The sequence below is a fragment of the Cervus canadensis genome, chromosome 17, assembly GCF_019320065.1.
Source record: "Cervus canadensis isolate Bull #8, Minnesota chromosome 17, ASM1932006v1, whole genome shotgun sequence".
Taxonomy (NCBI): Eukaryota; Metazoa; Chordata; class Mammalia; order Artiodactyla; family Cervidae; genus Cervus; species Cervus canadensis.
In genome coordinates, this window is record NC_057402.1 from 53,395,185 (window position 1) to 53,683,542 (window position 288,358).

Here is a 288,358-nt window from a genome sequence, read left to right on the forward strand (position 1 = left end):
GGCAAGGCTGTTAGTGCCTGTGTGTGCTGCATTCTCGGGGCTCCTGCACAGATGTGGGCCGCCGTGATGGCCTGGGAAGGAAAGCAATTGCTCATAAAGGGAGCAACGGAAGAAACAAACTTCCAGGGTAAAGAAAAAAATCAACATGAGAGGGCTGCAAAATATTACTTTAAGTGATACCGACACATACAGTTTGACCACATTCTCCCAGTATTAGGGGATATTTTGGAACCTTGATTGACAAACTTTGAAAAAGCCTTGGGCATTTTAAGTAAAGCAGACAAGCAAAGACCTCCAAAAGTCAACTCTTCACTGCTACCTGATCTTACGTGCTTCTGCAAAAGAAAATAACTAAAATAAGAAGCAAGGAAAATAACCTTTAGATTCTGAGAAGCTAGGGACTAACAGGAGCTTCACAAGTTGCCAAATTCATTCATTATGCAGATAGGTGTAAAATGCTAATAATAAAAGACTACTGTACCTTCTCCACTTGACTAAGTCACTGAAATGAAAACCCAGGATTATTAAATGTCTAATTAACTGGATGGATCAGAGGAAAATCTCATCCATAACAGTCAAAAGTTCTGCTGGTTTTAGACAGCTTCTAATGTCCTTTCCTATTTAGCGCTGTATAGAAAAGAGAAGGACTTCCTTGGTGGCTCAGAAAAAGGGAAACAATCTTATTACACAATTTCTCAGTAAGAGAAGCCATGTTTTCCTTCAGCGGGAAAAGAGTCTTCTAAAGAGAAAAACAAAACAAGATAGAATTACCCCTGTATGTAAAAGTTTACATAACAAAAGTACAAATGTTGTGTGATACCAGTTATATGTTACTGAAAACAGGTGTATTCATAGAGACCTAAGGTAGAATAGTGGTTACCGTGGGCTGGGGAGGGAAGAATGGAGGATTATCATTTAACAGGTACAGAGTTTCAGTTTGAGATGAAGAAACAATTCTGGGGATAAATAGAGGTGATACTTCTACAACATTGTAAAATATTTAATGCCATGGGATTGTACATTTCAAATGGTTAAAATGGTACATTTTATGTTATATATATTTTATCACAATAAAAAAAACTTTAAAAAATAAGTAACAAGAGCAAGTTTTTGATGAGACACTAATGAGATGTCACAAAGAAATTACCTAAATTCGAAAATGTTAGTTGCTCAGTCATGTCTGACTCTTTTCAACCCCATGGACTGTAACCTTCCAGGCTCCTCTGCCCATGGGATTATCCAGGCAAGAATACTGGAGTGGGTTGCCATTCCATTCTCCAGGGGATCTTCCCAACCCAGGGGTCGAACCTGGGTCTCCTGCATTGCAGGCAGATTCTTTACCATCTGAGCCACCAGGGAAGCCCAACTATACAGGAAACAAATAAATTAATGTTACAAAATTTTTTTAGGAGAACTCTTAATTACTATTCCATAGTCCATCCTTTAAGAACTTAATGTATACAGTAAGTATAACTATTGTACAAAAAATAATGACACTGTGAAAAACACAGTGCTCATTCAAAGTTATGGTTATTTCCTGTGTATGAGTCTGGAAATAGATCAGGCTTAAATTATGTCAGCCGAGTCAAAGTTCACTTTGTCAAGGATATGGATTGAGAATGGAATTACATCCTATTCCTGGGTTCTGAAGAGGTAAAGCAGTGGTCAGGGTCACTCTGTTAGCACAGACTTATCCCAGGGTCAGAATCCAGAGGCCAGATAGATCTCAGTATTTGTTAGATACCACGCAATATCTGAATTTCCTAGGTCACCATCCCATTCGACCTAGGAGCTTATAGATCAAACTGGATTGGCTAATCCCTGCTTAAAGAGCAAGCCTAAAGACAAATGACTGCTAATTATTATCCCATTTTGTGTGCAGAGTAATTTTTTTTTCCTACGTCATCTCATCTGATCATCATACTTAACTGCCCTGCAAAGAAAGTGGGGCAGATAGAATCATCTATATTATATAACTGAGGAAGTCATGAGGGTAAGGTCCAGGAAGTCCAAGTCTTGAGGCTTTTCATGGCTGTGTTGGGTCAGAACTGAAGCCTTTGGTTACCAGAACTCCTCTTCTGCAACTCTGCCGTCCACACAGGACTGGGGTTCAGGCGAACACACTTGTCTCAGGCACAAAATTTAAGAGGTGCCAAATCAAGACAAATAATACTTTTATGTAATGTTTTTAAAGGGGAAAATTAGTGCTAAAATATCCCTGATGAACAAAATACCAAATATTTAAATCAAGACTGCCTATTTGCTTGGGCTTCCTTGGTGGTGCAGTAGTTAAGAAGCCACCTTGCGATGCAGGGACACCATCAGTTAGATCCCTGATCCGGGAAGATGCCACATGCATGGAGCAGCTAAGTGTGAGAGCCACGACTACTGAGCCTGTGCGCTCTAGAATCTCTCCTTTGCGACAAGAGAAGCCATCACGATGAGAGCCCCCCACACCGCCGTTAGAGAGTAGCCTCTGCTCTCCACCACTAGAGAAAACCTGGGAGCAGCAACAGAGACTCAGCACAGCCAAAAGAAAAAGGGGCGGTGGCGGGGGGCATTTCCCTGGCAGTCCAGTGATTGAGACTGCGCTTTCCACTGCAGCGGAGGCTGGGTTAGATCCCTGTTGGTTGAAGAACTAAGAACCGGTTATTTGCTTGTTCTCTGACCTCGAGTTATTGTGTAATGGGAATAGTTGTTTCCTATCAGCCTGAGGTTTCCAGGCCCCCTAGGCCACCTCATCCACCTCCTGTGGGTTTATGAGGGTTGATGGTGCTGTGCACACAGACAGGGCAATATGAGGCTTTCTACAGTCATGGGTTATGTTTGGAGACGAGTGTTAGAACCTGGCTGCAATCAGAGCACCAGGGAGCAGCCGGGACCAGGTTGGATCCCACAGCTGAGGGTACCAAGGTCCCTGTGTTCTGCTTGCTCCTGCGTTGCCTCTGTCCACTCCCTCTCTTCCTAGTGCCTACCTCTAAGAAAGGGAAAAGACGACAAGGTATCACCCTATTGCACCCTGAAAATCAGAGCCCAGGTGAAGTCCCAAGAAGTTCTCAGGACAGAGTCGCTTCAGGGTGGCTGGTTGCATAAACATATCAGAGTTCCAGACAGTCTATCAGAGTGCCAGGGGCAAGATCTATTTTTGATCACTGACATACAGGGTGTGTCCTACTTTTAAGGAGCTCTAACTGGAGAAGGAAATGGCAACCCACTCCAGAATTCTTGCCCAGAGAATTCCATGGACAGAGGAGCCTGGTGGGCTGTAGTCCATGGGGTCACAAAGAGTCAGACACGACTGAGTGACTAACTTTCATTTTTTCAATAAGCGGAAAACTATATTTACAGAAGAAGTACATGAAATTGTGATGATTTACTTTGGCTAAATCATGTTGAAGCCCATTCAGTATAAAGTTCTCCTAATCTAGTTAATGGAATCTGATTTACAGTTGGTGGGTATTTTAACAGAGCAAATCTTTCATCAGCTGTTATTTGAGCATCTACAACTATGCAGGAGTAAACAGAGTCTAAGTCAAGGTCTCTGCTGTCAGCCAAAGCACGTGGAGCCTGCTCAGGGAGATGTGATCCATATACCCAAGCAGACAAATATTAAGCTATGAAAGGGCCCGTTGAGTACAGAATGACATAGCCATTGTTTTGTTGCCAAGTCACGTCCCACTCTTTTGCGACCCCCGTGGACTGTAGCCCACCAGGTTCCTCTGTCCATGGGATTTCCCAGGCAAGAATACTAGAGTGGGTTGCCATTTCCTCCTCCAGGGGATCTTCCCAATCCAGGAATTGAACTCAAGTCTCCTGCTTTGGATGTGGGCTCTTTACCATCTGAGCCACCAGGGAAGCAACATAGCCATTAACTCATGGAAATTCCAAGGTGGGAAAGTAGTTCACTTTGGAGGACAGAAGACAGAACAGTTCGCATGAACTGGTTCAGTCGAACAAGCACAGCCCACTGTACTCTCGGGAGATGTGGGCTGCTCCCACTGAGGGCTGAGCAAAGGTGAGAGGCAGGCAGAGGCTAGACAGAATCACAGGAGCGTGACACCATCAGTCTGGCTGAGTAGCTGCTTTATGAAGCTGGCAAACCACCAATGTTACGCTTGAAAGTGGCTACAGGAAGATGACTGAGAAAGAGGTGTCTGAAGCAGTTAGAACAAAGCAGGGCCAGTACATGTCAGGAAGGTCTAGGTCTGAAGAGCTCCAGAGGTAAGAGGTCAGTGGGTGATGCAGGAGGAAGGTCAAGGACAGAAACACTTGAGACTGATGGTCATATCTGTAGGGGAGAGAATGTTGGGACACGTGACTTCACAGGGGCTCGACCCGCCTGTCTGATAGGCCCCCAGTCCTGCAGTCTTAGAGCCAACAGATAAAATACACCCACACTCTAAGTCATCTCGGTATTGTGATCCTTATAATAAAATCTGGAATATCTTTGGAAGGACATTGGGGAAACTAGTTGCTTTAATTGCTTTCAGAGAGGAGCTCTGGGTAGAACAGGAAGAGAGAGGGGAGACTTTTCACTGTATACCCTTTGCACTTTGAACCAGGTGTTAACTCTAAACCTTTTTTTTTTTTAATTAAAAGATAAAATCCATGTATGTTGAAAAAAAATGAAATAGGAACCAAAGTTTCTAGAGTACAATCTTCACAGGATCCTCCATCAAAAAAACAAATAAGCAGGGACTTCCCTGGTGGTTCAATGGCTAAGACTCTGCACTCCCGATGCAAGGGGCCAGGGTCCAACCCCCGGTCAGAGAACTAGATCCCACGTGCCCCAAGATTCCGCATGCCGCCAACTGAAAGATCCTGCAGGCAGCAAGGAAGATCAAAGATCCCAGCTAAGACCTGGCACAGCCAGAAAAAAAAAGAAAACCTCTGGAAAGTTTTGAACAAACAGCCTTATTGAGGTATAAAACTGACATACAATAAGCTGCGAATATTTAAAGCGTACAATTTGGTATGTTCAGGGTGCATTTACATTTGCAGGACTATCTGCATAAAAAAGATACTCATTACCTTTAGAGAGTTCCTCCCTCATGCCTTCTGATGTCCCTGTTCTACATCCCGCCCCATCTTTCTCCCATCTCCAGGCAACCAAAGCACTGATCTACTTTCTATTAGTTTGCATTTTCTAGAACTTTATATAAATGGACTCATATACTATGTACTCTTTTTTTATTTTTTGGCTTCTTTTCCTCAGGCAAAATTAATATTGAGATCAGCCCTGTCGCTTGTATCAATAGCTTATTCATTAAAAGTGATGGATTTGTATTCCTTTTTTCTTTTTGGCTGCACCACATGGCTTGTGGGATCTCAGTTCCCTGACCAGGGACTGAACCTGGGCCCTAGGCAGTGAGAGCATGTCCTCCTAGCCTCTAGACTGTCTGGGAAGTCCTGAGTAGTATTCCCTTTCATAGACATGCACCTAGGTAAATATCTAGGCCCCGGGTCATATGTTAAGTATTTTGAACTGAACAAGAAACGGCCAACGTTTTCCAAAGGGGCTGTACCATTTGGCACTTTCAAAAGCAAAGCCTGAGCTTGTTTTTTGGTTGCTCTATATCCTCACAAGCTGGCAGAGTTTTTTTATTTTCATTTTTCTTTTTTCAGTTTTATTGAGATGTAGATGACATACAGCATTATATAAGTTAAAGATATACACCATAATGATTTGATTTTCATCTATCATAAAGTGATTATCACAATAAGTTAAGTGACTATCTGTCATCTCATATAGGTACAAAATTAAAGAAAGAGGAAAAGTGTTTTTCTTGTGATGAGAACTCAGGATTTACTCTTTTACCAACTTTCACAAATATCATGCAGTGGTGTTAATTATATTTATCATGTATATTATATCCTGCTGGGACAGTCTTTTAAACTCTCAAGTTCCTATTATGTACATAGTAATATCTCATTGTGTTTTCAATTTGAATTTCCCCAGTGACTAATGATACTGAGCATCTTATTTTTTTTATTTGGCCTCACTGCTTGGCTTGCATGATCTTCATTACCCAACCAGGGACTGAACTCAAGTCCTGGCAATGAACCACTGGACTGCCAGAGAATTCCCCTAGCATTATTTCATGTGTTTATTTACGATTTGTATGTCTTCCTTGGTGAACTCTTTATGTATTTCACTCACTTAAAAAATTGCATTGTTTATTTTTTTATTATGTTTGTTTATTTTTCCTTGATTGATGATTTTTTTACAGTGTTGGTTTGATTTCTGTCACATATCAACATGAATTAGCCATAGGTGTATATATGTCCCCTCCCTCCTGAACCTCCCTCCCACCTCCCACCCCATTCCCCGCTCTAGGTTACACAGAGCCCCAGTCTGAGTTCCCTGAGTCAGGCAGCACATTCCCATTGGCCATCTATTTACATATGCTAGTGTATGAGCTTCCCTGCTGCTCTCCCCACTCATCCCACCCTCTCCTTCCTCCCCCACCCTGGTCCGTAAGTGTTCTCTATGTCTGGGTCTCCATGGCTGCCCTGCGAATAGGTTCATCCGTACTCTTTCTAGATTCCACATGTATGTGTTAATATACGATATAAAATGTTTGCATTGTTTATTATTATTTAATGTTGAGAGTTTTTTATATATTCTTTATATAGTTCTTTATATAATTCATCCATGATTTGCAGATATTCTGTCCCTGTTTGTGGCTTTTCATTTTCTTAACAGTTTCAAGGAGATATTTCTAATGTTACATAGTCAGGTTATGAACTGTTCCTTTTATGGCTCATGCTCTCTTCTCTCTGGTACTCTGCCCTGGTAACTGCAGCCACCTTGCCCTCCCTGGACTCCCTGGACTGCCAGCCCATCTCCTCAGCTCAGGGGGATGGCAGGGTTCTGCCTAGGTTTCCTCCCCCAGTACTGAGGCTTGGAGACATGGTTGCAATCCAGGTAGCTGGGGTAACAGGAGTGCTTATCGCATTTGTTTCCTGCATTCAGGAATCATGGTTCTTTGTTAGCTGATGCCTGCTGTCTTAAATACCCTTGCATTTTTCTTGCCTTTTGTCTCTTTTGTTTGTTTCAGGCAGGTGTATAAATCTGGCTCCTCAGGCTGTGTCTTGGCTGGGAAGCACAAGTTCCCTTACACTCCCCTTGGAAGTTTGATAGAGTTCAACTTAAAATATATATTCATTTGGCTGCTCCGGTCCTAGGTGTGGCACATTGGATCTTCGCTGCAGCATTTGGGACCTTTAGTTGTGGCATATGAGCTCTTAGTTGCAGCATGTGGGATCTAGTTCCCCGACCAGGGATCGAACTGGGGCCCCCTGTATTGGGAGTGTGTTGTCTGAGCCACTGGACCCGCAGGGAAGGCCCTGAACAGTTATCACTTAATGGAAAGCCTGAGTTGTAGGCACTCACCTAGCTATCATGGGATATTGGCAGAGTTAGATGAAGGCTTCCAGAAGACGGCAAAGAGATGCATCTGAAGGTTGTAGTCTGACTGAGGCTTCCCTGGGAATTTATCAGAACCTCACCTAGGCGATGTCAGGAGTGAATCCTGGAGAAGACACGCTGCAGACAGTAGGGGGATTGACAGGATAAGAGTAGGAGGCAAGTGTTAGACATGCGGCAGTTATGTGGTTGGGGAGTACGCTGCTCCGTTTTAATCTGCTGCTCACCTTGGTCTAGCAGTAGATCCAAGCAGACCATATCTGTGGAGGAAGAAGTGAGTCCTCAGCTGATTTAGATGGCGTGGTTTAATGGGGGAGAGAGGAATTTTATCAATACCTGGCCCATATAGGTCACATCCAGATTATAAGCTAGGTCACGGGCTTGATCCCTGAGTTAGGAAGATCCCCTGGAGGGGGAAAGGGCAACCCACTCCAATATTTTTGCCTGGAGAATCCCATGGACAGAGGAGCCTGGGGGGCTACAGTCCATGGTGGGGGGTCACAAAGAGTCAGAAATGACTGAACGATTGAGCAAGAAAGCAGGTTCACCTGGGTATTCAGTCCTCAGGCAAAAAGCAAGGAGCCAGGGGAGGCAGATCCAGATGCAGCCATCCTCGAGTCTGTCTCCTGGGTTACGCTGCTCCAGCTCTGACTGGTGGCTGTCTGGAGCAGATGCGACAGCCTGGGATCTCCCTGTAACCGTCCACCCGAGGATTCTGTTTGCCTGCCTTCTGCAATAAGTCTCCTCTGTCCTCTGATTGTGACTTCCTCTTCCTTGGTTTGCTCCCTTGCAGGATCCATTCTCCAACAGCTCCTTGAGAAAGCACTCATGGAGGTAAACTTTTTGAGATTTTGCGTGAAAGTTGTCTTCATTTTACCTCCTATATGCTAGATACTTTGGCTAGGTGTAGAATTTGAAGTTGAAAATCATTTTTCCCTTAGTGTTTTGAAGATGTTGCTTCACTAACATGCTTTTTTTTTTTTTTTCCTGGCCATGCCTGGCACATGGGATCTTAGTTCCCAGATCAGGCATCAAACCTGCATCGCCCACTTTGAAAGCTCAGAGTCTTAATCACTGGACCGCCAGGGAAGTCCCTTCACTAACTTCTTGATTCCAGCGATGTTATTGAGAAGCCTGAAACTATTGATTCCTGGTCCTTTGTATGTGACCTTCCCCCCTTGAAGCTTGTAGAATCTTCCTTTGACTTCTATGTTCTGGAATTTCACAGTGATGAAACTCTGTCTACTTCATCTGTTGGTCTTGCTTCTAGATCACCCTCTTCCACCTGGAAATTGTGTTCTTCAACTCTGGAACATCTTGAATTATTTAGTTGATGATTCTTTCCAGTTCATTACCTTTGTTTTCTTTTTCTGGAGTTTCTATTATTCAAATGTTGAACCTACATGCTGCTGCTGCTGCTAAGTCGCTTCAGTCGTGTCCAGCTCTGTGTGACTCCATTGATGGCAGCCCACCAGGCTTCCCTGTCCCTGGGATTCTCCAGGCAAGAACACTGGAGCGGGTTGCCATTTCCTTCTCCAATGCATGCATGCATGCTAAGTCGATTCAGTCGTGTCAGACTTTGTGTGACTCCATAGACAGCAGCCCACCAGGCTCCCCTGTCCCTGGGATTCTCTAGGCAAGAACACTGGAGTGGGTTGCCTACATGAGTTATCCTCTAATATTGTCTCCTAGTGTCCATTTCTGTCCTTCATACTTTGTTTTCTCTGAGTTTTCTCCAATTTTATTATTCTTTCTATTGAGTTTTCCATTTCTGTCACTATGTTTCTTTTTGTTTCTTTGAATTATTTCTTTATATGGCATCCTTTCCTTGTTTCATGGATCCAATATCATCTCTTTTCCTTTTGAAATACTAATGATAATTAACAAATTTTATTTTATTTTATTTTTTTCCAAATTTTATTTTTTAATATCCTTTCCCTTCATGGCCTGTTTCTCCTTCAAGTTACATTTTTTTTCCCCATTCCTCTTGGTTTTGGTCCTTATCTTTCATGTGAGAAACTTTTATTAGTTGTTAGGTATTAACTATTTACTATTTACTATTAACTGTTACTCCTTATCAAGAGTAGAGTCTGAAAGGGTGACTGGAAGCTCTGACTGTAAGATTGGGTCTTATTGTATCTCAGCCAAGGTTTTCCTCAGAAAAGAGCCCAAGACTTACACACAGGGGAGTGATGAAGTGATCCAAAGAAGCAGGAGTGGGGGACGGTGGGAGGGAAAACGCAGAGCAAAGTATCAGTGTTCGATGTCTGCCGTAGTGAATGGTGCTCTGTTCCATGGCATCTTCTGAGTCTCGTAGAGTGTGTCTCAGCTGTCCAATCAGGGGATCAAAGGTATCCCCACAGGTATTATCTTCCCTGAATTCCTGTCTTCACATTCCTCTATGCTGATGCAGAGTGATTCTGCTGACCCAGAGACGTCAAAGCAGCTTTGAGACAGAAAGCAAGATTCAGGGACGAGATAGGTCTAGATAGAGATATTGTAGGGAACTGGCTCAGGCGATTATGCTGAGAAATCTCATGATTCATCATTTGCAAACTGGAGGCCAGAAGAGCCAGTTGTGTAATTCTAGTCCAAGTTCAAAGATCTAGAACCGGGGGAGCCAATGGTGTAAGTTCCAGTCTGAGTGTAGGAAAAGACAAGTGACCCAGCTCAAAAAAAGATGAGGCAGAGAGAGTAAATTCTCTTGTCTGCCTTTTTGTTCTATTCAAACTCTCAACAGATTGGATGAGGCCCAGTATCCACTCTGCTAACCTGGTGGCCTAGCAGTAAAGAATTCTCCTTCCACGCAGGAGACGCTTGATCCCTGGGTGGGGAAGATCCCCCGAAGGAGGAAATGGCAACCACTCCAGTATTCTTACCTGGGAAATCCCAAGGACAGAGGAAACTGGAGGGCTACAGTCCACAGGGTCGCAGAGTCAGACACGACTGAGCATCCACGCAGTATCTGCTCGGTCTACCAATTCAAATGGTAATCTCATCCAGGAGTATTAATCAATATCTGGGCATCTTGTGGCTAGTCAAACTGACACAGGAAACGAACCATCATACTTGCTCTGGGAAGCTATATGCAACCTGATGGAACAGTGGCTATGACTTTGGGTAGAATAACAGCTGAGGTCAAGAGGATTAGGAAGCAGTGCACAAAAGGTGTCTGATACATTGATCCTGAGCTTTACTGATGGGTGACCTGGTTGGACCATTGTTAGGAGTTAGGAATGCCCCCTGTGGGCCTTCCTCATAGACCTATTAGATTCCTCAAAAAGAGTCTTCCAATCTCGTACTCAAAGGTAAATGGCACATTGCCAGCATTCTGAGAGCCAAATTGGGACTGTGGGTGTGCCCAGTCGTGTCTGACTCTTGGCAACACTATGGACTGTAGCCAACCAGGCTACTCTGTCCATGAGATTTCCTGCGAAAGAATACTGGAGTGTGTTGCCATTTCCTTCTTCAGGGCATCTTCCCGATGCAGGGATCAAACCCATGTCTCCGGCTTGGCAAATGGATTCTTTACCACTGAGCCCTGGGGGCAAGACGACTGGAGTCATCTCACTTGCTGAGCATCTGGGCTCCAGATCTCCTGATTTTCAGGGTGTTACCTAGGCGCTCCGTGTGCCCTACATCCTTCAGGCCAGAGACTCTCTTCAGAATAATCTCCAGTCTCCTGCTGGGATCAGGGATGGGATGTAAGCTCTCACTGCTTCTCAGACTGCTGACACTCAGCTCTCTTTATTTTAGCCTTCCCCTCCCCATTAGTCCCAGTGATCCTCAGTTCTGGCTTCTGAGCCTTCTGAGTGTAAGGCGAGTTGGATCTTCGCTTTCTCAGGCCTGCTAAATTTTAAGATAACCCTAATCCATCTATTTTCCAGCTTCGGAAATTGTGTTGCTCTCTTGTGTTCTTTTCCTTATGAGTTTATGAAAAGAAGGAAAGAAGGAAGGAAAGAAAGGGAAAAGAAAAGCTGTTTAATGCAGTTTGGGGATGGAGCAAAATGAGCTGCATGCATACCGTCTGCCACGTTAGCCTGGAACTGGCTACACATAGCTCCCTCCTTTGTGTCCTTCTGCTTTCATTTACATGTCACCTCTTCAGAGAGGCCTTCCCTGACCACTCAACCTGATTACTGAGGTTAGGCCTTCCATCAACATACCTCACTGATGACTACTTGGTATTTTCTTCTGTATGGACTGCTGCCCCATCAGAGCATAAACTCCACGAGAACAGGAAGCCCAGTCTGTGCCGCATCCCCCGTTTCTAAAATGGTACCTGCTGGGACTTCCCTGGTGGTCCAGTGGTTAAGAATCTGCCTTGTAATTGCAGGGGACACAGGTTGGCTCCCTGATTGGGGAACTAGGATCCCACATGATGCAGAGCAACTGGACCTGCGGAACCACAACGCAGCTGCTGAGCCCGAGCCCTCAGGAGCCCCAGAGCCACAACTAGAGAATGCATGCACCGCAGTGACGATCCCGTGTGCTGCGACTAAGACCTGGCACAGCCAAATAAATGAACATTTTTTAAAAAGGAATAAAGTTTTTTTAAAAAAATAAATAGGACCTGGTACATGGAAGAAACAAGAACTGTATTTGGAAACCTTTTGAGTAACCGGGTTTCACGCCTGCGTGTGGTGTACCCTGGGAAAAAGAAAGACCGCCGTGTGTGAAGAAGGAGCAGGGTGTATCCAGAAATAAGAGAGAGGCTGCATGTAAGTCACGTGAGTGTGAGCAGCAAGAGAAACTGCAAAGAGCAGGAGCAGAGCTGTGGAATCTGGAAAAGCCTGTATTTGAAAACTCTGCCTCTGACATCAAGGTCATCCTAGGTTTTTGATTGAGCCTCTGTGATGAGTTGGGCTGACCTGCGAAGGGAGACACTCCAGGCAAAGGTGGATGTGTAGATAGGACACAAGGCGGGAAGCATGGCTGGCTGGCTCTTCCTCAATGGCCACCACAGGAGAGGAGGACAGAAACGGGAAACAGGCTCGAGGAGCTGCAGGGACGCAAGCAAGCAGCTCTGTCCTGCAGTGTGCGGCCACGGCACACGGGGACCGGGAGCTGCTGCCCATCTTATGTGCCAGGGACCCTTATCATCAACCAGGGACACTCCAGGGGCCATTCACATCTCTGGAGGTACTGAGTGTTGTGTGACCTTTATTTCATTTAAAAAAAAAAATAAAAAAAAGTACAAGTGTTCTGTGTAGCAAGTGCAGATGACATATACACAAATTTTTTTTAAAAGATTTTTTTGATGTGGATCGTTTTCAAAGTCTTTATTGAATCTGTTACAGTATTGCTTCTGCTTTATGTTTTAGTGTTTTGCCCGCAAGGCAAGGGGAATCTCAGCTCCCAGATCAGGGATCGAACCCACACCCCCTGCATTAGAAGGCAAAGTCTTAACCACTGGACTGCCAGGGAAGTCCCCACAAAAAAATTTTTTTTAAGTTACCTTTCTAACAGTGTCAACTTTTAGCCCAGGAGATTGAGTTTTCTCCCTTTTCATTAAAAAGGTAATACTTTCACATGGTTCAAAATTCAAATGTCACGAAAGGGTAGAGAGTACAAAATGCCCTTCCCATTTGATTCTCCACCTTCCTCTCAGGTCTCCTCAGAGATGACCAGTGTAAACAGATCTTGCATCCTTCCAGAAATATTCTCTGCCCATCCAAGTTTTTTTTCGGACAAGATTAAATCGGAACAGATCTACTTAGAGTGCACGAAGAGGCCTTTCCTCTGAGTAAGTCAGGGCTGAGGGCTGGGTTCTTCATTTTCGCTGGTAAGGAGAGACAGTAGTAATAGGAGCCTGCGGGGGCTGGGGGAGGGAGCGACCTCCTCTGGATTCATTGGCAGATCACTTAGCACAAAGGAACTGTGATGGAAGGAGGCTGTGGTCTGCCAGGCGTCAGGTGCTTTTTATTCAGGACAGAGCTAGTCTAGCTTCCCTGGTGGGTTTTTCTGGTGGCTTAGTGGTAGGGAATTCAGCGTGCCAATGCTGGAGACACAGGTTCGATTCCTGGGTTAGAAAGATCCCCTGGAGAAGGAAATAGCAACCCACTCCAGTATTTTTGCCTGGAGAATCCCATGGACAGAGGAGTCTGGCAGGCTACAGTCCACTGGGTCACAAGGGTTGGACATGACTTAGCGATTAAACCAGCACCACCAGTCTAGCTTTAATGAGGGTAGCTAAAGGCACATTGTTGATATGGCAAAAGAAATCATGACTGTCATGTATGAGGTGATAGGGAAAACATTTCCACTGGGTAGATAAGGGCCTTCTCTGAAGAAGACGTTGTGTGGAATGTAAGCTTGGGAGAAGAAAGCTGTCTTCTGTAAGCCACCCAAGATGTATCTTCTTAAAAGGGAGTCACTCCACAATTGAACCATGAGGATCCACAATTGAACAAGGAGTAATACAGGGGAGCTAGAGGGACTTCCCTGGTGGTCCAGGAGTTAAGAATCTGCCTGCCAACACAGGGTTCCAATCCTGCTTCTGGAAGATTCCACATGCCATGGAGCAACTAAGGCGTGTGTGCACGCTAAGTCGCTTCAATCGTGTCTGACTCTTTGCAAACCTATGGTCTGTGGCCCACCAGGCTCCTCTGTCCATGGGATTCTCCAGGCAAGAATATGGGAGCGGGTTACCATGTCTTCCTCCAGGGGATCTTTCTGACCCAGGGGTTGAACCAGAGTCTCTTATGTCTCCTACACTGGCAAGCAACTAAAGCCCAGGTGCCATGACTACTTAAGCCAATGTGCCTAAAGTGTTGTTCACTGCGACAGGAGAAGTCACCACAATGAGAAGCCCGAGCACCGCAACCAGAGTAGCTCCTGCTTGCTGCAACTAGAGAAAGCCCACACACAGCAATGAAGACCCAGCACAGCCAAAAACAAACGGACAAAACCAAAACCAGAGAGCTAGAGTTCCCAGGTGGCATGCCAGGCGATTGATAGCAGTAGGGTGGAGGATGGGCACCAGGTCTGGGAATTAAGTTAAAATGACATCTGACATCTCCCAATTGGAGGGAGGCCCGATTCTGAAGGTGGAACACTTCAATGAAGTAGGGGAGAGAGCACCTGGCAAATCAGACAGCTCCCACAATGGGAGGTCCAACTGAACGCATCTGGCAAGGGGGCAGTCTTGGCCAAAAACTGGGAGAGGGAGAAGGGAATGGGTCTGGAGTCAGACTACGGGGCTCAATGCTGGTTTTAATATTTCTTAGCAGTGTGAACCTAAGCAAGTTAAACTCCTTGCGCCTGTTTCCTAACAGAGATAATACACAGCGATAATAATAGCCTCTCATAGGGGTGCTGTGTGATCACCTAAATCAACCTCCAGTGAGGGCTTAGAACAATGCCTGGTGCATAGCTTACTCAGTGCTTTTCAATCATACCTATTTTTAATAAGGACCTGTTCAGGCCAGTTTTGCTGGCAGAGAAGTACTCTGCGATGAACCAGGACAAGCAGAATCAGAGATGGATTTCAGGTAGGGCTAGGAGGGAAAAGGTGGGGGGATGAACAAAGAATACACAAGAAAAATCAGAAAGGCTGAAGATAAAAAGTTCAAGGTGGGGCTATTTCAGAGAACATAGCCTGCAGCAGGTCTACAATGTTCAAAACTAGATTGTGTAAAGGAATACCTTGGAAACTAAATGGAGAAAGCTGAATTTCAGTTAAAGAAGCATTCTTTTTGTGTTCACTTAGAGCTCAAATTATACTGTTAAGGAGAATGGCCAGTTTGCATAGAAGGAACCCTAAGATCTATATAAAGTTAGGAGATTTGAGTTCTAGCCCTAGTTCTGTCCTAAGTAGTTGATGCTGTACTTAATGAACTAACAACTGTATCCTTTTGAAAAGAAGGGGCCAGACCTAGGTCCCAGGCCTCATGAATATTTAACATTCTGATTCTAATTCAAGAACGGAAAACAGGGTCTTAAGAGAATTTCAGAGTTGCCCACCTTTCCACAAGACTCCTTCCCTCAAATAAATCCGTTAAGACTAACAGCGTCTATATTCCTCTCCTTTTTCCCAGGTCCCTTGCCAAAAGGAGCAAGATTTGTAAAATGCTGGCATTGGGAGAGAGCCACTACTTCTTCTTTTCCCATCCATTTCAGGAAAGTTTAGGTTTTCAGTTATTCCTCGGTCTGCCAAGAGTTGCTTCCAGATTTAAGTAGGAAGAAGGGGAGGGGGCGGGGAAAGATTTGCTTAAAGGAAGTGAAGCTTGTTTTGCCTGTTCTCTGGGAGAAGGTGGTTGGCAGGTACACTATGACTGTTAAGCTTCAAACTATCGCTTTAACAAACACTCCCTGAGGGTGGAGTCTGGCCCAACCAGGATTAAGAGATACTGATTCACAAGGTCGAGGTACAATGTACATACTAAAACACGGCCTCTCCTTAATGGTCAACAAAAAGCTTACAAACTATCAAATAAGTGGCATCTCAATTAGGATGCTTGGCTACGGGGATGTGCTGGTTGGAAAATAACTTGGCTCTAATTCTGTGACCTTTAGGGCAGGACTGGGTTGTTTAGAAGAAAAATCTACAGTTGAGGAAAAATGGTGTTGCCCAAACCTGCATCTTGTTTGCCCGTCATCCTGTCAGTCATTTTCCTTTTTTTTTTTTTTAAAGACGACAAAAATCTGAAGTCAGAAACACCGAATTCCAAGTTTTTTCCGGGAGCGAAGGCCCCATCTCTAGGACACTGTACTAATAATACTGGCCTGGGCTATTCCGCGCCTGGGACCCCCTAGTCTTCTCCGAGGGGTCCGCACTGCGGGGCGCAAACCAACAAACCAGCTCCAAACCAAAGGTTCCATCGTCAGCCAATCGCTGGCTGGGACCCCTCAAGAAAACCAGAGACACCTACAGAAGATGAGTGGCATTAAGACCAGCCTATCCTCGGGGAGGCAGCTGAAGGGGGTGGGGTCAGAATTAGCCAATAGTCTTCAAGTGGTTGTTGTTAGGCGGGAGGAAGACGCCTGCGAGCGTGCGTGAGGCCGCTCCCCGGGAAGGGGGTGGCAGGAAGCTCGAGGAGCCAATGGCCGCGGCGGGCGGGCGGTGGCGCGCATGCGTACTGCTACCTGGGGCTGCGGGCGGGAGGCGGGGAGGGTGGGGGAGGGGAGCGGGCAGGAACGCGGCGGAGCTGCTGCCGCCGCAGCAGCCGCCGCCGCAGCGAAGAGGCCATGTTGTGTGGTGTATGGGGCGGGGGGAGGAGGAGGAGGGAGTAGAGCCGAGAGAGGAGACGGGAGAGAGACACCACACACACACGGCACAAGATGGCCGGAGAGGCAGCAGCACCCCGAGCTGTCAGGCGTTTCGCCGCGGCCGCGGGGCCCGCCGGCCGGCGAGGAGCTGCTCCCGGGCGGCCCGCAGACCCGCGGGAGCAAAGCGGCCGTGGTTGGGGGGCGAGGCGGGCCGCGCGCCGGGCTGGGAGCCCGCGCGGCAGAGGCGCCCGGGGCGGCCGGGCCCACGACGTGGAAAGCGCCGCTGCGGCAGCGGCCGCCGAGGCTCCCCGGGGCCCCGGCGGCCCGACCCGTACGGGCGGGAGGCTCGGGCGGGCGCCCTGGCGCGGGAGTCGGGTGCTGGCGACCAGGAGGGGCCGGCCGCGGCGTTCGGACCCGGTGAGTGGCTCCCCGGCTCCTTTTATTGTCCTTTGTCCTTGGGAGGAAAAGCAAAATGTCCTTGAGCGCGCGAGCAGGAGGGGGCGGCGGGCCGGGCCTCGCGGGCCGGCTCTACCCCGGCGGCGCCGCTCGCTGGCTCTCCGGGCGGGAAGCGCCGCGGGGCCGGGGGCTGGGGGCGCGGGGCCCCGCTGCAGACCCCGCGGCGGGCGGGGGGCCGCCTCGCTGCCCGGACCGGCCCCGCGGGGAGAGGGGCGGCGGCGGCGACCGCGCGAGGAGAGCCCCCGTCTGTCCTGGTGAGTTATTTTGATATTCAGGGTAAGGAAAAAAGAATCCCCTTTTCACGTCCTTCCAACGGGGGAGTTTTTTTAACCCCTTTCCCGTGAGGTGGAAACTCATCTTCGTGGTCGAATTTAAAAGAACAATGGAACCCTGACTACGTTTCAACAAAAAATAAAAACTTGTTTTTTTTTTTTTTCTTTTGGGTGTTGGCTTTTAACTCTTTCCAAGCCGATTTTGAAAACGGCTGCAGTGTTACAGATGAAAAGGTAGTTGCTGTTTGTTCAACCCTTTATTGACGTTAAGGTTGTCTTTTTAAAAAACGCAAGTTGGAGGAGTGCTTCTGGTATTTCAAAAATTACGAAGCCAAGTTTACTATGTCGTCAGGGCTGTTTAATGGAAATAGATTATAATTACGGTGCTAAACGATGACGTTTGATTAAGGTAGTTTATTTTACTGAGTAATTACGCCAAGATTGTTTGACATTGTGTTGTTTGAACAATGATTAAATCTACTGTTGGGGTACTTTTAAAAAGGTCATAAGGAGCCGTTATCTGTAACTTACCACACCTGAATGTTAGGAGGTACTTGGGTCAGTTCCTCGACTTTTAAAAGTTTAAGTTCGTCGTTTGAATATTTTTAAAAATAATGTGTATCCTCACAAGCTGTGGTCGACAAAACTTTTGCAAAGGAATATTCAGACACCAAATCCCTTTGTGAAGTTACTTTCTGGTAGTGTAAATATTAAAGTAGGATTGCTCGGTAATGGGCGATGAAGAGGAGCCATATTTGTTGCATGCATAAAAATCCAGTTATGCTCAAAATGGAACAGTATTTTAATAGTGTATTATGCTTTTTAAAAAAATTTGTAGAGTCCCCTGTACAGTCTAGAAATTTGAAACATTGTCTGAGAGGGAATTTAAGTTTAGTGATTTGAAGAACAAACCACAAATGCACAAAACCTTTGTGTATTTTAGAATATATTTGTCTTCGTCCTGCGGTAGCTCATGTGTTGTTGTGGAGGTGAAGATCTACGTAAAAATAGTGTTCGGCAGATTTACGTAGTACTTGTAAAATCAAAGGTACTGTTGTATTTTTTAATGTTTCTGAGGGTATTTTTCTTAGTGAAATTGTTTTATTTTCGGAATAGCATTCATATACTGCTACACGTTACATCAGTTGCGCATATCTTGATTTTACAGACTCTGTTGTTTTAACCGTTTTGGTTTTTCAAATCAACGTTTTTGAAATTTTTGAACACTGCAAGTCGTTTTACATTAACATTCTGAATCTAGTTTTTCAGAATCCTCTAAATAGCAAAAATGCAAAATAATTGCTAGCTGTTTAACCTCATAAGATCTTTTTACATGAGAAATGGGGGAAGGGACCCTGAAAATGTTGGAGACCTCAGTTTGAAATTGAGTAAAGATCATAGATAGTATATGTTTTAGATTTGCTTTAAAGACAAAGCTAATATCCCACTTGGTGAGATCAAATAACTTATGGTTTAAAAATTTAAAGTAATCAGTAGCCATTTTAACTTCACTAATTTCTCCTGGAGTTAATTTTTAATTGCTCATTCTTGTAAAAGGTAGTTCTAGATGGTAAAGAAAATTTAAGATGATTTCAATCTTTACAAATGGTAAACTTCTTTGTTTTTGTGTATTGCTTAGCATCAAAGAAAAATAAAAATGAAAACAAGGTCATAATCTTAACCTGTCCAAAGATGTGAATTTTTTTCTTTTTTTAATCTCAATACCTTATCTCTAATGTTTATCCATGCAACTAAAAGATGAGGAAAACAAAGACTGATAGATACTGTGATAAATAACTGCAACCTTAAATGTACAGGTAGCATGTTGATGAGCCATCTCTTGAATTTATCCAATGATCATGTCTCTGGAATATTTTCTCATTGTTTCATCACACTGAAACTTTGGCCAAGAATTGTTCAAAAATCAAAACACTGATATTATCTTTTTTTTTTTAAGGTAACTTACAAGATTAAAATTAAATTTGGTTGACGATTCTGAACAAATACGCTGTTTTATTTGAGGTAAGAATGGGTAAATTTTACTACTTTGACGTAAAAGTAAGCTTATTAGGTTTTTAGTTTCTTTGATAATTTATATTTTTGATACTGATTATGAGTAAATATCTGAAATAATTTTACAAAATCTTTAAACCTTTTCTTGGAGAGGTCTTACTTGCATAGCTATTGTAACTTAATGTGCCTTTTGAATAGTTTAAAATATTGAAGGTCCTTTAAGCCTTTGTTTAATTTTGGGACCAAGAAAAAGACTGATTACACTTTCAGGAAAACCATAAACCAAAGATATGCTTTTCTTTTATACTGTGCAAACAGTTTTAATCTTTCAATATTAAAGAAATAAGTTCATTGGAAAATTCAATCTAGTTACTATTCATACTAACATTTTAGGGGAGAATGTTTTAAAAATTAGGGTTTTGTGAGCATTGATTTTAGTTTTTGTTCCTTTTATGAAATAAGAACTTTAAAAACATGTATTCCTACTTGGCTTTTGGTGGTTCCATCAATAAATTGTTTAGAATATTGTTTTCTTTCCCCCCCCCCCCCAAAAGGTATGCCATTTTGAAGACTGAGACCATGGAATTTTATCCTTGAGGATAAATCTTTGTGATAGTCTGTATTTTGTATAGCAAGTAAGTAAATGTTTTAACCCAACATATGAAGTCTAATAGCTACCAACATTTGAATAGGAAAATATCAGTAAAGGTCATCAATGTGACATAAATTGTAGAGTTAATCTCGAAAAAGGGATGAGAAAAAGCCCATCAAATGCATTTCCTTATATCAAAGCAGTTTTGTGCTAATGTTAAAACAGTTGATACATGTAATTTATATCAGCTGTGAGACATTCAGTACTTTTCAGTTAAATGATGATTTAGATTTATGGTTAAATCAGAAGTTGAGTCGTCATCTTTACAATTTGGAAGGTACATTCTTCAGCCATTTTTTTGATAATACAGATTATGTTTTAGAAATGGCGTAGAATTTTTGTATCTGCAGATCTTACAATTCTTAAAAGAACTGTATTTCAAAAACTAAGTAGACCCTTTCATAGTCTAGTTATTATTTAGTGGATTTAAAATACTCGTTTTACCTATTTTTGTGAGTCTTTCTTCCCAAACAGGTATAAAAATAAGTTATTTTATAGGAAACTAAAATGATATGACTAAAGAGACTTGTTACCTTTAGCTTAGTAGGTCTTTAGAGCTTGAAAGGAAGGAATAATTTCAACATGTATATGATATTTTGATATCCTAAACTTAGATACATGAATGAAAAAAATAATTTTCAGGAATAATTTCTTACTCCTTAACACTGAGTGTAGAAATTAATGTCAAGTGATATTAGCAAGGGATTTACCAGAGGAAATATGGAATATAATGAGATATCTTGGGAAATTTTAAGGATAGTCAAATAACCAATTAATTCATATAAGGGCAGGTTTGCATTTGTTCTTATAATTTTTGTGGATAATTTATCATTGGTGTTAGCTTATTCTGTTGATTCAAATAGATGATAAAGGTAATATTTTTATTCCTTTTGCTTTAGCTTAATTTTTGCTTTTGGTTCTTTTGCAGTTTGGTCAAATAATGTACAGAAGAAACCAAATGTTAGACCTTTAACAGTAATGTTTTAAAGATGTCATATATGTAAAGTTAAGACATCTTTCATCCCAGCATCCTTAATACAAATACCAAGGTTAGGGTTTCCTTCTTGTAAATGATAGGATGTTATTTTAGCATTCAGATGTGCTTGGACACTTGTAAAAATTGAGACTTGAACTTCTTAAGACACAAATGTATGTGAAGTTTAGGGAAGTTTAAGTAGAAATTGGCAGTGACTTACAATAGACTACCAAAGTTGTGATTTGAATCTATAAAATTAAAAAGACTTTAAAAAAGATTAAAATGTTAAATGGAGATTTTTATCTTTTTTTGCCCAGTATTAATCATTATAAAAATAGTTTAAATGATATAGAAACTCCTAAATTAACATAATGGAGTTCAGTTTTCCTTTTTATCACCAACAAAATAAAAGATTTTAATAAGTCACATTTTAAAAAGATCTGCATGTCCTTTGACCTTCATAATAATACGGTCAATGTTTTGAAATCTGCTGCTGAGCCAAGCTTGTAAAATTGGCAGTATTTCTGGTAGACAAAAATAATGGATACATGAGAGCAAATATAACCAAAGATACCATTATTTTAAGTTACTATATTTCATAAAAAAATATTTAGTTTATTACTACTTTCTGTTTGAGTCAAAGTTACAAATACTTACATATTTGTTTTTATTTTAACATTTTGAATTCTTGAATCAAAATCACCTGATCAGGTTTGAGATTGGATTCCATTGTGTTTATCATCGTGGCAACAACTGTTTAAAAAATTCCCTGGAGTTCCACAGATATGAAGGAAGCCATGCCCGTAGTTAACAAAAGGCTTTCATGAACTACTACATATATCATTAGAGGCTAGATTATATGAAACAGATAATTTTGAATATAAATTTTCTTTCAAGCTTAGTTTACTATTGTTCACAGTTTCTTAATTGTTTAAAATTTTGGACTGTGGACAGCTAATTAATTTGCCTCTTTTACTCTGATTTTCTTCTTTGTTGAGAGGGAAAAAAGATAATTTGGGGATATCTCCATCTTCTCCATTAATGAGAGGTGTGTGAAAGAATGGAAAGAGTAACTGACTCAGCAGAGAGGAGACCCAGCTTCTAATGTGAATTAGTTCTGTAATCTTGACATTTTATTCACTGTGGGCTTTAGTCTTCCTAATTTGTATAAAATATTTGGAGTTTTCCAATCTCACACCAGTTTGCTCTTAAATTGTGTGGTAAAAATAATAGTGTCTAATTCTCTTAAACTGGAGAGCAGTTTTTATAATTTTTGCATTGCAAATCGTAGATGTTATTTCTGTGTTGAAGTTATTTGACTAACATGAGACCTGGGCCAGTAGTATACCTGACTTTGCTAATTTTGATGGTGGTCATCAAATTGTGTCTGACTCTTTGTGACCCCATGGACTATAGCCTGCTAGGCTTCTCTGTTCATGGGGTTTCCCAGGCAAGAGTTCTGGAGCGGGTTGCCATTTCCTTCTCTAGGGGATCTTCCCGACTCAGGAACCTGTGTCTCCTGCATTGGCAAGAGGATTCTTGACCATTGAGCCACCAGAGAAGCTGTTTCCTAATTTTAGGCATTCTGAAATATTAATAAATAGTATAAATGCAGACATAATGGAGAAGTGTGTTTAAAAAATAGAGATTTAGAATGCTGCAATGAAAGCGTTGTTTTGAATTTTTTTCCTAATAATTATTTAATTAAATAATTTAAAGATTAAGGTATTCAGTGTAACATTTGCAGCTGACCATCATGATTACAAAGCTTACATGCTTGACATAATCTATAAAATTTCTCTGAATACAACTGTATTTCAAAGATAAATATTCTCCTCTTACTCAGCTACCTTTCCCTTCCAGATTAAGTGGCTCAGTACACTTAATTTTCAAATTGATTGTTATTTCTGAATATAATTAACCTTTACAATTTAAATTCAAGAATATTCTGAACTTTACAAATAAAAACTGATTTGAATGTTTACATAACTTCCAAGAAGCATGTTTACTGCAACAATTTGATTTATACATAGTGTATGTAAAGCTAGATAATCCACTGTTTTGGCAAATAAGCCTTTGTTTTTTAAGTTTATTTGAAATTGAATATTTCCCAAAAAAGCAATTATATCCTTAATATATATTACAGAGTAGTCAAAATCACTTTAATTTAGGTTATCAAGCTAAATATTTTGCTTAACTAATGGTTTATGAGTTATGTTTTCTTACAACTTGATGACTTTACCACTAGTACCTTATTTTTGTGAAAAATTTCTTATATTTCACAATGCTCTCAAGTTTATTCTTAGTTAAGATGTTAGGTTGTTTTGAGGATCTCAAAAGATGACAATCAAATGTAAGAAAAGCACAAATGGCCTAGTGTTAATGTAAGACTACACTAAAGTCATCTTTGCCTTTTATTATAAAATGACCAGCAATCATAACATACCTTTAATTTCATACTAAATGAGAATCCTTGTTACTGCAAAATATTAAAGATAGGAATATGAGCAAAATTATCAAATTTTGTAGCCTTCTTAAGGTGAACTTAGCTTGTGTTAGCGGCTCAGTTGTGTCTGACTCTGCAACCCCCTGGACTGTAGCCTGCCAGGCTACCCTGTCTGGAATTCTCCAGGCAAGAATACTGATGTGGATTACCATTCTGTTCTCCAGGGGATCTTCCCAACTCAGGGATCAAACTCAGGTCTCCGCATAAAGGAAGGATTTGGCAGGTTTTGGAAAGGAGATAGAGTGGTGGATTACATTAGTGTCAGTAATTTTTGTGGTGGTGCAAAGTGTGATCCAACTTCTCATCTGGTTTTCATGGAGTGAGCACCCTGAACCACATACTTGTACTGGTGGAGAGCTTTTTTTAATAAGCTGATGAGTTTTCCTCAGACATTTCTTTCACGGATATTCCCTTAAGTCATTCCTGCCCTGCTCTCAGGGACTAAATCAGTCTATTTTACTTGATTGATTTAGGGTTTATCTCTGTTCAGTAACTGTCTTCTTTATATAAGCTCAGGTTTAATTTGGAAGCTTAAAAATGAGTAATGCCGTGTTTCTTGTTAATGGCTTCATTTTATTAATTCGTTGGGAGGAAATTTTAGCATCTTGATCTTAGAAGAAATTTTGAAGCTGATCTTTGCAATATTTCTTGGATATGAACAGTCAAAAAATCATTCATGGGTTTAGATTTGGTAAAGTCATTAGGAACTTGCTTTATAATTTGAAAATTGGAAACCTTGGTCTTGGAAAACATTTAGGTAGCTTAGTTGTTGCTTAAATCCTAAACTTTATTGTATTTTCTAAAAATTCTTAAATTGGTACATTTTCATATTGAACTTTTAAACAAAGCATTTTGGATAATTCTCGCCCCATTATTTTGATTATTACAATCATACTTTGGCACAGCAGTGACGGGAAAAAGTATATACCTGTAGTCTCAAAAATTTACTCAAGATAGAGAAACATTGTCTTCCATGTTGGTGAAGTATTTCAGTCTAATCAGTGAAAAGTATGGGTATGGTATTTTTATCAAGCACATATTTTAGAGAGGGTTAGTGTTGATGCTGGGAAAAATTGAGGGCAAGAAGAGAAGGGGATGACTGGATGAGATGGTTGGATGGTATCATCGACTCAGTGGACATGAGTTTGAGCAAACTCAGGGTGATAGTGATGGACAGAGAAGCCTGGCATGCTGCAGTTCATGGGGTCACAGAGTGCAGCAAGACTTAGTGATTGAACAAGTGTTGAGTAGGTCCATTTAATTAGTAGTAAAGAAAAGTTGGAAGTTATACTTAAGGTTTCTATCCTAGAATAGTGTTGACTAAGGTTCATGATAATGCGGTGATACTGAAGAGTGAGAGAAACAGCCTTGCCAGGTTGGAAATGGAAGCTTTCCTTTAGAAGTGTTGACAGCAGGTTAGATGAAGGGCCAGAAAATAAAACACTTCTGTTGAGGAGTGAGGTGGGCTCTGTTAAACAGCTATTTTAACAACCATGACTGCCTGTTAGGGAGCCCAGATTTTTACCTAGGAAGTTCTTGGGGACTGAGACTTAACATGTGTTTTTATAGTAACATTCTACTGGTGAAGCTCTGAGCATTCAGATTTAAGATTCTCTCGATTAGAACTTTTGATCTTTTGGAACTTTTATAAATACATGTCTGGTAATTGATTCTGATAAGATGTTGAAATTTCCACATAAATCTATTTTTGTCTTTCTGTACATAAAATTATGTTCTTTTGCTTTCTGTAGGAATATGAATCCTGAAGCTGAATTACCTAAGGGGCCTCTACAGCGAAGTGAAATAGATGTTGGTGGAAGCATTTAGTAAGTTTTTACTCAATTTACATGTTTAATCTGTTTTTTAAGTTTAAATGTGACTTTGGAAATTTTAAGTAAATGAGTCTATAAAAACAGGGATTTAGTGAGGTTCAAAACAGTACAAAAATAAACCCATATAGTTAGATGTGTACCAAGTTTATTAAAATCTTAGTTACTCCAACTTTGTATTATTTTCTGCTTTTTTAACTTAGGTTCAGGCAAAGTTTAAATGGCAAGAAATCGTATTTGAATATGCTTTTAATACTATACCTAGGACTTCTCTGATGGTCCAGTGGTTAAGACTGGGCTTCCACTGCAGGGCGCAAGGGTTCCATGCCTGGTCAAGGAAATAAGAGGCCACATGCACAGCGCAGCCAAAATAAACAACCTGCACCGTAGATCTAGGTGTTTGTAAACTGCCCTCTGTTTTTATAAATAGAACTTTATTAGAACACAGCTATGCTGTTTCATTTACACATTTTCTGTGTCTACTTTATTTAGAGCTAAGGAGTAGAGAATAGTTGTAGCTAATAGCCACAAACCATTGAATACTTAGTATCTTGTCCTGTAAGGAAACCTAGCTTATTCTGGATCCTTCTTTTTTGTCAGCTTTTCATATGTAGAACTCCGAAGCCCTTGAATTCTCTTGGTAATAGAGCATACTTTTCTGGATTTCATTGTTACTAATTCAAATAAATGAAGTAATCATGAGCTTTCCTTAAACTTGAAAGCCCAACTAAAAGTCCTTTTTACACTAGGGTTTCGCCTTGATAGTGTAGAAGGTGTGGTTACTACTAGGGAATTTCTAACTCACCATCTGAGAAATAGTGGGAAAAGAGTGGTGAGACTGTATAAATGAATTTGGATGAATTCTCAGATGGAATTATTTTTGACAAAGCTTTTTAGTATGATAATTATTTAGTAATTGTTTTATAAAAGAAAGTTTTGAATCACATTTGCGTATCTAGATTCTGTATGAGAATCTTTGTTTCTCATTATTGTTTGAACCTCTATTATATAAATGGTGACTAGGACCTGTAAAATAGTGAATTTTTTTTTTAAATGGCGAGTGGTGAGGACAAAAATGAAAAGTTTCCTAATGTAGTATAATTTATTGACTTCATGCCTTCTATTTTAAAGTGATCAATTGCCTGGCACATAGTAGATGCTCAGTAAATACTTGTTGATTTAATGTATATAGTTGCTGTTAAACATTTGTCAACTAGTGTTTTGGGTGTAAACTAAAAATGAAGATTCATTATTAAGTTTATAATGCTTCAAATACTAACTTTTAGATATGCTTTGAATACTAAACTCTGACTCAGTAAAAGCTTAAAAGTTTCAAGAAACCACAGCTTTCAATCTTTCATGAACATGTAGTCAAGTTTTAAACTAATAGGGATAATGGGGAAGATTTGATAATAAAACTTTTAAGTAAGATGACTTTCTTAGCCCCCACAGTTGAACAGCATAGTTTAACAGTGTGAACAACAGCTGGCTGCTCTTGTTTCTTGCATGCCCACCTTATTTAGGACCCAGACTTGTTAATATATTTTAATCCTATTGAGGAGTCAAGCTGTTTTTGGTAATAAGACAGAATATGTGAATTCACTATTAAATATTTTCAAATTTAAAGGCTGTGCAAAGAAGATTGAAATTATGACATAAGTACCAAGAAGATTAATTACGTGATGATAATGATCAATTTCTCCTTACTATACTTTTGAACCCGTTTGTCCCACTGGTTTTGCATTAAGTCTTTGAATTTTGACAAATGGTAGCATTTATTAGAACCATTTGTTTAAAAAATTGAGTCATTCATCTTTTTCCTTGTGCTCTTCCCCGTCCCCCACATATTTTGTTGCTTTTAAAATAGGGGTTTGCTAAGAAGTAGAGGTAGGGAAATGGCTTATTTTAGGGGAACCTCTCTTAAAACACATCCAGTAATGAGTCACTTGCTTGCATTTCAACTAACATCTCATTTTACAGTATCCCAGTGTTTTTTAAACAAATTTACTGAATTAGGATTTAAAACTTTCTTGTTCAATATTATGTTTTTAATTTTTGGCTGTACAGTATTTGGGGATTTTAAGAGATAGTAGGTACTTACTACATTCTTAGACGTTTTTCTAGAACTGACTTAAAACAAGCAATTAAAATTAAAAAAAAGAAAAAAGATATAAGTGACCATTATAGTGGAAAAATTCTCTTAACTTTTCATAGTATTAGCTTGAAGCTTGTATGTGCGATGATGGAGTTCTGGATCAAACCATCATCTCTTCAGTATGTTTGCAGTAATCCACAAATTACTGAAAAGATATGGAGTAGTAGGGCTTTGATACTAAACCCTATTCAGTTTTCTGTACTGATCTTATTTTAATGCAACATTAGTGTTGTGTTACTCAGTCATGTTGGACTCTTTGTGATCCCATGGACTGTAACCCCCCAGGCTTCCTCTGTCTGTGAAATTCTCCAAGCAAGAATTACAGGAGTGGGTTGCCATTTCCTTCTCCAAATGTGATACTAAATACTCTTTAAAGCAGAAATTGTTTTTGTCTTTTAAGTAGTTGACCCCATGACCCTATAGATTTTTCAGAGATACCATGACCACTGGAATATAAATTGTTTAATTCATTAAGGTTAGTTTGTAGGTCCTCAGGTACTTTGGTTACTCTGGTATATTGGAGTAATAACTAATATTTATTGAGGTCATCCTATATGCCAGGTAATGTAAAAGCTATAAATGTTAATCTTCACCACTACTGCTACATAAGGTAGGTACTACTGTTCTGTTTTACAGATGAAGAACTGGATTTAGTTGTCAATGAAATTTCCAGGCTCAACTCATGCATACCTTTTCACTTTTTTAACTTCGCTTATTTGCAAATTTAATTTTTGTAAGAAATTGAAATTCCATGAAATTGAATGGCTCATTCTGAAATCCTTTACTATTCCTCTAAGTGCTTTGAATGCTTGACTTAGCTCTTTGCTTATTAACACAATGCTTACTTTCTGGGTTTTGATTGGCTTCATAGGAATGCAGATTGATCATGGCTTTTCTAGTACCAGTCTTTTTCTTCATCCCACTCACCCCCCCCTTTTTTTTTACCATCTTAAATATGATGACAGTATATATGATAGCACAACCAATATGCTGGGTTTTTTTAATCTCTATTTTTGTCACACAAGATGATGTATTCTGTTAATTTTGATACGATTTTAATATCATTCGGCTTCCTTGTGGATCTTTAAAAATATGGTTTTAATTTTTCTAAATAAGGTTTTAATATTTTACATAGTGTCAAGAATGGATTTTACCTCTTGCCTTGTGGCAGGAGAATATGAAGCACTGAGTTTATCACTTAGTGTACTAGATTGAGTAAATTGCACCTATTGCTATTGTAATGATTATAACTTGATATCAATGCATTAGTGTCATTGTTCATCATAATAGTGTTTACATTACAAACTTCATTTAGAGCTTGTTCCTTCATTGTAACAGAGTTTGAGAAATTGGTTTATAATTAACTAATCAAGAGGAATGAAGGTTTTTATCTTTTTAATATAGAGATATATGTCCCTTAAGTTGAAGGAATGAACAATTCAAGTGGAAGCTATTTTACTGATATGGGAAATAAATGAGTTATTTTTAGTTCTCCTTTTAGGCTGGAGAGATATCGGCAAAAAATGTTTGGGAGAAATATCTTTCATTTGATGTTTATTGATGTTGTGACACTCATTTTTAGTATCTGTTTAATGAGTGGTGATAGCTCTTGGTTAATCATGTGATTTATTCAGTAGATTTTTGTACTGTATATAGTACACAACAACAACAATGAATCCTTACAGTTTTGGAATGAATGTATTAACTACCTAGTGAGCAAAAAATGCCCTTATATTTAATAACTTCCAAGTCAGTCATCCAGACTTTATTGCTATAAATTTAGTTTGAGAGCTGCAAAATTTATAGAGAAGATCCGAGTTAAAGCTTATTTTTCTAATTATGTTTGATCATGATGAATCAGGGCCATTTATTTAATGGTAAAATCTCCTGACTTACCTTAATTCCTTTAGTTCAAATTATTTAAGTAATAATTCTTTTAAAAAATGAGGAATATTTGATGTTTTTGAAATAAGAATTTTATTTGTATTTGAAATCTGATACATCAAATAAGACAGGCAGATGCTCTGCATGTTTGATCATTTTGTTTTCTGGTGGCTATGTTTCCTGCATTCTCATGTATGTAGCTCAAGATTATCTGTATCGGCCGTTTGTGTTATCTATGCAAAATTAAGATCTGTTGCACCAGAAAACTGCTATGATCCACTGCTTTGGTTTTTTTTTTTTTTTTAATTCTTTTAAGATTCTTTTCCATATTTAGTTTTATTTGAAGAAGCTTGGAAAGTTTTCTGCATTGAGATTTAGAATCCATAGTGTTGCTGTACTTTAGCTTTCCAGAATTGTTGGATTTGAATTTTTGTTTCCATTTCTCATGTAGATAGTATAACAACATTTAACTATTAAAAGTGTGACTCTTCACTGCCATATTTTTATGGTTACTCTGTATCTATGACGGTAAAAGAATTTTGTTACTGGTGTGCTGTTTTTGCCATGCTTCTCAATGAGAAGTTGTCTGTGCAGCACATGCAACTTAATATAATACAATTTTAGAGTTTAAAGTTGTTACAAAATTATTAAAGCATTATGTATGGTATGCTTATCTTCAAGGTGGGTAGATGTTGTCTGTTTGAAGGAATATGATTGTTGATATTCCAACAGCATTTTTTTTTCTTTTAATGTTTTCATCAAGCACCAGTCAGCTTGAAGAGTCTCAAATGGACCCTACCACTGAGAAATCAAGATGGCAGTCCACTATGGGGAATTGAGAAAAATGGATTAATACAAGAGTGCTGTGATAATATGCAACCAAGACAGGGTTCTTTTAACATGGAGTTCATGAAATGAATGAAGATAGAGGTTTCTTAACAGCACAGATGGACAGTGAATTTGACTTTCTAGAGACTTTTTGTATCATTAAGAATATTTTTGACATTTGTAGAAAAAGATGGCACATTAACAGATGATAGTTTATATGCCTGGAATTTTTTGCGGTTTGATTTGTATGAGTATGACCTTGTGGAATGTTAACTTTAATAAAATTTCTAACACTTTAAAATTTCTCAGTTTGGGTTTTTTTTTTTTTTTTTTTAAGCTCGTTTCATTAAATATTCAATGTCGCCTTAAATGACATTTGACCTTTTACAGTTGCCCAGCAGTCAAGTATACTGAATAAAGCTGGTAAAATGGAAATGGTGTGCTGGAAAATATTTTACTTGGTTGGTTAAGATTTGTCTTTTTACAAAGTTGTAGAAATTTATTTGTGCCTTAAAAAATGGTTATTCAGTTAAAATACTATTTTATACTTTCTGAAAGCATCTTGCTTAACCAGTGGGTTAAGGATATTTGATTTGCTGTGAGACTTTAATGAACTTCTTAAAAAAATGCCTTTTGCTTCAAAATTCAGCATGAATGATGAGTATTTTTCTGAATTAGTATGTTTTGATGGAAATGGTCCCTTTCACCTATGCTTCTTAAATATTATAAATAAAACATCTTGTAGAATATCTGAACATTTAAACTCAATCCCTCTTTTATCTTAATGGTTAATATTAGGTAAAGAGGTGTTGGGTTATAGGAAGGTCCTTAGGGTATTCGCAGAAGAACTTAACATTTTGGTGTCAATAATGTCTACAGTAGATTTTATAAGATAAGATTGCTTATTGTATTTTTCTGCTGTACATTTAGAAATTTAGAGTAAGTGAACCACACTATGTCATTGATAACTTTTGTTTGAATTCTGGGTGAATGCTGCAGTTTCATTGATAATCAGTTAAAATTATTTTCAGTTACTATTATGGGGTGTGGCAGACTTTGATAAACCAAATGAGTTGTTGATTATATTTTCCCATTATATAGAGAACAAATGATAGTTCAGCTTTTGTGTTTTGTTTTGGTGAGAAAATGTTAATCACACCATGTTTGTAATGTCAAATACCAGGATACACAAGTCAGTGATCAATAGAGATGTTGTATTCATTCTCATTGGCTGATTTGAGTTGGTTGGTTTATATAGATCAAAAGTGGGATTTTGATTTTGGTACAAAATTATCTTTTGTAGAAAGTATGGAAGTGAGACTGGGTTTTGGTTATGGATTTTACATTTACCTGGGTGCAAATTACTGCTTTTGTTGAGTATAAGTCTCAAGTTGGCTTTTCAGTGAGGGAAGGGTGGTGGTCTGGCTGATAACGTCGAGTGACGAGAGTTGATTGTTTTTGGTTGTGTGAATGTTTTCTTGGGGTGCTTGTTGAGAAAGTTGAATGATTTGGTTTTGGCATAGTGATTTTGTTTATGTGAATGTCATGGTTTTGACATGTAGGAGAGTTTGCCCTGTGACATTACTTTGGTAACTTTTCCATCAGATATGACAGGTTGTTACTAGTTTACCATTGTTGAAATGGGTATATACTTAGAATTTGATTCGAAATACAAGGGGATGGTTGAAATACATGTGTTGGTTTTGGAGGTGGAGTTCCTTTGGTTTGTTTTTTCATTGGTAGTTCCATGCTCTTGAATTCAGTAACATTGTTTTGCCTGAATCAGTATGGTATGGGAATTTGGGGGTATGGTTTTGGCAAGGTTGTATAATGGGTTAAAGAATTTTGTGAAAATACAAAGAAAAGTTGAGATTTTTGAATAAAAACTAGTTGCATTAATTTTTGCCCTAATGCAACTGAACACTAGGGAGGCGCTCTTGTGCCCCTTCCTTCCAGTTGGGGTGGAAAATTCCCCCTTAAACTTAATTCTTAGATAATTTTTAGGCTTCATAAGGGAGGCAAAAGTTGAATTTTAATTTATGAAATTGAGGTTTTGCTTTTATTTAGAAACCATTTTACCATGGTGGGGGGTAGTTTTTAAAAAGATTAGTACTTAAGCTGAGCTTTATATTCTCCTAAGAATTATCCCTTTTTCAAAATGGCTTGATAAAACACCACTTCCTGTCCAGAGAGGAAGTTATTTTAGCTCAAGGACTGAAATATTTAGCAGATCTTTAGACAAAAGGAACAAATTACATTTCTCTCTGGCTTAAAAAGGGTGTTTGAGCCAGAGGGGGTTAAGAAACCCTCCCCCCTCCGCCTGATGGGGTGGTCTGGAGGGGCAGGGAGGGGTGGGGGTAGGGGTCCTTAGGCTCCCTGGGATGGAGTATCTTTTTTTTTTTTTTTTGGTGGAGATGAAGGGGTGGGTCTATGGTACATCACCTGAGTTGTGGGGTAAATGTAGAGAGTGTCAATCAAAGGCAGAGCTCAGAGCTGGGAAGGAGGCTCTAGATGGCGGCTGTGCCTTAGAGAGAGCGCGCTCAGCTCCCAGCCTTCGCCTCACTTTACGCAACTTTCCCTAACTTTCGGGCAGCCTCAGGGGGCCCCCGCAGCCCCCTGCCTCTCCTAGTGGCTTACTGGGGTCGATTCGAGCCTTTTTTAGGGGGAAAAGCAGCTCTTGGGAGCTTTCTTTTCGTGCCTTGCTGGAAAGAAGCAGCCGTACTGCGAGCCCAGGTCGTTGTTTTTCCAGCTTAGAAGCCATGGCGCACCTCCATTTTTGTGCGCTCTCCTAATGAGGTTTTTTTCTTCCGGACCCGTTTCAGGATTATTTGTTGCTTTATTTTTTTGAACAGTTAACATATTTGAGGATTATATTATTTATTTTTTGCTTTTTAACGGAGAATTTTGTTTTTATTTTTAATTATTTGGGATCTGATATTTTTCTACTACTAGATAGGACTCTTGCTTTGGACCTACTACATGGATCAGGTAAGTTCACGATCATTAGTGGTAATTTAAAAGATTTACATGTTTAAGTTTGCTCTATTTTCTGTAAATATGTGAAATTCCTGGATGACGCAATAAGATACAGAGATTGTTATTTGTATCCAGTGTGTTACTTTGAGAAACTTTCCTTATTGATAGTGATGATTCCCTCTGTTCGGTTTATCATGTTTTTTTTTTTTTTTAAAGGAAAAAATAGAAATATTTTGTTTTTTGGTGCTTACCGCCGTTGTGTTATAACAATATCGTTACATAGTCAGGACTTCGTTCCTGATAATAAAAGCCATCGATAGAAGCTGGGACCTTACCTTTCTTTCAACTTTTGACAGTAAATACCTGGGCACAGGACTTCAAAGCAAACACAGATTCCCCCTCCCCCTTAATATTTAAGAATTAAAAGATGATGAGAAATAAGGACAAAAGCCAAGAGGAGGACAGTTCGCTACACAGCAATGCATCGAGGTATGAGCTATCAACTTTCTTCCTTTTTTCTTTTTTTTGGGGAAACCTCAGCTTACATTGTTTACCTTGACAGACAAGGATAGCTGTCTGTTTTATTTTAAGTATTTTACTAATTTGAGCTCGTTTTTTAAAGCGTGACCTTGAGATTGCTAATATGCCACACCCTAATTTTTTGGTAGCAATTTATGAAAGTTAAGTTGTGACTTAAGGCCTCTTACAGCAGTCAAAAGGTAAGGTACCTTTATTCAAGGGGGCCTTTCCTGCAAACCACAGGTTTTTTGACAGTAAATTTCAGTTTTTAGGTTTTCGTGCTGTGGGAAAATGACCTTGTCGGTTTAGCCATTGCTGCATTGCACCATTTTACATACAAGGCAAATTTTTTCTTTGAAGAATCTAGGATACCCAAACTAGTAACTGAAGGCCATAGAGGAGCCTTGTGGTAGTAAATTATAGTAAATAGACATTTGAGAAAGTTACATGAATGAAAAAATGTACATTTTAAAATGAAATTGCAAAAAGGACCCTTTGACTGATGCCTCTCAGTTTATATTTTTATTTGACTCTGTGTTTCTTTTGATACTGTTGACATTTTAGGAAATTTGATAAGATTTAATCAAAACCTTTACACTCGATGGTTACAGTTCCTGCATTTATGAAATCAAACCTGTGATCACAGAAATCTTGGAATACGATTAATATGCTTCTGTTTTGTGTGTGTTACTGTGATTCTAATTGTTTATTTTATATTTAAAATACTTTAAGGTTTGCATTTGTATGCTTATATTTAGACAATTTTCTCTGGTTGGTAGATGTAGTGTTTTAACCTCACATTTTAGTTGTAGCTGCTTTAAATTTATTGATTTATTTCGACAGAGTCGTCTGGAATGCTTTATCTTCTGAAGCTTACAAATGTTACTGTTTGTTCAAATCATGATTTGTTTCACGTTTGTTGGAGTTCACTGTATTAGTGACTAAGTAATAAAGCCTCTAAGATATTTTGTTGTATGAAAAGCCTCTAAGATGTTTTGTTGTATGATCTGTATATTAATTTTCCAAAGTATGTATGAATATATTTCTTGATGTGTGTTCTATGAACTGTCACATTACAAATTTTAAATTAATGCATTTAACAAGAATTTGATTGTTTTATATGAATTTTTTTCCCTCCCCAGTTTGCTTTTACTTTTATAATTTTTTATAAACAATATGTATTACTAGGTTAGTGATTTGAAAGTTTTGAACATGGCTTATTTCTAATGTTGAATTCTTATTTGTTTTATAAGACTTAAAATATTTTCACCCTTGCTTTGAAAAATACCTTTCCAAATTCGTTTGCAAATTGAGTTGTCACATAGTTTGGATTGCTGTCTTTGAAATTGAATTACCCGTGTAATTATCTAGGCTAGGTTTAGGACAGAAAACTACTGATTCTAAACTGATTTTTCTGAAAAGTGATGGTGACTTGAAGAAATAGGAATCCCCAGGAATCTTTGACAAATTATTAAAGATTCAATACCTAAAATTGGTACTCCCTTGAGTGTATGATTTGCATATCTCACATGGGTTTTGGCTTTCTCATGCAAGGTTTGTGGTTAACGTCATTGATCAGACTCTGCTTTCTAATTTAAAAAAATTAAGTGGTTTTGTTATTCTTTCTTTTAATAATTGACTCTGACCTGGAAAACATGCAAGTTGCCATGCATTTGTCTTCTGGTTATGGGGTTGCAGCTTAACTAGAAGCATGCACTGTACTTTTGAATGTTTTGTCAAGTATATTTTGATTCATACACCTGATGAGTGTGAAATATTTGAGACACTTTGAAAAGAAGATGGAGTTTTAAATTACTGTTCCCCCTAAATTGCATACTAATACATGTACATAATTATGACATCACTTCCTTTAAAAATTGTAAAGCTAAGAGAGTGTTAGTGATGTTTTACTGTAGTAAATTGTTATTTTTAAGTGAGCTAAATCTATGACTGTTACTATAGCTAGTATTTTTAAGTGAGTTAAAACTATGACTTAACATAGCTAGTACTTGGTTCCTGAATGCTTCAGAATTTCTCCAGAAGGACCTAGTTTCAATGGCACAAAGTCTAGTGTTTGGGGAATATTAGAAAAATGACTTTTGCAGCCTGAGCCATCAGAGAGGAAGGGAGGAGTTTGCAGGCCAAGTAAACTTTTTGGTCTGTGAAATTACTTTAGGACCTGGGAGAACTGAATGTAAGTTTGGGTAGATCTGGTATTTTCCTGTTTTGGGAAATAATGGCAATACTTAATAGTCATTTTGTAAGTTTGTTACTCTTTTGAAGTTAATGCTTAAGTATAATGTTACATGTTGTATGTCATGGTTTTTGAAGGTTAAAAGTTCACTTTCAAAAATGTTTGATTTGGTATCTGTAAGTTTTAAGTATTTGAAACAAAGTTTTAGGGATGGACTGAGAAATGAGGCTCACACACTTACCTAAAAGAATTCGCAGTTGGGGTGACTTCAGTAATAGCAAATAATGGGAAGAGAAGGGAAAGTGAGTGGAAGTGTGCACACAAAGAGCTCTGTGTTCTAGGACGCTGCGTTTTGATTTTATCATAAACGTTTATTAAAATTTATCTCCAAACCCTCTGCCTTTGAACCAGATTTATTTTGATAAGCTGAGCTGCGGGCAAAATCTGCTTTTTAAATCAGCCTTTTAGTTGTCAGTCTTAAAAGGCTGGTGATGGTTAGGAATTGGCATAATGCAGTTGCTTGTGAACTGGAACAGGGAGCTTTTTAAGTGGCAGCCATTTTATGATGCTGATAATTCTTAAGAGTCGGGATATTTTTGAGAAGACTGAAAATAAAGCAAATTGAAACCTGAATTACCAAAACATCTGCCCCTCTCCTCCCTTTTCGTTCTTTGGTACTGAAATAAAGGGCAGCTTGGTAGTTAGCGCAGGCAGCAGCTCTGAGCCCCTGGCATCTTGGTGCAGGTCCAGCTCAGTCACAAAATGGCTGTTCCTTTGTGCCGCAGCGCTGACAGACATACTGCATTGCACTGTGTACTCGCCAAACAGCAGGAAGTTGCCGTGCGGAGTTCAAAGGCCGGCCGGCGCCGGCGCCGACTGCTGATTGGCTGTGCGCGCGCCTGGCAACAGCGGGTCAACAGCGGCGGCCTTCGGGCAGGCTCCGCCCCGTGACGTCAGGCCCCTCGCCACAGGGAGGAGCGTACGCAATGACGTTAGGTTGCGTGCGCAGCCTGGGTCGTTCTTTTTCGCGGAACCAGCCGCCAGCTGAGGGGCACGGGGTGGGGGGAGGGGCAGGGTCGCGGGCTGGGACTTTCCGGTGGGCGGCCTTTCTCGGCGGCGTCCGCCGCCCTGTCTGTGGCCGTCTCCACCCTGCGGCGGGTGTTCTTTGCCCAACCCTAGGAATGGTTTTACTGTTTTAGAAGCGGCTTCTGCTTATGGAGAAAGTGAAGGGCAGTAATCGAAAAACTTCAAGTCGAAAACCTGCCTTTTTTTTTTTTTTTTTTTACAATTTTCGTTTTCCTTTCTCATATCTTAGAGGGTTCTTTTTTTTTTTTTTTTTCTATTTTTGTGTGTGTGTGTTTCCCGGGAAGATTAGTGAGTTTCTGACCATTGACCAAAAGCGTTTCACTGTTGAGATATTTTTATTTTAATTGAAAGTTGTTAATGGTGTTAGAGCTGTTGTTTAAGACATGGCTCATAAACAAAGGGAAGATTATTTGAACTTGTCCCCGTGCATTTTTACTTGGTACCAAACATTTTCTCAGTTGACATTTGATGGAGAAAAACTCAGGTCAGTATGTGCAAAGTGATTTATTTTTAAGGGATAATTAGGTAGAAAAAAGAGATTTTCATCTTCTTAGTAACAGTTTACCAATATCAGGTTAACAAACGAATACAGCAATAGCCATTCATTACTATAAAGAAGTGTTAGGAGACAAGTCTTTAGAAGTGTTACAGCACTTGCTAAAGAATAGTGACTCACGAAGCATACGCAATAGTGGAACTCCTTGGTAAAATCTTAGGAAAGTTTCCCCGTTCTGGAAATTTTAATTCAGTCCTGGTAAACCTGTTAAAATATTATAGTGATGCTCATGGTCTGCCTTGTTTAGCAACCCTTGCAAGGTTTCTGGTTAAAAAAATAATCATAGCTTACCAACCATTACTTTATAATTTGGTCACAAGTAATGAACTTAAGCACAAAGGAAAGACAGTATTGGTCTGTAATCAATACTGTAACCGTACCCCGGTGAATAGTTTTTTCCCCCAAGCTTTTGGGGGGTGTTTTAACAGTCAGTGCAATATCAGTCAGATTGTTGGCAATAGTTAAGATTTTTTTATGGAGTAAAATACGATACTTCCAAAGAGATGTGGAACTCCTGAATGCAGGTAGAAATGTTTCTCTGGGCGGATCGTGAATGTTTTCTGTATCAAGTTTGTAGAGTAAAATTCACTACATTATTAATTGGTTTTGTAGGTTCGCATAGTTTTGGTTCTTCAGGAGGAATTCTTTGTTGAAACTTTTAGGTGAAATTGGGTTTTCAGTTTGTTTTATAGACTTGTTCATCAAATATTCTGTAAATGATTTTTCAGTTATATGCTTAAATATATATGATGAAAATTTTAACAGCCTTAGGGACAGTACTTAGAATTTGAAGATCATTAACATATTAGAAGAAAGGTTTGTTCCTATATTTTGTGATTGAGTTCTGGTTACATTAAAATTTTATTTGCTAAATGCCCTAAATTAAAAGAGAATAACACTGCGGTTGTGTTCTAGGATGTAAACTGCTCTGTAGTAGATGTCATAGATATTACTGTGTGAATTAAAATGAATATTATGATACATCCTTAATCTCTGTGAACTATTTGCATGCTACTTGGAGCCAATTAACTTATTGAAGAAGCGGAGTATTAGGTCTGTTCATTGAGCCTTCTATGGATTTTCCTCCTGTGTGCAGAATGTCATGAAATGGCAAGAAAAGTGCTAGTTAATCTTTTTTCTTTCTTTTGGATTCTTGTTTTGAAAACCTGCAGTTTCCATTTGGCATTTGGCTTTTTGGAGTGTAATATCTTTTGTAAAGATTAAGCAATTGCAAGAAGGTGGGCAGACTATTTGATGAGGAACTTTAGTTATAAAATTTTTAGCAAGTTAGTTTTTGAGAGGTGAATCTGAAAGTTCAGTTGCATTTTACTTGACAGTATGTGAAACTCACAGATTTTATAATTGGTTGACTGACATCCTTCCATATGCAGTTAAACCCCTGACAATTGTGAGATATGCCCCCCTAAAACCACCTGTTTCTAGACTTCTGTCCTTTCACACATAAAATGTAGCACAGCCAGCTTGTTCCTGACATAAATATTAAGTGACTGCTCTGTGTGACATCTGGTAATTGTATTCTGGATCAGAGCATCAATTTTTTAAGGGTTTTTTAATTTTGTGTGTGGGGGGGAGCCTTAAAACTTGATTGGATTTCTTGAAGAGGTTCCTTTAGAGAAGAAACTTTTTGTTTTTTTTTTTAAATCACTCAAGAGTTATTTTGTATACAATTAAAAACAACTGTGTTGCCATACTTATGCTGCTGTTTGTTACTATAGCTGACTACTTCCCTCCTGCATTTCAGCCTGACTGGACATTGAATTCAAATTCATACCTCACCAAAATTGCCTGTTACTACCTCTTTGGAACTTTAGTGTTATTAGTTTAGTATAAAGTCGAAACAATGAAAGTTGACACATTTCAGTAAGTGCCAGTGAGTGTTGTATGTTTGTTATCAGTGATTTAGCAGTGTTGGAGCACATATTTTATATTTGTTTTATAACTGGAAGTTTATACGTTTTATCTCCCTTCATTTAACTCCCTCTCCCCCCAGATTCACTCCCCTCCCCCTGAACCATTCCCAAGCCCTGCCTCTGGTTCTCAAATCTCATGTCTATTTCTATCATTTACTTTATTTTTGAAATATAATTGATGTACAGCATTATGTTAAGATGTTTGGCTAAGGTCACCTTTTTTTGTTATTTTAGTGATAACTTTGGAGAGACCCCACAGTTTGGGGGGGGTCTCCTCTTTATGAGGAGAATGATGCAGAGGAGTGATAAGGCATCTTTGTAATGATAGTTCTGATTTTATACTTATGATTCAGTTCTAATGAGTCATTTTGTAATTTGTGAAGTCTTTAGCAGTTCCTTCTCTGCCTGGCCTGGCGAGAGGTGTGTACGGTGATGGGCACTAGTGGTAAAGAACCCGCCTGCCAATGCAGGAGACACAAGAGATGCAGGTTGGATCCCTGGGTTGGGAAGATCCCCTGGAGGAGGAAATGGCAACCGGCTCCAGTATTCTTGCTTGGAGAACCCCCTGGACAGAGGAGCCTGGTGGGTTACAGCCCATAGAATCACAAAGAGTCGGACACGACAGAGCATACAGGCGTGGTGCAGCGTTTACTTTAGTGCAGACAACTTTTCTCAGTTTAGGCCAGTGAAGTACATTGCTGGAATTCTGTGATTTTTAAAGTGTGGATATGGGACCTTCCTGGCGGTCCAGTGGTTAAGAGTCAGTTCCGCTGCTGGGGATGTGAGTTCAGTTTCTGGTCAGGGAACTAAGATCCCACATGCCTTGCAGTGCAGCCAAAAAAAAAAAAGTGGATAATTACAGTCTTCATTGGGTTATGCAGATTAAATTATGTAATGCTTATAAAGTGCTTAGCAGAGACACTGTTAGGTTGAAAGTACTCAATAACTGCAAGCTACGAGTAACACTTTATTCTTCATGTTTCATCTTTTTTTCAATAGTTTCTAAGTTGCTCTTTAAGAGCCAGGTTGCCCCTGAGACTGGTGGCCAGGCCTCCCACAGAAATCAATTTAGGCCAGTTGAGGTGATTTTAGTTAGTTGAAACCTTGGGTGTATTTTGTTAATCCTAGAATTGTTCTTCCCTTTTCCCGAGAAGCCCAGCCTTCTGAAGGGAGCGTGTGGCTCTCTGGGCTGGCCCAGCTTGTGTTGAGTCACAGTCCTGCTGGCAGTCCCTGTGAGTGGAGGCCTTGTCTCCTCCTCCCGGGGCTGGCAGTCATCGCCCTCGTTCACCCTCTGCCTCATTTCCACCTCAGGCTGTACCAGAGGGAATGATTCATACCAAGGCACAGTGCTGTTTGGCTATAAACGTAACTGCTCTAACATTTACAACAAATACCGAGTTGGCTGTAGGTTGCTTTTACCCGTCAGTCTTGCCCGCAGTGGCATTTGTTTCATGTAATGTAATGCGCATTGTCCCGTTTATTCTGTTAGACCTGTAGTCTCGTGATTTGTGTTTGGGTTTCCACTGCTTCCTTCGTTTCCTTTACTTTTGGTCTATGAATCCTTTGAGTTCTGGTTTTTTTTTTTGGTTGGTTGGTTGGTGATCTTGGATAGCTTCTAAAAACACCAGTGTCCAGCCCAGCCCCTGGGGATTTGGTTTTAAAAGCTCTGCATGTGTTTAGATTTGCCTTGTTCCCGTACATTGACGTTTCCGCATGTGTTGCAAATCCCCCGACGGAGCGCTTGGTACACCTGTCCTGGTTTCTCAGCTCCCTTCTAGGGCACCTGGCAGTTGGTTTGGAAGCAGTGGGGCTGGGGTGCTCATAAGGAGGTGGTGTATGGAAAAGAGGGGAGGTTTCCGTTCAACGGCATGCCAGATCCTACTGTAGCATACCTTTAAACTTTATACTGGTTTTTTTTTTCCCTTGCCCCCCAATTGCTGTCTCTTCCTTACTGTGATTGTCGTCTTGAACCTTCTTGTTGTTCAGTTGCTCAGTCGTGTCCTCCTTGCGACCCCGTGGGCTGCAGCACGCTAGGCTTCCCGGAGCTTGCCATCCAGCCATCTCATCCTCTGCATCCCCCTTCTGCTCTCAATCTTTCTCAGCATCAGGGCCTTTTCCAATGAGTTGGCTCTTTATATCAGATGGCCAAAGTGTTGGAGCTTCAGCATCAGTCCTTCCAGTGAATAATAGTCAGGGTTGATTTCCTTTAGGATTGACTTGTTTGATCTCCTTGCAGTCCAAGGGACTCTCGAGACCCTTTTAGATACCTCTGAAAGTTTGGATTCCATAATTGACTTTGAATGCAGTTACATTCCATTCAGAATTCCTTCCCTCCCCCAGCTGAGAAAAGGTAGTTTAGGGCCGGAGTAGTTGCCCTGGGTTGTCCTGTGAAGCAGTTATTTACGGTGATATTTGTCATCCATTGGTGGATTGTGAATTGTAACCAGCGTTTAAAAACGGAATAAGAGAGTAGGATATAAAAATAAATCTCCAGGTATTGCATATATATGAGTGATTTCTCAGTCCAGGCATGGCTGGTAATCTTTCATTTTGGATTTTTATCTTGAAGGAAAATAACATATGCGGTGAACATTTTATAAGAAAATACCAGAGTCGATTCACATTTTATAGCGTGCTCGCTGTGCCAGGCGCTGTTTTAAGGAGTTGTGAATGTATATTTTATTTAGCGCGAAGGTTAGTGTAGCAGGATGGCTAGTGACCTCCTTCCGCTAGCTTTCCCAGGTCAGCCGTCCCCAGAGCTTGCCTTTGAATTTCTGTGGGTGGTCCTGCGTCCTGCTGAGCTTTTTTATACTAACCGTGTCATCCCATTCCTTCAGTTGGGTTGTATACTGAGCTAGAGGGTTTGTAATTACTTCTCAGATTTGTTTTTGCTGGTTCTGCTTACAGTGTTACACTTAGATTAAATATCAAACCAGCAGATCTGATTGTTGAGAGATGTTTCATTGAAACCTGTGTTGACTTATTCTGCAGAGGCTCAGTAATTGCTGAGATAGTGACTGCTGTGAGCCTGCAGCTTATTCCAAATCCTTGGTGTGTGTTCATCTGAGCTGTCTGTCCTCACACTGTGTCTGTGAGGTAGGCCTGATCATCACTCCTCTTCTATAGACGAGAAAACTGAGGCACAAGGGCGAGGACAGCATAGACTTGGATTCAGGCACTGGCAGTTTGGCTCCAGGATGAATTATTATAGATGGGTAAGCGGAAAGTATTTGGTGATTGAAAATGTAGAATGATTCTGTGTTCTGTTTACCTTAAACTTATTAAGAAACCAGAAGGTGAAAATCACCGGTGTGACTGATGAAGAGACACATTGCTTTTCAAAAGGCCATAAGGCCATACTTTTACGTGAAAAGATTCAAGTTAAATTGTATCCGGGAAGTGATTGCCTTGGCGGTAGTGTGAGGCACTGGTGGGTGGGGGGAGGGGGCCCTGCTCTGGAACCTTGCCCTTGTCTGGTTTGACCTTCTCCAGCCACACATGCACTTTGAATTTGGCCAGTTTGTAGACCTTGAGCTTCTCAATGGAAAGGGGATGGAAGGGAGGGGAGGGAGGGGAGGGAGGGGAGGGATGGAAGGGAGGGGGCAGATAATCAGAATTGTGCTCCAGGTGTGGCCTTGCAAAAGCCAGGGCTGGAACAGCTGTTTTATGCATGCACTGGAGAAGTAGTTCCTGATGGTGGTGGGTGTCAAAAGTCTTACCTAGCATCTTCAGTTCCAGTATATGTTATTCGACCTTCACATGGAGGCAGCATATGACTGGTAAGTTGTCCTTTAGAGGGAAGTGGTTGATGGGTCAAATTCTTGCAGTGCTCCCTTACTCTTGCTTGATTAAAAGGTCTGTTCCCTCTGAATTTAGCTTTATATGACATTTAAGTCCCCAAATCTACTTGCTAAGAATCACCTGAGTTTGCTTGTTAAACATTCCCAGGCTTCTGGCCTGGAAGTTGTAACTCAGTCGTTCAGGGATGCATGTGTGTTCAGTCGCTCAGTCATGTCTGACTCTTTGTGACACTATGGACTCGCCTGCCCGGCTCCTCTGTTCATGGGATTCTCCAGGCAAGAATATTGGAGTGGGTTGCCGCGCCCTCCTCCAGGTGATCTTCCCAACGCCGGGATTGAATCCGCGTCTCTCTTGTCTTCTGCATTGGCAGGCGGGTTCTTTACCACTAGCACCATCTGGGATGGTGCCCAGGAATCTGTTGACAACAGGCTCCCTTGATTTCTGCACTCAGTCAGGTTTGGGAAATAGGGGCTTAATGGGACAGGATTTTGGGTCTGTTCTGTTTCTTTTTAGCTGTTGAATTGCAGACAGGACCCTCTGAGCTTGTTTCTTTAATAGAAGTTAGAATTAAGTAATGCTTTAATAAACTAGTTTTGAAATTAAGGACACCACCTCCCTGCACCCCTGCAAAACTTTGGCAGCGTCTGGAGGTGTTTTTGGTTGGGGTTGGACTGCAGTCGGCATCTAGCGGGTAGCAGCCAGGGATCCCGCTAAACATCCTACCACACACGAGGTTGTCTATCTCCTCCACCCACTCCCCAGCAGGGTTGTCTGGCGCAGAACATCAGTGATGGCAAATGTGAGAAACTTGTCTAAAACAGTAAAGTTTTTGCCTCAAAAACTGTTGGCTGTTCTTAAGAAAGTTGGAAAAAAGAAAGTTGGGAGCCCTCACCTTTTCTGTGGACTGGTTCAGGGACCTCACTTCCTGTGACAATGTGGGCATAAGTTCCACATTTACTATTGAGCTTAGCAGCCAGGACTTTTAAATCTCCTTTGAACTCTGGAGTTACTGTCTTTTAAAAGTCTAAAACACAATTGCCTGAAAGTTATTAATAAGGAAAGAAAAGACTCAAAGGGCTGAAAGGAACTCCTGGTCAAACAAGTTCATCCAGCCTCAGGGTCTAAATAGGGGTAAATACATCAGTTGATATGGTGGATTATGTCTTTGTTGTCAGTCACTAAGTCATGTCTGACTCTTTGCGACCCCATGGACTATAGCCCGCCAGGCTCCTCTGTCCATGGCATTTCCCACGCAAGAATGCTGGAGTGGGTTGCCATTTCCTCCTCCCAGGGATCTTCCTGACCCAGGGAACAAACCCTTGTCTCCGGAATTGGCAGGTGGGTTCTTTCACTGAGCCACCAGAGAAACCCATGGTGGTTTATAGGGCTAGTTGTTCTTGTAACTGCTTTTCATTCCGCGAAGGGTTGGTCTTCCATGTTGGTCTTCTACCTGGGTAGAAAGCTTGCCTTTTGTGTAGTCCTTAGGGCATTATCAGATCTGAATCGGGATAACTGTTTGTGAAATGGGTATTTAATTTGTACCCAGGCTTCTTGTTATAACTCATTTTTCCCTACTGATTTGTTTGTCTGGGTTCCATTTGTTTTACGCTTTTCTAAACTATTGAGGACCACTCCAGTGTTTCCTGGTTATTGGGCAGCAGAAGTAGGATAATAGAGATAAAGGTGCCTTCTGCCTGACACCAGCTGAGAATTTTAGAAGCATGGTTATGAAAGGTAGATCCGCCCCCCGCCCCCCCCCCCCCCATTTCTTAATTTTGGAAGCAAGAGGTGGTTACTGATAGGACTTAACCCTTTATCTTCTGAAACTGTACAGGGCATTTTGGTGTGCATTTTGTCTCATGGGTATTGGGTTGGCTGAAAAGTTCATTTGGCTTTTCCCAAACCTGAATGTACTTTTCAGCCAACCCAATACCTTTTTCTGAAAAGAGAATCCTTCGTATTCCCAGTGTTAAAGTAAATTCCCAAAGAATTGTTGAATCTGAGGATGATCTGTGTCAGAATACTAATTAGTTCTGCAGTGTTAGAAACACAGCTCTTTTTTTGAGAGGTTAAGAAAAGTTCAGAAAAGTTCAAAGAATGAAATTAAAGTTTTAAACAAGATAGATACAGTTAAAATCCTGTTAACCCCTTTTCCTTTGTCACTCTCATGAACTTGGCATATGAAAAACTTGGCACTTTAAAAATAATATGATTCATGCAATATATTTTGTGTTAAAAAATACGGCCTTGAAATTGTCATATTGATTTTTATAGGTGACACATCCCTAGTCTTAACTGCTGTAGTTAATTGCATAGTGTGATTGAGTGACTGAACTGAACTGATATTCATATATTCATATTTTCTTTGCATTTTCATATATGAACATGAAAGTTAATTCCTTTTTAAAAATCTTGTGAGCAGATCTCTGAATATTTTTATATATACTTTTCCACCTCTTGCACACATTTGATGATTGGTTTAGGTTATATACCCACTGATTGAATCACATGATTCATACGTGTATTTTTTTAGCTCAACTGGATAACACAAAATAGGTTTCCAAAGCTTTTGCTGATTACTTTTTCAGTAATCATATATGAGTACTATTTCCCCTACTTTCTCCTCAAACTTTAATGTTACCAGACTTTTTAATTTCTGCAGAGCCAGATGAGTGTAAAATTAATGGGTTGTAATTACACTTCCCAAGTTACTAGTGAGGCCTAATTACCTTTTTTTAAAATGTTTATTGGCTTCTGCTGTTTGTTTTTTTGTAATTGCATGTTCATTTCCTTTGCCCAGTTTTTATTGGAATTTTTTTTTTGCTTTGTAATTCTTCCTGTGTTGTATGTATAAATCCTTTGTTAAGTGTACATTGAAATTTCTCAGTCTCTTGTCTTTGAACCTGACTTAAAATGTAGCTTATTCTTCAGAATCATGGGACTTGAACCAGAGGTGGAGGAGGTCTTAAAGAGACAAAATAACTTATGAGAGGAACTATAGTGTTTTTTTATTACCAGTAAGAAACTTGTGACTTAATGATCTTTGCCTTTCTATCCTCTTATGACACGTAGGAGTGACTGAGGAGGACTTGTCCTGCACCGCCCTTGAAATGGTTCTGGCCTTGATCTCTTGCTGGGTGGTTTGAGAATCTCTTTTAACTGATCATGACAGGGACAGCAACACCACTTAGAGGTTAATACTGTGGGTTTCATATTTCAGACTGTGGGGATGGGGTTGGCATAGACACATACTTGGGCAAGAACTGTAAAATGAGGGTACGGATTAGAGGAGAATGTTAACATATGACACAAAAGTGCTCCATAAATGCTAGTTCTTTTATTATTGCTAGTACATAGTCTGGAAATAAGCTCTATGGAATTCCAGTGTAGATTGCTTTGTGTTTTTACTAGATTTTGCTTTCACCACCACCAACCAGAAAAACAAGTTCTGCCAAGCAGCTCGGCCATTTTGTAAGTTTAGGAAAACAAACAGAACCCAGCAAGTGCTGAAATGGCAGTTCTTGGGCAGAGAACCGCAGGCTTGCTCTTTAGTCAAGTATTACTGTGCTGCCCTCTTGTGGTCATTTGCTAAAGTGGTGATTAAAAAGGGAACAGCTTGCTTTCACAGTCAAGTTGTAAAGACACACTTAATCTCTATTTTTGCCAGCTTGAAAGGGATTTTGAAGAGTCAACAAATCTTTTTTAGCAGTGAGTGACAGGAAGTGTTAAGATTTTTTTTAAAGCTTTTTTAAATAAGTATTTTTCTATTGGAATCCAGCAATTCGCAATTTTGACTTTAGTCCCCTTTATTTATTTATACATTGTTTCCATTGTTATGATTGTTCAATCAAAAATTACAAAACTTGTCTGCAATTTAGGTTTTGTGTAATTTTTAGGTAAACTTATTTTTCATGAGAATTCTATATGTATGGTGGATAATCATTCTCAGAAATTCCATTTTTCATTGCCTTATAACTAGCTATTTATGCCATTGGAAATCAGGTAATTTTATTACTTTAATTTAGGTGAAAGCTTAGTGAGAGGACTACTTACCCTCTAACTTGATTTGTCCTGTTTTCCAGTCCTGTGGACTTTACACATCTCCTACTCTAAACATAGCAGGCTACAGTTTAATATTGATAGTATTTAGTATTATTAGGCATTAATAGTGAATCTTCATAATATTTCGGGGAATTTCATGTCCTTTGAATTAATAATTAGGTCATCAGTATCTTAAATGTGGAGATATTTATAGTTTTTTCTAAATATTCTTTTTCTAATTCACCATTTAGGAATTTGTCCTCCTAGAAGAAGTATGCAAATTAATTGAGTTATATCTTTATTAAGGCTTATTTTTGAAACCCCCCCCCCCCAATATTATTTTAGGTCGCTTAAATCTGACTTATTTCAGAAATGATTAAAAAATAAAACCTTGATCTTACTCTCATGCATATCTTTAGTTCATTTTGTGTAGGATTGGGGATTCTTACACCCTTGCCTTGAATTTGACTCTCGGTTGAATTTATTATGAACAATTTGAAAGACTAAAAAGATCGATACATAGTGAACGGCTATGAACTCAACCACTCAGCCTCAGTCCTAAAACCCGTCCATATCATTTTCTGATTACATCTGCCTCCCTTTACCCCCAGAGGTAAACACAGTTGAAAATTCCATGTTTTCTCTTGGATTTGACTTTCAGAGTTACTACTTTTATTTTTTAAATTGCACAAGTAATTCACGAAATGCACAAGGTACTTTAAATAATCCACCCCATAGAGTAAAGCACTGTTGGCAGTTTGGTGATTAAAATGGTTTTATGCACGTGGCTATGTACTGATAGAAACCTGGATGTGTTTTTTTACCCGAAAGGTGGTGTATGCCTGCTTGCATTTCCAGAGGTCACTTTCCTACACAAACAAATACAGAGCTGCACGTGAAGCATATATACAAAAATATAGTTTTGTTATAGTGAACAGTTTGAAAATCTAAATATTTTGCTCAGGAATACAGAGATATGGAAGTATATCAGTGATATCTGTAGCTTATTCGATAAGAGAACAATTTGAAAATAACCTAAATGTCCCTTTAACAAGGGAGCAGTTTAAATATGTATTCATCCTATGAGGCCATTCAAAGAGAATGAGGTATTCATGGACACAGGTATGCCTTGACGTGGGAACTGGTATCGAACTGTTTCCATCACACTGGCAGTGACTGATGGCATTGGTTGCAAGAGGGCGCAGGCCTGAGATGATCTAGGCTGGAGCCCCAAGCCAGGAGGGCCAGAGCCTGCACTTTCTCTTTTTTCTTCTGGTTACTTTCTCTTTTTTTTTTCCTGGTTACTGCTTACTTTCTCTTTTTTCTTTTTGCTTGTTGAGCACCTTCTGAGTGGTCACAGGTGGAGAATAAGTGAGTTAAGATGTGTTAGTCACCTGGGCTAGTTAACTTTACTGTGCCAAGGACCCAGGAGTCGGTAAGTGTAATGGGGCCTTGAAGGTACTGAGTCACTGTTACAGGGATCAAGTTGATCGGCTGAGTCTCTAGGACTTTGAACTCTTGTGGTGAAACAAAACATGAGCTTTTTAGAGCCACACCTGAGGTGGAATTTCTGCCTCACTCCCCCCAGCACTTTCATCCTCCACTTTTAGGTAATAATGCCTGAAAGTGTTGTGCTGGGGGATATATAAGCCAAACAGACATGTAAGGTACTCAGCATATTGCCTGGCATCTACTACATAATTGGACAAATAAGTCGCTTTCCCCTTCTGCTCCCTTTCCCAAGGTAGACACTCTCCCACTCCCTGTGTTCTCATTGCTTCCTCATGTAAACTGAAGTCCCTCTGACCGTATTTTGCTTGCTGTGGGTCACATGGGATGTTTGGGTCAATGCCTCTTCCCTGTGTACCGTCCTGTTCATTCTGTGGACACATCTGTCAAATGGTAGCCCCTCATTTCTAGTTTGGAAGGGAGTGGTAGTAGATAAAAAGCCTCGCTCTTTTTAAAAAGTCCTTTCTGGCTTCATGCCATCAGTCTTTGGTCTTCTGGTTGCTAGACCTGAGGTCCTTTGTGTTGGCATTACTTTAGGTTCTGGGTTGCTGCCTGCTTCCTCCTCTGCTCTGCCTCTCGTAAGTGAACAGATAGTTTCTAAGCAGAAGAGCTTAGGGAGCTGTCCACCTTTTTCCCCCTGTAGAGTCCATCAGATTTACGTCTCTTTAGAGTATCCTCATTCCTGCCACCGTGCCCCTGGCTCTCTTTTTAACACTGAGGAACACAGGGTGGTATATTGCCTTCAGTCTTCCCTTGCCTTCTGTTTTATTTTTTGGTGTGACTTCTGCTGCCATTTACCTGTTGCTCTTTCCTGATGGGGGCTTGGAATGATGCAGTTGGTGTTGTATGGGAAGCCAATGGCAGTCTTTATTGGATTAGACTCTTTGTTTATCCTTTTCTTTTAAGTCTACCAGGTCTGGGACGCACCTGCAGGAAATTTCAGGGCAGGAGTTCTGGTTTGGGGTTAGTGTGTGTATGTTTTTAGTTTGCACCTGTTTTTGAGAGCCATTGATTGGATAATTGCATTGATTGCATTTTTACTGTTTGAGTGACTCTGCTTGGGTTTTGTTTTGTTCTGTGTTGGTTGCTTTTTTGTTTGTTCCTTTTGCTTTGTTTTGATTTTGTCTTTGTCTTGAGGGAGGGGCTGAATAATGAACAAATAAGACTTACTGGATTCAGACAGATGGACCTGGTTTCAAACCCTACCTGTGTCATCTTGGAGAATTGTTTAACTACTTTTAAGCTTCAGTTTTTCTTCATCTGAGTGAAGGACAAAATAATATCCCCCATTTTATTTTATTTTTAAAGAGCTAATCTATATAAATTATGTGGCATATGGCATTATATAAGTAAATCAGGAAATGGTAGCTGTCAGGGATGTTGAGAATGGCACTAGTGACAATATTTGCAAATAAGAATATAAACGTATGTTTGAAAATTATGATCTTGTGTTAATTACCAAATTACTATCTGCTGTCATAGTAATGCTAGGATTTTTCTTTTAAAACCGATTTATGTGGCAGTTCTTAAATTTTTCTTTTAATCTTTGTTTTTTTTTTTTTTTTAAATTAAGTCATTCAGCATCTGAAGAAGCTTCGGGTTCAGACTCAGGCAGCCAGTCGGAGAGTGAGCAGGGCAGCGACCCAGGAAGTGGCCATGGCAGTGAGTCAAATAGTAGCTCTGAATCTTCGGAGAGTCAGTCGGAATCTGAGAGTGAATCGGCAGGTTCCAAGTCCCAGCCAGTTCTTCCAGAAGCCAAAGAGAAACCAGCCTCTAAGAAGGAACGGATAGCTGATGTGAAGAAGGTATCAATCAGCCTTGCTGAACAGTCTAAGTGTGCTGCGAGCCTGGACCAGAGAGCAGACCTTTGCGTCCTGTGGAGAGCTCCTTAGTGTATCTCCATAGTGAAATTCATCTGCAGCTGCTTTTCCAGTAATACACTGTCTCTGGATCTAAATGGGGACTGCTGTCTGCTCTCCTAGTTAGACACAGGGCTATGAGGAAAATACTAATAATTACATGAACCATCCTATAGGGCAGAGAGACATTTTTTTTTTTGGCATTTTAAAAAAGGTGGTTAAAATATATATATTTATTTTAGCACAATCGTGAGTAATACCAGAGAAAATCATTCACAGATGATTGTGAAATGCAGTTGTACTGTGATGGATGATTCCAGTCCAAGAATAAGGGATGTTTTATTTTATTAAAGAATAGAGAAGTAATCCTCACAGAAAAGAAATTATCTGTACCTAGGCAATGTAGATACTCTTCGCCTATCAGAAGAATTTTCCAGCAGAGAATGCAAAAAGGTGAAAATTGAGTTGCATAGAATTTTCTCACTGATGTCCAAACTTTGGGATGCATTCCTTTTGGGGAAAAATAATGACTTGGTCTGGGTAGTCATGAGATGCAGCTGATCTTTTGAAATTCTAATTTGAGAGAATTAAGTTTAGAATCACTAAAAATATTTAAAAATTGGTTTTAGAAGTTTAAAAATGTCTTATGCTGAAAGCCTTATGAGAAATCAACTTTTCCTCTAAGATACAAATCTGTGTCTACACACAGAGATCTTCCCAGGAGGACAAACGATTTTAAATTACCTGCAACTTCTATAGAATAGCTTCAACAATCCTGAAATTAAAAAAAAATGAAGTGGCTTTCAACTGTTGGCAGAATTGAGATTAACTGTTATTTCAGTTCTTCTGTTCCCAGTATAGTCATTGCTTAAGATTAAATGGCCCTGAAGGGCTGGTGGGAGGTTGGGGAATGCAGGTAGTGTTGTAGTGTGAGGGACAGGGAAATGAACACTGTCCTTGCTACCTAGCTTATCACCAGAGAAGGGACTTTCAGACGCTCAAGGGTTGTGCTGTGTTGCCTGCTCCATATGTGGAGACCTTTCACAGGAGACATTTCAGGTGGTGATTATTTCAGGGAGACCCTGTATATGGAAGGTACCGCTCAGAGTATCTTCTCTGAGTGTCTTTCAGCTCAGAAATGTACCTGCAGAAGGCCTTGCTTGGCCATCTTTTTTAACTTTCTTCTGTACAGTGAAGAGTTCTTTACTTGCAGAGAGTAAAGCAAGCCATAGAAACCACGACTTACACAGGGTGTTTAAAACTTGACTAAAGTCATGTTGACTGGGATTCTGGGAATCAACTGTAAGGCCAAATATATATGTGTATGTATAATATACATACATATATGTAAAACTTAATTTAAAGAGAGACAGGATTAAGACTGCATGTCACAGTGGAAGTACAGCTTTGGCAGAAATATTAAGGTGATCAGTTTTAAGAAGTTAATAGATACATGGATGGATGTACTAGCCAGTTAGAATGATTAGGTTATGACTTTAATAATTATTCTAAAACAAGCTTGTAAAGAACACTCTTTGTTTTCTGTACACTCTTCTCTTTCACATGGTAGCTTTTATTGAAGAGTTGAATTAGGTATCATTAGCCCTCAAAAGGACAGATGGGAACACAAGATGATTTTAGGATGTACACGTTACAGTGTATGTTGTAATAAAGTGCCAACAGGTGAGCCTGAATGCCTAATATTTTAAAATGGTAAAGCTAATTAATGTAGTACCATTTAAAGAATTGAGCCACCCAGTTAATAAACACTAATTTCTGTGGAGCCATTTTACAGCTTTCAGGTTTAAGAAAGGGCAGGGTGTGGGTTGATTGGCGGGGCTGGAGCAAAGCTCTGCTACCTCCCTTTTTCTGCCCCATTGGGTCAAGTTGTGGACATTTGCTGCCTTTTTTGCCTTTATTTCCTACCGCTTGATTATTACTAATTCTTGGTTGGATCTTTTGTCCTCCGACTCATTCTAAGGTTAAGAATTTTTCCCTTTTGTAAACTGAGGACACTGAACTACATGATTATATGGCTTCCCGTTCTGAAATGCCTATTCCTTAGAACATCATGCTTATTATCTTTGGAGGGGTTGTTTTTCTTTGGCTTTCTTGGGATTTTTTTTTTTTTTAAGGTACTGTTGATTATGTCCTCCCTTGCCTTTGTGACATATTGTGTTCCTGGATCGTCTTTCATCATTTTTGTCTTTTTAGGGGTCCACTTTCCACACATTTCATGATGAGCCATAGCCCGAGGCTTCTCTTGCCTCACTCCAAATATTTTCATGACATTAGCTGCCTCCCATATTTCAATGGCAAATCCAACCTTCTAATCTTGGCTTTCAAGCATCTCTTCTAAATGTTTAACTCTGTTGTGCATCTTCACTTCAGTGTTCCACAATCTTAAATTTATTTTGCCTATAGGTGATTGGTTTCATTAAAAGAACACACAACGTGGGCTTCCCTCATAGCTCAGTTGGTAAAAAATCCACCTGTGATGCAGGAGACCCCGGTTTGATTCCTGGGTTGGGAAGATCCCCTGGAGAAGATAAAGGCTATCCACACCAGTTTTCTTGGGCTTCCCTTGTGGCTCAGCTGGTAAAGGATCCTCCTGCAATGTGGGAGACCTGGGTTTGATCCCTGGGTTGGGAAGATCCCCTGGAGAAGGGTAAGGCTACCCACTCCAGTATTTTGGCCTGGAGAATCCCATGGACTATATAGTCCATGAGGTTGCAAAGAGTCGGACATGACTGAACGACTTTCACTTCACTTCATTCACACACAACATACTTATCGTTACCTGTGGGAAGATGAGTGAGGCTGGGGGTTAGATGAATCAGGAAGAAAAGGGGGGGGGCCCTTTTGTATCTTTCCTTTTGATTTGTTAATTTGAGTCTTTTAAAGTGAAAGAAGGATTATTTGGGGAGATACACACTCCATAGAAAGAGTGTAGGCCATCTTGGAAGGCAGGAGAGGCCAAAATCAGGTCTTAAAGGCAAAGGGTTAAGTACTGTTAGTACAGTGAAGTGTGCTGGGGCAAGGGTGCCATGGGTCTCCTTCTGAGAACTTAAGGCTGAATGTTCGAAATGCTGAATTTTGACTGTATCTGGCATTCTGCACATCCTGAGGAATTTTTAAATATATGCAAGTAAACTGGTTCTTACTTAACAAGAGTTGGTGGTGGGGCTCTGTTGATTTTGAGTTTCTCAGATGAGTCTTATGCAGTCAAAGCTGAAACTGAAAGCATTAGGGACTTAAAATTCATAAGTAAATGTTTTTTTAGTGTAAGCAGTTCTCTTATGTCTCCATATTATTCAACTGTAAGTTTATGTTTTGACAATGGGTAGGCAACGTACTCTCTAGTTTAATAGCCGTGTAGTGACGAAGAGGCATTGTCACAACTTTAATGAGTTCTAGGGTAATATGCTTTATTCTTTTTAAAGATGGTCCTTTATTGTCTCATTAAACAAAACAACCCCTTTGATAAATAGTTATTTGAATTCACTTAAATTGAAATATATGTTCCAATAATGTAAATAGTAAATGGGAGTCAAGAAAAAAGATTCATGTGTAGTCTGTTAATTTTACAGATGTGGGAAGAATATCCTGATGTTTATGGGGTTAGGCGGTCAAACCGAAGCAGACAAGAACCATCACGATTTAATATTAAGGAGGAGGTAAGAAAAAACAATGTTTTAGGGGGATATGTTCACACTCCTTATCTTACCTCATCCTTTCTGACTCTGGTTTGTATTACCATGAACTTCGGGCATGGGAGTTAAGTGACTGGAAAGCAAGTTTTTTAGACCTTGTAACACAGCAGGAAAAGCCACATGTGGCTTTAAAAAAAAATTACCAGGAAGATCATGTCAGTGTATGCTTTAGTAGAGTATTATATAAAACTGCCCCTGAATTTTTGTTTGTTTGTTTCTCATAGTGCAGTTGATTATAGCAAGAAGTTTACTTTTTAAAACATCGAGTTTGTAAATTCTAGATTTTGTTAGCTGGGTCACTAAGCAAAGGTGACAAAGGAAGTAGCTTTAGATTTACTGCTGAGAAAAGGAGAGTGTGCTTAAGGAACTATTTTACTTTACCTAAATTGTTAAAATTTGCTTTCTGAGTTCATTTTTAATGTGCAATATAAAATATTGAATACCTATTTAGTTTCTGATGAAATTTTCTGAGACTGAATAGATTGATGATTTTAAAAATTAGTGTTATATATTGGATTTTGTTGTCTCTATAGAATCAGACCTTTCCTCAGTTTGTGTGAAGTTTTTGGGGAAATCCTCTGTTTTAATTCTGTGTTAGGTTTATAGACTACATTCTGAGGAGGTGTTCTTTGGTCTCTCAGTGAAATGTCCTCTCTGCATTCTTTGGAGGACTTTGCTGTTCTTAACTATGCAGTGTCCTACTGATAACAGTTAAATATTAGTAGCCAAAGGTTAATGAGTTTGGGGCAGTAAGTATAGTTTAAAAATGTGATTGACCACTACACATGCATAGCATTTATCGTGTTTTATTTTGAGTGACCTCTGAGCTGGTTAACCTCAGCTAGCTTTCTTTTCCATGTTTGTTATAACCAAGCACATGGTGTGTAAACCTTTTCCCTTTTGTATATAAATTAACACACTGTCGGTAGGTCACAGGACCAACAGAAATGGGAGTATTTTGCCGATTGGTTTAACACGTGAGAAGAAGAGTTGTTCAGATGTCCGTGACTGGAATCCCTTGGTCTGCTGCTGTCAGCAGAGTACTGCTGGCTCATGGTTGAGCAAGCGCTTTATTGAGTCTGAAATGAAACAGGTTCACGGTCACCGCCTTTAAGGGCATGCTAAATGTCGTGTTGCATTTTCGTGCCAGACGTTCTATATCAGCACCCAGCATGGTTGCCATTAGACATGGGTCTTTTGAAATGTGTATTAGTTATAATTAGGTAAAATGAAAAGTCCATTCCTGAGTGACGCCAGCCACATTTCAGGGGCTCAGTCACATGTGACTGCTGGCTGCTCAGTGGGCCATTGCAGATACAGGACGTCTCCTTCATCACAAAATTTTATTAGACTATGTTCTTTCAGAAGTCAAGCTGAAAGAAATACTTCTTGGTGTTACAGGTAACTCAGCAATAAGAGACAGATTAATTTTCAAAACGAAAGAGTGAACACCACCAAACAGAGGCTTAGGTGTCTTTCTGTTTGAAAGCTCATTATTGAGGAATGTTGCATTGTGGAACCGGGGTTCGTGTTGTCCCTGAGAACTGTGAACTAAAGTCTGTGATCTTTTTCCCCTTCACACCCTGAAGGCAAGTAGCGGGTCTGAGAGTGGGAGCCCAAAGAGAAGAGGCCAGAGGCAGCTGAAAAAACAGTAAGTCTTTCCTGGGGTAGTACTCACTTGGGGAGTTTGGAGCATGTGGCTGTTTCTGAGACTGCCTTCCTTGCGTCTGCAGTGCACCCTGGGCCCCAGAGTCCGCTTCTGTCTCTTGCTGACTTGGCATCCTGTCTGTCTGAATCTGCTGCAGCAGCAGTGGCATTTGAAGTTTTTAGTTTTTCAAGTGTTAAATGTTGGGCTGCTTTTCAGGGCACACCACAGCTATTCCATCTGATTTGCCCTATCAGCCCATTATTTTTTTTTTCTTAAAAATGTGCACAAATCCCAAACATACAGGCATTTGGTATTCTGTTCCAGTTAAGCAAGGAACACATTTAGATTGGCTGTTTTTCCTGTTCCTTTGTTCTCTGTGTTGGCGTGATAAAATTATATTGATTGGACACCCATTTTAATATGAAATACATTATTGTGTCCGTGTAGTTTTACTGTTGAGAGTTCATAAGCAAGAAAATTTTAATTATGAGGTTAATGTGAAATCCCTTTATGATATGGATTATATATTTGTTACTGTAAAACTTTAAAAACTCTACTTACGGTAAAAAAAAATTTGACTTTTTTTTGAGAAATTATTAAATCTTTATGGGGTGGAATGTATGAATCCCTTTAACAAACTGAATTCTACAGCCTGTCTTCTCAGAGAAATACTCAAAACCCTGCACACAGATTCAGGGGTTTCTCATGGTAAACAGTTGTCTTTGGCTCTCGTTGAGAGTCCCAGTTATATCTTCTCTGTTTTAAAGTATTAGTAATCCTTAACTTGGGCTTCCCTAGAAGCTCAGCTGGTAAAGAATCTGCCTGCAATGCAGAAGACCCCAGTTCAATTCCTGGGTCAGGAAGATCCCTGGGAGAAGGGATAGGCTACCTGCTCCAGTGTTCATGGGCTTCCCTGGTGGCTCAGAGAGTAAAGAATCCGGAATCCATCTGCAATGTGGGAGACCTGGGTTTGAGCCCTGGGTTGGGAAGATCCCTAGAGGAGGGCATGGCAACCCACTCCAGTATTCTGGCCTGAAGAATTCCATGGACAGAGGAGCCTGGTGGGCTATAGAGTCCATGGGGTTGCAAAGAGTCAGACAGGACTGAGTGACTAAACACAGCATAATTCTTAAGTATTTGGCCTGAGGCACAGTAATGTGACTCTTTAAATTTCCCCATCTCTAAAATAGGGTAATACTTATTCTGGTAACCTAACAGAGTTATTAGAAACTATGCTAAGAAAAGTCATAGGATTTAATTTTGCCCTGCCTAGAGGGCATACAATTTCCATTTGTGTTTTAAATATTTCATTAGAGTTGCAGAAATGATAACTGTAGGCAAGCCCCTGCCTCATGGCAGCTCAGAAGGCTCTATCCCCGTCCCAGGGCCTGCTCAGGAGATCTCAGTTTCCCCGGCTAAAGGCTTTCGAGGCTTTTTGGGAAGTCCATGCATGTGTTTTTTCCTCCAGTGTCTGGCAACATTCTGCTGGTCCATTGGCAGGAATCTAAATGTACTGTACTTGAAAACCTGAACTCCTGATTTTTTTTTGGCCACTCCACGTGGGATCTTAGTTCCTGACCAGGGATTGAACCTGTCATCACTGGAGTGGGAGCGTAGAGTCTTGAGCATTGAAGCACTAGCGGAAGTCCCTGAACACCTCATTTATGTAGCTTCGTTTGGGTGTGAGAAGCCCTCCAGCTTTCAGCCCCTGTGTGATACATCAGACTTGCTATTTTGACTGATTTCTGTATTTGCTTTTCCCTCTCCTTTCAATCCTGAGAGCTCTCCAAAATTGGCAGCTCTCAGAGGCCATTGTGACCGTTCTTTGCCCGAGTAGAACCTTTCCACTCCTTGTTGGGAAGGGGGAGAGGATGTGTCTTCTGTGAGGCTGCTGGTCTACTCCTGGGCTCTTCCTTAGGAACTTACCATAAGCGGAGGATCTCCTCGTGCCTCTTTGTCTGGGCGCTGGGCTGGCCTCACGTCATGCCCTCCTGGGCATCTGGAGGGCACTGGGATTTGTGGAGAGCTCTTCTCCTGAGTCAGTTTAGTTAGTAACATGGTTTAGAGGAGGTCCTGCAGCTGCTGAGACTCAGGTCATGAGAGACTGCACTGCTGGGCCCTGTCTGATCTCAGCAAGGACGACAGCCTAGTGTGTGTGCACATGGACTTCAGAACTGAGCGAGACGCACTCAGGGGAGTGGAAATTTTGACATATTAGCACAGGGCAGTGTTTCTCTGAAACCCTGCAGGTTGTATCACAGATTTTAAAGTTTTTAAAAGGAACCATTTTTTAAACTTTTTGGGGGGATTAAGTTCAAACAATTGAAAAATTTTAAGGGTAAGAGCAGTACAAGGAATGCCTGTGTACTGAGATTCACCATTGTGTACCGTTTTTGCCCCATTTGCTTTATCATTGTGAGAGTTCTCTTTATGTATGTTTATGTATACACACAAGGTAATATTTTTTCTGAGCCATTTCAGACTAAGATTCATACATCATGGTCTTTCACCCCTAAATACTAAGTGTGTATTTTCTAAGAATAAGGATATTAGCTTTTGTAAGCAAAATACAATTTCAAGGTAAATAGATTTAACATTGCTACAATACCATTGTCTAATTTAGATTCCAGTTTGGTCATTCAGCTCACCAATGTCGCTTATATTTTTCCACCCCCAGTACAGAATCCAGTCTCAGGTTAAATATTGTATTAGTTGTCAGGTTTCATTAGTCTGGAGCACTTTCACAGACTTTTTTTGCTGTTGTGATATTGACACTTTAAGGACTACAGTCTTTAGAAGGGACTAACTCCGCTAGAGTCATGTGAGTTAGCATTTTAAAAGCTTAGAGGAGGAAAACATTTTTTAAATTAATTGGCAGTTCTTTATGGTCCAACTCCCACATCCGTACATGACTACTGGAAAAACCATAGCTTTGACTATATGGATCTTTGTTGTCAGAGAGCTGTCTCTGCTTTTTAATACTCTGTCTAGGTTTGTCATAGCTTTTCTTCCAAAGAGCAAGCATCTTTTAATTTCAGGGCTGCAGTCACTGTCCGCAGTGATTTTTCGAGCCCAAGAAAAAAAAATCTGTCACTGCTTCCACCTTTTTTCCATCTGTTTGCCATGAAGTGATGGGACTGGATGCTATGATCTTGGCTTTTGAATGTTGAGTTTTAAGCCAGCTTTTTCACTCCTCTTTTACCTTCATTAAGAAGTTCTTTAGTTCCTTTTCACTTTCTGCTGATAGAGTGGTATCATCATATCTGAGGTTGTTGATACTTCTCCCAGCAGTCTTGATTCCAGCTTGTGATTCATCTGGTCTGGCATTTCTCATGATGTACTCTGCATAGAAGTTAAGTAAACAGGGTGACAGCATATAACTAACATACTCCTTTCCCAAGTTTGAACCAGTCCATTGTTCCATGTCCAGTTCTAACTTGCTTCTTGACCTGCATACAGGTTTCTCAGGAGGCAGGTAAGGCAGTCCCTATTCATGCTGTCCTAATTTGTAAAATGTTGGGTAGGATTTCTGCTGACTCATTACAGTCACAGTAGTGTTGAGCTCCACTGAACAGTGATTCTAGAACCCTCTCTTCCACCTGAAATTTTATTTATTTTTTTCCACCTGGAATTTTAAAAATGATTTTATCTGTAATCATTTGAAGTTATTCTCCTGAGATTATAGTTGTTTCTTCCTTTCCAGTGCTGTGAAGTGGAAGTCTGTCACAGTCCTCTGACACAGCAGGAGAGAGTCCTTGTTAGAACAGATTTATCCTCTTCATAGAGACTTGCTTGACTGAAAATCAGTGCTGTTAAAGCAGTTGGTTCCCTGTTTTCCTTTTCTGCCTTCTAAAGTGGAAGAGAAAGGATTTCCTTTCTTTGAGCTCTCAAAGACGGTTAATTAGGAAGCCTCAGTAGCTCTTGGCCAGATTTTAGGCTTATTTTATTTTAGAATGGCTTTTCTTCCTTCCCTTCTTTATAGTTGTTTAGATTTGATTTTTCCAAGTAAAGAAAAATTAAAAGGAATCCACTTTTTCCCAGTAAAGAAAGAAAACTATACCTAGTTAACTTGCATTCTGACTTTTTCCTATCTATTTATATGGCCTTGAGTCCTCAGCGGTCAAATCTTAGTATTTTTCTCCCCCAGTTACCAAAATTTTGGCCAAAGTTTGATTGATTCCCATTTAGGGAATCCCACTGGTGGCTTCTTAGAATTGGATCTGGCAATTCAAGTCTTCTTGAACATGAAAAATATTTTAATCATGATCTCACATTTGAGACTTCTCCTCTTTGTAGCCCAGCTTATAATGTACAGCTTAATCAGGGAGTCACAGTCTACATTATTTGAGAAGCCAGCAAACTAGGGGTGGACGGTTTCACCTTTTGGAGAGCCCGGGTTGGGGCAGTAATCTGTTAGTAATTGATTTGCCCTTGTCACTTCACCTCTTACACAGAATTAACAGTATTGCTGGTCCTAACTTGCTCCCTCCCCCACCATTCTTGAAAATTAAAATGAAAATTGAAATAATCCACCAATTTCAGATACACATACATAAAACTCCTTTCAACCTTTTAAGCCTCTTAACTGCTCAGCTCCTCCCGGAATGGTCTTCAGTGGGTTCTGGTGAGAGTAGCAGAAATGTGGGTTTGACATATACCAAACAGCTTGTTCCCGCTGGGTTTGAGTTTCCCTCTATATGGGAAGAGGACTTTGGACCAGTTGATTGGCTGTTTTTGTATCTTCTCATATTGGGAGATTCAAAGTCCTCTTGGTTATCTGTACATCTACAGATCTGCAGTTTAACTGGAAAACTCTCAACATCCTTTCTCTCAGTGTCTACTGCCATTTTCGTCTCTAAAATTGTTGAAGTGGACCTTGTTAGCTACTCTGATGTAACACTCTCAGTTCCTGGCAGAGTTAGAGAAATTATGAATGATACTTGGTTGTAGAGCTTTCTCATCTCCTCTGTTCTCCGTTAGGTCTTACGTGCCTGTCCTTTCAAGCTTGTTTCCTATGAAACCAGCTCTCCAGTTTGACTGTGTAAGCTCCTTCTAAGGGATTAAATAAACTGTTCTAGACTTGGCCAAGGAAGGCTAGATCCTTAGGTATCAGTCTCCCCATTGCTGGAGACATCTTTTTTTCCTCCTGTCCGTTCATCTATTCCTTGGATCCTTTAGAACACATTGTATGAGACTCTAGGAAAGGAGAATAAGGCAGGTGCCCAAAGTATGGTTTGCTTTAAAGAGGGAGGGATGGATATTAGGTGATAATAGTAGACCTTGATATTTTACCAGTCACCTTCCGTAAGCACCCTACTTGTCTGACAGACTGATAGGATTCATTTTTTGTATCTTTATTTAACAAAGATGTATCTCCACTTGCCTGCCCTTGTGCCAGTAGAACTTGAGTGATGTACGTGGAAGTGCTCTGTGACCTTTTCATGGGAGGCTTGAGAACGTTTTCTTTCCTGGTATTTCCACTGAATCAGGTGTAGGACTGTTGAGAAAGGTTGTTCGACTATTACTTTGACTTATTTTTCCATGAAGAATATTGACTTGACTTTGCAATTTGCAATTAGCATAACCTCATTTTCTATACAGAGGCCAGAGGCACAATGGTAATTGTTTTGTTAGAAACCCTAAACCCAGGTTCTTGCCTGTTGAGGTTTTTGTTTCCCTAGATGTTTCGTGACCAGTTGCTGTTCTGTGTGTTCCTTCCTTCTTCCCTGCAGGTGAGGAATGAGCTGAGCTCCTGTGATTTTTTTTTTTTTTTTTTTTTAGTTTTCAAGTAAACTTCAGGAACTGTTGGGAGAGCAGGGCACCTACAGGGTGTGGCTCTCCCTCACATCTGTTAGCTTGATGAGCAGAACAACACCTACTGTGTTAGGGATTACTAAAACTACTTCATTAGCTGGGCAGGTTAATTAGTAGGTGGTAGGTTTATCATTCATAACATAATTTTAGGGATTGTTTAATCAGCATATTCTGAAGATGTTAAAATAGCTAGTGTAGTACTCAGAGAACGCTCTCAATAGTATCAGCATCATCTGAATTTGGTAACATTCAGATTTTTAGGCCTCATGTTAGACCTGAATCAAAAACTGGCTATGGCCCAGAAATCTCTTTCAGCAAATCCTTTATATAGTTCTGATCCATACTAAAATTTGAAAATTCTGATCTAGTATATATTATAGCTTCAGTCTGGTCAATGGTAGTAGTAAATAAAAATAGAATATTAGAGAATTGGCAACAATTTTTTTTTTTCAGAACAAATAATTAAAAAAAAAAATACAGCCTTAGCTTCATCATTTATTTTGATACCAGATACAAAATAGGAATAGATATTACACATCCCAGGAAGGAGCACAACCAAAATTTGGAGCTAAAACAAATCTTTTAGCATAATACCTAAAATATACATGTTCTGCCTTTTTTGGCTCTTCCGCTTGAAATTGGTTTTGCCAGATTCTTCAAGCAAAACGATCTAGAGGAATTCTTTTAGAAAAAAAAAAAAAATTTTTGCTTTGCTTTTGATCACAGAGAAAAATGGAAACGGGAGCTCTCAGAAGATGAACAGGAGCAAGGCACCAGTGCAGACAGCGAACCAGAGCAAACAGTGAGAGCCAGAAGACCTGTCCCCAGAAGGTGCAGTGTTTGCTTGCACGTCTCTGCCTCTGGCTGAGCTTAGTCTGTGTCAGGTTGAGGAGGATGCTTGTAGTGCTGGCACGAGGGCCTTGGTTGACAAGCTGCAGTGTGTTGTGACTCTGGATTCCGAATGCCTGGTTAGCTTCTTGCCCGTCTGCATCGTTAGCAAGTAGTTACATGACTGAGCTACTTATGGATTTTGTGTGTTTGCACGGTACATAGCTAGAGAGTGAATCTTGCTGTTTCATATTCCAGGTGGACTGGTTATGAGGAACAAATCTCTCTTCTACTCTTAAAAAAAAGCTCTCTGTGTATTTGACCAGGGTACAGGTTCTTTTGGGGAGAACTAAGTTTTCCTACGTTTAATTGGCTGACTGAAACATACTCGACTGTTTATTACCCTGTTTGTATGATCTATATAACACTAAGCAGAGAATCTGTGCAGACATGGAAGTAGGTGGAGGTGGGAGGAAACTGGTAATTTCTGATCAGACAAATGGCAACAAAAGGTACTGATGATGGGGGGAGGAAGACAGGAGGCAGCGAGGCCCCAGGAAGATTTTTCTCCTTGCAGTATTGGGATGGGCTTGGCAAATGTTGTCTTTGGGCCAAATCCCACTCCCCACCTATTTTTATGTGGCCTGTGAGCTCAACACAGCTTGTTTTTAAAAGTTTTTTTGATGTGGACCATTTTTAAAGTCTTTATTGAATTTGTTACAATGTTGCTTCTGTTTTTATGCTCTGATATTTTTTGACCACAAGGCATGTGGGATCCTAGCTCCCCAACCAGGGTTCTGCATTGGAAGGCAAAGTCCAACCACGGACTACTGGAGAAGTCCCTCAGTATAGCTTCTGGTGAACATTTGTAGTTTTGTGATAAGGAACACTAAATTTGAACCCTAATTAAGTGAAATGCTATCCCTTCAAAAAGAATTCTGTTCTTCTCATTAGTAGATGTTGTATCACAAAAAATATATTTGATCATTATTATTTTATTTTGAATTTTTTCAGTAAAATATTTGTTGAAATTTATTTTCTCTTGTTATGTAAGTACCTATGTGGCAGCCTCAACTTTGCCTCTTGTCTGAGAAAGTAAAAAATATTTATCCTCTGGCCATTTACAGCAGAAGTATTTGTCTATCCCTGGCTTAGAATGTTGTACCTGCCCCCTCACCTTCTACCCCTGTAGGGACATTCATTAGTAGGTGTTGTCTCCTTTCATCTGAGTTTCAGCTCTCAGCCCTGGAATCCACTCTAGTTCTGTCTTCTAGATTTTACCCATCTTTTATTGACTCTCTGGTCACCTGTCTGTGTAGTGTAGATTACGGCAAGTATGAGAGAAAGAGGTGGCTGTGGTTGTGAGTTTCCCAGCCGTCTTTCTCCTCTCACCTTCTCACCGCTGCGGGAGTACTTGATTTCCTTGTGAGAAACCCCTGTCTGTGGCTCTCAGTCTGGGCTGCAGGGGAGGCGCCGCCAGCGGAGGGCCGGTCTCAGCTGTGCCCGTGGTCTGCGGCAGAGCACAGTCTCTCGGCTAGTCTCCCGGGTGTCTTTTACGTACATGGAAGAAAAAATACGTGTAGTTATTTCTTGTCCTTTACTTCTTCATACAGATGATAACATTCCATGCATCTTCTCCTGCATTTTTCTTTCATTATCTCTCTTGGAAATCTTTCCTTACCAATGCACAGGAAACTCCTCCCTCCATTGTTTTTTATGGTTGCATGGTATTCTGTTTTCAGACCCTGATGCTGGGAAAGATTGAAGGCCAAAGGAGAATGGGGTGACAGAGGATGAGATGGTTAGATAGCATCACTGATTCAAAGGACATGAATTTGAGCAAACTCTGGGAGATACTGGAAGACAGAGGAGCCTGGTGTGCTGCAATCCATGGGTTGCAGAAAAGTCGGACGTAACTTAGTGACTGAACAACAATAACAAGTATTCTGTTTATTGAACTAGTTCCCACTTGATGACCATTCAGTTTTTCTAATTTTTTGTTATTGCAAATACCACATTGAGTACTTTACTGTGCCTGTATCAGTTTATCTGTTTGTATCTTTTACTTATTCCCAGAAGTAAAATGGTTACATTAGTAACTTTGGTAGATATTCCAAACTGCCCAGAAAAGAGCTGCCATCAGCCACAGGCTGTGTGTGTATGTTTATGTCAGGTGGTCCTGAGGAGCAGTTGAGAATCCTTGCCGGAGAACCCACAGTGCAGCCGTCCCTTCATCCTCACCAGGAATGGGTCCCGGGACCCTTGTGTTAAATAGATGCCAGAATCTGCAGGTGTCAAGTCCCTTCCTGATATGAAATGCCGTGTGGTCGTATTTCCGTGTAGACTAGGCCTCTCCTCCCATGTACTTTTAGTCATCTGTTGATTACTTTTAATACCTGCTTCAATGTTAATACTATGTAAATAGCTGCTAATGGTCAGCAGTTTCAAAATTTGCATTTGGGAACTTTGTGGACTTTATTTCCCCCCAAATAAGTTTTTGATCCATGGTTGGTTGAGTCCGTGGATGTGGAACCTGCAGTTACAGTGGACCGACAGTATCTCCTATAAATGACTGGAAGGTATCAGCAGTAGAACCATTTTCATGTTTCTAGTGAAGCAGATTTCTCATGAACTAGAATCTCATGGAACAGGACCTAGGAATATTCATGTCTTAACATTCCCTTGGTTAATCTCTACGATGAGCCCTGCTCTGGGAAGTACAGTTATATAGATTGAAAGTAGACACCAAATGATGAAGTAAGGACTTGGCCATTTTTCCTTCTCTCACTTTAGAACAGTGCCCAAACCTCGTGTTAAAAAGCAACCTAAGACTCAGCGTGGAAAGAGGAAAAAGCAAGACTCTTCTGATGATGAGGATGAAGATGATGAAGCTCCCAAAAGGCAGACGCGCCGCAGAGCAGCTAAAAATGTGAGGTACGTGATGTCCCGGAAGGGTTTCATTAGCGAGAGGAAGGGTCATAGTGTAACTGGCTAGAGCTTGGTTTTAATAAGTCCAGGATCAGGCATTTGACAGGTGAAAATAATGACCTGTGTCTTGAGATTGTATTCAGAAAGGTTCTTTCAAAAAGAATGGTCCTGGCCAATAGGAAAATGGAAGTAATAGTGATAACTCATAGCAAGCCTTCATTCCTATGACGATAACTACTTCAATTCAAGTTCACATTTCCTTGAGTGGTAGTGACTTTATCTTCATTTCATACCATTCTTTGGGACTTCCCTGGCAGCCCAGTGGTTGAGACTCCTTGCTTCTAATGCATGGGGTGTGGGTTCGATCCCTGGTTGGAGAAATAAGGTCCCACATGCCCTGTGGTGTGGCCAAGAAAATAACAAAAATAAAAGTATAACACTGTTTTTTAGGAAAGACATTTGGGTTGCAGTCTTACTTTTGAATTGCACTTTCAATCAGATAAATTCCTTTGAGTTTCAGCTTATATAGTGTTGGGCTTTCTTTGTAGCTCAGCTGGTAAAGAATCTGCCTTCAATGTGGAAGACCTGGGTTCGATCCCTGGGTTGGGAAGATCCCCTGGAGAAGGAAAAGGCTACCCACTTCAGTATTCTGACCTGGAGAATTCCCTAGACTGTATAGACCATGGGGTTGCAAGCAGTTGGACTGAGAGACTTTCACTTTCACTTTCTTTATATAATGTTACTTGGATGTAATAATCTTATCAAGGTTATGATAGTGTATGAAGCATTAATAGAAAATGAAATAAAGGAAATGATACAAAACATACATAATTTACTTTATACCAGTCAGAGGGCATTTAATTTCATTTTAGAGGGTACATAGTTTTCTTTTGGTTTACTTAAAGATGGTGAACCTGAATCCTGAAGTTATTAATCACCTGTTCAATGAATCCAGTTAATAATTTGAAAGCTAAGACTAGGCTTTGAATGTATGAATGTGTAGCTTAGCACTGTTTCCTCCTACAGCTGGCTGTACTGCATCCAGCATTGTGTTTTTCTCTTCTGTAACTCCTAAACCCTTCGTTGTTAGCATAATATATGGTGGAAGGTTATGTTTTAATATTTTTCGTACCAGGAAGCATGCTCAGTGACTTGAAGACTTAAATTTTGTATTCTTGTTATTGGGAGACAAAATGCAGGGTTGATGCATTAATCTTAGAACCAATTTTTTCATTAGGCATTTTTTTTCATTATGCATTTTCTTTCTTTGTAGTTGTTTCCTTGTTTATACATAGTAATGATGTCCTTAAGTGAAAACATAAGAATGTCCTTGTAGTTTTCTGTGTCTTGCTTACAAAAATCATTTTAGTCAGTTTTTATTTTGAAATATGAGTTAGCCTTCCTGCAGCTATCTATGAACATGCAGTGATACTTTAAGCAGGAACAAAAGATGAACTTTGAGCCCACTTTATCGTGGCTGATCTGCAAAACATCAAGTTGGAGCCAAAAGAGTTGTCCTAATGATCTTATGTATGGTGATTTTGGATCTGAAAAGAGAGTTTCTTATTTATTCGGCATTATTCCTCATGCAGTTATAAAGAAGACGATGACTTTGAGACTGACTCAGATGACCTCATTGAAATGACTGGAGAAGGAGTTGATGAACAGCAGGATAATAGTGAAACTATTGAAAAGGTCTTAGATTCAAGGCTGGGAAAGAAAGGAGGTATGCAAAGACAGTACTTCATTCTTGCTATAGATGGCAACACGTGTTTATGCAGGGAATGCAAATGTTTAAGTAGGAATGGATTTAAGGATCATTGTTGCCTCAGGCACAAGGAACAGCTTACTTTTTTCTGACTTTCTTAATTCCACCTGTGACCAGGGGCCCTTCCCTGTGGCCTTAGCTTTTAGCTCCTTGAGTTACTTCTGCTTCTCTTTTGTTGCTGCTTGAATGCTGCTGCTTCCTTGTCCGTCTCCCTAGCCTGCTTCAGGGGCTTCTTGCCACCTTTGCGGCTAGACGTGGTCCCTGCTGCCACTCCCCTGCCGCTGGAAGCTGGCAAATTACTTTTTCTCTCTGCTCAGAAAGGCCCAAATTTTATGTATTTAGCCTGAGTTAGTAGGGACCAAAACAAAAGGATGTTGCTGTTCCATTTTTATTGTGTTTGAACACAAAGATTTCTTTGATTTCACCAGCACATTTTAGAATGTTTAGATGGGAAAAATTGGGTTTGCATCTTGAAAACATTTGAAATTGCTGGGCATGTTCATTCTGTATTGTTTGTGAATTTCTGCATATTTGAAGACAAAGGATTTTGGTACTTCATCCAAAAAGAGACTCTTTAGACAGCTGTGTATTTGGGAAGCTTTTCAGGGTCTGGTTTCATAGACTTCTTAAAATTTAACTGAATCTGTTTGCAGCCACTGGAGCTTCTACTACTGTGTATGCAGTCGAAGCTAATGGAGACCCTAGTAGCGACTTTGACCCTGAAAAGGACGAAGGCGAAGTCCAGTACCTCATCAAGTGGAAGGGCTGGTCATATATCCACAGCACATGGGAGAGTGAAGAGTCCTTACAGCAACAAAAAGTGAAGGGTCTAAAAAAACTAGAGAACTTCAAGAAGAAAGAGGATGAAATCAAGCAATGGTACATTACCTGTCCTGGATAAAAGAAATACATTTGCAGCCTGGGGGAAGGGAGGGTTTTTAGATAGTCCATGGAGAACATGACTGTCTAGAACATCAAATTTTGCTTCTGTCACCTGAATGAACGTGGAAGCATCCATGGTTACCTTTTATAAAACTGTGACCTGACGATAATACATATTTTTATGTATAGCCAGGAAGTCTGTAGAGTTTAATAATAACAACTAGTTTATGGGGCGTTTTTCAGACCTGATCTCGTCATCAGTCCTCACAGTAAGCCTGTGACATTTGTACAGTGTTATTTGTTGGCAGAGTGAGCTGCAGAGCAGCTCTGCGGGCTCCAAACTGGGGCTCCCGCAGCCTGAGTCCACGGCTCACGTCCTAAGCACTTGGTACTTTCTTTGGTTGTGCTGGCGTGGCCTGGGTGTCAGGAGTTTGGTGTGCTAGAGAACTCTCCGGGGTATGGTATACTTAAAACTGATCTTGGTTTTACAGTTTACAGAAATGAGGTGACAGGAGTGTTCTGAAACTGGGATCACCTCGTGGCTTTTAGCTTACTTACAGGTTTGAACGTGTCAGGTTGTATGAGAAATGTGGGGCCACACTACATACACCCCTAAACTGACTAATAAATACGAAGTGTAAGTTCCCCCGGGGACACATGTTTCAGTATCATGTGATCAGGTTATTTAGTGTTAGGAATTAGGGACAAATGGGTTCCAGTTCCTGTTTTATTACTGTGCAGAATATGCTATTTCAGTAAATCAGATACTTTTTTCCTTTGAGTCAAAAACAAAAATATACATCTCTGAGGTATGGGTAGTTTGGAGAGCAGTTACTAGAATTTTGAAAGTCCTTGAAAGTTACAGTGGTATTTAATTTCAAGTTGCTGGTGTTGTTTTATAACTGAGAATAATTTGTTTCCTAAAAATGTCACATTTAATCACTCCTAAAGCCCATCATATATTAAAAAAAGACATCTTATAAATCTGAGTTTTATTGACCTTGTCTGTTAAGATATATGAATTTATCACAGATCACATGAATTCATCACACAAAATATTTATTTTTAGGTTTCTTTATAAACAGGCCACATCAGCAAGAACAGCTGGTATGTCCTTTAAGTCTGAGGTTTCAGTGTTTTCTACAAGTCTTACATGTTTTTCTTAAAATCTCTGGCCTAATTATTAGTACAAGATTACTAAAGGGACATAAGAAAGTAAAGACTAAGTTTCCTTTACTGTTTTGACTTTGCATTGATAGATGAGTACGGGTTCTCCAGATCTAATTAGCATGTATTTTTCCTGTTTGACTTCTGGCCAGGTTAGGGAAGGTTTCTCCTGAAGATGTGGAATATTTCAACTGCCAACAAGAGCTGGCCTCGGAGCTGAACAAACAGTATCAGATCGTAGAAAGAGTAATAGGTAAGTACAGGGAAGCTCGTTTAAGCAGTGTTGAAGTTCAGGAATAAAAGAGCTTTCTCTTTTGGGAGTAATGTATAGATATTAAAAAATGCATGTTTTGGAGAATAGTCAGATGCCTAGATTTATCTTGAAGGAAAAGCTAACAAGCCTTGCTGGTGGGTTTGGAGGTGGGGGACAACAGAGGTGGCAAGGGTGGTGCCAGGATTCTTGACCTGAGCAAACAGGAGATTGGAGGTACCATTTACTGAAATAGCAAGACTAAGGGGAGAGAAGTCAAGAGCTTAGTCTGTCAGTTTGATGTACTTTGCAGTCATCTAAGTGGATAGTATTGTGAAGGCTGCAGAGTGGGTGAATCTGGAGTTTAGAACTCGGTCTTAGCTGGAGATTGAAACTTGAGAATTTATCTGTGTGTACATAGTATGTAAACCCTACGGTTTAATGAGATCATTAAGAAATGTATATATACATGGTGAGAGCAGTCTGAGGGCATGCCAGCTTTTGGAAGTCGGGAAGAAACCGGCAGAGGAGAGTGAGAAAGGCCCGCCAGTGAGATGGCAGCCAGGGGCAGGCGTGTCAAACACCAGGAGACTCACGGAGCTTGGGCAGCAGGTAGCGTTGCCAGTCGAGGAGGACTGGGACTTGGTCCTTCAGCTTGGCAGTAGGCCTGGCACTGGGGAGATGAATCCATGGGGTGGTGGGGCTGCAGGCGGAGGGGGGAGACAGAGAAATGGGGCCAGAGGGGGTCGTGAGAAGAACACGGCTGTCTCTGTTTTATGTTTTTAAGATGTGAGATAGAGTATATTTGTACTCTTCCTCACAGGACCTAAAATGTCACTGTATTCTTGGTTTTGTGATAACTTACCTAATTTTCCATTTATTTAGCTGTGAAGACAAGCAAATCTACACTGGGTCAAACAGACTTTCCAGGTAAGTGAGAGATCTTTTTTATAAATATTGTCTAAGAGCAATTCATGCTTTGCCACGTGGTGTTGCCTTGGTTACACATAAAACAGAATGTCACCCCTCTCCTTTAATTGGCAGTTGCTGATCTGTAAATTTTTGTATGTGAAATAGCTCATAGTCGGAAGCCGGCCCCTTCCAACGAACCTGAGTATCTATGCAAGTGGATGGGACTGCCCTATTCAGAGTGCAGCTGGGAAGACGAAGCCCTGATCGGAAAGAAATTCCAGAGCTGCATTGACAGCTTCCACAGTCGCAACAACTCAAAAACCATCCCCACAAGGGAATGCAAGGTGTGCTGACTGCTGGCTTTTGAGTTTTCAGGGGAAAGGTGTACTGCTGAAAGGGTCTGGTCACACACATAGATGTTGGGAAGAGAAAAGACTACAGAAGTAAATGACGATTCTCATGTTGAACTGGAAGGTGACCTCATCTTGGTATCAAAGGAGAATCATTAAAACAGGAGAGGAGGACGTGTTGTATAATGGCTTTACCAACTCATTTCATCTTATTATTTACACAATTAGATATATCTAGTTCAGAGATATTGTGGAGACTCCTTGAAAGAATTAAAGCACTTTAAAGAGAAGTGGTGGGAAAGGGAAGTGTCTCTGTATTCTATAAAAGACAAGGATCTGTCAGGATCTCTTATTTGCTGCACTGGCTGCACAGATCCTTGTCTTTTGTTGCTATTTATTCCCTGTATAAAGTGGAATGCTTGGGTCCTCAGTAATAAAAGTGCATGTAAGACATGGCCTCTTTGTCCAAGAGGCTGTCATTCAGATTCGTGGCACCAAACCTGTACCTGTGAAAAGCAGTGCGTCACTGAAGGTCAGTGAGTGTGATGATACGTCCAGAGGTAGAAGTCAGTGAGCCACAGGGACCATTGAAGGGGTTTTAAAACTAGAGGAAGTTGTGGTACATGAACTGCCCTACGCTTGAAGAATGGATTGAGCTGGTTAGATAAGATAAAAGGGCCCAGGTTATTGCCCTCTGTGAAAGATACTAAGAGAAGGATGTTCTTATAATGTAGTTGGGGAACCACCAGGCCTCGGGGTTGGAAGAGCGAGGTGATATTGACAAATCAAAGTGTGTATGTCTTGAATACCTAGAAGGATATGTTGACTTTATCCTGTGGGTATTGATAAGCCTACCCTCTTGAGCAGAGCAGCAGGACAGAAATAGTATTTCATTTAGAAAGCTTAATCTAATGACTGTGTGTTGGAGACTCCAGAGTAAGTAGTTAAAGCCAGAAGGTCCGACCAGGAAGATGTAGAATAAGCCCCTGAAGGGACAGTTGGTGTGAGGATGAGGGAAGTAGCAGCGGTTGAGGGGTCAGACGGGAGAAGCTTTGTGAGGAGACTTGGCAGGAGCGGACCGCTGGTTTCCAGTGGGTGCGAGTGAGGCATCTGATTCTATTGACTGCCAGCTGCTCACAGAGGAGAACTGAAACAAACAATAATTACCTTATCAAACACTTCTTAATAGGGCACTCATTCCAGAGAGTGCTCATATCCAGAGAAATGCTCCCTGCAAAAAAGGCTTTTGTGGGCAAATCACTTTGGGACGCACTCCTATGAGCTTCTCCTGTAAGCTCACGGCATCCACAAGCATGGTAGACTCTGAAGAGTCACAAGCCATGGGATGTATATAACTTTTTAACCCAGTGCTTCCCAAACTGATTTGGCCGTAGAATCCACGTTTTGTGCAAACCGTGGAGACATGGTTTTACTAGACTGCCAAACCTTCACACCTCTGGAGGTGAGAGCAGCATCTTTTCCTTCAGAAAGCCGGACTCACAGGGTTGGGGCTTCAAGGGAGGTGGGCTGCATTTCAGCATTTACAAATACTGTTATGGTGGCATAGACAGACTTTCCCAGAGGCATTGTTCTGTGCTGTTGATAGAGTAAGGTAATGCCAAGAGGAAAATAGGTGACTCACTGCCCTACTGTAGAGGTGATGCAGAGTGAGTGCTGTTTAATGATGTTCACGCACTTACTTCAGGAAGGGAGCGATAACTAACATAATCTCGGGCCGCAGTCTGGCTTTGGGGATGTAGACAACGATGCAGGAACTCATGGTGGGTTGGGTGTGGTTGGTGATACAGATGTGAAATGTCAATTCTTATGGTTTAGTGTAGAGCGCAGAAATCATGGCTAGCATTTTAATAGATGAACAGGAAGAAGGTTTTCTTCACACCTGGTCTTTGTTCCATTCTGCATTTCAGGCCCTGAAGCAGAGACCACGATTTGTGGCTTTAAAGAAACAGCCGGCATATTTAGGAGGAGAGAATCTGGAGCTCCGAGATTATCAGCTGGAAGGTCTCAACTGGCTTGCTCACTCCTGGTGCAAGTACGTAGAAGACTATGTCTGATGTTTTCTCTACTGTTTCTGGCTGTTTAGGATTGTTAGATGCAAAGAATTACTCCTTTTTATTCCCTTCTTCAGGGGATCTTCCCAACCGAGGGATTGAACTTGGGTCTTTTGCGTTGCAGGCAGATTCTTTACCATCTGAGCCACCAGGGAAGCCCCATTGTATATTATTGTTCTTTGTCACTATGTCGTGTCCGACTCTTTTGGGATACCATGGACCGTAGCCCACCAGGCTCTTCTATCCATGGGATTTTCTAGAATACTGGAGTGGGTTGCCATTTCCTTCTCCTGGGGATCATCCTGACCCAGAGATCAAACGCATGTCTCCTGGATTGGCAAGTGGATTCTTACCACTGAGCACAAGGGAAGTCCATTGTATATTATAGAAAAAAAGATTCATATATATATATGTGTGTGTGTATATATATATGTGTGTGTGAGTGTGTGTGTGTATATATATATATATGACACACACACATATATATATATATATATGATTAAGAGAAATCACTTATGGGACTTTTCCTGTATGTGTAATTACCACTTTAGCCTGAAGCAAAAAGTGCTTTGTTGGTTAGTTATTGGGAGGGTAATAGACAGCGACCTGCGTCATACTATGTTATTCGTGAGCACAAATAGCAAGGTAATTTGCCCAAATCTTTGGTGTGGAAGGAATTGTTCTAAGATGAGAGAAGATCTCTAATTTACATACTGGTGCTAAATAGTCTTGTGATTCCCCTGCTCCCCAATTGCTATACAGGCCATCCCATTTAGAGAAAGTTTTCTGACAGTTGAACTTGTGAAATTATCCTTCAGTTTTTGTAATCAGATTACCATAGTCTCGGGAAAAAAGAAGAAAGAGAGATGAGACAATGAGGTTTAAAGGTACTTTGAGACTGTACATTGCAGGTTCAAGTATTCCCTAGTTACTGTGTGTTAGGAACCCATTTAGGCCTTGAGAATTTAATAGTGAAGCAAGACAAGACAGGATTTCCCTGTCCTCATAGAACATGCAGGGTGAAAAGTACCTTTTTAAACCCCCTCAAGGCGTTTTATTTGCATATATGTATTATATCCCTTGAAAAAGAATCCAAAGGTTTCCCCTCCTGTGTTTTCATCTTGCTTCTTCGTGGTCCATGATGCCCACTGAGGTTGTTGGTACAATGAAACCAGACTGACGAGATGGGAGCGGGTCATTCTGCCATTTTTCTAGGTCTTTCAGTTGCACATCAAATCTGGGGCTGGTCACTCCAAACTTACGTAGCCTGCCTGTGAGGTTCTTGACAATTTTTGCAGCCCGGTGATCATGGATGATTTCAAACTTGCCAGCGTGACCGTGCTTCATCATCATGGTTAGAAACCTGAGAGGGACTCTGGAGCGTGGTCTGATAGATGGGCGCCTGGCGCTTGCCTCTCTTCTCCGCGTCGGTGGTGGTCTTGGAGCGCCAGCCAGCACACTCGTGTGCACCATTATGGCGGCACAGAGGTGGAGGGAGGGGAAGTACCTGACGTTGTCTGCACATTCCTTCCCCAGATGTAAACTCTTAAATTTGTCAGTATTTTGTGGCAAAGCAAGAATTCTTATTTCAGAATTAGACTACAGCTTGGAAGCAAAGATATGTGAACTTCTTTTCTCAATGCTGAAAAGATGGCTTTTCTTTACAGAGATGCATTTATGTATGTGACTTTCCCAGTTGAGCCATCTATTTTTTGTCTTGTTAAAATTTATATAATATTTAACATTCAGTGTGAGAAACAGAGATCTTGAGGAGGTTTGATTTCTTTGAGAATGGAAGTCTGAGGTAACTACTGTTCTCTATTGCTGGAAAATTATTTTTGTTTCAGGGAATAGTGAGATGTGACCTTCCTAAAGGACATTATAAGCTAAGTGGAGCCTTAGAAGTTGTGTAACTAACCCTCTTGCTTTACACTTCAGGGCTCTTAGGAGCCCACCTAAGAGAATGAATCACACCCTGTAGAGTCTTTAAACTCATTAATTGAGAATCAGCTGAGAAAGGTCCAGTTAGCTACTGGGCCCTGGTTGTGGGAACCTTGCATTATGTAACATGCTGTTTTGGTCTAGTTCCAGAAAAACAGGCAGATCAATCCAAACGTCCTTTCATGTGTATAAATGGACAGTGGCAGTTTGCTAGGGAGAGGAAATGTTGGAGAAAACTAACCCTGTTTCCTCCCCAGTGGTGTGAAAAGGTGAGAGCAATAAGAGGGAAATCACTCAAAGAGATGTCTTCTTAGTGAATTAAATGTCTTGTTTTTCTAATCAATTAGTTGTCTTTAACTTGAATATTAGTTTTTGTTCTCTCTGGTCCACCGATTAAGTGTGTATTATACATACGTAAATCTCCCACGGCCTGATTTCCAAGAACCTTTTTATATTTTCAACCTATGGCATATATTTTCAAAATTATGGCATATATGCATCCCTGGTTTCGTGCCACATGGACTCTTTTCTATTTCCAGAACATACTTCCTAACTCTGGCTATTTTTTTAAGTTTAAATTAGCTCAAATTGATTAAAGTTTTTTCCTAGTATCTGGACAGTCCTTTCCTGTTAGCACCCTATTGAAATCCTGCCTGTCTCGAGAGCCGTGTTTCTCAAAGTGTGGTCCAAGGAGTATACTCATACTACAGTGTATCCAGAAGTGCTTGTTAACAATACAGGGTTCTGAGCCCTTTTCCAGATATTCCGATTCAGCAGGTCTGGGGTGGGATTCAGAGATCTGATCTGCAGCCTACCCCTGCTGGATACCAGTACGTTTAAAACAAGCTCTTGTGTGCCTGCGGCATGTAGGTCTGGAGAGTAGTGATTATAGCATTAGACAGCCCAGTGGCAGGCAGTGGAACGGGTGGGTGGTGTGAACAAGGGCCCGTGACTGTCAGGCTGTAGGGCTCACCAGCAGTGGGGTAGCCCATCTGCCTCTGCTTTCTGTATTGATGGAGCCCAGGTCATGTGCTTGTGTACACCACTTACAAACCTGCCTTCTGTTACAAGAGGTAGCTGGAACAGACCAAAATGCAAGATAAAGGACGTGATCTAAACCGGTTCTTGGAGTAATCCGGACCTCGATATACTTAGATTACTTGTTACCTTGCTGTCTTCTGACGTAGGAGACTTGATTGCAGAGGAGGGGAAAGACATTTGAGGCTCAAAACCCATGTCTTGCTGAGGAATATCGTGAGGCCTTGATGCCTCTGCTGTTTGCACGTACTGTTCTGTTTTTTGTGTGTGAACTGATGATCTTTTTGTTCTTATCTTTTTCTTTCTGCAGAAGTAACAGTGTAATCCTTGCTGATGAAATGGGCCTAGGAAAGACCATCCAGACCATATCGTTCCTCTCCTACCTGTTCCACCAGCACCAGCTGTATGGCCCCTTTCTTATAGTCGTCCCTTTATCCACCCTCACCTCATGGCAGAGGGAGTTTGAAATCTGGGCACCAGAGATTAACGTAGTGGTTTACATAGGTGACCTGATGAGCAGAAATACGGTGTGTAAACAAAAAGAGTTGGCATAGAATCTGTGTTATAAATGTATTTTGGAAATTGACCTAAAGCTATGATAGTCTTTAGTAAAATTGTGATTCTGACACTGTGCTATGCCCCTGATACTGGGAGATTTCTGTATCACAAAAATACAATTTTGATAGTCGTAAAAACGTATGCTTGCTTTGTAAAGAAAAACAGCAGCAATACATGAATGGGAATCTTTCCTAGTTGGATTGCAGTATTAAGTTTTTCTTCTTTCCTCTGTACTTTCAAGACCACTTTATTTACAAAGGATTATGTGGTAGTTTATGCCTTATGAAATGTTAATAGTATTTGACAGAGATATTACTGAAAATAATTTAGTTCTTAGAATTTGTTTCCTAACTTTTAAAAAATGGGACAGTTGTATAACTTATAAGAAAGGAATAAAAGGACAGTGAGCTATTTCAGAGCAGCAGACATGAGAAGTATTTGTTTGATACCAAAGTTAACTTGAGCATCAGGAACTTGGAACACACGGGCTTAAGTTTATTTTTGTTTGACAGGTCTTTTCTTGATAACGAGTAACATTTTTTAAGGTACTATGTGCTAGGCCCTGTGCTGGGTACTTCATATATATTACCTATAATCCTTATGATGATCTTTAAAGTAGATGATATTCTTTCCAATCAACTGATGAAGAAAATTAACAGGTTAACACTTGTCCTCAGGCCAGCTGGACTGTGGCAGAGCTGGGGTAGGGACAAGGATGTGTCCAATCCCAGACCTGGGCTTTTTCACCACTGGTTGCATGTTGGAATAAACTGTTTCTAGGGAGTTGCTTATAATCAGAGCAAGCCACTGGGAATCCTAAAACCTTTTAGAGAGACATTCTCACCATGTATTATTGTGCTAATTCAAGTTTATTTTTATCAGATAGTTTCATTAAAATTGCCTAACCTAAACTCTGGCAGATTTCATTGCTCTAATTTTGAGTTTCTAAGTACATAATAGTTCCTCGGTTTGTTAATCCATCCGTTAACCATTAAAAAAGAAAATCTAGATTATGTAGAATTGCTTCAAACACTACTGCACTGAAAGGTGAGGGCAAAGAAAATGAACCCTAAATAATTGTGGAGTCAGGGACATTTTCTTTTCTTCCCAGTACTCCTTTTCTCTGTTCTTCCTTCCCACTTGATGGTGATTTTCTCAAGCTCTCCTTGACCCATTTTCCATTCCTAACCTGATAACCAAACTGTAGTAGCTTTGTCATGGGCCATTGTGCTTGCTGGGTGTCCAGTTATATACTTTATACTTTTGTATGAATGTGTTAGTTTTTATGTTTCTCTGCATTGATGTTATTTTCATTCTTACTAGGTTGTATTTTTATCCTGTAAGCCTCCCTTTCCTTCTTGGGGGCCACATCTTACTGCTATATGATTAATGAAATTTCTGGCCAAATCAGAAGTTGGAATTTGTTTTATTTACTAATAAAAGTATGCCCTACCCAAAGAATAATCAAATTATATTTCCTTAAGAAAATTCTCATGCTGGAAGATCTCTAGATAAGTTCAAGTCACCAGGGTTTAATTGCTCATGAAATGCATTTTTTTCTCAAATGTACTTTATTGGGTGGGGGTGGGGGAATAGGGAGAGAAGACTATTTGAATTCTGGCAATAAAGTTTTTGCTGCTCAGTAATAGATCTTTTTTTTTTTTTTAGTAATAGATCTTTTAATTCTAACTTGTATTGCTCTGTGCTTTGGTTGCTTAGATCAGTATAGAATGTATAAGGTATTCATTAAGTTCTAATTAGATTTAATTTTTTATTTGGCATATTTTGTTGCATCTGTCAGAAGACTTTGTGGTGATATAGAAAGCTTAAAGTAGAAATTGTGTCTTAATTTCTATTTTCTCTTATAGATACGAGAATATGAATGGATTCACTCTCAAACCAAAAGGCTAAAGTTCAATGCGCTTATAACAACATATGAGATCCTCTTAAAAGATAAGGTGTGTAATTGGTAACCCAAGAGTGTGACTTGTCCAAATGGTGTGGTCTTTGCCTCCCCCTTGCCATGTTATTTTTCTGTTTTTATTTAAAAAAGCAAACAAATGAAGAACAGAAAATCCATGAAGAAAATAAGGTTATATATTAAAAAAAAAAAAAACCCAGAACCTTACAGTTGAAGGGGACCTTGGGTCACCTAAGTCAGTTGAATAAGACGGGATGAAAGAGTATTGAGGCCCGCAACTGATAGGAGATTCTGGTCAGTCGCTGGAAGCTGGTCTTGAGTGCCTCTCAGGCATTTGCCATCTTATTGTTAAGCACTTCTCCAGAACAGATGTTGTGAATGGTCTCTGTGAAGAGGACAGAAAAATGAAGCTCTTTAAATTATCTCCTTTCTACCATTACAATGAAATGTATGTGCCAAGTGATCCCATTGATGATGATAGGTGTAAACAAATACAGCTTGGTGGCTCTTGGTGTTTCTGTGCTTCAGGGTTGGGATGGAGAATAGGCAGAGAAGAATCTTAATTAAGGAGGGACTGCAAAATCATGAGTTTTTGTTTTTGTGTTGTTTTTGCCCAGCATACCAGTTTTTGTTTTTTGCTTTGAGGCATGCAGCAATACCTAAAAGACCCCCTGTACGTTTTAGAGGATGACCTGCTCTTTTGAGTAAACACCAATCTGGCAACTAACAGAATAAACAGAAGAGTCTTATATACTTTTAAGTCAGTGAAGAGTAAATGTTTCTATGTAAACCTTTGTGATGGTATTTGTACAGAGATAATTAACACTTGAAAGTATTTTTGGGTTCCCTTCTGACCTGGTGGCTCCTTCTGTTTTGTTTTTACTTTAGACTGTGCTGGGCAGTATTAACTGGGCCTTTCTGGGAGTGGATGAAGCCCATCGGTTGAAGAATGATGACTCTTTATTGTATAAAACTCTGATTGATTTCAAGTCCAACCATAGGCTCCTGATTACGGGGACCCCTCTTCAGAATTCCCTCAAAGAGCTCTGGTCCTTGCTGCACTTTATTATGCCTGAGAAGTAAGCTCCTTCCTATGTATTTCAAAAGATGCTAGAATGTCTGAAATGCCAATGCTTTTTAATTTTTTTTTTTTTTTTTTAGCAGACCTTAGGGAAAACAGATGGCATGGTTTGGGGAAAGCAAAGCATTGAACTGAGGCAGCAATTAAAGTGTGAAATGTTTTATAACAAATGATAGAAAGCTCAGAAATCAGTCTGTTAAGGAGGAAAGCATATTGTCTGCCAAGCATTTGAATCATTTAGTGCTTTGGAGGAAATAATTTACGTAGAAAACATTTCAGACCTTCTCCCAGTAGCTATAAGGTCATCAGTGTAATTGGAATGGAGTATACAAGGTATACAATCTGACAATAAAATAACTTAAATCTAAGCTTTTGATAATAAAAGCATCAACTTCAGATTTGTTAAAATTACCTTATTAAAGAATTGTGGGATGTCTTTACTGAAAAGATTTTTGTGGGAGAGATGGTATGCCCATTTCATAAAACTTAAAATTATCCAATGGTGTTTGATGATACTTGAAATCTAAATTGTTACCCTAATGTGGAATATCCTACTTAGTCTGATCCATCTTAGCATTTTCTCCACCACTGATTGTGCTCCAGCCATTCTGGCCATCTTTTGGTTCCTTTAACAAGCCTTTTCTTTTTTTCTTTTTTTATTGTTTTTAATTGTTTGATAATTGGTTTACAGTGTTGGTTTGATTTTTGTCATACATCAACATGAATTAACCATAGGTGTACATATGTCCCCTCCCTCTTGAGTCTCCCTCCCACCTCTTGCCCATTCCCCGCTCTAGGTTACACAGAGCCCCAGTCTGAGTTCCCTGAGTCAGGCAGCACATTCCCATTGGCCATCTATTTACGTATGTTCCTGTATATGCTTCCCTGCTGCTCTCTCCACTCATTCCACCCTCTCCTTCCTCCCCCACCCTTGTCCATAAGTCTGTTCTGTGTGTCTGCATCTCCATTGCTGCTCTGCGAACAGGTTCGTCGGTACCTTCCTTCTAGATTCCCTGTATATGTGTTACTATACGATATTTGTTTTTCTCTTTCTGACTTACTTCACTCTACAGTAGGCTCTAGGTTCATCCACCTCATTAGAATTGACTCAAATGTATTCCTTTTTATGGCCATGGTGTCTATGTACCACAGCTTCTTTATCCATCTGTTGATGGACATCCAGGTTGCTTCCGTGTCTTGGCTATTGTAAATAGTGCTGCAGTGAACACTGGGGTACGTGTATCTTTTTCAGTTTTGGGTTTCCTCAGGGTATATGCCTAGAAGTGATATTGCTGGGTCAGGTGGTGGTTTTATTCCTAGTTTTTAAAGGAATCCTCGTACTGTCTTCTATAGTGGCTGTATCAGTTTACATTCCCACCAGCAGTGCAAGAGTGTCCCCTTTTCTCCACACCCTCTCCAGTACTTGTTTGTGGATTTTTTGATGATGGCCATTCTGTCTGTGGTGAAGTGATACCTCATTGTTGTTTTGATTTGCATTTCTCTGATAATGAGCGATGTTGAGCATCTCATCATAGGTTTATTGGCCATGTGTATATCTTTGGAGAAATGTCTGTTCCGATCTTTCTGTCCACTTTTTGATTGGGTTGTTTGTTTTTCCAGTATTGAGTATTGTCTGAGCTGCTTGTGTATTTTGGAAATTAATTCTTTGTCATTTGTTTCATTTGCTATTATTTTCTCCTATTCTGAGGGTTGTCTTTTCACTTTGATTATAGTTTCCTTTGCTGTGCAAAAGCTTTTAAGTTTAATTAGGTCCAATTTAATTATTTTGTTTTTATTTACATGATTCTAGGAGGTGGGTCATAAAGGATCTTGCTATGATTTATGTCATACAGTGTTCTGCCTATGTTTTCTTCTAAGAGTTTTACAGTTTCTGGTCTTACATTTAGGTCTTTAATCCATTTCAGGTTTATCTTTGTGTGTGGTGTTAGGAAGTATTCTAATTTCATTCTTTTGCAGAGGTGTCCACTTCTTCCAACACCGCTTGTTGAAGAGACTGTCTTTTTCCCGTTGTATATTCTTGCCTCTTCTGTCAGAGATAAAGCACTGCTATTCTTTTTGTCTGAAATGTTCTTTCTCCTCATCTTCAGATGGGAAGTCACTTATTAATATCTTTGCCTTAGCTTATATGACCAGCGAACCTGAAGTTCCTTATCAGACATGCTTATTTTCTATACCCCGTTTCATTTTCTATATGGCACCTTTCCCCCCCCCCCCATTTATTTCCTCACTAATCCCATGCCATTAAATTATGCATTCAGAAGTAGCAGGGATCTTGTTTACTTATTCATCTGTGGTCCACAGAACTAGAATAATACATGGCATGCAGTAAACAGTTCAGTTAAGAATTGTCAAATTAACAGATAAATGCTCCACATTTTTTTTTTTCTTTTAATTTGGAGAAGACTTGAGTGCTTACTCTGTGCTGTAAACTGAGCAAGGCATGTTTTGGATGGCCTGAGGAAATAGCCTTTTGGAATATAATGTACGTACCATAGAATGTGGTACGGGAGATGGCGAGGGACAGGGAGGCCTGGTGTGCTGCAGTCCACGGCGTTGCAAAGAGTCAGACACAACTGGATGACTGAACAGCAACAACAACCATAGAATGTACCATTTTAAGTATACAAATCAGTTTCTTTTTTTTTTTTTAGTAAATTATAGAATTGTGCAGCCATCACCACAGTCTACCTTTACAATATGTTCTTTACCAAAAAAAGTTCCTTCTTGCCTGTTTGTAGTTCATCTCTGCTTCAACTTCTAGCCTTAGGCAATCACTAAACAGTTTTCATCTCTAGAGATGTACCTTTTCTAAAAATTTCATCTAAATAGAATCCTAATAAGTAATCTTTTGTTTTTGGGTTTTTTTACTTAGCATAATAATTTTGAGATTCGCCCATGTTAGAATTTATTAGGAGTTATTCTCTTATTATGGAGTGATATTTCATTCTATACATACCCAGTTACCAGTTGATGGATGTTTAGGTTGCTTCAGTTTGGGGCTATTTTGTTAATGACTAGATACGTGGGAGTGGAATTGCTCGGTTGTTCATAAAGTATATATTTAACTTCTTAAGAAGCTACCACCTGTTTTCCAAAGAGACTGTACCATTTTACATTCCCATCAGAAATGTTTGAGTTTTTTCATTTCTGTCTATCCACTGATACTTGGTGTATTGTCAGTGTTTTGGATTCTAGCCATTCTGGTGGGTAGTGATATCTCATTGTGTTTCAACTTGCATTTCTATAATGACTAATGTTGAACATCTTTTCAAGTGTTCATTAGCCATTAGCGTATCTTTGGTGATATGCCTGTTCAGTCTTTCACCCATTTTTAAGTTAAATCGTTTGCCTTATTCTCCTTTGTCCTTGGACGTGGGGTATCTTTTTTTGTTGTGTTCCAACATATTCCTATCAATGGTTGTTCAACAACTAGTTGCGATTTTGGTGTTCTCACAGGAAAAGATGTGTGCACATCCTTCTACTCCACCAGGTAGCACCCTTTATGAGTTGAAGAGGTTTTTAATTTTTTTAAAAGTGGTCTAGATTGAAGTTCTTTATATAGACTCACATCTCTAAGTAAAGGCTGTAGTACCTCATTTCTCCAGTGTAGGTAGATGCCTTTTATTTCTTGTCTTACTGTATTGGCTAGAACTTTCATGTTGAGTAGAATTGGTGGGAGTAGGATGTTACAGAATTTTTGTTAGGTACCCTTTATAAGGATGAGGAAATTTTCTTGTGTTCCTGGTTTTTGAAGAGTTTTTACAAACTCTTGAGTTGTGTTGGATTTTGTCACGTGCTGTTCTTCTGTTCAACTGAGGTTGAAGCTGAAATGCCAAGACTTTAGCCACCTGATGCGAAAAGCTGACTTATTTGAAAAGACCCTGATGCTGGGAAAGATTGAGGGCAGGAGGAGAAGGGGAGGACAGAGGATGAGGTGGTTGGATGGCATCACCGACTCAATAGACATGAGTTTTGGTAGACTCCGGGAGTTGGTGATGGACAGGGAGGCCTGGCGTGCTGTGGTTCATGGAATCTCAAAGAGTTGGATACGACTGAGCAACTGAACTGTTCTTCTGTACCTGTGGAGGTGACCATATGATTTTTTGTTCTGTAGTCTGCCAGTGTGGTATATAGCATTAGTTACTTTTTAGATATTGTCAGCCTTTCATTCCTGGGATAAATCTGACTTGGTCATAATGCTGAATCCTTTTTATATGTTTCTGGATTCAATTTGCTAATATTTTGTTAAAGATTTTTCCATTTTTGTTTTTGAGGTACCTAGTTTTTTTTTGTTTTTGTTTTTGTGATGTCTTTCTGGCTTTGATATCAGGATCATAGAACAAATTGTACAGTATTCTCTTCTTTATTTTCTGAAACAATTTAAGATTTGTATTACTTTTTAAAACATTTGATAGGATTCACCAGTGTTGCCTTGTGAGCTTTGGGTTTTCTTTATGAGAAAATTTTTAATATTTCCATTTCTGGTTATAGGTCTATTCAGGTTTTCTGTTTCATCTTGACTTTGTTTTGTTAACTTGTGTCTAAGAGTTTGTTTATTTCATCTAAATTGTTTAATTTGTTGGCATAAAACTAGTATTTCCTCATAATCCTTTTAATGTTTGAAGGATCAATACTGATCTAAATAATACTTTGACTATGGTAATTTGTGTCTTGTCTCGGTCTTTTTACAATAGGTAAAAGTTAACAATATTTGGGATGTTTTCAAAGGCACCAGCTTTGGATGTTACTGGTTTGTTTGTTTTTTTTTTTCTATTTAGAATTTCATTTATTTCCACTCTCGTTTTTATTATTGTCTTCCTGTGCTTTTCATTTAATATTCTTGTTTTCTGTTTTTTTAAGACGGAAGCTTAGATGATTGATTTAAGTCCTTTTCTTCCTTTTCCCAGTATAGGTACTTAAAGATACAGGTTCCCTCCCTGAACTGCTATAGCTGCAGCCCATACATGTTGCTATCTTGTGTTTTTGTTTTAATTCAGTTTCACCTATTTTTGAGTTGCTCTTTTGATTTCCTCTTTTGCGCATGGGTTTCTTTTTTTTAAAGTGTGTTATTTTCCAAATACATTTCCCAAATGATTTGTAGTTTACTTCTGTCTTAGATCACATGCTTTAAATGAATTGTTACTTGTTACATAGTCTAGTATGTTTTTTATTTTTGAGAATATTCCATGTATACTTGAAAAGAATAATGTTTATTCTGCTTTTGTTGGGTAGAATTCTGTGTCTGTTAAGTCAACTTTGTTAATAGTTTTCCTTCTTTATATCTTGCTGACTCCGTGTCTAGTTGTTCTATCAGTAATTGAGAGTGAAGTGTTTTACTATTTAACTATAGTTGTTGAATGACCTACTTTTTTCAGTTCTGTCAGTTTGGGAGTTCTGCTGTTAGATGTGTGCACATTTATGTTGGGTTGACCAAAAAGTTCATTTGAGTTTTTCCATAACGTCGTACAGAAAAATCTAAATGAACTTTTTGGCCAAACCAATATTTGTTATATGTTTCTGATCTGTTGACCTTTTTATCATTATAAAATGCCCCTCTTCATCTCCAGTGATATTTCTTGCTCTTCAGGTCTGTTTTGGTTTTATAACTTCTCAGCTCTCTCGTGAGAACTGTTTGCACAGTATACTGTTTTCCATTGTTGTACCTTCACCCTGTTTCTTTCTTTGAGTCTAAATGTCTCGTGCAGACAGCATACAGTTGGATTTTCCTTTTTTCTCTAGTAAGATAATTTCTGCCTTTTGATTGGAGCATTTGGCTCATTAACATTTAATATAATTATTGATATGGTTGGATTTATGTCCGTTTTGTTTTCCCTCTATGTGTCTTATTTCTTTTTGGTTCCTTTTCTTTTGTTTCAACAAATGGTTTTTAGTGGTTGTTCCAAGGTTTTTAGTGTATATATCTTATCACAATATTCTTAAAATTAATACTGATTTAATCCTGGTAAAATATAGCAACTTTTCTGCAGTATAGCTCTGTTTTCTCCTCCTTCCTTGTTGTAAACCCAAGAATACAGTGATAAAATGATTGCTTTATTCAAACTTGTGTTTTAAGGAAATTAAGAAAAGAGAAAATATGTTTATGCAGTCATATATTTTCCATTTTACTTTATCATTTTTAGTGATCTTCATTTCTTCTTGTGCAGTTGCTGTCAGGTGTCACTTTGAGCCTGAAGGGCTCTTTTTAATATTTCTTGTAAAGCAGGCCTAGGCCCGCATTTAGGCATTCTGCTTGGTTTCCTCATCAGGTGATGAGGGTAACCACAAATTCTGCCTTCATTTGTCTGTGCTGTTCTCTTTTCACCTTTAGTTTTAAAGAATAGTTTGAGACTCCTCAGGAGACAGAGAAACTTGACTACTCTTATTATGTTCTTACTGCGGTGGTTGGTAGAACAGGCTTAGACCATTTCCTTTTCTTGCAGGCGTCCTCACTATAGTATGCCTATGAGAGAGAAGGCCCCCCAGCACCCCTCCTTCCCATGCCTTCTCTTGGAACAGACTTTCTTAACCTCAGCACTGTTGACATTTTGGACTGGATAATTCTGTTTTGCAAAATGGGGGATGGCTGTCCTTTGCATTTTACGATGTGCAGCAGCATCCATGGCCACTACTTACTCCATGCCAGGAGTGACCCCCCTTCCCCAGTTGTGGCAACCAAACATGTCTCTAGACATTGCCGAGTGTCCCCCAGAGGGGTGAAGTCACCACCAGTTGAGAGAGTTCCTGCTGTCTCCCCGCATTGCTCATCTGCCATCCTACACCCTCCCTACCCTGTCTTGCTGCTGATCTTTTCCGTGTCCCATTTGCTGCTCACCTGGATCCTCTGTTCCTCCCACAGAGCTCTGTAAGTCAATAGCAGTCACCTTTTTGAGGAGGGAGGCAGTTTCCCCCTTCTCTTTTTAAACATTCTATTGTCCATTCTGTAATAAATACCCTATCCATCATGTATTAGCAGAAGCCCATGTTCTTATAAAGTGTGTTTTTCAAAATGTACGTGCTATAAAACAGGTGATGAATGAAAGTTTAGAAACAGTGGGGGTATCAATTATTATCTTTGTTTTCTGAAATGGATAAGAGAGTTTTGAAGTATATTACTTAAGAATTTTCATATTGTTTTCTTGTATCTGACTTTTGATACACTGTGTATGTTTAGTCTCAGACTGTAGTGAGAATATGCTGTCTTAGATGATGAAAATGTTTCTCATATCATATGGTTAATAAGTGGATAGACTGAGATCAGTCTCTGGTCTTCTGTGACCCAGGCCCATGTCCTTAAAACTTCAAATTCTAAAGAGAAATAGTACATCCTTCATAGCACCATAGAGATGAAGTAGAAGTATTCTAAATAGTGGGAACCTTGCGGTCTGTGGGAACATATGTGCTCATTTTCTAGAGAAAGAAATGTGATGCTTAGCTTCCTCCAGTGAATGGTTAGCTAAGATTAGTCCTTTTGTACAAATGGTGAAGTGGATGGTAGGGATTTTGACTCCTAAATGGTCATAATTAATTTTTTGTTGCTCTTAAGCAACTGTGGCATCCCACCCAGCATGGGCTACATTTTGGAAAAAGTTTTATGTATCTTGTTTTTATAATTGAAGAGAGGAACTTTGAATTACTTTTTTCCACTAGAGCTGATCATTTAGTTAGTGTTTGCCAAAGTTTTCCATGTGGCCATTTGGATCATTATTGGAGGATGGATTGGAGTTAAGAGATACACTCTGTGTGTGTGTGTATGCATGTGTGTGTATAAGCATGCGTATGTGTAAGAGAGCTTTTTCTCTTTGTAAACTTTGTTTTTAAAGCATTATTATTTTCAGACATTTAAAAAGTCATTTTTCACGAAGATGTATGTGTAAGAAGGAAATCCATTAGCTGAGTTTAGACTTTCTTTTGTTTCCGTCTGAGCGGTGTGGATGACAAAGCCTGTGGAGTACTTTTCCCTGCCCTGCGTGGTGGTTCCTAAAGTTCATTACGGCTCTCTACAACCGTTTGTTCCTCTCAGGGAAGTGACCCACTGAAGAAATGTCATTGTACAGAAGAGAGATTTACTCACATAACTTCTGAACTTTCCCTTCCTCCACTGTGATAGGCCATTGTTCTCAGCATCCAAAAGTTAGTGTTCTTTTTAACCAACTGAAATGGTGTTTCCTTTGTGCAGAGTCGATCCAATCACCTTTTCTGCATGGCGACTCTGACCAGGAGCCTACCCTTACTGTGTGTGGTTACTACCCGCACTAGAGATACATATCAGTGAACCACTGTGTTTTGTATGTAGTGTTTTTGCAAAGTATGGTGCTTGCTTTTAAAGCGAGAAAGGGCTATGGCTACATCAAAGAATTCAGCGTATGCATATAATCATGTGCAAATGTGTACTTCATACCCACCCTGCAAAATAACTGTTTGATAGAGTATTTTCAGAGATTTTTTACCTCTTAGTGTTTTGTAGTTGTTGTTTTGCTTCTGCTGTCTAGACCAGTCTGAATTTTTTTGCACTTTTCCTTTCATATATTTATCGCATGACTTGTAATATATCATTCTACCTACTTTGATTTAATTTTCTTCTTGGTTGTTCCTCACTAGAGTGAGCTTGTGTTTATCTAAAATCCCAAGATCTGGAAAATGCAGAATTGTTTCTACTTTGCTGAGAGGCATATGTTAAATACAGAAGTTGAATGACAGAGAAATAGCTAAAATAGTGACTCTGTAGGCTGTGATGTGGTATCATCATAAGTTCACCATGATGACGTACACCTTTTATATCCATGGTAGTACAGACTGACAGTTGTCCAGTGCACGGACCAGCAAATTTTCCCTAAAGAACCTGGTAGTAAACATTTCAGCTAGGCATGTGGCTTGTCACAGCTACTCATCTTTACAGACAGAAAGCAGCCACAGGCAGTTTGTAAATAATTCAGTATATATCTAAGAAACAATATCTCATGTTAGCTCCTTTAACGCAATAAGAGTACACTAGGTCGGTGAAAGTATTTGTTGCCTAAAACAGTAGGAGCAGTGAATCTTGTTTAAAAAAAGTTCATTATTTAGACTAGTTTTTAGACTAGTGTAGTTGTAATTATAATATGTGTTTTGTAAATTAAAACATTCTCTTGAAATTATTTATCTCCCAGCTCTTCAGAAAATAGCCTGATGTATAGGAATGGTCTTTCACTTCCAGTTGCCTCATACATTTTGCGTTGAGATAGCTCACTTTTTACGTTGTTCCTTTTAATCCTCTTATCAGTTTTAATTCTTCAATTTATCTTATGTTCTTATCTTCCTAGCAGTATGGCAAAATACAGTGTACCTTCGCTTTGTCGAGGGAGACGCTTTAATGGTATTTTCAGATCTCTGCCTCTAAAGGTCGTTTTCTCTGCCTCTGAGCACGGTTGTTTCAGGCATTACCAGGTGTCACGTGGGCTTGAAACGGATGCTCCTAGTGCCTGATGACTTGCCTGGCCATCCATGAGTTCAGAAGTGGCAGCAGGCGGTAACTTCCTTGTGGCCACTGGCAGTGCTGACATTTGCTGTCTTTGACTTTCTTATCAGAGATCTCATTACATGGTAGCTGTAGGTAACGTCGAGTCCTAAATCTATAATTCCGGGACTTGACTGACGTCAGCACAGCAGGGCATCCTGCTGTCGGGAGGCAGGCTGTGGGCAGCATCTTCTCCACTGAGCTTCAGTCTGTACACAAAACTAAGCAGCTTCTTCCAAGTGCTTTGTTGGCTTTCATGTGGCAAGTCAGAGCATATTTTTCTAAGCCCCATGAAATAAACTTCTTTCAATTATTATTTTTGAAAGAACTTTGATCAGAATGTCCCATACTGAATTTCTGCCACAGATCCTTTAGTGATCCAAAGATGGTTGAATTAATATTTACACAGGAGAAACTTTGATCTGTAGAGTTCAGGCAGAACTTGCTATGGGTGACATGTTTTTAAATTTCATTAATAAATTTTGTGCCTCCAAGTTCTGTTAGTATCAAGTTTGTATCACTTATATCCTTCTTTTTGTCTGGGCCTATTATGTGGTTGACTGTCATTGTAATCTATTTTAAATCTGTGAGCAGTAAGAATGACTGATGGAAACGATGTAATTTTTACCTTTGGTGACAGCTGTGATATCACCACTAATTATTCTTTTATGTCTGATATTGTTTTCCCTGTAAATTGCAGCTTATTAAACAATAGTTTATGATTAATTTTCCACCTAACATTTTCTCACAATAACATGTTCAGTTCAATTCAGTTGCTTAGTCGTGTCTGACTCTTTGCGACCCCATGAATCATAGCACGCCAGGCCTCCCTGTCCATCACCAACTCCTGGAGTTTACTCAGACTCATGTCCATCGAGTTGGTGATGCCACCCAGCCATCTCATCCTCTGTTGTCCCCTTCTCCTCCTGCCCCCAGTCCCTCTCAGCATCAGGGTCTTTTCCAATGAGTCAGTTCTTCACATGAGTTGGCCAAAGTATTGGAGTTTCAGCTTCAGCATCAGTCCTTCCAGTGAACACCCAGGACTGATCTCCTTCAGGATGGACTGGTTAGATCTCCTTGCAGTCCAGGGGACTCTCAAGAGTCTTCTCCAACACCACAGTTCAAAAGCATCAATTTTTCAGTGCTTAGCTTTCTTCACAGTCCAACTCTCACATCCATACATGACCACTGGAAAAACCATAGCCTTGACTAGGCGGACTTTTGTTGGCAAAGTAATGTCTCTGCTTTTTAATATACTATCTAGGTTGGTCATAACTTTCCTTCCAAAGAGTAAGCGTCTTTTAATTTCATGGCCGCAGTCACCATCTGCAGTGATTTTGGAGCCCAAAAAAATGAAGTCTGTTACTTAGGTACTAAGTGCATGATTTACTGAAATATTTTGTGAACCCTGGATCCAGTCTGAGAATCGGAAACCTACTGTTATCCAGCATAGACTGATGAAATTGATTCAGTTGATTTTCCTTTGCCTTTTTGTTTTTCAGTCTCTTGTTTTCAAGAGCTAGTGAAAGATAAAATTTATTTATCCTTATAGGGAAGACTCATTTTTTTTAACAGACTATTTTTTTTTTCCTAGTTGGTTCCTTAAAAAAGAAATTTTATTTGGAAAAAGAAATTTTTTTTTCTCCTATGTAATTGAGTAACACTGTTCTGTTTTATCTCTAGGTTTGAGTTCTGGGAAGATTTTGAAGAAGACCATGGGAAAGGGAGAGAGAATGGCTATCAGAGTCTTCATAAGGTGCTAGAGCCTTTCCTTCTCCGAAGAGTGAAGAAAGATGTGGAGAAATCTCTTCCTGCCAAAGTGGAACAGATTCTCAGAGTGGAGATGTCAGCCCTTCAGAAACAGTATTATAAGTAAGTCAATGGCTGAGTCAGGCCCAAATGGGATTAAGATCAGTGCCAGGAAGACATGGGAGAACTGACAGGTAATCTGCCTTTTTTAGTGAGGGCTCAGCACAGATTTAAATAGCAGTTTATATATGGTCAGAGAGAGGGAACTTTATTTTTAAGGAATTGCTTTGTTTAATTTTGTTTATGATTATTTATAATAGTTAACAGAGCTCCAAAGCCAAAACTGCCAAGACTGGCCTGTTCAAAGATACCTGCCTTCCATCCTTGTCTCCTCCATTCTAGTTTCTCTTCTCCTTAGGTAATGATTACTATTATATTTAAACATCTTAATGTTTATCTTTCCTTTATTTTTGATTTTTAAAATACAAGCAGATACACACTTCTTTTGGCTTTTCTCTTCTTATATAGATGGTAGCACAGTGTGTGCATTTTTCTATACCTTACTTTTTCCACTTAGTGATGCCAAACAGCTGTGCTGGGGAACACTCCACAGTAGTTTACAGCGACAGGCAGCCCTTCCTTTTTACAACTGCATAGTGGATCTATGGAAAAGTTTATTACTCGTCCTTCAGTGATGGAGATTTGGATAGTTCCGAATACTTGCCTTTTATAAATAGTGCTGTAGTCTTTGAGCATCCCTCTTTGAGATGGGTTCCTAAACATGTGATTGCTAAAAGTATAAAGAAATTTCACAGTGCAGAAGAAAAGTGCTTCTCATATTTTGGGGTTTGTGGTTAGAGCTTATTTGGATATGTGTGAATATTCATGCACCCCGTCCTCCCTTCTTTCCAAACTGAGTTGTAAAACACTCTCATCATGAGCACTGTAGTCTGTAAAACTCCCTTTTACACAATTTAAATGGATATGTAGCTTCTGTCTTTGATATATCTCATTTATTTAACTGATTTTCTAATTTGTGATAGCTTAATTTCCACTTTCATACTATATTAAAGACAGCTTCAGTGACAGTCATTGTTTATGTAAAATACAAAAATGTAATATATGTTGTAGTATATATATGTATATATATATTTTGCCTTGGTTTTCTTAAAAAAAAAAGTATTTACTTTTAATTGGAGGATATCGTGTTGGTCTCTGCCATACATCAACATAAATCAGCCATAGGTATACATATGTCCCCTCCCTCTTGAACCTCCCTCCTACCTCCCACCCTATCCCATCCCTGTAGGCTGTCACAGAGAACCTTAATCATTGAGCTCCCTGCATCATACATCAAATTTTTTCTTGTCATTTTCCTCTTTTAATATTCCTATGCTCAGCCAGGTTGAAATACTGAATAGAATGTTTAATGGTCTGACTCTGGAGATGTTTGAGGGTTCCTGATTAGGTGGCAGGAGACAGAAGATAAAGCATCCTTCCTGGCCTTTTTAATTCCCCTCCACCTCCATGCCCTCAGTAATAGTGTTTCCTTTTATAATCTTCTGGTATACCCTGTTCTCTTTCTTTGCATCTAATAATATCATTATTGTCTTAATTTGCAGATGGATTTTGACCAGGAATTACAAGGCTCTTGCCAAAGGAACAAGAGGCAGCACATCTGGTTTCCTTAATATTGTGATGGAACTGAAGAAATGCTGCAACCACTGTTACCTGATTAAACCTCCTGAAGAAAATGAAAGGGAAAATGGACAGGAAATTCTTCTGGTGTGTGCTTACCTTGTTTCTTAAGTTTCTTAAGGACAGTTTAGTTTCTGTAGATGCTTTTAATAAAAACACTCCTTTTCCTCCTTGATGGCACTTCAAGGAGCATCAAAATAAGCTTTAAAAACAGGTGAGAAAAACCAAATAGCTAGGAAAAATCTGGAAAGTATATTGTCACAGATACCAGGTAAAGAACATTTCATGAATTGCTTGTCAGCTAGATTGCAGAAGGCTTCCAAAAGCTTTAAGATGATTTTAAAAATATGAACTCTTAGAGGTAAAGGGCAGATTGAAGTATCCTTTTGATCATGATCATGTCTTTTCATTCTTCAGTCCCTGATCAGGAGCAGTGGGAAGTTGATTCTATTAGATAAACTGTTGACAAGACTTCGAGAAAGAGGAAACAGAGTCCTTATCTTCTCTCAGATGGTGAGGATGTTGGATATCCTGGCTGAGTACCTCACTATTAAGCACTACCCTTTCCAGGTAAGGATGCTCGGTACTTAGGGTCTCTCCCTTCCTCTCTCCCAGGTTGTATGCTTTGCTTGTTAAGTTATCCTCGAGTAGAAAACAAAGAGTTCACTTGTTTGAAACAAATTGAGATTAAGGTTCCAGGAGGGTCTTAGTTTTACTTTTGTAAAATTAAGGGTTTTCGTCTTCATTCATTAATCTCCAGTAAGATTATGAGAAAAATAAGAGGGAAGAAGGAGTTTCTTTAGCATAATGTTTTTCTGCCTGTTAGACAATAAAAAACAAAAACTTATCTGTATTCTCTGTATAGGCATGTGTGCAATTTATTTGGCCTAACATTTTTTATTTATTTATTTTTTTAAATTCTGGAGAAACACACATTTTATTATCAATTTTTGCTAGTGACTATGGTGGACAGAAATTATGTAGCAGAACAAGATCCTAATGAATAGAAAATACCTGTGATCAGTGATAACAAAAAGCATATTAAAGTTTGGATTATCAAGAAGAGCATAAGGTAGTGATATACAAAGGAATGATGATCACAAAACTGAAAAACAATGGTCACAGATTTTCCTGTGTTATAAACTTATACACAGCTGTGACTGCCAAGAGGAGTTTTTTTCTCCCATAGGAATGGTACAGGTCATAACTATTCTTTTAGTCAAACAAACAAACAAAATCCTCAGCATGTTACATTTCACTTGAGAAGGAATTGTCCTTTTTTTTTTTTTTCTAATTTTATTTATTTTAATTGGAGGCTAATTACTTTACAACATTGTAGTGGTTTCTGCCATACACTGACATGAACCAGCCATGGGTGTATATGTGTTCCCCATCCTATTTGGCCTAATATTTTTTAATGCTTTGATTTTTAAAACATTTAAGGCATGATTTTTAATTATTAAATAAGTTTTTTCTTTAGTTTTGGATGGACTAATGCAGTTAGGCTGATACTGAAGATACTTGAAGCTAGTGATTCTAAGAAGACCAAGCTTTAAAACTCAGTAGCAGATTATCTTTCATAATAACCCTAAAAAGCCTAGTTATATCCATAATACCTGGTGTGGTCTTGCAGTAGCTGTCTTAAAATATAGTTAAATACTGTGGTTATTATCAGAAATAGCATAGTAGGGAGAGTCGGTGATCTTTGAGTACATCTGTTCCCTGGGTGCTTTTAGGTCTGGCTCATCATTTGGCATCAAGTGAAATCAGAGCATGTTACTTTTTTCTCTAGGGAATGAGTAGTCTGGTGTCTGCTCAGGTCATCATGCCTAATGCCTTCGCTTAGTGAGAATACTGAAAAGAGGGACTTTGGGTTTTCTGATTTCAAAACTTACCTTTGGGTCAGGGCTCTCATGTAGAGCTGGTAGTCAGAAAGGAGAAGGAGGGTCCCCACGTGTGATTCTGCCCGTGTCCAGGTGGCTTTGGGTTTGGTGGGCAGAACGCTGAGCTGTGTGTCCTTTCAGACCCTGCCCTGCCCCCTCACTGGTCACTGGCTAGCGGACAACATCTGTCTGGTCAGTTTTGCCTTCTGTAAAATGAGGTACTTGGTCTCAAGTGGTGATGAAGGGGCAGGAATGTGAAAATGATTTTAAAGAGTGAGAAATGCTTTCTATACAGAGTACAGGTAGTAGTTCTTCAGTATCTACATATTACATGCTATCTCCATGGTGACATTGTTTTGGACCTAGAGTTGACATACAATCTAGTGTAAGAATTGTACGTGCTGGGAAATCCCAGGGGCTCTCCTGAGGATACATTTTGGCTGCTTGAATGCTTTAGTTTTTGGAAAAGCTGGGATATATGACCAGCTTAATGTTTTCAATATTGTGGGAAACTGTCTTCCAAACAAAATTATGTAAAGGATTTTTTGGTGTATATAGCAGTTAATAACAGGGCAACTTTCAGCCGTATTAGCTTAGGAGCATCACTTTTCCACAGGAGCTGATTCCGCAGGAGGGGACCACTGGTAGTATTTCCTAGTCTCTTGAGTACCCACAGATGGAGAATCAGACAGAGCCTCTAAGCACAGCTTGGTTGCTGTCCTAGCGGCCATACTGATCCTTGGGTGGACCTAGGTGTCCCTTAGAACCAGAAGCTTCTGAGCTTGAGTGTGTAACGGGAGAGCTTGGGGCATGCTGGGTGTGCTGCTCAAGCAGAGTCCCTGGACGGCACTTGGCCAGTGTGTTCTGGTTATTTTTACTCAAGAGCGTTTTGGAGTGAGGAAGGTTTCAAGTCTTCAGTTCTATTTTGAGTGCAGCTGATTTTCCTACCTTATGATTTTCTCGTGGTTTATTTTTACAGCGTCTGGATGGTTCCATCAAGGGAGAAATCAGAAAACAGGCGCTGGACCACTTCAACGCAGATGGGTCTGAGGTACAGCATGCATGGCTTTGTTATTTGGGCAGTCTGGGCTCTGTATCAAGGGGGAAAGCCTTTCTAGCTGAATGTACTGTTTCAGAAACAGTTCACAGTGCAGCTGTCCTACCTGATAAGAGAAATCACTGATGTTAAAGGTGCCTCTTAACTTGGTTGTTTGTCACCCCAGAAAAGCATATGCATGCTTGTTTCTCTTCCTTGGGCTGGATTAATGGCAGAGTAGCTCTGATAGCAACAGAGTGCTCTCTGGTGCTCCCAGATGGCAAATTTCTGGACCTAGAAGAAAAACAAGGCCAGGTTGCGGAGGGCTGACCAATAGGATTAACTTTTACATGTGTGCTACTTTAGAAGGTTCTCACCTGTACTCTTGGTGACTTGAGTCTTGAAAAGTATGTTTGTCTTGTCCCAAATTTGTTGGACCTTGGTAGGGATGTGGCTTAATTCCCCTGCTTGGACTAATAGCAGCATTGGTTCATCTGTTAGGTGTTCAGCTTGACTTTGGCAATATAAAATATTTTGTTTTTAAGGCATGGGTGAAAGAGCCCTTAGGACAAGCCAGAAGCTGTGTAACCTTGTAATGTGTGCCTGTCAAGCTGTTAAATACCGTGGGGTTTGAGAGAAGGAGGGAGAAAAGGTTTAGTGTGGAGGGCTGTAGCGGTGTGAGGAGGAGAGGAAGCCAAGGAGAGTGCTGGAGGTGAGACAAAGCAGTCTGTGGAGAGAGCCTGGGAGCCTCTGAAGTCCGGGCGGCTCTTCTGTGTAGAAAGACCGGACTTCACTCTGCTTTCTCATGAGCTTTAAGCACTGTGTCTGTCCCTCCAAGAGTGGCAGGATTCCTGCCCCTCAAATTGCACACAGGCCCAATTAGACTGTGGTATTCTGGCTTCTTCTCTAGCCTAAAATTTTAGTTTTCCTTGAGGAGTTTTAGACACTAATCTCTTCAGAACCAAGGCTCTGAATAGTCAAGGTCAAGAGGAATTGAATTATTAAAAATATTGATAACCATCTAATTCCCATTCCTCCTTTCCCTCCTCCTGTTTCCTCACCTGTAAAAGCATGATTTCACTGCCTGCTTCATAGCCCTGCAGTGACGACTTCAGGTAACAATTAGCACACAGCCCTGAGCAAGCACGCCGTCAGTGTCAGCTATTTTTATTCAGAATGTGTTGAGATCGGTTTTTTGTGCCTTACTCTTAGTTTAAAACTCAGTATGAGTTAAATGTCTTAGACTACCCTGTGTCAGAAAAAACTAAAGTCGGTTTCTTCATAGTTCTCCACTCGTCCCCCTACCCCATGGCTAGATGGTGAAAATGGTTTCTCTGCCATTTTCTGCAAATCTGAGTCTTTCTTAAATTAATTTAAAAAATTATGTACTTTTATTACTGGGGGAAAGTATTATATGCACATTTAGAAATTTTGCAAGTTGGTGAAGAGTACAAAGAAGAAAATCTGTACAAACTCCCATTCCAGCTTGCTATTCATATCATTTGGGTCCGTTTCATTCATCCGAGAGGAAACCGTTTATTTCTTTATATGTTTGCCCCAGTTGGAATCATGCTGCATATAGTCTTGTTGTCACCTTTCATTCAAAATTCTACTCTAATAAAGATTTAACAAATCATGGTTTCTAATGTTTTCTCATGCCTGTTCCCTCATTTATTTAACCATTTTATTGTTGTCAGATGTTTAGTTAAGAGGATATGAGCATGTAAAAAAGGTTTTTGGTGCCTTTTGCCGAATCACTTTTTCCAAACAATTTATATTCATACTTTTTTTAAAAAATGTATTTATTTGGTTGTGCCTAGTCCTAGCTGAGGCATGTGGGATCTAGTTCCCTGACCAGGGATCGGACCCAGGCCCCGTGCATTGGGAGCACGGAGTCTTAGCCACTGGACTACCAGGGAAGTCCGTATGTTCATACTTTTATGTGTGAATACTTCTGTTTTACCTCACCCTTCAGTTTCACAATTTTTAACGTTTCCCTATTTGGTAATAGACATAACTAGTATCTTAATGTAATTCATACTGCCTTTGATAAAGAGTGACACTGAAAATAATCTTTTATGATCATTCAGAGCTCCGGTTTCCTTTATGTTTTAGATGTCTTATTCTCAATGTTTACCTGTGGACTTTACTCTAGGGTGTGGAACTGCTGGGTATTTCTGCCAAGGATCACAGACTCAGTGCTTCAGCACCCCTGGTGATCAGTTCTTTATTGGAACTATTTAAAGTTCTTGTGAAAAAAAAAAAAAATGAAAAAAAAAAAGTTCTTGTGAGATAGCTCTATTTTTAGTTCTGTGACAGTGTTGGTGAATGACTGTTATTTAGACTGGGGAGACCCTTTCATTGCGTTTATGTATAAATATTAAATACAGCCATTTATCAAAAGATAACTCAGAACTGCCAGTGTGTGAGTGCCACTTTCACGAGATGCAGACAGGTGTAGGGTGCCTGCCCGGTCTCTGGGGTGCCGTTGCTATGGACACGGGACTGTGTCAGGGCCGGGGTCTTCCCCGTACACAGCTCTTCAGCCGGTCCTGCTCTGGTTTTCTTGGTGCGTGTCCCATGGTGACTGGGGGTCCTGTGCTACCCAGTGGTTCCGTCACGTCACCTGTTAGTACAGTGTTTCTGTATTCCTCAGCAGCCTAATAAATGAAAGGACGTTTGCTCAATAAAGTTTCCTTGCTTATATGGACTGCCTGCCTTACATGGCATAACTCACCTTTACCCAGGAAATAAGTGTGTAGGCAACTTACTGAAGTGATCCATTGATAACTAAGTTTGTCTGGTTTCTGTTAACTGCTTGTATACTAATTTTAGTTGGGCAAGACCACTAATTCTTTTGCTCCTGTTGCCTTATCCATTTCTCCTTTACTCCCTTAGCTCATTGCACCAACTCTTACCTCTTAATCAAATGAAAATTCACTCTGCCATCAAGTCCCTGACATTCTTTTAGCCTCCATAAAGTTTGTCCATCATATCTCACTTTTCTTCACACCTGCAGGGGTTTCCAGGTATAAGGGCTTATTGGACTGTGAAACTGTTTCTGAGAAGGCCACTGCATAAAGTAGTATATTGCATTGTGTACAGGACTTCTGTTTCCTGCTCTCGACAAGGGCTGGTGGCCTGGGAATCAATTTGGCTTCCGCGGACACAGTTGTCATCTTTGACTCTGACTGGAATCCCCAGAACGACTTGCAGGCACAAGCCCGAGCCCACAGAATTGGTCAGAAGAAGCAGGTTAGTGGAGAAGCCTTTGGATGTGTCTTGGAGGGGAGGTTGTTGTCTATGGGTAGATACCTATTTGTTAATTAGCTAGTAGAGAGAAGCTGTCTTTGGGGCTGAGATGAGATGAGCCTATAGTTATGGAACAGTTCTTTCTCACCATCTGTAAAGCGTATGACCAGTAACTTTCTGGCTTGCTCAAAGGTACATGATGAACAGACTTAGAATTGAAAATTTCTCTCTATTTTAGTATAGAAAAGTTGTTGTATTCACATTGTTCGGGACAGTCTACTTTTATTACACATGTTCAATGTTAGCGCTGTCGTATGCTGCAAAAGTACACACTTGTTTCCTTCAAGGATAAATTTCAAAGTCTGTTCCGATATTAGCTGCCTTTAAGTTTCACATGTGGTTGGAGATTCAGTTTCGGTGAAACAGATAATTCTTTAGCAGCATTTTTATTGTTAGGTCAAGGCTATAATAATAGTTCTTAGAGGCAATTTTTATTTAAGAATGTAACATGCTGCCCATAGTAGAAGATATTATATATATTAATGCTTAAGTTGTCTGCTTGGATCGATGACTTACAAGTAGTATGCCATAGCAGAGAACAGATTTTTTTTTTTTTTTCCCCCTTCTTAGTTTTAGACAGAAGTAACTTTCTATGTGTATGAACAGGCATAAGCATAACATTGCCTTTTCTTACAGGTGAATATTTACCGCTTGGTTACAAAGGGGACTGTGGAGGAAGAGATCATAGAACGGGCCAAAAAGAAGATGGTATTGGACCATCTGGTGATTCAGCGCATGGATACCACTGGCCGAACGGTTCTGGAAAACAACTCTGGAAGGTCCAAGTAAGTGGGAGAGGTAGCAGAAGTCAATTTTACATCATCATTTCGTGTAATACATTCATTCTTCTCATGAGATGCTCTACAACAGGCATTAATCCGTTGATTACTTGGAAAGGACCAAGCCAAAACTGCAAGATGACATTTTCATTTTATTTTGCTTTCCCTGTTTCTCCTTCCTCTTTTCTTTTCTACTTTTTGGCGTATCAGCCCTCCGCATGTGCCTTCTTGTCTTTCCTGCCCTGCTCTCCAGCCTCTTGCTTTTGGCTCTGCCTGTGCCGTACGACACAGCAGTGGCAGCTGTGTGCTCGCCATCAGGCTTTCTGCCTGGCACAGAATTGCCTTGGACTTTTCAGTGAATTGGCGGCCGTTTCTTACTATTGGTAAAAATGTTTGTGTGGAGATTGCCTTTCCTATTGAAAACAAAAGGGTATGAAAGGAAAATAGTTTTAAGTTTCAACCGGCTTTATTTGGAAGCACAACTGTTTCTCTTAGAGAGTTTACATTCTGACCAAATTTTTGAGCTTCTTCTGTGGCTGTCTTAGAGTTTGTGTTACAGGTTAAATCAAACGAGCCCTTTCTAATTAGGTGATGATGATTTTCCACTAAAAAGAAAACTAGACAGAAAAAGCTTGTTCTTTTATTTTGGACCAGAGAGGAGGTGTTTGAAAATTCTTGGTGAACAATAACTTTCTGAATCAAAGGATGAAGAGAGAATTCCCTTCTTTCATGTTGCTTATTTTCTTTCTTGCTTACCCATGTAAATAGATGAACCAACAGGAAAATAATTTCTTAGTCTTTTGGTAAGTTAGGTTTACCACTGCAGACTCATCCTGTGGATTAAAAACCATGAAATATTTGTGAGATCATTTTTCTTGTGGCAGAATTTCTATTTTCACCAATAGTTGGACCTCTTTAGGAAGAATAGATATTTACAACTCAATAGAGGTTATTTGACGTCCCTAAGAGAGTACAACTTCATTTTACTTCTACAGTTCAAATCCTTTTAATAAAGAAGAGCTGACAGCGATTTTGAAATTTGGAGCAGAGGATCTCTTCAAAGAACTTGAAGGGGAGGAATCAGAGCCTCAGGTAATTAACAGTAAGGGGGGAAATTTTCTTGATAAGTATCATCTGTGAGAGTCTAAATTTTCCTGGAAGCACATTCTGAGCCTGAGACTTTTCTAAAGAAAGAGTAGTTACTTGCAGAACACAGCTTCTCTTTTTTCTTATAGAGCTGAAAGTACTTACAAAATTGACCAGGAAAGAATGAGAAAAGTATTGCGGATTTTGTCTTTGCTCTTTTTTATTCCAGTTTTATTTCTTGTAATTTCTGAAGTTTCATCTTATGATTTGTATAAATAGTAGTTTGAAACGTTGGATATAAAACGTTATAAAAACTGAGTGTAAAAGAAAATGGAGTATCAGAAAAGAGAGTTGGTTTATCTGCACCAGTACTCTCAGTCGATGCTAACCACTGTTGCCTTTTTACCATGTTCTTTTAGGAAATGGATATAGATGAAATTTTGCGCTTGGCTGAAACCAGAGAGAATGAAGTCTCAACAAGTGCGACAGATGAACTTCTGTCACAATTTAAGGTATTAAAATCATTGTCTGAGAAAGTCCTTGGCATTGATTTGTGAACCAATAATAAGTAATGCCTGTCAGTACTCTGTCAGTGCAAGACACTCTATGCTTTTCTTTTTACCTAAGTTGATTCATATCCCTTAAAATCATTCTCTAGAGTTCCAAGAATGGTGTAAATATAGACTGTACAGTCCTTCCCATGGGGGTAACCACCGAAGTGGTCCATCTTGCCCAGAGTCGGTGGATAGAAGAGAGAGAGTTGGTGTGAGAAAGGCTGCAAATACGCTGTCAGTGGGACAGGTGGAGAACTAGATAATGTGGAGCTCTGGGAGAGACATTAGTAGAATCATGACAAAGAGAGGTCAGAGGTATGAAAGTAGAAGGTGACAGTGGGGAAGCTCCTGCTGACTTCGTGGCATTCGGGAAGTTGTGGGATGGTTGGTGGTATTTGATCGAAAATTAAATGAGTTCAGGACTAAATGCAAAAGCTGGATACCGGATGAGTAGCAGGTGACCGCGTTGAGTATAGACTTTATTAAAAAGCTTAGTAAGGAAAACAGTGAAAGTAATTTATAAGGATGAAAGGGTCAGGCAAGGTAAGGCTTTTGAAAGGTGTTACCATGTTTCTAGGTTGAGGAAAGAGCTTGAGAATAGGAAAACATTGAAGGTTCTAAGGAAAGAAGGACAGTTTGGTTGCACATTGCCCAGGAGGAGACTGGAAAGGGATATAATCAAAAGCACAAATGGAAGATCTGGCCTTTGAAAGACAAAAGAAGAATCCACTTTGGGAAGGAGAGGGGAGAGATGATATAGAAGCTCCAGTTGGTGACCTTACTTACCAGTAAGTGAGGTGTTTACTGAGAAGTGGAGCAGTTTTGGGATGGCTCCATCCAGGGGCCAGGAGTTGCTGGGTAGAACTTGATAGGGACTAGAGCTGAATTTAGAAGGTGGGACTTCATGTTAGAGCAAGTCGGCAGGATCAGATGACTTTCCAGCATTACTTGAGGTCAGAAAAACTGGATCAGTTGTTCATTCCAAGGTGGAAGATTGGCTTAGGAGGCACAGAAGAGTCATCAAAGTGGCAAAAAGTTGCCCAGATTCAAGTGAGAATGTGATTGAGTGGATTCATCATTGGTTGGTTCCGTGCATGTTTGGGACAAGGGTAAGAGGTTACATGGATGATTTTGTGTGGTAGACCCACTAGGACTGAGAAAGAAGTGTTTGGGAGGAAGCAGTACTTTGTGATGAAGTCTACCTGTGGGTTGGCCACAGGTAGAAGCTGTCTCAGTGGAAGAAAAAGAAAGGGTTGAGTGGATCACAGAAGGCTAGTATCAGAGATAGTGTGTCTTAAGGATGCAGAAGGTGGAGGTGAATTGTTAGCGTTTCAACTGGATTTCACTTCTGTGACTAATGCTCCCTTCTTAAACAGAAGTAATCTTCGTGATGGTGTCCTTGTCAAAATATTATATGATTATTTAGGTCTGAAAAATTTCTGCATGTTACAGATTGATCAGAAGCCAGATGACTGGTGACACTTGTCTTTCTAAAGCCCTTTGGCCATTATGTTTCAGCATCTAGTTAGGTAGGATTCTGCTTACGTAGGGACTCTGTATGTCTGGAGTGCATCACTGAATTGACTTTCTTTTCCTAATGATTCTTTTCTGTTAACCTAATTTAACATGTTGGAAACATAACAAACACTTTTTTAAGGTATTTATGACTACACATTTCTTAAGTAATAATAACCAATCCTTAGAAAATTCATACTATAAGCAGTTTTAAGTGCATTCTGTATATCAGTCTTTCAGTTTTTACAACAATGTTATGTTGAAGTCACTGTTACCATCATTTATAGATGAGGAAACTGAGACACAAGGAGGCTAAGTAGATTTCCTAAAGTCACACGTTTGGAGTTGTTATTATTTCTTAGACAGGGATTCTGGCCTGTAGAGTCTGGCCCTTGACTGCTGCACCACTCTTGGGAAAGTTAAATTCCCAACTGCATGAACCACTGATGTATGTGTAGTATTGGTATTTGTATCAACTAATACCATTTTAAAAGTGAGATCTAAAGTAGTTACAAATAGTGCTTAACTTCAGAGATCAGTCAGATAATTCGTTTTATGGAACAGAAAAATGTTGAATTTTAAATCTCAGGAATTACACACCTCTGGTTTTGTCCTGGAATATTAAAATTCTGATTGTGAAGACATGATATCCATGTTGGAAGTTAAGAGTTAATTTTGCCTGAAAGTTGTGATTTCAGTGTCAGCTCTTAAGTTATTTTGAGGAATGGAACTTCCTAAAGCTCTTTAACTTTAGTCCAGGCCTGGGGCCTGCCCACCACTGCTCAGAAGTGGCCAGAGTTGGTAGATGTTTCTCTGTAGCCATAGTCTAAGACTTTCAGACTCATACATGCAGATGCCTTTCTTTTTGGAATACATATTATGTCTATATAAATAGATACTAAATGTCTGATATCAGGCTTTCCTGATAGCTCAATTGGTAAAAAATCTGACTGCAGTGCAGAAGACTGGGATTTGATCCCTTGGTCGGGAATATCCCCTGGAGAAGGAAATGGCAACCCACTCCAGTGTTTTTGCCTGAAAAATTCTATGGACAGAGGAGCCTGGCAGTCTACAGTCCGTGGGGTCACAAGAGTTGGGCATGACTTAGTGATCAGACCACAACATGAAGTAAATGGAATATTCTTCCAAATTTGCTTGAATTTTTTGCATTTTATGGTTTTGTTTTTATTCCTGAGACTAAAGTACAGTTTTGAGCATGTGAAATTATGAAATACCTTGAGCTTCTATACTTTTAATAAAAGTGAATAAGGTAACCAGTTGACTAGATAGTAGCTACTACTTTGAGTTACACTTTGTTTCAGATGAGCTCTATTCAGTAGCAGTTTACCATGTACAGGCCTGTCAGTCCACACTGGGCTAACATTAGGGATTCGGATGTTATGATCTATATTTACTTTGTTTTTGGCCACACAACACGGCATGTGGGATCTTAGTTCCCTGACCAGCGATCAAACTTGTGTCCGCTGCAGTCTTGCAGTGGAAGCATGGAGTCCTAACCACTGGACCACCAGGGAGTTCCCTGCAATTATTATCATCTAAATAAATCTAAAAGTTCTAGTTAATATATTAGAAAATGTGTATGATATAATAGCACATCTTTTAATAAAACATAAGACAGTTTGTATCTTTCTATCTTTCTTTATTCTTAAGTACAATTCCTGATGAACTTTAGAACTTGGCAAGTAGATTTTTTTGAGGGGATAAGGGAGAAATTAGTAGAAAACTGATTTTTTTGATTATGTAATATCATAGGAGTCCTATTATCATTCATAGCATTTTAGATTCAAAGCACTGCATGAGTTGGCGTTTCAGTAGTTGGTGTTTTGGGAAGTAGTGAAATGTCGGTCAGACTGAAGTCCTTTTGTTGTAAGGTTGCCAACTTCGCAACGATGGAGGATGAAGAAGAGCTTGATGAGCGTCCTCACAAGGACTGGGATGAGATCATCCCAGAGGAGCAGAGGAAGAAAGTGGAGGAGGAAGAGCGGCAGAAGGAGCTGGAAGAGATTTACATGTTGCCTCGAATTCGGAGTTCCACTAAAAAGGTGATCTAGTGAACGAGATGGAAGTGCTTCTGACATGGAGGGTTGGTTCCAGGGCAGAGTTTTGGGAACTTAGCAGAGGGAAGTGGACGCGTGCACAGGGCCCAGGTGCATACCTGGGAGACGTTCCATCTCTGCATCTTGGCCCTTTGTGAGATGGCTGAACAGAATTTGAGTTTGATAGAAGGCTGCATTTTGTGCCTGACACTAGAAGTAGTAATTCTGACAGTTTGGTTCTGATCGGCAAGGCCTTCAGCTTTCAGAGTCAAACGTCTCTTCATCTGTAAATGTTTGTTCATAGCACTTAGTATAAATACTTAGTAAGAGATTATATAAAGGTGCTTCAGTTACAAAGCACCATGAGAGGCACTATCTAATTTGATTTTTGCAAGAACATAGAAATAGATAAACTATGTTTTTTTACTCAATTTGTTGGTGATAGCACACTTAGGTCTGCCTAAGATCCTAGTAAATGAATATTAGCTAATAGTAGTTGTTATTGAGTATTCACAGTGTACCAGGCATAAGTCAGTGCTTTTACACTAACTGATTCATTTACTTCATATGAAAACCCTGTATTATAGATGCTATTATCCCCATTTTACAAATGGAAAACAAAGGCGTGGAGAGGTAATTTGCCCAAGAAAGTAAGCATGAACCTACAATCCAAATATTTTTATTCCAGGGTACTTAATGGTGACCAGATGACCAGAGACAGTATGTACTTAATGATGACCAGAGACAGTATGTCTCTGGCAGTGTGAATACTCCAAGCAGATCTTCTTTCATCACATGCTATCTGCCTCCCTCTTTCTTAAAGGCAGTTTGACTTGCCTGATAAAATAGGAAGTTCTGAGCTTTAAGGAGTTAAGATGGGCTGGTCTTAGTCCTTAGATCACTTGGACCTGGCATTTGCTACAGTGTAACTTTGCATTTTCAGGCTCAGACAAATGACAGTGACTCTGACACAGAGTCTAAGAGACAGGCCCAGAGGTCCTCTGCCTCTGAGAGTGAGACAGATGACTCTGATGACGACAAGAAGCCCAAGCGCAGAGGGCGTCCCCGAAGTGTGCGGAAGGACCTGGTGGAGGGATTCACGGACGCTGAGATTCGGAGGTTGGTGGAGGCCCTGCTCTCCCTCCCCTCACATTTGGGCGAGCATGCTGTACATCCCTGGCCTGGGTGACAAGGAGGGGGGAGGACGGCAGGGAGACTGGAGTCCAAGCTTTTCCTCAGCTGAGCTCTTTGTTTATACTTGTTCTCTGCTCTGAACATTTCATGATGAAGAAAGTCCAGCCAAGAGGAAAGACGCTGTTGGCGGCCACCTTGGGCTGGAACTTTTTTTTGTTTTTATTGAAGAATTTGAGTACATACATGCATACATACTTAACAATGTATATAGAAGAAATGGTATAATATAAAAAGTTAGAGTACAGATAACCCCAGTTTGCTTTCTGTTAGTGTTAATACTGGTATCAGTTTGGTTTACTAATACATACAGCACATTGTTACACACAGCATATTGTTCATCAGCTTGCTTCTTGTTACTTTCTGTCAGTTTTAGGCATCTTTCTGTCAGTACTTTCACACATTTGTTGGTGTCTGATTCACATCCCTCTGCCCTCCAGAAAAATCTAAAATTGTTGCTTTCAATCTGTTTCCCCCTAGTTTATATGTTATCTTTTTAAACAGGTGAAGAAAGTAGAAACTCTGAAGATAGCTAGCTTTGTGATCTAATCCATATTATTAATTTAACTATATCACGTAGTCCTTTTAGGTCAGCATTTGAAACCATGAGGTCATTGTTTCCCACTAAATCTTATACCTGTTCTGTTCTTCTTTCTTTCTTATGGAAAAACGTAAATACATACAAACACTGATAAAATCTCAGCACCCTTTCCCCTGGGTATTCTCTTAACCATTATGAATCGGCAGTCTGCCTTGTGTGTGGCCCTGCTTCGGCTGCCCCCTACCTCTAGTGTTGCACAGAGAAGACTATATTGCGCTGAGGTTGAGTGGGATGTGCAAAAGCTGTTTATTAGGTCTGTGTGGTTTACTGCTGTTCAGATCTTCTATTTTCTTTGATCTTCTGCCTGATGGTTGTATGCAGTATTGGAAATGGGGTGTTGACATCTCTATTGTTGCTCTATTATTTATTTCTCCTATTTTGTCAGTTGTTACGTCCTATATTTTGGGCCTCTGCTGTTACGTGTGTGTACTTGATAATATGTTGTGTTGATGGACTGGCCCTTTTCTCATTATAAAATGTCCTCTGTCTCTAGCAACAGTTTATGTCTTAAAGTTTATATCTTGGTTCAATGCTCATGTAGATACTCTAACTCTTTTGATATTGTATGTGTCGTATCTTTTTCCTTTTTTATTGCAATCTATTTGTGTCTTTGCAACTTGCAACTCTTATAGGCTGTATTTAGTTAGATGAATTTTAAAATTCATTCTATTGATTTCTTTGTTTTGGTTGAAATCTTTAAACCATTTACATTTAATGCAATTACTGATAAAATAGAATTTATGTCTGCATTTTTCTGTTTGTTTTTTATGTCTTGTATCTTTTTTGTTTCATTATTTCCCCCATTACTGCATTCTTCTATATTGCATGAGTTTTAGTATACTATTTTAATTTTCTTGTTTCTTTTACATTTAAAAAATTATTTTCTTAGTGGTTTCTTTGGAGATTATAATTAATATTTTAACTTAGAACAATTTATTTTGGACTAATACCAACTTAATTTCAGTGGTATTCTAAAACTTTACTCCAGTTTAGGTACATTCCTTCTCCCTTTTTGTGCTTTTATTGTACAGGTTTAAAATGATTGAGGAGAAGTAAAGAGTTATTGAAAAAAAATACATATACACTGTGTTTTTTACTTACTCAGGTATCCTCCTGAGGCTCTTGTTTATTCATGTGGATTTGAGTTATTGTTTCATGTCTTTTCATTTCTGCCCAAAGTACCCTTCTTTAGTATTTCTTTTAGGGCAGGTCTGCAGCAACAAGTTGTATCTTTATTTATTTGGGAATGTCGTAATTTCTCCTTTGTTTTTGAAGGATAGTCTTTATTTTTTCTCTTTCACATTGGATAGTCTCAGTTGACTTACCTTTTCGCTGATGTTTTTCTTCTGTCAGTTCACATCTACTCCTGTGATTTTTTTCATCTTAGTTATTGTAGTTTTTCAACTCCAATTTATATGTGACTCCTTTATATAATTTCCATCTCTGCTAATATTCTCCATTTAGTGATACATCAATTCTCAAATTTTCATTAAATTCTTCAGACATGGATTTCTTTAGTTCTTGTATATATTTACAATAGTTGATTAAATCCTTTGTCTATTAAGTTCAACTTTTGGATTTCCTAGAGACTATTTCCATTGAAAACTGACTTCTTCCCCTGTATATAGGTTATACTTTCTTGTTTCCTATAACTTTTTTTTGAAAACTGGACATTTTAAGTAGTAAAATGTGGCTAGTCTGGACATCAAAATCCCCCTGCCAGCCAGAGTTTTTTGTGTTTGCTATTTGTTATTGTCGTTGTTTGCTTATTTGGTAACTTTTCTGGACTAGTTCTGTGAAGTCTCTGCTCATTTAGCTTAGAGCTCAGCTAATGACTGGGCAGAGACTTTCTTAAGCACCTTAAGTCTACCAAACAGTAAATCTCCAGCCTTTGCTGAAGGACTCCTTGTGGATGTTGAGGCGTGTGTTCAGTGCTCTGGCAGGCAGTTTACGACTTTGCCTTATCCTTCAGCTCCTGTTCGTGTGGAGCCTGAAGACTGGTCAGAGGTGAGAGATTAACAACTTCTCCTGTCTTCACTGTGCCTGCACACAGCCCTACACATGTGCAGCCTTCTAGATTCCCAGGAATATGCCTTAGCTTTTTTTTTTTTTTTTAATTTTTTATTAGTTGGAGGCTAATTACTTCACAACATTTCAGTGGGTTTTGTCATACATTGATATGAATCAGCCATAGATTTACACTTATTCCCCATCCCGATCCCCCCTCCCACCTCCCTCTCCACCCGATTCCTCTGGGTCTTCCCAGTGCACCAGGCCCGAGCACTTGTCTCATGCATCCCACCTGGGCTGGTGATCTGTTTCACCATAGATAGTATACATGCTGTTCTTTTGAAACATCCCACCCTCACCTTCTCCCACAGAGTTCAAAAGTCTGTTCTGTATTTCTGTGTCTCTTTTTCTGTTTTGCATATAGGGTTATCGTTACCATCTTTCTAAATTCCATATATATGTGTTAGTATGCTGTAATGTTCTTTATCTTTCTGGCTTACTTCACTCTGTATAAGGGGCTCCAGTTTCATCCACCTCATTAGGACTGGTTCAAATGAATTCTTTTTAACGGCTGAGTAATAAGGAATATGCCTTAGCTTTTCAAAGACACCTGTGAACATCTTTTCACCCCAGTTTTTCCATCACAGTTTTTGATCAGCTTGTTCATCCCCAGCTTATAGTGCTGCTTCAGGCAACCATGGTGTCGAACCTTTGTCTCTGATTGAATTTTGACTGATGAACTATGGACAGTGTCTTCACAAAAACCCGAGTCAAATGAAGATGAGCCTGAGAATGGAGTCTCTCAGGGTGCCGTCGGCCAGGCCAGACAGGCTGTTCTCTGGGGAAGGGGCTTCTGCGGAGCGCCAAGCCCGTTCTGCTCCCTGTAATGGCCACTGTGTTGCTGTTTGTGCAGCTGCTGAGCTGGGAAAGTGGTTTTCAAGGCAGTCTTGGTGCTGGGGAGAGGGCATGGGAAACAGAGCAAGTCAGAATGGCAGAGAGCTCACCATTCACACTGAGATTCAGCTGTTTTCTTGGATATATGCTTATAAGTTGGCTGCAAGCCTTTGATTAATTTCCAGCATTCCAACCAAGTTGACTTGGACAGTTTTTGCCAGTGTTCTTGTTGCTTTTGTGAAGGGGCAGATTTTCAGAGGTCCTTATTATCCCATCATTCCTAGAATACTTCTCTGTCTCACTATTATTTTGAAGTAAGCTCAAAGGGCATATTATTTCAGATGTAAAATATTTCAGTATATGTCAAGAAAAAGAAATGTAGAGTTGAGGAATAACCCTCAGGCTTGCTTTCACATATAGTACTTTCCTAATCCTTGTATCCATGCTATTCCTTTAATATTGTTTCACAGCTATTGTCATATTCATCACCATTTTTAAGAATTGCCGTGCCTTCTCTTTTCATTTTTTCTCCATGGTATCTCTTCTTTCACTGTTACCTAACCAGATAATTTGGCATTTTACAGTGATGCTCTTCATATATTGTGAATCTTGCTTTTTTAGTGAAAGTGCTAGTGGTTGGCTCTAGGGAAGGGAACAGATTACACATATATTGGCATTTAGCATAGTTTAGACCAGAGACCTGTGGAAGGATGATTAGGTTTTAGGTCAGAGACACTGACAGAAGGAGTCAGAGTTTCCAAAATAGTTTTGCCTAAAAAGTTTAAAATCATAAATTTATTTTACTTTGCCTCATTACAAAAAGTACTTGAGGCAGTCCTAAAACTCTTCTAGTTGTATTAATGACCAGAACATAATGGAAAATATTGTAGTATGTAATTGAAAGTAATAGCAGTGGACTGAATAGACGTGTAAAACTATATTGGATTTTATCATAAGAGTTGTGATTATTAAATCATTTATTACCTATTACCTATAAACTTGTACCTTCTAAAAACGATATTACTAGAGTTAAGCCACCATACTCAGTTACATCCCTAAGCAGTTTCATGACCAGTCACTGGGAATAAAGTTGATCTTTGGTTTGAAAAGCTTTTTAGCACTCATTTTAAGTTGGCTATCTTCAAAGGCATTCGATATTCATTCGTTTAGTGGCAGTTGCAAGGATTTTGCAGTTGCAAAAGAGATGTTGCCCATTTTTATGTTTTGACCGTTTTTATGGCTCATATTTCATCACAGGATGTGTTTGCACCAGCATAGCTGAAGTCTGCTTTTTTTTTTTTGAAGTCTGCTTTTTAAATATGATTTATTAATCATTTTCCTAGGTTCATCAAGGCGTATAAGAAGTTTGGTCTCCCTCTTGAACGGTAAGTTTAGTAACACAATAGTTTCTTATCCACTTCTTTTTCCCTTCTATTATGTAGCAGTTTCTTTTTTTGGTTCTATTTTCCATTTTTAAGGTCTGGCACCTTTTGACAGTCTGATTTTTAGACATGACATGCTCCAGATGACTTGGAGATCAACAAAATGTGTTGCAGATGTAACTGAACTTTGCTTCTAGGAACACTGAAGTGAATGGAAGTAGGCTGGAGAAAGGAAAGTGAGCACAAAGAAGCAAACTAGTGCTAATAGCTTCTGGCCACTTCACCCGATAGCCCATTTAGTTAATAAAGAAAGCTGAACTCTTTCCCCTGTTTTCTGAATTAGTCTGTTTTTGTGGACTCTTCCAAGTCAAATTCTTTATGACGGAAAGTAAGTTAGTCATAGTCACTGCTGGAGCGTTCTTGTTGGAGCCTTGAAACAGTCAATTGAGGAATGAAGAGAAAAGTGTCTTTGCAGGAGCAAGCTTATGCAAAACCAAGCGGTAGGTCACATGGGCACAGGGCCTTGAGATGTGTCCTGGTGTTTGTCTTTCCTCAGGCTGGAGTGCATAGCACGTGATGCTGAGCTGGTAGATAAGTCTGTGGCGGATCTGAAGCGCTTGGGGGAACTGATTCACAACAGCTGTGTGTCAGCAATGCAGGAATATGAAGAGCAGCTGAAAGAAAATGCCAGTGAGGGTAAGTCAGCAAGTCTGCCTCAGTGATGCTCAAAGACCTGGATTGGGATCTCTGCTGCTCAGGGGTCTCTTCTCTTCTCTCCTTCTTCATGCTTGTATCCTGTTGCTTCCCTCATTTTTTGAGGTGTGTACTCTCACCTGCCTTTATGTGAGCTCATTTGTTAGATCCCAAAGATTTACTCCCAAACGAAGTTGATTTGCCCAGGGTGCAGAGCACTGAACAAGCGGAATGATTTCTTTTAATGTTACTGTAGAAAGTTCAAGGTGGTTTGAATGATGTAAATATCTGAGGAAGTAAAGCCTGACTGGGCACATTTGTATTGTGGCTCCAAGTGAGTACATTACAGACCACCAGTAGTAATTATCTTGGATGCACATACAGGTGTTGTTTTGTTGTGATAAAGGATTTAGAGAATTAATCCAAATAGACAAAGCAGTAGCTGAATATTATAAACCTCTTTGTTAGAATGAGACTTTCTTGGCAGTAGAATTTGTTGTAATTGAATTTGACCTGTAGCATGTTTTCTCTTACACACCAAAAGTACTTTTGCCTGTTCTGCACAAGCCGGAGGTGTCTGGAGAGAGCTGAAGTCCTTGTTGTTAAAGGACACCCTTATAGTTGAACCTCAAAGAGATGAAGGTGTGACCATTTCTGTTCCCTGGACTGTGGTATATCTGTGCAGTTGCCTCCATTCTTGTGTCTCCCTTCACTGGGGTTACTCACAGGAGGCTCTGTCAGCTGTGATTAAGGGTTCACACATAGGAGGCAACCAGTGTACCTGGAATCTTGGCCCTGATGGTTCTCAGTTGGAATCTGAGACAAGTGATAGCCTCTCAAGGGTCTCGTGCAGGATAGAGTCGTAGCCCTGAGTCAGCGGGCTTGGATGGCCACTTGCATAATTTCATACATGTGAAGTGCTTGTTGTCATGTTTGGCTTGCAGTATTAGCTGTTTCACTAAGTAGAGCATTATTTGTGCTCTGAAATTTTCTTCTTTATACTATTACTGAGAGTAATAGAATTTTAAAATACTTTGAATTTAGTTGAAAACATTTTTAGATGTGGTTTTTGTTTTTTTTCCCCAGGAAAGAAAGAAAAACTTAACTTGAGTGGTATGGACAGTGATCCAAATTTGTGCTTTTATAGCACCCAGAATACATTCAAAAGTAAACCTTAACATTACAGTGTTTTTCTTTTTTCCTTGTAATTGATTTGAATAAGTGTTAACACTCATATGGCTCAAAAGTGAAAACCAACTATCCCTGTTTCTTGTCTCTTTCTAGAAATGTAAAAATATATATATATGTGTTCAAAAAAGGAATAGATACTATTTTAACACAGTTGGTGATGTAGCATGCATACTGTTGTACCTTGCTTTGTCCATCTCACAGCATATCTGGGAATATTTCCTTGTGACACGTGCCCCCTCGCCCACACGTGCTCTGTGCTTATTCACAATCCGAATCTGATGGATTGCTTCCTCTGGGCATTACTTAACATGTTTCCATATACCTGTATTTTCTATGAGCTGGCATTGAGTGTATTCCTGAGTCCAGGTCTCCTGCATTGGCAGACGAATTCTTTACCAACACGCCACCAGGGAAGCCCCTTCCATATACCTGTATTTTCTGTAAACTGGCACTGAATGTATTCCTGAATCCAATTTCCAATTCTAATGTCAGAGTATTGATACCTCTTTTCTCAAGCCAAGAAATTTTTCTTCCTAGAAATATTAGCATAATCATGTATTTGTCTTACACATGTTTCCAAATATTAATACCCAGTTGTACTGTTTTTTTTTTTTTGGTTATGATTTTTGTTTGTTTGTTTTGGCTGTTTCTCAGCTTGCTTGGTCTTAGTTCCCTGGATTGAACCTGGGCCATGGCAGTGAAAGCCTTGAGTCCTAACCATTAGACTGCCAAGGAATTCCCCCAGTGTTACTGTTAACAATAAGACTTCTCAATGCAAAGTCTGATTCCTTTGCATTTCTTTTTGTCCTTAAAATACATGCATTAGCAATACACACAGTACCGTGTTTTAAAATTGTTTGAAGTTGTTCTTTTCCCTGTGTGGTTATGCCACCAACTTATAATATGTAGTTTAGTATCTTTTGTTTACATTTCAGTTTCTAGGGACTACTTTTCTTGTTTTTATGAAACTTTGTGTTTTTTAATTATGTGAACAATTTGCATGACCCAAAGTCAGAACTGTAAAACAGGGACACATGGAGAACCTTGCCTTCATCCCTGTCCCTAGGGCTTCTTTTCTCTCACAGACAAGTGTCATTATCTCATGGATTTCGACTCTGGTCAGAAAGTCTGTGGTTAGAGCTGACCTGCTTTGTTTTTGTCTTTAGGATTACTTTAATTTGAAACTCAAGCTAGGGACAACCTTTCCATGACTTATTTTGTTCATCCTTTCAAATGTGTTAGGTATTAACTTGATCTCAGGCTTTTATAGTAAAGAAGTTCATCTTAAAAAAATTTATTGGTGAGTTAAAAAACAAAAGAAAAATCTTAAGTGTTTATATTACACCTTGAAAATCTTTCATTAATTAATTTTAGAGCCAAAGTATAAAATGAAGAGGAAGATTAAAATACAATTATAAACACTGCTGGACTGAAAAATTCTAAATCTTAAAGAACTGAACTGTTTAGAGATTATTTTACAAATGTTAATTGAGAAAATTTTTTGCCTTATTGATTGTATCTTTGGATTAACAGTAAACCAGAGATATACATTGAGGGAATAAGAGAGCATTTAGGATTGTTCACCTACATTTTCTGTGAAACAGCAGTGAGTTCTCACATAACAAATATGCTATTGATGTTCTTTAGGGAAAGGACCAGGGAAAAAGAGAGGCCCAACTATCAAGATATCTGGGGTTCAGGTTAATGTGAAATCTATTATCCAACATGAAGAAGAGTTTGAGATGCTGCATAAATCTATCCCTGTAGACCCTGAAGAAAAAAAAAAGTGAGTATAACATGTACCCATGCACGGGTGGTTGTGCCATTAGAAAATAGATTTGAAGTTACAGTTGCATGTAGTATTTTCGTTGTCTTCTCCCTGATGTACTAGAATGCTGTGTCTATGTTCATTTGTGTTTATTTCCAAATCAGAAAGGCCTCTCCTCTCACGTGCTCCTGCTTTGGAAACCTTTTCAGATATTGCTTATCCTGTCGTGTCAAAGCTGCACATTTTGATGTCGAGTGGGGAGTAGAGGATGACTCTCGTCTACTGCTGGGGATTTATGAACATGGCTACGGAAACTGGGAGCTAATTAAAACGGACCCAGAGCTTAAGTTAACTGACAAAGTAAGTGATTCTGTGGTGCTGGAGATTTCTAGAAGATTTGTTGTATATTTTTATATCAATGACTTACTTTTAACTATTTTCTGAGAGGTGGGGGATCAAATTGAAGATTAGTACAACAGTAAATTCCTGGGATTTCTATCCTTGAAAACATTATTGTCTTTAGTGGGCTGTGGCACTGTTTCAGAGCTGAAGATAATAGCCAGGTGAAATTGTGGGGAAATATATAGGAGAAATCTTAAAATTCTGATATTTATCATAGGTTAGGTCTCATTGCAACAAATACCAGGGTTGGATTATTATTAATAATAAAAGCATTCCTCGGCCTGAGTTGTTGGCACTTTCTTTAAAACGATATTGGATCAGTTCTCCACCTGGAGAAAGAATGAGCCGTGCCTTGGTATTTTTTGTAATGGAGTTAAACACGGGCTGTACTTCTCCCACAAAATCAAGCCTCCCACCCTATCCGTTGCACATCAGGCTGCCTAGTAGTGAGGCCGTGCTCAGAGCTGTAAGCAGGGAAAGCTGACTGGCTCAAATTTTTGTAGGATGCGCTCCATGTTGGGCTCCCGGCAGGGCTTTTCCTGGCGCGTCACACAGCGCTCGTCCCTGATACGGTGTTCTCAGAGGGTGCCGGCACCCTGCCATAAGCACTGAGACCACATCCAGCCTGGCCAGGAGGTCCCGCTGCGTCCTGGCATAGCTCAGTGCTCTCCGGCAATGCTCTAAGAAGCATTTTCAATCTAAAACGAAGCTTTAACCTAGCTCCAGGGATTCCCTGCTCCTGGAAGGAGGAAATCCACGACGGCTGGAATGCTCTAGCAGACGAAGCCAACAAGCCCCTCCTACCTGAGTTGTTCTTCCCTGTTAACAGCACAGGTAGGAGCCAGTGGGAGAGCTGGATTTCTCCATCCCATTTTGTAAAACGAGAACAGCTCATAAGGGATGCTCAGTGACTGGGAGCCATGGACATGAGATAGGATCTGAGGCTTTATCTGTGTTCTGGGTGGCTGGGGAGGGAAAGGATCGCTCAGCTGTTTGTCACCTCCGTGCATCCTGATCCACTAACCGGGCCGTGGGCCGTGCTGGGTGCTTCTCTTCCTTTCCTGTTGAAGATTCTGCCCATGGAGACAGATAAAAAGCCCCAGGGGAAGCAGCTGCAGACCCGAGCAGACTACTTGCTGAAGCTGCTCAGGAAGAGTCTGGAGAAGGAGGGCGCCGTGACGGGCGGGGAAGAGGTGAGTGCAGCTGCTGGCCGGGCGTCCCCCAGGGCCCGAGGCTCTTGCCCTGCAGGGTTAGGTGGGCAAGAGATGCCCCCGCCGGGTGTGGCACAGACTGCTACCCTCTGCTTGTCAGGTGTTGCTATTGGGAGTTCAGTAGTAATGATTTGGTCGGTAATGGTAGGCATGTTTGTGTAGTAATTGACCTGAGCACCTTAGCATAAACCCATTCTCCTAAAATACTGCCTCAGAATAGTTCTCATCTGTCGCAGTGCCCCTGGTCTAGATAGACTGTTGCTGTTGCTTTATGCCCTTTCCTCGGTTCTGGAACATAGATCTTCTTACTGTCTGAATATCACTGGCTTTGCTTGTTGTTCCAGCTAACACTGGCTATGTGTAGTCACAGGTCCCAGGGATAAAATGGGTAATTAGGATACACGGTTAATTCAGAAAGTGGACTTCAGTTGCAATGGCTCAGTGAAAGATTTCAACTGAGTTACTAATGGATTCCTCTGAGCTTTGGCTTTTATTTCCTCAGCTTTTCATTTCTCTTCAAGCCTGGAAAGATGCAAATCACAGTTAGGAGATAATACAGATTACAGCCAGTACCAGTAGCCTTTGTGTGTACCTATTCTTAAGTGCTCCTAGAACTATGCCATTTGTGTTAATTTCCCTGCATTATAAACAAAGCAAATTTTAGAAGAAAAAAAAAATCCCAGTCCCATACTTTGTCCTTAACAAAGTCCCATTACATAAGTATGTCATTCTTCACATAATATGTTGAGAGTATTGTGTAAGTCAGGTTCTGGAGAGAGAGATGTTTTTTACTTTTGGATAATAGTATATCTGGGTAGATAAACACATTTTCCTTATTTTTAGATACAGCATGCTTCTGCATCCTTTTCTGTTCCTGTTACTGTCTTTTGCATATTATCTTTTCTTTGTATCTGTTTTTTTTGTTGTTGTTTTTTTTTCTTTGTATCTGTTTCCTGTCTTTTGCATATTATCTTTTCTTTGTATCTGTGCACAGTGTGTTTTTCCTTCTTTTGAATTTTGTCTTGAGATTAAATTCCAAAAAATGAAGTCAGTAGGTTCAAGAATATGGACATTTTTGTGAGGCACAGAATGTTTTTATTTTTTTCTCCTTCAGATAAAATTGATTGCACTACCTTGAATTTTCTTTTGAGTTTCCTCTTTTGAATTATGTGGCTGCTACTATGCAAAGAATCATAATGTTATGTGGTCATGCTTTTGAGGGACTTGATTTATAGTTTTATCATCGTTTTCTTCTCCTTTCCAGGCCAAATTAAAGAAGCGGAAGCCTCGAGTCAAAAAAGAAAACAAAGCACCGAGGCTGAAGGACGAACATGGGATTGAGTTTTCATCTCCTCGACACTCGGACAATCCGTCAGAAGAGGGAGAAGTAAAGGTACGAGGCTGGATTTCAGCTGAGATTATTTTCTAAGTTACGTTTATTGTGCCAGCTGGTATAAAACCATTTGAAGTGTGTTTGGTTTACATACCAGAGTAGGTAAAATGGAAATAGAAGATGCATGTATCTTTGCTTAACTTGTGAGAGAGGAATATAGTTAGTTGTTCATGTAAAATCAGTGATTGAAAATTCATAGATAATGGAAGCAAATAAAGGGAACCACGAAATTCAGTGATAAATGGCAGCTGATGCTCAGCATCACTGTTGGGATGATGAGTGGTGGAGACTGGTTAATCAGGGAGTGCATGCCTCATGCATAGGGGCACCTATGATGCAGTTCATTGTTGGGCCTAAAAAACTCTTCTGTGGATCAGATTTGGCCTGTCTGTCAGTTTGTAACCTCTGGTCTAAGGAAAGTGAAAAGTAACTTGGTAGCATTCAGCCTGTTGAATCAGTGACTGAAAACTTTATGGGATTTTATTTTGTTGCACTTTGAGGTTAGTTCCAGGAGGCTCAGCAGTGGGTAGGTGAACTAGCATGGATTTGAGTCAAGCATATGTAAATTCAAATTCTACCAATCTTACCAGTTACTACCTAGCAGTAATCTCTTTGGTCTTTAGTTTTTTCCATGGGAATAATGATGCCTATGTTGAAGGGTTGCTGTGAATAATAAAGAGAAAATGTTAGTGAAGAGCATCTGCCTCTATAGGCTTCAGTTGAAGCAGATGGCTTTAAGGCTGTGTGCTTGAGAACATGCTTCTGTGGATGCAGTGATGAACCATTGAGGGCAGTGCATTTTAGTTTTTTTTTTTTTTCTAGAAAGTAAATGAGGAAATACAAAGTTTGTGGCAAAAGCTCACAGCCCCATTTGTTTTCTAGGATGATGGCTTAGAAAAAAGTCCAACGAAAAAGAAACAGAAGAAGAAAGAGAACAAGGAGAACAAGGAGAAACAAATGAGCTCTAGGAAAGACAAGGAAGGGGACAAGGAAAGGAAGAAATCGAAAGACAAAAAAGAGAAGGTATTGACGCCATTCTACTTCCGGAGATGCCCGCAGCCTCTGGGATTCCCTTCTAGGATTTAGAAATAAAACGGGGTTTGAGGGCCCTGAAAGAATTGTCATTTCACGACTATATCCCAGGAGGAAGGATGGGGCTTCCTGTCGGGATGCCTGCAGCTCTTCCTGCAGAGAGGGGGCAGTGTATGAGTTGTGGTATTCTTCAATATAGAAGCCTTCACTTGCTCTTTTATTGCACATTTCAGAGAGAGTCTTAGAATGAGATGGGACAGGAAGTTACTTGATACATGTTCTCAGACTCATGGTAGAAAAGCACTGACCACAGATGAATCTGAATACATGAAATGTTTAGAGTTCAAACCAGATACTATCAAGAGTAGAAATGGGTTAAAAGCCTTGTTATTATGTAATCTTCATATTTGGGTTTTATGAAGTTCATTCCAAATCTAGAATTCTGGTATAGTGTTGCATCTTGCTGACTTCTGATGAAGTTATTTTTCAATTAATCTTTAATCATTGTTAAAACATGCAAATAACTAAATTCTACCATCCACTTATAAGTCTAACAGATTTCTTGATGAGGACATATGAAACGTTTATTATATGCCTATAAGAACAAATCTAAAAATTTGTTTTCTAAACAAAATCAGAAAAATCAGGCCAGACTATTTGGATTGCCTTGTCTTCCCACATAACAATATATCACAAATAGCTTTCCAAGCAAATAAATAAAAAAGTCATTTTTAGTAGATAAGATTTTGTTTGATTATAACTTTTTAGAAGTAATTTAAGTTTCCCATACTGACATTGCTTTCAAGTTTCTAATGTTATGAACTCTACTGTAGAGACAGATATCTTTCTTTGCATTTGTGCTTCTGCAGAAAGATATCTTTAAAATGAAATATTTAAAAAATAGGTGCACAGAAAACGATTTAACCAGCAACCCTGTACCAGATATTGGTACCAGCAACAGATATTGCAGCTGTTAACATTTTCCATGTTTACTTCAAGTGGGTTTTTCTCTGGCTGCTGTGTTTGGTGTTCCACACACCCATTACTGAACACCCCTAAGTTGAAGCTCCCCTCTGGTCCTTCTCCCAGTTTCATTACTCTCCTCTGTAACACTATGAAATTGGTATGAAACCTTCTTACCCGTGTTTTTATACTTTTCCTACATATTGTGTAATCGCAAATAAAGCATAGTATTGTTTTATGTTTTTAAATGTTCGTGCCTAAAGTTAATTTTTATTTATATTTGTATCTCCGTCATTCTGCACCCTTCATGGATACATGCGCTTCATCCGCCTGGGTTCATAAACATTCAGTCACTTAAAGTATTTAGTTCTTTAGATGGAAGCATATGCTCATTCTTAGGCTCTTAATGAAGTTGCTGCTTGCTCCTCTGTTGGAGCTCTTCAGTTCACAGTCTTAAGCTCTTGATGACGTTTTTGTACATTTCATTGATTAGGGAATAGAAGCCAAAATAGCACTGACAAAGCTAAAATTATAATTGGCTCTGGAGACAGGAATGGGAATGATATATGATTAAACTGTTAATTAAATATGTTTGGCTTCATGAGCTCTCGAAACTGAGGTCATCTGGTATACCTACTTGTAGTGCTGTGACACAGCAAAGAAGTCCAAATTGCAAGACAGGAGCACACAAATGACAATGACTCCTTGTAACTCTTTTCTGAAAAGCCTAAAGGTGGTGATGCCAAATCTTCAAGTAAATCCAAGCGCTCTCAGGGCCCTGTCCACATCACAGCAGGAAGTGAACCCGTCCCCATTGGAGAGGATGAGGAGGATGATCTGGACCAGGAGACATTCAGCATAGTAAGTCCTGAAATCGAGGGGGCGGGGCCTGCAGCTGCCGTGCTTGCCACGCCTCTCCTAGTTCCTGCGGCCTGACTCAGTCCGTCTAATAAGCAGCATGACGTGAGACCAGGCTGGCGGCCTGGCCGTGTGAGCTGGAGCAGTGGCAAGCGTGGCCTGTCTCACATGCTCCCGTGTTACGGGGCGAGGAGCTAAGCCGTGGCCTAGGGTGTGGTCCAGGCCGTGGCGCGCCGCCTCCTAAGAGGCAGGGAGCGGAGGGGGGAGGGTCGTGGACCAGGCCTTCCGTGGGGTGGTGACAGGCCAGCGCGTCCTCGGGGACTTGCCCCTCATCGGAGCTGCGGGTGTGTGCCTCATGTGCTGCACGCGTGCCCCTTCTCCTCTCTGGAGGTCTCTTCCTCTCTCAAACTTCCACACATCACTGCTCACTTGATTTAAGTGTATGTTCATTTAGTTTTGAAGAAAAAGTGGGTCTTCCAACTCTCAGAATATTCCTGCTCTGGGGCAGCAATGGATAGAATTTTGACCTCGTCCTGTAAGAGTCTTCTCTCTTTTTACCCTTTTGTGTGTGTGTGTGTGTTCCCAAAAACCTATATGCATGTGTGTATGTTTTTTTCTCTTCACACTTATCTCATTTTTCTTAAATCTCTTTACTCTTCTTCCTGTGAGCTCTCTGAGGGAAAGTACTAGGTCTTCTAAAGTACGTGGAGATGATAGAAGTATCTCAGTAAGTGAGTAAATGAATAAATTAATTACCCAACCAGCTCTCTGATCTGTTTCTTGCTTCTCTTAACCCATTATTTATTGGAGAAAATCATTGACTAATGCTTCTGTGGTACCATATTATTTTAAAAATGGCTTTTACACAACATTGTAAATCAGCTGTTTGTTGTTCTTGTTCAGTCGCTAAGTCATCCCTGACTCTTTGCAACCCCTTGGATGGTAGCCCTCCAGGTTCCTCTGTCCATGGGATTTCCCAGGCAAGAATATTAGAGTGGTTGCCATTTCCTTCTCCAGGGGATCTTCCTGACCCACAGATCAAACCTGCGTTTCCTTCACTGGAAAGCAGATTCTTTACCACTGACCCACTAAGGAAGCATCAATCAACTGTACCTGAATTAAAAAAAAAAAGGAAGGAAATCGCATTTATATATACCAGCTCATTTACTCTTGTTTTTATATTATGATATCTTTTAAAAAACAGAAAAATTTCAGAAATACAATAGGCATTGATAGAGGTAGCATGGAGTTTTGTCAGGTCTGCGTTTTTAAGGCTCAGCCTGTAAAGTTAAAGCTCCGGGCCCTGCTTGTTCCCTCCCCAGAAGTGCCCACAAGTCTAAACTCGATGTAGTTCTCCTGTCGCCGTCCTCCCGTGTCACAGTCCTCATGTGTTACCATCCTCCCGTGTCACCGTCCTCCTGTGTCACCATCCTTGTGTGCCCTTGTCCCCCGTGTCGCAGTCCTCCTGTGTCACCGTCCTCGTGTGTCCTAGTCCTCCCCTGTCACTGTCCTCCCGTGTCGCTGTCCTCGTGTGTCCTAGTCCTTCCATGTCGCCGTCCTCCCATGCCGCTGTCCTCCTGTGTCACCGTCTTCCCGTCACTGTCCTTATGTGTCACCGTCCTCCCATGTCACCATCCTTGTGTGTCCTAATCCTCCTATGTCACCGTGCTCGTGTGTCCTAGTCCTCCCATGTTGCCGTCCTCCCGTGTCCCTCCCGTGTCCTAGTCCTCCTGTGTGACTTCAGAGTTTTACTGCTTAGTATCTTTAAAGACAGTAACAGCTCACATAGTCAGCCAGGTATTTTTAGTGTGCTTTTTGTGTATTTTCTCCATGACAACCTGTGAGGTAGGTATCATCTCTGTTTTACCCATTAAAAAATAATGTGAGCCATGGCTAATTCATGTCAATGTATGACAAAAACCACTACAATATTGTAAAGTAATTAGCCTCCAACTAATAAAAATAAATGAAAAAAAAAATAATGTGAGGAGAGTTAAGTAACTTGTCCTTTTTCACAGAGTTAAGATGCAGAGCTGAGATCTGACCCAGGCAGTTTGACCCAAGAGTCTGGGTTCTTCCCATTACGCTGCACATCCTCCCAAGTGCCCATAAACAGCATGCACTGCTGCTTCCCATGACTGGAACCTACTGATAAATGCCACACTGTGTATCTTGTAACTTGCTTCAGCATGCACACTTCTGATATTTATTCATGTTGATAATTGTGTCTCTGATTTCAGTGTTTCCTATTCTATGATTTCCACAATTCATTCTTTATCCTATTGATGGACATTGAGGTTTTCCAAATGTTCACCACTACAAATAGGCTACAGTGAAATTGTAAATATATTGTCATACGTGTGTGTAATAGCTCCTCTAGTGTGTGGCTTGTGCAGAAAAGCCAGGTGTTTCTTTGGGTCTGCACATCTCCCGCTTTATTAGATGTTGTAGAAGTCATCTTCAAGGTGATTGTAAAGATTTGCTCCCTTTCTAATGATGAGTGTGAGTTCTAGGTGCTTCCCAGTGTTGGAAACACTTGGTAATTTCTGACTTCTTAATTTTTGCCAATCTAAAAGGTATGAAAAAATTGGCTAGTGGTGGTGTTGAACATTTATTTTCATATTTATCAGGTATTCGTGTTTCCAGTGAATTGCCTGTTCATATCTTTTGTCTATTCTAGGTAACTTTTATATCCATACTCCCCCCCCCCCCCCCAATACCTGAGCATTTGTATTTTTCAAAAAACTTCAAGCTAATTCTGATATGCATCTGGATTTTTAAAAGTGATTACAGGTAGTCCTTACCTTTTCTATAGGAATCTTGTTCATGATACTAATCTTTTGTCTGTTACAGTCATTACAGATATCTTCCAGTTTATTTTGTGTCCTTTTTAAAACTTTAAATATAATACTGAAAACAAGATTATAGGTGTATGTCTATGGAGATTATCATGAAGTGATGGGAGTTTGTTGGATTTTCATTGTTAGCCAGTTACATGGACATGTGCCTTACTAGTTCTGTATACTGGAAACTTAGTGGCTGACAACCATGCCCTTCAGGTCAGAGAAATTCTCCTGACTTACTCTGTGGTAATTTCCTCCTCAGTTCTTAGTTTTGTCCTAGTTTTCAGACATTGGACTCTGGGAGTGATCCCTGATATTATCTTAAAATGTTTTCCACTTCTTTGTCAATCCTACATTTCTCGGAGATCTCATCAGCTTTATTTCTGAGGAGAAATGCCATTATTTCTTTTGAGGCTTTCACTTCTCTTATCATGTTTTATTTCCAAGATCTTTTTTCCCCATATATTTCTCCTAGATTTGTTTTTCATCATTTGTGTTAGATTTTTTCAATGGCTTGGTACTCCTTGGTTGTCTTCTCATATTTAAGAGTAAAGACTAAACTTCTGATTGGAACCTCTGAGATGTGGGTGGCCCTTGATCAGCTTTGAGAGCGTTATTCGTAGGGTGATCTGGCTGGGCTGCTTCCTCAGAAACTTCAGTGGGGTGGTTAGCATCTTTTGATTCTTGCTCTTGGGTAGTCAGGTTTTAGGCACAAGAATCCTCCAGTTTTCCTGATGGAGGATTAAGACCTGGCTTTCTTCATTCTGGAATCTGAGAGGCAAAAAAAAAAAAAAAAACAAGCTGGTTGGTGGCTCATCTAATATGCATATATTACACATGTATTCCATAAAATGCTGTTTTCGGTGCAGTAGCCTTATCCCCCAACTATGCCTGTGTAGCCCAGTTAAAAGACTTTTATCCTCTCCAGAGAATAAACTTCCACATACGTTGTTGGGCAGAGTTAGAGATCTGGGTGTCTATTCCTTTTAGGCAGTCTTTAAAAAAAAAAAAAAAAAATCCTTATTTTCAGCCTTCACCCTTACCGCCAGTGATGCTTAGCAAGCCTTTGGGGCAATAAGTTTGCAGCATAAATGGGGTTGACTCTCAGCTCTCTGTTAAGGGATTTCACTTGCTGTACTATTTTTTTGCTGTTGTTTTCTTGCATTTGCCTTGTCTTTGTGAGCTTATCTCTTCTGAAGTCAATTCCTTTCCTGTTGTGTTAGTGGATGGAGACAGGGAGAAAAAGTTTCTTGTGTTCAGTCCACTGTCTTTATCTGGATGCCTTTCTCTCAGTTTCTTATAAACCCAAAGGACTTGTAAATATTTTACCCTACAGTTTTAGGTAGTTTGTGGTGCCAGGTTTTCAGGTTAGGTCTGTAACTCTGCTTCTCATTTGATTTTCGTCATGAATGCCCTTCTGGCAGGTGAGGAAGCAGAGCAGTGTTCTGGAGACCAAGTAAGGTGTGAATGTCACTGCTCTGAGTGGTGGAGCTGAGACTGGAACCTCAAGTTTCTCCGACTCTAACATTTTTCCTTGTTGCCCTGCCTTTCTTCCCCTGCTTCTCTATGAGTGATCACTGGCCCGAGGGGCTGTGTGCTCTCTGGGAATTCAGGGCACAGTACGCACGGGATGCGGCTGGCTTATGTCTGTACTCTGTTGCAGTGTAAGGAGAGGATGCGGCCTGTGAAGAAGGCGCTGAAACAGCTGGACAAGCCTGACAAGGGGCTCAGCGTCCAGGAGCAGCTGGAGCACACCCGGAACTGCCTGCTGAAGATCGGGGACCGGATCGCTGAGTGCCTCAAGGCCTACTCAGACCAGGAGCACGTCAAGCTGTGGAGGAGGTAACCCGCCGCCGCTTGCATGCCTGTCGGATCGCCTGTTCTGACTTGATGGCAGAGTGTGTGTTAGGATTCTATTTTTGTTTTTTACAACATGACACAGCCACCTAATGAAAAAACCTTTTCTCAGCAAAAGCCGATGATTGGCAGCATACCTGCAGGCTTCAGTTTTCTTTCCTGAAATAGCCTATTCCTCTGAGACCAGTCTTGACTGGGTAGGATGCTATTATTACTTTATGAGAGAAATGCTGTGATACTGGATTTGCTGGCCTGTTCTCAGAATAAAGACTCTGAACCTGGAAGGGATAGAAATCATCTATAATTTCACTACTCCACCCATCTCAGGTTAATAGTCAGAGATAGTCCAACTAGTTGGTTAGTTCTCTATCAACTGATAAGAGGAGGCAAAGGTTCAAACCACCAGAGCTGTGAGTTTTCTTCTCTTTAATAGTTGAAGAGCTCTAGTAGTAATTTGGATTAATGCAGTTAATCCAGAACTTCAGTTTGTAAGACATCATGACTTACATAGATTCATTTATAATTCATTTCTGTGTTTATAAAAATGTGCCTGGAATTTCTCAAAGACAATTGTAACATTAAGTCTCTTTCTATACTCCACAGTTACACTGAACTCATATACTTCACAGTTAATTATCTTTGTATAATAGCCTAATATCAGTGGATGGATTTTTGAGTGAAAAGGAGATTTAAGAAAACCTCTGTCATGATGCTATTCATAGCATGCTTCACAGCCATGAAAAAAGAACATTTAAGTTTTGAAATGTGACTTGACTGTCCTCTTAGATGGTTCCCAACTTCTGGATCCCTGTATCTAGCCATCTGGCTCTCGTTTTACCCAGCTTAACCCCTATTGGAAGATAATAAAAGGTCGTCATCCTAGCATATAGATCCATGAAGCTAGGCTGGATACTGTGCACTGAGGCCAGTCTGTGTTTAGATGCACTGGGTACTGTGGTCCTGGCCTGCTGTGATTCATAAGTAATTCCTTGCCCACTCATGAGAAACTGTCCCTCATGAAGTGGTGCTTGGAAGATCAAGTCTAGTAGGAATTCCAAGAAGGTAGAAACCTGTGCAGAAGAGTAGTCAGGGAGGGAAGTCGTGCAGGGGCAGGCAGTTAGACCGAGCTGGTGTGGGAGAGCAGAGTGGGCCTGCTTAGATGGGAGAGTTCTCGGGCTGCAGCAAAGCCTTGAAGGTGGCTCTTAGGGTTTAAAGCCGGTTGTTAAGATGGCAGAAGTGCTACTACAGAAGGCTCAAGAGAGAAGGGTAAATGATTTTCCGTAGGAGGCAGCAGGTTTACTGGTCAGGTGCTGGACAGTGTTCTCTGAGCAGCACTGCGTGGCTTGGTGTGACTGCTCTCCAGGAAGCGTGCGAGGACGCGCGCCTTTCCTTCCAGCACACAAGGGTACCTGTGCCTCTGTGTTCTCCACACCTGCTTCGCCACTCACTCCCCTGTTGACAGTCAGGCCACGCACAGTGGAGTCAGAGGAAGCAGTTGCTTGGAGTTTTGAAGGCAGAGATGACAGGCTGTGGTGGTGACAAGTGGGAGGAAGGAAGGGGCAGCAGTGCAGAGACATCCAGCTGTATCTGGGTCCCTGCGGAGGTGGTGATCATGACAGACTGATGCCTGAGGGTCCAGGGAGGACAGAGGTGGGGCCAGATAGTAGGTCTGAAGTCACAGGTGAAATAAATTAGAGGGGTTTTAGTTGTGAGACAGACCCCTTTTCTCTAGACCCCTTGGTCAAATTCTGTTGACATTAGTTAGCATCTGAATGTGTATTTGTTATTGATGCCAAGACCTGAAAGATTATTTCTCTATTTTCTCTACTTGGAAAGTATTCCAAGTATAGCAAAATTCATTAACTTGCCATCCATAAAGAGAACAGTTATTTTTAAAATTCTATGATTTACCAGAAAAAATTTATCTTTCTTTTTTTTTAGGAACCTGTGGATTTTTGTTTCCAAGTTTACAGAATTTGATGCTCGAAAATTGCACAAGTTATACAAGATGGCTCATAAGAAAAGATCTCAAGAAGAAGAGGTAAAAATACAAATTTAAGCCTAATTCATACAAACAGATAAAAACCAATTCTGCCAAAAAAATTCCCTCATTACTGTTTTCGCCTCAGGAGATGATTGTAAACTCATAGGTTGCTGTCTTGAAAGGGCCCGGGGTTCCCTGCTCTTACGTTACAGGTGGAGGCCTGGGCCCGAAGGGGGGTGCAGCTGGCTTCTCGCCTGGCAGGTTCTTCCACCGTTTAGCTGTGCAGTTTGTCCGCATACCCCACAAGTAAGTCAGACTTGACTCAGTCAGACATACTCCACTTAGTCAGACTGTTGGCTAAGACCTGATGTGTGATAGCGCCAGTGTACAGGAGCCAGACAGGGCTGACGTTCTGACAGGGGCCTGCTCCTCTGTGTCCTTATGACCTGGAAGCGTTTATTCACCAGGCCCTTCCTTCCCTATGCACATGTCTCATGATGGCTTATCAGTGTGGCTCCTGAAAGATCACGTGGGCAGCGCCTGCTTTTTCTGTTCTCTCTGGGCCGTGTGTCCTTGGCGTCCTTCCAGCTTTTGTGCACAGGGTCCCGACCGCTTGAGTGAAGGAGCAGACACTGAAAGGTGCCCAGAAGATGCCGCCCCGTCTTTGGTAGCGGGGGATGGGCATGAAGAGGTGTGTCCATTTGCAGATCTGCTGACTTGCCCTGTGCCCGCCCCCCCCGCCCCTCCACCAGTTAGCCACGTAGGGCCAGGCTAGGAACACTCGACACCTCCTTCACCCCGTCCGCTCCGCGGAGGCCTGCGAGCTGAGGGGCGCTCATCCTCCCGCGGATCGTCAGCACCTGGAGTGGTGCCCGGCGCAGGGCAGGTGCTCAGAAGTGTCTCCTGTCACACGAGCCTGCCCTGCGCCAGCACTGCTGTGAGCACCCTCAGGTGGTTTATAATTTAATCTCACGTGGAAGAATGTGTTAGAACAGTAATATCCAGGAAAAGTCTCGTAACATTTTTGCTGAATGTTAGCGTGAACTTTGTGCATTATGAAAAGTCTTTGAAAGAATAGTCAGGAAAAGCCCCAGTAAGGAATGAAATAGTTGGGCAAGGCACTTTAGGAAAGAGGGGAAGTTAGGATAAGTGTAAGCTGGACATATGATGTAAAGGCTAAAGGGCTTCCTTAGTCAGGTTATCAGAAGTTAGATTAAGGTGAAAAATGAAACTAGTGGTCCTACTAGTTGGGGTTATTGTATACATTCACAGCCTTTCTGGAGGATAATTCAGTAAGATTTACCGAAAGACTAAAACATGCATTTCTTCTAAGAATTTAGTTGAAAGAGATAATTAAGGATTTAAATATGTTTATGTGGAAATGACTTCATATATCCATATCAGGGAGTATTCAGCGATAAATATAATATTATAGTAATATTCAGTAAGTATTCACATAAGATTTTCACAGTACGTTAACTGAGAAAAGAATGTCAGGTAATACTTTTGTTTAAAAAATACACATGTGCACGCACACACAAGATAGTAGTTCCTCCTATGTAGTCTTGCTTTCCACAGTTTCAGTTACCTGTAGTCTGTCATGGTCTTAAAATATTAAATAGAAAATTCCAGAGATAAACAATCTGTAAGTTGTAATTTGCTCACGGGTTTGAGTGGCGTGATGAAGTCCTGGGCCATGCTGCTCTGTCCTGCCTGGGCGTGACCCACCCCTTTGTCCAGCATGTCCACACCGTGTTCACTGCCTGTGTGTTAGTTAAGTGGTAGCCCTCTTGGCTGTCAGATCGACTGTTATGGTGTTGCAGTGCTGTGTCCAGGTAATCCTTATTATATTTAATGATAGCCACAAAGCCCAAGTGTAGTGATACCGGCCATTTGGATGTTCTCTTACTGTGCCTAACGTAAAGTACCCTAGGCATATATGCTTTTTAGAAAACATAGAACACACAGATTCAGTACTATCTTCAGTATCAGGCATGCACTGAGGGCCTTGGGCTCTCTCACCCATGGATTGGGGGGACTACTGTATATATATTTATAAACGCATACATGGACCAGATTATTAATAGTAATTCCCTCGGTGGTGAGATTTTATGTCAGCTCACATTTCTTATTTTTTCCTTACTATATTTTCTGATGTTTTTATTTTGAATAGTTCATTTGTGTGGTAGAGACGTGATGTTACTTATATGTTCAGTGTGATGACTCTGGCATGGGAAGCAGATCCCACTGGACCAGCCGGGGTTGGTGGTTCTGGTTTCACGTGGCCCGAGAGCAGCCTGCAGGAGGGCTGCCAGCCTGGCACCTGCTCCTCACCCCAGGCAGCGGCAGCCAGCAGCCCGGCCCGTGCTCTGAGAGCCGCAGGTCGTGGAGACGGGCCTCCTTACAGTGAGGGGCCTAGTAGGTGCAGCAGCAGATGCTGTGCGGGTTTTCATGCCCTGGAGCTCAGTGGAGTTACCAGCATGTTTTCTTAAGGTATTAAGCAGCAGGGAAGCCGAGAGGGACTTGTCAAAAATCAAGAGGGAAATGTTTAAAGGTGATGATTTTTATACTGTTCTTGGGATTTGCACCTGGGATCCTAAGGGTCTTTGGTTTCCTTTTACTCGCCAGGAGCAGAAGAAGAAAGAGGATGTGATTGGGGGTAAGAAACCATTTCGACCAGAGGCCTCGGGTTCCAGCCGTGACTCCCTGATGTCTCAGTCCCACACCCCGCACAACCTTCACCCGCAGAAGCCTCATTTGCCTGCCTCTCACGGCCCACAGATGCACGGACACCCAAGAGACAACTACAATCACCCCAACAAGAGACACTTTAGTACTGCAGGTGAGGCATTACATGAAGGTTTAAGAGGAGGTGACAAAAGAATTGTTTGCTTTTCCAAAGACAGTAGCCTGACCTTTGTGCTTTATTCTTTTCTGTCACTTTGTTGTCCTCTTTTTTTCCTCAGTGAAATAATACATGAAATAAAGATCCAAAAGACTTAATTCAACTTGAGGGAGAACATAACTCACTCAAGTAAACAAAAGACAAATGAGAGACTGAGGGAAACCATTTACATTGTATGAGAGTTAAATGGTTAAAACTGCTAACATTGAAAAACCTCTTATGAATTGATAACAGCAGGATGACCAAATATAAAAATGGACAAAGGTTAGGAATGGAAAATTCATTTGGAAGAGGAGATTCAAACGGCCAGTAGGACGAGATGAACAGTATCACTACTAGGGAAATGTATATTAAAGTAACAATAAGTTAACCATTTTTTTTAACCCATTCAGATCAGCAAACATTACAGGGTTAAATTCACACAAATTCCTAAGGGTGTGACTTGCTACTCCAGAAAATAGTCTGGAGTATCTAAATACAAAGGCCCATTTTCTGGGAGTCTGTCCTGTAGGAATGCAAACATGTATGTGTGTGATGAGGGTGCTGTTGTAGCCTTATAATGATAAAAAGCTGGAAGTAAATTGACCTCCCACTAATAGAAAGATGGCTAGATGAATAATAGGGCATTTTTACTCTCTTATTAGCAGTTGTTAAAAACAATGAGTTGCCTTATAGATAAAAGGCAAAATTGGAAAGAAAAAACGCAGCAGCAAAAACCGCAGAATCTCTGTGGCATGTGTGTTTAACTCTATAAGGTGAAAGTCACATAATGTAAAGAAATGTAACCATTTTAAATAAACAGTTTAGTGACATTTAAAACATTCACAATGTTGTTGTGTAACTACCACCTCTATCTGGTGCCAGAGCATTTTGATCATCTCAGAGGGAAAACGCTCTTCATTTTGCCCTCTCCTCAGCTCATGACTACCACAGTCTCTGTGAATTTGCTTATTCTGGATTCTTTGTGTTAATGGCATCTCACAGACTCATATAGTATGTGTTGGACCTTCCACTGGGCATCTGGTTTTCAAGGTCTGTCCCTGTAGCATCATTCCTTTTTGTGACTGAATAATACACCATTGTATGGTTAGACTACAATTTGTCCTTTCATTAGTTGATGGGCATTTGGGTTTCTGCTTTTTGGCTGTTGTGAATTGTACTGCTGTGCACATTTGTATGCAATTATTTGAGTGTCTGTTTTCACTTCTTTTAGGTGTATAGCTAGGAGTGTGGAATTGCTTGATCATGTGATAATTCTGTGTTTAACTCTTTGAGGAACCACCAAGTTGTTTTCCATCATAAATATTTAAATGATGTATTTGCATAAGCATAGAGAAAGATGTGAAAGCATACACACAATAGCAATTACCTTAGACCTGATGGCCCAGACAGTAAAGAATCTGCCTGCAATGCAGGAGACCCAGGTTTGATCCCTGGGTCAGAAAGATCCCCTGGAGAAGGAAATAGCAACCCACTCCAGTATTCTTACCTGGTGAATCCCATGGACAGAGGAGCCTGGTGGGCTAGAGTCCATCGGGTCCCAAAGAGTCGGACACAACTGAGCAATTAACACTTCTTTTTCTTTGTTCTTTTTTCTTCTAGGCTGGTAAAATGTGGGAGGATTGGAGGAAATTAATTTCTCCATTATCTGTTACTTCACTGGTTACAATGAGCATGAATTACTTTTAAAGATAAAAATAATAAGAAAGAAAAAAGCATATAGAACAAAATCTTAATATAGTATATGTCAGGGTCCCCCAATCTCCAGGATCTAATGCCTGATGATCTGAGGTAGAGCTGATGTAATAATAGAAATTAAGTGTACAATAAGTATGATGCGCTTCAATCATCCCAAAACCAAACCTTCTCCCCAGTCTATGGAAAAATTGTCTTCCACAAAACCAGTCCCTGGTGCCAAAAAGATTGGGAACCACTGTTATGTATGGAAGCATAGTATTACATTTTACAGGGAGTCAAATGTTCCATAATAATCAAAATGAAGTAAACTTTCATTTCATTGTAGTTTCTTTTTAAACTTCAGTGTTAGGATTTGCATTTGACTTTTTTTCTTTAAAGTACATTCTCGTCTTCCAGTAAAGTTCTCAAGCCTTTAGAAAAATCGGTGTTCTTCACCTTTTCTTCGTATTTGAAACACATTAACTGTAGATATTTAAAAATTTTTGACGGCTGACTCTAATATCTGAATTATTGTGAGCCATTTTGTATGTTTTCTTTTCCCCCTTGGTTTTCAGTCATATAGCCCTGTCTTTTAGCGTGCCTAGTTATTTTTGATTAAATGGCAAGCACTGTGTGTTAAAAATTGTACAAGCTCCAGATGAAGTCTCTCTGCCCCAGAGAGGGTTTACTCTTTCCTCCCCAGTCACACAGAGCGGGAGGCGATCACTGCACTAGAGAGTGACCTGGTCCTCCTCTGACCCCCTGCTCCTGGGGCTTGGCCCTCCAGGGGACTTGGCCCTCCAGGGAGCTCGGCAGGGGGCCTGCTGCACCTGGCGGCCCTCCCCGAGGGCAGCTCTTAAACTCGGATCTTGGTTTGCCCGGCACTGTGACACCACCCTCAACTGCTCTGCCTGTCAGGTCTCCAGCTTCGCTTTTTAGCCTTCTGCTCCCTGCAGATTCAGCAAATCTTGTAAGGGAAAACTGGCTGTGTGTTTGGAGTCCTTCAAGTCTCCAGTGTCCCTTTAGCCTAGGAGGACCACCAAGGGCTCTGCTGGTGGCTCTGTTTCTCCAGCAGGGGTTCTCTGCTGGGAAAAGCCCAGATATTCAGCTTCTTGCCCAGGCTCAGAATCACAGATCTCCCTGTGAACTGCAGTGACTGCCGCAGAAGTCGCCTCTTGCCACCTCTTTGGTTTTTTGCTCTTCGGAATCTTGTCCCTTCTAGTCTGTATTGCTTGGGCTGCTCGCTGATGTCTTTAAGTAGGTTATTTTCTGTTTATCTGGCATTTTCTAATTGTTTTTGGCAGGGTGTAATTCTGCAGAAGTTCCATATCTATTAATCCTGAAAATCTTAGGTCGATTAATTGATCTCCATTTTATTGGTGGGGTAAGGAATGACTATACAATAACATGGTTGGGAAATATTTCCGTGTTCTTAGATGCAGTCATATCAGGTTTACCGGATTTTTTTCCTCTCGGGATTAGACTGTGAGGTCACTGATTTTATATTCTGATCCTTAGAAAGAACTCTTCTTATTAAACGAACTCATAGTCTTTGAAACTTTGGATTTCTCACCTCCTCTCCTTTATAGTCAGTACTTCCCAACCAGTGACCCTACCCCATGGAGGATTCAAGAAGGAAGAAAAGCACTGTTTACTTTCTCTGGAAATAAAGGACTTGGCTTGAGTTTTAAGCATCTCTACTATACCACATACCTTGACACCCTTTTGAAACCTTACCTTCTATTTCGTTTGAAGCCATCTTCAAATGATCCTTTCATGTTGTGAATGTGTGTCTTTTTGTTGTTTGTTGGTTCTTTGGTTGAGTAGTCAAAAGTATTTTACTTCTTGGTCCCCTGGTGCTCCACCCTGGGTCAACAATGAATTTAAGCCACTGGTTGACTATATTATTTTGATGGTCTAAATTTCTAAGCCAAACAGGTTCCTTGATGGAATTATTCTTCGCCTTTGTAGAAGAATGCTAGAAGGCCAGTAGGGTGAGTAGAGAGAGGTTTAGTCGGTGGCACATTTTTGATCTTACCTGGAAGATGGATGTCCCGTGAGGCCAGAGAGTTCCTGCTGGTTAAGCCTCTATGTTAGTTTCCCGGGATTATTGTAACACAGTACTGCAGACTAGGTGGTTTAAAAGAACAGAAATATGTTCTGTCAGAACTCTGAGATCACGGTGTCAGCAGGGTTGGTTCCTTGTGCAAGGTCTGAGGGAGAACCTGTTCGGCACACGCTCCTGGCCGACAGCCTGCCAGCAAGCCATGGTGGTGTGGCTTTTGGCTGCGTGGCTCCAGTCTCTGTCTTCCTCTCTCCGTGGCCTTCCTCTCTGTGTCTCTTTGTCCCCAACTGGATTTAGGGCCCAGTGTGAATGAGTCCAAGGTGATCTCAAGTCAGGATCCGTCATTATAACTTCAGAGACCCTGTTTTCACACTGAGAGGCTCCAAGTGGGTCTACGTTTCGGGGACCACATTTCAACCCAGTTGAGCCTCCTTTCTTGGACTTCCGTGTTTTCACTGCCTTTTATGATTCATAAGTGTGATTCTTCACCTCAGGGAAAAAAGGGAGGCTTACAGAATCTAAAACAAACTGCAGTTTGGCTCCCATTCTTGAGAGTTACAGAATCCAGAGTTAGAGGAATCACTTTTTACAGGAGGAGTGCAAGGAAGTGGTGTGGGCTGAGGAAGAAGAGTAGCATCAGTAGGTATGGTCTAGCAAGGTGTCCTGGGACGAGGCATAGCCGACAGTACCAGTAGGTAAATAAACTTTAGAGGGAAAAACAGAGGATGTTACCTGTGGCTGTGAAACTCAGCAGTGCCTTTTCCCAAATAATTGCCTGGTGTTGGGTTTTTGTTGTTGTTGTTGGGTTTTGTTTGCTTGCTTTAAAAATCTCATTTTAAGAGTCTGCCCTGGATTGGAAGGTAAGCAGATAGAAAATGAAAAGCAGTAAAAGAAAAAAAAAGGAAAAACAAAAAGCAGTAGTTTTTAAGATTGCAGAAGGAGAAAGGTGGTAAGTTTTCTTTTGCATTAAACATTTTGGGAAAGAACTTTCGGACTCATTACCTGTTTGATAACCAGCAGCACAAGGCCAAGGAGGAGGAAGTGGAATGTCTGTCTGCAGCATGTGTCAGCCCTTTCCAGTTTAAGCTTTAGTGAAAGTGAAACGCAGCCATTGCTTGCAGTCACGAGATGATTATTTTCTTGCAGACCGAGGCGACTGGCAGAGGGAAAGAAAGTTCAACTATGGCGGTGGCAATAACAACCCGCCCTGGGGGAGCGACCGGCACCACCAGTACGAGCAGCACTGGTACAAGGACCACCACTACGGGGACCGGCGGCACATGGACGCCCACCGCTCGGGGAGCTACCGCCCCAACAGCCTGTCGAGGAAGAGGCCGTACGACCAGTACAGCAGCGACCGAGACCACCGGGGCCACAGGGACTACTACGACCGGTGTGTGGGCCTCAGGCGCCGGCCCGAGCGCTGCGGGCTTCAGGGTCAGGGGAGTGACACGCAGCGCAGACGTAACGCGCGTCCTCACGTGTACCGGCGTGGTCCCAAGTCTGGCCCCCCGTTTCTGCCATCACGGCATCTTCAGCTGCTGATGCTGAGTGCCGAGGGATGCATGGATGAAAGAAGGGAGTTTTGAGTTTTTTCCTGAGGGCTGAGGAAGAGGGGAGGGTTGATTTGGGCCGTAAAGAGTCAGTTAAGCAGAGAGAGAGAGAATAGACATCCCAGGGCCAGGGCAAGGATGGCCCCCTAGGATGGGGTGCCCTCCCCGAAGATGACAGGTTGGGTGGTGGAGGGGCTTCGAATGCCAAGTTACAGGTTTTAAGTTTTATTCTCGGGGCCAGGGAGCCACCTGTGGTTTCATCATCACACTTGTGTAGGGAGAGTTTGCTGCCTTCCTCTGAGAAAATCCAGAGAATGGGTAGCCATAAAATGCTAGAGTCAGCAGCCAGAATGGTGAAGCTCTGTGCTAGGCTCTTGGCCACACCAGGTGGGACGCAGCCTGTGGTGTGCCGGGAGCTGCAGTTCAAGGGTCAGAGCCTTTCCAAGTTGTTCCTTCTCTGCAGCCATGTGATGATATGTTATGATGGGCCAGCTTCTGTGAGAGTAGTTGTGAGAGTTAGGAAGGGCTAAAGAGGTTTTGCTGCTGCTAAGTCGCTTCAGTCGTGTCTGACTCTGTGCGACCCCATAGACAGAAGCCCCACCAGGCTCCCCCGTCCCTGGGATTCTCCAGGCAAGAACTAGAGTGGGTTGCCATTTCCTTCTCCAATGCATGAAAGTGAAGAGTGAAAGGGAAGTCGCTCAGTCGTGTCCGACTCTTAGGGACCCCGTGAATTGCAGCCGACCAGGCTCCTCCATCCATGGGATCTTCCAGGCAAGAGTATTGGAGTGGGGTGCCATTGCCTTCTCCGAAAGAGGTTTTATCTCTCTTTAATTTCAGGACTTAGCTATGTTTTAACTTCCTAGGAGCTTTGGTTTCCCCTAGGCTAAAGACAGGCTCTGGCTGCACCTTGAATTTAACATAGGTAACTTTCGTATGGACATCTCCATGTCCTGCCTTCTTTTTGGAAGAGCTGGTGACACCAGGCTGCTTTCAGGATAGCAGCTGTGGCTAAGCAGCAGCTGCCTCTGTTAGGAGGTCTGTACCCCTCACCCCCCACTCTTCTGTTTCATCTTGTCTGGCTCCACTGGGCATTTGCCCTGCGTTGTTTTGTGTAGCTCTGTATTTCCATATTGCATCATTTTTCTTCTGCCTGAAGGACTTTTGTTTTAGTGTGTGTCTGCTGGTGATAAATTCTTTTAGCGTTTGTATGTTTGAAAAAGTTTTTATTTTGTCTTCACTTATCAGAAATATTTCCTGCTGGGTATAAATTTATAGATTGACAGGTATAAGTTTGTACGTTGACACTTTATTTCATTACTTTAATGATGTTCATCTACTTTCTACTTGTATCATTTCTGATGAAAAATCTGTCATCTTTATTCCTCTTTGCATAATGTCTTTTTCTTCACCACTGGTTTTTAGCAATTTGATTACAATGTGCCATGGTGTATTTTTCCTGATGTTTCTTATACTTGGGAATTCTTGGAGCTGCACATTTATCATTTTATCAAATCTGGAATTTTTTTAACGATTATTTCTTTGAATACTTTATTCTGTTCCCTCACTTTCTTGTGAAGATTCCAGTTACACATTTGTCTCAGAGTTCACTGGTGCTGTGTTTTCTTTAATTATGTTTTCTCTGTTTCATTTGGATAGTTTCTCTTCCTTTGTCTTTTTTAATCATGTCTGTCGTTGACGTTTTGAAATCTGGTATACAATTTAAAAATGGTTTTCTATCCTTGTCTGCTAATTTTATCATTTGGGTTAGTTTCAATTGATTGATTTGTTGCCTCACTATAGGTCTTATTTTCCTGGTTCTGTTCTTTTTCATATTCTTTTTCATTTTGGTTTATTACAGGATATTGAATATAGTTCCTTGCGCTATCCAGTAGGACCTTGTTGTGTATCTATTTTGTGTATAGTAGTTTGTATCTACTAATCCTAAACTCCTGATTTATCGTCCCCTACACCCTTTCCCCTCTGGTAACTGTAAGTTTTTCTGTATCTGAATCTCTGTTTTGTAAATACTTTCCTTTGAATCATTTTTTAAAATTCCACATGTAAACGAAGTGATATCATATGATATCTTTCTCTTTCTGACTTAACTTCACTTAGTATGTTATCTAGGTTTATCCATATTGCAGCCAATGACATTTTTTTATAGCTGAAAGTAATATTCCATTGTATGTGTGCACCACATCTTTTTTATTCCTTTATCTGCCCGTGAGCGTTTGTCTCCATGTCTTGACTGTTACAGGTAGTGCTGCCGTAGACAGAGGGGTGTGTGTGTCTTTCCAAATTAGACTTCTGTTCAGATGTATGCCCAGGAGTGGGATTGCTGGGTCATATGGCAACTCTTACTTTCAGCTTTTTAAGGAACCTTCCTACTTTTCTCCATAGTGGCTGTATCTATTTATATTCCCACTAATTATGTAAAAAGGGTTCCCTTTCCACACCCTCTCCAACAGTTTGTTATTTGTAGACTTTCTAATGGCAGCCATTCTGACCAGTGTAAGGTGATACATTGTCGTTCTGATTTGTGTTTCTCTAATAATTAGCAGTGTTAAGTATCTTTTCATCTCTGTGTCTTCTTTGAAGAAATATCTATTCAGGTCTACTCATTTTTGAAGTTTTTTTTTTTTTTTAAATATGGACCATTGTTTTAAAGTCTTTATTGAGTTTGTTGTGTTCTGGTTTTTTGGCCATGTGACATGTGGGATCTTTGCTCCCCGACCAAGGATCAAATCTGCACCACCTGCATCAGAACATGAAATCTTAATTACTGGACCCCCAGGGAAGTCCCTCTGTCCCTCTTTCCACAGAGTTTGTTTTTTGTTACTGAGTTGTATGAGCTGTTGGTATAATTTGGAGATTAAATCCTTGTTGGTGGCATTGTCTGCTGATATTTTCTCCCATTCCATAGGTTGATTTTTGTTTTGTTTATGGTTTTCTTTGCTAACCAAGAACTTTTAAGTTTGATGAGGTCCGATTTGCTTATTTTTGCTTTTATTTCTCTATGCCTGATAATTTTTGATTAGATACCTAGTTAAGTGCTGGATATTTTGTTCTGGAGTTTTGTCCAGAAGCAGGGTTTAGTTACTTGGGAGCAGTTTGATTCTTTACGATCTTGCTGCTGACACTTGTTAGGCAGAACTGGAGCAGTGCTGAGGCGAGGCCCCTCACGGTGTTCGACCAGCGCCCCTTGGAGCGGGAGGTTCGCCAGTCTGGTCAGTGAGAAGGGAGCAGGCACTGCTCCAGCCATGCGTGAGCACAGGGCGCCCGCATCTCTCGTCCTTCTCTGTTGTTCCCCTGGCTCCTGGGTAGTGAGCCTGAGCCGCGTCCCACTAGGTACCCGACGGAACACCTTTGCTGAGCTTTGAGCTCTGTTCTCTGCAACTTTCTTCTCTTGCACTCTACACTTGAACTCCAGCCGTGTTGATGCCCCCGCCCCATCTCAGGAAGTCTGGGCTTCTGCTGAGCCGGGTGCTTGTAAGACTCACCTCATTGGTTCCTCATCCCATAGGAATCGCTGTTTGTTCTTTCCTGACATCTGGTGTCTTGATAACTGTTGTCCACACATTTTGTCCCTTTCTGGCTGTTTGAGCAGTAGATATAGTCCCTGGTACTCCATCTTGGCTGGAACCTGGACATTCTCTCTTTCCCTCCCTCCCATCCTCTCCCCTCCTCCTTTTTTCATTCAGGTGAAACTCACATAACATAAATTAATTATTTTAAAGTGAACAATTCAGGGACATTTATTTAGTGCATTCACTGTGTTGTGCAACCACCGCCTCTGTCAAGTTCCAAAACATGTTCATCCCCTTAAAGAAAATTCTGACCACTGCGTACCCACTCCTTTCTTCTCTCTGCCTAGCTCCTGGCAACCACCAGTCTTCTGCGTTCCGTTTCTGTGGACTTGTTTAGTCTGGACAGTTTGCATAAATGGAATCATACAGTATGTGGCCTTTTACAGTTGGCATTTTCAGATGTTTAACATGATGTTTTAGAGATTCATTCACATTGTACCATGTATCAGTACTCCAGTTCTTCTCACGGGTGAATAACATTCCAATGTATATGTTAGGTTGATACAAAAGTAATTGTGGTTTTGGACCATGAATTTTAAATCATTATAACTAGGCTCAAACACATCTTTATTAAAATAGGAACCATTACAATCAACACATTTTTTCCAATGAGATATAAGTTTGTTTATTCCTGTAGCATAAAAATCCATGCTTTGGGATTCAGTGAACTCTTGGAAGGCATTTTCTGCCTCCTGCTAATTGTGGAAGCATTTTGCCTACAAAAAGTTTTTGAGATGTTTGAGGGAATTTGGTACTCAGTTGGAGAGGTCAGGTGAATATGGCAGATGAGGCAACATTTCCTGGTCCATTCATTCAGCTTTTGAAGCATTGGTTGTGTGACCTGTGGTCAGCTGCTGTTGTGGAGAAGAATTGGGTTCATTTTTCTGTTGACCAATACCAGCTGCAAGCGTAGCAGTTTTTGGTACGTCTCATTGACTTGCTAAGCATACTTCTCAGATGTAATGGTTTCGCTGGGATTCAGAAGGCTCTAGTGGATCAGACGGGCAGCGGGTCGCCCAACGGTGACCGTGACCTTTTTTGGTGCGGGGTTTGTTTGGCTTTGGGAAGCGCTTTGGAGCATCTTCTCAGTCCAACCACTGAACTGGTTGTCGCTGGTTGTCGGGTAAAATCCACTTTTCATCACACGTCACATTCTGAGAAATGGATCAATGTTTTATAGAAAAATGATGATTGTTTTGATTTGTGGTCAGCTAATCAGGCACCAATTTAGCCTTTTCACCTTTCCAGTTTGCTTCAAATAGCCACAGAATGGTTGACGTTAAGTTCTTTTGCAGCTTCTTGTGTAGTTACAAGAGGATCATCTCAGTGATTGCTTTCAGTTGGCTGACATCAACTTCCAGTGGCCGGCCACTGCACTCCTCATCTTTGAGGCTGTCAACTCCCTTGTAAAACTTCTTGAACCACCACTGCACTGTACATTCATTAGCAGTTTCTGGGCCAAATGTGTTGTTGATGTGAGTTGTCTCTGCTGCTTTACCACCCATTTTGAACTCATTAAGAAAATCACTCGAATTTGCTTTTTTGTCTAACATCATTTTTGTAGTCTAAAATAAACATAAACAGCAAGTAATATGTCATTAGCAAAAAAAAGTGAAGTGAGAAATGCTCATTAAAATGATGTATAACATAAACACATTTATTTAAGTATGTATTCCAATATCAAATGGCAAAGTTCAACAGTGCAAAACCAGAGTCACTTTTGCACCAGCCTCATACATGCTGCGTTTTGTTTATCCCTCCATTCATTAATAGGCGTTTGTGTTTTTCTGCCTTTTGGCTATTGTGCATAGTGCTCCTGTGAGCATGGATGGAAGTGTTTGTTTGAATGTCTGTCTCAGTGCTTTGGGGGTATTTACCTAGGGTTGGAGTTGTTAGTCATATGGTAGTTCTGCGTTTGACTTTTAAGGAACCACCAAACTGTTTTCCACTAGAGCTGAGCTATTTTACAGTCCCAACCAACTATGTATGAGAATTGCAATTTTGCCACATTTTCACCAATGTTTATTTTCAGTGTTTTGAATGTAGCCATCCTCATGGTAGTTTTGACTTGCATTTACCTAGTGATTAATGCTCATTAAAGATGTTGAGCATCTTTTCATGTGCTTTGGAGCTATTTGTGTATCTCCTTTGGAGAAATGTCTATTCAAGTCCTTTGCCCATTCTTGAGCTGGGGGTTGTTGTCGACTCTTACAGCTTCTCCGTTAACATTATAACAAGCAGTTTGCCATAGTCCCAGCTAAAAATTTTAATATTCTTCACATTGAGTCTGTTTGAAAGTAATTAACCCTGCACTTATTGTTGAATATCTAGGTTGCTTGAGTTTTTGCTGTTACTAATAACTTAGAAAATAATTTCTGTGGCTCTATTTTTTTCCTGGGCTGGGTTGAGGAGCATGAGAGTATTTGTAGATCTTGCCAGTTTTCCTGAAGGGAATGTGAGTTTACAAAGCCATCAGTGAGTCAAGTTTGTGCTTGTTTCATTGCAGACTTGATGAGGCTCATGTCATTTCATGGGCTGCGTTTTGCCAATAAGTATAAAATAGCCCTTTGTTACTACTTTAGTTTGCTTTTGGTTTGGGGTTTTTTTTTTTTTTTTTTTGAGTTCTAGTATGTAAGTATTTGCTCTGAGTCCCTGGAAGTGTCCTCCAGCGTGAGGAAGAGCCAGTGGATGACGGAGGAGGCATGGGAATCCAGCCTTGGTCTTTAGCTGATTCTCCTGTCTCTATTTCAGGCACCATCATGACTCTAAGCGGAGGCGATCGGATGAATTTAGGCCTCAAAATTACCACCAGCAGGATTTCCGACGAATGTCTGATCACCGCCCCCCTATGGGCTACCACGGCCAGGGGCCCTCGGACCACCACCGCTCTTTCCACACAGACAAATTGGGGGAGTATAAACAGCCCCTACCCCCGCTGCACCCCGCAGTCTCAGATCCTCGCTCTCCCCCTTCTCAGAAATCTCCTCATGATTCCAAGTCACCCCTGGATCATCGGTCTCCTTTGGAGAGATCACTAGAACAGAAAAACAACCCAGATTATAACTGGAATGTTAGGAAAACATAAAGGACCGCTTGGAAAGCAGGGGAGCGAGAGCGTCATGAAGCACCTGGACGTCTTTGGTCTGATCCACAGGAGCCGGTTACCCAGACCCAAGAGGGCGTTTCTGGACACAGGGCTGCCATCAGCCTGCCGCTGAGGGGCACTCAGAGCGTGGGGGCCTTTGGCTCAGCCCGGCTTTGATCTGGGTCACCCCCTCCTGCACTTGGGCACCCATCGCATTCCGGCCTGGTCCTGGCCTCCCACTCGGATGGGTGCCAGGAGGAAGCGGTGATGCTTTTGTCTACCAGCTTCACGGGCTGTTTCCCAGTGAAGGCAGGAGAGGTCTTAGAGTTGTGAATGTTTCGTCGCCCTGGGCCTCAGTGCGGGGTCGGGGAAGGCACGTGTGCATGAAGGCTGCTGGGACCCGCTGGACACACGGGGTCTGGTGCACTCTGATGAGACGGATGCTGCTGACAGGCGAGGGATGCGCGGGTGGGGTCTTGCACCACAGGACTTGCAGGGGAGCAGGTACCCCCTCAGACGTGTCCTCGGGAGAAGTGACACTTGAGCCTCACTGTTTGATGGCGGGGGGTGGGGGCGGGGGCCACCTCCTCCACGGCCTCTTCCCCAGCAACACTAAATTGCCCCACACTATGTGTCTCAGAGGCGTGGTCTCCTGCGTGGGCCTCCTTTACCCCCCCACCCCCATTTCCCCGCATCCTCCATCCCCCATTTCCCTACCATCCCATTCCCCAGACCCCCCATCCCAGCCCCAACCCCTGCAGGGGGAAGGTCATGGTTCAGCACTGCGCTGGGCGGGGCTGGTTTGCCTGGGAGCCGCCTTGAGGGCCAGGGCGGGAGCGGGTGGCCAGGGCTCGGGAATCCTGGGTGGATTCCGGCTCCCACACTGAGTGATGGGGGGAGAGAAGGGGTGGGAGCAGGCTTGCGCCTGGCTGGGTGCTGGCGGCACCGGAGCAGAGCACTGGGGGTGGGGGGTGGGTTTCCCAGCCTGGAGGGGGGGTTGGTGGTGTGGTCCGTGTGGCGGCGGGTCACCATCTGCAGCTCATCTTTGCACAACCTGAGGAGGGAGGAGTCATGGAATCACACATCTCCTGCCACTGCGCGGTGGGTGGCCAGATACGAATCAGTTACTCCCTGTGGTGAACATGCGGCCACTGCTAGTTGGAGATCATTAGAACTGAACTCAGTATCTTTTAGAATGAGGTCAAGCTAAGTCTAAACCTAAGTTCATTTTTTTCCCCCAGATCTGGAAGCCTTCAAGGACAGGGTGACTGAGCTGCAGATAGGAAGAGCTGGGCTAGAGCTGAGGACGGGTTGAGGTTAGCTGCAGTAATTAGCAGGCTCCTTGCCCTTTCCTGGTTCCGGGGCCTTCTGTTCCGTTCACCTTAAAGATAATTTGCCAGTATTGTTAGAGTATGCAAAGGCCTTTCTAGACGGAGACAGAATAACTGACTTGAACGTGCAGTGAGCCCGTGGGTTTCCGGGCTCAGAGCTGGTGGAAGCCCTTCCCTGGGTGTCCACAGGGTTATGCTCCCCACACTGACTGCCCCTCTCCAGGGGACTCCAGGAATCACCGTCACACCACTCATGCCTTTACTGTTGCCTCACACGGTGAAGCAGGGGCGGGCCTGGGGGGCTCTCGCTCGCTCCTCTGCGGAGCGTCTTCGGCTGGCCTGTGCCAAGGTCCTCGTGGGAGGCAGGGTCCTCACAGCTGGTGTGGGGAGTTCCGTGGGCTCGGCACCTCCTGGTGTTTGGGGTCGTTCACCCTGGGCTTGTAGAGCGCATGCTGGGAGCACAGCCCAGGGGACCGCAGGGAGCCCCGGCAGCGGTCACCCCGCTGGGCCATGCCTGACTGCTGTGGGGGGGCAGGAGACTGCCTCTGCTCGGGTTGGGGTCCCTGCCCGCAGTACTGATGCTGCCTGTGCTGGTCTCGCCTGGCCAGAGAGGAAGGGCGGGCCGGCTTGTGGGTCCCCGAGCCATCGCCGGGCTGTGGCGGTCCGCAGAGAGGCCCCAGCTCGGCTTCCTCTGTAGGAGGGCGGGTCGTGGTCCTGTCAGAGGGGCCAGGGGGAGGACCGGCAGGGCCTGCATTTCAGAGCTCACGGTTTTTGGGTTTTTTTCCTCTGAAGTTGTTGATAGGAGATGTGAGTTATTCCCAAAGATGTCTCGTCATGAGGAAAAAGGAGCTTCCTTTTGTTCACATTCAGGACTTCTAGTGCCATATGCTGCAGCAAAAGGCAGTATCAGCCAGATCAGTGTTAAGTTGATTACAGAAAGTACAGTATCCTCATAAAAGCATCTGTCTTAGGTGCCGGAGTGTGTTTGCAGAGTGGGTTGGGAGAGAGGAAGCATTTCCTCGTTGTCAGTCAGTATGAATACTGTATGCTTCTGTCGAAACCAGAAATTTGCACAGATAGGAATTCTCTCACTCGTGGATGGGAGAAGCCTCCCCCGGAGTCTCTGAGGATGGTTTTCTGTGGCTCTGAAGGATGTAGTTACTGGGTAGAAAGAGCAAGGGCCGAGGAAGAGGAGAGTTCGCGCCACCGAGAACCTGAGCAGGAGCACGGATTCACGTGTGTGCCCTCGTCCCGCTGAGGACGCGGTCACCACAGGCTGGTCCCCCCATCGGCCACTGCCCCGGGCTCCCCCTCCTTCCAGCCATTCCCTCCTTACACCCTCCGACGGGAACCCAGGACACCTCTCACGTCGTGCTGCAGACCTAACCCGATACCCCCGATACCTGAGGGCCGCATCAGGGCGCGCGGTGCAAACGCAACCCAGTTAGGAATTCACACAGCGACACGGGAATCCTACAGACCAAAACCCACTCGTCAGCAGGAGCGGTGGGCCCCCGGCTCGTCTGGGGCGGCCGTGTCAGCGAGGAGAGCCAGGCCAGGGGCCCAGCCTGCTTTAGTCCATCTGCGCCCCACTTGGTTGGGGACGGATGATTTTTCTTTATTGTAAAATTGTGGACTTTTAAAATCTGTTGACTAAACAGTAATTAATTTATATTTGTGAAAAATGCCACTGTCCTAGTGATTTCTGATGTAAATAATGTTGTTTATATAGTATGTATTAAATTTTCCTACATTGTAAAACTGCTGTACTTTTGACTCTTGTATATTAAAAAGTGTTACTGAGGATTTTTAGAATCAGGCGAACACGTTGCATTGCATTGGCGTGACCCAGGACCACACTCACCTCCTCATCTCCCTCCAGTCGCTGGATCATTGGGATTCTTGGGCAGCTTATGAAATGGAGCTTTTCCCCTACCTGGGCCCCTGTTGTGTCGTTGGGTCCAGGACCTAACCCGCAGGTTCTAGACTTTTCTCCGAGTAGCAGAGGCTGACCGTCCCCGGCCAGCACCTGCTGTCCTCGTCCCCTCCCTGCGCTCACCAGGGTCTGTGCAGAGCAACCGCCCCCGGGTCCCAGGTTGGTCACTCCAGGCAGGGACCATCCCCGGGGTTCCCTGCAGCCCCCTGGAAGAAGCCAGACCGCCGGGTCTGAGCCAGCCTGCAGCCTCAAGGGTAATTTTACAGTTGGGCCATATATTCTTGAAGGCGGAAAGCACTTTATAATGGAAACACTGACACAAATGTTAACTCGAGCGATTTGGCGCAGGGGCCGGCCCAGCTCCCGCAAGGCCCAGACGGAGGGAGGGTGGCACGGCGGTGGAGAGCCGTCGGCACAGCAGGCGGAGAGGCCTGCCAGACCCCAGGGGTTTCACCAGCACTTGGTGACTTTGAAACCGCACTGCAGCCCTCGCAAAGGTCTTCCATTAACTCTCAACGCCAAATAGGCCCGTGTGTCCGCTCGGAGCCTGGGGGTGAACTGTGGCGCCCACCCGGGACACACTGCTGCTCCTCACCGGCTGCGCTGGGGTTCCAGCGTAAGGAGTGGCAGTCAGAGACTCGGAAGAGCTCAGGGTTCTTCCTGACCATAAACTTAACTCTCAATTGTGTTGCAACTCACAGCTCGCCTGGAACTGCTATCGGAAACTTTAAGAACAAGTGCAATAATCAGCTTGTGATTTACAATAGCAGCCAGGCTTCTAAACTGACCGCTGCCAAAAACCCCTGCCTTTTACTGGAAGGAGCAGGCTCAGGCCCCTCCCTGCTCCCTGGCAGGGCCCCCACACGTCTGGCATCCGGGCAAGTCCTCCTCAATTAGCGCCAACAGAAAGGTCACTTACTGAAACACAAGGCCCCACAGTTTGCCAGACCTGCGGCTCCGGGTTCCAACCTGTGGCTCTTAAAGGAGCAGGACCAGCTTTGCCTGAGGCGGTTCTTCCATCAGGTTTTGAGGTTGGAAAACCACTGGGCTCACCTCCTAGCCGGCATTTGCTCTGCTTTGTGAAGTGGGAAGAAGATATGGCTCATCTGGATAAACATCTGTAGAAACCCGGGCCTGTGGGGCCGTCCCCGCTGCTGCTGGTGCGGTCCTGCCCTGGGCTGAGTCTTGGGGACTCCTGGTCAGTTCTGTGCCCCGTGACAGGACTTTGTGTGGAATACAGGCAAGTCCCTAACCTACAGACTTCTGACCTCCAAAACAGGCAGAAAGACAGCTACTTCTTGGGGCCAGAGCTGCCCCACAGAGGGTCCACACCTTTCTCTGAATTTCTTTGGTGACCCAAGAGGGAACTGTTACCGAAGCAGGGTCCCCACTGACGCCATGCACTGAGATGGCCTTGAGGGGCAGGGGTAGTTTGGGGGCAGGCAGGGCGGCCAGCCCTTGTCCCTTTGGCCCCTCTCTGCGTGCTGTAAGACAGGTGGCCTTTCCACCTTCATTTGCACAGGAAGCAGACAGCTCCTAGGGTTAAGGGTGGTTTGTAAGTGAGAACTCCGGCCATGGAGAAGAGAGAGGTTTGCAAGCCCCGAGGACCACCCGGAGCAGTCAGCATCCATCAGTTCTCGGCTGGAGGCAGCGTGGGTCTGGGGGGAAGGTTGGGGGCACCTAGAATGTAACAGCCCTCCCCTGGAGCCGACCTGACAATGGGAGCTCCCCATCCTGAGAGCCCTGCAAGGGGGGGGCCTCTACAAAACCTGCTCTGGATGACATTAAACACAGGAGGAAGGCCACTGGGGACCAGAGCCGTGTACACATGGAGACAGAGACCGGCTCCTTCAAGGCTCCCAGTCCGGTGGGGGAGACAGAGCTGGGACGAAATCATGAGAGCGAGGTTCTCCCCTGAACGGGCTCTGTGCTAGGCGCTGTGGACACAGTAAGGTGTGACCCTGCCTTCTTTCAGCCAATTTCCTAGTTGGGGATTGGGGGGTAGGGGGGACAGGCCCTGGACAAGCACCAGCAGGAGGACGAGATGTCACATACACGCCAGGGAGAGAGGGACGGGGGCTCGAGATGGCGCAAGGGCCGACCCAGGGAGGCATGGGTCTGGGAGGTGGGCACACTTGGCTTTGAACCAGCTGGCGTTCTTGGGTCAGTTTGCCACCTCTCCAAGCCTCAAACACAAACTATATGAGAGCCTCCGGCCGGACTGTGGTGACCTGCATGAGGTCCCTGCAGGGTCCCTTGGCATCTGTCGATATTATCAAAGGGGCATGTTGGCACATCCTGAGGCGCCAGGGTCCCTTGGATGCAAGGAGATCCAACCAGTCCATCCTGAAGGAAGTCAGTCCTGAATATTCACTGGAAGGACTGATGCTGAAGCTGAAACTCCAATATTTTGGCCACCTGATGTGAAGACCTGACTCATTAGAAAAGACCCTGATGCTGGGAAAGATTGAGGGCAGGAGGAGAAGGGGACCACAGAGGATGAGATGGTTGGATGGCATCACCGACTCAACAGACATGAGTTTGAGTAAACTCCGGGAGTTGGTGATGGACAGGCAGGCCTGGCGTGCTGCAGTCCATCGGGGTCGCAAAGAGCCGGACACGACTGAGCGACCGAACTGAGCTGAGGCTGCGGGGAACCGCTCCTGGAGACCTCTCTTGCCGCGCCAGCTAGGTGGGGTCTGCCTTGGCTTTGGGGATCAGCCCCCGGTCTCTGCTGGAGGGTCCTAGTGACGCGGTTCTAGAACCGTCCTGCAGAGGGCAGCAGATTCCCACTAGAAACGGCCGGCCGCGCCGCCCCGGGAATGAACCCCCCGGGATGGGGCGAGGGTCGGTCCCGGGGGCTGTGAGCCCGCACCCAAGCCAGAGACCTGGAGGCGCCCTGTCCCTGCGGGCGTGTGGCGGGGCGGGGAGAGAAGGAAGGTGCCGGCTGCAGGGACCTCACCCGCCACCCCCCCACCAGCAGTGCCCCGCCGCGGCCCATCGGGCGGGCTTCAGCCAGCCGCGCAGGCTCTCCGCGCCCGGGGCGGTCCGGCGGCCCCGCTCGATGGGCACCTCCCGCCACCCTGCGGGGACGCACGGGCTCCGCCAGGGCCAGCCTCTCCTCCCTCCCAGCCCCACGCGGCGGCGGGCGGCGCCGCCCGGAGCCCCGAGGCCCAGGCATCCCTCTGCGGCTCCCTGTGACCCTCGCCTTAGCTCTAAGCTCGCTCAGTGGGTTCTGAGGCCCTGCACGACCTGACCAGCTCTCCAGGCTCATCTTCCTCTCCTGAGTCGCCCTGGCTGCAGCCAGCCCAAACCTTTGCCCCTGCAGCCTCAGATACCAGCAGATTGGCTTCCAGCCCCTGTTTTCCCCTGCCTCGCTTGTGGCTTAGATGGTAAAGAATCTGCCTGCTATCCGGGAGACCTGGGTTCGATCCCTGGGTTGGGAAGGTCACCTGGAAAAGGGAACGGGCTACCCACTCCAAGATTCTGGCCTGAATAATCCCATCAACGGTATGGTCCAGGGGGTGGCAAAGAGTCAGATGCAACTGAGCGGCTTTCACATCACTCACCTCCTGGTCCCTGATGAATCCTATTTCTCCCCCCAAAATGCAGTTGGAGCTTGGTTTCCTCCACAGCCTTCTCTGACCTGCTCTCCCGTTCCTTCTGTCCCTTCCCTGTGCCCACAGACGCCCCTGGGGTAACCTGTTGCCCCCAAGTTGTCACACCACTTCACCTGCTGAGAAGTAGGGCTCCCAGCGGGGCCCAGGTCTCCTTCGCCTCCAGGCCTGAGCCCCAATTCCGCGAGGGCCCTGTGGGTGCGAGGCTTGGAGCTCTTTCTTGTGCGGTGCCCAGAGAGGGAGCCCCGGGAGAGGAGGCCCGGGGTGCCCCCTTCCCTGGAGGGTGAGCGGGCTGGGGGCTCAGACCAGAGTTCAGGTCCCAGTCGGCAGGCCGCCTGGACCAGAGGGACATTTAAGGCAGACAGAAGCCAGTTCTGGGCAGTGGAACAACTTCCCCAAGGCTGCCTGGTCTGCCGGGCATTAGCTCTTCATTTGCTGGATTTTTTAGGAAGATCCAGGGAAATAACTGGAAGGGTGATGAGGCAATAGAGACCTGGGGGAAAAGATTGGTAAGCTGCTTTAGTTGCTTAGTCATGTCCAACTCTTTGCAGCCCCATGGACTGTAGCCCTCCAGGCTCCTCTGTCTGTGGGATTCTCCAGGCAAAATTACTGGAGTGGATTGCCATGCCCTCCTCCAGGGGATCTTCCAGACCCAGGTATCAAACCCGGGTCTCTCCCATTGCCAGCAGATTCTTTACCGTCTTGGCCACCAAGGGGGGAAGTATTAAGTCCCGGCAATTTGCTAGGCATCCTCCCATCATAGCTCTTGGAGTGGCTATGCTGGGCACGCACATGGGTTCACAGTCCCCTGGCTGCCTTAGCCCAGGAGGGAGGCACCCAGGTCCTGGCCCCAGGCTCGCTGTGCCAGGCAGGAGGGTGCAGAGGCATTGAGATCTCGGGTAGTGGCTGCAACAGGGAGGGGAGCTCCGTGGGCGCACACGGGAGGGCCTGCGGAGCGGGGAGGAGACCCAGGGTCGTCAAAGCAGCCGGGCTGAGAGTTTGGGTGCCGGTGAGACCACCTAACTTCAGATCAGGTTGCTCCCAGATTACCATAACCTGGGCCCAGTGTTAACCTCTGCAGGGTGGGGACCAGGGTTACCCGTTTTATGGGAAGCAATGCCTGGCCGGGCCAAGCATCCTTGCAGGGTGAGCCACCACCAAGGTGGCCTGGGCCTGGTGACCTGTCCTGAGGTCCAGCCCACTCTCTGCCCTCCCTGCCCTGGGGGAGGCTGGAGATGAAGGCTCCGTGGGCCTCCCTGTCTCCTTTGGGGGCCACCTCTTCCCCCACCGCTCTGGGCCCCTGTGGCCCCCGGCCCCCCACCCGGGGCCTCCCAGCCTCTTCCTCTGAACCCTGTCCTGGGCACTCTATCCTCTGCACAGAGCCAACGCCCCTTCACTCCCTGAGTCCTGCTGGGACAGCGGACACTGATGGGAATCAGATCAGCCAATTCCTGTCCTGCTGGGTCCTAATTCAGGGTTTCCCGAATTTGGGGCCTACAGATACAGGGAGCGGAGGGTAGTCCTCTGAGATCTCTGCGTGCTAAGTCATTTCAGTCGTGTCCGACTCTTTGCAACCCTATGGACTGTAACCTGCCAGGCTCCTCTGTCCATGGGATTCTCCAGGCAAGAACACCGGAGTGGGTTGTCATGCCCGTCTCCAGGGGATCTTCCCAACCCAGGGATCAAACCCGTGGCTCCTGCATTACAGGTGGATTCTTTACTGCTGAGCCTCCGGGGAGGCCTTGAGAGTTCTAGAAGAATTTAAATTTCTTTATGTTTTCATTTTGATGAACATCTTTCCAGTCATTAGGAAGGGCAGGAGGGAGAAAAGAACCTGGGACTTGAGGGCTGTATTGGACCTGAGGGATCCATGTTGGTTCTCCGGTGGTCAAGGGGACTCATGACCACGACAGGCTTCCTAGGGTCGGCGGAGCCGAAGGCAGGGGGGCGGATGACAGGCAGTGGACATGGCAAGACCTTGGCCCAGGCGGCCCCACCTCGACCTCCATCGCATGGGGAAGGCCCATTTAGCATCTGCGAAACATCACCCATTGCTTAAATTAATGCTATCCCTGTATGTTTTATTGGCCTTGTAGTTTTGTTTGGGCTTAATTAATAAATGTGTCTTGATTTTATAGTTGAGAGAAGCTATAATTATAAAGATTCTATCCCTACCTCATAAATTATCAAATGGACTCCAGCCCTGCAGGGGCCTGGGGAAATATTGGCCCCTAGAAAGCATCTGGATGTCATGTGTGTTTGGGAGCCCTGAGCTGGTCGTGGCCTTGACTCATGAGTGAAGGAAGCAGCCTGAGCGTTAGGCAGGCGGGCAACGCCCCCATCTACAGAGGGTCGGTTACCGGTGCCAGACTGTGGGCCTGTTGCTTTATTGCGATTTATCCTTGAGTCCTCATGAAATTGCCATGAGGTCGGACTTATCCCCATTTTCCAGCTGGAGATCCTGAGGTGCAGAGACTTGGAGTGACTCACCCGAGATCACACAGAGAATTGGAGGGGCTCAGATTCTGTTCCAGCTTCTCCTGCCTCTGAAGGCAGAGCTGGTCCCTGCCCCATCCAGGGACTTCTCTGCAGGCTACTGTCTTATCCTCCTGACGGCCCTGTGACCCTGTCCGGGTCCTTCCCCAGGACTAGAGGTGGGAGCTCAGGGCCAGCATGTGCTGGCTCAAGGCCAGAGAACAAGGCAAGCAATGTGAGGACCGGTGCTGGGCCGTTCCCCCGGCGGTTCTCATCTCCTCCTTGCGGTTCCACCCTCTGTGATCTGTCCTGGGCGGTGGCCTGGGATCCCTGCTGTGTCCCCAACAAAATCCGTGTGGACTAAATGAAGTGTCCCCGATCAGAGGTGCCGGGGGCACGCCTACCAGGGTCTGTGCAGACGAGAGAGAAGGGAAGGTTGGACCCTCCAGAGGGAGGGGCCTGGGCACTTTCTGGAGGCATTTACCACCCACCTCCTCCCACCCGGGAAGGATGCATCAACTCAAGGAGGCAGATATTGGGGATGCTCTGTCCTGCAGGCCTTGGCATTGACCCTGGGGGTCCAGGCCCCCCTGGCCTTGACTTGAGGGCTGCCTGCTCGCCAGGCCCGTCTGATGGAGCCCAAGAGTCCAGTCACCTGAGCCTCAGGAAGGAAGCAGCTGGATAGGGCTCCTTCGTGACCCACCAGTCCTTGGATCAGTCAGCAGGTGGCCCTGGCCGGGGCAAGGTGGGGGGCTCTGGGCTCCCTGCATTTGGGAGTGGGGTCTGCACCTGGAGCTGCAATAAGGCCATCCGCCAGCTGAGAGGGGGTGCTGATGACCGCCCCTGGACAGTGGTGACCCTGCCGAGGATCCGCAGGTGCCTTTGACCCTGAGGCTCTCAGACTTCAGATCTGGGGGACCCGCTTTGCCCTCCTCTTTCTCTTCAGGGTCCATCGACGTCCCCCTACCCACCCAGCCTGTGAGTGAGGGTCTGGCCACATTTCCTGCCGCCCCCAGAGCAATGAGAACCTTGGCTTGCCACCACCCCTGCTTTGGGGACCCTCAAGGGAGGGGCAGACGAGTGGCATGGTGTTTACCTGGAAACCAGAGTGACAGCCTCTGCTTTATAGGGCTCTTGTGAAAACCGTCACAGCAACTGTGAGTTCAGGGCAGGTGCAGAGGTTGGCATTTCGCCTGCAGAGGACACGCAGTCATCTTCCCTGACGGGTGAGAGCGCCGAGGCCGAGAACCGCCACAGGTCGCCTATCACACAGGGCTGGGACCCTGGGCCGGGTCTGGTCCTGGAGCCTGGGCTCTTCTCTCTGCCCGGGTGCCATCTGGGCCCACCAAACCCAAGGCGTAGTCCCCGCTCTGAGCTGAGGCCTGGCCCTGGGCTGGGTGGGACTGGTCCAGTCGACCAAACTCTCTTGCTGGTTCCTTTCTGACTAGCTGCGGACTGCTTCTCTAGCAACTTCCAATCGTCTTAATCCCTTGCGAATCCTGCCTTCAGGGGGTCCCCCTCAGCCCGAGCCAGCTCACCCATGTTCATAAAGCACCCCAGCCCCAGAGACAGCCGATGCTGACTCTGGGCTTGTGCACAAGAGGAGCCTGGAGTGAACCTGAGACCCAGGCCCCGACCTGTTTCTAGCAGACGATTCGAGCATGTTCTTCCCCAGGCAGATCTGCTTGGCCACACTCCTTCGCTTTGGCTCCAGAGGGTGGCCTGAGGGGGGCTCTGATTTCTGTGGGAGGGAGGGACAAAGGGGACAGAAGTGAGTTCAAGTGCAGAAGAATTCGTGAGGCTTCGCAGCACGACTCTAGGTGAGGCTGGAGTGGTACAGGGGTCACGCCTGCTCCCACACATCATGCCTTGCACACCTGCTGGCCGGCACAGTTTCTTCATTAAGCCCATCCTTCTGAGACCACTTTTTTTAATAGCCTGGCGGGCTATAGAACACGGGATCACGAACAGTCAGACTTGACTGAAGGATGAACATATAGTGAGACATGGCTGAAAAAAAGAAAAAAATGAAAGTGTGAGTTACTCAGTCAGCTCTGCGGCCCCATGGACTGTCTGTAGCCTGCCAGGCTCTTCTGTCCACGGAATTCTCCAGGCAAGACTATTAGAGTGGCCAGCCGGTCCCTTCTCCAGGGGATCTTCCTGACCCAGGGATGGAACCCTGGTCTCTTGCATTTCAGGCAGATTGTTTACTGTCGGAGCCTTAAGGGAAGCCCAGTACAGCCTGGTCACTGGTTACGAACTGCTGGGTTAGGGACCCATCTCGCACAGGTAGTGTGTGTGGTCTCGGCCGCATCCCCCAGCACCCGTGATCGTGGAACCCAATCAATCAAGGGACATGCACAATGGCAAAGGCAGGATGAGGGTCGTTCGTGTCTTGTGGCCTCTCTGTTCTGCCAGGGCGTCGGGCCCCGTGTGCGAGGGGATTTATGAATGTTAGCTCACTGGATTTCTGTAATGGCCTTGGGAGGTAGGTACTCATAATTCCATTTTACAAATAAGGAATCCAAGGTTCAAAAAATCCAAGGGAGACCACACAGTCAGCGACGGGCAGAGCCAATCTAGATGCCAAGTCGGCCGGCCGCCCGGGACCAAGAGCCATCCCCGCTCTGTGCCACCCCGTCCCCACCCTGCATGCTGGCCTGACTCTGATGAGACCCCTCTGGCCTGGCCCCACCGGCTTTCTCCCCAGAATCTGCCCCCTTCGTTACGAATGACCCACGCCGCTTGGTGTTTAATGGCCCTTTCTCTCCTGTCTTCCCTCCTTAGGAATTCTGCCTCGCCAAGATGTCCAAGTTCCCGGTGAGTGGGGATGCGGCGAGAAGGCCCGAGCCCTGTCTGCTAATGCACTTACCTCCAGGCTCGGGGCCTTGGGGCCTCTCTGCTCCAAACGCAGCCCACAGAGCCAGAGGAAGCCGCTTCTTGGGAATCATTTAACTCACGACTCCGTGTTCCATATTCACGATGAAATGCAAATTTCCATGTTCAGGAGGGCAGCGAATGGCATGGTACTTGGAAAGAATTCCAGCTGGTAGAGTTTAAGGTCCTGAACACGTTCCAAACCAAGCCTCTTATCTGGCGAGTGCCGTAGCCTTTTCATCTGATGGCCTGATTTTTTTTCCCCTCTCTCCTGTGTGCCCCGGCTTCTTAATAATCTGTTCTTCTGTGCTGGCTGAGTGCCAACAGCTCTTGGTGGTACTCCCCCCACCCCCTGCCCCATTAGTGTTCATTTCATCCCCGTTTCTAGTGAGGGTGAGCGGCCGATCAATTTGGGCGACTGGGTAATTGGGCAAGGTGTGTGGGGGATGTCCCAGCTTTTTCGTGTCCCTTCTAAGCTGGTTCTTCCTCCCAAAGCCCAGACTCCTGGTTTTCTCTGGTGTGCATGTGCTAAATCGCTTTAGTCTTGTCCAGCTCTTTGCAGCCCCATGGACTGTAGCCCACCAGGCTCCTCTGTCCATGGGATTCTCCAGGCAAGAATACTGGAGTGGGTTGCCGTGCTCCCCTCCAGGGGATCTTCCCAACCCAGGGGTTGAACCCGCATCTCCTGTGGCTCCTGCATTGCAGGTGAATTCTTTACCGCTGAACCACTGGGGAAGCCCCCCACCCCCAACAATGTGTGTGCTAAGTCACTTCAGTCGTGTCTGACTCTTTGTGTACCCTATAGAACCCGCCTCTCTTAAGTCTCTTGCTTTGGTAGGAGGGTTTTTTAACCACTAGCGCCACCTGGGAGGCCCTTGGTCCTCTCTGGGAGCCTGCTTAATTAAGCGAGAGGCTTAGAAAGAGCCCCCCTTCTACTTCAGCTTTGGAGCGCTGTGCATGCTCACTGTTTCTCGGTTCACCGTGCTCCCAAGCTTCCGGGGCTCCTGTGGCCCTCTCCCCTGCCCTCACCCACCATTTCACTCAGCCCCTCTCGCCTCAGCACAGCAGTGACACCAACGCTGGGCACTTGCTGGGTGCCAGGCCCTGTCCTCGGTGCCTCCCAGGAATTAACTTGTTGAATCTTCAGACAGCCCCATGGGATGGGCACCCCCCACTTTGTAAGGGAGCTGATGGAGGCTCAGAGAGGTGAATGACTGGTCCAAAGTCATGGAGTTGGGAAAGTGGAAAGACTAGGATGTGGCCTGGCATCACAGTGCAGCTCCTCTGCCACCTGGCCTTTGGTATAACGGACTGGCAGGGATCTGGGGGGCAAAACACACCTTGATGTACGTGTTGGCCCTGCCCTTGCTAAGGAACCCTGGGCCAGTCAGCCCACCTCCCCGAGCCTCTTTTGGAGTCTGTAAAATGGGCGTGCATTTTACACGCCTGACTCACTGGATAGCTTTAAAGTGGGATGATACTGAGTGTTTGTGAATTTTTTTTTTTTCTGCTAGGGATAATTTAAAAATTCTTTGTTGATTTTGCTACAATATTGCTTCTATGTTTTTTGGTGATGCTGTATGTTTTTTACGATGTTTCGTTTTGGGGGGATTTTAGCTCCCAACCGGGGATCAAACCCACACTCCCCGCACTGGAAGGTGAAGTCTGGACCACTGGACCACCAGGAGGTCACTGCTGTGCTGAGCTTGGCTGCTCAGTCGTGTCCGACTCTGTGTGGCCCCATGGACCACAGCCCGCCAGGCTCCTCTGTCCATGGGATTCTCCAGGTAGGAATACTGGAGTGGGTTGCCATACTCTCCTCCAGGGGATTTTCCTGACCCGGGGATCGAACCTGTGTCTTTTGTCTCTCCTGCACTGGGAGGCGGGTTCTCTACCAGAGCGCCACCTGGGAAGCCCAGGGATGACCCTGGGTGAAACTTGCACACAGCCAGTACAGAAGCTGGCCCCGGCAAGCTCTGGTCCTCTGCTCACCGCTGGGCCCTTGGCAGCACTGTCACCCTCTACCTGGGCTGCAGGTGAGGTGGGGGGGAACCTCTGGGGAGGGAGGCAGCTAGTCCCCGCTCCTGGGTCCCACACTGAGGGGAGAAGCTGAGATGACTCCTCCCAGATCTCAGGCCAGCCCACCCCAACCTGGTCCCAACCGCCCTCCACGTTCCTGCAGCACGCGGTCATGTTTTTGGGATGATGCCAGCTTTGCAAGGGAACCTGGACCCCTCAAGTCCCAAAGACAGCTCATAGCAAGGAAAGTGATTTCAGAGAAGTAGGGGGCTTTGGTTGTTTAATTGCTTCCCCTTCTGCAGGCATTCACAACACTCAGCTCACACACACACACCCATATGCTGCCCCCTCCCAGGTATACACACCCTGGGGATACTCCCCCCACCAAGGGGACACCCAACACCCCCAAAGGAACCAACATCCGTTGAGAAAACAAACTCTGACACACAGTCCAAAAGAAAATAACAAAACAAAAAAACCCCCAAACTTTACTTGCATTTAGCCATTAATAAATAATTTACAGTATGTACACGCGGTGACACGCCACACAGGTCGCAGACGCCGGACACAGTGAGGGGCCCCCACTTCCAAGCAGAACGTGATCAAACACAACCAAAATAAAGTGCTTCACTTTTTACTTCCAACATAAGGACCATCTAAAAACCAGCAGGGAGGGGCCGGGGCCACACTCCCGCCCGCCTGCCCGCCCAGCCCGCAGCTTGGCAGGGCTCCGAGGGGACCTCTTGGAGGGGGAGGCGGGGACCAGTCCGCAGCCTCCTGGGCCAGTGTATGAGAGGTCCCCGGGGTCAGCAGAGGGCGGCCGGCGGGGGGACAGTGATGGGGGGTGTGGGGCTTGCGGAAGAGGGGCCCCGGGGGCACGGCCACGCCTTTGGGGGCGGAGCCCAGCCCGCGGAGCCCTCCGGGGGGTCTCTGAAACAGCAGCGGAGGCGGGACTGATCTGGGGCTCCTCGGATGGACAGCCTGGCTGACCTACGGTGGGGAAGTCTCCGTGTGGCCGCGGGGCTTAAAACGAGGTCTGAGCCGGAGGGGACCCTGCCACGGATGCTAAGGGCTGAGACGTCTTCCCCCTCCTCTCCCTGGAAGGCAGACGTGTGGATGGGCAGGGTGGGGAGCAGGGCTCTGGGCGGGAGGGGGCAAGCGAGGAGAAAGCAGAGGATGAGGGCAGGCCAGCTAGCCCTCTCCGCTGGGTCCCCGGTCCACAGCCTGCGGCCCCAGCTTCCCTGCCCGCCGGCTCTTACCACCTGCTGGGGAGGACCAGACTTCAAGGCGGTAGTTCTCCGTGTGGACAATTTAGAAACAAAGGTTCGACTTCCTAAGGACGGTGGACAGGAAGGGGGTCGGGAGGACGGTGGTGGGGGTCAGGGGCCAGAGCATTGCTCAGAGCGCGCGCCAACATGCAGGGCCGAACCTGTGCCCAGCTGGGGGGCGCCTGCTGGTCTCTCCTGGGCTCACGGGGAGGCCACAGGTGGGAAGATACCGGGAGGGTGCAACGTTTTGGCCAAAGAGTTCCCTCAGTTTTCTACAGACGCCAAGGAGCGTGGGGCGTGTCCTAGAAGCCCAGCAGGAAGGGATGCCCTGCTCAGGGGTCCAGCCTGGGCTGCGCCCGCCCGCGGCTCTGTGTGTGCGAGTGTGTAGAGTGTGTGCGTGCGGTGGGCGCAGGCGGCCCCGGCGCGTGTGCAGCAGTCAGCCGGGCCTCTCTCAGTGCATTGCAGGGGTGGGAGCAGCTTGACGGTGCTGCCCTGCTCAGGGTCTCTGGCGCGGGGGTGGGGGGCTTCGGGTGGGGGCTGGGGCTCTGATCTGCACATTCATACGGTGGGGCGCGCGGAGACGGGGCCGGGGTGGGGGTGCAGCTCACTCTCTGCACAGCTGGAGGTCACACACATCACAGCACCCGTCGCCACCACCCAGTCGCGGGCCCCCGGGGGGGAGGGCAAGGCGGGGACACCCCACACCCCCCAGCCCTCGCCAGCAGGCAGCCCAAGGCGGCGGGGAGGTAACCGTCCCCCGCGGGTGAGCCCTTCGGGACCGTGGGGCCACCAGGAAGCCACCGGCCCCTGGTGCAGTGAGGGGCTGCCCCCGCGGTCGGTCCTAGGCGGCCCCCGGGAGTGCGGGGAGCAAGGCCAGGAGCAGGAGGGTGCCGAGGAGGGGCCAGGGGGCCGGGGGCGGCCCGGGGGCGGCCCCTGCCTGGCCTGGCGGCTCCCGAGTCCTCGCGTACAGGTGCAGCTTGTCCTTGTTGGAGTGAAGCATCTTGACGTCCTCCAGGGCGTAGTAGGCGGCCAGCGTGAAGTTCACGTCCCCCGTGGTGAGCAGGTCGAAGACGCAGGCCTGGTAGTACAGGTCCTCCACGGGCAGCTTCTCCTTGCACTTGGCCACGGCCGTCTCGTAGGGGAAGGTGTCCGGGGCTGGGGGCGCGGGGCTGGCGGCCGGCGGCTGGGGGGCGCCGGGACCCTCGGCCGCGCCGGCTCGGAAGGCCTGGAAGTCGATCTGCTGGTTGAGGGGGCAGCCCCGCAGGCAGAGGTAGAGGCCCTGGCTGTCGCGGTCCTCCACGGCGTTGACCACCTCCTCGGGCATGCGCACGGCGAATGTCAGATAGCGGCCCACCTGGCGCACCACGATGGTGGTGCCGATGTACTTGGCCTGGATCTCCACGTGCTGGCCCGACACCTTCTCGGTGATCTTCAGGCTGTTGGCCCCGTGCTTGTCCCCGCCGTTCTTGGAGCCGTCGGCAAAGGCGGCCGGCAGCTCGTCCATCTCAGCCTGGTACACCTTCTGGTCCACGCACTCCTGGAAGTTCTTGAAGATGATGGTGAGCTGCGGGGGGAGGGCAGAGAGGCAGGGGGTGAGACGGTGCTGGTGACTGCGGGGGAGGCCCAGCCCTGGGCTCATCGGATGCTCTGCATGAGCAGCAGAAGGCAGGAGACCCCAGGGCGCCCCAGACTGCCCCTTCCCTGTTTTGGTCATGTTCGGTGAGACCTGCACTATTATGCATTTAGTATTTTTCTTTAAGACAATTTGCTTAAATTAAAAAAAAAATTATTTATAAAGGGAACTTTAGAAAGTACTTTTATAAATAGAAAAGCAGCTCATTTACTATATGCAGAGGGGAATCATAAAATGACAAGCAGGGCTAATTAAAAATAAAAGGTCTTTATCCAGTGTGGTAGGTTGAATAATAGCCTCCAAGATATCACGCCCTAAACCCCGGAACCTGTTAAAACTCCAATACTTTGGCCACCTGATGGGAACAGCCAACTCACTGGAAAAATGCTGGGAAGGATTGAAGGCAGGAGGAGAAGGGGGCAACAGAGGGTGAGATGCTGGATGGCACCACTGATGCAATAGACATGAACTTGGGCAAACTCCAGGAGACAGTGAGGGACAGGGAGGCCTGCGGTGCTGCATTCCATGCCGCAAAGAGTTGGTACACGACTTGGTGACTGGACAACAATGGCAAATGGGATTTTACAGGTGGGATTAGGTTAAGGACACTGAGATGGAGACATGATCCTGATGGACTCTAAGTGTAATCACATGTGTCCTTGTAAGACAGAGGCAGGAGATCTTGACCGCAGAAGACAAGGTGGCGTTTCCACGGCAGCAGACTAGAGGGACGCGGCCACAAGTCGAAGGATCCCAGCAACCAGCAGAAGCCTGGAATAAGCAATGAAGAGACTCTCCCCGGAGCCCCCAGAAAGATTGGCCCGACCAACACGTTGAGCTTTTTAAAGACTCGTTTCAGACTTTTCGCCTTCAGGAGTATAAGGGGCTCAATTTCTGTCTGAATCACTTAGTTTGTGGTACTTGTTACAGCAGCGATAGGAAACTGATACGGTCCACAACCAAAGGACTGTTAGCCCCGGGCTGAATCAAGACAGCAGGTAGAACAGAAGAGACTGATGTTCACAGAAAGAACAAGCAGACAAAGTCCACGGAGAGGCAGAGGCCAGCAGAGGCCACGGTGGCGGGGCTGGCCCGAGGGCTCTCCCAACCTGGCCTTGGCAGGAGCGGGAGGAAGCGGTGGCGGGGGGTGAGGCGGGGGAGGTGCTGGTCAGCAGAAGGGAGATGGGGGGCTCCAGGTGGAAAGGGCAGCTGCGGCCAGGGGGCAGGGAGGCCCATTTCCGCTGAGCCTGCAGCCACGCAGGGGCTGCCCTGAGCTGCTGGAGAAGCAGAAGGCCAAGTAGCTCTGTCAGGAACTCTCCTCCTGAGAACACAGACACAGGCTCACTCGCTGCATTTATTACTAATGGGTCCGGGCGGTGCTGCAGGGGAGGGGACAATACCCGCAATTTACAGATGAGGACATTTTCGTTCAGACAGTAAAGTGACTGGCCCAAGGTCACACAGCCAGCAGGAGGCAGAGCTGGGACTGGGCTCTAGGTTTGCAGCCGCTGGGCATTTCTGGCCAAAGAAGTCATAGGGTGGGTGGCCTGGGGGAAGGACAAGAGACAAGCAGCCCGCAGAGTGACCTGTCTCCCATCATCAAGGGTGAGATGCGTAGCTGTGCCTTCCTTCCCGATGTAACAGGGAAGACTGAAGGGGGCGGAGACGTGAGTGAAGCTGGAACCCCCCACCCCGTTCCTGTTGTCCGGGGCCCGCTGTTTTGCCACTGGTGTCTCTGGGTGCCTTGACAGCCACGGCACCGCCCGGACCAAGGGCAGCCGGAACGTGGACTTGCAGCCTGAAGCCAGGCAGGGAGGAGGGGTGATGAGGGCAAGATGGTGCCCAGGCCTTTTGGGTCCCCTGCTAAGAGCCCACTCCTCAACCTCTGCAGAACCCCCAGCCCCCGTTCTCAGGCCTTGCCCCATCACCCCCACCACCAAGCCTGCAGAGGAAGAGCCTCGCCACCTGGGGCACCCCACCTCCTCGTGATGTCTGGAGGCCGAAGGGCAGGGGGCTGCTGGGTTCCGGGGGCCGTGTGGCAGCTGAAGGCCATAAAAGTGGTCTGCACGGCTCTCCAGGCTAAGGGCAATGCAGCAATGAACAAGAAGAGTGTCTGGCCTAAGGGTGGGCGTGAGACAGAGCAAGGGCCCAGACCTGCCGGACGCCAAGGAGAAACCCAGAGTGGCGGTGATGGGGCAGCGAGGGCAGCAGGTTTGGGGAGGGGCAGCCAGGACCGTGGGTGTGTGGTGGGCACAGGCTGGGGCCTGCATCTGCCTGCAGTTCTGGGGTGGCCAGGGGCACGGCCCAGAGCCCAGGGGAGCTGGCCCTGGCTGGGGGCCTCGGGAGCAGGGGCTGAGAGCCCCGAGGACTGGAGGGGGCAGCCTAGCGGCTACAGAAGGTTCCGGGCTGAGCAAAACAACAGGGTGGAAAGATCGAGAGGCTGAGGGAGGTGTCCCCCGCTGCGTTTTGCGGCTGCTCCGCAGGTCCCCTCACATAGTGTAAAGCCCGGGGTGACCAGCGGTGGATGAGGGCCCTCAGGGGGAACACAGACAAGACCCTGGCCCTTCTCACCCTGTTCCTGAGAAATGTGAAGATGAGGGGGAGGTCTGAGAGAGGCCGGCCACAGTACCACTTTGGGGGAACTCCAGGCCCTTGGGCCTTCCTGTGTCCCTGCCTCCATCAGAAACGGTAAACATTAGGGACTTCCCTGGTGGCCCAGAGGCTATCACTCCACGCTCCCAACGCCAGGGGGGCCCGGATTCAATCCCTGGTCAGGGAATGAGATCCCACATGCCGCAACAAAGACCGAAGATCCCGCTTGCAAAGACAAAGACCCAACGCAGCCAAACCGATAAATAAAAATAAATATTTAAAAAAAAAAAAAAAACATTAAAAACCACCTCGTGTAACTGCATGGGTGTAAAGACTGATACAGTCCAGGCTGGCTCACGCTGGTTTTCTGCTTCGGACTCTAAGGAAGGCAACCCTTTTCATGGGCCCTCGATGTCTGGGGACGGAGGTGCTGGGGCTGCGGGCCGGCGGATGACTAGGCGGGTGGGAAGGAGGCGCACCGTCTAGTCCTCATGGGACTGGTGCTCAGAAGCTGAGGCTGGAGGCGCTGTCCCAGCCACAGAGGGCGACGTCGGATGGGGGGCCCCCGCGTGCCTAGCTCCCAGGGCCCGGGGGTTCCGTTTCCCCATCTCCGCCCGGGAGGTCATAGCTGGTCCGGGAGGCGGCCCTCTGGTTCACTGAGGGATGTCCAGGAGGGCTGCAGCCCCGCCACTCCGCCAGGGCCCTGCGCCTCGCCGAAGCCCACGGCGCGGTCACTCCCCCACCACCCAGACCTGCCCAGGGACCCACCTCCGGCTGCCTCGCCTCCATCCAAGACTCTCACCCCATGCGGAGGCCGCCTGCCTGTGGGGGGCGGTGGGGGGGAGCAGCCAGGGTGGTCCGGGCAGTGGGTGGTCCTTCGGGGGTTGGGGGGGGCGGGCCGTGGGCCGCGGGGCCGGGGTCCCTGCGCAGGGCCACACAGACACACGGAGGCCGCGGGTGGGGAGCGGGCCAGCCTCCCCGCTGCCACCGGCCTCCCTGGAACAGGAAAGGCTGGTTTCACTCTCCCCACCGTCGCTCGCGGAGACAGTCTGCTGGAAGGCTGACAGGCTGCTCGCCTCCTCTTGGCACCGGGGCCTGGGACTCAACCACAAGTAACAGCATGAAGGGGGCCTGTCGAAAGCGGGGCGGCCGGCTGCCAACGCGGCCACGGGCGCGGCTGCCGCTCCTGCCTCGCCTGCCCCCTCCCCCGGGGCCCGCGCTCCCCGGCCCCCCCCCGCCCCCCCCCCACACCGGGCGGCGGGCGGAGCCCCGTGTCATCAGACGACCCTGAGGCTGGGGGCTGTGTCCACACGCGGGGAGGAGGCAGTCCACGACCCCCGACCTCACGGGCCCACACTGCGGGGGCGGGGGGTGATGTCACGGGCCCAGCGGGTGAAAGATGCTGGGAATGCGAGTGCTCGGGGAACCTGCCCGGGGCGGGGGCACGGAGACCCGAGTTCCTCCCTGAGGTTCAAAATGGGGTGCCCCCAGCAAGGCAGCGCAGGGGGGTGGGCAGGACCGGGAGGCAGGCCCCACGGGAATAGGAAGCTGAACTGTCAGCCTGGGTGGTAAACTCTAGATCCGGGCTCTCCAGGAGAACGGGGAGCGGCGCTGAGCAGGGCTGGGCAGCGAGGATGTCATGCTTCTGGGTGAGGCACCGTGGCTGGGGAGTGCGCGCCGGCTAAGGTGCTTCCGTCCTGTCCGACTCTGTGCGACCCTATGGACTGTAGCCCGCCAGGCTCCTCCGTCCATGGGATTCTCCAGGCAAGAACACTGGAGTGGGCTGCCATGCCCTCCTCCGCGGGATCTTCCCGACCCAGGGATCGAACCCACATCTCCTACCTCTCCTGCGTGGGCAGGCAGGTTCTTTACCACTAGCGCCACCTGGGAATTGGGGATTGTGAAGCCGGGGCTCCACTACCTTGGAGATAAAAGCCCGTACTCCGCCTGCTTCGGGGGTAAGCTCAGGGCCAGGACATGCAGGAGGCCTTCCCCAGGGCTCCGGGTGGAGCCACCCGCCCTCCCCCGGACCCGGAGACCCTCAGCATCCCTCTGCCCCAGCCCCCGTCACGGGCGCCCCGGGCTGATCTCTGCCGTCCATCATTAACCCGGGGGCTGCTGGGCGGGAGGCGTCGCCTAGCACAGAGGCTGGCACAGAAGAGCCGTCTGCATCGGCGGAGGAACAAACACACCTGAGACTGAAGGCCCACGGAACAGGCCGAGGCAGGCCGAGGGCGCTGGAAAGCAGCCACTGGTGTCTCTCCCCTGGGCACACACAGCCCTGGTCTCCGCCCTGCAGCCCGGGCCGGGCTTGGCCACAGACTAGAGAGCCTGCCGTACAGCCTCCAGCAGAGCCCGCGCTGCCTCCTGGCTGACGGGGAGACCAGAGAGGGCGCTGCTCAAGCGCTTCTCCTGCCGGGAAGACGGAGGCGGCCCTGGGTCACGGCAGAAAGGGGCCGCCTTGATTAGGCGGCTCTGCGGCAGAGTGCCAGGCCCTTCTGGAGGGTTCACGCCGCGAGAGGAAGGGAGGTGCTCCCTGTCTGCTTAGGCAGCTCTGCCGACCACGGTGCCCCCCAGTAAGCCGGCCACAGGGCAAGCATCTGAAGCATGTGGGTCAGATGAATGAATGAATGGAACCCAAGAACGAATGAATGAAGGAATGAACCGCCGCTGAGCTAAGGGTCCCTCCGAGTGTCCAGAGAGCCCAGGGTGGCATGGAGGCGTTCTACAGCCAGGCACCTCGCCCTGGCCTGTAGGACTCCCGGATACGTGACCTAAAAGCTCTTTCTCTACCTCGTCCCCCCCAGTCTAAGGGGCCACAGCCCCGCCCAGGTCTGTTATCACCCCTGATCCCGACGCCACTCTGGGTCAGGTCCCCCGAGGCCCAGAGTCCTCTCACACCCTCGGGAGCCTCCCTCTGCTCCCTGCCAGGAGGGGACGGGGAGGCGGGGTCCCCCTCCACGGCATGTTTGCTGCTGGATTTAGAAGCCACAGCCTCAGGCTCCCGACACTCATTTATCTTGGCTCCTGGGAGAAAGGCGGGTAGGGGAAGGGGCCGCAGAGCGCAGCCGGGACCTTGCCGCGGGCCCCCCTGGGCCTGCAGAGGGCTGGGCGTGGGGAAGACGTGAGCCCACAACTCGCCGCCCACCAGGCTTCATGGCCTGGGGCCAGAAGCCTGTAAGAGCACCCACGGGGCCATGGCCTGCTTGTTTTCTACCCAGCCGCTGGTCCCTGGAGAGATCCCTGTGGGCAGGCAGGGGCCACCGGAGCAGAGGGAGGTGGCAGGAATTTTCCTGGCGGCCAGGTCACCTCGGTGTCCTACCCTGGGGTGTGGAGGGATGAGAAGGAACAGAAACACCCTTGTGGGCCAGCCTGGCGCTGCTCCACACACTGCCCTGCAACGTGCTCTTCTTGGCAAAACAGACCCACTGCCAGATCGGAAGCCCCAGGGACTCTGAGGGCCAGGCCCTGGGGAGGCAGAGATGTCCCTGTCGCCTGGGCTCCGATCACCCTGGGCCTCCTGGACTTGAGACCATGTCCTCTGGCTGAGTCAGAATGTGAGGTCACGGGAGACCCTCCCTGCAAACGGGGCGGGGGGAAAAGTATGGAGGGGACTGGAATGTCCCATCGCCTGGGCCCCGGCCACATCGGGGCTGCCTCTGGGTGGGGCTCTGAGAGCAGCACTTGAGTCCTGCCACCCAGACCCTGAAGCCTCCCTGGGTCAGAAGATGACTGGCTCTTGGTAGCCTCGGGGGCTTCCAGGTGGGAACTGCCTCTCCTGACACCAAGAACCTGCTGGGCTCTGGAGTCCCCTGGCCCGGGTGAAATCCTAGCGTGGTTTCCAGTCAAATGCACTTGGGTGGGGAGGCCACTTTCCCTCTTAAAGTCTCAGTTCCGGATGTGTCAAATGGAGGTGCCCCGGCTGGGGAGGCTGCCTGGGTGGCCCCTGGGGTGCCCAGGGGGCTGATGCCCTGTCCTCACTTGTTCCCTCTTCCCAGTGCCCCCTGGCATCCTGCAGCCCTGTCCTCCAGCCAGCATCTGTAATGCCTGTCATGCCCCAGAGCTTTAACTGGGAGCTTTAAACAAAGAACGCATCTGATCCCCACCCAGATATCTGGGGTCAGACCAGCTTGGGGCTCCAGAACCACTGTCATCTAAAATCTGCTCAGTTTGTAAATGCGCAGCCGCAATGAGAATCCCTGGTAGGACTGTCACCCCCAGGAGGCTGTCAGGCCCACTTGTCTGGGGTGGGGTTTGACCCCTACTTGACAGGAAGTGCAGTGATGACAATGGCGGAAACATACCTGCATAGAGGCTCCTCTTAATCAGGATTTGACACTAGACTTCTACCAAAATACAGTTTGAGGCAAAAGAGAAGAATACTCCAAAAGTTTGAACCTGAATGCTCTCGGAGTGTTTCTAAACTTTCCGGACTACTAACCCCAGGAAAAAAAATCCATCTTACATCTATACCCAATGTGCAGGCACATAAACAACAGCAACTAAGTTTCCTGAATGTTTACTCTCCCACTTACAAAGCATTCACAAGTTGCCTTTAAGGCAGGCTAGGTTTTGCTATCTTGTTCTACTCTGCCCGCCCACCCCTCTCCCCCTCAACAAATCTGTGCCTATGTGCTAGCTTGTGTCCCCAGGGTGCTGATTTCAAAGACCCCTGGTGGATGGTGGCTGGCAGTTAAAGAAACATCCCACTCTAGGCAAAGGGCAGAGGTGGTTCCAGGGTGTTTTGTTGTTTAGCCGCTAAATCGTTTCTGACTCTTTGCGACCCCATGGACTGTAACCCGCCACGCTCCTCTGTCCGTGAAATTCGCCAGGCAAGAATACTGGAGTGGGTAGCCATTTCCTTCTCCAGGAGATCTTCCCAACCCAGGGATTGAACCCATGTCTCCTGCATTGGCTGGTGGACTCTTGACCACTGAGCCACCAGGGAAGCCCTCCAGGGTGGTTTGCTGTGCGGTGCTGCGCTTAGTCACTCAGTGGTGTCAGACTCTTTGTGACCCCATGGACTGTAGCCCACCAGACTCCTCTGTCCATGTGATTTTCCACGCAAGAATACTGGAGTGGGTTGCCATGCCCTCCTCCAGGGCATCTTCCCAACCCAGGGATCGAACGGCAGGTCTCCTGCATTGCAGGTGGATTCTTTACTGTCTGAGCCACCAGGGGAGGCCAAGAATACTAGAGTGGGTAGCCGATCCCTTCTCCAGGGGATCTTCCCCACCCAGGAATCAAACTTGGGTCTCCTGCATTGCAGGTGGATTCTTTACCAGCTGAGCTACCAGGATGGTTTACCTGATGACAAAGAATGTCCAGAAAATTCCTGCCTAAATAACCAGCTCATTGACTGACAATAAGAACATGGTGGGTGCAGGAGGCGTCTGGGCCTGGTGGGGGAAAGTCTGGGCCCTCCTGACCCTAGGGCCTGGTGCTGTGACACCCTGCCACCCCATCGCCCCCCTGCCTTGCCACCCCAGCGTCCCCCATACCTTGCTGGTGGCGGTGGCCGCCGAGCCGGGCAGCACGGGTGTGTTGGTGACCTGCACGTTCAGGTAATTATTGTCGATGAGCGGCCAGGCGCCCTGCACCTTGCAGGTCTGGAAACGGTCTGTGAAAGTCCGGAGGTGCGGGTCCCCGAAGAGGCCGCAGTGCGTGTAGTTGGGGGCGGCTGCGCGGTTGTGGAAGCTCTTCTCGTAGTGGCAGATCTCCGGGCTGTCTGAGCGCTCCTGGCTGTCCCCGGGCGGCGGCAGTGTGCGCAGGTGTGGCTGCGACGTGGGGCCATCCTTGGAGCAGTTGTGCTGGCTCATGAGGTCCTCGATGCCATGGACCGCCGAGTGGTAGGCCAGGTCCCCCCGGCAGGTGCGCGCCGTGCGCCGCGTGCAGAGGGCGTAGGTGCGCAGCGCCGCGCAGAACTCGGGGGCGTCGTCCGCGGCCGGCGCGTGGCTGCCCGCCGTGGCGCTCCAGAACTCAGAGTTGCACTTGAGGATCTTGCACGAGGAGGAGGCTGCAGGGACAGAAGGGGGCGCCTTCAGGTTGGAAATGGTGAGCCCAGGCCTCCGGAACCCTCCCACGGGCCAGGGCGGCGGGCACGTGCAAGGGAGGAAGGCGGCCTCATCCCAGGTCCCGCAGGTTATAGGCGGTCCAGTGCAAGATCGTCCTGCCTACCTTCCTTAATGACCCTGAGTGGCCAGCCCTCCGCAGGCTTAAAGGGTGAGTGGAGCAGCGCCCCCATTTCACTACCCTCCGCCCTGCCCCGCAAGCTCTCTCCCCACCCTTGTGCCTTTGACACATTCACATCAACAGCAATCTGGCAGGGAATGAAGCCCCGATATTCAGTATGTGTTCCGATCTCTGCGCCTCAGTGGGTGCTCAGTCCCGTCCCACTCTTTGCGATCCCAAGGACTATACAGTTCCCCAGGCCCCTCTGTCCATGGGGTTTCCTTGGTGAGAATACTGGAGTGGGTAGCCATTCTCTTCGCCAGGAGATCTTCCCCAGCCACGGACTGAACCCACAGTCTCCCGCATTGCAGATGGATTCTTTACCACTGAGCCACTTGGGAAGGCTGCCTGCCTCATATATCTATCTAGAATATGGGGTAATAATATTATCTACCCTATGAGGTTGCTCAAAGTGCTGAAGGACTTACCCCTGCATGGGGCATAGAGCAGATGCTCAGTGAATGTTGGCCACTGTGATTATTCTTTTAGCCCTGGTTCCCTGGCTTCCTCTAGAGACTAAGGGCAGCTTCCCTCTCGGTACCATAGCTCCACACACCATTCTCCTGCTCTGGACAGCAAGCTGGGATGCAACTAAGAGTGATAACCTTGGATGTGCTCTAATTCATGCCTTTTTTCCCTTAAGGGTGCTCACAAGCTTTGAGACCTTAGTGATAATTTCATTGTTGTCACTCCATGGACCATAGCCCGCCAGGCCCCTCCGTCCGTGGAACTGTCCAGCAAGAAGACTGGACTGGGTTGTCATTTCCTCTTCCAGGGGATCTTCCCCACCCAGGGATTGAACCCGTGTCTGCTACATTGGCAGGCGGAGTCTTCACCACCGCCCCACCTCATGCCTGAGAACTGTGACTTAAAACACCTGAATCTTGCACCCCCACACACGGAAGCTGCCCTTTCCCACCCAGCCTCCTGGGTTCTTCTGTTCAGCTCATGGTGACTACACGTGGCAGCAGGAGGGAAGCTTCTACACAGGCTTCCAGGGGCAAAGGGGCAGCAGAGCAGCTCGGAGGCCCAGCCTTTGGTGTCTCAGCCCGGTCAGCAGAGGAGAAGCGGGGCTCTGGCTCCAGCCACCCCTGGCTGGGCCACTAATCTGGCTGTTAACCTTGCAAAAGTCTATTTACTTTCTGATATTGGCTACCTGATGCGAAGAGCCGACTCATTGGAAAAGACCCTGATCCTAGGAAAGATTGAGGTCAGCAGGAGAAGGGGGCAACAGCGGATGAGATGGTTGGATGGCATCACCGACTCGACAGACATGAGTTTGAACAAACTCCAGGAGATAGTGAAGGTCAGGGAAGCCTGGCGTGCTGCAGTCTATGGGGTCGCAAAGAGTTGGACACGACTGAGCGACTGAACAACTTGCTTTTTACCTATACAATCAAGCGGGGATTAAAAGCAGGGACAGAAGTCCATGAGGGCAGGCTTCCATAAGTACTGTGTGGGCCGCCGCCTGGCCCCGTACCTGGTTGCCTGGATGACCTATCTCGAGGCGCCTGCTCACCTCTGTAGGAGCAGACACCACGCTCTTGGAGCAGATGTGGCCCACCTAAGTCACACATCTAGGAAACAAGATGCTCGTCCTAAAATCCAGGCTTTTCCTCTAACGTGACCTGTATTTGTCACACTGCTGGTAAACAAGGCCATTTCAGGTGGTATCTGGGTGAGCAGTCTTCTTTTGAGAAGTTACATATTTACTTAAATATGTATTGGGAAAAATAAAATAGATTTGATAGGACAGCTACAGAGTTCCCATTTTAAGTTGAAGAAGCATACCGACCTAAAGAAGCGGACTTGGTAAATGACAGGTGATGAGGGCCGTGAACGGCTGCCTGGCCAGGGAGACCCCCTGTGGGGCTGCCCTTCCTGAAAGGCACATTCCTGGCCCAGGGCTCCTTTAAAAGGCGTCTAGAAGGGACTTCCCTGGTGGTACAGTGGGTAAGAATCCTCCTGCCAGTGCAGGGACACGGGTTTGATCCCCGGTCCAGGAAGATTCCACATGCAAATAAGACTGTGTGCCTCAGCTACTGAGCCTGCACGTTCTAGACCTGTGCTCTGCAACGAGAGAAGCCAGTGCAATAAGCAGCCCGTGTACCGCCAACAAGAGAGCAGGGGCTGCTCTCCACAACTACAGAAGGCCAGGGCAAAGCAACGAAGACCCAGGACAGTCATAAATTTAATTAAAAAAAAAAAAAAAAAAAAAAAGGTGGCTAGAAGATCTCTGGGCCTGCCATCCTCATGATTCTCCAACCTGTGGAAGAGGCCCAAGGGCCCAACCTCCCGGTGGATTGCAGATGCTACCGTGGCCTGTGTGGGAGATGGTAAAGGAGACCCTCGAGGCAGAGGGGTGGGTGTGGAGGGGATTGTGCAGACAAGCTGTGTGGAGAAACACAGGTCAGAGGAACTGGCTTCTGCAGCTCCCAACCCTCCACCTCTGGTCTGCGTGATGTCCACTCCAGTAGCCTCAGTGATTCTGAAGCAGGTGAGCTGCCCTGCCCTGCTGCCTTCTCAGAATTATGGAAGAGGTATCTCGGAGGAAACCATCCCAGAAGGACTGAGCCTCGTGCTGCATGGCGGCTGCTGTGGCTCCGTCCACCGCCCACCAGCCCTGGGCCCCCCTCTTGCCCTCACCACGCCCAAAGACAGTGCCTGTCCCTTTATAGCCAGACCGCTGCAGCACACGCAGGCCTGCGCTGGCCTCAGCTCTCCTCCGGAGCCCTGCTGGGGCGGCAGAGACGGAAGTCCCAGCCAACCGACTGTGTCCCAGGCTCGGTGGCCAGGGCCCCGGGCAGCCCCATGGGCAGGCACCACAGCACCCCATCTCCTGAAGGAGCAGAGCCAGGCTCAGGGAGGCTGGCTTTCTTGCCTGAGGTTCCACTGTGAGGAAGAAGCAGGGATTGCATCCGGCCCTGCAGGTAAAGAACCCCCCTCCCAATGCAGCAGATGCAAGAGACGTGGGTTCGATCCCTGGGTCGGGAAGATCCCCCTGAGAAGGGCATGGCAACCCACTCCAGTACTCCTGCCTGGGCGTCCCAGGGACAGAGGAGCCCTGGGGGGGCCACAGTCCACGGGGTCACACAGAGTCGGACACGACAGCACAGCACAGCACAGCCTCAGACCAGAAGAGCCCAGGCCCTCAGCAGCGCCAAGATTTCAGACAACCTTGGGGCCTCCATGATTCCCTCCAGCGGCCACTGGGTGGTTCGGGGCATACCCCCCACAGGCGGGCTTCAGGATGACCGCGCCTGAGAGACCCCCCCCACCCACCAGGAGGCCCACACACTCTCTGTGGTATTGCATCCACACACTGGTTCCTAGGGTCTGTTTCTCAGGGTGCAGCCGGCGGTGGGCTGGGGTCAGGACGGTGCCCAGGGCAGGGCCCGCCTGCACTCAGACGGTGTGGGCTCCTCACCCCCGTCATGTGTGGCTCTGTTTCCCCCAAACATGCAATGCGGGGTGTCCTATCTCCACCGCCTTGAAAACTAGGCTCAGAGCAGTGTCTCAGAGCTCTCTGGGGTGTCTGGAACCCATGACCAAAATCCGCCCCCCCCAAAGGGAGTCCCTCAAATGCTTGGGGGCCTGCTCGGAGGGCCGCTCCTCAGATGTCACTGCGCATCAGGTGGGCCTGAAATCTGCATTTCCGCCAGGCCCTCTGGGGCCAGAGCAGGTTCTCTTCTCATCAGCAGTCACAGCCTCAGCGGGGCCAAGTCCCCCCCCCCTGCCCCCCACTTCCACCGCCACACGCACAGGTCTGGACGGTGCCGGGGCACTTGGTCTGGGCTGGGGGCCAGCGAGGAGCAAACCCAGCAGGGAGCCCAGTGGCCAGCGTGGAGTGGCCGGGGCGGGCAGCTCTCATCTGTTTATCCCTGCTCATCCGGGCGCCTTGTCTTGAGCCCCCAGACCCCCAGTCATGGGGAGCGACAGGGGGGATGGCAGCCCCACCCGCCCCCCAGGTGGCGGCAGAGGGTGCTCTCCTGCCCTCCCTGCACCCAGGGGCCTCCATCCGAGCAGGACGGCGGTGGTGGTGGTGGGGGCGGGGAGGCTCAAGGGGCTGAGCTCGAAGCTCTCAACCTTCCGGAGAACATTCGCGATGCTGTCACCCGGGACTGGGCCGAAGAGGGCGAAGTCTGAAGCCGCTGGTCGCGTGTGCGCGGTGCTGGGCGGGGGTCTGGCCTGAGGTCCCACTCTGTCCCCTCCTAGCACTTGTGGGGAGTGGCTTGGCCTCAGTTTCTGCATCTGTGGGGGCAGCACCTGCCTCAGAGCCGGCTGGGGACTGAGGAGGTGGACGGGGGGTGCCTGGGACCAGTGGGCACTCCCCAGATCAGAGTCCCTGCCAACAGTCTTGGAGGGGGACACATACAACCCCCGTGGGGTCGCGGGTTAAAAGTCACACCACGGCGGGGATGGAAGGGCACTAGAAGGAAACCAGCGCCTCCCACTGCCTCCTCCCCCGGGAACCCAGGGACCGCCTGCAGCTTCCACGCCGCTGCCTCCTGCTCAGGTCAGGGCCCTGGCTGGCCCTGGAACTCCCCCTTCCGCCTTGACTCAGATCAGAGTCTGGGCAGCTCTTCCTGGGTCCACTCACACCCGAAGGCCCAGCCCCACCTGGATCAAGCCAGGACTGTGATGCCTGTGGCCACACAGCCCCGATGTCCTGGGTCTTCTCGGGCCTCGCACATCTTCCTGGGTGTCTAAGAGGAAGCCCAGGCGCTCTCCTCATAATGGAGATGCTACCGATCAGGGTGGGGGAGAGGCTTACAAGAGGCCACTGAGAGTAACAAGAGCCGGGGCCAGAGGTGGGGGACCCCGTCCCCCTCTGCCCTCTCTCCAGGAGGTCGTGCATCTCTTCCCAGCCTGGCTGCCGTCATTTCCTGGGGGGGGGCTCCCAGGGAAGGGTGTCGGGGATGCCAGAGCTGGACAGTCCCCACGGGTGGGGAGCCGAGGGGTCCTGACCCCCTTGGAGCCATCCTGCCACCCTGTGTCTACTTCTGTAAATCACAGGCGGAAGCTCTCCCCACGGCCACCCCCCAGGTCAGAGACTTGATGTAATCTGGCCCAGCATCAAAAGGAAAAGCTCTGCACTGGGGCGTCACCTGCCAGAGACAGCCCAAAGCGGCTGATTTTTATGTGCCGTTATCTTAAAAAAAAAAAGCCAAACCACCTGAATTCCAGGCAGTAAACCTTAGCCTTTTCTGATGTGAGTGTTCAAGGAAGGAAGGAAGGCAAGCCTGAGAGTTTGAGACATCTTATTGTGAGTGGGAGGAGGAGGTGAGCTTTTCTGAGCGAGGCTTCTTGTTGCCTTCTCTGCTCAGGCCTGGCTCCTGCAGACCTCACTGTGCGGCCAGGCGGCAGCTGAAGTGTGCAGAGCCGGGGCCTCAAAGCTCTCCTGAGCTCCTGTTGCCATCTCAGATGGCCCCGCTGGGGCGGCTCTCAGGGAGCCCGTGCTGACCCTGGGTACCTGAAGCTCCATCTCAGGCACCCAGGAAAAGGCTAAGACCCTGCACAGACTTTACACTTCTCGGAAGCCTAGGATGCCTGTTTTGTGTTTGACTCAAGGCTCTTGGGACTTAGGACTTTGGGGATCAGCTACTAGGAAACAGATGAGAATCCAGGGGCTGCAAAGACACTGGCCAGCCAGGGTCACCACTAGGAAACCCCTGAATTTCCTCTGGTGCCCCATGATGCTGGACACTTGGCTCAAAAGGTGGGGCGCAGGCTGGGACTGTTATGGGAACCAATGACTGAACAAAACTGCCCACCCTGGCCAGGGAAGACAGTAGCCACCTGCATGAGTTATCTTAGTAACAGGAGGTCCTGGTAAGGAATGAGGAACTAAGAAGCTACCAGCAACCGCAAGAATTCGGGAAAGGTCAAAAGGAGACAGGAGACACTGGTCCGTATGTCCTACCAGCCTCCCAGAATCCTTGTTGGAATCCATCCTTCTCGACGCATGTACCACCAGGAAGGACTCTGAGTCAGAATGAGGGGCCAGAGACAACCCGGAAACTAACCCCATCCTGGGGAGACCCGGGACTGCCAGCCATGTGGCAGAAATCTGGGTTCCCTCACCCTCCTGCTCTCCACCTTTCCCAATAAAGTCTCTTGCTTTATCAGCACGTGTGTCTCCTTGCACAATTCATTTGTAAGAGTTAGACAAGAACCCACGCTCAGCCTTGGAGGAGGGCCCCCTTGCCACAGCAGGACTTGGGGACCACGGGGATCCATTCGCTCCTGACTTGTGCAGTGAGGCCCAGGGCTTCTGTTTGTCCATGCAACTGGCTTCATCAAGATCACTGTAACTATGGATCGCTCAGTGGGCAAACGTGTAGCATGGAATTTAAAAACCCATGGAATTTAAAAACCCGGGGCCTGAGAGCAGACACAGGTCAACAGTTTGCACCTCCAGCCAGCCCCCGGGGCAGGAAAGCCCCCTGCCCAGCGGCAGCCCGGCCTCCACTGCCGCAGGAGCTCTGCTGGGCCGGGCCGGCCCCTCCTGCTCCTGACAGCTCCAGCTGTGGACCCCACGTCTGCCGGCTCACGGGAGGTGGGTGGGGGCTCTGGTCCTTCTCTAGAGCCACAGGGAAAAGGCTCAACAGTAACCCTGCAGATACCGGAGACGGCCCTTCGGCTCTCCTGGGTCACCTTCTTTGGGCCTCACGGAACTGTGTCAACCATCCACGCCCGAGCCGGGGTGCCACCTCGTGCCCACGGATCCCCTGAGGACCCTCTGACTCCCGCACTCGTCACTCAAAGCACCTGTATCCCCTCCCCTGGCACCCCACCTCTGTAACCTTTCACTTTGTGGGGAGGTGGGTTCCAGCCTGGTGGCTTGGTGGTAAAAAAAAAATATATATATATATGCCTGCAATGCAGGAGCCGTGGGTTTGGTCCCTGGGTTGAGAAGATCCCCTGGAGGAGGGCATGGCAACCCACTCCAGTATTCCTGCGCGGAGAATCCCATGCACAGAGGAGCCTGGAGGGCTACAGTCCATGGGGTCGCAAAGTCGAACATGACTGAGGCAACAGAGCGTGCACGCATGGGCTCCAGTCTGCCTTCCTCGAGGTCTGAGACACAGCAGCGAGAGAATCACAGCCCCACGGCTTGCCTGACTTAATCCTTTTCCTTTAAATAGCAACCCAGAGCCTCTTGGAACAGAAAGGCGGGGGGCGGGGGCGGGGGGCCGGGATCTGGGAGCAGCAGCTGTACAGACCCAGGCAGGATGGAGATATTTCTGCACTGCCGTGGCATTAGCTGCTTTCGGAGACCTCCTTTGAACTGTTAATCAAGCCCAATCTTTCAGAATAATAGCCTGATTATTACCGCCTTGTTTGCATAACAAAGAAGCCCAATAAAACTCACTTCGCCGAGTGCCGAGGGGTGCGAAGGCCCGGCCCCAAGAAAGGAGTCTTAGGAATGCGGAGCCGCTCCTGCGCCTGAACCCGGGAATAAAGACAATGCAATTTGCCACCGAGAAAAGCCCAACAGACCAATAAATTACCCTCATGCAAAGGGATTAGATCAGGTTTCAGTGGCGGTGTAGGAGGGGTGGGGTGAGCCAGGAAAGAGAGAAAACCTGCCTCTTCTTAAAGGAGTAAGGCTTGTTGGAAGGCAAGCCGCCCATCACGTTGGTTCTGCCCAGCTCTGTGGTCTGCAGGGTAACTGCCTGGATGCGTATACTAGCTGAAGGTTCTGGACTCAGTCCACTGTGTGCACGCAAGGTGCTTCCTGCCATTCCTGGAACACGCTCAGGTGAAGTCGGCTACAAAAACCACCGGGGTGCTGGGGAGAAGGTTCACGTTACACAGATTGAAGGATGGAGGCACAGATAATACCGGGGAAGCAGCTGTTCCATGGGGCCTGGAAGGGCAGTGGGATTTGCCAGGTGATGTGGGGCAGAGGTACAGAAGTCCAAGGGGCTCCAAAACAGCTGGGACAGGCCTGAAGGCGAAATGCCGGATGGTGAGAGTGCGCTGGGAGTTTGGAGCCAGACACGGAAGCCCTGAGTGAAAGCTGGGGATGAAGCGAATGTGATACAGCTTCAAACTGCTTTGCTCTGCTCCGGGTGGGGCTGGGATGGTGCAAACCCTGTGTCCCCCATTCACCCAGCTCCCTGTTGCCCGATTCCACCACAAGGCAGCACTAGACGAGGCCCAGCCAGGTTGACCTGGCCATCACAACCCAGTCCTGCCCCTTCTTCCCCTCCAGCTGCTGCTGTTCCAAGTACCCAGATCAGCCGGGCAGCAGCCACCCTCCTCAGAGTCCTGCGCCCCCAAGGTCCTCTTCACTTCGTCCCCTCAGTCCCAGGAGTGGAAATCCCCTCCTGCAATGCTGTGTCTGCCTCCGTGGTCCCTTGTGGCCTTGCCCGCCCTCCCCTGCCCATCTAGACACAGTCCACTGCGACAGCTTGCCTCTGTGGCAACACCCTCTGTGGTTTCTGTTTCCCTGACTGGACCCTGATAAGCCAGCCCAAGGATTTCAGGTCAGATCCCGCTGAAAGCGGGAAGCCCACCGAGTAAGTTTCAGTATGCACTTGGCATGATGAGAAGGCTATTTTCGGAAGTGGCATAACATAAGAGAGAATGGCTTTAATTAGCATAGAAGCAGGCAGAGCAGAGGGAGAACAGCTTCAAGGAGAACTCAGTGGAAGGGGTTGACAGCCCCCCAACCCCCACGCCCCCCTACCCTGGGGCAGCACTGATGCTGAGGCTTGTCTCTTAGCAACAAGTTGGGATGCGGATCCCAGAGGAGGTGGGAAACCTGCTCCCATTCTCTGGGCATGCAGGGAGTACCACACCGTGGCACCAGGCAGGCATAGCGGGCCACTCCCCAGCCTCTCCCGTCCTCTGGCCCCGCAGCTGGGAGGGGACAGGGGACGGATGTAGCGCCAGAATTTGGCAGGCTCTGGCTGGGCAGTGTTCCGGAGTCTCCTAGCTTGAGAGATGCCTGGGGCCTCCAGGTTTGTTGCTCCATCGCCCTGGCGTAAACACGCAGGTGTCTGGCGTCAGATACCGAAGAGGCACACACCCAGGTAAGGGACTGGGCTTTTCACAAGGTGCAGAGGACCCTGCCTTACTTAACCCGCAAGCAGCCGGAATGATCCCCTTCCCTCAAAGGCACTCCTCCCAGCTCAGCCAGAGAACGGTCCAAGGAACCGCCCTCGCCCGTGACTCCAGCGGTCTCTTGCCCCCCTGAGAGCACCGGGAGATGTCTCAGGGGCTTCCTCTGGGGATCGGCTGACCTGAGAAAGATGAAGGCGGGGGGAAGCCTCTCAGAGAATCGGTACCGGCTGAGGGAAGGCGGGAGGGGGACGTGTGTTCTTGTGCTAAATTGCTTCAGTCGTGTCCGACCCTGCGACCCCAGGGACTGCAGCCTGCCAGGCTCCTGTCTCTGGGATTTTTCAGGCAAGAATACTGGAGCGGGTTGCCATTTCCTCCTCCGGGGGGTGGGGGGGTCTTCCCGGCTCCTGTGTCTGCTGCACTGCAGGTGAATTCTTTACTGGCTGAGCCCTAGGGGAGCTGGGGGTTAACTCACTGCTAAGTGTGGGCAGAGGTGGCTGAATGCCACTCGCCGAGCAGAGCAGGCGGCACTGCCCCCTCGTCACACCCAGCCAGGCTTCTCTGTCCCAGCTTCCACACACGCCAAGTCGCTGCAGGAAACCACGCCGAGTGCCAAGGAAAAGGGCACACCTCAGCTTTCCCAACTGGACACCCTCCCCGCTGGCTCCCCTTGGAGCCACACGCAGCCGGATCTGCAGCCAAGAGGGCGTTAAAAAGCACATGCGCTCACCGTCAGGCCCAAGGCCACGGCGGGCCTGTCAGCAGGGCTCCTCTGGGTCAGAAGGGCCCACAGCAGGCAGGAGCCGGGCACGGGATCCCATGCCAAGACCACCCTGCCAGGAGGGCAGAGAGCTGAGCAAGCCTGGGTTCCACAGGGAGGACGGTTTGGGGGCAAAAGCGTCACTTTTCAGGCATAAACGAAGCTTGCAGGTGGGCAGTTTGGGCTTCCTGCTTTGAGGCACACTCCCCTTACCTGAGTCTAGGTAGCTGCTGCTGCGCCCAGTCGTGTCCGACTCTTTGTGACCCCACGGACTGTAGCCCCCCAGGCTCCCCTGTCCATGGGATTCTCCAGGCAAGAATACTGGAGTGGGTTGCCATGCCTTCCTCCAAGGGATCTTCCCCACCCAGGGATTGAACCTGCGTCTCTTGAGCAAGTCTAAGTAAGGCTGGCTTCAGAGATGACAATTTTCCATTCTGGCCCTGCCTCCAGGAGCCCTGCGCTCCTCTGCTGAGCTGTCCCAGGTCAAAATCCACTGGAAGCGGCTTTGCTCCCCCACCTCCCTCCACAGACCCTTCTTCCACCTTCCTCGTGTACTGGGAGGGCACGGGCCCGGCTGGTGCACACACGTGTGTGAGCCTGTGTTCCTGGAACATTCCTTAGCACGGGGAGCAATAATGGCTTCTTTCTGCGGGGACCTGGGCGCAGAGGGATCACTTTAATAGGCGTTTCGGTATTCCGACTGCCCGGGCGAAATGGTGCATGAAATGAATAAATAAGCAAAAACCCCAAAGACATAAATCTGACTTGGAAAAATCTGCACCACGACAGCTCTGCCAAAGTTGTTTTCCCGACCTATGGCAGGGTGGCATCTACTTTGAAACGCTAAGGTGGGGATGGACAGGGAGCAGAGAGGGCCTCTGGGAAGAGGCAACAACGTGAGCGCCGTGGGAAAGTGTGGTCACTCTTCATTCTGCTATCCAATCACATCTCCAAAGTTTCTTATTTTTTCCCCCTCATTGTAAAGCCTTGTATGCTACACAGCTCAGAGTCTGAAATGCTACAGAGCACGTTTAATGAGTGTGTTTATCCAAAATCTGGTGTGTGGAAAAGGACAGGGGTCTGAGTTCTCCTCTTGGCTCTGCCACTGACTATGCTGCGTGATGTTAGGAACCTCTCTGACCCTCCATCTCCTCATTGATACAGTGGGAGTAATGATGCTCAGGGGGGCGGGGTGACCATCTCATGAAGTGACATATCTCAAACGTTTAGCAGAATATCTCAGATGCTCTGGCCACAGAATAAATGGGAGAGCTTTAAAAATTGTTGTTTGGGGATTTCCCCAGTGGTCCAGTGGTTAAGAATCCGCCTTGCCATGCAGAGGACGCAGGTTCATTCCCTGGTCAGGGAACTAAGATCCCACATGTCTTGGGGCAACTAAGCCTATTTGCCACAACTGCTGAGCCCAAGGGCCACAACTAAGGCTGATGCAGCCAAATAAATAAATAAATATATATTTTAAATGTTGTTTTCTGCAAGGATCTGTTGTACAGCCCATGGAACTCTGCTCAGTGCTATGTGGTAGCCTGGATGGGAGGTGGGGTTTGGGGGAGAATGGATATCTGTGTATGTATGGCTGAGTCCCTTTGCCATTCACTTGAAACTATCACAACATTGTTAATAGGCTCTATTCCAATCCAAATTAATAAATTAAAAAAAAATTGTTGTTTTCCTTCAAATGATCATACTGTGGGGAATATGACAGTATCATATCTTGAAGGCTGTTCATGAATGTTAACTAGTGATGGCAGCCTGTGGGAGGTTGGCATTTCGGTTATTTTCATTTTCTTATCTATCCTTTTCGATCTTTAGGTTTAAAAATGAGTACTATCTTTATAAACAGAAAAACATCTTTTGGGAAGCATGATTGGGATATCTGGACAACCCCCCTCCCCAAACCTGCAATCTCGGTCCGTGGAGCAAAAAAACAGAAATACAAAGAAACGCAACGGTCCTGTAATTTCCAGGATTGTGCCAGGTGTGTTGGGGTGTGTGTCAAAGAAACGTGCATGGAGAAACAGGAAGTGGGGCTCCTGCCCTTACAAACAGATCCAGTGATTTAGAAGAAGATTAAAAACCCAAGACTCGGGAAGCAGCGAGGACATGAGGAAGCACAGGTGTTAGCAGCCAAGGTGGCCGGTCCTCGGGTCCTCGGAGGGATGGCGCTGGGCCCCGACAGATGCACTGACCTTGGGCTTTGCCAGTGGGCGTTCCCTTTCCAAACCAGGCATGGCATGGGCAAGGCCTGGGGGCCGCCCACCCATAAGGCAGGTGGGTGGTGGCAGGTACGGAGACCAGCAGGAACATGGAGCCCAGGGGCGTGCCAGAGGCCACGGGAATGAGGCTGGAGAGGAGCGTGGAACCCGGTGTCAGTGGGCTCTCCCTTCTGGGTGCTCCGAGGAGGGTCACGTAGAGCCCTGAGTTCCTGAGCAAATTGGAAAGTGGGGTGGGGGGGGGATCGCCCCAGAGGCAGGTCCTAGGGCGGCTGGGCTGCTCCTGGCAGGTGACATTGGGGACAGGCAGGACAGGGCGCAGGAAGGAGGGCCAGCCCCAGGTAAACGGACAGAAGGGAGAGGCCCCTTTACACCCAGGACTGAACGGTCTGCGGCGGCAGGATTAACAGACACAGGCCAAGCCCTGGTCCCAGGACAGAGAGCGTCCAGGGAGACCTACCATCCTGTGGTACCCAGGACTGAGGGGGCTTCTAAAAACATGGGACTCCCAACTTTAAAACTAGGAAGTCCAGGCTCCACTGGAATGAGTTAGTCACCCTAAAGAAACAGGGCCTTCTATTTTAGGCATGTTGAATGCAGCCAGGCATTAAAACAGTATGACACCCCAACCCCTCAACCAAACATAAAATCTGGATCCTCTAACCAGTTCTGAGGGCCTTGCACATTGCATCCAAGAAGGACATTTTAGCAGGAACCGTATGACCTCCAACACATAAAGTGGTCCCCATGCGGCTCCCTCACCTCCACAGAGACCTGGACCCGACTGCCCCATCTCACGGAGCATCCTTATCTGAGCCTGTTGATCGTCTCCGCCCAGTTCTCCTCTGGCACTGGGATGACTGCTAGCGATTCCTCCAAGTTTGCAGCAGTTTCCCTTCTTAAACCTGATGACCAGAGATCCTCTCCTTATGCCCCAGCTCATCCTCAGGGCCAAAGGGGCCAACCATCTGCAGGACTTTACATCCCACCCTCCCTGGGAGCCAGGCCTCTGCCCTGCAGATCCCCTGGTATGTCACACACCAGCCTGCAGGCTGACGCTACTGTCCATCTGGCTCTGGCAATGGGACTCATTTCAGTCTCTCCCTCTGGGACACATTGTCTCCCTACTGGGAGGACAATGATGTGATAAGCAGGTTGACTTGCTTGCACATTTTTGAATGGCAGCTCTCAGATAAATGTTCTCAACTCTAGAATGGCATGGATGTCCTTGGATACTGCACAGGGCCTGGGTCTCTGCAAGCCTTAGTTCCCCCATGAGGATTCATTTCTAAAACAACTGCAGTTTAAAAGGAAAAGGAAAGACAGGAGGAAACATGAAAGGCCCAGGGCAATAATTTTTAGAACATCGATCCTCACAGTTGAGTACAGACTGCATGTTCCACTCCCAGAGCATCAGCTTCAGTCAGTTCCTAACATGTCCCCGGGGAGGCTGGTGCTGCTGGTCCAAGGACCACACTTTGAGAACCACCGGTGCTGGAGGACAGCATCCATATGTAGCCAAAGGGAAGCGTGCCAACATGTCTACAACATATGACTTTGATGAGTTCCTCTTGGAAATCTGTTTTATTAAGTCAAGGTGGTTTCAAAGTTTTAAAAAGTTATCTATTAATTGTCTTTTGAAGTGGATGTTATTAGTGGCAGACTCTCCTAAGAAGCCTTTCTTGGCCTCCCGCCACGCGTCCCCCTCCCAACTAGACGTGGCCACCCTGTCCCTTGGCTGAAAGTGCAGCATCGTGCCCACGGACACACTGACGACCCGAGGGACACGGAAGGGCCCTGGTCCTTCCACCAGGCCTCGGAGGTGGACGCCAGCCTTGCTCAGATGATGGCCCCCTATGCGGTCCCTGTGTTAGGACCGCAGGAGATGTGCTGTGCATGCTGAGAACATGTCAGCACTCTCAAAAGACACAAGCCCTCTCAGTCTAGCAAGAGGTTAAGGCATCTTTCTCCACATAACTATGTCCAATTTAATTTGCACTCCTATGGGTTTACTCCTGGACGCCATTCAAGTCGACTAGCACGGAACAAGTCTATGCTTTCATGCGGCTGTTCCAGCGGATTCCACCTGTCTTTGGAGGGAGAGGCTGGCACACAGGGCCCCTGACTGTCTCCAGAGCTTTCTTTTCTTTTTTCTCAAACGCCCACCCCACTCCCCACCAGACCTGCAGGTTCTCTGACTTTATCCCCAAGCAGCCCCTCTGCCGACAGGTCAGGAATTCGATAGTCCATCTCTTTGTGGTGGAAATGATCCATTTCACCTCTTAAGAGCCTCTCTTCTTGACCCAGGATTCCGGAGCCCACACGTTCTCAGAGCCCCCCAGTGTATCCCGTACGGGCATCCTGGAAGCTCAGTTTTCAGCAAGGTGGGCAATTTTGACTAAATGCGCCTGTCAAGGCCTCAAATTAGAAGAAACATTAGCCAGTTGGCATGACAGTGCAACAGCTATCTGCTCTATCTGCCAGGGTTTAGTTACCAGCCTTGAAGCCAAAAAGAAATGGGCTTCTTGGAAACAAGTGATGGAATTCGGGCTGTGAATTATATAACCCACCAGCTTTCCTCAGACTATGGGGGAGACGTTTAAAGTTTTCTAAGATGGAGAAATGAAAACAGCAAATCCCCCCACCACCCTGGCAGCTCCCTCCTACCTCTGAGTACCTCCTGCCAGCCTTTCCTTTCCTCTCCCTCCAGTCCAAGAAGCTAACAAGTGCTGCTGCTTTAAGAGCGGGAAGGTGTTGTTTTAAGGGCCTCTAAGCCCCCCTTCTCAATTTCAGCTCCAAGCTGAGATCACATCCCCCATGGCAGCCAAGGGACAAAAGCCATTTATCAGCCTATCTGATAAAACCTCCAATGGGCTGGATCTTTATCTGAACCAAATCGAGATGCACACACACTGCAAACTCCTGCTTCTCCAAAAGGAGGGATTTCTTTTCTTTTTGAAAGAAGAGGGTCACTTCAAATTTTATTTTCCTAGTTCTTGGGAGGGAACCAAATCAACCAGACCCTCCTATGGGGGGAGGCAGGGGGGTGGAAGGGTGGAAACTGCCTTTTAAAAAAAAAAAAAAAGGAAGAGGAGGAGGACTCCCTGCTGCTTGACCTGGTGTGGAGGTTGTAATATTCCACGGAGAGGGTGCAACGGGTGGGTCCGAACTCTTTGAGGCATTGACACCCTCCATCCTGTCTTTGGCCGGGGCCTCCCCAATGGAATCCTGGGCTACGAGCAGGTTGCGGCTCACCCGCGACGCCCTTGGGGCGCGCGGGGCCGGGTGGGTTCCGGGGAGGGGGGTCCCCCGCCCCGAAGCAGGGCTGGGGCGGGAAGGTAAACGGATCCTTTCTCCCTTACCGCTGCGGCACGGTCCTCCCACCGGGAGCCCCAACTTGCAGCCAGGCCGGGTCCGGACTGCCCAGTTCTGCCAGTTCCTGAAACCCAGTTGGCTGAGGAGCAAAACAAAACAACCCAATCCCCGGTCTAACTCAAGTCCTTTCTTGCAAAGCTCGGGAGAGCGCGGGGGCTGCGGATTCGTTCTGGCTGTGGAGCGAAGCAAGCTCTCAGTTTTGCAAAAAGACACCTCGGAACCCCGCAGCACAATGGAAGGGGCCGGGAAATCCCGCCTTGCATCGGGGACCATTTGGTCCGTGACGTTGGGTTTATTTGTATTTTTTTAGCAAGGGGAAAATGGATATAAAGGGTTTAACTGGCGTTTCCAAGCTGTGAGTAGCATATGGCAAAAATGGAATAAAAACTTTAATGAAACATTATAAAGAAAACAGACCCGGGATTTACGTTTCGTGCCTTCCCCCTCCCCCCGAAAGGAAAAAAAAAAAAAAAAAAGTAAAGAAACTGGAGCGTTTGGGAAGGAACAAATGCTTCTCTGTGGAGTTGGTCTCCCTTCCCCCAACAAAAACAAGAGGTCCCGGCTCGGAGGAATTTGAAAGCAGCGATCTGCCAAAAACATTGTGAAAAACTATGGGGGATTCATTGGAAACAGATGGGCTTTTTCAGCTTTAATTCTGAAATTCTCTCCCTTTCTGACACAATAAAAATAAACAGGGGGCGACGCGGGATGTTATCACACAGAAACAAGGGGCCGGCGGTGCCCAGTCCGTGGGCTTCCCCGCGTGGGCAAGCCCGTGGGGGCGGGACGCGGTCCCGCGGGAGGGGGCGGTCCGGGGCTCGGCCGGGACCTCAGGGGCGCCCCGGCTCCATCCCTGGGCACCGGACAGGTCTGCAAACTGCGGGACGAGAAGCTAGAGAAAGTGCCCCCCGGATCCGAGTCCGTGCCACCCTTTCTCCCCCTTCTCCGGGGCCCCTAAGTGGAGCGTCCCGGGTACCCCCTTTTCTGGGAAGTTGGGAGACGTCCCCGGCGCCTGCGATCTCCCCGCCTGGCTCTTTCTCATTTCAGCCCGAGAGGGTCCCCCCCCGCCCCCTTAGCCAGATCCCCACGCGCATCCATCGCGCCTTCGGCTGGACGCGGGAGAAACAAAGACGCGTGGAAACGCGAGGCGGGGGCCCGAGGGCGCCCGGCGAGCCTGAGCTCCGACTCGCCCGCAGACCTGTGGCCCGGCGCCGCGAGGAGACCCGGGGAGCGGCCGTCCCCGGGCTGGGGCAGTGCCTTACCTGCGGGGAAGCTGCAGAGGAGGAAGGCGAGGGTCGGCCAGAATCCCAGGGCTGGACGTCCTGCCCCTCTCCCCATACCCATCCATCCAGCTCGGCCTGTTACCACTAGCCTCTCCCTGGAAGAAGAGTTCAGGAGAAAAAGAAGAAGCAGATAAATCACGCTGCCGAGAAAGGGCGGCCTCGCTCCGCCGGCGGGAGCTGCGAGCCGGGAGGCTCGGTCCACCTCGGCCGCGGGCGCCCGGCGCGCCCCCCCGCCCCGCGCGCCCCTCCCTCGCCGGCCATCGCCCGGCTCCCCGCCAATGTCGGCGCGGCCCCGCGGCCCCCGCCGCCGCGCGGCCCGCCCCCTCGAGCTCGGGTTTCAGTGCGGCCGGCGGGGGGCGGGCGGAGAGGAGCTGGGCGGGGACCGCGCCGCGGCGCTGGCCTCGGGGACCCGGGGAAGCCGGGGACTGTGGGCGCGCCGCGGCGCCCCGAACCCCGCGGATGTACAACCGGGAAAGGCCCCAATCCCCCGAGACGGCCGAGGCCCGCAGGGTGCAAGGACGGCCACGCGGCGCCCCCGCCCCCCCATCTTCCCTACAAGTGGCCAAGCTAAGTAGAAACTGAGCTTCAAAAAAAAACAAAAACCACCCAGGACCCCTTTACAACCAGACCGCAGTCCCGAAGTCGCCACTGACACCCGGGCTCTTCTCTCGCTCCGATCTGTCCCGGGTGCAGGAGGCTGAAAGATCCACCTCGGATGCGTCCGGGTGGGGCGGGGTGGCCCTCCGGATCTCCCACCCCCGACCCCGTGGTCCCCGGGCTGGGGGCCCCCGAGCCCAAGGGAGGCGGCGGGTGGCGACCCCCGCCTCCCACCCGTCCCCCCACCCCGAGGCGCGGATGCTGCGGTCCCCCGTGCGCACGGCCCGGACTCCAGGGCAAGGCCACCAAGGCGGCTCCTGGGAGGGCATCAGGGTGGTGACTTCCTTTAACTCGGTCACTTATTTTTCCAGGAGTAAAATGTCTCCTCCTCAAGATTGCCGAGGCCTCGCAGCTGTCTTGCGGCTGTTGGGCTATTTAAGAGAGACTGGCAAGGTCCCTTGAGAAAGGCCTTTTGGATGGAACACAAATAGGCCGGAGCAAGTGGTTTTAGTCAGACCCCTCCCTCTTTCGGGGACCCCCCTCACCTCACTTGCAAGCCTACTCATCTGGTTCTTTGGAAAAGACTTCTGCGTTTTTATCCCACTCCGATGTTTCCCTTAAGCTCTGCGGCAGTCGGTCACTCGCTGTGGGCCGCGGAGGCCGCAGGGCTGGGTCTGCCTTCGGGTCGCTGAGGCCTCCCAGGGAGTGGAGCTGGGGCGGAGAAAGCTCTGGGCTCTGGGAAGAGGACCCTTCCTGCCAGAAGTAGTCAAACTGCTGAACCTGGCTTCCACAAAACAGGTAGGAAAGACGACTAACACCTCAAGCAGCCAGGCCACCGGGCAAAAGCGAGCCGTTGTCTCCTCAGGGAAAAATGCCATGATGGCCACTGCTGGCCTTGACAATCTGGAGTGCCACCATACTTCTCTCAGAAATTTAGGTCTCAGTCCAACAGGCTCTGTCTAATTATCATTAACGCCTCTCCCCTCAAAAAAAGGGGGGGGTTATTTTAAGCCCCTGTTGGCAAAATGCTAGAGGTTCCTCCGAGGAAAGGCCACCATCTCAAAATCCAGGTCTCAGATTGCATTCCTCAGGCTTGGCCCGACCAGCAGCCAGACCCACAGTTTATTCTCTAGAATCGCAGGATGGCCCCAGCACAGTGAGGCGGGCCCAGAACCAGACCGCACAGAGACACCTTTGAGGTCCACCAATTAACACCCTCTGCTAGATCCTGCCTTTCACAAGTTAGTTCTAAAGCTTCTCGCTAATGAGAGAGAGAAAGCGTCTATTAGCATTCCCAGCAGCCCCACCCCCACACAGCTGCAGCATCTCCAGGTCAGAGAATGGGACTCCGGGACCCCACAGGGAGGCTGAGAAGGCGGCCTGCGAGCAGGCCCCTTCAGGCACTGTCCTTGCCCAAGAGCGGGGGCCTTTGGCTGCAGGACTTTTTAGCTTGTGGACCTTAAGGTCTCTGTTTGCAGGACTTTGAGCCTTTACACTTCAGTGTCTTCATCTATGGGGCAGGCTGATAACATTGCCACCCCAAGACTACAATTGAATACAAACGTACTTTGGAGATGTTGTGGGTTCCGTTCCAGGCTACCGCAACAAAGCAACTGAGCAAGTCACATGAATTTTTTTTTTGCTTCCCAAGGCTTATCAAAGTTGTTTACACTATGTTGTACTCTGTTAAGTATGCAATCGTATTATGTCAAAAAGACAATATGTATATCAGGTGGCGCTAGTGGTAAAGAACCTGCCTGCCAATGCAGGAGATGTAAAAGACGCAGGTTTGATCCCTGGGTCGGGACGATCCCCTGGAGGAGGGCACGGCAACCCACTCCAGTATTCTTGCCTGCAGAATCCCATGGACAGAGCAGCCTGGCGGGCTACAGTCCACGGGGTCGAAATGAGTCAGACACAGCTGAAGTGACTCAGCGCTAGCAGTGGGATACGGAGGTGGGAGGGAGGGTCAGGACGGGGAACACATGTGCACCCGTGGCTGATTCATGTGAATGCATGGCAAAAACCATCACAATATTGTAAAGTAATTAACCTCCAATAAAAAAAAAAAGAAAACAAAAATACTTTGCTGCTAAAAAATGCTAACCATCAAGTGAGCCTTCAGTGAGTCAGGAATCTTTTTGCAAGAGTCACATCAAAGATCACTGATCACCTAACAAATATAACAGGGAAGAAAAAGGCTGAAGGACTGAGAGAATTACCAAAATGAGACACAGAGACACAAAGTCTGTGAGGCAAACGCTGTTGGAAAAATGACATTGATAAACTTACTGGATGCAGGGTGGCCAAAGACCTTTGATTTGTTTTAAAGAAAGCAGTATCTGCGAAGTGCAATACTACAAGGTGTGCCTGTAGAATCTGGGAGGGACACTGGGCCGTGGACGCACCCCAGCATTCCTGCTGGGGCCTGGCCGCCCTCTGGGGAGGAGACCCAATTCCTACAGCATAAGGGCATCATCTGGGCAGGGGCACAAAGGGCTTCCTTCTCACAGCAGAGATGTGTGAGGCTGGATTTGGACATCGTAAAAGTAGAGATTTGGCTTTCACACAGCTAAGACTATGAAGAGAAACCCAGCCACAAATAGAGCAATATGGGGTTGTGTTGACCTTGAGGAATCTGTCTATACTGGCCAAACCAACCAGCTTATTACTGACAACTCCCCGGCTCTCTGCAAAAATAAAAAATTCTTGAAATGTTGGGTTTGGGAACTCAGCACTCCATTTGCCATAGAAATTCACCTAACTCCGCGTGTAGCTGACTTAAGACTAACAGCTCTCGTTACCTTCTGACCACTTGTGCGTTTTCCCTGGAGACTTTGTCATGCTTCGGCTCCCTTTCCCTCTGTCCTGGCTGTGGAGGTGCCCGCACTGAACCACCATCCCTCATCTCTCCCTTTCCACCTTGGGGGGCGGTGATGGTGCTGTGTGATGAAGGGGCAGAGGGCTTCTGGAAAGCAAGGTCTACATAAGGTTGAAACCCTCCCAGGGGCAGGGACTTCTGGCTTCCCCAGCCTCTGGGGTATGAACAGGTGTGTTCTCAAGCCCAGGGCTTGAGTCATCGGTCAATAAATACATATTTAGGACTAGTGCATGCTAGTCCCTGGGGGACGAAGAAATCAATAAGACAACTCCTGTCTGCTGAACTGCTGGTAGAAATAGATATTAGAGGAAGGTGAGGGGGAAAAGTAGAGGTCAAGTGAACAGCTGACCACCTGGGGAAGGCTTGACCCAAAATTTTGCGAGGTGTCTTCGTAGATTCATTTTCACTAAGAATGATAGTAATAGGGGCTTCCCTGGTGGCTCAGTGATAAATAATCTGCCTGCCAGTGCAGGAGACACAGGTTCGATCCTTGATTTGAGAAGATCCCACATGCCTCAGAACAATTTTAAGCCCGCGAGCCACAACGACTGAGCCTACGCTCTAGAGCCTGTGCTCTGCAACAAGAGGCTGCTGCAGTGAGAGGCCTGTGCGCCGCTACCCAGCCTCTGCTTGCCACAACCGGAGAAGAGGCTACGCAGCAGCAAAGACCCAGGACAGCCAAATAAATAAATACAATTTGGAAAAGAATGATAATAATAATGGCTTATGCTTCAATGTGCTCTCACATTATGTCAGGTGCCGGCTAAGTGCGTTCCATTTCTAGACACTTTAAGCTAAGGTAGTTTCCATTATTATCCCCATTTTGCAGATGAGGAAACTGAGGCTGGGTGAACTTAAGTACTCACCCAATTACCAGCTAATAAACTGCAGAGCCAAGCACACCAAACCCCATCCCTGACATGCTGTATGTGTCTTTCATGCCAATGATGCAAGTCCACACTGGGCTTAAAGGCAAGGCGAGACAGATAAACTTAACAATCTCTTTCAAGAAGGAATAACAGACTCTGACAGGGAGGCACAGAACATAGGCGCTGGGGGCCTCCAGCCCAGACTAGGGTGCAGTGTGGGAAGTTTTCCCAGTGTGGGTGTGCGCCAGGGGAAGATGGTGGGCAAGGGAGGAGGCACAGGGCAGGGCTTCCAGGTAGAAGGAACACCAAAGATACCATTTACCAAGGTGTGGCTTGTCTCAGGAGCTGGAAGATCTTGATGATGGCTATAGGAGAAAGAGGTGAGGCTACAGAGACAGTAAGAGCCTGGGAAAGCCTCTGCAAGGCCAGCACATGCTCTGCTAGGGTGTGCATCTTTAGAACTCGGGAGCCCCACCCAAAGCCTCCTGAAGAAAAGAGATTTATTCCTTTGGGAGACCATCTCAGGGGACTTAACAATAATACAGATGCCCAGGTGCCACTTAGGGCTTTCCAGGTGGTGCTAGTGGTAAAGAATCCACCTGCCAAAGCAGGAAGACTTAGGAGACGCAGGTTTCGATCCCTGGGCTGGGAAGATCCCCTGGAGGAGGGAATGGCAACCCACTCCAGTATTCTTGCCTGGAGAATCCCATGGATAGAGCAGCCTGGCAGGCTACAGTCCATAGGGTGGCAAATAGTCGGACATGACTGAAGCGACTTAGCAGGCAGGCACCACTTGGAGCATCTGAATTTGAATCTCAGGAGGTAGAGCCTTGGGTTTCCGCATTTTTAATGAGCTCTCCCAGGTGACAAAGATGTAGGGATTTGTAGGTTTTAAGTTCTGTCACCCTCCATCAACCTTGGGTGCACATAAGACCCAGGTTGAGTCAATCAGTTCACCCTCTTGGACTTGAAGTCCAGGCGAGACAGAGAACCCAACGATCGCTTTCACTAAAGCAGAGACTGGCACGTGACCCAGGCTGACCAATCAGAAGCTGTCCTGAGACTGTTGCCATGGAGAAGCGCCTGGTTCTGAGCTCTGATTCCTCCGTAGGATGGATCTGGGAGGAGTAATCTGACAGGAAGGCGAGTGTTGAAGAGTGCTGTGGGTTGAAGCTGTGTCTGCAGAGTTGGCATATATATATATTATTATTATTAAGGTTGAACTGTGTCTGGTGAGCTTTTCAAAGACTGATGGAAATTTTCAGGGCTAACCATCCCCATGCCACTCTCTAGCCTGTGATTCTCCCTGAAGCTTCATCTTAGCTCCTCGGAGTCAACCGAGAGCCTGTTCCAGCTATGGGAGCCAACAAAGTCCTAGTTTTGCTGAAACTGGTTTGATTTTGGGTCTTCTCATGTCTAGGCACATTTCCGACCAATCAGGAGAAAGCTAAGGTCCAATACTGGTCCCAGGAAGTATTTTTGCCATCCTCAGAAGTGCAGAGATGTGTTGTCAGTTCAGCTCAGTCACTCAGTCGTGTCCGACTCTTTGCGACCCCATCGACTGCAGCACGCCAGGCCTCCCTGTCCTTCACCAACTCCCAGAGCTTACTCAAACTCATGTCCATCAAGTCAGTGATGCCATCCAACCATCTCATCCTCTGTCATCCCCTTCTCCTCCTGACTTCAATCTTTTCAGAGTCTTTTCCAAGAGTCAGTTCTTTGCAACAGGTGGCCAAAGTATTGGAGTTTCAGCTTCAGCATCAGTCCTTCCAATGAACACCCAGGACTGATTTTCTTCAGGATGGACTGACTGGATCTCCTTGCAGTCCAAGGGTTTCTCAAGAGTCTTCTCCAATACCACAGTTCAAAAGCATCAATTATTTATTGCTCAACTTTCTTTATAGTCCAACTCTCACATCCATACATGACTACTGGAAAAACCATAGTTTTGACTAGACGTACCTTTGTTGGCAAAGTAATGTCTCTGCTTTTTAATATGCTGTGTAGGTTGGTCATAGCTTTTCTTCCAAGGAGCAAGCACCTTTTAATTTCATGGCTGCAGTGGTTTTGGAGCCCAAGAAAATAAAGTCTGTCACTGTTTCCATTGCTGTGTTGTCAATGGCTCTTAATCCATCGGACTTCCAGGTGGCACTAGTGGTAATGGATCTGCCTGTCAATGCAGAAGACGCAGGAAATGCAAGAGACGAGGGTTAGATCTCTGGGTCAGAAAGATCCCCTGGAGTGGGAAATGGCACTCATTTTTTTTTTTTTTTTGGCTGGAAAAACTCACTCACTGGCAAAATTTCTTGAGCCTCCTCCACTCCTCACATTTGAAAAAATTTTCCCTGTACCACGTCTTGAGGAACTCAGTTGTTTAGTGGGACCCAATCCTCTTTTGTAATTATCCCTCAAATTCCTCTTTTTAAAAAATTTATTTTTGATTGGAGGATAACTACTTTATAATATTGTGTTGGTTTCTGCCATACATCAACATGAATTGGCCATGGGTGTACATAGGTCCCCTCCGTCTTGAACCTCCCTCTTACCTCCCACCCCATGCCACCCCTCTAGGTTGTCACAGAACACCAGATTTAAGTTCCCTGCATCATACAGCTCAAATTCCTCTTTCAGACTTCAAGGGCTACACTGAGTCTGGCCATCTCAGGTTTGATAAACCAGAACTGCTCAATCTCTGCGTAACCTTTAAGGTTTTACAGACTTTGATCATATCACCTTTCTGGCTTCATCTTTCCACGCTGACGTCCTTCAAGAATAAAGCACTCAGCTTCTTGGGAAAGCCTTCTGTTTGGGCGATTACTCACCTTCCTACAGTTCTGAGATATTTTCCTCTAGGAGAAGGTCATAAAACTGCCAGGTTTGGGTAGAGCCCAGGGAGAGCACTATTTTTGGCTAGTGTCCGATACCATTTCTGAACACTTGGTCCTGCATGGCCTTTAGCAAACAAACATTTTGCAAAGACCCTCAAGATTCCTTGGGAGCTATAAACAGCCTGGACACAGTCCGTTATTTTTGTAATTTGGATTATGTTTTCCTAAATGCATTGGATGAGACTTGCCCCTGTGAAAGCTTAATATGCATCTTCTTGTAAACTCATAAACTGGTCCTGCAGTTAATCACCATTTGTTTGCCATCTCTCCACAGAGTCTGGAACCATTTCATCTGCAGGCCTGGAATCATTCATTCCTCCAGATGATCTATGGGCATTTAAACAAAGTCTGGGAGCACTGGCAATCCTTGGGGATCCCCACTGTTTATAATTCTTCATTTAGAAAAGTACCTGTTTATCATATTTTTTGTTTCCTATCTCTAAGGACAATTCCGATCCATGGCGATTTCCCTCTGCATTCTGGAGGAACTTACTATTGGAAATGACCTTTGGGGTGGAACTTTGTCAGAAGGAATTTTGAACGTCTAAACATAATTCTTCCCTGTGTTTCTCCAGGCCTATTTCTACCTCCTCAAGGAATGCTAATAGATGATCGGTCCAGTTTCATGTTCTCTTTTGAGAAAGTGTGTTGTGCTTTGGCCAGTTAATTAGGACTTTACAAAGTGCCTGCTGACACTACTTTTTCAGTATCTATTCCACCAAAGTGACTATTAAATGTGACCCTTCCTGGATGGGTGGGCTTCCTTTGTGGGCAGAAGGCCCGGCATGTATGCCCTTGGGCGAGGGCCAGTGTGGAAGGAAAGTTGCCTTTTTTGGCCACCGAGATATGACTGCCATCTTTAATTGCCACTTCTCCCTTTCCTCCAGATGGTCCCGGGGTAGAGGGCCACAGGCTTTCCTTGACCTGTTTGTTTCTATGACGACTTAGGAATCTCCCTGCTTCTCTTCTTCCAAAGTATGGTTCTCACTGTCCTTACTCTGGCATCAAGAAACCTCTTTACCGTTGATTCTGGAAAGCCTTTCATTGCGTTCCCATTTTGACTTATCTTGTTGGGTTTTTTTTTGTTTTTTTTCTTTGCTGCAGGCTTCTTTTCTCTCTGTGTGCATGCTGCTTTCTCAGTTCTGAGCTCTGTCCCTTACCCCAAGGGACGCTTATCCTTACTAATTAAAACATGCAGATTTTTTTTTTTACAATATTTTAATGGATTTTTGAAACACACCTTTCCCTGACATTCCAATGGCTCTCTTTAGAAACTGAATAAATATTCCACTTTCTCTTTGAAACCTCTCAATGGATTTAAAACACATTAGCAGATTTTATTTGCTCTTGGCCATGTCTTTTGCTTGCCTGATGGCTTAGATGGTGAAGAATCCACTTACAGTGCAGGAGACCCTGGTTTGATCTCTGGGTTGGGAAGATGCCCCAGAGGAGGGAATGGCAACCCACTCCAGTATTCTTGTCTGGAGAATCCCATGGACAGAGGAGCCTGGTGGGCTACAGTCCATGGGGTCGCAAAGAGTTGGACACAACTGAGCAACTAATACTCTTCACATGTCTTTTAATGTCTATGATCAGGTTAGTAAGATCCCTCCACCGCTACAAGGCAGATTCTTTTAATCAGTTTTTCTGTTTCATTCATTCAACAAACATTCACTGAGTACTCTGCTCTGAGCGGGTTTTGGGGGTTCTCAGATGAGCAGCAGACAGTTTTGCACCCCCCTCCTGGAACCCCAGGGGGGCAGTCAGATGTGGAGATGAAGAATTCTAGTTCTGAGGACACTTGAGCGTGGTGTTTGTGTGGTATCTCAGGAGTCTCATCTTTATTTCCCATTCAGTTGCCACAAATCAACTTGGGACCTAACAAGGCTGGGGAGCCTTTCAGAACTGGGGTCTCTGTCAGTAGCTTCTTTAAGGAACTGGACCACTGACTGCAGAGCAAGAAGTCATTAGCACCAGCTATGGTGACAGCTACATCACTATCGGCCTCAAGACTGGAACACCATCTGTCAAAATTCCACCTTGTGGACAAACCACATCAGACTGCCCCGTGGGGTGGCATCCCTGCTCAGGGGTCCACTTCCGAGGACCAGGTTGGCATGGGACGGCTGTGTGGAGTGTCTGCCCCAGAACCTTCCAGAAGCACACCCCTGCTGGTAGACATGTGCATATTCATGGTGCTGGAAAGATATAAAAGGGATTTTTTTTTTTTTTTTAAAGAAAACACAGAGACAGCAAATTTCCTGGACTTTCTGTTTCCTTCAATATAACATCAAATTTATTTCAAGAAATTGAAACAGTATTATACACACGTTAAAAAAATCAATTTCCTGTTAAATGAAATCAGTTCACTATCCCTGGAGGTCGTGACTATTTACAGTTTCATGTGTATCTTTCTAGATATTTCCGTATGCATATAAGCACACGTAAAATCAATCAAGCAATCGATATCTCTAGCTAGCTAGCTATCATTTTACCAAAAAGTATTAGCAAGCCCCCAACTGCTCCCTCCCCAATGGGTATTTCCGATTTCATTCTGTCTCTCAGTGAAATAGCCCTGTAAGTCCCTCCACTCATGGCAGGAGCTGAAGAGACTAAGAACTGGGTTCTCCAGCCAAAGGGGATATATGTCCGCAGAGAGAGATTTAAATATAAAACAGTTCATGTGAACAAAGAAGCAGACTCAGATTTACAGAGAACCGACTAAGGTACTTGTGGGGAGAGGGGAGTGGGGAGGGGCACTGTAGGGGTGAGGAGTTAAGAGATACAAATTATTAAGTATAAAAGAAACTTCAAGGATATATTGTACAACATGGGAGATACAGCCAATATTCTGTAACAACCATAGATGGAGAATAATGGAGAATAACTTGTACAAATTGTGAATCCCTATATCATGCACCTGTAACATGTAACATTGTACACCAGCTATGTTGCTATTGTTGTTTGGCTGCCCAGTTGTGTCTGACTCTTTGGGACCCCATGGACTGTAGCACGCCAGGCCTCCCTGTCCCTCACCGTCTCTCAAAGTTTGCCCAAACTCATGTCCATTGCATCAGTGATGAGCTGCTTGTTTGCATCAGGTGACCAAAATACTGGAGCTTCAGCTTCAGCATCAGTCTCCTTCCAATGAGTATTCAGGGTTGATTTCTTTTAAGATTGACTGGTTTGAGCTCCTTTCTGTTCAAGGGACTTTCAGGAGTCTTCTCCAGCACCACAGTTTGAAGACATCAGTTCTTCGGTGCTCAGCCTTCTTTATGGTCCAGCTCTCACAACCGTACATGACCACCGGAAAGACCATAGCCTTGACTATATGGACCTTTGTCAGCAGAGTCAGCTATACCCCACTTTAAAAATAAATGAAATCCACGTGAGGGATGCCAATTGCCTTTAAAAAATTACATCCTCTTTTTCTCCTGGACTTAATTCCCACTTTCAAAAACACGTATTCTGTCTTCTCTCATCTGTAAGTTAGTAAATCCACATTTACCCCAACTTACACGGTAGAAGGTAACCTGAGTCAGGTCATCCAGCTGGCTGAGTGGCAGAGTGGGGTTTGGGCAGGTCTGGGTGACTCCCAGCCGTCACCTGCCACCTCTGATGTGCTCACTGGCTCCTTCCCAGGCACAGAGATGTTGGGTTTTCTGTCTGCCTCTACTGACCCTTGTCCATCTATTAATACGTGCTCATCTTCTTACTCAGGACAGAAGGAAGGATTCCCTTTGAGATCCCCCAGTCTCGTTGGAGGCCTTCAGATGATCTACTAACAGTTTCTGGGGTCTCATTTCCATAATGTAAGCCCCTCCTTTCATCTATTTGTACCTCTCCTTCTTGACCCCTGAGACTCTCAGTAAGCTCCTGGAGTGGCTTCATTCTTTCTTTTGCTACATCTTCCCTTTCTCCCTAGATGGGATTATGCACTAGTATATAGCTGGAGTTTCATTTATGAAAGTCTTCCTCACTTTCCTCTCCAGTTCTTGTCCATGACTCCAGCACACACCTACCAGCTGGTCTACAGCTGCCAATTCTGCCTACAAAGGTCAGTATGGAGGGATAGCATTTGTGAATCGCTTACTTGTCAGGGTTGAGATCGAGACTTTTAATTAATTTATTTATTTTTCTTTTTTTGGCAGCAGGGTGCGGCATGCAGGATCTTAGTTTCCTGAGACTAGGGATCGAACCTGCGCCCCCTGCAGTGGAAGTGCGGAGTCTTAACCACTGGACTGCCAGGGAAGCCCGAGATTGAGAGTTTTTAGACACTGAAGTGGATATGGAGAAAGAGAGAGACCTGGGGTTTGGGACAGGTCTACGTCTAGCTGTGTGGCCCCTGTCCCATCCTATCTCTGGACCCGCAGCTTCTCAATCTACAGAATCATGACCTGGGTGCCCCACACCCCTGGGGGGTGGTGTCTCTCAGCTTCACAGTCTGGTGTCTCTAGGGATTCAGTGACCAGGTGTTAGCTCTGTAACTAAATGGCCTTGCCCACACCTGAGTCTGAGGAGCCACTCTCGGGCCCCATCTGGACCATTTCTGGGTTCCCCCAAGCGAAATGTTGATGAGCAAGTAGGAAATGTTATTTGAAAAGTGACATTTCTATGTTTTAGTGCCAGCATGAAATTCTTCGGCAATCATTCCCAGCAATACGACCGTATATCTGAAAACACAGCTTGAAAACACTTAGTAACCTCGTTTTAAAACAACTTTTGGGTGCCTATACTAAGATGCCCCAGGTTCCTACAATGGAGAACAGACCACCCAGCATGTTCCTCTTCACATTCCAGTAAGTTCTTGGGAGAAGAACCAGCTTGGACCCATTTATCCACCAAATGGCAACTGTTTCAACTGACAGTGCGTCTGCATCTCTCCCAACCAGCAGAAGGCCACGGTATTTGGATTAATGAACAAGTTGGTGCCAAGCACAAATACCATAGGCATTTAGCAATAGGAACAGATAACCAAGTTATTCATCAAATTCAAAACTGTTTAGAATGGCTAATGCAAAGCTGAAATAAAGAAGATCCCCAGCTGATGGGCGGTGGGGAAGGGTGCCAATCCAGGACAAAACCAATGCATTGCTTTATGTGACATTCTCTCTACTACCATGGTTTTCTTTTTTTAATTTGTTGGAGGCTGAGGGAATGTCTTCACTTTTATATTAGAGAGTCAGTATAGCATGCTGGCCAAGAACATAAAGTCTGAACAGATACTCTAAACCTCAGTTATCCCATCTGAAAAATGGGGATATACTTTGGCTGCCTCATAGGGTTATTGTGAAGATTAAATGAGTTAACACAGTAATAGACCACTTAGAACAGATGCTAGGAATAGAGTAAGTGTTGATAAGTAATTGCCAATGTTAGTCTTACATTACCAATAAGAACCATTGTTTTGATTGTAACAAAGTATCTACTATACACTGGAGCCTTTGGATGTGTGGGAACTGTGGGAAAATCCGCAGAATTCCCCCAAGGACTTTTAGTTTTTAAATTAAAAAAATACTTTTTATATAATTTTTAAAGGTCACACTCCATTTACAATTATTACAAAATATTGGCTCTATTTCTCATGTTGCACAAATACATCCTTACAGCCTATCTCACACCCAGGGGTTTGTATCTCCCACTCCCCCACCCCCACTGACAACCACAGGTTTGTTCTCTATACCTGTGAGTCTGCTTCTTCTTATTTTGTTATATTCACTGGTCTGTTGTATTGTTAAACTTCCACATACAAGTGGTATCATACAGTATTTGTCTTTCTCTGTCTGACTTACTTCATTTAGCATAATGCCCTCCAAGTCTATCCATATTGCTGCAAATGAGGCTTTGACATCTTGGCAATTGTAAGTAATGCTGCTGTGAATATTGGGGTACATGTATCTTTCTGAATTAGTGCCCAAGGACTTTTAGATAACCTTGACCTCTGGGTGGGTTCTAAGTGCATTATCAGTTATACTCAAGTTTTGTTGAGCAACCGCTGTAAGACAAAGTCTCCCACATAGCTGTAGGCTCATCTCAACAATGTGATGGACACAGCTGTTTCAAAATGAGGAGACCGAGACTCCGGGAGATTAAGTGATTTGTCCAAGGTCACTGAGAATATAAATGTCAGGGAGAGGATCAAACCCAGGTCTGTGGGGCCAAGTCCAGTGCATTTCCCACCAAATCACAGCTACTTCTCATTTTCACCAGGGCTTACTTTTTCCTGTTAGTCAAATAATATGCTCCATATATATAAAGATGGCTCATGATTAGAGATGTGAATATGTTTAGAGATATACTGTTTTCCATAAACAAACAAAAATATTAAAATGTTTTAAGAAAAGAAAAATTTTCCCGAACCATCTCTCCTACTCTATCCCCATAAAAACTTAGGAAGTTGAAATAAAGATTTTTTTTTTTCTTTCTTTTGGGTATGTTTAGGTCAAGTTTTCATAGAGTTTTCACAGAGCACTTACCTGGGCTTAGCTCAGTTGCCAAGTTGTGTCTGATTCTTTGAGACCCTTTGGACTGTTGCCCGCCAGGCTCCTCTGTCCATGGACTTCTCCAGGCAAGAATACTGGAGTGGGTTGCTATGTCCTCCTCCAGGGGAATCTCCCCTGACCCAGGGATTGAACCCTCATCTCCTGCATTGGCAGGAGGGTTCTTTACCACTTGAGCCACCGGGGAAGCCAAAAGCCTCTGAGCGACAGGTAATATTACACAAGATGTTTAGGGAATGCCAGCTACAGTATCAATTCATTGCAGTCCCTTCAGACCTCAAGCCATTCAGAGCCTGTCTTAAATTCAAAATCAGATGGGCTTCCACCCCTAGAGACTGGTCACTGACCCAGAAAGGGAAGACTTGGGCGCCTTCTTGGTTTGGTTTGGGTGTCATCTTGGCTTGGGTTTGCTTTACCCTCATTGACTCTTGGCCCAGGTGTGTGTATATGGGGAGCCGTAGGTTCCCTAGCAATGCACCCCTGAAGTCAGCAGACTCTCCCAGTAGCATCTATTTGCTCATGAAGAAACCAGATGCTTGGAGTTAAGGAATCTCCTTTCTCAAAATGCTCTCAGCAGAGAAAAAGCAATGTAAAACCTCACCGCATGGAAGAGCGTCGCATCAAGCTTTTCGTTACCATATGACCTTGAGGTACCCAAGGACACAAAACCGAGGATAGTAAGGGGAGCACTTTGAAATCGGTATTCAGAAATTTGACTTTCAAACTATTTTAGTTGTACTGACTGATGTAAAACAACATAAACTCCCATGAACTCCTTGTTCTGTGGCAGAAATGACTTACCAGACCTAGCAGTGAGGGATTATTAGCAAGTCTGGACCTGTGAGGGAAGTGATCATGGACCTCCTCACGTCTAGAGGTGAGCCAGTCCTCAAGCTCTACAGTTCCAATTTTTAAATTTTGGCCACACCACGAAGGTTGCCGGATCTCAGTTCCTCAACCAGGGATTGAACCTGGACCACAGCACTGAAAATGCCAAATCCTAACTGCAAGACCACCAGGGAACTCCTATCAGCTCTGTATTTCTTTGTGTTTGCATAAATGGAAGCCCATCTGAGAAAACACAGTTGTATTAAAAATCGATTTATTATTTATATTTTACCTCTTTTCCATAAATGATGTTAAATTAAATGTGGCTCAGACGGTAAAGAATCCACCTGCAATACGGGAGACCTGGGTTCGATCCCTGGGTTGGGAAGATCCCCTGGTGGAGGGCATGGCAACCCACTCCAGTATCCATGCCTGGAGAATCCCATGGACGGAGGAGCCTGGCGGGCTGCAGTCCATGGGGTCACAAAGGGTCAGACACGACTGAGCGACTAAGCATAGCACAGCACGCAAATGAAAGTCATGTACCCGAACTTCCAAACAAGCATGAATTCTTATTCTCTTCAAGGTGCCCATTGTTTTGAGGAGAGCTGGCAGCTGTTACAATTCTGTGGATGAAATGTGCCTTTCCGCGTGGCTCTGCGCAAGGCTCTGTCAAACCCCCACCCTGACGCGGGGTGCGCCCGCTCTCGGCCAGGCGGGACGTCACGGTTCACCTGTGAACCACGGGGCAAACTGCATGAAGGACATGGGCTGCTCACAGGTACTGCAGGAAGGGCCTGGTGTACCTCCGGGGCCACACGGGGAGGCCAAGGCCAAGGGCGAACAGAGAGACCTGACTCGGGGCACACGCCTTTAGGGGCCGTGGGTAGAGGCTGCCGGGGTTCCTGACCTAAGGCCGGATTGGTCAATTCAAACCAAAAACGTGGGCTTCCGCTGAGCCTGAAGCGGGTCTCAGCTAAGGGGGGCACAAGCTGAGAGGAGAGACTGTGGATCCTTCTCCTGGGGAGAAGGAGAGACTGTGGGTCATGACCCCTGGCTGCTTTCTAGGGCGTGCACTTGCACGAGGGGGCTGGTGTCAATTTAAGCTCCCCACAGCCCTCCTGGCCAAACAAAACGGATGCAGAGGCAGCGATACCACAGGGTTCAGTTCAGTCGCTCAGTCATGTCCGACTCTTTGTCACCCCATGAATCGCAGCACGCCAGGCCTCGCTGTCCATCATCAACTCCTGAGGTTTACCCAAACTCATGTCCATCGAGTCGGTGATGCCATCCAGCCATCTCATCCTCTGTCATCCCCTTCTCTCCTGCCCCCAATCCCTCCCAGCATCAGGGTCTTTTCCAATGAGTCAGCTCTTTGCATGAGGTGGCCAAAGTATTGGAGTTTCAGCTTCAGCATCAGTCCTTCCAATGGGGTAGCTTAGCTAAACCCTCAGCAGCCCAGTGGATTTGTTCTTGTGCGTGTGGGTGTGCTCAGTTGCTCAGTCATGTCCCACTCTTTGCAACTCCAGGGATCGCAGCTCGCCAGGTTCCTCTGTCCATGGGATTCTCCAGGCAAGAATACTGGAGTGAGTTACCTTGCCCTCCCCCAGGGGATCAGCCTGACCCAGGGATTGAAATGGAGTCTCTTTTGTCTCCTGCATTGACAGGTGGGTTCTTTACCACTAGCACCACCTGGGAAAGCCCAAAAGATGCCCTGCTGCTGTTGCTAAGTCACTTCAGTCGTGTCCGACTCTGTGCGACCCCATAGATGGCAGCCCACCAGGCTCCGCCGCCCCTGGGATTCTCCAGGCAAGAACACTGGAGTGGGTTGCCATTTCCTTCTCCAATGTGTGAAAGTGAAAAGTGAAAGTGAAGTTGCTCAGTCGTTTCCGAATCTTCCCGACCCCATGGACTGCAGCCCACCAGGCTCCTCTGTCCATGGGATTTTCCAGGCAAGAGTACTGGAGTGGGGTGCCATTGCCTTCTCTGAAAAGATGCCCTAGTGAGATAGAAATCAACAAGTTTCAGGGTTCTGCTCATCTCTGCTATGTGTCCTGTGAAGGACACAGAATCTATAAGATTTAGCTGTGTTTTATGAGATTGTTGACAGAATCTTTTGTTTTCAAGTTTCTGCCAGATTTTCAGACTCTGACAAACCCAGGATCCTGATTCCTGAAAGCTCTCCATCTTGGAGCGTTGCTTTAAACAAAACAATCGAAAAAAGAAAAGCAAACTCAACTGGCAATTTTATCATAGTTTTCTGCATAAACAGTGTCTGCAGCACTTTCATTCTTTACTGTAGTAAATCTGGATATAATAATTTTATAAGGTATGTACACACATTTATGTTTTTCAAGTAGCAGTGACTTTTAATATTTTGGTGGTGGTGGTTTAGTTGTTAAGTTGTGTCCAACTCTTGCAACTCCATGGACAGGAGCCCACCAGGCTCCTCTGTCCATGGGATTTTCCAGGCAAGAATACTGGAGTGGGTTGTCATTTCCTTCTCCAAAATGGTTGCAGAATTGATGGAAACTGTTAGCCATTCAGTCATGTCCGACTCTCTGCGACCCTGTGGACTGTCGCCCCCCAGGCTCCTCTGTCCATAGAATTCTCCAGGCAAGAATACTGGAGTGGGCAGTCATTCCCTTCTCTAGAGGATCTTGCCGACCCAGGGATCAAACCTGAGTCTCTCACATTGTGGGCAGATTCTTTACCCTCTAAGCCGCAGAGACAAATTCTTAAATCTTTCAAAGGGGGCTATAAAAGATATTTGCATTTGGCCTTTTTTCCCAATTTCTGCCCAAATCACAACATTTCTTTTTCTTCCAGCCCTTAGAATTATAAAGTTTCACACCTCAGTAGGCATTCTTGCCTCCTTATCCTTAGGCTCTAATGAGATACAGCACTTTCTCTTTATGGGTCAGATCTGGCTAAGAAACTGTCATCCCTTTAAAAGATGTTCATTTTTTCACCAAGGAAACTGACTTCTGACCAACTTTGCCTGCACACCTGGGCAAGGCAGTCCTTAATTTTTTCCACCGTCCTGTTCATCACTCTTCAGAGCAACGTTGCTAAAGGAAGGGAGGCTGAAACTGTACTGTCGCTCAGTCAGAATGAGGAAAGGAGAGACCCGTCATCTGAAAGGCCTGATCTCCCCTCTTCAAGTTAAGTCTCTGTTAAGTTTGTTCAATGAATAAACAATGCATGTTGTTTGAAAAGCAAAGCCATTCTCCTTGAGAGCCATAGGGACACTGCAGACACTTAAAAGTTGTCTTGGAATGTTATAAGTCAAATTCTAGAACAGTGATCTTTAAGGAGGGGTGCCCTTTCATTTCACGGAACAGATGCCAATAAGCCTGCACTTTGTCTGTTTAGGATCAGTTTCATTTGGGTATATCCTGCCTCTCTTCGTGGGTGGCAGGCTTTGGGAGAGAGTATCCCTCTAAGACATGACTTAATTTGGGGACCATACTTGGAAAAGCAAGTGCTTGAGTTTAATTTGTTTGGTAGCAAGGCTGAAGGAAAAAAGCCCAGTAAACTTGCGGAAAACCTTGGCCACACCTCTCCACCTCTCTGGGCAACAGTTTTGAGAAGTGGAAATCCCAGAACCTCTTCCTGACCGCTTCCCTAGAAGCAGCGAGCATCACTGTGAGAGTGACTTGAAACAGCGCCCGCCCTCCCCGTCCTGGTGTTAGGAACGCTCAGTACCTAATCATTTTATTTCGCATCTCTTCATCTAAGGATTTCTCTATCTGGCCCCCACGGGCTGGTTTAAAAGCCAAGTCAAGGGGCGTGTGAACTAGGGGCTTCTCATCCTCCACTGTGTATTATTACACACAGTGGGGAAGGATCGAATCAGGCCTCAGAGAGGCCTGGAAGGAGAGAAAGCAGACAGAGGTTCCCTAGCGAAGGTCACAGAAGCCCTCTTTGAATAAGATGCCACGTTACAGCAAGGCCCTTTCTGTCCTAAATCTAGTTATTAAATAAACACCAGCAAAGGGGGACACAGTTTGCGACAGCGTGGGGAGTGAGCGGAGAAGCCACCTCTCATTTGGAATGTCTGTTCAGAGCATAAGTGTCTGTCTACCACCTGGGAAGGAAAGGACGGAAGCCGGCTTATTGAAAAAAGGCAGCTGGGGACCTCCCTCACCACCTCCACAGCTCAGAGGCTCTCAAGGGGGCAAGGACCCTCCCCACAAGGAGAGCACCACACCGCTCTGCAAGGAACCGGCCGACCCTTCAGAACAGGGAGAGACCAGCTCATTGCTAATATCATCTGGCCTGGAAGGTGGGAGCAAAAACCAGGCTCCGAGGGACGGTGGAGTCTGCCTGGCTCTGGGGGCCCCACCCACAGCCTTTGTCGCTGGGTTTGCCATCCAACAAAGTCTGCCCCAGTTGCTAATTGGGGATCACGTCCCCTATAAAGGAGGCCTGCTTGTTGCCTGCCCTGGAAGTGGAACAGCAGGAAGTCTCTGCGCAAAAAAAAAAAAAAAAAAAAGCCATTTTCGTATATTATACCTCTCTTGGACAGATTTGTGCCAGCCTCTTTTCCAGTTCTCCTTCAGCTGCCCTCCAGAGCACAGCCCATCTCTTTTCTAGGGTCAGGGCTCAAGACTCCCCTGACAAATCACTCGTGTCTGTGATGCACAGGAGAAGAGCACAGTCTGGGCACAGGTTTTGCCAGTTTTTGCAACACGTGTCCAGAACAGGCGCTGGCTCACCGCTGGTAACATTCTAGGTTATGTTTGTGCCGTGTGTGCTCAGTCGCTAAGTCATGTCCCACGTTTTGCGACCCCATGGACTGTATCCCATGGGATTGTCCAGGCAAGAATACTGGAGTGGGTTGCCATGTCCTCCTCCAGGCGATCTTCCCCACCCAGGGATGGAACTCATGTCTCAGTGCATCTCCAGCATTGGCAGGTGGCTTCTTTACTACTGAACCACCCGGGAAGCCCTATGCTTGTGAGAGAGGACCCTAAAGTCAGAAGAAGAAGGTGACGGATCTTCTCCAGGTGAAAGCCTGCCACTCAGTGCGACCTGCAATTCTGACCCGTGAGCTGGGCGCGCGGAGCTCTGTCGTCGCTGCGCTTCAGCTCAGCCGGAAGGTAAATAAATACAGCGGTGAAAACTCGTCCCTGGGTTAGCTCCTGCCTCCCGGAGAGACGCCGGAGTCTCCCACTTTGAGAACATCCAACTTCCAGGCCTAAAAGAAACGCGCGGCTCATCATTTCCGCTAGATGGCGCGATGTCCCTTAATCCGTCCGCAAGACACCCGGTTTATAAAAACAAATACAATCCGACGCCTTCCGAAACCACACCACATAATAGCAGCTCGCGGGCGCCCATCAAAAAAAAAAAAAAAAAATCTAAATCTGGGGGAATTGACTCTACGTCCGAGCAAATCCAACGCAATCACATTAACAGGCTGCAATCAAGAATTGCACGGGGGCGCCCCCCTCATCGCCCTCCCCCTGGGTACACCTGTTCCCCCGCCCCAGCGCTTTCCCTGGGATGGGCCACGGCTGGCGTCACGCGCGGAGCCTTCGCTGCGCGGAGCCCGCCGGGTCCACCTGTCCGCTTAGGAACACCAGGGTCCCCCGGGGTCCTACCCCTTAAGCACTCAGCCCAAGCCCCTCATCTTCCTGCGCACCTGCCCTCCCAGGCAAGGGACCGCTCGGACCCGAGCCCACACAGCGCCGCGTCGACGCCCCCTCTAACTAGGCAGCTTGGCGCAGGGCAGGGGGACGCGGCCCGGGCGAGTCGGGCCAGTGAAGGCTCACGGCGGGACGGCCCGGTGGCCCGCTCGGTCCCTGGCCCCGCGGGCCGATCGGAACGGCCGCCCGAGGAGGAGGTGGCCGCGCGGGAGAAACGGAGCTCCCGGCACGCGCACAGTGGTACAGACGGTCGCCGGGTGTGCCCAACCGCGCGCGCTGCGGGCTGCCGGGGGAGAGCATTTTAGGGGAAAAAAAGAACAAATACCAAACCACAAAAACTTTACTGCTGCCAAGAGCTCAAGCGATCGAGGCGCAGCAAAGCTCCAAATCTGGGCAAGATGAAAGCAAGATGAGACGCAGGGTTGGGGAGGCGAGGGGTTCGGTGGGAACCAAAGCGGTGCAGTGGCCCGGGCAAGTGGCGGCGGCGGCGCCTCGGGGCTGTCAGAGCCGGGTCGGTCTCGCTCCCGGCGCGCGCTTACCTTGGCGGCTGCATGAGCCCCTGCAGCCCGCGGGGGGTGGCGCTGGCCGGGCGGCGGGCGAAGAGGGGGTGCCGGGGCGCCGCTCTCGGCCCCGGGGCAAGGTGGGAGGGGCTCAGGAGGCGCTGGTCCCCGCCACCCCGGCCGGCTCAGCAGCGGCCCGGGGCGCGCCGCCTGCTCCCGGGCTGCATGCTTGCGAGCGCCTGGAGGAGCCGGCCCGAGAGCGAACGGCGAGTGCTTCCCCAGCCCAGAGGCTCGGGAGGCGCAGCCCGCGCTCCGGAGACAACTGCCGAGTCGGGCTGCTAGGGCCAGCCCCCTCCCTCGCCCGGCCTCCGCCCGCCGCCGCCGCCGCCGCCGAGCGCTCGGCGTCTCGAGGTTCGTTTGCGCGCGGAGGGGAGGGGGCGGGCCGGGCGCCCCGGGCGCGAGCAGGGGGCGAGGCGGGCGGGGCCGGCGGGAGGGGGCGGGAGAGGAGGCGGCGGTGCGGACTTGGATTGCCCTGCCCTCCGCAGCCGCACCTTCCCGCATCAGCACCCGTTGAGGGGTGGGCTGGGGCTGCGCACGATGCAAATCGATACTTCCCTAAACGCCCGGGTCAGGGGGGCGCGGGGGACAAGTGCGGCGACCCTCGAGGCGCCTGCAACTTTCCCAATCTCCCGCTGGGATGCCCTGGAGAGCACGTTTCCATCATCCTTTCCTAGGTGGTCCAAGGGTCAGGGACCGGGGCGGGGTCGAGGGGAGTTGCTCTGAGGTTTCTGGAATAGACCTTCGCTTCCAGGAGAAACGCCGCTGCTCTCTCCAGAGGTACACCTTTGTTGTAGACTGAGATGTTTGTTTTAAGACTCTTCTGTTGGAAAACTAACACACGTACGTTAAATGTGTAATGCACAAATACGCTGTTGCATACAATAGTACAAAGCTCAGGCATATCTAGAGGGTAAAGACGACCGTATCACGTCCCCCCCACCTTGCAGCCGCTCCTCAGCGGTCACCTCGGGTCGGGGTGTGCTCCGCTGCGGGTCTTTCTCGTCCTTGCTCTGCCCTTTTACCCGCACACGCGCGGATTGCAAGTGGATTCTCACGGGCTTTTCAAAAGACTGTTTGACCGCGCGGCGCACGCACACACTGGCGACAACACAGCCACTTGAGCTGCGATAAATGCCCCAGAGGCTTCCGGAATCCGGAGAAAGATCCGGATCCCTGCAGTGACAGACAAGGAGCCACCCCATCGCCCCGCACAAATCAGAAACTGCAGCTGGGCCCTGAAGTCAGCCTGAACACACACCTCACGCCCCTGTTAGCGCTGCGCGGCTGGAGAAATTGGCCAGCGCATTTCAGACGGGGTGATGCCCTTGGCGTTTTTTTTTAAACGGAAAACAAGCTGTCTTTGGATTTGGATGTGATGAGACCTCTTTGGATTTGCACAATAAAAAGGTTTTATCTACATTAAAAGGCGATCGTTGTTTATGCTTGTGGTCCTGAGGGATGTGGTTTGAACTCTATATTCTGTTTTATTGGCATTGAGATAGTCTATAGCTGAGATATAAATAAAATCCATGTGATTTAGCAGGAAGAGATTGGGTATTGGGATCGCTGGTTTCTATAATTAGGTCTGACCTTGGGCAAGAGTTCTAGCTTTGTTGGGCCTCAGTTTCCTCACATAGAGGAGTTGTACTAGATTTTGGGAGAGGGAGCGTGAGGGGGAGAGATCCAGCCCTAACAGTTGGTGAAAACTGATTTTTTCCTTCCTCTGTCTTTCAACTCAGCTCTAACCTCTCCTCCGTAGGGAATGGCTATTCCAGCACCACATGTTTCCCTTCCTAATAGTGATCTCACTTTGCAGTTATGCACTGGTTAGCATGACCCTTATCTAGTGTGTCCTTCTCCCATCAGACTGTAAGCACATTGAAGGCAGGAGTCTGGACCACTTGGGGTCCTCATTGCATCCTCAGCATTTAGTATAGTGCCTAGCACTTGATAGGCATGCCACAAGAATCTCTGAATCACTATCACCCAAATAGACAGTTTCTTACTGCTTGTCCAACTCCCTTGTCATTTTTAAAAGATCTGTAAGTGGAAACATTTTAAAATGAAACCTTTGGAAAGGACCCAGAAGGGTTTTCCTTTCTTGGGGGACAAACAGTTCACTGTCTAGATGAGGACAGATGATTCTCAGCTTAACCATAGGCCGTGGAGACAGCTAGCTGCTATTTACCTTGATGAGCACCGGCTCCCACGGAGGAGATAACAAATATGAATGTCACTCATTAAAGTGCTTGATTAAGGTGGAACCAGGCAAAGGCAGTTGCAATGCACACACGAGCAGTCAGACTTAAATGAGGCCATGGGGTGTGTTTAGGGTGCAAATGAACAAATGTACATGCTCTCAACCAACCATCTAGAAACACTCCTGATATCAAGTTCCAGGGATTGCTTGTCTTTCTTTACTGCAAAGGACCTGAATTCCTTAAAAAAAAAAAAAGATGAACAGGAAATGGGCTAACCTGGGTCCAAGAGTTAAAAAAAAAATTAAAGCCACTATGAAAAAAGGGCTGGTGGTGGGGGAAGTGAAGGTCTAATGCAGCCTGAGACTAATATCTGTAAGTTTCTCTCTTGTTCCGTGTACAGAGTTACTGGGAGAGGTTAAAATCTGGCTTTACATTTATAGAGGAAAACGAGAGGGCTGGGGTTTCCACCCCTTCTCGGCTGCTTTTTTCTTTTCTCTTGTTTGCAAGGGATAGGTACAGCCCTGGATGCTCAATCCAAGTCCCTTGCGCAAGCTTCTGGTTTCCACAGTGAGCCTTAGTCTGCTGGGAAGTGTGCAGTGTGGGTGAGGCTGATGGGGCTGGAGCCTTTGGTGCCACCCCCCAGTGCAGGGAGCCCTGTGTTCCTGGGGTGTGGAGCATGGAGCTGTTTCTAGCGAGGGGTGGCACCTGTAGGCGAGAGCACACTCTCCGAAAGTAAATTCCCGATGAAACTGATTAAGGCTTCTTCCCAGCTGGCAAAGCAGTGTGAAGTGAGCTGGCACGACTCTCCGCTGAGGGCTGGCACCTGGACTGTCTCTTTGGATTGAGTACCACTCCATCATGACTTTCTGGGGTAAATTCAGGTTCAAAAGTAAAAGTGAGGCTTAAAGGAGAAGCAGGTCAGGAGCTGTCGTAGGAGCCTCTTAAAGAGAGAGGGACTGGCTGTCCCACACCTGGCTTCAGCAAGACACAAGGAGAGAGTAGATGCTGAGGTCTTAACTTGTTTGGCACAGACCCCCATGAGGTGGGGTGGATGGCATCCCAGAGGCATCGCCTGCCCTAATAAACCCAGTGCGTTTTGTGTCAAGCAGTTATTCTCTAGCTGGCGCTGTGCTGGACCCAGCAGCAGGCACTTACTTGAGGAACACAGCCTCTGCCCATAAGACACATGCAGTCCAGTGGGAGGAAGGAAGGTGGAGCAGTGAAGTCTCAGTAGCTGGGGTTTGCGGGGGGGGGGGGGGGGGGCGGTGCCTGAACAGCTCCAGTTTTTCATTTCATCAGCCTCTGTCCTCATATAATTATAGTGACACAGAGTGTTTGTGTAAATGCAGGTTTAAGGCCAGACTCAGGCCTTCCCTTCCAACCAGACTGCTGCTCATAACTCGCTATAGACTCTGGAGTTGACACTACAAGGTAGAGGGGTAGACAGTGTCATAGGATTCAGAAGTTGGAAGGATTGGGAACAAGTCCTTATGGAAGAGGTGTCGTTGGAGATGGTCTCCGATGGATGGACTTGATTTTAATCTGCGGATGTTAGGGGAGCAGGGAGAGTATTCCAGGTGTCGGGGGTGGGTGGGAGGAGTCCCATGGATAAAGTCCTGGAGATAGCAAAATGTGGGAAGTTCAATAAGGAATGGTTAAGTCTGGTTGCAATTCATGGGCTGGAACAGAGATGTGATGGAGAAGGAGGTTAGGGCCACCATGTAGGGAAGCTCGGTTGCAGGACTAATAGGAAACCACTGAAGTTTACTGAGCAGAGAAATAACGGAAGTGAAGCTGCACTTTAGGCAGGTCGATGAAAGATGGTTTGGGGAGACAAGAGTTGGGCCACCAGCCAGAAGAGTCCATTAATCTTGACATATTATTGTCAGGAACATGACCCAGGGTGCTAAGACTGTACTGGGAGGTACAGAGCTGTAGAAGATCCAAATGCTTTGCAGAAGTGGGCGACAGAGGAGTATCAAGGTAGGTGTCAGATGGGGTGAGTTCTCATTACAGAGACTGGGAAGTTCGAGAAGCTTGGAAGGGGGTGGATAGTGATTGGACCAATCAGCATTGTCTCTGCATGGGAGGGAGCCCCAAAATTCCACAGAGAAAATCTCTCAGTTTTGCATATTTGACAGCATGTACGCAAGTTTAAACTAAAACCCAGTGCTTGTGCTCATCATAAGAAAGGAAGATATAGTTAGTTTTTCTGCAGCTTTTCTCCCCACAGGCCGGTCACCGCTGCCTCATGTTGTGTTAGGCACTCAGTCGTGTCCGGCTCTGTGCGATCCCAAGGACTACAGCCCACCAGGTTCCTCTGTCCATGGCATTCTCCAGGCAAGAATACTGATGTGGGCAACCATTTCCTTTTCCAGGGTATCTTCCTGACCCAGGGATCAAACCCCGGTCTCCTACGTTGGCAGGCAGATTCTTTACCGTCTGAGCCACCACTGTAAGGACCAAAGTAAGGCAGAATGAAGGTTGTTTTTTCTTTCTTTGGTTAGGTAAGCAAACCATCAGCTCAGGGATAGAAAGAAAACAAAACATCTCTTGACTGTCATTTCATGCCTTTGGACAATAGAATAAGGTGGTGGAAAAAGGAGGCTTCTCTGACTGATTAGGAGGAGGAGAGCTGGAGGGTTCGGGCAGCCACAGCTACAGGAAAGCAGCTGGAAAGTGGTGGGCGAGCATAGCCCCCCACCCCACAGCATCCACAGAAGCCTGTTTTTGACCTTTCAGAAATGGGGGAAGCGGGGGGCAGCTGGCACTGCCCTTCCTCATGGTGACGTGGCCAGAAGGGCAAGGCTTGCTGATTTCTTTGTCTCAAGGCAGGATCAGTTTGGGTTCGGTTTTGCTATTCTTTACTGAGTGCTGACTGTGCCAGAACATTCTATGTTATAGATGCTTCCTTCCTCCTCAGAGTGCTCTCTTTTGTTCGGTCGCTAAGTTCTGTCCAACTCTTTGCGACCCTATGGACTGCAGCACACCAGGCGTCCCTGTCCTTCATTCTCCTGAAGTTTGCTCAAACCCATGTCTACTGAGTCTGTGATGCCATCCAACCATCTCGTCCTCTGTTGTCCCCTTCTCCTCCAGCTTTCAATCCTTCCCAGCATCAGGGTCCTTTCCAATGAGTCGGCTCTTCACATCAGGTGGCCAAAGTGTTGGAGTTTCAGCCTCAGTATCAGTCCTTTCAATGCACACTCAGTGTTGATATGCTTTAGGATGGACTAGTTTGGTTTCCTTGCAGTCCAAGGGGCTCTCAAGAGTCTTCTCCAGCACCACAGTTCAAAAGCATCAGTTCTTCAGTGCTCAGCCTTCTTTATGGTCCAACAACTCTCACATCCGTACATGACTACTAGAAAGACCATAGCCTTGACTATACAGACCTTTGTTGGCAAAGTGATGTCCCTGCCTTTTAATACACTGTCTAGGTTTGTCATAGCTTTTTGTCATAGCAGCCCTCTGAGATGGGTGCAAATAGTTTTACTTTATTAGCAACTGAGATTCAGAGAAGTCAATGAGTGAATGAATACACGGTATAGTCAGGATTTGAATCCATGTCTGAGTCCCCAGACAGTGCATTTCCCGCTAAGTGTGTGTCCCATTCTCCTTACCATCCTTCTCCACCTCTCCTGCTCAGGTTTGAGCTGGAAACTTCTATACCCACAGCTCTGCAGAGCAAGCGTGGGCCCTACTTTTGGCAGCACTGCCAAGGCTCGTGGAATAATATGTAGTGGTATCACTCCAGCCACATGCACTCGATGTCCACGGAGCAAGATCTGCTGATGGGATGTTTTCCTGGTAGGTTTTGGAAGGCTTTGTTAGTTTGTGAACCAAGGGGAAGGGCAGGGAGATTGTTGGGTTCTTTTAAATATTCGGATGTGCTTCCCAGGAAGTAACTGAGTTACAGCCATCCCTGGGGCTCTTAGGATGGTATTCAAGTTTGGACCCTTTGGAGAGAAGCTCCTTGACTGATATAAATAAATTCTCATTGATCAACTGTGGTTTTCACCGTGCTCCCTGACTCACCAACATCTTTAGTCAAATGATTCATTAACATATGAAAGCCAGATCTCTTGACCCCCACAACCTGGCCTTCCTGGAATAAACCTAATTTAAAAATCTATTTCTTTTCCAGCCAAATTAGTATTAGATTTCACGATCTGGGGCTTCCCTGGTGGCTCAGATGGTAAAGAATCTGCCTGCCAGTGTAGGAGACCCAGGTTCAATCCCTGGGTTGGGAAGATCCCCTGGAGGACGAAATGGCAACCCACTCCAGTACTCTTGCCTGGAGAACTCCATGGACAGAGGAGCCTGGTGGGCTACAGTCCATGGGGTCACAAAGAGTTGGAAACTAACTGAGTGACTAACACTTTCATGATTTTAAATTTTGCTTTATCATTTGTAAAGCATTTATAAAGAACTAGGAATACAATACTTAATTCAAATATTTTTACAAATAAACAATAGTACATTAAAAAAAAAATTCTCCTACCTCATGCATGGAGATCTTGTTGATTTTGTTTTCCAACCCAAACTGGGTTTTAAAGGTACTCCTGAGAGCACATCAGGTATTGAATCCAGTCCACGAATGAGACAAATTCAATCACAGATTGGAGTAGGGACCCTCAAGGATCTCCCATTGTCTGGAGGAATTAAGTTTATGGGGTTAAATTATTTTTTAACAGAAGAGGCCACTGGTATTTAAAAATGTATGGATCAGTTAGGGTAAGGCTGGAGTGCTGTAATCAAGAGACTGAACAATAATATGACTTAAAGGATAAAGTTTATATACTTTTTCTCTCACATAACAGTCCTGGTGGGCACTTCAGACTCCATGTGCTCATTCTGGGATGCAGGTTGTTTTCAAGTCATTGTTTCATCCCCCCCCCCCCCCCGACCCCCCGCCCGCAGAGCCTTTTGGTGATTTGCATAATCAAAGCCATAAATAAATGGGTTCTGCTTCCATCCTCATTTCTCCTAATATTCCACTGGATGAAGTCACAGGTCCACTCCGAGCTGCAAGGGAGGCTGGGAAATCAGTATAGTTAGGCAGCTGCTGTTCTGTCTCCATGGAACAAGGGGGCTTCAGTTTTGGTGGACAACCGGTGGTGTTTCATGAATAGCTAGCACCATCACGTCAGTCTGGCACACAGCACTGAGAAGGAAGTGGAAGCTGTGGGCTGCGAACACCTGCGTTTGAATCCTTGCTCTGCTGTTCTGAGATGAACAGGCTGCCTTATCTCTCGGAGTTTTGCTTATTTCCACTGCTGCGCCCCTCTTATTGTTCGATGGCCTCAGCCAAGGTCGCAAGGAATGAAAACCAGCTTGAGCTAGCTTTGAGGAAAGGGAGATTTAGTTTATGGTCCAAGTCATCCCACAGAACCCAAATGCAGGAAGTATAGATAAACCTTGGTAGAGAAGGACCAGAATCAGAGCTGGAAGCATTTGATGGGAACAGGAGGAAACAGGGGGAAATTACAGGAGCCATCCATCAATTAGCAAGTCCTGTTGGTACTAACTCCAAAATCAGTCCTGACTGCACCCACTTCTCCCCCTCTCCACCTCCTAGCCTAGTCCAGGCCACCCTCACGCCTTGGCTGAACCACACAGCAGCCCGTGACTAGTCTCTCTGCCTCTATTCCTGCATTCAAATCCATTCTCACACAGCGGTCAGAGTGAAGTGTAGTTACAGTAATGAGATTGTGTCTCCTGCTGGAGACCTGCAATGTCTTTCGCACAGCACACAGAATAAAATCCCAGCTCCTTACCCTGGTTTACCAAACCCACATGACCCAGCCCCTACTCTGTCTTTGACCTCATCTACTACTCTGCCCTCTTACACTTTGCTTTAGCTGCAGGGCCCAGCTGCTAATTAATTAACTTAGATTCAAGTCTTCTAAAGCTTGCTTCTGCCTCAGGGCCTTTGCGTTAGTTGCCTCCTATGCCTGGGGTGCTCTCGTCACTTCCTCTTCTTTGTTATTCAGAGCTCAGTGTAAAATGCCAGAAACATCTATTTATTAAGTCCTGCATGTCCCACTCATTGGGACCCTGGAGACTGTAGCCCGCCCGGCTCCTCTGACCATGGGATTGTCCAGGCAAGAATACTGGAGTGGGTAGCCATTCCCTTCTCCAGGGGATCTTCCTGATCCCAGGATCGAGCCTAGGTCTTCTACATTGCTGTTGAATTCTTTAACGTTTGAGCCACCAGCGAAGCCCGTTAATTAAGTCACCAACTTTAATTGTCTTCATAGCACTTATCACAATTTGATAGTTTTCTCACTAATTTATGCATTGCTATCCAATCCCCAGACTCTGTCACCCCAGTAAATGCAATTCTATTAATGTAAGAGCAAGGAACTATCTTGATCTTTAATGTATTCCTCTTGTTTAATAATATTTGTTGAATAAAACAATGAGTAAACAAAAAAGTATGCTTATTGTTTGTAGCTCTTTTAAAACAATAAAATTTGAACCACTGTCTATTTCAACACAAAGCCCATATCATTTAAACTTCCATTCTTCCATTACATAGACCATAACTGATTTAAACCACTTCCTACTGTTGGATATTTAGTGAGCATGAAGTCTTTGCACGTTCTTCATTATTTCCTGGAACACATTTGTGAAATAATAGAATCAAAGGATACACTTTTTTTAAGAGGTTTATTTTATGTTTTGGCCATGCCTTGGGGCATGTGGGATCTCAGTTCCCCTCCCAGGGATCGAACCTGCACCCCCTGCACTGGAAGCGTAGAGTCCTTCCCACAGGACTGTCAGGGATCTCTCCTGGATGCACATGTTTTTGAGGTTCAATGTAAAGCCAGGCCTTCCCAGGTGGTGCTAGTGGTAAAGAACCCGTCCACCAATGCAAGAGACATAGGAGACTCAGGATCGATCCCTGGGTTGGGAAGATCCCCTGGAGAAGGGCATGGCAACCCACTCCTCTATTCTTGCCTGGAGAATCCCCATGGACAGAGGAGCCTGGTGGGCTAGAGACCAAAGGTGACCCTATGGACTATATGTATGTATGTATGTATACACACACACACACACACACACATATATAAATATGTGTGTGTGTGTGTGTGTGTATGGAAGGAAACTTATGACCAACCTAGACAGCATATTAAAAAGCAGAGACATTACTTTGCCAACAAAGGTCCGTCCAGTCAAGGCTATGGTCTTTCCAGTAGTCATGTATGGATGTGAGAGGTGGACTATAAAGAAGGCTGAGCGCTGAAGAATTGATGCTTTTGAACTGTGGTGTTGGAGAAGACTCTTGAGAATCTCTTGGACTGCAAGGAGATCCAACCAGTCCATCCTAAAGGAGATCAGTCCTGGGTGTTCATTGGAAGGACTGATGCTGAAGCTGAAAGTCCAATACTTTGGCCACCTGATGCAAAGAGCTGACTCATTTGAAAAGACCCTGATGCTGGGAAAGATTGAGGGCAGGAGGAGAAGGGGACGACAGAGGATGAGATGGTTGGATGGCATCACCGACTCAATGGACATGAGTTTGGGTGGACTCTGGGAGTTGGTGATGGACAGAGAGGCCTGGCGTGCTGCAGTCCATGGGGTTGCAAAGAGTCGGACACAACTGAGCAACTGAGCTGAACTGAACTGAATGGATATACATATATTTGTATATACACACACACACATATACATATCATGGAACATTACTCAGCCATCAGAAAGGATGAAACCTTGCATTTGCAGCAATATGGCTAGACCTAGAGTGAAGTAAGAGAAAGACAAATATTATATGATATCACTTTTATGTGGAACCTACAAAAATGCAAATGAATCTATTACAGAACAGTAACAGACTCACAGACATAGAAAGCAAACTGATGGTTACCAAATCGGAAAGTGAGGCAGGGGAGGGACAAATTAGGAAGAGGGGATTAACAGATACACACTACTATATACAAAATAGATGTAAAACCAGGATTTACTATATAGCACAGGCAACAAAACAATATCTTGTAATATTCTACTATGGAAAATAATCTGAAAAAATATATAACTAAATCACTTTGCTATATACCTGAAATTAACATAGCACTGTAAATCAACAATATGTCAATTAAAAAAAAAAAACCCTTTCTTGATAAAATAAAAAGTCAGCAAATACATATTTGTTTCCCCTCATCCTCCCCCCCTTTTTTTTGATATCTGTGAACTCCCCGAATCACTGGATCTGCTGCTTTTAGTGACAGGCTTTCCATGTAACTGTGGTATGCATTCCGTTTCAGGGCTTCCCAAGCAGCACTAGTGGTAAGGAACCTGTCTGCCAATGCAGGAGACACGAGACCACTGTTCCATGCCTGGGTGGGGAAGATCCCCTGGAGGAGGGCATGGCAACCCACCCCAGTATTCTTGCTTGAAGAATCCCATGGGCAGAGGAGCCTAGTGGGCTAGAGTCCATGGGGTCACAAAGAGTGGGACACGACTTAAGCGACTTAGCACGCACGCAATCTGTCTAAAGGGGAAGCTGGCTACACTTTTTGCAGTGAGCCCCAGAAGAATGATGCTGGCTCCCTTCAAATGCTAGGAAGGCCTTTCTTTACCCACAGTGGAAACTGAGGCTTCTCTGCCATCACCCCAAGGAGGAGGCTGTGCGGCCAAGCACAGGGGGGCCTCCTCTACGCCACAGGGCGGGTACAACTGTGGTGGGGGTGGGCATACTCAGCCCAGGAGAGACATTACCTTGGCACCAAAGAAGGTCCTCTGACATAGGCTTGAGAAGATTCTGGAAAGCAAACTGAGGCAACGTGTGGGTAACATCTTCTCCACTACTAATTCTCTCCTCTTCCTCCCCATCTCCTGACTTCCTCGGATTCATTTTAGGAACCTCGGGGACTCCAGGGATATTACTTAGGGGGACAGTTTATGCAGCGGAAGTTAACTTGCTTGTTTTTAAATAACCAGGGTCTGAACATTGAATTTTTAAGTTAGAAAACTCCAAAAATAAAGCAAGAGGTTAAAGGTAAGTAAAAAGAAAGCTTCACGACTTCCCCTATTTTTGGGGGGGGGGGGCGGAATAAAAAGTGCGTGGAGGAGCTTCTGGCGTTCAGAGCCGAAAGCACGCATGATCAGTTACATGGATGCAGAGCCATGGCAGGAGGTGGGGTCCCCTTATCGCTGTCGGTGCCTGCATCCATGCTAATTCTCAGCGCGGGAGACGTTGGAGGCTGATTAGGCGACAAGAAGGCAGTCTCCTATTCCTGGGAGAACGATCCCCTGCCCCCTCAGCTTGCGATCTGCAGTAAGGTCTTGGATTTGTCCTATGCCTTCTGTGTCTCGAAGGATCGGTGGTTGCGATTCGGTAACAGGACGAGCTCGCCTTTCTCTCCCCATCCTTCCCTCCCTCCCGAGGATAACCTCCGTTTCTTTGGAATTATGTTTAAGCAGCAACCTTATAAATTGCTAGAGGCAAACTGGAATCCACCGTCAATGTGTTTTGGGGCCCTGACTCCCGCCCCCCAGAGCTGTCTCACAAATGAATAGGCTCCGTTTCTGGCGCGGAGACAGTTTGGTTTGCATTTCTCCTCATCCCGGCGGGGCGGCTTAGCTTGCTATCATACTGCGTAGCTGGGCGTGGGGGTAGGGGTAGGGTGTGTGGACGTTGTCCACTTGGAGGTGAGAAGGGCTTGGGAAATGTAATTTAAAAAAATCTTCTTAAAGGTTGCAAAGGAGAGCTTGCAGCTGGGTGGAAGCTCGGAAGGAGAGGCGCCGGGCAGCACTAGCGGGGAGCGGGTCGTCCCCTCTCCACCCGCCCCCCACGCCCCCAACCCAGGGCAGAGCCCAGCCGAGAGCTCCCCGGAGGTGGTCCAGGCACAGCTCGGAAGGGATCGGCCCTTCCTCGGGCCTGTGGCTTTCCGCGAGCCGGCATGCTGGGGAGAGGAATTCTCGAGTTCAAAGGGCCACCTGTTCCCCGCGGGGGAATTGGAGGCGGGCGAGAAGGGCCGGCGGGGTGGGGGTCCCCCGGAAAGAGAGCAGGTGGGAGATTGCCTTCAGGAAGAGAATGCCCAGGGGACCCGAAAGCCAGCACTTTGGAGCCCAGATCCCTTGACCCCGGGAAGACCAACTGGCCGGAAGTCACGGCCACTTCTCCATGATTAAACATTTTGCACGCTTTCACACCGGGTTTAGCACTTTCATTATGTGGTTGAAAAGTACTCATACTGGGAGAAAAAAAAATCTATAAATAAAAATTCGTTAATGAAGGTGTGAAATCATGACCGAACCTATATATTAATACAAGTTAAAAGCTCAGGTGTGTGAGGCGTGTCGCGTGGTATGAAAAGTGCTTGTCTACAGGGGCCCCTGCAGCGCCCCAGACACCTGGGGGCGAGGCCTACAGGGGACCAGTAGAAGAGCGTCTTAAAACATCAGGCCCCTCCCCCAGTAATCTTAGTGATGGGGGGTCGCCGAGTTTCCAATTCTGTATCTTCAGCCCAAATTGGACCCTGACTTTGAGCCCTCATAGCCATATACGTTGGGCTACATGGATATCTTGCAGGCAAAACTCATTTCCGGATTGAATTTTTCTCCGTCTGAGTTAGAAGCCTAGAAGTTATACTGGATTCCTCCGTCTCTTTCAGTGATGCCGGGCCCTGTTTCACCGGGGGCCATATTTGGCCAACTTTGCTTCCTAAAGCTCTTCTGTAATCCCCTACTCCACCCATCTCTGTCTCTTGATGCTCCTGGCCTGGCTCAGGTCGGCAGTGGTCCTTATCAGGTTCAATAGAAACCATTTCCACAAAAACTTTTCAAAACTGCCTATTTGCCACACCACGCTTAACAATTCACCCTTGAAGATAGTCAATATGAGTAGTCATGAGAGAAATGCAATCACCCGGAGACACCACTACACACCAATCGGAGTAGCTAAAATAAAAAATAGTGACAACACCAAATGCTGGTGATGATGTGGGCAAATTGTATCATTCATCCATTGCTGTGGGAATTTAAGATGGTCCAACTCTGGAAACCCTTATGGCAGAAAGCGAAAAGGAACTAAAGAGCCTCTTGAGGAAAGTGGAAGAGGAGAGTGAAAAAGTTGGCTTAAAACTCAACATTCAGAAAACTAAGATAGTGGCATCTGGTCCCATCACTTCATGGCAAATAGATGGGGAAACAGTAGAAACAGTGACAGACTTTATTTTTTTGGGTTCCAAAATCACTGCAGATGGTGACTGCAGCCATGAAATTAAATGATGCTTGCTCCTTGAAAGAAAAGTTATGACCAACCTAGACAGCATATTAAAAGCAGAGATGTTACTTTGCCAATAAAGGTCCATCTAGTTAAAGCTATGTTTTTTCCAGTAGTCATCAATGGATGTGAGAGTTGGACTATAAAGAAAGCTGAGCACCAAAGAATTGATGCTTTTGAACTGTGGTGTTGGAGAAGACTCGTGAGAAACCCTTGGACTGCAAGGAGATCCAACCAGTCCATTCTAAAGGAGATCAGTCCTGAATATTCATTAGAAGGACTGATGGTGAAGCTGAAGCTCCAATACTTTGGCCACCTGATGCGAAGAGCAGACTTATGTGAAAAGATCCTGATGCCGGGAAAGATTGAAGGTGGGAGGAGAAGGGGACGACAGAAGATGAGATGGCTGGATGGCATCACCGACTCAATGGACATGAGTTTGAGTGAACTTCGGGAGTTGGTGATGGACAGGGAGGCCTGGCATGCTGCAGACCATGGGGTCACAAAGAGTTGGTCACGACTAAGTGACTGAACTGAACTGAACTGAACTCTGGAAAATACACTTCGGAAAATTGCTTGATGGTGTCTTAAAAAAACCTAGCATGCAATTACCATGGAACCAGTAAGTACACTCCTGAGCAATTATGTTCATGCAAAAACCTATACATGAAGGTTCACAGCAGTTTTATTGTAATACCTCAAAACTATCCTTCTATACCCCAGATATCATTCAATAGGTGAATGGTTAAGCAAACTCTGATGCATCTATACCATGAATTAATATCCAGCAGCAACAAGGACCAAACTATTGAGAGATGTAACAAATTAGATGAATCTCCAGGAAATGATACTGAGGGTAAAAGGTCAAACCAAGGAGGAATGGATGACAGGAATGTACAATTCCATTTATATAACATTCTTCAAGTGATCACATTTTGTTTCATTTTTTATCATTGTCCATGGCGGACAGGGGTTTGGGATGGGTTGGGGAGAAGAGGAGGGAGGTGGGTGTGATTATAAAAAGGCACCATGAAGGACAGTTTGGTGGAACTATTGAGTAGTTTGACTGCAATGGTGGATACCCACACTTGCAGAGGGGACAAAATTGTTTATCTTTAACACATGCATACACGCACACAAGTACGATAAAACTGAGAACTCTGAATAAGATGGGTGTAGATTGTATTAGGTCTAGCATCCTAGTTGTACTGCAAAATATTACCATGGGAGAAACTAGGTAAAGTATAAGAGATTTTTCTGTATTATTTCTTACAACTGCTTGTGAGTCTGCAATGATTTCAATACTTTCTGTTAAAAATTTTAATTTATTTCTATTAAAAAATTTTGTGGTAAACTATACATAACATAATTAACCATCTTACCATTTATGAATGTTCAGTTCTGTGGCATTAATGCCACAGAAGTAATTAATGGTTGTAATTAATGGTAAAACCATCACACCTGTTCTTTGCCAGACCTTTTTCATCTTTAGCAATGCAAACTCTGTACCTATTCCTTATAACTATTACTTATTACCTATTACCTTTAACTCCCCATTCTCCCTTCCCTTCATACTTCTTTTTTTAATCTGGGGAAAAAAAAAAAAAACAACCAAACAACCTTCCTTGAAACAGAGCAGGACCCTATGGGCCTTGCCCCCCACCGTGTCCTCGGCTGGGTCTTTGTCTGTGGAAAACTTTAGTCAAAGAATAAGTTTAATCAGAGAAGTGAGAAATGTGGAAACAAAGGAAAACAGTCAGAGGAGACTAAATAATAATGATATAGCCATTTGGCTTAGTCAAGGACCTTTAGTTCTTTTTCAAGGGCTGTAGATCATACTCTGAGCCATATCGGGTGAGCTGTCTTATGGATACTGAAACTCAGGCGGAAGAAGTTAACTGCGTGATAAGCAGACTGCCCAGGACATGAGCTGCCACAGTTCCCAGAACTGGCCTCAGAGGAACGGAAGCAAACCGACCCTGGAACTGAAGACGAACTGTACCTAAAACAACCAAGATGATGCTGGTCAGACCACCGATGACCAATCTGAAGCTGACTGTCAGAGCTGACTGTGGTTTCTGCATGTATCTCCCCCACTCAATCTGTCTATAACAGCTCTTACCCACTGTTTGTCGGGGCGGGGGAGTCGGCCTATGGACAGATGTCTGCCACCCTCTCTCCCCCAGTTGCTGGCATCTGAAATAAAGCAAACTTTCCTTTCCACCAACCTGGGCTGTTTATTGGTGTTTGAGCAGCAAGCAGGCAGAGCTCACACACGCACACGCTCCTTTCGATAACATCCTGAGCATCTCAGTGACCACAGGGCAAGCTCTCTGCGTGTCCTTGGGCTGCCCTTGTTCTGGTCTGACTGGTGTACTGGCCATCATGGGAACCTTGTCTGGCCTTATCAATTCCCTGGGGGTTTTGTGGCTGTTGTCTCCTTGTTAGGACACTCAACTTCTCTCTGTCTTGTGGATTCAGTTTTAGGTTCCTTCCAAAGCCCTGGGAGGGCTACTAGCAATGTGTTCACAAGGCCGTAAGTTTTTTTTTAAATTCAAGTATAGTTGATTTACAATGTTTCAGGTGTGTTTATGTATGTATGGGTTTCCCAGGTGGCACTAGTGGTAAAGAAACTTCCAGCCAGTGCAGGAGACATAAGAGATGTGGGTTTGACTCCTGGGTTGGGAAGATCCTCTGGAGGAAGACTAGGCAACCCGCTCCAGTATTCTTGTCTGGACAATCCTATGAACAGAGGAGTCTGGTGGGCTATGATCCATAGGGTTGAAAAGAGTTGGATGGTGACTTGGCAGGCACACACATATATATACATATACATATTTTTTCTGATTCTTTTCCATTGCAGATTATTATAAGATATTGGATATAGTTCCATGTGCTATACAGTAGCACATGTATAGCACATTAACAGTCCTTGTTAATCTATTTTATATCCAGTAGTGTGTATATGTTAATCCCAAACTCTGAATTTATTCCTCCCCTCAAGCCATATGTTTTTGTAAATTTGCAAAAATAAAATATTTTAGCTGCAATCAGGTATGACCTTGGGCATTTTCTTTCCTGGTCCCCCTGCTGCCTCTACCGTGCCTAAAGTTGTTGACTATTTTGGTATGTTGCATCTGTTCCATGGATTTTTCCCAGGTTGGCCAAGCATGGATTTTTCTTTCAAGGATTTAAGTGTCATGAGAAGATCTGCCCATTATGAAACCGTGTGAGCCTTGCAACATGGGATGTGTCGAGTACTATAAAATATATTTCTGAAGATTTGGGAGAAGAGCCTAAACATAATTAAGAAGAAAAAGCTTATTGAAAAAGTTGATAAACCTTGAATATGCATTTTTCTTGGCATTTGGAAAGAGATTTTGGAACATTTCAATAGAAGAAGTGGGAAATTACAGACTCTTAATTTGGATGTAGATGAAAGTGAATCTATTTTTGTCATCTTTAAATTAGTTTGTTTATTTGAGAGCCAACAGATAAACTTAATGGACTATGAAAAAACATTAAAATAAACCAAGAAATAAATACAAATTACTCATTCTTTAAAAAATTGTAAGAGAAATTTTTTCAATATTTCAAAGGCAGAAATTCACCAAGAGAAAGATATTCTCTTTCTAACAGAGTGGATGACTAAATCCTTGGATTTTTTTTGATAATCCAGTTAATTAAGAGGAGTGAATCATATGAACACATTGGGAAAAGGCTTAAGTTTCTTGCTGATTTGCTCAGAATACTGACATTGACAACACAATTTAAACTTATAATACACACTATAATAAGAAAATCAACACCAAACTGGTTAATGACATCCATCAAAGAATTTGAAGAATCTCATCGTCACTGCCTAAGAAAATTTGAAATACCCGAACGTTTCACAGATCATATATAAACCTTGAGAGGTTCTCTTGGTTTTGACAACAATCCTATAATTTCCGTGAACAAACCAGAAGTTAGTTGGGAATTGGAAAGAATTCCTTCTAACTGTTAATTTTTATCAATCATATCAGGAGAAGAACTGAATGATCTATTTTCCCTGCAGAAAAAATTACATTATTAGAGGAAGAGCAATCAGAGAATGTGCAGGACAAATGTGTAAGGATGAAAGTACTGCTGAGGTGGATCAGGCAGTTAATAAAAATATAGGTTTTTGCATAGTGTAATGTTTGTGATAGTTGATCAGTTTTGCAAATTTGCAGTTTGTTGATCTTTTTCTTATTCTAAGTAAATATTCATTTTTGTACCTGATTTTGTATTTATAACTTCATATTTTATTTTATTTTATTATTTTTTTCCATTTATTTTTATTAGTTGGAGGCTAATTACTTTACAATATTGTAGTGGTTTTTGCCATACATTGACATGAATCAGCCATGGATTTACATGTATTCCCCATCCCAATCTCTGCTACCACTTCCCTCCCCATAACTTCATGTTTTAAAGGAAAGCCCTCAGATTGCATTAGCCCCACAAAATCTGGCTCTATCTCTACCCCAGGTCTCACCTCACCTCTCTTAGTTGCATGACTCTCTGGGACATTACAAGACCCCTGTCTAATATCATCCCTCCCAACATTAAAAAAAAACAAAACCCCAAAAAACCTTTGCTTATAGTTTCATCTTCCTGACCATGAAGGACAATCATGTAATAGATAAGAGCAGATATTGAGTTGGCCAAAAAATTTGTTCATGTTTTTCCATGCTATCTTCTGGAAGAATCCGAATGAACTTTTTGGCCAATCCAATACTTGGGCACGAGGATACCTGGGTTTCCATCACTCTGACCTGGTTGCCTTGTGACCTCAGGCAAACTTCTTATGCTCCCAATGCCTCCATGTTGTCTTCTATAAAACAGGGGTGATAATAGTATACACCGTAAAGTATCATTATGAGGATTAAATGACTTCAATACATGGAGTGCTTTAAAAAAGCCTGGCATATGTTCCCAGGACCTAGCAAGGGGTCTGGCAGAAAGTCTGGCATGTGGTATGTACTCAGTAAAGGCTGGGTTAACATGACTGAGTGGCTTGCGTGTGGAGAAGGGCTGAGGCATATGGCTTAGCAGGTTACAGCCTTCAGTGCATCGATCTTTCTGGTCTTGAATTTGTTTCCCCATAAAACAGCAGTCTCTCATGGAAGTTCCTCATAGTTCTAAAATCCTATGAGTTAGTGGAGACACAGTAATATGTAATTGTATTACTCATTAGAGTGAACATTCATGGAAGCTCAATAACTTTAGTTCTCTTGACAATCTCTGGATACTTGCTCTTGACTCTGATTCTTCAAATATTTTCTGTAAGCAAGCAGGATAAAAATAGTAACAGCATCCCAACTCTAGACTTTGTGATTACAAGTTCATACTCATCTTACTACTAACAGTTGTCAGTCTTAAACATCCTTATTTTTCTTCTCTTTAGTAGTATCCATAGTAACTTACATTTTTATAAATCTCTAGATTTAGGAGGTACGTGTTGGCGATGGTGAACTTCATGTGTCAACTTGGTTAGGTTATGGTGCCTGTTTGGTCAAACATTTGTCTGGATGTTGCTGCGAAGGCCTTTCCAGACATGATTAACATTTACAATCAGTTGACTCTAAATAAAGCATTTTGTTTTCCATAACGTGGGTGGGCCTCATCCAATCAGTTGAAGGCCTTAAGAGCAAAGACTGAGGTTTACAAAGAGGAGGGAATTATGTTTCAACATCAGAAAATTGAAACCCTGCCAGAGTTTCCAGCCTGCTGGCTTGCCCAACAAATATTCTGCCAGCCCTACAATCATGTCAGCTGAGAGGAGAGAGACTTAAGATCTCTCTATCATATGTCTATACATATATCTTAAACATATATTCTGTTTCTTTGGAGAACCTAGACTAACACAGCACTCCAATAGGTCAACTCAAGATGTATACAAAATATGCATGCATTCATTCATTTCTTCGTCTTGTCAGTAAGAAGTTATTGAGATAAGCATGTATGTGGCACTATAAAGGGGATTGAACATGTTCTGGAAAATATCACAGGAAGTCTGATGGACTCACACTGTGGCTTCCTGAAAATATCCAATAGCATCTTATTGGAGAAGGCAATGGCAACTCACTCCAGTACTCTCGCCTGGAAAATCCCATAGACAGAGGAGCTTGGTAGGCTGCAGTCCATGGGGTCGCTGAGTCGGACAAGACTGAGCGACTTCACTTTCACTTTTCCCTTCATGCATTGGAGAAGGAAATGGCCACCCACTCCAGTGTTCTTGCCTGGAGAATCCCAGGGATGCGGGAGCCTGGTGGACTGCCGTCTATGGGGTCGCACAGAGTCAGACACGACTGAAGTGACTTAGCAGCAGCAGCAGCATCTTATTAAACAACAAAATAGTAATTATTAAGGGCTTCCCTGGTGGCTCAGTTGGTAAAGAATCCGCCTGCCAGGGCAGGAGTCTTGGGTTTGATCCCTGGTCCAGGATGATCCTCTGGAGAAGGGAACGGCAACTCACTCTAGTATTCTTACCTGGCAAATCCCATGGACAGAGGACCTGGTGGGCTACAGTCCTTGGGGTCACAAAGAGTCGGATACGACTTAGTGACTAAACCACCAGCACCACCAGTAATTATTATAGGAGCTCAGAGGCATACTGTTAGTTTGGTTTGACAAAGGACTTTTTTTCTGGGACCTCTAGAGTCTAAACTTTAATGATTGGAAGATGAGAAAGTTAGCAGAATGTTCTCCGAAACAAGATCCTTCTTTTTCTCCTGGATTCTTGATGGCACTCATCTTCAAATCCTGATATTTTTAACATTAAATTTCTTTCTTTCTTTCTTTCTTTTTTGCTGCGCTGTGTCTTTGTTGCGGTGCTTAGGCTTTCTCTAGTTGCAGTGAGCAGGGAATAACCTCCACTGTGGAGCACGGGCTTTTCCCTTTGGTGTCTTCTCTCGCTGTAGAGCGTGGGGCTCCGGACCTTGGGCTCAGCAGCTCTAGCCCACGGGCTTACTTGCTCCACAGCTCGTGAGATCCCAGGTACCCCGCACTGGCAGGCAGATTCTTATCCATTGGACAACCAGGGAATTCCTAACATTTTTAATCTGTGAAATGCTTTGATGCGGCCAAAAGGCTTTGGGACTGTTTTGGAGCTGGGAGGTGGGAAGGGGGAATGAGCAGGCAGAGAGGAACAGGACGTCACGGCCAGGACACGGGGATCTGGGTACCCGTCTCCGCCCTGGCATCAGCTGGGTGACCATGGGTACACCGCACAGCTTCCCTAACTCTCACGTTCGTATTTGTCAAGTGGGGAGAATCTGTCCTTGAAGGGCGATTAGAGGACTCGCTAAGATCACACGCGGTGGGATGCCAAGAACTGGATCTTTTTTCTTCCCAGCCAGCTCCCGATCATTAGGTGGCCGCGCCCACCTTGCCTCCCGTGTGCCTGCGCCTGGGCAACAGGCTCTTGAATCCCGTGGGACGAATGTAGCAAAAGGCGACGGGCCTTTCCCTGTCCGTTCATCTTCTTTGCAACTTTGCATTAAAGACAGAGGGGAGCTGACCTCCGGGTTTAAAGCTCGACCATGGGCCATGCGCCCTGTTTCCAAACTGGATGACACCATTCCGGAGATGAAGCAGCAGCCTTCTGACCGATGCTGCGTCTCATAGTTTGAGGATCTTTTCTACAGCACTGCCTATGGGGTGCAGCCCTTTTCTCCCCTGTTACAGTAAGTCCCTCCATACAAGCCTTCCAGCTGCAAACTTGAAAAGACGCGAATGTGTATTCGCCTGTCCAATCACCTAAGTGAGTTCTATTTGAGGACACACTGTCAGTTTTTGAGGTGCAGGACCTGAACGGTGCATGAAGTTTGCAGCAGCTCTTCAGAACGCAATCTAGTGCCACTGTGTCATCTATGACAAGAATAAAAGAGCTACTACCCAGATATCACTGGATCGGCTCTTCAAGAGGGTAGATAGACTTAAATCCAGCAAGGAAGCGGAACCTTCGCCATCAGCGTCAGGCGTGAATGAACTCTCGGCTTGCCCCGCAGCGTCTCCTATTGCTGACGACCCTTCGTCTCTACCATCTCCCACCTCCTCTCCCGCCTTCATCAGTAGCTCTTCTTGCCTGTTCACTCCGTGCCAGCCCCTGTGTACCAGCTGTTGTACTGTTTTATTCAAGGTACTAGTCAAGATCTATTTGATCTGTTCAAGATCAAAAATGCTTTCTTAATTTTTTTGTGTTTGTTTTTATGTTGTGTTTGTGTGAAAAGTATTATAAACCTATTACAGTACAGTACTATATAGCCGACTGTGTTAGCTGGGTACCTAGGTTAACTATGTTGGACTTAATAACAAATTGGACTTAGGAATGCACTCTCGGAATAGAACTTGCTCATACTTACTGTCCTCTTATCCTGTGGTGTTGGATGGCATCTTGAGTGACCCAGGAGAGCTGCCACCTGCTTAGAGGAGTCAGAGCAGCTTAGTCCATGAGCCTAATAGCATGGTGTTTGGTTGAGAGAGATGAGCTTGAATCCTGGTTTCTGCTCTCCCTGTTCTAAAGAGGACAGTCAGATGTCCCCTGAGCTGGCATTTACAGCATGGAAGCTATTTTTACTTTCCCTCGGGTCGGCTTACTACAGAACCCATCTGACTGCAGAGAAACTGCAAAGAGGACTCTAGGCTGGGATCAACTCAATTTGTTTGGGATCTAGTTCCTTGTTTCCCAGACCTGGTCTGGCATTGGAATCAGCTGAGGGGGAGGGTCTTGTTAAAAATGTAGGTTCCCAGGACTCACTCCAGAGCTAGTGAAATAAAATCTCTGTTGGGGATATGTGTTTATAAAAAAAGGGGCTTCCTGGGTGGCACTAGTGGTAAAGAACCCGCCTACCAGTGCAGGAGATGCTGGAGACATGAGTTTGATCCCTGGGTTGGGAAGATCCCCTGGAGTGAGGGAATGGCAACCCACTCCAGTATTCTTGCCTGGAGAATCTCAGATATTTGTACACCCCATATTCATAGCAGCACTATTCACAATAGCCAAAAGGTGGAAACAACCATGAGAGTGTTCATGGACAGAGGAAAGGAAGAAACAGAATGTATTCTACACAAACAATAGAATATTCTTCAACCTTAAAAAATAAGGGCATTTTGACACCTGCTACAACCTACATGGACCTTGAGGACATTATGCTAAGTGAAATAAGCCAGTCACAAAAGACAGATATGGTATAATTCCACTTAAACGAGATACCTAGAATAGTTACATTCTTATGGATGGAAAGGAAAATGGTTGCCAAGGGCTGGAAGGAGAGGAAATGGGGGATTATTTTTGAATGGGCACAGAGTTTCAGATTAGGATGGTGAAAAAGTTCTGGAGATGGATGGTGGTGATGGTTGCACAAAAGCATGAATGTGCTAGAGGCCACTGAACTGTACACTTTAAACTATTTAAAATGGTAAATTTAATGTCGTGAATTTCACCACACACATTCACAAGCAGCACAGGCTTTTCTATCACAATGAGTCCGGGAAGTTAAAACTAAGAGTCCTTTGCCATTCCAGGATAAAGAAGCTGTGGTACATATATACACAGTGGAATATTACTCAGTCATAAAAAGGAGCAACTTTGAGTCAGGTGACGTGAGGTGGATGAAACTAGAGCCTGTTATACAGAGTGACGTAGGTCAGAAGGAGAAAAACAGTTATTAAATATTAATGCATAGAGGATAGAATCTAGGAAAATGGTGCTGATGAACCTATTTGCAGGAACAGAGATGCAGACACAGAGAATGGACTTGTGGACACAGAGGGGAAGGAGCCGGGGGGATGAATTGAGAGAGCCGCGTCGACATCTGTACACTACCACGTGTGAAACAGAGCTGGTGGGAGCTTCCGTGACACGCTGGGAGCTCAGCTCAGCGCTCTGGGGCGACCCGGAGCTGTGCGGCGGCGGTGGGGCGGGCGGGAGGCTCAGCAAGGAGGGGATATGTGTATACTGATGACTGATTCTGTTGGTGCAAACCAACACACCATTGCAAAGCAACTCTTCCAGTTAAAAATAAATGAAAAAAGATAAAGTGAATAGGAAGAAATCACAAAAAACAGAATCCTTTGCCATTCCACATGGCTTCCTTTCTGTTCTTTTACCCAGTTTATCCTGCACCCTCCCTCCGGGCATCGCCACCCCAAGGCACCCGTTTAGATAAGGATGCAGCTGAGCCGGGTGCCTGTGCTGGGAGGCAGGAAGGCTCAGCTGGAGGAGCTGTGGAGGGATTCCTGTCAAGCAACAATCACGCCATCGCTGCCGTCCCATCCTCTCCACCTCTGTTCTGCTGGCAGCGTGAGGACAGGCGGGCCCGGGGGAGGCGAACGCCAGACCCGCCCAGGTCCCAGGGGCCACTCTTGGCTCAGCCTTCTCCCCATCACTAAGCGTCTGACATCAAGCAGCCAGGATGACTGACCCGGAGCATCTCAGCCTCACCTCCTCGGAGGGTTAGGGGAAGTGAGAGCCTCCAGCCTTCCTCCTGGGAGACAAAGTCCGGTGGCGGTGGGAGTTGAAGGGTCAAGAAGGAAGAGAGGGCCGGTTCCCAGGGACCTGCTGTTCCTCCAGCAGCCATCTGCTGCTGCTTGGGGTCAGAGCCACATTTTCCTACACGCTTCTCCCAACTCAAATGCTGCCCTTGAATCAAGATTGTGGTTAAATAGTGCTAAATAATTAATCGCACTCTTGAACTGGTGTTCTCGGCCTGCTTATGCTTTTCTGGTTGCTTCTGCTGGTCTTTCTTTTTAGTTCAGAAGTGGTATTAATAATGTATGAGCATGTCCGTGGTCACATATACCCAGGACCCGCCGTCACTCTGCAAGTCAGAATCAATACTGGGGAAGTTACAGCCTCCAACCTCAGGCTGTCTCTTTCCTGCTCTTTTTGGAACAGGAATGAGGGTCAAGTCTATGTATAGAGAACTGGCCTGGATCAGGCTCAAGGGCTTTTTATTCTGTTCAACGACTTTGACAGGCGCTGGGTCCTGACAGACTTTAAATAGATGTACGTTCTGTGACAAAGAGCACCCAGGGAGAGAAATTAGAGAATGGAAAATGGAGCACTGCTTTTTATTCAGCCAGGACTTCAGAAAAGGGGGAGTAGGGGTGTCTGATAAGCTGATTGCAGGAGGAGAAGGCTCTGGAAGGTTTGGGATCCTTATTATGGAAGTAAGCAGCCCCCGCAAAAACGGTAAACGAAAGCAGGGCTGGGACCTGGTGCAGGAGATCTCTGCGGTACATTTCAGGCTGGCAGATAAAGGATGTCCTAAAAGGAACCAAGAGGGAAATTGAGCTCATAGAATGTCCCTGGGCTTGCCTATGGCTCAGTGGTAAAGAAGCTGTCTGCCAACGCAGGAGATGTAGGAGATGCGTTTTCGATTCCTGGGTCAGGAAGATCCCCTGGAGAAGGAAATGGCATCCCACTCCAGTGTTCTTGCCTGGAAAATTCCATGGGCAGAGGAGCCTGGCGGGCTACAGTCCATGGGGTTCCAAAGAGTCAGACACAACTTAGCTACTAAACAACAGACTGTCCCCAATGTCTGCAGAGGACAAATGAGAACACTCTAAATAGGATTGCCCTAGAAGGGGATCAGGGATGGGGGCGGGGTAGGTGGGAGATTCATTTTTGCTGAGTATGTTCTAGAATCTTAAAAAATTTTGCCATTTGGAAGTATTCTTCTCTGGAGGAATCAGGAAATGAATCCACGAGGACATCAATTGGAAGCAGGTTCAAAGAGGCTTTTTCGTGGTGAACAAAGAGAAATCAGAAACGCATAGACTGAGAGGGCTTTTTTCCTGGTTTGTAAATAGTTTTGTTAGGTCCTGTAAAGATGTAAAACACAGTTAAAGGAGGTTGCACTATGCAAAATGACTTTATTGGTATTCAATAGGTCAGACATGGTGTAATATTGGCAACTTTACACGGGTTAACCCAGAGCTTTTGAACCTTGGCACTGTCGACACTTTGATGATTGTATGGTGCTGGTCGGGGGATGTTTTGTGTGTTATGGGTTGTGTAGCGGCATCTTTTGTCTCTATTCCCCAGATGCCAACAGCACCTCTTCAAGTCGTGACAATCTTTGATATTTTCCATGTCTCCAGCAGGAGTAGCAACATGATTTTGGGGTCCAGGGCAAAATAAAAATGCCCCTTATACAAAAATTATTAAGAATTTCAAGAGAGTGACAGCAGAAAATTAAATCAAGTGTGGGCCTGGGGCCATTCTAAGTGTGGTACCCCGTTCCACTATACAATTTACAGGCCCACAAAGCTGATCTTGGTCTCCAGAAGCTGACCAATGTGAGAACCAACCACTGGTTTAATCTAATACAGTTGGATCGGCATAGACACACGTTCAGAGTCACAGAGAGAGAGTCCATCATTTTTTAAAATTTGTTTGTTTTTTATTTATTTATTTCATTTATTTTTATTAGTTGGAGGCTAATTACTTTACAATATTGTAGTGGTTTTTGTCATACATTGACATGAATTAGCCATGGATTTACATTGTTTGTTTTTTTAAAATAAAGTTGCAGGAGATCTTAAGAAATGCTATAGCTGGACTTCAAGTACCAGGAAGTTTGGATGGCAGCCAAATCTGGCCAGCCACCTGATTTTATAAATAAAGTTTTATTGGCACACAACCATGCTCCTTTATTTACACATTGTCTGTGGCTGCTTTCCCCTATGGCCGCAGCACTGAGAAATTCCAACAGAGGCTGTAAGGCCAGCAAAGCCTGAAATATTTATTACTGGCTTTTTACAGGAAAAGTTTGCTGACCCTGTTCTTGATGATCAAGTTTGCAACCAGTGCTGGTGGTGATGGTTGTGGAACAGATGGAATTAGCTAGAAGCCCCTGGGTACGTGGTTCTCTAGATCTTGTTATCCACACAAGCTAGAACATTTAGCGTTCTTGTGGGGAGGAGATAGAAAACTACCCTGGACTTATTTAAGCAGAGGTGAAATTTACAGGAAGGATATTGGGGGTATTCAGAATCCGTGGGTGGCTTAATTAATGCGTATGTGGACTGCATAAGATGTAATGCCTTGGATTCTTTTCATTCACCTTCCAGGCTCATTTGGTAACCTGAGTGCATGTAAGAGAAAAATGAACAAGATAGAAGCTCTTTGAGTGTTAACAGTTGTAGGATGAGCAAAGGTAGCGTCTATGTGAGTTTTTATTGTATCCAAACAGGTTTATTTTGTTCCTAATATTCTTTTACATGGCAGTTACTTTTCTTTTTCTTTCATTTTTTAAAAAAATATCACATTGCTCAGGAGACATGTTTGGCAAAAGCAGTTGAAAGGAAAGACGTCTGATGGAAACTCAAGTGGTTTTGCATGAGCAATAATAATTATTATGATGATAGGTTTCCTGCCTAAGCCTTCTCGGTGGGTAGTATTTGCAAATTAAACACACCATGAAATATTCAGCCCCTTGCCACACATCTTGGTTGATTTGCATAATCCCCCTGCACGGGCTCTGGGGTGAGCTACTCCCTAATTAATTATTAAATTCCCATCTGTACAGTGTGAACAGGATAATGAAATTCCAGCAGGCCCTGAGAAAGGCCGAGCACCACCTTCTGGATGAAGGGTCTTGGCTTTCCTGGGCTTGGGTCCTTCTGGCCAAGGGTCCCTTCCTGGGCACCTCCCCCAAGGACTGATTGTAGATCTGGCCTCTGACCGAAGCAGTTCCAACCTTCTTATAACCCAGGATTCCATGGTTCTGGTCTCAGCCCCTTACCACCCACAGCTCGGCCACCGAGGACTCGCCATGTGACTTTATAAGGACATTTTCAAAACAATCTTCTTAGGCTTGCTTTATGGACAGCCCCTAAGGTTCATTGCTATTCCCCTATTACTTCATTTTTGGGTGCGTTTTTCCATGTGGCGAAAGATCAGTTTTCTTCTGGTTGTTCAACAAAGAGGTTGAAAGCCATGACGCCCTCCCTACTGCTCTGTGAAAAGCAGACCTAGAATACTTGGAGAGGGGTGGGTGGGCCTCTTGGGTGCAGACGCTGGGCCTGGGGGCCACGGGAGCAGAGGATTCAGGTATAATTCGGGGTCCCCCAAAGTGGGCTCCCTCGCCTGGAAACTGAGATTCCTGAGACATTCCCTGGTGATCCCCTCAGACTGGTCTTGTCTGGGAGCTATGTCTCTGGGTATTTTGTATTTAAAAGCTGGCACTCACTAGTCAGATTCTGTTTTTGGATGCCCCAAAGAGAATTGTCCATAAAATGGCTGATATTTGAGATCTTCTGGGGTCCAGTGCATCTCAGACTTTCCTGTGTATGCACATTACCTGCAGAGTCTGTCGACACGCAGACTCTGATTTCATGGGTCTTGGGGTGGGGCCTGAGATTTCACATTCTTGGGAAACTCCCAGATGGTGTCGATGCTGCTGCTCCATGGACCACACATGAAGTGGTGAAAGGCTGGGGGACAAGCTCATGCTTGTAAATAGGGAAGAAATCAGACTCACAAATGTAGGGGAAGAGCCAGCACGCCAATCTCAGGTATGCTTTTATTTTTAGCTTTTTAATTAAAAACACGATTAGCGGGGATTATAGCAAAGCCAGCATCAGACTTCTTTCTTATGCTTATTATAATCATTTTTTCGTTTCCACTAAGCTTGTGTTAAAATTTAGAAGTGGATCTAGACTTGCCCCTGGGATCTGTGCCTAGTATCATCCTGAGGTAATTGTGAATCTGCTTTATTTTTTTTTTTAACAGCTGGGTGTGACTTCTAGGAAGTTTTGTTATCTCTCTGAGCGTCTTCCTCCATCTGTAAAATGGGGGAAATAATAGCACCGCATGAAATTTGTACAGCTGGTGTCCTTGGGTGTAGGCTCTGGATTTGCTTAGCTGTTGTACAATCTCTAAGTCGTGTCCGACTCTTTGCGACCCCATGGACTGCAGCACGCCAGGCTTCCCTGTCCTTCACTATCTCCCTGGGCGTTGCTTTGACTTGGGTTCACAACCTAACTTTGCTGCTTAAGAGTTTTTTTTTCCTTCTCTGGCCCTTGTTGTCCTCATCTGTAGTGCAGGACCAAGTTAGGACCAGTCTTAGAGGATAGCTGAGAGGGTTTGATTAAGAATAGGACCTGGAGCATGGTCTGGTGCATTACTCAGTAATGTAGATGCGCTGGAAGTTTATCAGATTATGGAAAGCCTGGCTTTCAGCTGGTCTAAGGCACAAATGCCTGCCCAGGGGCGGAGAGGAGAGAGTGGGATGAAGGTTTGGGATGCCCTTTGTTCTCTGATTTCACACTTGTGAAATGCTCGCTATTGTGCAAACACTGTGTGAGGCTTTGTGGGATCTTTGAGGAAGAATCTTAAAGGGATCCTATAGGAAAATAGTCAAAAGGCTGATGGGAGCGAAAAAAAAAAAAAGCCAAATCTGAAGCAAATGAAAAAAGTCTCCTTCTGGGAGGCTAACTAATACCATTGACTGAGCAAAATGATAAGGTTATTCTACTGTGAGTTGAGGAGAAAGTAAAATGAAAGTCTCTCAGTCATGTCTGACTCTTTGTGACCCCATGGCCTATACAGTCCATGGAATTCTCCAGGCCAGAATGTTGGAGTGGGTAGACTTTCCCTTCTCTAGGGGATCTTCTCAACCCAGGGATTGAACTCGGGTTTCCCACATTGCAGGTGGATTCTTTATCAGCTGAGCCATAAGGGAAGCCCAAGAATACTGGAGGGGGTAGCCTATCCCTTCTCCAGTGGATCTTCTCGACCCAGGAATCGAACTGGGTCTCCTGCATTGCAGGCAGTTTCTTTACCAACTGAGCTATGAGGGAAAGGAACCATGGAAAAGCAGGAAGGTTGAAGAAGGCAGCCTTGTTTTTGGGGGCATCATTTCTATTTTTAAAAAATATTTTATTTATTTATTTGGTTGCCCTGAATGTTAGTTATGGCACATGGGATATCTGATCTCCACTGTGGCACGTGGGACCTTTTTTTAGCTGTGGCCTGTGGGATCTAGTACCCTGACCAGGGATTGAACCCTGGCTGCTTCCTTTGGGAGCACAAAGTTTTAGCCTCTGGATCTCCAGGGAAGTCCCCATTTCTGGGTTTGAATCCTCAGAAACGCCAGTCCTCTGAGAGAGGTAGTAACCAGAGTGATGCAGGCAGCATGCCAGGAAATCGGATGTTTCACCCAGTCTCCGCCTGGCAAGATGGTGCTGTGTGGAGCGAGCAGGTGCCCTGGAGCTGGGTTAGATAGATTTACATTGGTTGATCCCAGGTCTCGGCAGTGAGACTGCACCAGCGCTTACAATCTGCTGTGTTCAGCTTGCAGATGTATTTGTTTGGTCCTCAGTGTTTGTTTTTAAAAAACATTTGGATTAGTTGTCAAAAAAAAAAATATTGGAGATTTTATATCAAAGTCCAGATTTTCCAACTACCAATCAGAGTGCATGACTCTGGGATTGTGTTCCTGCATGGTAGCGGTCTGTCTGCTCTGAATTAACCCTGGGGCCTTCAGGTGGACACATTCTCTTAGGTAGGCCACCATCCCCACCTGGCTTGCTTCAGCCATTCACGGTCCCTGCCTGGCCTCGGTAGGCATTTTAGTTTGCAGGATACACTATTGACACTATGTATAAAATGCAGGAGATGTAAGAGATGCAGGTTCGATCCCTGGGTCGGGAAGATCCCCTGGAGAGGGGCATGGCAACCCACTCCAGTATTCTTGCCTGGAGAATCCAATGGACAGAGGAGCCTGGTGGGCTGCCGTCCATGGGGTGGCTAAGAGTTGGACTTGACTGAAGTGACTGAAGCATGCAAGCACACATCAAATAGCTTATAATGTAAACCTACTGTATATAGCACAGAGAACGCTGATCAGTGCTCTGGGATGACCTAAACGGGAAGGAAATTAAAAAAAAAAAGTGGCTATATGTATATATATATATATATATCTAAATATATATATAACTCATGCACTTCGCTGTACAGTAGAAGCTAACACAACATTATATAAAGCAACTGTACTCCAATAAAAATGAATTAAAAAACATGTTCTGGGTAGAAGATGCCTAGTTTGACTCAAGTTCAAACTCACACTCTGAGGTTTTCCCCGCCAAACCACCTTAGTTGGTGGTGAAGAAAGAGGCTGAGCTTTGGCGAAGGAGGACCTTCATGAGAAGCTCCGGCTGATGGCTGAGAGTGAGTCAAAACAGAGTTAAAAAGAGGATTTTGGCCCTTTCTGTCTGGAACCATCACTGTGCATTGATGACTGGAGAAAATAATGTAATTTGATTGTTCCACTGGGTCATTTCTGGGAATATGAAGACGTTTTTCCAAAACTGGAAGTCCGCATACATTGGGAGAGTACCTTAATGCTGGTCCCACGTTCTCCTTGGCGGCCACCCTCCCTGACCCCCTGCTCCTTCTGCGGCAGATGCTCGTGTCCCCGTGAAGCTCGCCTGCATTAGAGGTGACCCAGTTTCCCCCCCCCAACAGAACCCTGTTAGGGTTGCAGCCGCATTGGTCTGCTCGAGAAATCCCCAGCCTGCTTCTCCTCACTGCATGGCATTTGGCAGATGTGTTCTGCAGAAGGAATGCGGAGTATTTCCCTTTTCATCATGTCAGATCATCTGGCCTGGGCCTGGCCCTTCCCCAAGAGTCCAGCGGACACAGCTGGAGCCGGGCGGGGCCCAGGCGGGGTGCTGGCTCGAAGGCCGCTGCGGAGCAGGACTGATGAGGCCAGTGCGTCCCACGGGGTGGGGGAAGATGCCCTGCATGACGCGCGGGTGGAAGGAGGTGGGGCATGCGAGGTCCCTGCCTGCTGCTCGGATCTCAGCTCTAATCCTGAGACCGTGGCCTGTGAACTCTCCCACAGTGCTCGCGGCTCAACGTCGAGATCCCCGCGAAGAGGAAGTCATTTCTGCAGCCGTGGGTCCAGGTTCGGGGTGGCTTGAGGTTAATACAACTTTTGGAATCCTCCTGGAAAAGATAAAATTACCCATAGAGAATTAAGGTCAATAGAGGGGCTCTGGCAAGGGAGGAGGCCTGATAGCTAAGCTACCTGAGTATCATAATGAATCTGCCTTTTCAGTGTCTGTTCTGTTAGGCCCAAAGATTGCAGTCATAAAGGGTGGAAAGACACATTGGATCGGGTTTTGGTTGTTCACCTGTGAACCTGCCATTGCTTGGTCACCTGATGGTCAGGGGAGGCCTGAAAGGTGGGAGAGGGTGGGCATGACCCCAGAGGACCTGGGTGTGTTAGGACATCCATGGTGGGTAGTCCACACTGGGGAAAGTCAGGGAGACACTGCAAAGTCAGCAGAGAAGGTCAACCCAAATGTCAAGTGCAGAGGAGCCCGACAGAATTAAGAGAGGCCGGACTTTTGTTTGCAAGATTTTGCACAGTAGGTTAGAGATTGAGAGCTGTCATTTCAGAGCTTCACTGATCTGGATTTAAACGCAGACTAAAGTGTATCTACTTGCCTTGGTGGCTGGATCATTTCTTCAGTTGCAGATACTGACTTCTGGAAGACTGACTCCTTTTCAAAGCAGACAGGTGCCAAGCCTGTCATTTCCCAGCTCTGAGACTCCCGTTTCTTTGTCTGTAAGACCCACATTATACATATTTTTGAAAAGTTGTGATGATCAAAATTGTTGATACAGGTAAAGGCCTCTAGTATAATTTTATCTAAAATAGTAAGTATATGGCACTTCTGGAGGAGGGCCTGGCAGCCCACTCCAGTATTCTTAGGCCTCTAGTATAATTTTATCTGTAATAGTAAGTATATGGCACTTCTGGAGGAGGGCCTGGCAGCCCACTCCAGTATTCTTGCCTGGAGAATCCCATGGACAGAGGAGCCTGGCCGGCTACAGTCCATGAGGTCGTAAAGAGTCAGGCGTGGCTGAGCAACTGAGCACACACTCACACACATGGCACTTACATGCTTAATCTAACTGATACACGTGGAATCAGAAATATCAGAGATGAGGCATCCTTCATAAGCCCACATGGAACATTTCTGTAAACTGACCACATTCCAGGTCTAAAGTCTCAAAACCGAAGGTGTATGTCACTTTCCTTATGACTGCCCTTGCCTTCATGGAATAAACTCAGCAATGTTGCTGAACTCACTTATTGATCTACACTGTCAATACTCACAGTTCTTGAAAACTCAATGTCAAGTGAAGCCATGAAGCTGCAGAATATAAATATCATGTGATACCAATGACCTGAAATGGAAAACACACAAGTCTTTTTGTTTTTATGGATACATATTAACACTTAGATAGGTAAAAGCATAGAGACATGGTAGGAAGGATTTACACAACTGTTGTGTTTCAGAAGTTACTTAAATCAGAAAGATTTTGCTAAAAAATAAAAAAGTCTGAAATAAATGTGGCGAGTCTACATATGTGAAATCTAGTCTATGTTTACCGATAGGCTTGTCATATCCCTTACTTCATAGTCCTTTATGCTTGAGATTATTGGAATGAAAAAGAAGAGGCTCAGTGTTGGGCTTGTATTGGTATTTAGCAAACAAAAAAATTTAGTTTAGTACAGACCAGCTAAAAAATTTTTTTTTAATTCATTTAAAATTCTTTTAGGCTAAACTGGGTGCTCACGGCTGCGCACAGTCTTTCTCTAGTTGAGGCGAGCAGGGGCTACTCTGTTGTGGTGCTGGGGCTTATTATCGGGCCTTCTCTTGTTGCAGAGCACAGGCTCTAGGTGTGGGGGCTCAGTTCCCGTGGCGCAGGGCTTAGTTGTCCCTTGGCATGTGGGGTCTTCCTGGACCAGGGATCGAACCAGTGTCTCCTCTACTGGCAGGCAGATTCTTACCACTGGACCACCAGGCTTTAGGGACCATTCAGTGAGCTAACATGGGTGAAAGTTCCCAGGGCAGGCGCCCAGGATGGGTTTACACGCTCCTTCCCTGCCTTCCTGTTCCCGTCCAGCCTTTCACCTGGAAGGTGTATTCCACGGCACTGGGCTGGCTTCTGGGGTTGGGGCAGCAGCAAAACCATCTGCTCCCACTTGTCTGTTCCCTCCAAATCTGCTCAGCTCCATGGGAACTGGAAGCATCAGAGAGTCAGCAGGGAGCCTCAGATGCTGGGGAGACAGGGCATCTTAGTCCATGGCCAACCCTCTCATCCCTGCATCTAATAGGGCATCGAAACACTCTCTGCCCAGTCCTGCCTGGCAGGTCAGGGAGTCCTGGGTGCTCCAAGCTGCCCTGCTCCTCCGTTATCCTGCCGTATTTTTCATTAATACCTACCCTGATCTCCCGTTAGGCTGTGGGCTTTCTTACCTTTTTAGGATAATTAGCTAACCTATTACACAATAAAACGTGGCTTGGTTTCCATGGTGATTTGTATGCTCTGCCTCATGAGCTTTCAAAGGAGCCTATCTTAATCTTCATCAGCCCTACCACGGCTAGTCTCTGCCATATCTCATTACAGGGAAAGTTTCCTTGAGCAAACACTGTATTTCTTCATGCTCCTTTGGCCGGGGCAAAAATTCCAATGTACAGCATGACGATTATCGTTACCACTCTTGTATTCATATACTTGAGGTTTGCAGAGAAAGCACCGGATTTTCAGTCTTCTTGACATTCTCATAGGCACCCACAGACAGTGGTAACTATGAGAAGTGATGGATGTGTTAGCTGTTGTGGTGAGCATTTCACAATACGTGTGTGTATCAAATCAGCGCGTGGTACACCTTAAATCTAGACAATTCTCTTTGTTAACTGTAGCTCCATAAAGCTGCAGCGGGGGGAGGGAAGAAAATTTGCATTTTGGAAACAAAGGCTTCTTGGGTTCAAGATCATTGATTTGCCTCCAATGCAGCCTGTAAATGAGAGCAACTTGCTTCTCATCATGAGTTTCATCATCATCAGGACGGATTAAACGCTTAGCACTCACGCTGTTAAGCGTCTTAAAGACACTTAGGGCGTGTGTCTGTGTGGCCACTCTGCAGATATGCACGGTGAAACCTTGACTCCGCTTGGGGAACCTCTGAGAAATGCATGAGGGATTTCAATCAATGGCTCAGATGGAGAGTGTGCAGATGGGCAAGCACTGCGAAATATTGGGTGGGCGGGAACAAATCATTTTGAGTCAGACCCAGTGGGAGACATGCAATGTGGGCAACTTCTTAATGAATATAGACCCTCACCATCCCGTGCATTATTTACCCAGCTGCACCTATTACTATTTCAATAATTTAAGGCAATTTGTTACAGGGCTAACTTGACTGATTGCAATCAATAAGCAAGAAGCCTTGAATCTGATATAAACTGCTTAAGGAACCCAGCCAGTTTTCCTGGGGCAGTACAATGCCCCTCCATTAACCCTTTCTGCCCCTGAAGCATCTCAAGAGGCGTCTGAAGAGATGGGTGTCGAAGGGTCCCCACCGTGCCCTCATCCAGCTGTGGGATGCACTTGGCAGGTTCTTTTCGCTGTTGCTACTGGAAGCGTGGTCCAGGCATTGGTGGCTTCAGTTTTAGCATCAGCATCATTTGGACCGTGTTAGAAATGTGAGTTCTCAGGCCCTTCCCACCCCAGACCTACTGAATCAGAGACTCTGGGAGGGGGCCCCGTTAGCTGTGTTCTAACAAACCTTCCAGATGGTTCTGGTGCCCATTCAAGTTTGAGAAGTTTGCCCACTGGACTCAGGCAAGACCAAGTGTTAAGATAATAATAGAGAATGTAACTGGAGTTTAGTTTTAATATCCATCAAATGTCCTGTACTGTGGTCCCCAAGATTTTGAGCTGCAAGGCATGTGACTTCCCCATCCCCGATCCCCCCCACCCTCCACCCCTCCCATGTGTCACCCCAGCATCCTCTCCACCATAGCATCCTGCATCCCTCAGGCTCTGCTCCACGGCTCCTGCGAGCAGAGCTCTCACTTTCACACCCCTCAGGGAGAGTTCTGGTTTTGCACATATTGCAACTGCCAGAATTGACAGAAGTGACATTTATTATAAAACACGTGTTTCACTTTATCGCATCTCCCCGACAACTAACTATGACATTCCTTCCAACCCCCAAACAAATCTAGGAATAGAATGAGTTCAGCAAGCAGTTTCTGGGAGAAGCATTTCTTGATTAGTCTCTACTTTCTTATGACAGGGGAATGACTCTTATTTCAATAATTGAATTAATAGGCAGTATTTAGAACTGATTAGTATCTTAGCCTACCCTCCTCTTTACAACAAGAATAAGAGAGCTTCAGTACACTTAATACACACACATATCTAGAACACCTTTTGTGAGATATCGTTCACACAACATACAACTTACCCATTTAAAGTACATACTTTGGAATTTCCCGGCCGGCCAGTGCTTACGACTCAGTGCCTTCACTGCCAAGGGCCCAGGTTCGACCCCTGGTCAAGGAACTAAAATCCCACAAGCTGTGTGGCGCAACCAGAAAATAAAAAAGAGAGAAAAGTATACATTTTAAGCCACCCAGCTAGCTCAGAAGGTAGAGCACGAGACTCAAAGTACACAGCTCAGTGGTTTTTAGTATATCCTGAGAGTCATGCAGCCATCACTACTCTCGGTTTTAGAATATTTTCATCTTTCCCTACACAAACTCTGAGCCCTTAATCATCCCCACCCCCAATTCCCTCTTGCCCTGTAGCCCCAGGTAACCACGAATCCACTTTCTGTGTCTATGGATTTATCTATTCCAGACATTTCAATTATTTCATGTAAATGCGCTTCTTCAATATACAGTCTTCTGTAAATGGCTGATTTCCCTTAGTGTAATGTTCATCCATCTTGTAGTGTGTATCAGTATTTTATTCCTTCTTTTTGGCCGAATCTCAGGACTGATTTCCTTCCTGACTCCCTCCTCTTCACCCTGTCACTTCTTAAGTTGGATTTTAGCTCCAGACTGTTGTGTGTGTGTTTATTTTTAAGAATCAAGAGTTATTTACATTTAGTTTCATCATCAGCATCCTTTCACCTTTTTCTCTCCTCTGCTTCTCCTTCTTCTTCCCCCCTCTCTCCCCCGAGGTGGGAAGCAGATTCTTGCATTGAGAGATTTTTGAGCAGTGAAAGTAATTTTGATAGCATAGTTTATTTAACTCAATATACATAAAATATTATTTAAACATATAATCAATATTCCAAATTATTAATATTTTATATTCTTTTATTCATACAAGATCTTTGAAATCCCAGTGTGTATTTTACACTTACAGCACATCTCAATTTCGATGCAAAATCTGCACTAGAAATACTTGGCTTGCATTTGAATTTCATTAAGCTTACTGTCAAAATTTTTTTCACTGGGTGGTAGCTCCCATATTGCACTATTTATCTAAAGTTAAAAATATACACTTGCAATTTTTCAAATTTTGAATCAACACATCTTTGATATTATTTGAAAGGTCTTATATTCTACAGGCAACGGTTTGGATCTTAATTGGAGATCTTTCACTCCTGCAGAATACATTTAAAATTTTTCTCTTCATCATTTTAAGAAAAACTTCTATAGCTGAAATAACAACTTCTTTTATTATCTTTCCATCTAAAATTTTTTGTGTGTGTGCGTGCAGGAATCTAAACCATTTTATAGCTGGCCGAAGTTATAAACTCAGCTTTGTTCGAAATCCGTTTAAACAGATTTAAAATCTGTTTAAATCTGTTGTTTAAAAATCTTTGTTAGACATAATTCTGATTTCTGATGACTAATTTTCTTGATTCTTTTCTGGCCATTGACAAGAAACCTCTTATAGAATTCTCTGTGTACTTGTTGAACATGTCTCTTAATAGTCTCCACTTAATTGTCCTTTTTTGTTACATAGCAGATTCTCATTTTACTCTGCTGCAATAAGTTGCATTTACTATTCATTGTGAAATCTGCAGCATGCTTTCTTTTAGCTTCTTATTTTTTTTCTGCAAAAAATATTCATAAGCAAATTACAATGTCACATCACTGTGTAACAAAATAGTTAGAACTGAGTTAGTTCATTGATGCTGAGAAGATTGGTGATGAGTTTAATGCTAGAAACGACACAAGCAGTTTGAATCTTGTTGCTGGGCTTAGGAAACCAAGCTCTATTAAGTGACTTTGTTAAGCGTTTTTCTCTTGCCTACAACATGGGCTTCCCTTGTGGCTCGGATGGTAAAGAATCTGCCTACAATGCAGGAGACCTGGGTTCCATCCCTGAGTTGGAAAGATCCCTTGGAGAAGGGAATGGCAACCCACTCCAGTATTCTTGCCTGGAGAATCCCATGGGCAGAGGTGGGCTACAGTTCTTTGGTCCCAAAGAGTCAGACACGACTGAGCAACCATCACTTTCACTTCATTTGCCTGCAACACAGATTGTAGCACACCAGACAGTGCTCTGTGGATCTCAACTGCCTCCATCACAAAGAGACATTTTCCTTTCCTCCCAGAGAGGAGTCTGCACGTCATCAGAGCAACATGCGTCCATGATCTCCTCGGCAGGGATTGAGAGGGGGACATTGACTTGGATCATGCGCCTTTGAAGGCCTCCACCATGCACTCACTGCCACTCCTCACTCATGCTGGCCTCTCCAACCTTATGGGTGTTTCTTTTTTTAATATTTATTCTTATTTATTTAGCTGGCTGTGCCAGTTCTTAGTGGTGGCACACAGGATCTTTGGTCTTCATTGCGGCATGCAGATCCTTAGTTGTGGCCTGGGGGATCTATTTCCCTGACCGGGGATTGAACCCAAGCCCCCTGCACTTGGAGCGCTGAGTCTTAAACCACTGGACCATCAGGGAGGTCCCCTATGGATGAATTTCCTGATATAGGAACCTTTTCAATACACCTGAGTATGGCCCCAGACCCAGCACTGCGCTGGCCCAAGGGTGTAAGCACAAGAGTGATTTGGGCTCCAGGGTGAGACGTTAAGGGGACTACAGCTGCACCATCCGGAGGAACACTCACTTCACAGACAGAGATCCTGAGGCTTAAACAGGTCCAGTGACTTGTCTGAGGCCACAGGGAATACGGGCAGGACCAGGGATGAGGGGCAGGTTCTTCTGATGAAAGGTTTGCCCACCTTCCCACGTATAGGAAACTTCGAATTTATTGCGGTTGCTTCCTTTCCTTCAATACCATTTCTTACTTTTACTCCGAAACAAGCCTACCTAAGTGGAAACCCTGGGGAGTCATTTCATTGTGTGTATTCCCTTCTGGGATAGATGCCATCACATATCTGTTCCATAGTCTTTAAGTTTCTTTCTGGTTCCAGCTCAGATGGGAACCGCCCCCTTCCCCCACCCCAACCTCCAATTCCGGCCCTTGAGCTGCAGACTCACGTCTGCCTGCTTCATTTTTTTCTTGTATTTTACCTTAATTTTTATTTTTTCCTTTGAGTCATTTTTTTAATTTATTATTGGAGGCTAGCTGCTGTACAATGTTGTGTTAGTTGCTGGATACCACTGTACATTCACTGTACAGAAAAGCGAATCAGCTAAATGTATGATATATTCCCTCTTCCTCAGATTTCCTCCCCATTGAGGTCACACAGACCACTGAGTAGGTTTCCCATTAGTTATCTGTTTGTATAGAATAGTGTTTATGTGTCAATTCCAATCTCCCAGTCCATCCCACACTCCTCCCCTTCCCCCGGCATCCATACGTTTGTTCTCTCCCTCTGTATCTCTCTTTCTGTTTTGCAAATAAGTTTCTCTATACTATTTTTCTAGATTCCACATATATATTAACATATGATACTTGTTTTTCTCTTTCTGACTTACTTCCCTCTGTATGACAGAATCTAGGTCCATCCGTGTCTCTACAAATGGCACAATTTCATTCCTTTTTATGGCTAGTATTCTATTGTATGCATGTGCTGGAGAAGACTCTTGAGAGTCCCTTTGGACTTCAAGGAGATCAAACCAATCAATCCTAACCCTGAATATTTGTTGGAAGGACTGATGCTGAAGCTGAAGCTCCAATACTTTGTCCACCTGATGCAAAGAACTGACTCATTGGAAAAGACCCTGATGCTGGGAAAGATTGAAGGCAGGAGGCGAAGGGGACAACAGAGGATGAGATGGTTGGATGGCATCACCGACTCAATGGACATGAGTTTGAGCAAACTCTGGGAGATGGTGAAGGACAGGGAAGCCTGGAGTGCTGCAGTCCATGGGGTCCCATGCAAAGAGTAGGAAATGACTTAGTGACTGAATAACAATATGTGTACCACATTTTCTTTATCCATTCCTCTGTTGATGGACATACAGATGGCCAATAAACACATGAAAAGATGCTCAACATCACCAATTATTAGAGAAACGGAAATCAAAACCACCTGCTTTCTTAACATCGCTACACAGATGTTACAAAATGTCCAACATAAGACTCTGATTGTCCATTTCCTACCAATGGTTCCTCCCTGTGCTCAGCCTTTTCCATAAGTGGCATCACAGTTCCTTTACTGCCTAAGTGAAGAATCGAGGAGACCTCCCTCACTCGTCTTTCTTTCATCCCCCACATTGGTGGACCCCAAAGGCACACTGGAAATACATTCCCAAACTGTCACCTCCAAGAGCTACCCCAGTCTAAGGCTCTTCCTAAGTTGCTGGATCTACTACAATAACTCTTAGCTTAATTCTATGGAGGATTGAGTGTATCCTAAAAATCCATTCTTTCCTTAACTGCTAGATGACCCATTCAAAGTATGAACCAGATAATGTCGCTTTCTACCTTAAATGCCCGTGATGACCTCTAGAATGAAATCCAGGCTCCTTTTGGCTGTGAAGCACTTCCCAGTCTTTTCCAGGTCTGTCACCTCTCAGGAGAACAAGAGTCCTCTCGGCAGGGACTATTCTGTCCTGTCTGCCGCTGATCCCATGTGTCCGGCACACAGTGGGAGCTGAGTAACTGTTGATTGACTGTCTGACTGGTTCTACTCCTGCCTTGGCCTTTTTGCTTCCTTGTCTAACCACTGGACCTGAGATCCATCACTGACCTTGGGATTCCAGTGCTCAGATCAAAGGCTGATAGTGCTGCAGTGATTTTTGTGATGAATACACTCATTTGAAAATATCAATTCAACATATGTCTGTTATGATACCCTCCAAGGAACTATCACGTGGTAAAGTTTGGAATTTGTTGGGAAGAGTGGATTCTTCTCCTTCTCTCCATCGCTCATTTTCATCTGAAAGCTCTGTTGTCCTCTGATTCGGGGTCCTTTGAGCTTTGAAGACCACATACTGTGTTTTGTCCAGAGGTCAGGCTGCAGCTCTTGAAGAAACCCCCACCCCGTGTAGATTACTTTAAGGTGAAACGAGCCTGGGAATGAAGAATGCTTTTCACGGTAGGAAGCCACTAACATTTCTGCATTTGAGAAGAGTAAGCATCAAACCATTAAAACGCTCTTGGCTAATGAAACGGAAGGAAAAAGAGCTGTGAGAGCAGCATTCTCTACACTCATAAATACCAAGCAGTGTTCCTAGGTGACCAGAGAAAATGCCTGGGGGGACCCAGAGACCTTTTTGGGGCACAGTGGGTTCATCAGGGAGGGAAGGGGTCTGTGACATTTCCCCCTTCCCCTAAAGGGCAGGCTCCAGGGTTGCAAACTTTTGGGGGATGGTCCTTTAGCCCAGCCTTCTGATCTGCCTCTTGGGTTCTTGTCCGCAGGGCTCCGCACACCTAGACCTGCTGCGTTCTGAGGACCGTCCTGGGCAGAAGGGAAACATCGCTGTTGAGGCAGGAACTCTCCTTCAAATCCTTAGGGAGAAGGGATTTTCTGAAAGCTGCTTAGATGCTGGGGATTCAGCCAGGGGTAAAACGGGGAGCTCACACTCTTAATGAGTGAGACCTGACTTAAGTCCTTAATAAGTGAAGGACCCCAGGCATCTGATGAGTGCCACGTTAGAGCAAAGCTTGAATGGTAGGGACAGAGGATGGGGAGATCAACACGGAGGGCAGGGAAAGGAGTCAGGCGAGGGGCCCAGGTGAGCAGACAGCCTGAGCGAGGGCCTGGGGCCGTGAAGCGTCTTGGGGAGCTGCAGACAGATCTGTCTGGCTGGGGCATCAGGTTTGGAAGCAAAGTTTACCCTGGAAGGTCAGTGCTGGGCAGGTCAGTGCAGGGTTGGGTCTGCATTTTAGAAAAGATCACTCTGGCCACAGGGTGAAAAGCAGATTGGAGAGGAAATGAGGGCTCAGAAGATATGTTCATCCCCAGTGTTCACTGCAGCACTATTTACAATTTGAGACATGGAAGCGACCTACACGTCCATCAACAGGGGAATGGATACAGAAGATGTGGCGTGTGTATACATATGTTAGGTAGTTAGAATAGGGAAAAGGAGTCCAAAATGGCGGAGGCTAAAAGACCTGGAAGGGGAAAGCCCGCGAAAATAGAACAAAGGAAGGTCCGAGGACCAGAGTGAGAACCTCAGGTAAAACAAACAACGCTCCTGCCTAAGCCCAATTTGCATAGGACAGGCCCAGGGGGAACAAAAAAACGTATAAAAAGAGGAGCCAAAGCCCTCTTCTCTCTCTCTCTCCCACGCGATGGGGCGATCTTCTCTTCGTGTCTTTGGATCAACGTGCCCTCACACCTCGAAGATAGATTTTCCTGCTATCATCTAAATAAACAGAGCTGTAACACTGAGCTGTAACAGTGATTTATTTAAGAGCTACAACACGGTCCGTTCGAGACCTGAGAACTATAACACGGTCTGTCCTTTGAGAGCTGTGACCCGCCGAGGGGCTTTAATGTCCGTCACTCCAAACCTTTGTGATGAGACAGAGAACCGAGGAGCATACACTCGCGTGACATTACACACACACACACAATGGAAACTGCTCAGCCATAAGAGGATGAAATAACGTCATCTGCAGCAACTTGGATGGACCTAGAGATTATCATACTGAGTGAATTATGTCAGACAAAGACAAAAACCACATGATACCACTTATATCTGGGCTTCTCAAGTGGCTGAGTGGGAAAGAATCCACCTGTCAATGCAGAAGACACGGGTTCGATCCCTGGGTCGGGGAGTTTCCCTGGAGGAGGAAATGGCAACTCACTTCAGTATTCTTGCCTGGAAAATCCCACAAACAGAGGAGCCTGGTGGGCTACAGTCCATGGGGTTGCAAAGAGTCGGATGCGACTGAGCACGCATGTATCACTTACATGTGGAATCTAAAAAGATAATACAAATGAACATATCTATAAAACAGAAACAGATTCACAGACTTTGAAAATGAATTTATGGTTACCGAAGGAGAAATATAGGGGAGGGATGAATTAAGAGTTTGGGATTAACATATACACACTGCATAAAATAGATAATTAACAAGGACCTACTGCACAGCACAGGGAACTATACTCAATATTCTGTAGTAAACTACATGGGAAAAGAGTGGGAAAAAGAGTAGATCTATGTATATGTATAACTGAACCACATTGCCGTACACCTGAATCTAACACAACAGTATAAATCAACTATACCCTCAGTATAAAATACAAAATTAAGTTAAAAAAAGAAGGCTGATGGTCTAACCTGGCCAAGGCTGCAGTGGAGTACAGAGGAGTGGATGACAGAGGTATCAAGCATTTAGGATCAGCAGGTGGTGGTGGGTTGGTTAGAGGAAGAGTTTTGAGAATAATTTTCACGAACATGGCACATAGCTTGTTCCATATAGATGGGGACAGGGGTTGTGGTTAGAGGATCAGGTTTCGGGAGAAGGTAGGGTTCAGCTTTGGACACATGAGTTTGAGGTGTCTGCAGGTCACCTGAGGGTGCTCTGAAGGTAGGGTGCTCTAGTTTGGGGCTCAAAAACATTATCCTATTAGACATAGGTTCAGACCTAGGGAACATCAACTTCAGGGCAGAAATGGAAACCAATAATGGATGAGATTGCCCAGGGAGATTACAGACACTGGCCCGTATTAATCAACAGGGTTTGCATGTTAAATTTCTCACAACCAGCGCCCTGATGGCATGGAGAGGCAGCTGAATCCTTGGTAACCAGGTGAGGAACTGTTCCACTCTGAGGGTCAGCCGTGGACCTGCATGTAAGCCTTGCTGTGATGTTTAGGACGCTGGGGAAGCAGGGTCACAGTTTGTCAGTAGAGGGACAGGGGTTTGAATTCAGTGCATTCAGTCCCAGAGTGGTTGAGAGGAGAATGAATATCTAAATGAAGAGACCCTGGTGGCTAAACCCTGAGCCCGTGGGGCCCAGATCATTTGAAACAAATCATTAAAATCAAAGAAGATCTGCTCCCCTTGCCACATAGCTTAGCTCTTGCTTCTTCCCGAGGTTGGAGCTGCACTGGTTTTGTCAGGAGTGGAGAATGAGGCAAGTTGGTAAATATTCAGAAGGAGGCACTGACGAGCTATTGATATTCTAAACCTAAGGAGCCAGCAGCATGTCAACAGTCAATAGCTTTTCCCACCAGTTTTATCATCGCCATCTGCTCCATCTCACATGCCCTTACTCTTCAGTGCTAAGTGTGATGGGCCCTGAAAAGAGACACGTGGAACGTTGCTCTTTCCTTCTGAGTGGAGTGTTTCATTACTATTTCCGTCACCAAAGACAAATCCTACTGAGTTCAGGACTAAAAGAGGTGCCATTGTTGATTGCAAGATGAGTGTGGGGCCGAGGAAGGCTTGAGCTTCCTTGTGACAACGGCTCTTGGAGGAGAAAAGGGCAGGGGATGTCCCTGTAGACAGTGACCAGGAGGCAAGGTGCTGGGACTTCATGCCAGAAAGTTGTCTGGGCAAGTAAGGGGCAAAGCAAGGTCAGGCACTGTTCAGCTGCGAAGAGGATCATGGTCAACTCCAACTCCAACCGGTAAGTAAAGCAATGCCATTGGTTCACCTTACCGAGATGCCTGGCCAGCATCAGGCATGACTGGATACAACGCTCAGGTCTAGCAGACTTTGTCTCTCACCTCTTTCTTCTTCCCTTTGTGTGACTCTGCTGTTGGACAGGTTTTTCACACACAGTGGCTACTGGTAGCTGTAGCTTCTTTTGTCCAGCTTTACAGCGATATCAGTTGAAAGTTCTGGCTGAAGTTCCAGCACTGAATCTCATCTGTGTCGGTAGGACCTCTTGTCCATGCCCAAACCAATCACCATAGCTGCAAGGATGGACACTTGGGTAGATCTGGCTTGAGTTGGGTGTTCCCTTGTTGACATTGGGAGAGATGGAGGCAGCCCCAACACAATGATATGGAAGGGGATGAGAATGGGGGAGGTGTACCCCCAAAGAATAGTGGATCCCTGGATAAGTTGAATGGGTAAAAGCCAAACAAGTGGGAGTCTTGCAATGAGATGTGGAAGGGTCTGGTAGCAGAAAGCTTTGAGTCGCATCATAATTCTGGCCATCACTCCATTCACAGAGGACCCTAGTGTCATGGGGTGGGGAGCTTGCTGCGGGCAGATGGGGCCTCTGGGGTCCAGCCAAGTTATTGGGGTTCAGTTAGGAGACTGGTTTTAGATGGGTCTGGGATAGCAGGAAGGATGCCTGAATATTTCCAGTGGGTGGGAGGAGATCTCTGAGATTTGTGGTTGATACCAAAAGAGTCTTTTCAAACATAGGCAGGGATTTGCATGGGATCTGAAATGAAGATCTCCTATGTGTGTCATGTAATCAACTATTATTAACTGTGTCAATGTATATTAATGCAGCACAGACTGTTGCAATATTGAGGACTGTAAATGTTATTTGTTACATGCGCAACCCAATTATGAAGGACTTTCAAATGACTGAATAGGAAAATAGATCAATAGATCAATAGATAATTGATCTAAGTTTTATTTTTACTTTAGTTTTTATTTATTAAAATATATTGTTTTAAAGCCTACAAAAGTTAATAAGTTAAACTGATGTAAGAAAAGATGGGCTTCCCTGGGGATTCAGGTGGTAAAGAATCTGCCTACAATGCAGCAGACCTGGGTTCAATCCCTGGGCGGGGAAGATCCCCTGGAAAAGGGAATGGCAACCCACTCCAGTATTCTTGCCTGGAGAATCCCATGGACAGGGGAACCTGGAAGGCTACAGTCCATGGGGTTGCAAGAGTCAGACACGACTAACACATATAAGGAAAGATAATAGAATGTAATGCATAGCATAAATCTAGGCTTTCCGGAGTTGTTTAGTATCTTGCTATATTGTTAGATGAACTTGAGCTTGGCTGGATACTGCTAGGACCCCAGATTTCAGGTTGAGTTCCGGTCTGCTGAAGCTGGAGCCGTGGAGCAGCCGTGAACCCAGTGGCTATGTCACTGGGACCAGTGGCTCTGCAGGGTGAGTTCTCATGCAAGTAGAAGCAGCTTCCAGGCCAACCCAAACCAACCCAAGCCACCCAAGCACATGTAGAGCCTCTGCACCTGTTAAGTCTGCTGATGTGTGATTGGCCAAAGCAGATCACGTGGGTGGGCTCAGTCAGCTGGGGCGGGGCTCTAAAGGGAGGGTCTGCAAAGTCACAAGGCAAAGCGTGGGCAAGGAAGGAATAAAAATGCTGTCTTCTCAGTGGCAGAAGGGCAGACACTGTACAGGTGTTCCGTGGATGGTCACTATGTATTAGGAAGAAGAGACTTGTGTCCCAACTTGTGTTAACATTGCCATCAATAGCACTCGATTCTGGCAGAACTAGACAATAATTAACTAGCCTCCTAATGGCTCTAGTGTGTGTGTGTGTGTGCAAGTAATTATTTACCTACAATGTACACTGTCAATCTCTTACAATTTGGTTACTATTAATAAATTTATAGTAGAAACATAACTGCAATGAATGCTTATGGACTTTGAGATTTAGTTTTGGATCCCAGAAATTCATTCTACATGGTGCTATTTGGATTTGACCTCTTTTAGCTGAATGTATATATTTTTTCATTCTTGACCTTTCTGCATGTGGTTAAATGCTCCTCTCCTATTTCTTTCTCTTTGTCTCTCTCTCTCTCTATGTGTGTGTGTGTGTGTGTGTGTGTGTGTGTGTGTGTGCGCGTGTGTGCATTCATGTGTGCTCAGTCGTGTCTGACTCTTTGCAGCCCCGTGGATTGTAGCCCTCCAGGCTCCTCTGTCCATGGAATTTTCCAGGCAAGAATACTGGAGTGGGTTGCTATTTCCTCCTCCAGGGGATCTTCCTGACCCAGGGATCGAACCCTTGTTTCCTGAATTGGCAGGCAGATTCTTTACCACTTAGCCACCTGGAAAGCCCTATGTATTCTGCTTGATACCTCATGGCAACTCCTTTCCTTCCTGTCCATCCCCCACTTCCTGGTCACCCACAGCCACGCTCTGACGCCTCCACAATCAGCTCCCTGCCCAGACCTCTGCCCGGCCTCGCCTCTGGACGCACCCCCTGGAGAGGCCGCAGCCCCTCACCCCACTCCCGCCTGAGCTCCATCCCGTGCTTGCTGCCTTGGTAACTGCTGCTGCCGTCCACCAAGCCATCACGGCGGGCCCCTCCATCACTCCCACCTCTGATTAACACGCCCAGGTGTGACAATTCTGCTTTTCCATCCTCACTTCTCCGCTCCTGTAATCATCACGGGCGTCTCTCTCCTGAGTTCCCTCGTGGTTGCTCTCCCTACCTCCTGCCCACAACACATTCACGCCATCACATCCCGTGGCATCAGGCCTGGCTGATCTGAACGCATCTGAGGTGCGTTCTCTGCCCCGTTAGACTCGTCACCGAGACTGCCTGCCTCCCAGGGCTCTAATTTAAAGTGCATATTATGGGGCTCCACCGCACATGCACGGAATCAGAATTCCTGTTCTGGGGCCCAGGAATCTGCATTTTAGTGCACTCCTCAAGTGATTATTACTTTCCCCAGTTTGGGATCCAGTGCTATAGAACAAAGTCAAGTTTCCCTCCTGGCATGTACAAGAAAGGGATTATCTTGAGTTTCAGTCTCTTTAGCTACAAATTAGAACCCAGAATTTGCTTAGAAATCTTAGGATTATTGGGGCTTTCCTGGTGGCTCAGAAGATAAAGAATCTGCATGCAATGCAGAGGACCTGGGTTTGATCCCTGGGTTGGGAAGATTGCCTGGAGAAGGGAATGGCAATTCACTCCAGTATTCTTGCCTGGAGAATTCCATGGACAGTGGACACTGGTGGATGTGAGAGCTGGACCATGAAGAAGGCCGAGTGATGAAGAATTGATGCTTTTGAACTGTGGTGCTGGAGAAGACTCTAGAGACTCCCTTGGTCTGCAAGGAGATCAAACCAGTCAATCCTGAAGGAAATCAACCCTGAATATTCTTTGGAAGGACTGATGCTGAAACTCCAATATTTTGGCCACTTGATGTGAAGAGCCAACCCACTGGAAAAGACCCTGATGCAGGGAAAGAATGAAGGGAAAAAGAGAAGGGGGTAAGAGAGGATGAAAGGACTAGATGGCATCACCGACTCAGCGGACATGAATTTAGCAAATTCACTTTAGAAAGTGAAGGACAGAGGAGACTGGCATGCTGCAGTTCATGGGGTTGCAGAGAGGCAGACACGACTTAGCGACTGAACAACAACTTGGGATCATGAAATCTTGGGACGTGATCATGAGATCACGTATGTGAAATGCAGTGCACAGTCTGGCCCTTGGGAGATAAAGAGAGTGCCAACTCCTCGGTCCTGGTGTTGCTCTGCGTGGCACCAGAGCCAGGGTCCCTGGATCAGGCCCACTGGGCCTGCTGGTGTCACCCGGCCTGCCTGTGGCTTCTGGGAACCTGCACTGTGAGCTGTTTTCACTTCTACCCAGGCTCTCGCAGCCCTGGGCCTCCCTTCTCCTTGAGGGCAGCACCTGACTCTTGGTGGGGAAGGCATTTCACCCTGACTCGGTTCCAACTTTCCAGGCACGTGTTGAGTTCTGAGTGCAGACCTGGTTCCCCTCAGCTGTGCACTCAGCATTCAGAATGAACTGATGATTCACTGGGCATAGATTCTTCTTCTTTGCCCCTTGCCCAGGCCCCCTCCGTGGCCTTATCTGCTCTCCTCTGGGCTCCAGGAGGCTGACCCCTAAGGATCACGTGGCCACATCGCTCTGCATGCTGGCTTCCAGCGGGGTGTCTGTATTAGCTTCTTCAGGCCCCCGGAACACATCCCAGCATCTGGGTTAGACAACGGAAATTCTTTTCTCACAGTTCTGGAGGCGGGAGATCTGAGGTGAAGCTGTTGGCTGGGTGGGCTCCTCCTGAGGCCTCTCCTTGACCAGCAGAGACTGCCTTCTCCTCCCCCTGTCTTCACACGATCCATGCCCCATGCCCCCAGCTGTGTGTCTGTATTCTAATCTCCTCCTCTCATAAACACGCCAGTCACACTGGATGAGGGCCCACCCTAACTACCCCATTTCACCTTAATTCCCTCTTTAAGGGCCCTATCTTCAAATACAGTCACATTATGAAGTGCTGGGTGTTAGGACTTAAACATTTGAATTTTGGAAGGCGTAACCCAGTCCCTAAGCACAGCCAGCAGGAGGTAGAGTTGGAGATGAGGGAGCGGTGGAGAAGTGAGGATCACTGGCTCCACCTTCCTCCTGCCCTAGCATCTGTCCCCAAACTGCTTCCTTCTGGTAACATCGCTCCCCAACCAGCAGGGTGGCACCCGCCTCCCTGGCATGGGCCCCTGGGCACTTTGGTCTCCTTTGTTGGTCCTCTCCATCTCAATCACCCCAGATAGATTCCGGTTCCTGCTGGGGAGCTGCTGGATATGATTTGTTCATTTGTGGTTTGTTCAGCCCTGGCGGTCTTCCACTTGCTTGTCCCAGACATCCAGACATACTGCCTCTACCCAGTGGAGAGGGATCAGAATCCATGCTGATGGAACAGTGTTGCTGTTCAGTTGCTAAGCCGTGTCTGACTCTTTGCCACCTCTTGGACTGGCGCACACCAGGCTCCTCTATCCGTCTCTGTCTCCCGAAGTTTGATCAAATTCATGTCCATTGAGTCGGTGATGCTAACCCGACCATCTCATTCTCTGCTGTTCCCTTCTCTTTTTGCCTTCAATCTTTCTGAACATCAAGGTCTTTTCCAAAGAGTCAACTCTTCACATCAGGTGGATGAAGTATTGGAGCTTCAGCTTCAGCATCAGTCCTTCCAATGACTATTGAGGACTAATTTCCTTTAGGGTTGACTGGTTTGATCTCTTTGCAGTCCAAGGGACTCTCAAGAGACTTCTCCACAATTTGAAAGCATCAATTCTACGTCAGTCAGCCTTCTTTATGGTCCAACTCTCACACTTGTACATGACTACTGGGCTTCCCTGGTGGCTCAGAGGTTAAAGCATCTGCCTGCAATGCGGGAGACCTGGGTTCAACCCCTGGCTCAGGATGATCCCCTGGAGAAGGAAATGGCAACCCACTCCAGTATTCTTGCCTGGAGAATCCCATGGACAGAGGAGCCTGGAGGGCTGCAGTCCACGGGGTCACAAAGAGTCGGACATGACTGAGTGACTTCACTCACTTTCACTGGAGAAACCTAAAAAACTAAGATCATGGCATCTGGTCCCATCACTTCATGGCAAATAGATGGGGAAACAATGGAAACAGTGACAGACTTTATTTTTTTGGGCTCCAAAATCACTGTAGTTGGTGACTGCAGCCATGAAATTAAAAGACGCTTGCTCCTTGGAAGAAAGCTATGACCAACCTAGACAGCATATTAAAAAGCAGAGACATTACTTTGGTGACTACTGTCCTCCTAGTTAAAGCTATGGTTTTTCCAGTAGTCATGTATGGATGTGAGAGTTGGAAAAAGCTGAGTGTCGAAGAATTGATGCTTTTGAACTGTGGTGTTGGAGAAGACTCTTGAGAGTCCCTTGGACTGTAAGGAGATCAAACCAGTTAGTCCTAAAGGAAATCAACCCTCAATATTCACTGGAAGGACTGATGCTGAAGCTGAAGCGCCAATACTTTGGCCACCTGATGCAAAGAACTGACTCACTGGAAAAGACCCTGATGCTGGGAAAGATTGAAGGCAGGAGGAGAAGGGGACGACAGAGGAGGAGATGGTTGGACGTCATCACCGACTCGATGGACATGAGTTTGAGCAAGCTCTGGGAATTGGTGATGGACAGGGAAGCCTGGCGTGCTGCAGTCCATGGGGTTGCAAAGAGTCGGACAAAACTGAGTGACTGAACTGAATTGATCTGGAGAAACCATAGCTTTGACTATACAAACCTTTGTCACCAAAGTGATGTCTCTCCTTTTTAATATGCTGTCTAGGTTTGTCAAAGATTTTCTTCCAAGGAGCAAATGTCTTTTAAATTCATGGCTGCAGTCACTGTCTGCAGTGATTTTGGAGGCCAAGAAAATAAAATCTGTCATTGCTTCCACTTTTTCCCCTTCTATTTGCCATGAAGCGATGGACTTGGATGCCAAGATATTAGTTTTTTGAATGTTGAGTTTCAAGCCAGCTTTTTCACTTTCCTCTTTCACCCTCATCAATAGGCTCTTTAGGTCCTCCTCACTTTCTGCCATTTGAGTGGTATCATCTGCATATCTGAGGTTGTGAACCAACGCAATACTATAGGAAAGAGGCTCCCTTCCCTCTTTGATGGTAAGGAAGGCTTCCTGGAGGAGGAAACACCATGGTTGCAAAGGGGATGGATCTGGTGAATGAAGAAGGATGTGAGGTGGGACAGAGGTTAACAGCAAAAGCCAGAGCTGAGAGCTCTCAGAGCCAGGTTGGCCCTCCCCAGGTTGGGGTCCCTGGTATCACCATCTCCATGGTCAGATAGCTAAAGCCTTGGCACCAGCATCAAACCTTCTCTTTCCCTCGCTTCCTACGCTTGGCCTGTCACCAAGGCCAGCTGAGTCTCCTTCTAATATGCTTCCCCTCTGTCCGTCCTCTTTTCTCCATTTCCCTGACACTTTGGTGTGACAGCCTGAGGTGGGGGGAGGGTGAGGTCTTATCTGGCCATTGTATGGTTGGGAGAAATACAAAAAGATGAGCCTTTAAAAAATTATTTTAATTGGAGGAAAATTGCTTTACGACATTATGTTGGTTTCTGCCATACAACAACGAGAGTCAGTCATAATTATGTATATACATATATCTCCCTTCACTCCTGAGCCTGCCTCCCCTCCCTCCATCCCACTCCTCTCGGCCATCACAGAGCCCCGGGCTGGGTGAGATGAACCTTTTATGGACATCTCCTTGATGACTTGCAGTAACCTAGGTAGTTTATCTTTCGTAGTTTTTATTTGTTTCTTTTTAAAAGCTTTTTTGGCTGTGCCCCTCGGCACGTGGGGAATCTTAGTTCCCCAACCAGGGATTGAACCTGTGCCCCCTGCAGGGGATGCTTGGAGTCTTAACCACTGGACCACCAGGGAAGTCAGACAGATTTTATATTTGACTTTCATCACATTCTTGGGAGGTAAGGTGGTACTATCCCATCAGCTGATGAAGAAGATGCGCCTCAGAGGTGTGCGTTAAGTGTGTTGTCTCCCTGCCTTGAAGGTGACCTTGAATGTGGACCCAGGGCCAGGCCAGGGCTGGTGGCAGTCTGTCTCTGGGAGGGGGCCAGGCAGGTCTCCAGGGCTGAAGGGTTGCAGCGTGCCCCACAGCTCAGGTGCTTAGAGACTGAGCTTGTGTTCCCCGCAGCCAGCTGCAAACAACCCTTCAGGAGATCCGGACGGTCCTTGAAGGAAGGTTTTATTTCTCTGGGCAGCTCTAGGCGCATTTTCACCCAGTGGGCCCCAGAGAGGAGACGAGAGCAAACTTGTTTTTTTTTTTTTTTGGCCTGCCTGCTGGTGAAATGGAGAATATTTTTAGCAGATTTGAAAGCTTTGGAGGCAAATCCCGGTACTCAGAGCCCAGCTCATAGCAGGCACTCAATAAACCTTTGTTGAATGTTGCTGAATGTTACTCATTGGCACAAATGATCCTTGGTGAATGTGCACATTAGGGGATTTGATGAAGATGTCAGCCATCCTGACCATAAAAAGTAATCTTTATGCTGCCATAAAGAGGAATGTGGACAATAGCTAGAATGTCATCCGTGAGCACAATAAATATTTCCCTGAAGTTCCTCTGCCCATCAGAAAACCACATTGCATGCACTTTCAAAACCAGTGGCTCGTTTCAACTTTATGTAAAATGCCATTCTTTTTAATGGGAAATGATTGGGTTTGCAATTAACCAAAGTGCGCAATAATCATGTCCACCTCGATTGATTTATGGGGCATCGAGAATTGCAAGAGGGTTAGTGGGCAAGCAGGGTTTTCGCTGCCGCCAAACACATTCAGGATACTGTTCCCTGTGTGGATTAAAAAAAAGAACCTTGGATGATGTGGTTATTCAGTCAGCCAGCCAGTGCTTGCTGAGAGCCTGCTGTGTGCCAGGCGTGGTCCTAGGGATTCGGAGTTGAAAGGTCAGAGGTCCTAACCCCCGGGGGACTCACAGCCTAGTGGAAGCCAATGGCGAGAAAATGTCACAGGGTTGGGAGGGAGGCATGCCCAGGCCACTAGGAGAGGACAGGGAGGGAAGGGCAAAATGTGACTTGGACGGGTAAGGAGACATTCAGGAAAATGGAAGGGATTCTTGAGCGGTGATGCAGGGAGCTGGGCGAGGGGGTCCTGGATCCATCCTGGACCTGGCGGAGGACTGGGAATGTGGGCAGCAGCTGGAGGAACGGCGTGGGTGCTGAGGCGGGGCGGGTAGCAGGGGCCAGGGCGGGGTGTCTCTGCCCGTCGAGGAGTCCGCACATCACCCATACCTGCCTGGGGGGAGATGGAGTTGTAGCTCTCTAACCTGGAGACTGATCCACGCTGGGCTGCCCCGGCGGACCGAGGTTTTCCTTCCTTGAACCTGGGATCTGTCTCCCTGACGTTCGAAATCAATGGCCATTGTCCCGGCATCTGCAAGATCCCGGAGTAAGCCTATATTTTCTTCAGGGTTTATGATGGTTATTTATAGTTTGCATTTTTATGGAGTTGACAGTTACAAAGCCTACCTCTGTAGGTATGTGATGATAAACACCCTCTAAATCTTCTCGGGGCACAATATCATAGCCTCCTTCAAACATGCCCTAAATGGCGTACTTTTCCTTTCCACACAATCCACAGTGTCAGTTTCAATCTTAAATTTTTTTCCGTTTATAAAAATAAGATGCCTGTTGTAGCAAATCAGGAAAACACAGATGGTGAAGAGAAGACAAGGGACTTCCCCAGTGGTCCAGTGGTTAAGATTCCATGCTTCCAATGCAGGGGGTGAGAGTTTGATCCCTGGCTGGGGGACTAAGATCCCGTATATGTGATGTGACTTAAAAAAAAAAAGACAATTATAAGTAGCTTGTTGGGCACTTCTTTCAGCCAGACTGTCTCTGGATTGCCTCTTCTGCTGGTTCTGGGGCACTCAGCTTCCTCCCCGTGACTCAGTTCAGCCCACATTAACTCTTTGGTCTCAGATTCAGCACAAATCCCGTCTCTTTGCCTCCCTCTTTGCTCATGCTGGGGTCTCTGGTTCTCCTGTTTGTCCTCCCCTCCCTCTCCAGAGCCCTGGGGTGGGCACTCGGAAAGGCCTTCGCTCGCCGGGACTGCCCCCGCTCCCATCCTGACTGGTGTGGGCGCTCTGTGTCAGACATGAGAATGCTGGGGACCTTGTCGGGCACATAGAGGAGATATATGGGGGACTGTGGAGCTCCCCGACCCCTTTCCCAGGTGCTGGAGACACGGCTCTTTTTATCCCCTGTCCGGTTACCCACAGACCCAGCTCTGCGCTTTGCTGGGGGCGGGGTGGGCAGTCCTTGCTCAGCGGGCTGCTCTCTTGGGTAAGGCACCCCCCGCCTCCCAGCAGGTGCTGTTTGCCCCCCAACAAGCGCCAGCATCCTTAGCGGGGCACGTGGCAGGAGTGTGTGTGCAATCTGCGTGTCTCCCCAGCAGCCGACATTGTCCTCCATTGTGCTGTTGAATTCAGTATGTGTGCTCGTGTCTACTTAGGATTTAATTAGAAGCTTCGCATCTTTATTGTTGAAATGACTTTATTCGCTTCTCTGCTATATCCTTTCGTAGGTTTTATTCTTAATGCCATGTTAGATTTATAAAATAAACGAGAGCATATTCCTTCTTTTTCTCTACTTTGGAACAGTTTACATAATGGGAGAATTATCTGTTCCATGAACATTTGAAAGAACACGCTGTGACAACAGTCTGACCCCAACGCCTTTTTTGGGGAGGCAGTTTTTCGAAACTTGTTTGCTTTCTTCCATGCTTGCTGGTCATTGCAATTTTTTCACTTCTCTTTGAGACAAATTTAGTAATGTGTGTTTTCCCAGAAAATGATCTACTTCTTGGAGACTGTGAAATATACTAACATAGAGTTGTACCACCTTACTCTCTTATAGTTAAAAAAAAAACCCTTGCATATCTGTTCTTCTGTCTTGTTTTTCATTCCTATATATTTTTTGTGGTCTCTCTCTCTCTTTTTGGTATTAGGATTTTCAGAGGTTTCTCTACCCAAATGCAAGTCTGTAGAACCTGGTCTTGGAATTCCCGCTCATTTCTACAGTGGTTAATTTCTCTGAGTTCTGTTTTATCATGTCTTCTCATCTACTATCCTTGGGCTTAAAAATTCTCCAGTTGAATGTTTATTTAGTATTTTTAAATAATACGAATATTTAAATCTATGACAATTCTCAGATGACGGCGTGGTCCCTTTCTTTTAGTCCTCCAGCTCTCAGCCACAAAATGTAACAATCTTGCAGATTTTTCCTGTAGTTAGAAGAGGTCAAACCTTCTCTTCCCGATCAGCAGCCCCTCCATAGTGATTTCCGCTGCAGCAAACCCCTCTGCTTGTTTTGGAGTGGCTGCTACCGCACTTGATAAGTGACCTTGGGCATGCCTGAGGTATGTTTGCTTCCTTTATACCTCCAGTCGGCTCCTCTTGCAACGAGCATGCCTTTCATTGTCCTGAGTTCTCCTGGAACACTTGGGGGAACTCAATTCCCATAAGGTGGCACAAATTCTAGAATATTCCACCGTGAGATGGAAATGGCATCCAATTAAAGGCCAAACTTGGCCTAGAGACTTCAGCCATCCTGAAGAGGTGGCTGTCTACATTAGCCTGCAACACAGCCTCACCTACTGCTTGACCCAAACCGATGCTTTGAGGAGGGTCTTCCTGTAACACTGGCCACTGATGAGAGCACGGGTGAAACAGCCCTCCCTGAGATGGGAAAATCCCCTGGGATGTCCCACTCACTCCACTGTAATGGAGCTAAATTGCTGATGACCCATGGCAGAGAAAACTCTGCCCAATGCACTGACTACATTGGGACCCTGGCCATAAAATACACTGACCCCAAGTTTGGTGAAATAATCCTTTACACAGATGCGTGGACTGTTGCTGATGACTTAACTATGTGGTCACGGCCCCAGACACCCAGCACTGGACCACTAATGTCACACCCACATGAGGTACTTGCCTGTGGAACTGAATCCCGGAGCTGGTCATGAATGTGGCCTTTGTTACCCAGGTACATGCCCCCAGGAAGCAATCATAGCTAAAAGGTAGCAACCCATCAGCAAGCGAAGCTGTCTGTCATCTCTCCTCCAGGATCTTCACTCTGGGGTGGGGCGTGCAGTTGCCCATTCCTGGCCTAAGCTGGAGATAAGAGGGTGTGGGATCCCACGGACACCGACGTGTGCTCCTAAGTTCTCAGAGGACCTCAATTTTCTATCTGCCTGACATGGTGCTGGTGAGTGTATCCTTTGCATGAGTAAAAATGTGTTAAGACTGATGCCACCTTCTCAGGCCCATCCGATTCGAGTTCCTGCCCTTTTGTGACTGAGAGTTTCAGTTTGGAGTGGTTATGTAATTTATCGTGTGTGAGTGCTAAGAAGCTTCACTCATGCCTGACTCTTTGTGACCCTATGGACAATAGCCCGCCAGGCTCCTCTGTCCATGGGATTCTCCAGGTGAGAATGCTGGAGTGGGTTGCCAAGCCCTCCTCCAGGGGATCTTCTGGACCCAGGGGTCCAACCTGTGTCTCTGATGTCTCCTGCATTGGCAGGTGGGTTCTTTACCATTAGCACCACCTAGGAAGCCCATATAATCTATCATAGCAACAACTAATAATTACTGATTGTTACTAGAGGCTGGGCACTCTGCTAAGAGCTTCATATATTAACTCACTTCGGGAGATAAATGCAATGCTCTTTTCTTTTCTATTCATTTCTTCCTCCCCCCCCCACCCGCCCCCAGAAAAGGAAAGAGAGGCACAGAGAGGTTAAGAATTTGTCCAAAGTCACACAGCTTAAGTGGTGAGGCCAGGATTCAAGCTCAGGCCATCTGCCTCCACAGCCTGGGTCATTAAAATCATCTGTGTTGATGATTTGCAGGTCGGCTGGAGGGAAGGTTTGGGAGGTGAAAATAAAAAGAATTCTGGTTGTCTTTGAAAACAGCACCCCTCTGTCCAAGATAGTTGCATTATTTTCTGATCCCCAAGAAGCATCTCCTTATTTCCTTTTAATCCATATGTTTAGTTCTCACACAAAACAAAGCCTTCTGCCTTCCTCCTTCTACTGACTGTGCCCCAAATACAGTGTATAGATCTTATATCTGATATCATTTCTTCTAAGATTTTTGCAGCAGGTTGGCTATGAGGCCCAAAGTTTCTGGGTTTTTGTTTGTCAGCTTGCTTTGCTGTGTGTGCCTAGGTTTCCAAGCAGGAAGCGGGGTGTGAGCGTCTGTGGTCCATCCTAGAGGCAGCCCAGCCGAGGGCTCCATCACCTGCAGTCCTTGCAGCTTGGCTCTGGCTGCCCCCAAACGTCGCAGCCCGTGAGATTGGGAAGGAGAGGGTGATTGCGGGAGGTGTGGGCTGTGACGGCTGCGCCCGAGGTCTGGGAGCCCGAGCAGCATGGGAAGCGGCTCCGCACAGGTGGCCAGGACCGTGGTGTCCCTGTTACCTGGCCGTGACCCAGGCAGCAGCTGGCCGTCCGGAGTATATTCCGGAAGCTCGGCTCCGGGTCTGCTCCTCCGGCCCCGCCATCAGTTTGTCAGGACCTCACTCCCTTTCTGTGTAAACTAGGTAGCATGGTCTGTGTTATTTGCAACTTGTGACAGTTTTCTTTTCTTTTCTTTAACGCAATTGGTTCAGATTGGGCCCATGAAAAACGAAACCCTCAGATTTCTTTCCCCATTACTATTCTTTGGCATCCTTCACCTGGATGTATGTGAACAACTAAACTTACCTGCACTGCGCCAGCCACCCAGCTGGTGAGGTCCTTGGAGTTCTTGTCTCGGTGGGAAGCCTGCCACCAAGAAGAGTGCCATTCCGCTGCTAACGCCTTGTCCCCTGGCTGCAGGATGCTGTCTCCATGAGTTTCTGTCGAGAATTCAATTGGCCTGGTCTCCGCTCCTGGGGAGAATGGCCTGGGAGCGCTTCAGTGCCTCTACCTTTCTGTCTCTTGGGTAACCCCTCCCCTGGAGGTAGGAATCCCCCTCTCCCCAGAGGCTGCCCTGCAGAGCCTTGCTCATGTGATGTGGGTGGGACCATCACTATAGCCTGGGTACATTTTCCCTCAATAACTCCTTTGAGGAAGTTATCTTTTCTAATTCCCAGACCTCCCAGTGGGGTGTATGAAGTTTCACTATTGTATAGTTTTTCAAATGGCAACTTATGATCCTTTAATAATATATAAAATTGATTTCGAGGTCTGGACCAACATCGAATATATAGAAGTTCATTATAAATAGGAAGAATAAGTAGTGTCTTGAGTATCCACTTATTTGTAGGTATGTACACCCATGGACAGAAGAGCCTGGTGGGCTACAGTCCAAACAGTTGCAAAGAGTTGGACATGACTGAATTGAGTTAGCACTCATGCATTAAATGATCCGAGGCAGAAGGATATGATATTACACACACACAAGAACCATGGGTAGCAATCAGGGGTCCATGAGAGAAATCGAACCAGTAGGAGATGTGTGTGTCTATCTATTGATTTCTATCTGTAAACAGCATTCATAATGGTATCTGTATAGAAATACGTATCTGTATATATATATCTTTATATATTTGTTGTTTAGTTGCTAAGTCATGTCTGACTCTTTTGTGACCCTATGGACTGTAGCCCACCAGAGTCCTCTGTCCATGGGATTCTCCAGGCAAGAATACTGGGTGGGTTGCCATGCCCTCCTGCAGGAGATCTTCCCAACCCAGGGATCAAACCCGTGTCTCCTGCCTTGTGGGTGGATTCTATACCACTGAGCCACTGGAGAAGCCCATCTTTATACACAGATTGATTGATTTTGGGGAACTGGTTGACAGAACTGTAGGGGCTGCCTAGGCAGTTCTTGGGAGGAGGAGCAGGCTGGACCTCTCGGGCACAAGCTGAAGCTTCTGTATACAGGCAGTGTTACCAAGGCCAAGCTCACTCTGCTTGCTACACGACAGGCCAGTGAACCCAATGGACGGGGTGCCGAAGCAAGGAATACGACTGCATTCAGAAAGCCAGCTGACCAGGGAGATGGCAGACTAACGACCTCTCAAAATAACCATCTTGTTGGGATCTGGATGCCAAGTTCTTTTATGGATCAGAGATGAGGAAACAAAGTGAAGAAAAGGCCATTCATCTCTCGAGCATCTCCTAGGATGGCAAGTCTCAGGCAGGGGCCGTGTTAATTTCTCCCTTCCTACCGTCTACAGGTGGACAGGGTTCTGAACAAAGGCACTTCAGTGTTAACAGGCAGGCAGAGGGGCGGGGTCCTCTGAGTATAATCACGCATAATCCTTTATGCGTAATTATACTAACAGGAGCAACGGAAAATAAGTCAAGGAAACAGTTTCAACGTGGAGTTGGAATTGACTTCTCCCTGCAGCAGTAGGTTTCTTTAAGGGAAGTGTGAGCTCTGCCCTTAAGGCCTTTCAACTGATGGATCCAGACCACTTTTTCAAAGACAGATGTCACATGGCATCACTTATATTTGGAATCTAAAAAAAATGATACAAATGAATTTATGTACAGAGATAGACCCACAGACAGAAAACAATCTTATGGTTACCGAAGTGGAAAGGGAGGAGGGAGAAATTAGGAGCTTGGGACTAACAGACACACACTACTATGTATAAAATAGATCACCAACAAAGACCTACTGTACATCCCAGGGAACTATATTCTGTAATAACCTGTAAGGGATTGTTTGTTGGTTAGTCACTAAGTTGGGTCTGACTCTTTGTGACCCCATGGACTGTAGCCTGCCATGGGATCTGCCTGGCAAGAATACTGGAGTGGGTTGCCATTTCCTTCTCCAGACAAAGAATATGTATGTATATAAAGCGGAATCACTTTGGTGTACACCTGAAACTAACACAACGTTGTAAATCAATTATACTTCAATTAAAAAATAAAGTGAGGGAGGGGGATTTGGGATGGGGAACACATGTACACCCATGGCTGATTCATGTCAATGGATGGCAAAACCCACCACAATATTGTAAAGTAATTAGCCTCCAATTAAGATAAATTAATTTAAATGAGAAAAAAAATAAAGTGAACAAAAGTTTAAAAAAAGCCAAACAAACGGATGATAGACTTTAATCTCATTTCCAGAAAACCCTCACAGGGACACCTAGATTGTGTTTGAATCCCTGGGGACTGTAGCTTGGCCAAGCTGACACATGAAAGTATCAGAATAAGTGTGAGTACATACTGGATGGTGATTAAAGCTGAACTTACCGTGAAATGTAATGTGAAGAACACAGGTGAAATCTGTGAGTCCTCCTGCCGTCGGTTTGGGGGGCAGATGCATTCAGATCTGCCCCCCTTTCTTTGGTCCCACCCTCTAGTCTTTTCAGGCCTGGGGGACATGCTGGCAGGCCAGTGTTACTTCCTCTGTGTTGGATGTTCCGGCTTCACACCGGGGCATGGGGTCAGCCACCTGGAGCGAGGGGAACTGACATCCAGGGCGCTGACTCCCTGGATTGCAGGCAAGCCTGGAATCAGAGACCGCTCACAGCCTGGGTCTAAGAATGAGCCTCACTACTATCGGGGACAAAAGGAAGAATCTGCTTTCTGGGCTTCAAGGTGGATCCTAAGATCCCGAGATTCACCTTCTTGTAAGAGAAAGTGGGGGGTGGTCCCAGAGTGGAGACGCTTACAAGCATGAAAAACTCCCCAAGCCTGACATGTCAGGAAACAATGCCTAAGGAAGCAATCTGAGAAAGATACAAGAGGATTGCTTCTCCTTCACACAGTTTCTCATTATTCCTGCAGTTCAGCTCTCCCGGGTCCTTTTAAAAAGGGAATAGATGACTCATATATTTCCCAAGCCGAAGATACTGGTAAGGAAGGAATATATGACATCATGGAGAAACAGAGAAATCCTCAATTGTTAATGTACATAATAGAAGAGCATCATAACGGGGATCTTTAAATTATGTGTGTCTTTCTTGGGGAGCAATTCAGTTGTTCCATGAGTGAGCCAGGTGGTCTGCGAGGAGCTGGGCTATGAAGCTAAGATGGGCCTTTGAAATGCCTAAGAGGAACAGAAGGGGACACAGAATCTCAGCACCATGAAATCCCTGAGTGACAAGGACGCGTGGTGGAGCCTGGGTGTATGTTGGTCGCTCAGTCGTGTCTGACTCTTTGCGACCCCATGGACTCTAGCCCTCCAGGCTCCTTTGTCCATGGGGCTTCCCAGGCAAGAATACTGGAGTGGGTTGCCATTTCCTTCTCCAGGGCATCTTCCCAATCCAAGGATTGAACTCATGTCTCCTGCACTGCAGGCAGACTCTTTACCTTCTGAGCCCCCAGGAAAGCGCACACGATGGTGAGGAAGTGCAGGAAATGGTGAGCGCCAACGACACACCAGGCGCTGTAGTTGGCACCGGGGATTGGGTAGCGTGAAGGGTGGAGACGGAGCTGGGATCTAGGTGGGGACATCAGCATCATAACAGATGTTTACGGTCACCCCAGTGTTAATCACTGGCCCTACCGTGCGCATACCACCTTAAGGTCCCGCTTCAAACTGAGGTTCAAGTTTCCTGTAGAACTGTTCTAGAGGGCTTACTGGTGTACCCCCTCCTCACCCCAGCCACTTAGCCAAATAGGATCTTACTTGAGGAAGTGACATTCCCCAAGTGACATCACTACATTAGAGAAATCCCTCTGTAACAGTCAATTCCCTGAGACCAACAGATTCGATAGATGAAGCTTGATTGTACTGTTCTGTTTGGTTTTAGAAGCACACCATGGTATTTTCCTTCTTTGTCCCTCCAAAGAGCCTTCTTGGCCCCTTGCATCTGAAGGCTTATTAGAGTTTGCTCCTCCATCCCCCAGCCTCTCTAACTGTCCTATTTATAACTTTCAGCTGTTGGCAGGTCCTCAGTGTTGAGCCTTTGCGGAGACATATGCAGAACAAGATGCCTGTGGGTTGTCTGGGAACACGGGCTGGGGTGATGCAGTCACCCAGGCCAGTCTTTTCTTTCAGAATTTATAGAGAAGGCTTGGCTTTCGAGAGCCTGGGGTTGCTCATGCAACAGTCCTGTGCCTGGAACACAAGTGAGGCGGGGGTGGGGGTGGGGCACATCCCCCTGAGGCCAGAACTGACTAAAACCAGCTTTTGGATGCACCAATTAGTCAATAACTCTCTGGCAAAAATTAGAAATAGTGGTTTCAGTTACAAGTTGTCTTAACTAAAACAACTTTTTTTTTTTTTTTTTAAACAGAAAGTGAGATATTTGGGACAAAATTTAAATAAGGGTTTTGGGCAGAGAGCTTTTTGCTGGACCAAAGATGCAACTGATGTTGGGTCACTTTGTGACCTGTAAATGGTTCTTCTGAGAAATGTGCCAGGGGAAGGCTGGTGCAGATGGAGATGAATGGATGCTGGGGCTGTCTCTAGGCTTAAATCATCTGTGCTAAAACTGGCCCTGGTGAGTGTGCATGCGTGCTCAGCCGCTTCAGTTGTGCACAACTCTGTGCAACACTATGGACCATAGCCCACCAGCCTCTGTCCATGGGATTCTCCAGGCAAGAACACTGGAGTGGGTTGCCATGCCCTCCTCCAAGGAATCTTTCTGACCCAGGAATCAAACCTGCGGTCTGCTGGGTCTCCTGCGTTGCCAGGTGGGTTCTTTACTACTAGAGCCACCCATGAAGTGTAAATAATTCCACAGTGACCTCCAGTTTGTTTCCTGGGGTTCGGAAAGCCACACTTCCCCCAAGACTTTACCTGCCCGCTGTCAAGGGAACAAACACCATTTTAGAACTTGCTTCCCAAAGTCTGATTGCCCTCATTCTGAGAAGCTGCTGCTGAAGACCTTTTGAACTATTTTGTCCCCAGCTCTATCCAATTCAGTTGAGATCATGGATCTATTTTTGGACCATGGATGAAAAGATCCTGCTGTAGCATCATTAGCCTAACTTCTCCTGGGCCATCTTGTTTAACAGTTGCTCTCCCTGAGATTTATGCTGCCTCAGGTTTTTTTGCTTCATGGAGCTTCAGATTAAAAAAATGTGTTTCTGATGCTCAATATCTTGGCCTGAGATGGGCTCGCAGGGGGTACTTCCTCCCCTAAATTTGTCTCAGGCTTTAGGACGTCAAGCCCATTGTAGTCCAAGTCAACAGAGCCCCAAAGCTCTGGGCTGGAGCATTGCTAACTTGCCTGATGAGCCGGCTCATGGATGGACCCAGACAAAGCACCTGAGGTCAAAATGTTGTATCCCCAAGCTGTGCCCAGATGTAGCTGTCTTACCTGGAAGAGGAGAACTGGTCCATCTGCCTGAGATCATATAGAGTCCCTGCTGTGAGCCAGGTAAGCATTTATTACTCCTCTTCAGTATTCTTTGTTCATATGGCTGGTTAAGCTTTCAAACTGGAGAGTCACTTTTTTTTTTAATTGAAATACAGTTGATTTACAATGTTCTGTTAGTTTCAGATGTACAGAAAAGTGATTCAGTTTTATGTATGTATTCTTTATCAGATTTTTTTCTCTTACCAGTTATTACAAAATATTAAATATAGTCCCCTGTGCTATAAATAGGTCCTTATTGGTTATCTATTTTTTTTCCCATCTATTTCTCTCTTTTGCTGGTATGTACTGACCCCAGAGGGTAGGGTGTGTGTTCTAGACCAGTCTTCAGTCTCCTGGCTGGTGAGGAAGAGTCAGAATCGACAGATGACTGTTGAATGACTAAGGGAGTGTATGATGGGTGACTTTCCTGTCAACTTGACTGAGCTAAGGGATGCCCAGGTCGCTGGGAAAATGGTCTCTCTGGGTGTGTCTGTGATGGTGTTTCCAGAAGAGCAGGGTGAGAGTCAGTGGGCTGGGTAAGAAGACACCCCTCACCAGTGCTGGTGGGCATTTTCCTATCTGGTGAGGACCTGAACAGAACAAAAACGTTGGAGAAGAGCGAATTTGCTCTCTGCTGGAGCCGAAACATGCAACTTCTCTTGCCCTTAGACGCTGGCACTCTTGATTTTTCTGCCTTTGGATCCTGACCGGAACTTTCACCATCGGCCCTTGATTCTCAGTCCCTTGAACTTGGGCTGGATTGCACCACGGGCTTTCCTGCTTCTCCAGCTTGCAGATAGATTTTGGGGCTTCTCAGCATCTGTAACTGTATAAACCAATCCCTATAATTCGAATTGTGGTGTTGGAAAAGACTCTTGAGAACCCCTCAGACAGTAAGGTGATCAAACCAGTCCATCCTAAAGGAAATCAGTCCCGAATCTTCGTTGGAAGGACTGTTGCTGAAGCTGATGCTCCAATACTGTGGCCACCTGGTGCAAAGAACTGGAAAAGACCCTGATGCTGGGAAAGATTGAAGGCAAAAGGAGAAGAGGGTGGCAGAGGATGAGATGGTCAGATAGCATCACCGACTCAGTGAGCATGAATCTGAGCAGACTCCAGAAGATAGTGGAGGACAGAGGAGCTTTGGGGTGGCAGAGTGGAACACTCTTAGCACCTGAATGACAACAAGAACAAAAATCTGTATAATCTGTCTCTCTCGGTCTTACCTGTTATCTACCTGTCATCTATCTAATCGGTCTATCTCTATTATTTATCCATGTATCTATTGGGCTTCCTTGGTGGCTCAGGCGGTATAAAATCTGCTCAGAATGAGGGAAAACTCGGTTCGATCCCTAGGTTGGGAAGATCCTCTGGAGAAGGAAATACTAGAAGAATACCCACTCTAGTATTCTTGCCTGGAGAATTCCAGGGACAGAAGAGCCTGCCGGGCTACAGTCCATGGGATCATCTATTGGTTCTGTTCTCTGGGGAACTCTGACTATTAGTAGAGAATGAATGATCTGTCCCAAGCCCGGGAGCTGTGTTGTTGTGATGCTGTTTACCTCTCTTGGGATTTATCCCAAACCAGGGCGGTCCTGGGTGGGCCATAAGCAGTTGGGCCAGGATGCTAGGTGCAGGGAGGACGGAGATGCGGCTACCAGGGATGCACTAGGTGATGCCTGGCCTGGCTTCTCAAAGCCTCTGTTTCTTCATTTGTAAAAAGAGCTAATAAAAGATCGTTTCACCGAGTTCTTGTACAGTGAATCTGCTACAGAACTTACTGACCATCTTGTTTCTTTTTATAATATTCCTGTAATGTAGAGAGAGACAAAAACTAACCATCTAGGCCCTGCAGTGATCTACATGAGGTGGTGGTGGCTGGTACCTACCAGACCTGCCCCCTTCCCAGGGCAAGTATATAGTTGTGTCCTGTCTACTCTTCTGAATGGAAACTTGTAGTTTATATAACCTACCCACCCACTAACTAAAAAAATAAAGCGTCACTGTTGTATAAGGGAGAAATAGCAAGAAATATTTATAAGAAAATATTTTATGCTGAATAATGAAGTAGAAGAGTTTCAGTGAATGAATTCAAGTTTTTAAGATGTAACATAATATTCAACTGAGTAATTTTGAAACTTTAACAATACTTGACCTTTTAAAATCAGGGCTTTTATATTCATGCATATTGGTAGGATTACCATGAACACAATTTCTTTAGATGCACACCTATTCAGGTGTGTTTACCGGCAAGCAGGATCCTATGATACTGTAGGGAACAGGATTTTCCGAAATGGTGAACAACTTTTGGCACAATTGCTTAATAAATGAGGCAAATAATCATTTTTTTCAAATAGTAGTTGCATTCCTTGAAAACTATGTAAAAAAAATTCCTTGTTTTTATATCTAAAGTGGAGTTAGGTTTCAAGCTCTGATACTGTGTGCAGAGTTTTCACCTCTGCGACTGTCTCTAAGTACGTTAGAAAACTGTACAGGATGCAGGGTCATTCTTTATTCTGCACAACTGTCTCTGCATGGAGACATCTGGCGTCCCTCTCTCCCGGCCACTGAATGCTGTCCCTGGGGCGCTGCCATCATATCACTGTGAAAGCCTCCCCGCGTTTCTTGCAAATCCCCTCTTATGAGTTTCTGCCCTTGTTGAGAATATTTGCATTTATTTTGCGACTGGATATCTCTACCTCTTAATCTCTGCCACCTATTTCACTCGCCACCCCCCAGCAACCACCTGTTTGTTCTCTGTATCTCTGAGTCTGTTTCTATGTTGTTACGTTGGTTCATTTGTTTTGTTTCTTTTTAGACGCCACAGGTAAATGAAATCATATGGTATTTGTCTTTCAAGTAATGAATACTCTGAAAAATTTATTTTTTGGCCACTGCTTTGTAAGGGCCTTCTCCAGTTTTGGGCTTTGTTCAGTTTGCAGCAAGTGGGGGCCACTCTTCGTTGCAGTGAGCGGGCTTCTCATTGAGGTGACGTCTTCTGCTGCAGAGCTTGGGCTCTTGGGCGCGCAGCCTGAGTAGTTGTGGTGTGGGGGTTCAGCTGCCCTTCAGCATGTGAAATCTTCCCAGACCAGGGATCGAACCTGTGTCCCCTGCACTGGCGGCTTCCCAGGTGGCACAGTGGTAAAGACTCCACCAGGAAGCACAGGAATTACAGGTTCCATCCCTGGGTCAGGAAGATCCCCTGGAGAAGGAAATACTGGCAACTTGCTCCATATTCTTGCCTGGAGAATTCCGTGGATGGTGGAGCCTGGCAGACTGCAGTCCATGGGGTTGCGCAGAGTCAGACACGCCTGAGCATGCATGTCAATCCCCTGCATTGGCAGGCGGATTCTAATCCACTGTGCCACCAGGGGATTCCTTGAATAATGAATACTTTATTGATAGCACTTGTATCAGTTAAAATGCTTTGGGTTGCAAGTAAAGAAAATTCATTGAGAGCCAGGTTAAACAATAAGGAGATGCATTGGCTGATATAGGGGGAAAAGGGAGATATGGAATATTGCCAGCTGTGAAGAGGTGCAGTGAGTGCATTTTCTGGAGCCAGACTAGCTGGGTTTATATTTTAGACCCACAGTGGGGTGGCCCCCTGTCCAAGCATACACAACTGTATTGCCTTCAGCAAGTGACCTAACTTTTCTCTGTCTCAGTTCTACCATCTGTGAAATGGGGTAGAAGTATACTCATTGTAGGATTAAATGAGTTAAAATGGGTAAAAGTGCAGCACCCAGGCGTGGGTGCTCAGTCATATCTGGCTCTTTGTGACCCCATCGACTGTAGCCCACCAGGCTCCTCTGTCCATGGAATTCTCCAGGCAAGAACACTGGAGTGGGTTGCCATTTCCTACTCCAGGGGATCTTCCCAACCCAGGAATCGAACTCACGTCTCCTGCATTGGCAGGTAGATTCTTTACCATTGCTCCAAAGAGCTGATTCTAGTGTTAGCTGTTATTGTTATTATCATTAATATTACTATCAAAAACAACAAAGAACTTGCCTATTTAGAATCATCTTGATTTTCCCATAGTAAGACCCTAACCAGAGAATCCAACCACACTATAATCAGACTAAAGAAAACCAAGAGATAATGCAAGTGTTGTTTTACACTGTGAAAAATGAAAAGTGAAAGTGTTAGTTGCTCAGTCGTGTCCGACTCTTTGTGACCCCAGGGACTGTATCCCACCAGGCTGTCTGTCCATGGAATTCTCCAGGCAAGAATACTGGAGTGGGTTGCCATTTCCTTCTCCAGGGTATCTTCCTGACCCAGGGGTCGAACCTGGGTCTCCCGCATTGCAGGCAGATTCTTTACTGTCTGAGCCACCAACTATAAATTTGCGGTATTTGGTTACACAACAATGGAAAACCAGTGCGGCTGGCTTTCTGCTAAGCTTGTTTCCTCGGGTGTTCATAAGAGGGCTGCCAGGAGTCACTGGTGACAAATACACCTCTACGGGGAGAGAAAGAGACCACTTCATTATCTGGTTTTCCTTACGAACAAAGAAAACTTCTCCAAAAGTCCCCAGAAAACTTTCTCTCATATCTCATTAACTGATGGAATTGGGTCAATGCTCCTTAATGAATTGCTGATGGAAGGGGCTGGTGTTAACCACGGTTTGTTACACGGTGTCAAGTTTTAAAATGAGACAAAAATATACTTGAGATGGAAAAAAAATTGGCAGTGAAGAGAGAAGATAAAAAATTATCCACTACTTAAATCTCTTTGTGTGTTCCATATTCCCATTGGTGGCCCACTGTCCAAGCATATACAGTGTATTCAAATCGCCATGAAAGCTGGATCCTCGGATTGGATGGAACTTAAGATAAATGAATTAAAATCCAATCTTAAAATTGGACGGGATTTAAGGTAAGGGAGGTTGGATCACTGACTGCCTTTGGAGATGAAGGAAGGCAGGGTGCGGTGAGCGTCCAGGTTCCTGGCCTCAGTTGTGTGTATGAGGCGTTCTCAGGCACTTTTGGGATCTCTGAAAAGTGTTCAATGGGCAGGTTGGACATACAAATCATGAGCTTGGGAGTTAATGTTGGTGATGGTCTTGGGGTCCCTTTTAAAGTGTGCAGCCCAGTGATTTTTATTATACTTACAGTCTTTCTTGATGTTTTAAATATACATAAGGAAAAATTTCAAAGTCCTGCTTTGTGCTCCCAAATGTGCGGGCAGGGTGAAGAAACGAGAGCTGAGAGACACAACTCTAAGCACCAGTGGTTTTCAAAGATACTGAGCTGAAAGGCCAGTTTTCACATGTCCAGCCCTTGGTAAACTGGTACATGGTCCCAGGGCACGTGGCTCGTCATAGCCTGGGCCACGGGCACCTCTGTACCTGAGTTCAGTGATGCCGAAACAAGTCTACGCGTGGATTCATCAGCCAGATCCACTGGTCTCCTGCTTGGATATCATGGCAATTTCAAACTGCTACACAAGTCCCAAAGGGCTCATTCTCAATTTGTGGACCACTAAGAACAGGTTTCAGAGAGGCACTGGCCTGTGAATCACATTTTAAGTAACACTAGAGGAAACTTCTAGAAAATTTAGTACCCCTATAGTTTTCTTCCTGGTTCTCCTTTTTTTTTTTTTTTAACACACAGATTCTTTTCTCCGAGGTCTTAGTCACCTCCTGGGCTCAGCTGTGGCCTCCGAGTTTCCCCACAAAGCCACGTTGCCATCAGAGGCAAGCCCCGAATGCTGCTGACAAGAGCTGGACCTGGAGCTGGCTGGTGGCCATGATCCCATTCACTGTCTGCAGGGCCAGGCCCTCCTGCTCAACCACACAGGGTCTCAGCTCCAGGTTCCTCATCTCTGGATTCTCCTGGATTCGCAGACGCTCACCGGTCTGGGGACCAGGGGAAGAAGCAGCGCTGGGAGCTTCCAGGCCCTCAGGCAATATTTAAAGAGAGATCAGTGGCAGGGTGCGGGGAGTTATCCGATGCAAAGCCGTAATAATAGCTGAATACTGGGAAACCTTTATTGAGATGTAGCAGTCAAACCACACAGTTGTTAAGCAACCATAACGATGTCTTAAATAATCAGTTCAGCTGGTCTCTATTTAATGTAATAGCTGCCTATTAAACATAAATTAAGTACAGAGTTAAATGTCTCCAGGACACAAAAACCCCCAAATGCCTGCCAAACCCAGAATGGAGCCTCTGGCTGGAAGGGACTGGGAGGGCGGCCGCATGGCCTGGGTGTGCTCCGGGCTGGATGGAGCGGGAGCCCCGCGCCCTGCCCTGCTGTCTGCGCATGAAGAAGCAGCTTTCCCAGGGTCGGGGTGGGGTGCAGGACCAGCTTCGCAGTACACTTCAGTCCCGATTACGACTCATAAATCTTTCAGTTTCATAGACATTCCCGAATATGCCAGAAATACAGAAATGCTTCCAAGAGGCCCTGTGAGGCCTTGATGGCCTCGAAAATGCCAGAGTGATTGTGAATTCTGCCCCTTTTCCCCACTCCCCTTCCCAGGCCATAGACAGGCCCTTATCCTGGGCTTGGGCCACAGTCGGCGATTTCCAGCCCTGGACTCCTTCCAGACCATTCCTTACTCTGCCATTGTTTAGCCCTCCCCCTTCCTTCCTTCCTCCTTTTATTCCTTCCTTCCTTGTCTCCTCCTCTCCCTCCCTCCCTTCTTCCCTCCCATCCTCCTTCCCTTCCCCTCCATCTCCCCCTTCTTTCCTTCCCACCTGTCCCTTTCTTCCAGAAATACTTATTTTGCACCTACTGTGTGCTAAACACTCTGATAGCAAAAACAGTGGCAGCAAAACAGACCCCAGGGCTTCTATTTTGGTGCGGGAGGCAGCCAGTGATCAGCCTGCTCTTTCTGAGATACAACCTGAACTCAGGCTCTTTGGACCTTCTCTCTCCTGACCTCGAAGCCCCCCGGGAATAAAGGCCTTGTTTATTTCCATTCTCATTTCCTACAACTTCCTCCTTCTTCCTCCCAACAGGCCAGTCACTAAGTGCACCCACTTATTTATGTTTCTTGGGACTCCTTCTGGGGACCGCCTACATAGAATTTATGTGGGATTATAGCTTAAAATGAGGGCTTTCCTGGTGGCTCAGATGGTAAAGAATCTGCCTGCAATGCAGGAGACCTGGGTTTGATCCCTGGGACGGGAAGACCACCCGGAGGAGGAAATGGCAAGCCACTCCAGTTTTCTTGTCTGGGAAATCCCATGGACAGAGAAGCCTGGTCCACGGGGCTGCAAAGAGTCGGACACGATGGAGCATGCAGGCGTACTCAGAGATGACTGGGTATGAATCAGTGCAGAGTCTGTTGATACAGCTGTGCCCTCTTGAACAGGGGTCCCCGCGGGCCAGCTCCTCTGCACAGCCCAGGCCCCGGATGGCTCACTGCCTGCTGGCCCCTGCTCCCGGCTGAGGAAGGCAAGAACAGCAGTGTAGAGTGACTAAGAGAGAAGGTTCAACCCTGGCCCCTCTGTGCTCTGGCTCTGTAGCATTGTGCACGCAACCATTAGGAACGTGCTTGCCCAAGTATAAATGAAGATGTGGACTGAAAAAAAACACACAGCCTAAAAGCTTAGAGTTATGTTTTATTTGGTGGCCACAACTGAGGACTTAAGCCTGGGACAAAGCATTCCGTAGCTCTGAGAGCCTGCTCCAAAGAGGTCAGGGAGGAACCAGGACATATAGGAGTTTTTGCCGCAAAGACTAGGTAGTTGGAACATGAAAAGATTCTAAGTAGAGAAAAACAGGCAGCTCAAGTTAAGGAATTTATCAGTTTTCTATGTATGGGAAGATGCCAGAGTCTGTGCTCCCTGAAATCATTCCTTTGATATGCACCTCACCCTGAGCCTCCTCAGGGCGCTCTGTTGCGGGGCTGGTGGTGGCTGCAGTGACTGGTGACTTGGTGGGCGTTCTGTTTCCATCCCGAGTTCCCTCAGGGCTCACCGTGGGCATCTACAGCAGCTGATGGCTCCAGCATCTTCTGTATACTAACCTGGCAGGCAGCAATCTTAGTCCTCAAGGACAATCCACCGGATTGCAGGGCTGTCTCGAGGAATAAAGCATAAATGCATATGGTAGCTCAGATGGTAAAGAATCTGCCTGCGATGCAGGAGACCCAGGTTCGATCCCTGGGTTGGGAAGATCCCCTGGAGGAGAGAGTGGCAACTCACTCTCAGTACTCTTGCCTGGGAAATCCCACATGCAGAGGAGCCTGGTGGGCTGCAGTCCACGGGGTCACAAAGAGTCAGACAGGACTGAGCAACTAACACTTTCACTTTCAATAATTCTCCAAACCAAAGCTTTCACCCTTGAAAGTGCCCGTGAACCACGTGGCTGTCTTGCTGAACTACATATTCTCATTCAGCAGGTCTGGGTTGGGGGTCTGTGATTTCATCCCTAGCCAGTTTGCTGGTCATTCAGGGCTGCTGCTTGGAAACCCCAGTCTGAGTAGCAGTGACTCCAAGCATGGGTTATTAGTAGCATTATTGATATTAAAACCGGTGGGCATATGAGAAAACACAGTGAAGCTTTTCATGAAACAATGAATTTCAGTTTGGAAAGCAAAACCCTGCAGTTTCTGCTGCCTGTCAGCTGGGCTCAGCTTGGTGGCCAGAAAGTAGCTCCCACTACCTGTCATTTATGCATCCCCAAATGTGATATTGTCTTGTCCTCGCCTCTACCCCTGGAGGAAGCGGATGGAGGGTGGTGGATACTGGGGTGGGCGCTCGTCTTTCCCTGGGCAGTGGTGCATGGCGGCAAGGAACAGAGCCTGACCACGCCCTGCCTGTACCCAAGTGTGTGTGCACAGGAGACTTGCTGGGTGCTTAATTCATCTAAATGCTGGAGAAGATATGTTTGGGGCTCTTTGTAGTACTTGCATCTTTATTTTCTTACTGCCTCTCTTCTTACCCCTCACCCTTATACCACAGAAACAGCTCTTGCTGAGAACATTCTTTACCTTCTGTCACTGCAAACACCGGATATTTCTCTGTCCTCTTTCTTGACCTGTCATCAGGGTTGAAGGATGATGATCCCTCCCTCCTTCTTGAAACACTCTCTTCCTCTGATTGTCCTGACGTTCCACTTTTCTGGTTTTGCAGGATTTCCCTTTTCTATTGGCATTATTAAATGTCAGAACTCCTTAAGAATTGAGCCCTAGGCTCTCTCTCCTCTTCTTCTTTATCCTTGGGAGGTCTCATTTACCCCAGGTGTAAGCCTTAAGTCTGAAGTCATGTAAGTCTGGTACCACTTATCTGAGTATAGCCCTGTCATTTGTAGGTATCTCCGCAGAACTACTGAGCAATTGCCAACCCCCTCTCAGAGCTCTCAAAGGCATCTCAAGATCAGAATGTCCAAACCACACTTGTGATCTGTCTTGCTTCAATCTGTCAATTTCCAGGTTTCCCAAATCAGTGACTGACCCCAGTTTATAGGGGGAACACCTCAATATCATCCTCGATACTCCCCTTTCTCTCGGGGTTCCTGAGTTGGGAAGATCCCCCGGAGAAGGGAAAGGCTCCCCATGCCAGTATTCTTGGGCTTCTCTGATAGCTCAGTTGGTAAAGAACCTGCCTGCAATTCAGGAGACCCGAACTGATTCCTGGGTCAGGGAGATCGCTGGAGAAGGAGTAGGCTACCCACTCCAGAATTCTGGCCTGGAGAAGTCCATGGGGTTTCAAAGAGTCGGACACAACCAAGCAACTTTCACCTCTTTAGGAGTTTCTCTCAAAACCTATCTACTTTGCTTAATCTCCATCACTGCCACCTCTGATTACTGGTTTGGTTTGGAGCACCACCTGCCTTTTCCTCTACTGGAGATCAGGAAAGCCAAGTATCCCACAAAGGCGAAGACAAGCAATGGATTTCATCTCTGCTCTAAGGAGAGCTTCATTCAATATGGCAGAAAATCATTCTTGTGGGATGGCTTGGACCACAGACACAGGATGGCTTGGGCCAAATTAGTCCAGGCTTGGTTTTCTTTTGCAGGGTAGGATTGGAGTTCATCTTTTGCCGTCTACCAGAAAACTCTTCCTGAGGGTAGGCATTGCTGTTTCATGTGGGTGACTTGACTGCTAAGGATGCATGTGTGCATGTGTGCGCAGTCACTTCCATTGTGTCCGACTCTTTTGTGAACCCATGGACTGTAGCCCGCCAGGCTCCTCTGTCCATGAGATTCTCCAGGCAAGTATACTGGAGTGGGTAGCCATTCCCTTCTCCAGGGCATCTTCCCAACCCAGGTATCAAACCAGAGTCTCCTGTATTGCAGGTGGATTCTTTACTGTCGAGACACCAGGGAAGCCTTAAGGATAGGAGGGAGAAATTATATCCGTGTCTGTGGTTCAATCAATTTTGCTTTCCACATTTTAAGAACAAATTCATTTGCTCTATATTATAGTCTGGAAATATGTTTTCTTTGTTCACCCATTTACTCATTTGGGAAGATCTATTTTGGGGAGTAATTTTTGCTTTATTGACAAGACAGTGTAATCCATAATGAGAAGTTTTCCACTTTCATGCTTCTGCTGAGGACTGTGTGAGGGAAGAAGCGTGGTGATGAAGACTGGCAGAGCCTGTCCTGGTCCTTGACTTTGCCCCTTGCCTGAAGGGCTTCCTAGGAGAGGTGTCATAGCCCCCAACTCAACTGAGCTGAAACCTTGGTTTTTAGGTTTGTTTGTTTATTTATATTAATAGCATTTTGCTGTAAATCTAGAGCCAAGGCATACTTCAACATTTTTAAAAATTATTTTATTTATTTATTTTAGGCTGTGCTGGGTCTTCGTTGCTGCTCGTGGGCTTTCTCTAGTTGTGGCGAACCGGGGTCAACTCTCTAGTTGCGGGGCACGGGCTTCTCACTGCGTTGGCTCTCTTGTTGCAGAGCACAGGCTCTGAGGCACGTGGGCTTCAGTAGTTCCGGTTCCCGGGTTCTAGAGCGCAGGCTCGATAGTCGTGGTGGATGGACTTCGTTGCTCCACAGCATGTGGGATCTTCCCGGACCAGGGAGCGAACCTGGTCGCCTGCATCGGTGGGCAGATTCTTTACCACTGAGCCACCAGGGAAGCCCCAAAGCACACATTTGATGCCTCGGTTTTCTCTTATGTAGCTGGAAATCAATGTATAGTCTTTACACTCAGACTATTTGGTTTCAAGTTCTACTGAAGCCTCTTACTTCCTAGCTGTGCCTTTTGGGGCATGTGACTTACCTTTTCTTTGCTGTGGTTTCCTCATGTGTAAATTGGGGATTGTAATACTATCTCATGGTTAGTGTTGTGAGGATTAAACAGGATAGTGTGTGTTGTTTCGCACTGAGCCCAAGACTTGGTTTTTGGTGACTTTTTCTTTTCTTTTTGACATCAGTCTCTTTATTTTTCTTCAGTTTTTTCTTTCTCACCATCCTTTCTTGGCATATTATTTCTATCTGTGCCTCACACATGGGCTTTCCTGGAACTTCTGTCTTTCTTGTTTTACTTAGCACATATTTTGAGGGTGATTTAATTTAGTCTGTATCAACTCTCCTTTCCTTGGGTTTGACCCCAAGATCTGAAACCCTAGCCCAGCCCCTGCACTGCAAAGCCCAGACTGCATCACTAGAGACCTGCTGGGTATCTCCGCATGCATGTCTCTTGGACACTTTTCAGTCTGAGCCTCCTTTTCTACCCCACCTCCTTCCCTCAACAGCAGCAACTCAGCCTTCTCCTTTCTCCTCGATTCTAACTCCTTAACATCCTGGACATTGCCTTTGAACATGTATCAGGCTTTCTAAATAATAATGATTATATTACTATACGACTTCAATAATTAAAAAAAAAAGTAAGCCAGACAATCAAATTCTTATTCTTGAAACATGGCAATGCCTTTTAAATGCAAAAATTACTGTTTGCTTTTGTCCAACTTGGCTACAAGTTAAACCCCCTTCTCAGGTTTGATAATTCGTTAAAATGGGACACAGAACTCAAGAAAGCTGTTTACTTACTGTATTGCCAGTTTATTATGAAAGGATACAACTCATGGGCAGCTAGACAGACGAGCTTTACAGGGAGAGGTAGAAGAAAGGGTCCCAGGCGTCCATGCTCTCCCCAGGTGTACCAGTCTCCCAGCTCCTTCGTGTTTAGCAGTCTAGACTCCAAAATCCTTAGGTGAGGGTTTTCTTTCCTTTTTTAAACTGGAATATAGTTGCTTTACACTGTTGCGTTAGTGTCTGCCGTGTGACGTGGTGAATCAGCTATACGCATCCATATATCCCCTCCCTCTTGGACCTCCCTCTCACCCCGTGCCCGGCCCCATCCCAGTCCCTTGACACATCCGAGGAGTGAAGGAGATTCACAGAATTTCAGCTAATTGTCCTAGGTCATCACAGAGCAACGAGCTGAGCTCCCTTTGCTGTATAGTGGCGTCCCACTAGCTAGCTCTTTTACACACGGTAGTGTACAAATATCACTCCTCATCTCCCAATTCATCCTACCCGCCCGTCCCCGACCCCCAGGTCCTCATGTCCACTTTCTACGTCTACTTCTCTATTCCTTACTCCTGTCCTGCAAATAGTTTCTTTTTTTAAAATGGAGGCATCATTACATAGGCCTGATTGATTGAATCATTAACCATTACTGGTTAACTCAACCCCTAGCCTCCCTCCTCTCCTAGGAGGTCAGGGGTGGGGCTGAAAGTTCTAACCCTCTAATATTGCGATTCATTCCCCTTGCAACCGGGCTGCATCCTCTAGGCATCATTCTATTAGCATAAGTTCAGGTGTGGCTGAAAGGGACTTATTATGAGTAACAAAAGACACCTCTCTTTCCCCATCACTCAGAAATTCTAAGGGCTTCAGGAGCTTTGTCCAGGAACTGGGGATGAAAGTCAAATACATAATGCTCATCACTTCACAGTATCACATCTTTTCTTTACATGTAAAATGAAATAACTCTTCACTGTGACCAACTGTGTGGTCTTTATTCCATTCTCTTCCATTAGACTCTACTGTTGATCCACGTGAAATAAGCACCAGGTGGAGAAATGACTCTTTTCTCCAAAGAATAATGCTTTTCTGCCAAAAGTGGAGCTTCAAAATTGCTCACAGCTTAGTACAGGACAAGAAATTACCAGCAAGAAGAAATCAAGATTAACTTTGAAAATGGACAGAAGAGGAGATAAATAGAGCCACGAATAATGCCAGCATAACTCATAGCTTGATGTTGACACATCTGAGGAGTGAAGGAGATTCACAAAATTTCAGCTAATTGTCCTAAAACCTCACCGGAGAGTCAGCTGGGTCTCAATTTCATCTTGGCTGTCCCTTGAGTGAGTCACTTTTTCTCTCTGAACTGTTTATCCCCCTTTATAATGGGGGGGATTGGGCTAGATCACTGGTGCTTCTAGGGAAGAGTCTGAGAATGTGTGGGGACATTTCTGATTGTCACAGGGATGGGCCTGGGTTCTACTGGCATTTGGGGGGTGCAGACCAGAGAATGATGCTATCCTGCACAAGACATCCTGAGTCAGTCCCACCAACTTTTCCTCAGGTAGGTAACAAACTTGTATGTAGTCACCTGGGCCTTAAACCCAACTCTGTTTTGCTTGTACACTCAAGCCATTGTTTCATGGTTACACTGAATTTTCAAGAGAGGCAAGTAGCACCTCAGTGGAAGAAAGCACATGTTGACACTTTGTTTGTAGCTCTGCAAAGAGTTGTTCCCCATTTTTGAAAAATCATGCCACTGACGACAGCACTGTTTCTAGTGTCTGATGTGACAGTACTGTCTCAGACTGTCTGCAGTTGCAGACTGAGTTCGTGGTGATTCTATACCGATGGTTAATGTACTTATTTAGCTCTAATTTTAAAATGTCAGCTAGAAAGAACAAACGTGGATAATATATCAAACTAGATATAAGCATCTGATTTGTTCTTTATGTCTTCTAAGTGTGAAACGAAAATAAAATGAGATGTTAGTCGTTCAGTTGTGTCTGACTCTTTGCGATCCCATGGATTGTAGCCCACCAGGCTCCTCTGTCCATGGAATTCTCCAGGCAAGAATACTAGAGTGGGTTGCCATTCCCTTCTCCAGGGGATCTTCGTGGCCCAGGGATTGAACCTGGGTCTCCCACATTGCAGGCACTTTCTTTACTGTCTGAAGCCATCAGGGAAGCAAGCATATTTGTTCTTCTAAGTGTATTTGTTCTCAAACATTCAAAGGTTGAAATTCATCTTATTGTGTTGTACATTGCTTTATTTCTCATTGTTTATAGCACAGAGTGTTATATTTATTTTTAAAATTATGTACTTAGGTAGGTTATACATCTATAATTCCATTTAAGTCTGGGAAAGGGGATGGTAAATGGAAATTATTGCATTTAGGATGGATAAACAACAAGGTCCTAATGTATAGCACAGAGAACTATACTGAATACCCTGTGATAAACCATAATGGAAAAGAATATAAAAAAGAACATATATATGTGTATAACGGAGTCACTTTGCTGCACAGCGGAGATTGGCACAACATTGTAAATCAGTTATACGTCAATAAATTTAAAAAAAAACTAGCAAAGGAGACATTGCAAAATATTTGCTATAAAAATACGGTCTTGGGTCTAATAGGATTAGCACTCTTTGGACTGCGTAATTTTCTGTTCTAATATTTTAGGAAAATGAAGTAACATCAAATGAAACAAAACAGCCAGCCAGAACTCTTAACAAAAAGAATGAACAGTGCAGTAACCAAAGAGATTGAATATGCCCTTCACAGTGGCAAGTCTCCCCCACCCGCCCCACTCAAACAAATGCCAATTACAGAGCCCTCCACGTCTTCATCTCCACTGGGAGTTGAGTCCACCCTCATAATCTTCCCTGGCAACTGTTGCTAGGAAGATGCTGCTTCTCCACCTGACCTTCCAAAGACTTGAGATTACAGCTGGTTTGTTTCCCAGCTGCTGATGAGGAGATCAAATTTGCCCTGCCAGAGTGACGGGGAAACACACAAACAGCACAAATAGCAACAACACACACAGGATGCTGGGGACGATACGCTAACACCAGGCTTGGTGATCAGGAGATGTTTGATTATTGCCTTCCACTCCTGGAGGTCTGGGAGGGGAAAAAAAAAGACCATCACTAATCTCTGCCTTGCCCTTTCTTGTTTTAGCAGTGGTGAAGGCACTATAGGGAACTCGCTATTTTGGCTCCTTTCATTAAGTCTGTTGCCAGAGCGCACGGCTCACAGGCGGGTGGTGTCCACGTTTCACCGCTTCAACTTGGGCTGCTCTGTTCCTTTGAGATCGCTGAATAGTGATAGTGATTATGATAATGATAGCTACCGTTTGTTGATACTTGCTTTGTTCCTGGCATTGTCCTAAGCGCTTTTCCTGAACTGCCTCATTTAATCCCCACGGCAACCCTTTGAGGGAGGTATCACAAACTCCCCTATTGTACTAATGAAGAAGCTGAGCAGAGAGAGGTTAACTCTCTTGCCCAGTTCCACTTAGCCACTTTCCTCTGCTGTGTTAATCTGTGCTATGATTTTATTTTTTAAATATTTACTTACTTATTTGGCTGCCTTGGGTCTTACTTGCAGCATGTGGGATCTTCCGCTGTGGTGGATGGATTCTAGCTGGAGCACATAGGCTCAGTTGCTCCAACTGGAGTCTTAACTCCACGACCAGGGATCCAACCTGCATCTCCTGCTTTGCAAAGTGAGTTCTTAACCACTGGGCCACCAGGGAAGTAACTATGCCGTGATTTTAAAAGAGATTCTCTTCTTCAGTCAGCAGATGGACATCTGGTTTGCAGGAAGACACACAATGGCCAAGCCTTGGAATTGGAAAGTATGAACGTGCAGCGGAGAACGTTCCTACTTTCAGATTGTTGCAAAAAAGCTTTCTGGTTTGGGATTCGTGAGAATTTCTTGACTCTCAACCAGACCCAGCTTCTAACAGTGGCAGACATGGGGTGGAATGGGGGTAGAATTTGGGGAACACCACGTGGCTATGAGAAGCTTAGGATATTTTCCCATGTGTTAGAAATGCAATCAAGCCAATGCTTTAAGAAGTGGTGAGCTAAAGATGGGGATTGGGGCAGATGTCCGTTTGCATCATTGAGAACCCTACAGTCCTCTCAGGAGTCAGACATCATTAGTGGGTTGAAGGAGGAAGCCAAATGTCTCAGCCAGCCCAACCATAGGCAGACCACCCTGGTGCTGAGAAAGCCAGGATCACTGAAGCATCTCCTTTGCAGGCTTCGATCCTTGGGAGACTTTAGCTTCATTTCCTTTGATGCTCATGGTATTTAAGCCCATACCTGGATTGTTGTTGTTCAGTTGCTAAGTTGTGTCCAACTCTTTGCAAGCCCACGGACTGCAGCATGCCAGGCCTCCCTGTCCCTCATGCGTGGATAGAAGACTTTATGTATCTTTGACACGACTGACTTCTGGACTTCAATTAAAAAATTTCCAGGCAAATTGTTCACCTTTGCTTTGGGTTATCTCTCCACTGACAGAATTGTCACCTCCAGTGCTAGAACTTGGAGAGAACAGATTCTAAGCGGGCCCTTGACACCAATTAGCAGCTTCATTCCAATTTCCTTGCATTCGGAGATATGGAAACATAAGGAAAGAAAGCACAGTTTTTGGACTTCCCTGGTGAGCCAGCAGTTAAGAATCCGCCTGCCAATGCAGGGGACACGGGTTTGATCCCTGGTCCAGGAAGATTCCACACATTGCGGGGCAACTAAGGACCATAAACCACAGTTACCGAGCTGGTGGTCTGGAGCCCGGGAACCACAACTACTGAGGCCCACCTGCCCTAGAATCTGTGCTCTCCAGCAAGAGAGGCCACTTCGATGATAAGCCCGAGCACTGCAACTAGAGAGTGACTCCCTGCTTGCCGCAACTAGAGAAAGCCTATGTGCAACAATGAAGACCCAGAGCAGCCAAAAAAATAAAAAAAGAAAAAAAAAGAAAAAAAAAGAAAGCACTGTCTTTACTTTTAAGGATCTCACAGTCAGGTGGATGGAACACTGCTTAACCAATTATTCTATTACAGCAGGAGAGGAGTCTAGAGATACGTATCCAAGCTGTTCTGGGACCATTTGGAGGAAATGGGAGTGTAGGATGATGGTTGGAGTTTTCCCAGAAAAGCAAAACTTAAGTTGAGCTTTGAAAAAAAAAAGTAACCAGCCAAGACAGTGGAAATTGTAGGCGGAGGGAAGAGCGGGGCAGGCGTTTAGTTACTCAGCAATCAGCTAGCTCAACTGTTTCTCAAAGACATACCAGGCATTGCCCTTCATGCTGGGTTACAATAATGTTCTCTAAGTGGGCCTGAGTTGAAATACTTGGTGTGACTCGGCTTATTCTTGCCACCTCTGTTATTGTTTAGTTGCTAAGCCATGTCCGACTCTTTGGGGAGCCTGTGGACTGTAGTCCCGCTAGGCTCTGCTGTCCGTGGGATTTCCCAGGCTGGAGTGGGCTGCTATTCCCTTCTCCAGGGGATCTTCCCAGACCAGGGCTCAAACCCACATCTCCTGAATTGGAGGTGGATTCTTTACTGCTGAGCCAGCTGGGAAGCCACCTTACTCTATACAAATTTCCAGGCTGATGGGAATGGAACTGTTAGAAAACGGCTTAGTAGATTAAAAAAAAAAAAGTCACTCCATTCTTTGTTTTCCTGAAAGTTCCCCAGGAAGAGACTGCCAGGCCCGGAAGATACACGTGGATGCAAAATATGTGCTGATCTCCATCCTCAATGCACCAGAGGTTTCTGTTAATAATACTCATCCCAGATCACAATTGAGTGTAATTTAGCCCCAACCCTCATGAAAGTGAGTTGATCACTGACCTCATTACAATTTAGGTTTTGGGGAAGGGGCTTCAAAACAGGATAAGACTAGGGATAATTTCCCTGAGAGAGCAGGGAGCCACAGCCCTGACCTGAAGGATGAAAGTTGGGTTGTTGTAGAAAGATGTTCAGATGACTAGGAGGATAAAGAAGGTTCATCTTTGTAGAGCTGGTTTAAACACCAGTCCCTTCACCCTGATGGAGGTCCGTTTCATGCTTATCTCCAGTTTGCAATGTGGAAATCGAGGCCTGGGGGAGAGAGTGAGAGGGTCAGGACCTGAACCTAGGCTTCTGGTTCTAGGCCTGATGCTTCCTCCCCTTTTATCAACCTTGTTGAAATCCTCATAGACAATGTGTTTTCTGTAACACTTGCTGGGATGGCATCTCTCCAGAACCTTCAACGGCTTAAGGGTAAAATGCCTCTTGGGTCAACAGTGTCTTACAATTTGCTACTAATTTCTTGATGCTTCTGTTCCATGTCCAGTTTGGTTCTGCCATTTTGAGGCTCACCTAGGTTCTCAGAGCTTGTTCTCTGAATGTTGAGGAATTTCCTCATGATAACTTTGGGGGCGGGACAGGAGGTAGTTCTTGGTTTGTATTGAGGGGAAAATCTGTATTGGGGGACTTCACTTTGTGTTTCCCTAGTGTGAGATCTCAAGCACAGCAAGAAATTAAGAATTAGATCTTCAGAGCAGATAAGGAAACGGGCAGAAAAAGGAGCGGGAGCTGGTAAAAAAGCCACAGTGTGCTTGGAAAGCTAAGTGCCTAAGAGGCAGGAAATGATGAGCACACAGATGAGAGACAGAGAGAAATAAAGGGAGAGAGGGAGAGGGAGAGAAAGAAAAGGAGAGAAAGAGAGAGAGAAAGAGAGAAAGAGAGTCGGGGAAAGAAAAAGTGAGGGGGGAGAGAAAGAGAGAGAAAGGGAGAGGGGGCGAGAAAGACAGAGAGACGAGAGTGTCTTCATTCATACTGGCCCTCCCAGGGCCCAGCCAGACCGAGCTTAGTACTTATCAAGCTGAGTGACTCCTGCTTATTGACCGTGGGAACTGGCGGAAAGGACTGGCATACTGACTGGTGATTCTGGGAGTCCCTTAGGGAGAAGTGAGTCTGCAGGCAAGAAAGCTCAGTCACAGACACAGCTGGTCTTCCTAAAGCACAAGTGCATTGTAGAAACTAGAGGAATGAACAGGCAGATTCCTCTAGGACCCTTGCCCCCAGCATCATCTTAACCACCTCTCCTCTGCCCCTGCACTTACCAGCGCGTTACCACCGTCACCACTACCACCAACAGATCCATTTTCATCATCGTCTCTAACAAAGCCACCGTCACTGCCGTCAGCACCATCACTAGCACCCCCACCTCCACCCCCAGCCCCACGGCCATCTCATCAACCGCCACCACTACCATCCCCTTCACCGAGGCCCTTGTTACATGCCAAACCCCATGCTAAAGGCTTCACATGGGTGTAACCCTCACAACACTCCACCACAGTAGGAATGACTGGCCCTGTTTTCAGGGGAGGGAATTGAGGCTCAGAGCAGTCGTCATTTGCACAAGATCACACCCTAGAAAGCTGCAGACACAGCATTTCACCCCAAGCGAGTGTGTGCTTCTGAGAGGGAAGGCGCGATGGTTCAGAAAGCTGCCATGCTGCACACGACGGCGTGTGCTGGGGGCTGGTTTTATGTCCGACTGCGTCTGAAAGGCTCCTGTGGACTGTGACAGGCCCACCAATCTGTTCTTCCTTCCCTTTTCTGGTTTCCTTTCACACATTCTGGATCCTACGGTTTTTCAGGTCAGAGCAAATTAAAATGCTTTATATCCCCCCTTTTCTGAGCTGTTTGCACACAGTTCTGGAAACAGATGGAGTCTGATAGAAATCCCAGATGATAACTCAGATGTGAAAGCACTGTGGAAACATCCATGTAGCATAAACACCTCTGAGCATACGAGAGAGAGAGCGAGCGAGAGAGAGAGAGAGAGAAAGAGAGATACAGAGAGACTCAGGGTGATATATAGAGACAGAGACATAGAGAGAGAGGGACAGAGACACAGAGGAAGGC

At 45.5% G+C, this 288,358-nt stretch overlaps 2 protein-coding genes across 10 annotated transcripts; one reads left to right on the plus strand and one right to left on the minus strand.

Annotated features, from left to right (window-relative positions):
- Nucleotides 1-16,677: 16,677 nt before the first annotated feature.
- Nucleotides 16,678-144,973, plus strand: CHD2 (chromodomain helicase DNA binding protein 2). Of its 9 annotated transcripts, XM_043490035.1 has the most exons (44): nt 16,685-17,056; nt 18,311-18,415; nt 19,325-19,389; nt 19,935-20,015; nt 25,266-25,340; nt 30,146-33,198; nt 33,543-33,675; nt 50,397-50,628; nt 54,273-54,359; nt 55,985-56,046; nt 62,584-62,688; nt 65,479-65,619; nt 67,206-67,339; nt 68,035-68,260; nt 69,583-69,683; nt 70,566-70,610; nt 70,758-70,936; nt 72,871-72,995; nt 76,304-76,520; nt 78,420-78,509; nt 79,361-79,551; nt 90,751-90,939; nt 92,439-92,601; nt 92,932-93,084; nt 95,377-95,448; nt 98,539-98,688; nt 99,382-99,530; nt 100,520-100,616; nt 101,030-101,122; nt 104,572-104,742; nt 105,680-105,855; nt 110,776-110,817; nt 111,371-111,510; nt 114,346-114,484; nt 114,676-114,826; nt 115,939-116,061; nt 117,344-117,472; nt 118,355-118,495; nt 120,194-120,328; nt 124,832-125,010; nt 126,967-127,066; nt 129,638-129,851; nt 134,803-135,049; nt 141,548-144,973. In XM_043490035.1, the coding sequence occupies exons 7-44, from the start codon at nt 33,614-33,616 to the stop codon at nt 141,879-141,881; spliced, it is 5,484 nt and encodes a 1,827-aa protein (XP_043345970.1). In that variant the 5' UTR covers nt 16,685-17,056; nt 18,311-18,415; nt 19,325-19,389; nt 19,935-20,015; nt 25,266-25,340; nt 30,146-33,198; nt 33,543-33,613; the 3' UTR covers nt 141,882-144,973. The 9 variants fall into 9 exon arrangements, 6 of the variants coding, with proteins under 6 accessions (XP_043345974.1, XP_043345970.1, XP_043345969.1 ...); XM_043490034.1 differs by lacking the exon at nt 18,311-18,415; XM_043490037.1 differs by lacking the exons at nt 16,685-17,056; nt 18,311-18,415 and adding an exon at nt 17,129-17,349.
- An 11,625-nt stretch (nt 144,974-156,598) lies between these two features.
- On the minus strand, nt 156,599-205,655 carry RGMA (repulsive guidance molecule BMP co-receptor a). Its single transcript, XM_043490247.1, has 4 exons — nt 205,338-205,655; nt 184,561-184,676; nt 167,131-167,645; nt 156,599-158,968 (listed from the first exon to the last, which is right to left on the minus strand). The coding sequence occupies exons 1-4, from the start codon at nt 205,349-205,351 to the stop codon at nt 158,246-158,248; spliced, it is 1,368 nt and encodes a 455-aa protein (XP_043346182.1). The 5' UTR covers nt 205,352-205,655; the 3' UTR covers nt 156,599-158,245.
- Nucleotides 205,656-288,358: the final 82,703 nt, after the last annotated feature.

What these genes read in the sequence shown, in the direction of transcription:
- RGMA (XM_043490247.1), bottom strand. An exon ending in CCTCTGCAGCTTCCCCGCAG is followed by an intron (nt 167,646 to 184,560) that starts GTAAGGCACTGC and finishes CTGTCCCTGCAG; the next exon opens with CCTCCTCCTCGTGCAAGATC. An exon ending in CGGCCACCGCCACCAGCAAG is followed by an intron (nt 158,969 to 167,130) that starts GTATGGGGGACG and finishes CTCCCCCCGCAG; the next exon opens with CTCACCATCATCTTCAAGAA.
- CHD2 (XM_043490035.1), top strand. Translation starts at nt 33,614, where the DNA reads ATGATGAGAAATAAGGACAAAAGCCAAGAGGAGGACAGTTCGCTACAC. An exon ending in ATGGACAGGAAATTCTTCTG is followed by an intron (nt 92,602 to 92,931) that starts GTGTGTGCTTAC and finishes TTCATTCTTCAG; the next exon opens with TCCCTGATCAGGAGCAGTGG. An exon ending in GAGACACTTTAGTACTGCAG is followed by an intron (nt 129,852 to 134,802) that starts GTGAGGCATTAC and finishes ATTTTCTTGCAG; the next exon opens with ACCGAGGCGACTGGCAGAGG.